The 288,358-nt window shown below is 41.0% G+C and overlaps 8 protein-coding genes and 2 long non-coding RNA genes across 15 annotated transcripts in view; 6 read left to right on the top strand and 4 right to left on the bottom strand.

Annotated features, from left to right (window-relative positions):
• Positions 1-2,513, bottom strand: part of mul1b (mitochondrial E3 ubiquitin protein ligase 1b) — an 11,684-nt gene extending 9,171 nt beyond the window's left edge. The window contains exons 1-4 of one of the 2 annotated variants that reach the window (XM_034696086.1): positions 2,407-2,513; positions 657-804; positions 434-521; positions 214-334 (exon numbers count right to left, since the gene is read on the bottom strand). In XM_034696086.1, the coding sequence (XP_034551977.1) occupies positions 214-334; positions 434-521; positions 657-776 (329 nt within the window). In that variant the 5' untranslated portion in view covers positions 777-804; positions 2,407-2,513. Of the gene's footprint in view, positions 1-213; positions 335-433; positions 522-656; positions 805-2,380 lie in introns of both variants that reach the window. The other variant, XM_034696087.1, reaches the window with a different exon arrangement.
• A 21,358-nt stretch (positions 2,514-23,871) lies between these two features.
• Positions 23,872-26,112, top strand: fam43b (family with sequence similarity 43 member B). Its single transcript, XM_034694874.1, has one exon. The coding sequence runs from the start codon at positions 24,003-24,005 to the stop codon at positions 24,993-24,995; it is 993 nt and encodes a 330-aa protein (XP_034550765.1). The 5' UTR covers positions 23,872-24,002; the 3' UTR covers positions 24,996-26,112.
• Positions 26,113-98,753: 72,641 nt separating this feature from the next.
• Positions 98,754-104,464, bottom strand: LOC117820937 (trypsin-3). The gene is made up of 5 exons (XM_034694891.1): positions 104,461-104,464; positions 103,560-103,716; positions 99,424-99,565; positions 99,055-99,321; positions 98,754-98,924 (listed from the first exon to the last, which is right to left on the bottom strand). Exons 1-5 carry the CDS (start codon positions 104,462-104,464, stop codon positions 98,754-98,756), a joined length of 741 nt encoding a protein of 246 aa, XP_034550782.1.
• A 7,602-nt stretch (positions 104,465-112,066) lies between these two features.
• On the top strand, positions 112,067-112,883 carry LOC117821287. Its single transcript, XR_004632937.1, has 3 exons — positions 112,067-112,301; positions 112,421-112,482; positions 112,788-112,883. It is a non-coding gene; the product is annotated as an uncharacterized LOC117821287 (long non-coding RNA).
• A 129-nt stretch (positions 112,884-113,012) lies between these two features.
• On the top strand, positions 113,013-118,580 carry LOC117821285 (trypsin-3). Of its 3 annotated transcripts, XM_034695451.1 has the most exons (7): positions 113,068-113,082; positions 113,199-114,084; positions 114,534-114,601; positions 114,779-114,932; positions 115,635-115,773; positions 117,436-117,693; positions 117,956-118,580. In XM_034695451.1, exons 3-7 carry the CDS (start codon positions 114,547-114,549, stop codon positions 118,109-118,111), a joined length of 762 nt encoding a protein of 253 aa, XP_034551342.1. In that variant the 5' UTR covers positions 113,068-113,082; positions 113,199-114,084; positions 114,534-114,546; the 3' UTR covers positions 118,112-118,580. The 3 variants fall into 3 exon arrangements, with proteins under 3 accessions (XP_034551339.1, XP_034551342.1, XP_034551341.1); XM_034695448.1 differs by having other exon boundaries at positions 113,013-114,084; XM_034695450.1 differs by lacking the exons at positions 113,068-113,082; positions 113,199-114,084 and having other exon boundaries at positions 114,142-114,601.
• On the bottom strand, positions 113,445-121,469 carry LOC117821286. Its single transcript, XR_004632936.1, has 3 exons — positions 121,088-121,469; positions 120,851-120,959; positions 113,445-113,886 (listed from the first exon to the last, which is right to left on the bottom strand). It is a non-coding gene; the product is annotated as an uncharacterized LOC117821286 (long non-coding RNA).
• pink1 (PTEN induced kinase 1) lies at positions 120,993-129,945 on the top strand. Its single transcript, XM_034695446.1, has 8 exons — positions 120,993-121,459; positions 122,474-122,749; positions 122,868-122,971; positions 123,078-123,260; positions 124,105-124,268; positions 124,356-124,483; positions 125,048-125,278; positions 127,481-129,945. Exons 1-8 carry the CDS (start codon positions 121,103-121,105, stop codon positions 127,763-127,765), a joined length of 1,728 nt encoding a protein of 575 aa, XP_034551337.1. The 5' UTR covers positions 120,993-121,102; the 3' UTR covers positions 127,766-129,945.
• Positions 129,946-130,658: 713 nt separating this feature from the next.
• On the bottom strand, positions 130,659-133,569 carry LOC117821284 (tubulin alpha-1B chain). Its single transcript, XM_034695447.1, has 4 exons — positions 133,425-133,569; positions 132,152-132,374; positions 131,919-132,067; positions 130,659-131,794 (listed from the first exon to the last, which is right to left on the bottom strand). Exons 1-4 carry the CDS (start codon positions 133,425-133,427, stop codon positions 130,814-130,816), a joined length of 1,356 nt encoding a protein of 451 aa, XP_034551338.1. The 5' UTR covers positions 133,428-133,569; the 3' UTR covers positions 130,659-130,813.
• A 2,533-nt stretch (positions 133,570-136,102) lies between these two features.
• agmat (agmatine ureohydrolase (agmatinase)) lies at positions 136,103-140,716 on the top strand. The gene is made up of 7 exons (XM_034694940.1): positions 136,103-136,501; positions 138,027-138,229; positions 138,375-138,423; positions 139,002-139,197; positions 140,106-140,285; positions 140,373-140,457; positions 140,533-140,716. The coding sequence occupies exons 1-7, from the start codon at positions 136,182-136,184 to the stop codon at positions 140,604-140,606; spliced, it is 1,107 nt and encodes a 368-aa protein (XP_034550831.1). The 5' UTR covers positions 136,103-136,181; the 3' UTR covers positions 140,607-140,716.
• A 13,484-nt stretch (positions 140,717-154,200) lies between these two features.
• hspg2 (heparan sulfate proteoglycan 2) lies at positions 154,201-285,908 on the top strand. 3 transcript variants are annotated; one of them, XM_034695487.1, is made up of 84 exons: positions 154,201-154,793; positions 192,031-192,160; positions 193,647-193,706; positions 212,715-212,824; positions 212,998-213,056; positions 213,324-213,496; positions 216,199-216,324; positions 216,473-216,670; positions 216,749-216,868; positions 218,335-218,466; positions 218,878-219,022; positions 219,589-219,746; positions 219,912-220,052; positions 220,163-220,326; positions 220,410-220,589; positions 220,713-220,909; positions 222,119-222,266; positions 222,719-222,846; positions 223,906-223,992; positions 224,607-224,668; positions 224,944-225,008; positions 226,447-226,587; positions 226,784-226,957; positions 227,232-227,411; positions 227,499-227,617; positions 227,742-227,853; positions 229,812-229,925; positions 230,147-230,274; positions 230,485-230,571; positions 236,286-236,356; positions 236,509-236,573; positions 236,695-236,835; positions 238,141-238,332; positions 241,714-241,797; positions 245,149-245,241; positions 245,329-245,421; positions 246,639-246,869; positions 247,073-247,186; positions 247,280-247,407; positions 247,647-247,733; positions 247,905-247,963; positions 249,704-249,868; positions 250,036-250,146; positions 250,661-250,761; positions 251,714-251,894; positions 254,190-254,249; positions 257,488-257,610; positions 259,194-259,349; positions 261,053-261,213; positions 261,463-261,540; positions 263,090-263,225; positions 263,404-263,555; positions 264,124-264,295; positions 265,712-265,855; positions 267,139-267,273; positions 267,407-267,588; positions 267,750-267,945; positions 268,069-268,248; positions 268,364-268,624; positions 268,743-268,905; positions 270,425-270,522; positions 270,615-270,881; positions 270,995-271,107; positions 271,715-271,862; positions 271,970-272,086; positions 272,276-272,293; positions 273,790-273,874; positions 273,961-274,105; positions 274,192-274,294; positions 274,397-274,506; positions 275,201-275,309; positions 275,419-275,517; positions 275,594-275,815; positions 276,015-276,259; positions 276,359-276,530; positions 276,959-277,081; positions 277,326-277,382; positions 279,334-279,409; positions 279,497-279,575; positions 279,986-280,033; positions 280,330-280,400; positions 280,507-280,590; positions 280,751-280,854; positions 283,334-285,908. In XM_034695487.1, the coding sequence occupies exons 1-84, from the start codon at positions 154,725-154,727 to the stop codon at positions 283,504-283,506; spliced, it is 10,788 nt and encodes a 3,595-aa protein (XP_034551378.1). In that variant the 5' UTR covers positions 154,201-154,724; the 3' UTR covers positions 283,507-285,908. The 3 variants fall into 3 exon arrangements, with proteins under 3 accessions (XP_034551378.1, XP_034551380.1, XP_034551379.1); XM_034695489.1 differs by lacking the exons at positions 241,714-241,797; positions 254,190-254,249; positions 272,276-272,293; positions 279,986-280,033 and having other exon boundaries at positions 154,202-154,793; positions 257,491-257,610; XM_034695488.1 differs by lacking the exons at positions 241,714-241,797; positions 254,190-254,249; positions 272,276-272,293; positions 277,326-277,382; positions 279,986-280,033 and having other exon boundaries at positions 154,203-154,793.
• Positions 285,909-288,358: the final 2,450 nt, after the last annotated feature.

Genomic DNA, 288,358 nt, shown 5'->3' with positions numbered 1-288,358 from the left:
CCTGCTGCTGAACACAGGTAGAGACAGAATCAGTGCACTGATTCTAAAACAGAAGAAAAGAGTGAAAAAGTATATTTCTTTTCCTTGATTTCTGAATTTTGGTGTCAGACGTTTACACAAAGCTGATCTCTACCTTATAAGCTGTCTTGTGCCTTCAGACTGTTTATACATCAATCAAAACACTTTTAAACTACAGTCCTCTCACTGACGTACCAGAGATGAGTGGTGCGGTTCCACACCATCTTCTCCTCCTTCAGGGTAAGTCTCTCAATCACTCCTTTGCAGTTATCAACAAACTGGCTGCTCAGAGTTTCCTTCACTGATCTCACCACACCTGCAGGGAACAATAAAAACATCATGCTGTGTAAGAGATTTCTTAGAATTATGAAGGGTTAGTGGCTTCATAAAATGCTTTAACAACACTCCAGCACACCTTCTATGACGGCGTATGGGACACATCTTCCTGGAGTTTCAGACAGGATGGTTTTTAAATCCTGGTCGATGGTGACTTTCTTTGCCTCCTGCAGAACAAAAACAAAAACATCTCAGATTAACGAATTGAGCACAGCAAGTGATTAATCCACACACCTCTGACACTCACACAACACAACACAACACAACAGAAAAACCACAAAGACAAAGTGTGATTAAATGACCTTTAGTCTGGCAACTGTTGTCGATCTGCTCCTGTAGATGGAGTAGAAGACTGCAGTCAGCGCCGAGCTGGTGGCTAAAACCACGATCTGTGCAGTGGAGGGTTTCCCACTGGAGTCCATCCTGGGATTCTCTGCATTCAGTGCTGCCCTGAAACAAATGACAGTCATAGATTAATTAAGAAGATTATCCAAAATGTAAATAAAAAAAAACATTTTGTTGGTGGAAAATAATAAGTTTAAACTCCTTGTACTTTAATTTTTTTGGTCATGTTCTTCTAATATCTTCTTCTTAAGATTGATCTTACTTTGGTTTATTTTACTGGTTAATGGCTGACATTTTGGGGGATTTATGGTTTAGTCTGTAAAGTGTAACAAAAATTAAACAAACATATTATTGCCAGGGGGAATTTTTCATGAAGATTAACACTTTTATAATTCAGGAAAATGCAGAAATAAGCAATTCATAAGACTTGAAAGGCTTGAACTGGAAAAATGTTTTTTTTTTTTTTTTTTAGCTGTTTTTGACAGGAAGAGCTGATTACAAAAATAAAATAATTTCTGAGATGAACAGAGACAGCTTGATACTTTGCAAATTATGATTTTACAAATAATCAGTACTACTCTACTGGATAAATACCTGAAAAATATGTATTTTACATGCTTAAATGACAATGAAAACAAAAATAAATAAACATTTGCATTTGGTTTGTTTTGTGATTGACAGTTCTTAAATGTCTTCCTGTTTTTTTATCTTGTTTTTCAACTTTAACTTAAGCCTGTCCACCACTTCTGTCCACCAGCCTTCTGTAACTCTAGAAAACCAAGCTTTAGGAGCAGTTTGTTCAAGATTCAAGATTCACTTTATTATCATTTCCTTTCGTATTTTCATACGCAGTGAAAAGAAATACTGTTTCTTCAACCAGCAACCAACATTTAAAAAACAAGTTAAAACATTTAAAGACATGTTAAAAAAAACACATAAAACACAGTAGTTTGTGATGCATTCAGGGACTTGCTTAACCTCTTGTGTACAAGTGATTTGTTTGAGAGTTCTTATGTTCCTGCCTTCAGTGGTTTGTTTTAGAGATTTAGGTTCATATTCAGAAATTGTTATCAAAGCTAAACCCACACAGAGAGATTCAACTCTCCCTGGTCAAAGTGGTGACCACAATGAGATTAATACCTACAATAATAACATCTGTGTTGTTGTCCTTATGTTGTATTTGATCAGGTTTTATACTGATATGAAAGTGAAAGCATAAATGGTGATAATGGTGTGACTGTTTTCTCCTCAAGAAAAATAAATGATCATTTCTTTTTCAACCTGACAACCAATAAAGACAGCAGGAATGGACTGAGCAAAGAGAGGATGAACTAGCTGTCACATTAAAGGAAGACTACAGAAACAAACACTGTACTCAGACATCCATCGTTTGAGTGACCATTCAGACGCTGCAAGTTCTCCACAAGCTCAGGTAAAGAAAAGGCCAATGTAATTCATTCAACACTATCAGCAGTATAACTGTTCATTGAAGTAATTCTCTTTAAACTGAACGTTAAGCTGCACAGTGACACAAACAGTCAGTCGAGCCTGATGCTAACGCTAGCTGATCAGCATGTAGACAGCTAGCGGCGCTTTCGTTATCTTCATTAAACAAACTATTGAACATATATCAAGGCTTGTTTGTTAAGTATCTTTAAAATCTGTTACAGTGTATACAGACCTCTGTCAAAGGGTTTGTTGTCATACCTGTATGTACACTCGTCCCCCTGTCAACTCAGCTGACATTACTTCCGGGTTGAAGTTAAGCTAACTGCAGTACCTCTCTCTGCCGCCAGGTGTCAGTGTGGAATAGTTTATGGCTCAGAGCGACATGAGCTATGTTGTGCGCAGGTCCAAAAAATGATCTGTATGATAACCATAGACTGATATATGATGATAACTGAATAAAAGAATAGAATAAAAAATGTGTTTAATAGCTGAACTCCACATATGGTTTAAAAGGACACATAAAGAACAATTAGGACTTCCTTTGTTTCTACTATGATAAATTAAAAATCAAATATCTGCTATAAATTCAGATTACAGTGAAAGATATAGGCCAGGGGCGTCAAACTCATTTCAGTTCAGGGGCCACATACAGCCCATATTCATCTGATGTGGGCCGGACCAGTAAAATCATAGCATAATAACCCATAAAGAAGAACAACTCAGAAATGTTCCCTTTCTTTTAGTGTAAAAAAGTACAAGTACATTCTGAAAATGTTAAATTACATGAACTATCTTTCTACAAAAGCAGCTGTTGTATTTTTTGCCATGACAAGTCTCATAGTGGGCTGAATATTTTACTCTTGTAAGCCCTGAAACAATGTGACAATAGTACAGTTTTACAAATCAGAAATAATGAATTTCTAATACTTCACAAAAAAATATATAAGAGTAAATAATAAGGGTAGAGGCCACTCCTGAAACTGACTTATTATAATCCTTTCACTGACAGTTTCACATAATACCCAGTTTCTGCTAAACTTTTAATAATAATAATATTCAATAATAATTATTTTATTTATAAAGCACTTTGCAACTTGGTTTTTGAAAAGTGCTCTATAAATAAAATAATAATTATTATTATTAATGGGCAGCAAAATAAGACATGCACTTCATAAAAAAGTCAAGATAAAGAAATAAAACATATTTTAAAAGATATAAAACCCCCTAAAATAACTTCAAAGGAATACATTTATTTTAAAATATATTTCTTTAGACAGTTAAAATAAAATAACATTCAGATAAAATGAGGAAAGGCTCTACAATACAAGTATGTTTTCTGAAGAGATTTAAAAGAGATCACTGACTCAGCAGACCTCATCTCCTCGGGGAGATTGTTCCAAAATGTCAGACCCCTTACTGTGAATGCCCTGTCCCCTTTCATTTTCAAAGAAATGTTTTGAACATTGTAAAGATATGTGCACACTTGCAGCAAAATACACATTATAACAGTTATGTTGTAAGTAAAAGTAGTTTTTTTGTATTGAAATAATGTGGAATAAAATACATTTTTCGTCAGAAGCAAAATTATGGGTGTAACAACTCTGCATTCAGCCATGCACTTCAATTTATATATTTTTAGCTAGCATGAATATTTCATTCATATGCACATATGTAAAAACGGAAACTCCAACTCAGTTCATTGGGTCTTTCTTGCTTGTAAGAGCGTGAACAGCCTTATTTTAAATCTCATATTTTATTTGTCTCATGCACTATTTAAACATTCATCCTGAGTCCCCGCAGAGGAAATAAAGTCTGCCCTATATATGGAAATGAATACAGATTCTTACCCGCATAATGTGACGGGGAACCCTCAGGCCAGCTGGAGTTCAAAAAGGCCCCCATGCCCTGAGCTCACCCCAAGCTGTTGACTCCATGCTGTCAACAAATGATACTTTCTTCTCCAGCACTAACAGGGAAACACAGATATATATTCTAATTTTAAAAAGAAAAGGTCGGTGTGATAAATTGGATGCTGTCAGACAACATAAGGCAAGAGTGAGTCAGTAGATTTATAACTCTGAGTCTAGTGGAAATGGGAAAGCCTTTACTTTTGATTGATGGCCCTTCAACTCCGACAAGCACCATATTTCAACAGAGTAACTGAATTTGCTCTTTATGCATTGCTTCTTGCACATTCTCGTTGCATCAGTGTATTTCAGCAGAGTTTTCAGCGGGGAAAAAGTTGCTCTTAATGAAGATGTTTCTCAAAAACTCACATCAAAACTGTCCATAAGGGCAGGCAAACAAAACTTCTTTAAAGAGGCATGAATCAGGACTATGGATTCTTCAAAGTAAATGTTGTATAATTCATTTTATGTGTGAAATATTTCTTGCTGTTATTATTTTGTTGTTTTTACAAAATGATAGATATTCAGAAAACTTGCACCCAGTTGATGGATCATATAGCTTACATACAGTATGTCTCAAAGCATTTCTTATTCTTGACTTCAGGTCTCTTGGCTGTCACAAGCTCTTCTCAGCAGAGTGTTCAGAACAAAATAACCTGATGGTGAACTGTGGAGAAAACAACCCAGCAGCCACTTTCAGTCAAGGTTGTGATGATTGTGTCAGAGCAAAAAGAGCTGGTTTGGGTTTAAAGAAAATAGTGTTTGAACGGTAAATTGGTCGTATTTTGCAGCTGAACCACATTTGCTGCTGCTTGGATTTTCAAGACTTTGACCAAATCTGTGAATGTTGATATTTCACCAACCTGCAATCCAAGCGGCAACCTCTGGGGTTGATTGATAAAGCAGATGTGAAAGTACAAAAAAATGCAGATCTTTCTGTGTCAACTTGACGCTTTAAAACCAAAGGGAACCCCAAGATGTCAATTTTAACAGCTGAATTAAACTTGTTTACAGCCTGGTACCAACATTAGATTTGATCTCTATGACTCATTTCTTTTTGTATGTACTGTAAGATTTTTTTTAACTCATCTGTTTTTGTTGTAATAGGCTTGGAGTAATGTATACTGAAATATGATGAGGGGTGTGGCTCGTTTGACTGACAAGCGAGTAGGCTGTAGCTGTTTACAAGGCTAGGCTATGACCTTAACTCCACGGCTGTGTCCAAAACCACTTATTAACTTTATGCATCCTCAAACGGTATTTAATGTAAATTAACTTGATGGTTAGTATGCCAGAACCAGCATAGTAATGCACTCTGTCTGCATCATTTGACTTCAGCAGTTACGTACAAGCGGCAACCTCTGGCCACGAGAACTGAAGCCAATGCGGAAGTGTTCAAAACTGCAGTTCCTTGAGTGTCCATTTGAGGCTGACTCCGGAAGTACCGGAAACCACATACACACCAATTCAAAAAAGCCGATCTTCACAGCAGAAATAAACATGTTTACAACCTGGTACAAAAAAACGAGTGTAGTCTGGATAGCTCATTTCTCAATCGGCACACACTGTACGGGGGGGTGAATTTTTTCATAACGCGGCAATTTCAAAGATATTAAGATTACAAGTTTTCCATTACGAGAGGCACAGCTGACTTGATTGACGGCCGGAACCCAAAAGGCTAAAGGCTAGCCTCTTTACCTCACACTAGCTCGACAGAAGTTAGGTTGACTTCAGCATTCCCAATATAGCTCCCGCTGACAATTGTCTTCAAAACAGCGCTTCAGAAACTGATGAGTGACGTCACGGATACTACGTCCATTATCTATACAGTCTATGGTTATGTACTTCTGATCCAAGCTACAATGACTAAACTAGCACGCCCATATACTGTATAGGATTCAACAATATACAAGTCTTTGTTAAACTCCCACAAAGTAAGTTAAACATTTTTTTTTAACTCTAAATAAAAAATATAGTACTTATATTTGTTCAGTATGTTGCTTTTAGCTTGCTGCCTAGCTCTGCTGTTGTACTGTTTGAAGAGCTGGAATGTATTATGTTGGGGTTGAGTGTGACTAGTGAGCTCCTGACTCATACTTAAAATAAATTTGGGCCAATCTGGTAAACATACCGGTATTTCTAGCTTACACAAAATTGCATACAATGAATTCAGTTTGCACTACAAATGCAGTATGATGCCATAGTTAGTGTTGATACTATCATATATATGCAGTGTCAGACACAGCACACCTCTGCTTGTTTTTAGATTAGCTGGAAGGTAGTTTGAGTCAGCATTACAAATATGGTGAGCACCATCCTTGGGGTTCAAACTGCCTCCTCAGAATCTGATGATACTACTGAGACCATGCACGTGTTTTATGTTTTAAACAATCCATGCTTCATGCTTCCCTGAGATTAAATACTCATTACTACTGACTAATGTTGCTCTTGTGACTTATTCAGCCCATGCACACACGGTTTTAACTGATGGAGAGCTGCAGGCACTGAGTAAAGATGGTTCTAGATGATTCTGGATGAAAACCTTGAAATTGACAGAACAGAAAATTTCATTTTTGAGGACAACATGAAGGCCTAGGAAGAGGATCAACATCACAGGGGAACAGGGGAATAAAACATTCAGTGTTCCATGGTAATTTAATAAATGTTCTTCATGGCCTTATTATGATTTCAAAATAACAAGATTGTGGTCTGTGAGAAACATAAGCACATTTTTAAAGATACATTTCTCGTGTATATGCCGATTTTCATGCACAGAACTGGAAACAAATGCTGAAAACATATTGAATGTGCAGAAGTCAGGGGATTAAGTGGTAAATAAAGACAACAGTTTCAAATCTGTGAACTCATAAAAGTGATAAAGGAACCTTTGTATGATCTTTATCCGTCTGGCTTTGCCATCTCCTGTTTTGCGAATGTTTTAATCTGTTTACTTCTTAATTGTGTCTTGTTTGTTTCCTGTTTGTGTGGCCGTTCATTTCCCCCCTGCCATGCGCTGCCAATCTATCGGCACACCTGCAGCTCATGTGCTAATCAAGCTCCAATCAATTAATCAGCCAAACAGCTTTGTTATTTCCCCCGGGAGCAAATGGTTTGGAGCAGCACACACACACACATATGAAACACAGCAAGATGAAAATAACAGATTAGTTATACAATGAGCTCAAATATGGAGATAAAATTATACTAATAAATCAAAGATAAATAACAGCAAAACAAATTTACTCATCAGTCTTTCTGAGAGCGATGCTGGATTGTTTGTGTAACCCAGCAGCTAATCTGTAGTCCAGCTGAAAGTCAGAAACCTTGTGTATCTGCCTGAATGTTTTTGAATCCTGCGTCCATCTCTTCTCCTCTTTGATCTGCTCGCTGTATTTTCCATCCACCTGCCTCGTCCACTGTTAACCAATCTGCCTCTCAGTTCAGCACTCAGCCCTCTCTGCCTGCCTGGATCAGCTCTTCAAACCTCAACCTCCACATTTTGAAATAAATCTCCATTTCAACTACTCTCAGTCCAGCTCGTGGGTCCAATTTTTGCACAACCTCAGCGTGTCAGGCAATCCAAAGCTTGATTGCGTCCACTTCAGAGCCTCTAAGCTCTGTTTTTTAATTCTTGTGTTACATAAAAACACTGCAAAAGCTGCTTTTGACAGGCTTCAACAGAAATCAGGCAGAAAGCATCCAAAATCTGTCTTTTTTCCTTTAAGGAAAGAGTCATTTTAATTTCCCTGAACTCTCCTCTGATCCACTTTGCTAGACTCCAGAGGTTAAACAATCTAAAAAGAATCACCGCCCTTGATAAAAAAAACACTCCTGCGGCTGGATCAGTCTGACGTGATCGTCCTGACAAGTGAATGATTAGTGGACGAGAATTTGCGGTTTGCTTCTGACAGGGAAAAAGGTGCAACCTTGTTTTCAACCCTCGTAAAAGGACACAAACATCCTCGGGGCGTCTATTCAACATTAGTCACCTTGTTTTGTGAACACGGTCTACCTTACTGTTCCGGTGCCCTCGTCTGCTCTGCACACTCAAACCTCCCACTCGCTTCCCCTTAGTGTCTGTCACATCATGACATTCAATCAAACGCTGGGCTGACATACATTCACGTGGATATCAGACGGAGGTAGTGACACAGATGGAGGATGGAGGAGGACAAGAGGTGTGTGCGATGTGTGCTTTGGCCATATTACCTACCTGTGCAGCATCCAGACAACCTGCCTCCTCTGTACTGTCTATCCAATTACACACTAACAAACAAGATCCCTTTTAAAATGTCAGAGTAATTATGTGTAGGAAAACAAAAACAACTTTAAAAATGTGCTTATTCTTCAGGGCCAAACTCCTGACTTCTGAACTTTTAAAATGCCAGATTTTTAATGGGCACAGATGCAAAAGAGGATGTGGGTCCTAACTAGGGGTGGGAATCGAAAAAAACGGATCCGCCTTAGAACCGGCTCCAATTTATCAATTCCATTGGAATTGCACACCTCAAATTTTATCGATTCTTCTTAACGATTCATTTCCCAGCACAACGTCACGTCACGTTGCGGTACGTTGCATTACGTCACACTCTGCGATGCAGAACTCCTAGGTGCAAATAGGGGAGAATGGGGTTGGTTGTCACACGGATTGGTTGGCACACTCGTTATATCTCGCCACCAGAGGGCGCTGTCTCTCAAATTGGGGTATGGACATTTTCAGAATTAGGATCATAGCTCACCTACATAGTCTTCTCTGGCGTAAGACAGCTGAACTTGAGGTGAGAGGACTTTTTGTGTTTTTTATGTCAAATTATAAATATTCAGCTCCTCAGTATTTTTCTTCTATGGGTTTATAACAAAACAAGTGTTACCCTTACAACGTGTGAGGGGAAAGCTATAGTTTAGATTTTTATTAGCTAGCTAAGTAGTTGTTAGATGGTTGTTAGCCTTGACGCTAGCAAAAAATTCCAGTTGGGGTTGGTTGTCACATTCTCTTAGGGGTTGGTTGTCACATGTAACAACCAACACCTATGTTGCCAAAGTCATGCATGGTGAAATTAGTTGGAGTGTGCAGACCCTACATTTGCCATCACTGTAACTCAGACAGTGACTGCATGTAGCCTAGTTGAGTCGGCCATTATTGTTCGGCTTATTTGTTTTGTTCTTTATGTTGTTATGTAGGCTGCTACGTAGGTTGTTTGTCACTCCATAGTGTGTGACAAACAACCCCATAGTGTGTGACAACCAACCCCATAGTGTGTGACAACCAACCCCATAGTGTGTGACAACCAACCCCATAGTGTGTGTGACAACCAACCCCATAGTGTGACAACCATCCCCATAGTATGTGACAACCAACCCCATAGTGTGTGACAACCAACCCCATAGTGTTTGACAACCAACCCCATAGTGTGTGACAACCAACCCCATGATGGGGTTGGTTGTCACAATGTGTCAGAGTGTCTTTGATATGATGTATAGATGAGTTGGAAAATGAGAGGGATACACATCTCAAGCCAACCAGCTTCAGTTTAATGTAGGAATGACTATTGAAAGATGTTTTGATGATGAGCAATCATCAAAACAGTAAAAAGTGTGACAACCAACCCTGTTCTCCCCTACCTCAAATATGCTGAAGCATTTGTTGACTCGGGCCCCCGAAGCTTGGGGTTAGCGTCAGGCCGAAGTGGAGAAGGGTTCCATGTGAACATGTTCGCGTCAGGGAGGCGAACCCCCGCCTCCCTCTCCCCTTTCGGAGTCGGGACGCTTTCCCTCAGGCTCGAGGAGCCACGTCTGGACTCAGGCGGCCGAGAATGAGGTCAACCTCATGCACCAGTGATCTATAAGTACACCAATGTTATCTTATTTATTGTATTTAAACTTTGATTGTTGTTTAAATTGGGCTAGCAATGACTACTACTGTGAAACAGCTACTATGGGTTGTTTGGATCATTTTGTTGTGTGTGTCTGATGTACCTTTCATGTTGTTGTGTTTTTTAAAGCTGTGCTGTACCACAAATTGCCTCTTGGAGGACATTAAAGTTTTCTAAACTAAACTAAACCTATCGTTCAGTATATTCAAGTTCAATGTGTTCATGTTCAGTCTTATGAAGACATCATTTTGGAAAAAATTAAATGGTTCCTTTTGGTGCGGATGACTGTTTAGAACTACTTTTTTCCCCCTCAAAAAAATACTCAGGAATCGTTTGGAGAATTGATAAAGAATTGGATTCATAAGCAGAATTGACAATGGCATTGACATTGATCAAATCTTATCAATTCCCACCCCTCGTCCTAACTGTACCAAAGTTTCACTTCACTCTTAACTTTACATCATCCTGACTGTACTCACACCATTGTTAGGATAGAATAGCACACAGCATCACTCCCAGCTCTTCTTTAGCTTCACTCTGTTGAATGGATGAAAGATTTGATAACAAAGATGTGATCAAAAGTCTTTGGGTATCTGGGACAGAAACTTCAAAAGCAGGACTCTTGCGTCTGAAACTCATTCTGAATAATTGGAGGATTTTTTTTTTCCTGTTCTGTCAGCTCCATTCTTGCATACAGTCTGTGTTTCCTCAAACTGGAAAAAAAAAAAAAAACATATCTGGAAAAGTCTCAGTTCCTCAAGCTATTTAAATCAGTGCCTGGAGGACTGCCTCGAAGGATAATTCAGAAAGAGCTTTGGATGTCTCGTAAAGCTCTTTGGGAAAGATTTTATTGTGGGTTTGCCTCGTTCTGTTTTTCCAAACTTCAGAGGTGGAACACATTTACCTGCAACACATGATAAAACACTAATGATGCCACTGACAGTGAATAAGGAGACAATAACGGCACAAAATTATCACAACATGAATAAAAGATGATAAAAAAGGCTTTTCTTCGAGGGAAGCTGGGATACATTATGTTTTTTTAAACAGCAGCAGAGACTGTCGATGTGGAGCAAAGAACACTCCAACATTTTGTCAAATAAGCCTCTTAGCTTTCTTGCCAGGAGTTACCAGCGAGGCGAGCTGTCTCCACTCTGTTTCTGTCTGCTCGATCTAGTTTGGTTTTGAACGTATAAGCAACAAAGGTTATCGTTCAAATGCAAGATTTAAAAGTAACCTAACAAACTCCACTTCACAGCCAGACAAAGGCCACAGTCTATGCAAAGAAACACTCCTCTTAAAACCATGAATTTGAGTTATTTTCCTTTTGGTTTTTCTGTAAAACGACCCTGTTATTAAGCAGACTTTGCCTTCTTTTTACACTAAACCATACAATATGAGCACGAGGATCTGATTTACACAACATGACAGCATCCCAGAAGCAAAAGAAATTGGTTGGAGTGACGTGTAACTTAACAGCATCAGCATCCAGAGTTACTCATAATGTAAAAGTCAGGCAGGGACATTTATTTTTAAAGCGAGGAGTTTTTAGCTAGTCATAAAACAGACTGGATTTAATATTAATGTCTCTTTATGACCTTAAGAAGAAGTCAAAGACCATCTACTAGAAGAGCCACTATTCTTAGTGGGGTTTTTTTTAACATCAACTCAGTCAAGGCAGATGTGTGTCTAACATGAGTCTGGTCCTGCTGGAGGTTTCTGCCTGTTAAAGGAAGTTTGTTCTTGCCGCTGTAACTTGCTAAATGCTGCAAAGTGCTCTGCTCATGGTGGATTGAGATGAGATCAGACTGAGTCCTGTCTGTAAGATGGGACTGGATCTTATCCTGTCTTGATGTTGGGTCTTTGTTAATAATAGAACATGGAGTCCAGTCTAGACCTGCTCTGGTTGTAAAGAGTCTTCAAATAACATTTGTTGTGCTTTGGTGCTATATAAATAAAGATTGATTGATTGATCAACAAAGAAGTCTTTCTCCTCAGGGGGCGCCAAAAGCGACATGATACTAGAAGTTCCTCACAGTAGCTTTAAATAATAATACAAAAAAAACCTTACCATCCCTTATGGATCTAGTTACATCCCCAAAATATGGACATTATTGATTGATATCGACTAGGTGTCACCTTCTTGATCTATTTTTGCTTTGCTGCAAACTACTGATGGGTTGCACACATAACAAAACATCACACCTCTGTTCCTGCCAGCTCCCCTTTTCACACATGTCAACTTGGATCTGATTCTACCACCTCTGCTGGGCTGAAGGTGAAACAAATATTAAAGAGACCTTTTGACCCCCTATGTGCCTGGGCGTGCTCTCAGATCAGTGGATGCAGCTCTGCTGGATGTTCTGAGTTCCCGGCTTGAAACCAAAGGTGACCGGGCGTTTGCAGTTAGAGCTACAGGACTGTGGAACTCTGCCATTAACAATGAGACAGTCCACATCTTTAGCTTCTTTTAATCTTCTCTTAAAACCTTCTTATACAGAAGGATTTCTGAATCCTGAAATCAATGGCTGTTTTTGTGTCTTCTGATGTCTTGTTTTTTCACACTGGTTTTTCATCAGCTTTCTGCTTTGTTAAGAAAAACACTAAATTAAATATATTATTATTATATAACACTGCTGACCCGTTCTGTGTTTGTACCTTTTACAAACTAACTAGGCAGAACTAATGTGCAACATTACAGCCTTGGGCAGGCTGTTTAAAGGGGCTTTTGTTTTGCTGGTCAGAGAGAGAGAGGAGCTGACTAATAGAAGGTTCTGTGTGGCTGTAAATAATGAAAATAATGTCTCTGCCTTTTCTCATGTGAAGTGTGGTGTCAGAGGTCGGTTTTGGGTCCAATTTTTTTTTTCTTAAACATGCTTCTCCAGGGGAACATCATAAAGAGGCGTGGTGTTTAATTTCTTTGTATGCAGATGATACTCAGTTTTACTTGAATTTTAATTTAGCTTGTATTTAATTGGTTTTATAAGTTTATTTTATAAGAATTGTATTTCTTTCAGAGTCCTTTCGTTACATTTCATGTCTTTTAAAATGTAGTTAATTTCTTGATTTTATTTTATTTTTAAAGTTATATTTCTGCCTTTAACAGGTAGAGAGTGGGGGAAGACTTGCAACAAATGCTCAAGGCCGGTAGTGGTTTATAAATTACGTTTATTAGTATTTTCATTAATATTAATCTGTTTCTTCTGGGCTAACTGGCAGCTTTCTAGCTATAGCTTCATGTGTATCTAACAGACATGAGAGTGTTATCTCTCTTTGTTTTCACCACTTGTACATGAAGGTTGTTTTCCTCTTGAGGCAGACCGAGGAGCTGAAACACCTTTATTATGTGTGGTTTTGCTGTGTTCCAGGATGGATGTCATACAAATAGGCAATCCAGCAATAATTATTATCTAACCACTTTCTAACTAATGAGCAACTTGAAAGAAGTAATCAGTAAAAAAAAAACAGGGCGACATCAAGCCAGATTTCAAGGTAATTAGCCATAAAAGATAACCAATTAGCTACTGTTTGGCATCAACTAATGCTAATAGTCCAACGCACCACTCAATGTTATGTTGGCTGGAAAGAGAATTCCCTTTAGAATTACATTAGCTAGGGAGTTCATGTAGCCATTAGCAATACGAGCTAGTGACTTGATAACTGCTAATGATTGCTGTTGCTTGACTTAGCTAATGGCTAATCAAATTTGTCGTCTAAACCCAGAAAATTGGCCAGTTTTTCTTCCAGTTTTGAAGTGTTCATTTTATTTTCAGTTGCTAATGATGATTTGTCCGATACCCTGTGTTATTTCAAATCTTGCAACATAAATATGGTCTATAGATGTTGGCAAGTTAGTGAATAAATGTTGACTATGCTAAGTGCTTAAAACCCAGATCCTGATCAAACACTAAAGCTATAAATAATTTAAATTAACCCACTAATTGGCCCTTATTTTTAACTTCTCTTGGCTAATTGGCATTGACCTAACATGTAAACTAATAAATCAGTTACTGTAGTGCAGCACTTTGCCTTTGCTGTAGTACAGCAGTAAATGAGGGCACGTTGACCTGCTGGTCTCCTGTGACTGCATCGTTCTGCTGATTAAAGGAGGGGATGAGTCTCCTGTACCTAATGTCCTGCACTTTCCCTGTTCATTAAACTATGATTCACTTTGACTGCATTATGTATTCAGCCAAGCAAGGGAGCTTGGGAGCCTATAGCAACAGAACAAAATGATATTGATTTCAATCTCCTCAGACTTTCATTTCTTTTGTAGACAAAGAAGAAACTTCTTCAGCTCAAATGTTTGTGGTACTCCTTCATCACTTTTTAAGATGTTTATCTTGATTGTGTAGCTGTGTTATCAATGGCAGCAGTCTGATATACTGAAGAGCATAGCAGCGTCTTCTGTCATCATTCCCTTCCCCTTTTTCTTTACCGTGCGCCGGGCCGACTCACTGCCTCCTGCACGCAGAGCCATAAATCAGCCATCTAAGAGCTGGGACCTTCTCTGCAAGGCCCCTCTCATTGATTACACCGTGCTCAGTAAGTGTAGCATGATGAAGAGAGAGCCCAATTCAATTAGGCTGCCTTGCTAGACAGAAATATGTAGCATACGCTGCCCCGGATAAAAGGATGTCTTCGAGAGCGTTGAAAAGAAACTGAGGGAAAGGAGGAAGATTTTGCGAGGTAAGGGAGGGGTGTCACTCCGTTGGAAGTAATTGGATTGTGGTGATAACATTCAGCACCTGAGTTGCTATTGTGAGTTTTAATGGATGTTTTGAACAGCAGAAGATCAAAAGAGGAATTTCAGGGGCTGAGGAGGACTCTGAAGCCAAGAGTACTTAGGCGGAGGCTGATTTGCAACCAATAGTGAACAATGGGCGGCTCAGTTGTGGATGTCTTCTCAGTCATTCATTGGCCAAAGAGGACGAACACACATATATAAGCCATGAAATTAAATCCATAAGATCAGTTTGGTATGCAAGGTTGGTTTGTCCAACACAGTAAACTAGACTAAACTAACTTTGGCTAGGTTTCAGAGAATGTTGACCTGACATTCATGGTCCTCAGAGGATAATCCAAACAGTTACTGCTCACCCCTTGATTTTTCATCTGTCTCCAGATTTTGGGTTTCATTAAAATTCCTCAAAAGTACACTTTGTATTTTAAAAAGATTCAGTGCCAAATTCATTCATGGTGGCCAGAGGATGAACCATTGCAACTTTTGCCTTCCATGACTTTACCTCCAGTGACTCAACTTGTAGTTTTCTCTACATCAGCAAAAATCCCAAATTACACTAACTGCATTGACAAAAATGTTGTGCAGAAATCCATGGTCCCTGTGAGATGGTGAACCAATTTGTGGTTTTAATCAAATGTCTCAAAAGCTAATGAATATATTTCAGTGATATTTGCTACAAACTTTCATGGCTAAGAGGATGATACTTGCTGACTCTGGTAACACTTTGATTCCCCTGGCACAGCCTCAAAGTCAATTTTTGGGGGTATTGGTATTGTATTGTATTAGTAATATATTTGGTGCATATATTCATGGTGCCAAGAGGATGAATACCTACATATTTGAGATATAAGCTATCCCACTGGCCAAACCAGCTGGCCATAGTTCCCCCCAATCAAGTAAAACATCTGAAACTTTGCTTGATAGATTGAAAATGTATACAGATATTCATGGTCCTGTTGGAGGACCTCTCTGAATGCCTGGTCCTCGCGTGTTCGTTTGATGAAGAAAATAGGAGGAGGTATTGAAGTTTCAAAAATCAGCTTTATTCTAAACACCAGTAGAAATTGCAAAGTGTACAGAGCTCTGGGTCTGACTATCGTGTCCCTGATCAACAACAGTGCTGTTCAGTTCGCAAAGTCTGAACTGACTACTTTTTCCCTGACCCAGTATTTATTAACACATAGGATGAATTTGAATTGTGCATAATTTGAGGGCGTTGCCTCCCCCTCATTGGCCCGAGGCGCGTCCACGTCCTCCTCGTTCTGACTCCCATCATACTCCTCAAGGCCTGAGAAGTTGTCCTGAAAGGTGAAAGTTAGCGCACACACATTCCTGTCTACCCTCAAGGATAACGTTCTCTCATCATTCACCAATGCACATCAGCTACGTGTGGTCTGCCACCTGCCCCCCTTAATTCCTGGGATACTGAACCTATGTCTGCTGATGCATGGAATTCTCCCAAGGCCCTGGTTCCTGTTTTTGGCTACATTACGTCTTACTTTTGATATGTCGTTGTGACTACGACCTTCAGGTCCTTCTTGTTGTTATGGTTTTCCGCTATCCAGACATGCAGTCATGGCGTTCTTTGGTTCTCAGTACTTTTCCACTCTCTCAGATGTTCAGGGTGACCGAGGCCTCAATACTGTACAGGTCTCAGTTCTCCGTGGTGCCAAGCTGCATGGTTTCAGTACACGCTATATTTGTATCTAAACACTCGTGATGATTAGTATATTTGGCTATATGAGTAAAATTAATATGATATAATATGATTAAGTAAATGAATGTGATTGAGTAAATAGTGACAATTGTGAGTATGTAAGAGTGAGGTGTGGAGTCCCATATCCACAGTCCCTAGAAGACATACTGCATTGTTTTTTTGATGATCTCATTTGTAGTTTTTGATCAAACCACTGGATGGACTTAATTTTAACCTTTTGCATTCTTGTTCCCCACAGGATGAACCCTTATAACTTTGGTTTTCCTTGACTTTTCCTGAGATGCCATGAGGTTCTGGTTTAAAAATATTTTGTACGGACATGCATGATCCCCAGCTGACTCTGGTGATCACCTGGTTTATTAGATGGTTGATGTAACACCACTTTCAGGTTGTCTGTTTCTATTTTGTTATTGATACTTCTCCACAACCAAATATACTGGATTAAAAAAAAAAAATCTGATGTTAATGGTTCCCAGAGGACAATGCCCTTTATTTTGGTGATACCTTGATATGTTTCCAGTGACACAACACGCTATACCGACATTGTGGAACGCTCTTCCTGTAAATGTTCGTTCAGCTATCTCTGTTGTCGCCTTTAAAAAACTTATGAAGACACATTTATTTAAACAGGCCTTCGACTCACTGTGTTCAGACTAATGTTCTATTTATGCTATGGTCTGTTTCTTTTAATGTGTTAGATATTTTCCTGTGAAGCACTTTGTGATTTTATTCTGTGAAAGGTGCTATACTAAATAAAATGTACTTACTTACTTACTTATACTGTAGTTTTCACTTACCCAGTGAAATGTCTAAAATGGTCCTCAATCAATTGATGCAATATTTTACACAAACATTCATGGTCCCTATAGACGTAATCACAAGACTTTGGATGATCCCATTTGTGATTTTCAGAGAACATTTTGCAAACTTCTGGAGGCACTGTAATGTTTATATTGATGGAGTTGTTAATTAATCTGTTGAACAACCTGATCCGTCTTGTAGCAGCATCATGAGGTTATGATAGTAATATGTCTAATGAAATGGTTAATGCCTGCTAAACTAATGATATCCCAAGCTTTATTTCCCCTGTGTATAGCTCTCATTATGAGATCTTAGCACACTGACACATAAGATGAAGGAACTGAACATGGTAAACATTAAAATGACCAAACAGCAGCATGTAAGAAGTTATGATGAGCATGTTAACATACAGCCGTTGGCCTTTATCTCTTAGCACTGCTGCTAGAACAGCCTCACAGAGACGTGAGCATGGCTGTGTGGACCCATGATTTCATGGTGAAGAACTGGGTGTTTTAAATTTGCATTAGTTCCAGTGGAAAAGACAAATGAACACAAGCTAGATATATTTCACATTACTGGACTGTATAATGAGCATGCTGTATAATATGTATGAGTATTCTTTATCATGCAGAAGAAACTGCCAGCCTTTCAAGGAGATTAAACTAATTTATTACAGTTGGCCTAAGTTCATACATAAAAAATTGGTTTTCACTTTATAAACATTTCATTTTCACCTTGAACGCAGACAGATTTATTAAAATGCAGCTCACTCTCTGAGAGGAAAATATAACATAACTTTATTACCTCCCTGTTATACCCACATTCCTCACAGATCAGGTCTTTGTAGTTAAATTGAATAAACACACAGATGTGGAGTTGTGATGCTTTAAAACACAGTTAGTAACAATGATTGTACTGCCAGCCAGGAGATAAAGAGACTGGATATTACTTTCTATCATTGAGCAACCTCAAAACAAACTCAGGTGGCATTTCTGTAAAGGCCAAGCTATCATGGATCTCTTTCAGTTCAGCATATGAGCGATATCTTACCACACAGTTGATTTATGGGACCATCTGTAGAAGGCTGTTCAATCTCACTGTCTTTGGAAGCACAGAAAGAAACCAGTTCACCCAGGATCACATCGTGATCTCAACCCCGGTTCACCAAACATCCAACCAGCCCCAGAGCAAAAGTCTCTTAATCATCCAAACAGGGAGGAGGAGACTGCTCGGACTATTCCCAGAACGTTAAATCTGCTTTCACCATTTCCAACCAGTCTCAACTTTGGCTGAATACCCTGTGGCAATGCGTGCCGTTTGCAAAGAAGCTCTTTTCAGTTTGCATCCACAGAACCACAGAGAAGAACAGAATATAAGGAATATTAAAAAGATGAGAGCAAACAGAAGTGAAAAAAAAAAAAAAAACCCTGCTCCTACCCTTTAAATTATAAATCACATCAACATATGAGATAGTGCCTCTTACGCAATTTATTATTCATTTTGTGATTCTCTCTAATTCACAGCAGACACCAGGAGGAGAAGAGGAGACATTTTTTCAGTGTTGCCACAGTAACTTACCTCCCAGCAGAGAACTTCCTCCACCATCCACACATGACAGCTCGCTCTGTAGCAGACTAACTTATTTTGATTCATGGCACCAGAATCCTCCACAAAGAGAGCAGCTGCCCTTGTCTCTGTTTGTGATACAGAGTCAGCTGGTCACACAGATGTTAGGACCCAATATGTGTACAGGACAGGTGTTCAAACATGTTATCTAACCGGCATTGAATCCAAAGTACATCCCAGAGACATGAATATTAATTCTACTAATGTGCAGCTGTGTGTATGTCTTGAGGGAAACCTAATTCAGTCCAGGTTTTTCAACAGCATGATGGCAATATGTGTTTTATGACAGTAGCTGCAATGTCACAAGATGTTCTCTCTCTGTGTCTGCAAACTATTGACCCAGAATATATTATTACATCTTGACATATTCAGTGTTTTCACGTCAATATAAGCTTGAAACTATGCAATCAACTTGTTTTTATTACCTTCAGGCACTCACAGTCTGGATTAAAATGATGGTGCTTTCCGAAAGCAGTTCAGAAGTCATTTGTTTTTGTTTCTTTTAGACGGGGTGAGGGTTAAAATAGCTATATGGCAATATTTCTGTGCACAACACATCATCGTCTGCATCCTGGCAAGGTGTCACTGTTGACGATTTCGCTACAGCCATAACTGACCATGTGATTGGTGTATTTCATTAATGTAAATTGGAAATATATTCAATAAATCTTCATCATGCAGCTTGTTGGTATAGTACTTCTCTGCCATTTTGCACAAGGCACATCCACAACCAAAGTCTCAGACTTGAGAAATCTGCTCATGGCTCTGCGTTCACTGTGAGAGAGTAAACTGTCAGTCAACCAACCTTTCCGAGACGCCAAATTCACCCAGCAGTCGGAAGCAGCTGATCGGCTCATCAATGAGCGATGGAGCTGAAATACAGCACAACTTCAAAATCAGTCGTGCAGCTCTGTAACGGGGTCAGACAAGGTTTCAGCATTCACAGAGTACGCCTGGCCTTTGAGATGCATGGCTGCCATCAACAAGACTGGAGCAGGAAGGGGGAGGAGGATTTAGGGCAGGCACCTACATTTGGGCACAACAGTAAAAAAGGACAGCTCTAACTTTGCTGGACTCCTTCTTAAAGCTGCTGTGAGGAACTTTTGTTTTGTATCGATTCTGGCGCCCCCTTGTGGACAGAGTGATTCCTCTTATCTCTTGTCCTATACATGCAAAAGTAGTATTTTCAACAAAAGCCTCATCCTGTTGTCTTTTAACAGCCAACTTTATCAGGCAATGTGATTATTTTCCATGAAAACAGTCAAATAAAGGCTGTTTCTGAAGCGAGATGTCCATCATGTGGTCTGACACCTACCCCCTCAGGGCGGTTTCAGGCACTAAACATTACAACAGAGAAGGTGTCAGTGTTGCTGCTGATGGTCTTGTTTGCTATTGAAGGTCATAAAGAGGCATCTGTATCATTTTCAGTCTGTTTCTCAGCCAGTTCAAAACTCCTCACAGGGCCTTTAAATAAACTAACTTCAGATCACGTAGAGGACTTGGATACTTCTTGAGAATGTTGTGGGGAAGTTTTAAGAGACTACAACAATGCTGAGCAGATGTGGGGGCTGTTTATTGCACAGAACTCCCTGTACTTATTGTACACTATGTTCTTCAAGGCCCTGTGAGGACTTTTTATCTGATTTAGAAATAGTGTCTCTTACAGATGCCTCTCCTCGACATACAAAGTAAAATGAGATTATCAGCAACAGGGCTGGTTATTGTTTTATTGAAGTTGAGTGTCTGTGCAGGGTTGGATTTTCAGTACTTACCCTGAAGTGTCTCTGTTTGGAGCTCTGCTGTAAAGTTTAGCAGTGAGAAGTAAGTTAGTGAGTAGGATGAGTTTTTTTTCTGTGGTTAATTTACTTTTCCTTGAAGGTATAGTGTTAAATCACAAGTCTCCACTCCACCTGGATGAGACCTCATCAGGCCACACCTGACCGACCAAATCCACTCCCCAAACATTATAAAAGCCTGCACCCAGGCATTTGTCTTTTAGTGATGGGAATTCAGGCTCTTTTTAGAGAGCCGGTTCTTTTGGATCGGCTCACTACAAAGAGCCGGCTCTTTTGGCACCCAAGTGGCTCCTCAGATTTTTTCTTGTTTAAATGAATGTATTACCTAAAACAATGTTAAATTATATGTAAAATTAGTAACTAATGTGCAAAACATACATTATATCAAATGTGTATTATTTATGAGGCTTTATTTATATACTCAACATGGAGCAGAGTGCTACAAAAATGTATTGTAAAGTACAAAAACAAGACCCCTCACAATTAGACAAAAAGGTCCAATCTCTAATTGCATGTATATTATTTATAAACTTTGAAACACCTTCATTAACAGCAGGTTCCCTTCACTGTCTTTATTCTTCACTTCTTGCACTGATGGATAAACAGTTCTAATGTCCATGACCTGGATGACTGAGATCCTTCACAGACACTTCTAATGTGCCTTTGCAGGTTCTTTGTGGACCCTGATTGATGACACTTTCACCTTACAGAGTCTACACTCTGCCTTTTAAGAGTCTATGCCGTTTCAATGTGTCTAAAGTTTACTGTGTTTCCTGCAGTCACTCGTTTTCTCACCTTTCCAGTGTGTTCTCTGTGTCTCGCATGTTCTCCCTCTCGTCTCTCTTCTGTTGGTGTTCTCACTGTGCTGTGTGTGTCTGTGACCCCTCCCCTCCCATAGACTGTCCCCTCCCCGTTCTGCTCAATGAAGACACGTGAGGCTTTAACAGAAAAAGATGAGAAAAATAAAAAAAACGGCTCCCAGTCAGGAGCCGGCTCCCGTCGTTCACTTCAAAGAGCCGGCTCTTAGACACATCACTATTGTCTTTCCTTCCCTCTAAACCTGGCATGTGTCAGAGTGATTCCTGTGTTCCTTTGTTTATGCCATGTGGTTTCAGAGAAATTACCTGATGCGGATGCATTCTTGATGTCAGTTAAACATTATTTCTGACTAATCTTAACATTATCATTATTTGACATTGTTTATTTTGATTTGTAACATTTCCTTTTTCATTTTGTACATAGAAACAATCATTCACATCCACATCCACACCTCCGACAGCACTGACCTGATCCCTTGTTTTGTGTAATATATCTTCAAACCTGCACCGGATCCTATGTTTAACTGCATACCCATCAGTTGTTCTGTGAACAAGCTGTAAAATCAAGCAATGCTTTTTCATATAGTGTGTAGTTTTTAGTGGCATTTAGCAGAACAGATGTGTTAGAGATGAAATAGTTTGACCTAGGGTTGTCAACAATTAATCGAGTATCGGTTAATTGATTGTTAAGAACTTACCCAAACACATTTTTTGGTTTTGATTTTATATCAAGTGGAACAAACATCATGTGGTCTCATATTTGGTTCAGCTTTAATGGAGGTGTTTTAAGGTTAAAGCATGTTTTGATGTGAATCAGCTGACTGAAGGTGTGCACAGCGGAGACGCTCAGCTGGGGGCTGCGGCTGAGTGACAGGTCTCCACAAGCGCTTTTTTTCTCCGCCGCCGGATTGATTATGACTCGGTTGCGCTCCCGGCTGACACCTGACAGCCTACACATGCTTATTTTTATCAACAAGAACAAGTAGACAGAAAACTGGACACTGTGAGTCTGAAATATGTTTCTGTTCAGTTCCCTTGTTGAAGTCTGAGCCTTCACTTTTATGACTGTATGTCTGCAGAGATTATGAGCCTGCTCCACATGTTGATATTCATTTTTAACACCTCAATATGATCCGTAGATATTCAATACTGTCAGTTATATACATTGTGTCGTGAAGGAAAATTTGATTCAGGGAAAAAAATGCATTTGGCATTGTTTTTTACACGGAAAATGTCTACGTTTTTTTTAATGATGAATCGATAATTGATCGTTAACATATCCAAAGATCAATCAAGGAAAACATTTGAAATTTACATCCCTAGTTTGACCCCAGTGACTATCAAACAGCATTTCGTTAAAAATACTCATCCCTAATCTTAATATGACAACCTTGGATGATGGTGCTCATTTGAAATGAAGTCTACATCCTGGAAAAAAACACTACAGACTGTCCAAAGGGGTCACCAGAATCAACACAACATGAAAACTCCTTACTGTGCCTTTAATCCAGCTCTCAATTCAGTTTATGTTAAAATCTTATCAACAAAAAGCGATTACACATTCAGCAGAAGGCATGTTTGAGGGTCTGTACATTATTGTGTGCAAACCTTGCCTTATGGTATGTACTGTGTAGAATGTGAATCACAGATCCATACCCTGACTCCTTATTATAAATGCATTATTTATCTTGAAGCCTCGGAACATGTAGATGCAAGTGCTGAGAAACTATTTTTAATTTTAGAAACTTCCTCTTCCTCTCGTATGAATTATTGAGTTCTAACTCTCGTAGAAATCCAATCCATAATGAGGTTTCCATATATTATATATGTAACCTGTATTTTACTCTCATGTTAACAGAGTTTGAGAAAGTGTCCTTTAGGTGCACCAGGTAGTTTTACTTCAGACTTGATTAAATAAATAAACCTTATGCAACTTTGGACGACTTTAAATGTATTTAAGTGAATTCTTGTAAGATTTATAGATTTGTTTGGGAATAAAAAACATGTCATTATTTGTTTTAAATCAAAACCTCTTCTCTTTTTGACTCAACAAGATTATTAGTTTGCATGCTCATGTAAAGATCACTTAATTACGCTCTCTGACTGACTTGTCTGGCTTTTACACAAGAATTAAGAAGTTACATAACTCCCTTGAGGACGCGTGGCTGCACAATGTACCCTCTTCCTCAGGTTTACGAGCAAACAAAAACACAGTGATACCTGCGAGCAAAGCTGGACTGATAAATAATGCTTTGGTAGTGAGCCATTTGGAAGCAACACAACAAAGCAGGGAGGGGGGTACAGGGTGCCTGAGCGCTGGGCTCCTGTGCTGATCAGCGCTGCATGATGCAGACAACAGAGTAGGAGGAGGAGGAGGAGGAGGGGAGGAAGGAGGAGCGAGCGGGGGAACAGGCTGGCTCAGGCTCGCAGCTCTCAGTCTGTACTCTGTGCTCCGAGAAGCAGCTTCTCTCTGATTTTCCTCTCACACACTCTGGTTTTTGTACTCTTTCCTGAGCTGAGAAGAGCAAACGCAGCAGCAGAGGAGCTGATTCGCTCCTACTTTTTGAACGCCATGCTGCCCTGGAAAAGGAATAAGTTTGTTCTGGTGGAGGATGAGGCCAAGACTAAACCCAAGAGCCTGGGGACGGGGCTGACCTATCAGTCCATCCTCTCCTCGCTGCTGCGCTCCTGTCCTGACCTGCTGCCTGACTGCCCCTTCGACTGGGTGGGCAACATCTTCCACTCCAAAAGGCAGAAGGTGGAACTGAACAAAGAGGAGCCTGTTTACAATGTGCGTTACCTGGGGAGCGTGGTCACCATCACGGCGAAGGGAGACGGCTGCACCCAGGAGGCAGTGGCAAAGATCTGGGCAAGGAGCAACTACGGGGAGCAAAGTGTCAAGATGAGGTTAATGGTGGGGCCACAAGGGATCCGGATGAGCACCGACAAATCTGGGAAAAAGAAGCCGATCCATCTTTACTCTCTGAACAGAATCACATACTGTGGAGCTGACCCGTGCCGGCCCAAGATCCTTGCATGGATCTACAGGCACCAGGTCAAGAACATGGCCGTGGTGCTCAGGTGTCACGCCGTCCTGGTCAGCAAGTCAGAAAAGGCCCAGGCCATCGCCCACAGCCTCTACCAGAACGCCACCTCTGCCTTCAGCGAGTTCAAGCGCCTGAAGCGTCAGAGTGATTTCCGGCACTGCCAGCAGCAGCTGCTGGGGGAGGAGGCGGTGCCCCTCATGCCCCTGAGGAGGCTGCTGAACGGACAGTGCCACTACAGACCGCCTGCAGAGAACCCCGGGATAGCCACCCGCCTCTGCTCCATCACAGAGGAGGAAGAGGATGAGGAGGATGATGAGGACATTAAGGAAGAGAAGCAGGAGAAAGAGGAACAAGTGGAGCAAAAGGAGAGGCAGCAGGTTTTAACGACAAACACAGACCCGACACAGTTATTATCCGAGTTGGACATTGGGGATATTGCCAGACTGGAGCAGTGCCAAATTAACTTTGTCAGCGACAGCAACAACAACACGTTTACATTTATAACCTCTCTGGTGTGACCATTGAACTGTTTTAACATGCGATTCTGCAACACATTCCTGTCTCTGCCCTTCACTGGTACCCCTCTCAGGCTCTCCCTCCTGCCCCCCCTGTCCACGTCAAGTGAAGTGTTTACCAGAAACTTCTGCAACCACCGGGCGGTATAGAGAAAAGAAAGAGCTGGTTCTATGGGGGTGATTTTGTATTCTGAGCAGATGGCTCAGTGTCTGGTTTGACTGTAGCAGTTTGTGAAACTGTGTTTACAAAGAGGGCTGATGATGCACAGACTAACATAGCACAATGACGACCGAGGACGATGTTTTTTTCAGAGAGCGCTGACGCTGAGATCTCTGACACGAGGGTCACATTTCGACCACAGCACCACGCAGGATTTGTTTCTTACTCCTCTCTAGTTTATTTTTGTGAGGCCGTGTTTGCCAGCAGGGACATTTTTTGGATCGACTTGTAATATTTTTTCAGGGAGGTTCTTTGTAAATTTGTGTAATTTTTTCTAACACGACAATCCTCACTGAAATCTTTCACAGACTGACCTTTGAGTGTTTACAATCCAGAGAGGTTTGTTACGATTTTATTAATGATCACAGCCAACTAATGAATATGGCTATAAATTAGGAAGCAAGCCATTTAGTCGACATGTTTATTGCAGCCATTTGTTACCCCTCTGTATCATTTATGCATGACATGTCAGAAGTAACCTTTTCATTCAGCTTTTGTCTTTTTACTTCGGTCACCTTTGATCCCTTCAGCTTTGAAAATGAACACTGTGATAAATGTGCGGCCAAGGATGAAAAACACAACTGTTAAAGCAGAAATGTCTCATTTATGTCATGCATTTTATGAACGTAGAGTCACCTCGAAGAACAAAACCATCTCACCATTCCTCTACTCTTTTTTAGCAAAGTTTCATGTTGCAGTTTTTCCACATGAGCCCTCGCAAAAATGCAGACGGACCCTTACAATTCCACACAAACTGTTTTGAATATGACTTTAGAGGATTTCCTGTTGATACTTTCTGTGCCACTGTCTAAAGATGCATTGTGATTCATATGAGATGAAGCTATTTATTTACCAGATACGATGAATAAAATGTGCCCACACTTGGGTTTCCTTATTGAATCTCAGAGGAAGAGTGTTTCTAGATGTTTTCAAAGATTATTCAAATGAATTCAACATCCCTGCGTTGCATGCATTTGCATGTTTGTGCTCTGAATAAGTGCGACATGCACTTCAAAGCAAAGAAAACAACACATTTGCACAAGCTCAATCCGATTCTTCAGCTCTTAAATTGAATCAAAAAAGACAAACTGTCAAATGTGATCTGTTACTCAGTCTTTTCACATGTTAATGTAGTTTGATAAAAAAAAATCTGCAGGTCTTTTATTTGCTTCTCAGCCTTCTTGCTCCAAGCGGAGGCAATTTATCAGCGGATTGAATTGTTCAGGAAATGAACATAAAGCACCTGCCTCTGCAGGACGGCTGTCAGGCTCTGACAGGAACAAGTGATCCAAAACGGGCGACCAGGAAGTTGACTCACTCGACGACCATTTTACTGCAAACTTCTGCCCTTCTATTCATGAGTCATTCAAATTATTCAACTGGCTTCACACAACGATCAGCTGAGGAGAAGATTTTTAAAGCTCCTATGAGGAATTTTAGCTGGCTATGACACAGACTGAAAACAATACTGATACTTCTTCATGACCTTAAAAGTCAAACAAGGCCGAAGACAAGAAGAGTGAATATTTCTGTATAGTATTGTTTGATGTCTCAAACCACTGGTAAGGTGGGAGGTGTTAGACTAAAGCCAGGGTTATGCTTCCCAAATAGCCCTGTTCCCACGCAGCGTGACGTGCTTCCTCCAAAATGTAACTATGTGTCGAAATGACGGCAAGGCTCGTGATTGGTCCGCCAGGCAGCATCATATTTCCTGCATTTACAACATTTCTGGAATCACCAACATTGGATTTACATCCCTTCTCCTCCTGCCTCTCTTTTCTTTTTAATAATTCCTGTATGATCAATTTCAACCTTTATCAGCTCCATCCATCCATCCATTATCTTGACCGCTTATCCCGTTAGGGGTCACAGGGGACTGGAGCCTATCCCGGCTGACTTTGGGTGGAAGGCAGGGTACACCCTGGACAGGTCGCCAACCGATCACAGGGCTAACACAGAGAGACAGACAACCATTCACGCACACACTCACATCTACGGGCAATTTATAGTGACCAATTAACCTGGTGAGCATGTCTTTGGACTGTGGGAGGAAGCTGGAGAGAACCCACGCATGCACGGGGAGAACATGCAAACTCCACACAGAAAGGCACCCACCCGATCGGGGATTCGAAGCAGGAACCTTCCAGCTGTGAGGCAACAGCGCTACCCACTGCACCACCATGCAGCCCCCTTTATCAGCTTCTACTTACATAATTTGTTTGGAGTCGCTGTAGTTCACTGTGAACAACAAACAGAAAATGTAGCAAGACCTGAAACAGACAATCTGACTAGCATAGAAATCACAATGTCTAATTTTCTAGCGGAGAGACGCGGACACTCCATGTACATATACATATAATACATTTGACTGTTAAAAGAGAGCAGGCTGAGAGTTTTCCTCTAGAAACACTTATAACATTTATACATGTAAAAATGAGCAAAGAACATTTTGTCCAAAGGGGGCGCCAAATCTCCCAAAAACCTACAAGTTCCTCACAGGAGCTTTAAACTCGGCATATTTCAATAGCTGTGTTTAACTCCCAGGCTGTTTCCAATCATAATCATCGCTCGTCTTTGAACAATTAGCCCATAATTTATGTACCATATTCTGTCCTCACAACAAACCATTGCAGTGCAATAAAAACACTAATGCTCAGTGGAATTATTGATGTCAAACTGCTCATAAATTCTGTTTAACTGTGTTTCATAACAACATCAAAACCTGAAGCTGTTTGATATTACAGAGGCGTCCTCATTAACAATTCTGCTTTTGAAGACGAAAAGGTGCAGCTGCTTCTCTGTTGGGGAAAACAGATTCATTTTCAATTGGATTAAATGACAGTGATGGATTGTTGAAAGGGGATACTTTCAACTGGAACCTTTCAGATCAATACTTCTATTTCTTTAAAAACTAATAACCTCTTCAAATAGGACATGGAGTGAGATAATAAAGGATTCCTGTGCCCTTGCAGGGATGACTACAGAGGAGACCATTTGTGTTTTTATTGCTTTATTATATTTCCCCTGCATGTTAATCTGCAGCTCCTGTTCTGCATAGATAAACTGTCACGGCACAACGTGATAAAGTCAGACTGTTAGCTCACTGACATTCACGGGGAAATGCATTGGGTCTGAAATGCAGCCTATGGTGTGTTAACATGAAGTGGTTGGCAGAGGAGCCACGGTGCTTTTATGTAAACATAATTCTTGTCAGGCGAGCAGAACGAGAGGGAGCAGATGGCAGCAGAAAGGTGCACGCTGGGCTTTATCACAGTCATCTTCCAGAACAACAAGAGCTCAAGCCAACATCCAGAGCTTGTTGTGTTTTGTCACATCGTCAGCCTCCGAGGAACCTCTTAAAGAAGAAGAAATCTAATCAAACATGGCAGGCTCCGGCCTGTCAAGTATCTCTTCTAAAACCATGCTGTGCCATTTTACAGCGGGCGGTCTCTGAAGACCCAAAAAGCTGCTTTTTGCCTGCACACAGCTGTTCAAAGGCTCTCTGGTCCCCACGCAGCTTCTGTAAAGCACACACAGGGAGATGAGTGACAGGCCCTGCTTGTCGCCATCATGACGAGGAGGGGCGCAGGAACAAAATGTGTTGTACTGGAGAAGCTGGCAGCAGCTGCTGGTCTGTTTGGTTCCAGTTTGAATTGTACAAAATCAAATCTAAAAAGCAGAAGTGTTAAGCAGCTTCATTGTGAGGATGGGAGAGAGGAAGAACAGCCCATGAAAGGAAGGGAAGGACACTCGATCAATGAAGCTCTCTGAGGAAAAGAGAGATGAACAGTAATGAGACCTTGAGAGAAAAAAAAGTGGTGGTGTGGGTGAGCGCTAACAGTTTATGCTGCTGACTGTACAGAAACATCATCCCACCATTTCCCAGATTATCTAGCACAAACAGTACGAGCACAGTTTGCAGTAGATAATGAACATCTCTGTTTGTTCACATTCAGAAATGTTTCAATCTGTAGAAGTGTATAAATGTATGATTGAAAAATCAGCTCATTCGTCCTGAAGTCTTTTCCATTTGATGAGGGATTACATTATCTTTGAAGATAAGCTGGAGTTATATTTGACTACTGTATTAATACATTCACACAGCAGCTATTATCCCTGATATCAGGCTCATTGTCGGAAGCTTAACAAAGTCATACTGCTGGATTCAAGGTAGGAAACTGTTCAATTGAATCTGGAAATACTTTCATACTTTCTGGTTCTGAAACTGAGGAAGGGATGATATCTTAAACCTCCTGTAGTCTGAGCCTGCAGGTGGAAGCTAGGGAAATGGTGGGGCTCAAAGTTTTAGCGCAGCACCAGTGCAGGGCAGCTGTGGCATTGGCAAAAGCAGAGGCATTGACCGGAAATCTTGCAGCTTAAATAGACCGCCTAATTGGGAGGATACTTTGCAGGTGATTGAGAGAATGAGGAATGGAAATGGGAAAGAAGTGCAGCTCCAGTTGCTAGAAACAGACATTTTGGGAGTGACAGAAATGAGAACTGTTTCCAATACGTCATTTTCCAGTGATAGTTGAATGCTGGGAGGAGGCCTCGGGGTAGACCCAGAACTCGGTGGAGGAATTATATCTCCCATCTGGCCTGGGAACGTTCCAGGATCCCCCAGGAAGAGCTGGAAAACGTTGCTGAGGAGAGGGATGTCTGGGTTGATTTGCTTAGACTGCTGCCCCTTCGACCTGATCTTGGATAAATGGATGAAAATGGATGGATGGATGGATGGATAGATGGATAGATGGATGGATAGTTGAAATACTGTCTATGCAAATACATCATTTCATCTCTTTAAAATATGCACACTGGGGTCACTTGAATGTGATCAGCACTTGCAGAAACATCTGGTGCAGTTCTGGGAGGACAGTCTTCAGTCCTTGTGGAATTTGCTGCTTCTGTTATTTCACAGCCAAGACAGAAAACTTGAGATCAAATTAAAAGGATCCAACTATCAAAACGAACAAGCATCTTTTCCTCCATCTCACACACCAAGCATATTCTGAGAACAAGAGTTGCACACCTGGCAATTTGCAAATGAGATCCCCTCTGTTTCTGCAGCTCAGCAGGCTGTCAAAAATCACACCCAGGAAAAAGAAACAACTGCAAAATGCACAATCATGTTATTTTACTTGTTTGTTGGAAATACTCTGCGTCAAATGTGATACAACACAATTTCTCCATAAAGTCTTGAAGTGAGAAAGAATCCTTCAGACAAACTTGTCAAATAACATCCTGGGGCCACATCTGTTCCAGTTTAGCGTAAAGCCGTGGACCAGACTCCAAAAAAACTCCATAAATAAATAAATAAATACAAACATCTCTTGAGTGCCAGCGAGCATAACTGTACTACTAACTAATTCATGTGATTCAGGGATTAGTTACTGCCATGAAACATTAATGATCTTATCCCATAAAAACATAATAAGTGATGCCAAAAATTGTAGGGAAAGAAGTTTGCATCATGCCTCCAGACATGTATGCATGTAGTTATTTAATAAGCATGTTCTGCAAAGTGAACAATTATCTCTGAAGTCTCTTTTCTTCTCGGAACAGTGCATTTAGTTTTGTAGCAAGGCAGAGAGGCTGCAGATAAATTTATGATGATGAAATGACTGGATGGAACAGTCTTGAATAGTGTTTCTGTCAGCTTCACTGCTCATCCCTGCACTCCCTCTGCATCACAGTTTATTGAAAATGAGCCTCAGAGAAGAGATTTCCTGCCCTTCTGCCACTATTTCACGATCAAATCTACTTAAATTACGCTGCAAAATTGGAAAACGATTCTTCAATGGTTTTTGGTTACAATGACTCACAAATAAGAAGAGGTAATTTTATAAAACCTGCATTAGGAAATTTAATAACCCTGCCACACACACACACACACCACCTGATGTCTTCTTCCAGAGGGGAGGGTTGCAGCAAGGGTGCACGAATCTGTTGTCCTCCAACGTCACCAGAGAGCCATAACACGGACTAATTATAAAATCAATAACCTAGGAACAGGTTTGTGTTTGTTCTTTTATGGGATCCAATTGGAGACAGTGTCCCTAATGTCCTCGTTGTATCTGCCTAAATTGTTTTCTGTGTGTCACACTTGTGCGTCATCCGCTTCGCTGATTGTAATGCTGATATGCGGTTACTCGCTGAATCAGCCTCGTCTGACACCTGTGATGTACGCCAACTGCTTTAATTGCATGCTGACATCCGCTGTGAGTGCAGAAAAACACAGGTTTGCACTTAAAGATGGTAATTTGGTCATAATTACACGATAGAAATAGTAAGAGTAGTAGTAGTAGTAGGATGTTTTAGGAAATGTGCTAATCTGTTGTTCCTGTTGAGAGTTACATGAGGTGTTTAACACCTGACGATTCAGGGAAACAGACAGGATCAGAGAGGGCAATACATGTCAGTACACATCAGGTAAACACTGCTAAGAAGGTAAGGCAGGGTCGGAGGTCCATAAAGGAGGTAAAAGTCGAGGAGGTCTGCACAAAAACATCTCTGGAACTTTAAAAATAAAGGCTGCGAAAGAGTGAGCAATGGATGAGATGAATATAAAGGTTTAACAATCAATACTGACTGACTTGGGAGCTCACCAGATTTACTAAACAGCCTTTATCCTTAGTCATTAAGATCAGGTTTGGAACTCAAATGCTTTTGTGATTTCCTGATTCTGTCGAAGTTAAAGTCTATTTATAAAGCACATTTAAAACAACCATGGTTAACTAACGTGCTGTCAAAGCTTAGAAATACTAAATAAAAGAACAAATATGATTATAATGAACAAAAAAGCACAATGGAAGGATGAAAAATAAACAAATTAGAGTAAAAATAGTTGCATTATACTCTGGGAATCTGTGTTCAGCTCTGTAGTGATCCAGCACTTTGTACTTTAGTTATTGTAGTGATGACAAATTAATTGTTGATGATGATAATGGAAGGTCTTAAATTGTTTGGTTGCTTCATTGTAGATGTTCCTTATTTTACAAAAAAAAACCAACCTTATTTACTTTTGTACATTGCCTTTACACTGCTTGGCATTACCTGCATCCAAATGGACTTGAAGCACTTTGTTACTCTTACTGATCTTGTTTCCTCTTGTCTAGATCTTTGCTTGTGTTCTTCTTGTTCTCGTATGTACGTCTGCTAAATGACATTGTAACATTGTAACATTGTAACATTATAAAATGTCAAGATGTCAAGCTCTACTTGATTTAACAGCTGATGCAGAGCGGGTGATCTGAAGCAATGATTAAAGCTAAAGGTTGTTCAAGTGAAAGTAATCTGATGACATATTTCAATTCCCTGCTGATGACAAACTGAAAAGAAATTGGAAATTAGACCTAGAGCAGCATTCGGCCTTATTTCAAGGTGCAGAAAAAATGTTTTTGTGCCATGATTATGCTCCAGTCGATGGCGTGCACCCTTGGAGGATCACAGGCTCATGCAAGAACTCAACAAGGTCTCAAAGGATGGTCGAGGTCACACGATATCAACCATGTTACAATGTTACAATGTCATTTAGCAGACGCTTTTATCCAAAGCGACATACATATGAGAACAAGATCAACACAAGCAAAGGTTTAGACAAGAGGAAACAAGACCAGTAAGAGTAACAAAGTGCTTCAAGTCAATTTGGGTGCAGGTACTGCCAAGCAGTGTAAAGGCAATGCACAAAAGTAAGTAAGGAATTTCTTTTTTTCTTTTTACATCTCCAATGAAGCAACCAAACCATTTAAGACCTTCCATTATCATCATCAACAATTAACATCACCACAATAATGACCAAAGTACCAAGTGCTGTGTCACTCAAGAGCTGAACACAGATTCCCAGAGTAGAGCAGGACAGTGTGAGTCAACTGTAGCTGGAAGACATGATCTGCCACTGGGGACAGCAGTGGAGAACAGTCTAGCTAAGTGCATAGTGTTTCCTAAAGAGCTGTGTACAGAGAACAACATATTAAAATCAGGTTACCATGCTTTTACGTGACTGATTAACTGCTCATTTAGATATAATATATTGACTGCCATTGGTGAACCATCTACATGATTATAATGTTACATTTTCTTGTGAGGTGAACATGACTCATAAGCTTCCTTTGGGGGTAAATCCTCACAAACTGTCAGCAAGTTGCTGCTTATGTCCTAACACCTTGAACTTTTTAAGGAAAACTTAAATTTGCGACTTCAATTACATCACCACAGGATTGGACTGAGCCTTTGAAAGTGTCGTATCATTTATTGCGTGCCTTTCCTCTCACCTTCCCTTCTTCTTGTAAAACTATCTCTGATTAATAAGCTGTAATAAAGATAATGTACCCTTTCGATGTCCTCTTTGTCTTTGATAAAAAACACTCCCTGCAGCCAAGGAGCAGAACAATATTACAGGCTTGTTGTTCGCCTCCGTGCTAACGGCTCTGTAGCTCTGACTTAACACCAGGGGAGCAACAGGAAAGTAATTGGCTGCAATTATCATCACATTTGCTGCTATTTGCAGTAACAGTGGCGGTGTTCTTGTCATTATACCTGTGGGTGCAAGGGTTCACGCCGATCAAGGATTTTCAGCTCTTTGATGTCTTAGTAAGAGGCATGACTAATGGCACGATGAAACTGAAGCACTCTGGATAAAGTTTTGTGAAGTAAAAGGAAACAAGGCTCCTGCTGAAAGATTAAAACAAGGCCTTTTAAGCCCTCAAGTGTTTCGTTGGACAGCGAGGAGACCATCAGTCTAAAATCTGTCTGTTTCCAAGTTCCCTATTACCTGGGGAGTGGCAAAACAAGGTACCAGAGAGCAATCACTTAGACACACACAGCCATGTAGGAAACCAGGCCAAGACACACACGCATGCATGGCTGGGGGCATTTAATTGAGACAGACCGTATTTGAGGATAAGATAGGGCTTTTTTCTGTCTTTGATGAGCTACCCAGAGTGGCAGGTGGATAAAGGGGCAGCAGAGAAGTGGGTGGACTTGGCCGGCATGTGAGTGTGTTGGCACATGCCACAGAGGAGGTCGTGATTGGAGCCGAGCCATGGCCACAGTACCTGAATAAACAAGGATGCACAAAAACAAACAAGCTGGACCTCAGCGGCCTATTAGAGGGGACATGCCCGAGTGCATTTTAAGCAAGGACGGCTCTATTTTCAACATCTCTCCATGCTCTGCTGACTTTCACTGTCTGCTGTTGTGGATGATTTTTAACGGACGCTCCCTAAATTGAGTTTTCCTTCAAACAAACAGAGTTAATAGCACATGCAACAACAACACGATAAAATACAGATCCATGTTCAATTTTAAATTAAGATCAACAAGCTCTTCTCTTTGCCCTTTTTTGCAAAGGATCCAAGAAACACAGCTGTATATAAATCCTTTAATTGTTGGCACATGGAGGATGAAGTGGTTTAAACGCCTGTGAACAAATATTTCTAGTTTTCCTGTGATCCACTCAACCTCAGCTCACCAGTTTCAAGAGTCACTCTGTGCTTTTAATGCACCATGTTAAACAGGAATGGCAGACAGCCTTGCATTAATTCAGAGTTAATTGTCGAGCTAACAATGAAGAGAATGCTTAGCGGTGGACTGATATGCTGCCATAATTGGATTGGGTCTTTGTTTGCAGATTTGTGAGACCACTTAAAAATGGAGGTCAAGTAATTGTTAAAGAGAACAGAGCGTTTGCCGTGACATCTGACAGCTGCTATTTGAATGAATGAATATAAAATACTTTCCCAGTAAATGAAAGTGGTGAGGTTTTAAGTGCAGTCTAAGGTCGTGTCAGGTAGGTAGGCATGAAGTCTTGTTACCATGGATCTTTAGTGTTCATCACAGTTGGCTGTGTTGAAAAGTTTCACAGCCAAATAAATGTTCAAAAGATGAACTAACATCAAAACTTTCTGGATATCATTGGGCATTTAAGGAGCCAGTTTCAGAGGTGTTCTGCTTGTTTAAGCCATAAGGGATTACCAGATCAAGAGCAGATACTTGACTTGTACAAACAGAGCAGGTTTTCAACCAACGCGAACTGGGTTGTATTTACGGGCTGGTGCTTGCGCTGGTTCAGAGCTCGTTAAACAACCATGGCACCGTTTGTTTTTCCACCTGCTCGAGCCCGTGGAAGAGGCATGTCATGACGTCAGATTTACGTGACAGCCTTTCCCAGCAGCACTAGCGCAAACTTTCCCTCACAACAACAACGATGGCGGAGAACAGCAGCTTGTCTCCTCGGCTGACCACTACTTTGCCTTGGAATCCATTGGTTTTTTTATTTTGTCACTGCAGTAACTCGTTTGGTTTGTGTTTTTGATCACGGCAACGCCGCCCCTCGCCCCTGACGTAAATGGTTCGCGGTTCTAGACCAGCAAAGAGTTGGAGCCGCTCTGGAAATGGTTTTCCCGGCCAGGAGCCGGTTCACTTGCAGTTGAAACATGAAAAAACGTTTCTCAATTGAGCGCCGGCTCCGATCCGGCCCTGAAACTGCCTTGGTCGAAAAGGGGTATCTGTTATAATATTAACAAAGACCCGACATCAAGACAGGATAAGATCCAGTCCCATCTTACCGACAGGACTCACTCTGATCTCATCTTAATCCACCATGAGCAGAGCACTTGAGCAGAAACCTCCAGCAGGAGCAGACTCATGTTAGACAGACATCTGTTTAGACCATGTTGGGGTTGGAAAGAGGGATAGAGGGATATGAAGAGATGGAGAGATGATAGGGGTGAGACAGATAGTTGTAGCTAGCTGTTTCCTAAGTAGATGTCTGCTTATGTAGAGAATATTCAAGTTCTCCCAAATACAATCAATTCTAACTTAAATGCAACTCAGCAATACTCCCCCAACTACAAATACAAGTCCAAAGCAGAACCTCTTTGTACCTCTTTATAAACATGTTCTCCTTTGCTGTGCTGTTACCGACTGACAAGTAAAGTCCTGAACTGATGTGGATCACAGATATGTGGCTGTTTCAATGTAAACATCATCAATAATAATTTCTCCTCTACGTCTTTTAGTTTGAAGCTGCAAAGTGCTGCTCCTGTGTCTGACTTCCTGTCCGGGTCAATCTGCCCTGATGTGTGCTGGGCATGGCCTCTGTGGAAAATAGGCTTCAGCTGAGGGGCGAGGCGCTTCTGCAACAGAGCTGAGGCGCACTGCAGCACTCTCTGTGGAAACATGAGCATAAACCAGAGTCGGCAAAGATAGGCTCCACAGTGTGCAGTGCTCATGCTTCCTGTGCAATCTGGATTTTATAGCGACTATCCTGGAAGAGTCAAGGGATCCCAAAAGCCAGGGGGTGTCATCCCCTGAGGACCATGAATGTCAGTAAAGAACTGTCACGGCAACAAATCTGGAACAAACGAATGCCAGCTCTTGAGCCGAGCTTCTGGCATCGCCTTCAGATAATTCTGGGCTCTTATTTTGTATCTAACATGCAGCCAAATTAAATCAAACCTCTATGTTTTAATCCAGATATGAATGAAAGTCGACTGATGAGAGAATTTGAGGTTTTTCTGTTTCTCTTCAGCTATTTCATCAGTCCAACTAGACGTATTGCATTCCACTTGGATTACCCCATTTTGCGATTTACATGCATGACAAATCCCTCCTGTTCTGTCAGACAGGGCCCGCCTTCATTAGGGATCAGCAGGAAGTCATTAGAAAACCTGCCAATCTCTGCTGGGTGAAACCTTGAAGCTGAGGTTGCTACACCGCCATGAGGAACGTGCTTCAAAAATGTATCAACTGGATTAAAGATTAAAGATGCAACACATTTCATCACATGGAAGATGGTGTCAGGTTGGAGGACGTTTAAGATGCATGACGTCCAACAACTTGAGAATCAAAGCATCTATAATTCACAGGTCACACACTCGGATATTCACTGCCATGTTTTCTGCTTTGTTTCATTCGAGGTGAACGTCCTTGTATTCGTTTTGTCAGTTATCTCTCCAGCACAGCATGACACGCCAACTTTGGAAATGTGAGGGGCTGGAGGGGAATACTGATGTGGTCCCCGAAAGCACCAGGCTCAAACACACACATTGTAATGATAATTAATGTTAAAACTCATCATCTCCTGTGTCTCGGTTTGGAGTACAGACAGACAGACATCATCACAGATCACTCACAAAATGTTCCTTCACATCCGCCTGCCGACTGTGCATGCTGTGCCCGATGTCTTTCATCAAGAGTCTTCATTACATCTCACAGGTAGAGACTGAATACACGCCAGCGGCTCCAGCTGTTTGCTTGATAAGTACCTAGCTTAAAGTTGACCTGATTTTTGAAGTCTCTTCATTCTTTGTGAGAGGAAAGAAAAAAAACTTGGGATGAAATCGGAGCGTATTCGTGTCTTATATTTCCATTTTTCAAAATGAGGTTAATCTGTCGTGTGTTCAGACGGAGAATTTCATACAAAGCAGGCCTGTTGCAATACACCCCATATCACTTACTTTAACTCTCCCTGTCCCATTAAAGTTACTAACCATAGACCTTTCTGGAGTCCCTGAGCTCCATTGTCTCGTAGGCCAGCAGACAAAACTATTACTATCTGTCTCACCACTACTATCTCTCTCTCTTTTCATCTCCTCTATCCCTCTTTCCAACCCCAACTCAGTCTCAGCAGATGTGTGTCTAACATGAGTCTGGTCCTGCTGGAGGTTTCTGCCTGCTAAAGGAAGTTTGTCCTTGCTGCTGTAACTTGCTAAATGCTGCAAAGTGCTCTGCTCATGGTGGATTAAGATGAGATCAGACTGGGTCCTGTCTGTAAGATGGGCCTGGATCTTATCCTGTCTAGATGATGGGTCTTTATTAATAATATAACATAGAGTACGGTCTAGACCTGGTCTGTTTGGAAAGAGACTTGGAATAAGGTTTGTTGTGATTTGGAGTTACAAATAAAGATTGATTGATTGATTGATTGATGATTATCCCCGTCTTTTAAAAAACGGATAGCAAAATGTTTAGACGCTTTCTTACTTAATAATCATTATCTATAAGACAAATTAAGTCTATGGTCTTTATCTACCTGTTCTACCTTTTAGAACTGAGCTTTTTTGTGTTTTGGGGAATGGATAAGATGACAAAAAGGGGGTAAGGTGTTATTTTGGATCTTTTTATTTCCCTAGGGTGGGTGAAAAGTTATCCAGTTCCAACTTGATACACACCATTGTGACCTATATTGCACCGTGGGCTGGTCCTCGTTGGGTCTTCGTAGAAAGAAGCACAGTATTTTTTTTAGTTATAGGGCACTCATAGGTAAACTCCTTTTTACTTGACTAGTCTCTTGTCTCCAAACACATCAAACCGTACAACTGGATCTCAAATAAAACTTTCAAATGACAGCTAAACTCACCTCTCTGATATCTTCTGATGTTTTAAAAGAGGTAGTGTCTGAGCTACTTAACACGAAAGCATTTAGAACGGTTTGGGTCAGCAAATATAAATGAATTGTTAATGTAGCTGTGACTATTTTTAAATGTGTTTATATGTGTTTTTGTTTTGTTAATTGTATTAATTGTATTGCTGCAGGGCACCCCTGAAAAAGAGACCTGGGTCCTCCCTGCTAAAATAAGTAGATAAGTAAATAAGAAAATTAAACTTTATACTTTTGATTGATTGTCAAACCTCTGTTTTGTTTATTTAAATTAATTAACTGACAATGTATTACTTGATTGCTTGTTGTCTAGTTGTTATTTTAGTATTCAGTTAGAAGGCTGTCGTTTAATTACCCACACCTGATGCTGTGATGCTGATGAGCTGCAGACTGGTAGCCACATCCTTTTTAAGCTGTTCTTCCTGTCTCTGCAAACTCTTTGCCTGATGAATGTCTGGGGCCGAAACTTTGCCAATAGATATTTATTTTGGAAGTTGGACAGAGTGCAGGATTCTTGTAATTCCATGAGTTTCTCCCTCCTCTCATACACACCTGTCCCATTAAGTGGATGTGTGGAGCCCTTTCTTAAAAAATAAGCATCATAAATGAGTGTCACGCCTCTGTTTCAAGTCTTGTTTCCAGTTTTATGATACCGTCACTTTCCGTCTCCTGTGTTCCTGCATCGCTGATTGCCCTGATGTGTCTCACCTGTGTCTTGTTAACTCTGCATACTCACTGTACATCCTTGTGTTCCCTCCTGTCTGTTCCAGTTCGTCTTGTCCTCTGTGCCAGGATCCTAGCATTCCTTTCATGTAGTTTTCCAACTCTTTGACCAGTTTTTGTGATTAGACTCAGAGTTTTTGGATACCTCTGCCAGCTCTGTGAGGACCTCCTGTGTACTGACCTTGTTTTTCTGATGAAACAGACTCATTCTTTGGATTCTTGTGTGAGTCTTGCTGTTGGCTTCATTCCTGTAGTTCAGTGTTACAAGAAGAAGTCACATTTGAGTTTGCATGCAATCAATCTCGAGACATGCTGGGTCAAGAAGGATTGTTGGGAGAAGTAGGATGGATTTTCTGCCCCCCTGAAGAAACCTCAGAAACAGGGTGGCCTTTGACTTGGCGCTGTAGCTGTGAGTCTGGACATGCATCCTACGACTTATGTACACTAATTGACTTTGATATCACTAATCCTTATCTTCCTTGACTCAAAGTTAACATTAGGCAGCATGATTTGAGCATAATGACAGACTGAAAAAGCTGTAATCCGTGCTGAAGTTCAGTTTTTCAGGTGTATGGGTGTATAAATTGAGCTGCCATGTTGTGAGAAGACAGCCTAAGTGGAGCCTCAAAACCTCGAAATAACCTCTGTGAAGATTTCTCATCATTTTCACAGGCGAAGTAAGATGCATCCAAAAAAGAACTCAAAACACTCGGCCCGAGGTTTGCTTTGAAAGATGATGACTGCGGGGAATGAATATGTCTTCTACAATTCAAAGCTGCTTCTCACATTTCGAACATAGCTTAGGGTAAAAATTGCTTTCTTGGTTGGAGAGCTGAGCTGGAAAGATGGAGCAGTTTTGATTTAAGATTGGGGAGTTATTTTCGGTTTACCCCCGTGTGCACGAATGAGACTTATACTGACATGTAACTCATCCTGTCCACAGAAACTTACAATGTTATCATTATTCTAAAGGTACATATCATCTTTAATGTGATTATGGAGAACTAGTGATGAACATGTCCAACTGTGTGGAGCATGAGATTCAGTTTGGATGTTTTAGGTGTTGCAGAAAATCATCTAGATTATGAAACATGTTGACAGACAGAGGCTGGCTTATTGTCACCTGACTGTTCAGACTTCTGCACTATAAACCCATACAGTACTTCTAACTCATAGCCATTAAGGGTACAGCACTCAAAACCAGCTATTTAGTTGAACCAACAATTAATTATTGAGTTATCTGAACAATTATTATTGTTTTAATTATATGTGGATTAATTTTATTGAGTTAATGTCCATGTCGGGCTGGACAGAGGTGCAGTGGGTAGCACTGTTGCCTCACAGCTAAAAGGTTCCTGGTTCGAATTCCCGGCCTGGCCTGTTGCCTTTCTGTGTGGAGTTTGCATGTTCTCCCCGGCTTCCTCCCACAGTCCAAAAACATGCTTACCAGGTTAATTGATCACTCTAAATTGCCCGTAGGTGTGAGTGAGTGCGTGAATGGTTGTTTTATCCATCAGGCAGTCAGGATGCTGAACTCTCTCCCTGTTTTGCCCCCTCTTCCCATAGTGCCCCCTTCACAGACTTAACCCGGTCCCTGACCCCCCGATAGGTTGGCGACCTGTCCAGGGTGTACCCTGCCTTCCACCCAAAGTCAGCTGGGATTGGCTCCAGCCCCCCGTGACCCTGAAACAGGATAAGCAGGCGAGATAATGGATGGATGGATGGAGGAAACCAAGGCATGAAACATAAGGAATAAACCAAACTAACCAAAAAATTAACTAATAAATTTGAGTTGGGGTAACTTGAAAATAAAAAAAACCAGAAAGAAAACATTTGAGTAAACTGAAATTGTATTTTATAATTTCGGTTATACTCAAAAATTGAATTTCCGCTACTTAAAAACTCTTATGAAATCAGTTACGACAAACATTTTAAGTAATTTCAACGTGTCCGGGTTTACAGTGTAGAAGAGTTGTTGTTAGTTTACAGTTTCTCATTACCACTCCAAATATGTTTCTCTTCTGGTTGCACTGAAAATAAAATAATCAAGTTGTATAAATGTTCAGCTGCAAAGTCAGATCTAGGGGTTTGGTTAAGCTCTCTGTCCACATTGAAAAGTCTGATCAGAGGACACAACATCTCTTAAATTCTCTCAGTTTAGTGATTAAAAAATGAACAAAGCCAATATGTGTTGCTCGGCGTGTCCCTCTCAGCTGCTTAAACCTCCTCTCAGTCCTGTCCTCCTCTCTATCATCCTCCCATCATTACCCATTAGCGTGGTTGAAGATCAAAGCGGCCTGGTTAAGCAGGCTTACTGTGGATGTACTTAATGAGGTAGCATGCTCGCCAACGTTTGCTGACAAAATAAAGTCAGTAATTATCACTGATTTTGAGACATGTTTTTTTTTTCGTGTGGCAGCAGGAAGCTTTTAAAATTAAGTGATTAAATGAAGCTTGAGATTTGTTAATGCAGGCCACAGAAGTCATACGCCCCTGTTTATTGAATCCCAAACAATCACAGCTCTTCTGTGTCCATTTAAACACGACTTCCTTCACTCTGGTTTCTGCTCACACTTATGCTGCTGCTGGCAAAGATTTGCCTCCAACACCCAGCTTCCTCCTTTTTTAGCCTGAAAGCTTTTGGCTCATCCTTTAGTACCAGGGGGGGTTTTGCCTGCCTCATGCTCTCTGGACAGGTGTAGCATGCTGCTTGGCTAACGAAGGGAGCATTTCAAGAGCAGAGCCAGCAGAGCCAAGAATAACTATTCTCATTTAGTAAATGGTTAAATCTGTAATTGAAGTGCACCTGACTGTTAGTGGAACATATTGAAATGTTGGCCTTGTTCACATGAGAATATTCCCTTTAAAAAAACAGAACAGTCTTTCCTTCACGTTTAAAATGCCAACTCAAAAATGACAGGAAACCCTGGAGTATGCATGCCATGTGCGTCTGTCCTGTGCAAATAACTTTGTAATAAATCACGACCAAAAAACCCAACGCACATGTGCATGAAGCTGTTGTTCAGCAGAGGATTGAGTTCAACCAAACCAGAAGATGATGGGGAATGCATGCTTGAAAAACTCATCTTTTTCTGGAGAAGTGTCAGCAGCACAATCACAGCTCTGTAGTCAGCCATTGATGTTATTATCCTCCAACTCCAGCATGGCTATTTGACTGGAAACATCATACACAAGTGCAATGGGGCTGTGACATCGCCGTTTTCAGATGATCCCTGTATTGCTGGTTTAGACAGCGACAAAAGGTGTTGCATTTTCAAAGATTTCCTCTTAGGAATCTGGTTTAAAAGTTTGTGTTTTTAACATAGACTGTATAAAATATGGACGTAGTATCCATCTGTTTCTAAAGCGCTGATTTGAGGCCAGTCGTCTGTGGGAGCCATATTTCTGCTGTTGTGACATAAAGAGGCGGGCTTTAAGCCTCCTAGCCAACAGCTACAGGTTTCCCGCCTGTCAATCAAGTCAGCTGAGCCCCTCATTGGAAGACTCTTAATCTCAATATCTTCAAAATTAATGCGTTACAAAAAAATTCACTCCCTGTACAGTGTGTGCCGATCGAGACATGAGCTATCCAGACTACACTTGTCTTTTGTCCCAGGCTGTAAACATGTTTATTTCTGCTTTAAAGATCGTCTTTTTTGAATTGGTGTGTATGTGGTTTCTGGTACTTCCGGAGCCAGCCTCAAGCGGATCCTCGAGGAACTGCAGCTTTTACCACTTCTGCAATGGACTCATATTTTTAGACCTGAGGTTGCCGCTTGGTTTTTAAATGATGAAAACGCCCTTCCTTGGTAAATGAGTGGCTAGCATAGTGGTCACTTCCTAGAGTTCTCCACAAGAACATTTCTTCCACTTCAGTGATGACTGAGCACAGAAGAATACTGGGAAAAAATGAATAAATCTTAAACATTGAAACAAGTATTACTGCCTCAATAGAGCACTGATCTTATCAGTACATCATTTGTCTTTTTTTTCACATTTGGGCATTGTTTTATTCAATTTTTATGTCCAACTTTTTGGTTGTCTCTAGACAGAATGCAAAATTTTGCATTTCAAACCAGAGCAGTGTAGCAGTATTTAGAGTACAAATGATTTCAGCAGCAGATGGACATCTGATCGACTTCTACTCTCAACATGGTGCAAAGAAAATTGTGTTTTTCCTTAAAACTGACTACATTGGTTTGTGGGTTTAATAGTGCATGAATGATATTTTCCCCTGCTGTTCAAAGTGTTTTATTTTAATGTCAATTAAGCACCACATTTTCTTATTCCACCCCTCTGATACTTCTGTGTCCTGCTTTAATTCCTACAGGCTGCAGCTCCTTCACACTGATGATGACTGGAGACCAGACTTGTCAGTTTTATCACCTTTGCAGACATAAGACAAATGACTTGGAAGGGATCCGAGGTGTTCAGCTGCGTACATATTGGATAACTATGAATTTTTAATATTCTGCCTTACAAGGCGGATAGCAGTCGATGTAAATTATGTGTAACTGTGTGAGAGAAGGTGAGAGCATGAAGGTGATTAGGACAAAAATGAGGTACAAAGAGAAAGACAGATGCAGCTCATGCATTTGAGAAAACATGCTTTTTCCTGTCTCATGTAAAACTCAGTGTGTTTAATCCGAAACCCACACAGCTCTCCCCAGACTCTGAGTGTGTCCTCCGGCTACGCTTTCACTCCTACAGACTGACTCTGGCCTTTGATCTACATATGCACACTGTCATACATCTCTGCCCAGCTGCACCCACCCTCTCCCTGCACACTGGGCGTATGGTAAGCAGATTGATGAGGGTGATTTGGGTGATTTATCATTGCTAATCAACACAAGAGGAATATCTAGGTCTGTTACGCAACGTTCATGAGGAGTGAGGTTTTTTCATTGTGCCTATTTTGGAGAGTGTGAACGTCTGGATCATACACAGAAAGTACTCCACGCAGAAAACGCAGCTGAATAAGGATTCTCTCTGAAGAGAGGCAGGAGATGTGGGGAGTAGAGAGTGTGAAGACGTGCAGCAAAGGGTCATGACCGGGAGTCAAACCAGCAACTGCTGTGACGAGAACTATAGCCTCTGTACATGGGGTGCATGCCTCAACAGCTCTGCAAGCAGCGCCTCATATTCCAATATTTGCTCTTATACAACTGAAGCATGTGATTTTGCTCTGGAAATATTATCACTGTGTCAAACCAAAATTACAGAGTAATAAAATAGTTTCCTGGCTTCCAACTCTGCATCCTTACTGTGAGTTGTTGATCATTTCTGTCTTTTAATCTAATGTAGAACTCCTGGGATTGGTCACTTATGCAATATAAGTCTGCTTTGTGTTTTTATTTCAATAACAGACACAAATAAATCATGTACTCTGTATACAGCAGTGAGATTTGTACCTTATAATTAACTTTGACTTGAAGCTGCAGTAACTGATTTTTCTTGTCACTCAGGCTGAAATAACTTCTTACCAAAGCCTTGGCACATTATGTAAGACATAATAGTTTTTATGCAAAGTGTCATTCTTATTTCCTGTTCTCTGACTAAAGACAAAAAGAAGTTGCCAGAAAATATTGACTTAAAATTGATTTGATTTATGTAAAAATGATGTTTTGATACATAAAGAAAAATAGCTCCTCTGATCCCAGGGGAGGTTAATCTTTAAACTCCTTGTGGTCCAAGTTAACATTTATTAAAGTCTGTTTATTTCATGTAATTCACATTAAACTAAATGTTTCCATTACATATTACATTTGATAAGGTGAAGAGGATTTCTTTAGTATTTGGAGTTGACATTTGTGTCTTCTTCTTCTTCTTCTTCTTCTTCTTCTTCTTCCTCATCCTCTTCTTCTTCTTCTCAGAGCTTTTTGAGTTGACACATATCTTAACATTTATTGTTATTATCCCTACTGCTTATGGTTTAAGTTACTCTTTGGATACTGGTAGCTCCTCAGGCTGTTCTCACATCTGTCATTATTTCCAGAATCTCAAGACCAGCCCGTGAACAAAACTGCTGTTTTTGTCACAGTGTCAACAGGCAGAGCAATTTCTTTCTTGACCTCACTTTTGCTATTGAGATATAAGGACTGTTTCTTTGGGGACTTAAATGATCAGAATCAAGTATTTGACACAGCAGGTGCTAACACTTTTTTAATATATATGTTTAACTTTTCTACATTTTTAAGATATCTACTTCTTTTTTTTTGAAGTTATATTTTCTGGCATTTTCCCATTTATTGATAGGACAGATGAAGAGAGAAAGGATATGTGAGGAGCAAAGGGCGGAGGAAAGCATGCAGCAAATGTTCAAGACTGGGAATCGAAACCTGACCGCTGCAACGAGGACTATAGCCTCTGTATTTGGGGAGTGTGCTTAGACCGCTAAGCAAATGTCAAATTTGAAAGAGAAGTCTTATGGAGCAGGTGCTTTCTGCACATGGAAAATCTGCTGAGAGATTTATCTGAGAGTTGAATTAAACAGTAAATTTACAGACAGTATAAATCAGTTTCCATATGATTGCAACGTTATTTATGTGATATTTCTTTATAATATATACAGTCTTCTTTGTTTATTCTATTTCATTCCATACTCAGAAATGGGACACAGTAAATGTGTGCTCTTGAGCCTGACCTTGGCTAATCAATGGTTTTAATAACCGTGAGTGTTGCACGAGGTTAATGAGAAAAACATCAATACAAATCTTGGATTTCCATTTTCAGTATACCTCCCACACTCTTGATTAAGCTTCCCTCAATCTGATTTTTTCCCAGCTTCCCAGTGGACACGGGTGAAATACCATCTATAGGTGTATAACAGGCACAATCCCAGTAGGCTGCGGTCTGCAGGGGAAGCTCAGCATCTTCATTTCACTATGAACCAGACTTTGCTCAGTGGTGTCCTTTCAGCTTCTCAGGGACTCTCCAGGCTCAGACAGCTGCCACTCAGCGCTCTGCAGCCACAGGACTGCGACCTTGAGCACCAGAACACAGCTGAGTGCCCAACAGCATGTACCAGACAGAAATGTCAGCGTCTAATGACAGGAGAACATTTTTAGAGTGTCATTTAAAGAGGAAGCAGGTTTCAAACTGTGAAATTGCTGCAGCCACACAAGCAGCTCTACTTTGGACATAATAGCTCACAGTGAGAATAGAAACGTGTTGATATGAAGCCGGTTTACAGGCCGGGTTACAGAAGGACAGGAATGTTTGAAAGCTCATTATTGGACAGCTTCTGAGTTTAATAATGTTGACATATCTTGAAGCCTTTCCTTGAAGAATTTCATAGATGTTACCTTTGGTATTTTAAATGAAAGGATTACAGAGGACGTTTTGCCAAGGATGGATTCTTTTCCTTAGAGGTCAAAAAACATGCTTTTCCACAAGACCGAGGCTAGACTTTCAATTAGACCACCCATTCTCTGACTCCAGAGAAGCCCCTTTTTTTCTTTTAGTAGTGATGCTGCTTTTGTCTTTTAGGGCCTCAAGCTCTATTAGCAAAGGGAGAGGACCCAAATGAAGACTGTGAGATTTAACAAACACAAAAGACTTAGTTGGAACATGGGTAGCAGGTAGAATAGGATATATCCCAAAATAAGAAAAGCAGAAGAAACATGAGGAAGACAGCCACAAGTGCTAAAGACAGGCTGGTGCTATAAACAGGAAGCCGAAGAATAAATTAATGTGTGTGATCAGGGACAGCTGGGACATTTGGGACACAGGCAGTAACAATAAGAGGGGAGGATTTAATAACAAGAGCATAAATTACAAAAGCAGGAGGTGCAGCAAAATACACAGGAGAGGAGGGTAAATAACAACGTAAAACAGAATTAGATGAATTCACACTAAAGTATATTAAGTCGAATAAAATAACAGAGAATGATATATATACACCCATGCTTTGCAGCATTCAGCAAGCTGTAGATGAATTCATCTTCTCTGGATATGAATATGTATTTTGGCTCGAGGAAATATCGAATCAGAGAGTTGCTTTGCAGAAAGTTTTGGGGGAGGTTTTGTAATGAGGAAGCACACCCCAGAAACCTCAATCTGCTACTGAAAATGCAGAATTCTCATCTGGCAAAAACACTTCGTAGTAACATCTGTTCATTCTGTATTCAATAACAGCTCTACCGTGACAGAGATGTAACACTCCAGCCAAATCCTACCACATCCTCCTTCCACTGGTAATGAGGATGTCATCACGATGTAAAGAGGCAGCCAAAAAAAAAAAATCTGAGATGACAACCCGACTAATTACTAACAAATCTGACCGAGAGAGATAGACTGGGACGCTGTTGTCTCAGCTGTCCTGCTGCTGTGTTTTTCTGGCACTTTATTGCTTTCTGGGAGTGTACCAGTGATGCGTACCGAAACAATTACCTCCAATCGTGCAGGGGAGAAAGAGAGTAGCAGGATGTGCTGCTAACAAGGCATTTAACAGCAGAAAATGAACACTGCAGTGCACACAGTGAGCTACCTCAAGTCTTCATTACTCATTCATGTACTCTATTTGCAGAAAAATGGAGGGGAGAGTATGGTTCATCCTCCTAATGATCTAGGAGGAATCACTCATCTACACCAACAAGGAGAAGTGTGAGCTTTATGAAAGACTCTGAAAAGCATGAGCTTGCACACATACGATGGGGCTGTGGCTGTGGACGCAGGCTCAGTGCTTTCTTAAATCTTATTTGAATTTTGAAAAAGCTTGAAACCAGAAACAAGAGCCTCCGTTTGTGAAATCATCAAGGGACTAAACTTGGAGCCGTTCCACTAATAATTAATGGAGAGAAGGATTATTTGGGGACTCAGAGTTTAGCTGAGTCTCTTAAATGCAAATTAGCTTTTATTTTATTATTTTATTTTCTTCACAGTATAGCCAGCAGCTTTGAGTGTAGAAAAAACATCCTGATAGCCACAAGATTTTCATTCACTATCAGAGGAGCAACTGTTTGTGATGGTCGTTTGGATTTTTGGGTCTCGTCTCCTGCAGAAGAAATGTTTAAGTTTAGTTAAAAAAACACAAATCTGATAATTTAAAGCAGGGGTTCCCAAAGTGTTGGTTGGGACCCCCTGGGAGACACAAATGGGGAGTAGTGAGATGTCTTCCAGAATGTTTTTTTTATTATTTTTATTTAAAAATAGTATATTTTACCCATTATAATAAATAATATTGACAAAAATAGTAGCTAACCTTGAAATAAATAGACTTTATAGACTTTAGACTTTATTGTTCCCTTGGGGAATTTTTTTTTTCCACAGCACCTTTCTGCATTTCCACACACATAGACAAACACAAGAACATACACTGTAGGCTCAAAAAACTGTCCACCAAGACATCAACACTCAGACAAAGTTGTATCATTCAGCGAGGCCTTTTGTTCAGGCTCGCTATAACAGCAGGGATCAGGCTCTTGCTGAGGCGAGCCCTTCTGCACCTCAGTGCTGTACCTGCGTCCTGAGGGGAGTGGGATGAGGTGGGTGTTTAGTGGATGTGTGATGTCCCGTTCTATTGAGGTTGCGATGCGTATGATGGCCCTGTAAAACCTTGAAAAAATAAAATGTAATGAGTTTTCTGCCTTCCTTTTTGCCAGATGACTCCTAAGTTTAGGGTTAGTGAACAGTTAATTATTAAAAGCAGCAGCAGCAGTAGGTTAATTCATAACGGCACAGGAAACACAGACACATGCTCATATAGGTAGGCTAATTTCTAAATCCCTATAAGGGACAGTGGGAGTCACAAAACTTTGGCACCAATATTTTGGGGGTCGCGGGCTGAAAGGTTTGGGAACCTCTGGTTTAAAGTATAAAGTTTGTGTAATTAAAAATCAGAATAACATATACTCAAATTATTGTAGTGTAGTTTTGTTCATTGAAATGACAGTAAAACAAGTGTTGTTTCCCCTTCTATTGAGAAACAACACGACTTTGAGCAGCAACACCATATGCTAAGCTCCTCCATTAATAGCTTGTGAGATTATTTTTTAATCCAAGCAAGAGTTTTAGTCTCCCTCAAGAAATCATCCACCAAAGCCGTCCTTCTTTGAACTACAGCAGCTGTCAAATATGCAAAGAGAAGTCAAATCAAGAGACTGCCTAATTTTTTTCCATTAGTCCCATCAGTCATGTCGGTGAGGGAATAGATGTAGAAACACACAGAGGGCTGGAGTCCAGTTGATGTACACTTAAGATGATTATCATTAAAAGAGATCCTTATTATACAAAAAAAAGAGGAAGGGGGTTGTTTAAAGCTTACTTAAGAGGTCCCATATAATGGAAAACACACTTTCCTTGCCTGCACATATATACTGTAGTCATCCTCCAGCCAAGCAACCCTGAGAATTAAGTGAACAAGCCTCTGCATCTGTAGCCCACCTGCTGGGAAAACATAGCTTCTATTAAAGACTTTAAATTTGCTCTTAAGGTGACTGAACAAAAGGAGAGGTTTGCATAGGCATGCATGCATAACCACGCCCACTCCCAATACTTGAGTGATTCTGCTTCCTCCTACACTATCAATGTTTTAGTGTCAGGATGTCAAAGGTCAGAGCCAGACACCCAAACTGAAAACAAATAAAACTGTACCAATGAAAAACAGTGGTTGCTGGCATAAGTTAATGCTAGTTTGTTTGTGTCAAATACTTCAACTCTGACTTCTTCAACAACAAGGGTCAGTAAGCTGGGTTTGCACTTACCTTCATAGAAGAACCTTAACCAACAGTTTGTGACTCAACAACAGCAGACCTGAGATCAGTTAATGTTGCAACTTTGTAATTATACCGTTCACATAAACCGTTGATAGTTTATTGCAAGAAACAGTCAGCTTGGTGATGGCGTTGGTTCTTCTGGGGCGCTCGCCGTGTTTGATTTGGTGTTTTTCCACCTCTGCATCTGTCTGCAACAGTCAGTCAGCCAATCAGAACAACACTTCATTAAAATAGCATCCACAACCTTCTATCACTGCATGGATAATGAGGTTAAAAACTAAGATGCTGCAGCTCCTCCACAGAGGCTGATTTTGTGATTTTTTTTGCAACTGAATTCAAACCATACCTTAATGTAAACAGCTAAAAAAATATATTATAGGGAACCTTTAATGTGACAGACAGAAACTTTGAGAAATCCTGCTTGTTTAAACTGAAACCAGCTTTAAAAATGTACCAGAGGATGTTACCTGTAGCTTTAGTGGACATGGAAATGAATTATCTGTGCAGATAATGAATACGGCACTTACTTAATATGATTTGATGAGCAACACTTGTCAGCGGCTGTAATCATTGGATTAGTCCAGTGTGTTCCACTCTGAGGTTGGAAGTCCTGCAGAGCTATTAGTTGGTATGGAGGCTCCGTGTCAGCCCACTCCACAATAAATTGGATCTGAAAGGATTTACAGCATACCTGATTGCAGTGGCTGGAGGGGTAATGAGAACCTTTTAGAATGAGATTGCCTTTGGGTGGGGGCACCGCTGGAAGGCCCTAACCTCTGCCCCCCATCCCCCCATGCAGCATTAACAACACTGCAGACGTTTCCAGTCCAGACCTCCTACGCCTGTCTGTCACTGCCCCTAGAGAGCCAGAACCGGGACCCAACTTCCATTCAGAGGGCCGGCTGTAAATTTCAGAAGCAGTCATATCAGTGCCTGGCAGTGGCCGTGGCTCAGCTAATCTCCTGAAGCTTTAAACAATGTGGTTGTCAAAAGCAAGGCCTGCCAAGCCCCTCAGCTAAGCCGAGCCTCAGAGTGGCAAATGATCCCCAACAACACTCGTCTCTCTGCTCTGCTGTGCCCAAGCCAGTTGAGGAGAGCAGAAATGTGTTGAAACGCTTCCGAGTGCTCGGAGCGAGCCAGCGACTGGAAAGGAATCTCATTCCTCCATCAACACTAGCTGGGTGGCATGAGAGATAGGAGAGTTTTTCTGGGGGTCTGGCCACCACTTTTGTCCTGAATATAAAATCTAAATAGTGCCTGATGGACGATCTTTATGCTGACATGCATGGTCCTCAGAGAATGAATCCTAATGTCTTTGACAATACCCTGCCCTGACAGTTTGGAAATGTTTTTAATAACTGCTGAATGCATGAACCTGATCCCCAGAGGATGAGCCCTTGTGGCTTTTTAGGTCACAGTTATCCAGTGAAAAATCTAAATGATTTGTGCAGCATTCATTGTTCCCAGAGGATACATTCTCATTATTTTAGTTATCCATTGTAACCATAACCAGGACTTACCTCATACTGTCCCAGGTGAAATATCTGGATGAACTGACACAACATTTTATAGACGCGCTTCTGCGCTCTGTCCCTGTGGCTGCCTGGGGCGGGGCCTGGGGGGCCTCCTGGGACCTGGGGGTTCGGTATGGGGGGCGGGTTCGGCGGGCGGTGTCCTGGGCTGGGGTTGGCTGGCTGGCGTGGTGGTGGTGGGGGAGGTAGGTGGGGGCAGGGGAAGGGTCCATTCATTGGCCTGCCTTTCCCTTCTGGTCTCCCCGGTCGGTTCTGGCCCTCCTTTGGCCGGCTGCGCCTACTCTGCCCGTGCCCATGCGGCCAGCGGCGGGGGTTGGATTGGGGCATCACGTGGTGCCGGGTTCCCCTCCCTGGCTGTGGACTCCCTGCTTCCATGTGGGATACTGGGGGGATCTCGGGTCGGGTGCTGCGCCCTGCCGTGTGGCTGTGGGCCTTGTCCACCGTGGGGTAGGGGGACTGGTGGGTGGGGCTGGGGGAGTTGGGGACTGCTGGAGTGCCACCGCCCTAGGGCCTACTGAAGTGGGCATGCCGCAGGCGGGCCCTGCCTCTTTTAACGCACTATTAAAAAGAAAAAATAGAATAAAAAAAAAAAGAGATAGGAGGGTTTTTCTGGGGGTCTGGGCACCACTTTGTCATGAATATAAAGTCTAAATAGTGTCTGATGGACGATCTTTATGCTGACATTCATGGTCCTCAGAGAATGAATCCCTATGTCTTGACAACACCCTGCCCTGACAGTTTGGAAATGTTTTTAATAACTGCTGAATACATGAACCTGATCCCCAGAGGTTGAGCCCTTGTGGCTTTTTAGGTCACAGCTATCCAGTGAAACATCAAAAATGATTTGTGCAGCATTCATCGTTCCCAGAGGATATATTCTCATTATTTTAGTTATCCATTGTAACTATAACCAGGACTTACCTTATAGTGTCCCAGGTGAAATATCTGGATGAACTGGCACAACATTTTATAGATGCAATCATAGTCCCCAAAGATGGATCGCATTAACTTTTGCAACCTCCTCAGTTTTCCTCTAGTGCTGAGTGCTAGTGATCCTGACTTGTGATTTCAACTGTAATGTTTTAATTACTATTTCATATTAATAACCCAGATTACGAGAGGCTGAACACCCTAATAACTGCAGGTACTGACTCTGTAACCATCTGGCTCCATATTTGAGTCAAAATCCTGGTTATGCAATGGAACATCTCTGCAAACACAAGAAGGCACAACATATGATCAATCCTCTTGTTAACATTAGTCATATTTCAAGAGGATATATCCTTATTGTTGTGGGATTTTCATCTTTTCCTCTTGAGCCAACTGCAGGTTGAAATTTTGATTTTGGGAGAATTTACGTAACACTTTGGTCCAGACATTCATGCCGCCCCCCTTAGGGTGATTTATATCAAGTGTGCTGATCCGTTAAAGGTTTTCTCTGGTGTAAACATCAGGTCCAAATATTGTCCAAAGAAAGATAGTGTTTGTGATCCAGCATCCACTGATAATATTCAGTCATATCAGCTGTTATGGTTGTTTGCTGAGGTGCACATGCAAACTTCTGCAACCCAATTAGCAAACTAATTAGCACATGTTAGCATACCTACAAGAAACTGAGATGGTGAGCATTGCAAAATTGTAACCTACAAAGCACAAGTTTTTTCCATGTGAGCTTGTTAGCATGCTGATGAAGAATCTGGATCATGTAAAATAATGTATGCATGATAATCAGGCTGCTTTCTATTTCAGATTCTGGGGTTTTCCTCCCTGAATTGGAAGCATATGTTTTCTTTCCCTCCTTCCTCCTTTATGTTATATGAACATGGTGAAGGGCACCAGGGAGGCAGGCTGCAGATGAGATACCAAAGCCATTAGATAAATCACATGGGCAGGATCAGTGGAGAGGAAGGGTATGGAGTAAATTTCCCAGTGTGTGAAAGCAGTACCTCCCACACTTGACACAGTTAATCATGAGGCTCTCTCTCTGACATCCATAAATAGCCACGCATTAGTCAGTTCACACCGCCTCAGCGTTCTGCTTGAGACGCGTGGATGACAACTGTGACTCGGTTACCAAAAGTGGGAGTCCTGTCCAAACATTGAAAAAAAAAAATTCACTGCAGCCATTACGTTCATGCTATTTATAAAAGCTTTAGTAGAGGTGTGCTTCACGTTCTGACCCGTGGAGAAGGAAATGAAAACTAGCTAATGGGATAAGAGTGACGCTCCGGCTCTGTATTCCTCAGGGAGATTGAGGAGGGAGAGTATTTGGAGCTGATTAAGATTATTACATTTCCATTCAACAGTGTTTGCAGTTTCAGAATGCAGTCCTTGCAAGATGAAGAGCGGTGTGAGTTTTCAGAAGGAGTCAGTTCGAATTAAAATCACTGCCCGACTTTATTAAAGTTCGACAGAAGCACTACAGACACATCAAACAATGAACTTTTACACTTAGAAACTTGAACTCAAGACGCTCGGATCAAATGCCAAATACTCTATAGGAGCAGCTCTGACTTCAAGATTTCAATCCTTCTTGTCATGATTTGGATTTTTAGTTCATGTTTGAAGTCTGTTTCCCTGCTGTGTGTTTTGTATTTTGTTTCTTTGTTCCCTGTGCTCCTTTTTAGTGGCTGGGGATGGTCACTAGGCGCTGGGCTCTGCACTCACCTGATATGCATCTTCTCTTAATTAGCTGCCATATATAAGCTACTGTCTTCTCCCCACTTGCTGCCAGATTGTTCCATACCTCAAGTGGTAGAGTCGGCTCCTTATACATTGATTTTTCTTGTCCAATTTTGTGTTACCTGTTGCTTTGGCCTGTCCCTAACATTTTTGCTTTTTTTATGTGTTCAGTGCCTCCCTCCACTGAGCCTCAGCGCCTCACCCCTTCTTACCCAGCCTCAACCATATCCTCTCAACCGCCTCAAACAGCCTGCTCTCAATAAATCCCTCTCTTTCCACTGCTTCATTTTTAACTTGGTGTTACTTTGCTTGTTGTTTTTATTTATTTGATCATGTTACTTTATTTTATTGTGTTTTAATCCTTCTGTAAAGTAGCCTTGAGTGTTAAGAAAGGCGCTTTTAAATAAAATGTATAATTATTATTATTATTATTAACTCTGTGGTTTGCATTTTGGGTCCAATAGATATACTTTGATACAAACCGTACAACCGATGATAATTGCCAGAACTCCAAATCCCAATTCATATAGTAATAAGGGATCTAGAGATTAACAAGTTCCATTGTTAACCCTGCTTTAAAATGTCACAGCTAATTAATCATAATGGCTCTGTTACACTGAGTGTCTCTGTTGTCGCTCTTCAGTCTGTTGTCACACTCACAAGTCTCCACAGTGTGTGATAAATGAAGAAAATCTGAAGCTGGCCTGACTCCAAAAAGGCACAAAGAGGTATCTTTAATGAACTGTAGAAATGTAGCACATAACACTAATGATCTGCTGATACTGGACGAATGATACACATGCCAACAAGTGAATAAGAGGAACACCAGCTCTTATCTTTTTCCACTTAAAGGACTGTACATGATGGATGTAATCTTAGCATCACCAGGCTTTAAGAGCACGCTGCTGCAGCTCCGAACCTGCGATTCATCAAGTCTCTATGGCCTCAAATTGACAAGACAATGGCAAAGGATGTTATGTTGACAATGGCTTTGATTTACACAGACTCGGGGAGACAACAGAGACTACTTTTGGTTGTGCAGTTGAAATAAAAAACAGTCTGATAGAATAGCTGGATGCCAGAATTACAAGCATCTCATTGTGCACATCACCCTTTTGGAAACTACATCAGATCAGATTGTGAGTCCAGTTGCCAAGGACAGCAAAGAGTTAAAATATTTTAGCTTTTAAAGGCAGCAGTAGAGGTGTTCTCTGCTGGCCCAACTTCTTTGTACCATCCTGCATTTGTTTACTAAAATTATATCTGGTTTATCTACCATCTGCCTGAAACCATGGGTGTAGCAAGCTCTATATACAGAGTAATCAGTCACACCTGCACCGTCACAAGATTAAAAACTGATAGGAATATTGAAGAAGCCAGAAAAAACTTTGATATTTCCCCTTGAGGAAGTGGAGCGAGCCTCACACCCTTCATAATTTAACTGATGATGTTTTTAAAGGGTAGTGTTAAATGTGTAAGGGCTTCTATTTCCCATAACTACCTGCTAATCATACATTATCCTACTTATTACCCGGCTACTAACTTTAGTTACAGACATGTTGGCAAAAAACCTTGACTACAAGATTATTTTATTGATTTAAAATGATTTATATTTACAGTTTTAAAAAAATAGTCCCAGTGATTTCACAGCAGTTAGCGTTTCTCTTCTTATCTGCCTGCTGCGGTCGATTTGGCATGACACTGTCCTCATCCAGCTCTCCATCTCTGAGCTCTGCGGTTCACACACCTTTAAAAGTAAATTAGGCAAATGTTACAACTTTGTACCCTGCTGCTATTATCCTACCGCCATGGCTCACACGCCACACCTTGTATTTCTCACACAGAATAATTACTAGGACAACGCCCACCATGTTGCGCCGCTTTTCTTTAAAGTTTGAAAAAGGTAGGAATCAAGTGGGTTTCCCGTAGAGTTCAGAAGGAGCTTACAATACACCAGCTAATCAAAAAAAAAGGAGGAATAGCACTAACCAACAGCCAATCAAAAAATAGCATCATTGTATCCGGGTAAAACAACGCAACGATGTTACGTTCCAAAGAAAAGGGCTGTTTCCGAAAGGGCCTGCTACATAGTACTTACTAATGTAGTAGGCAGTAGGTTTTGCCTACTACATACTACATACTGCGTTTGAATTTAGTATGTAGTATGACTGTTCTGTTCGATCTGTCATGCAGCATGCTGAGCCAGACTTCGCTGGATTTCCGGTTTCGGAAAGCGGAAGTAAACAACGGCGAAGCCGATAAATAAAATGCTTATTTAGCATCCATTTATGATTTAAAAAGTTAGGAAGTGGTTTATATGTAATTTGATAACTTTCACAGCACCCAAAAACGGATTTCCTCCCGTCAAAAAATGAGGAAAAAGAAAAAGCAGAACGAGCGCTGTGCATTATGGGAAACAGTACGCGAGGCAGACTGGTCCGATGCATACTGAGATATTTTCCCGAATCAGTAGACATCCGGGGAGTTTTGGCATACTGCAGATTTTGCTCTTGTTCACATACTACTTACTACATACTGAATTTTGGACATATCAGTACGTACTGCTAGTATAGTAGGCGATTTCGGAAACAGCCAAAGATGCACATGCGCAATTGCAGACAGACCGATGCAGATTGGAAGATGCAGGAGCCCCGTATCAAATGTGTACAGTAAGTCAAAGTCAAAAAGTCAAAGTCAAAAAGTCAAAGTCAAAAAGTCAAAGTCAAAAAGTCAAAGTCAAAAAGTCAAAGTCAAAAAGTCAAAGTCAAAAAGTCAAAGTCAAAAAGTCAAAGTCTTCTTTATTGTCAAAAACTGCAGTATGCACTAGACATACTGAGGATTTGAAATTGGGTTTCTCTCTCAGACTCTAGCAACGACAACAACAGATAAACATAGGAAAGCTAGAAAAAGTAGTAAGCTAATAAAAATAATAAAATACAGAGAGAGGGCAGTCAAAATTGTTAAAGTAAAGGAACAAAATACAGCCAGATAAGGTCATAATGAGAGGTTACAATCCACTGCCAAAATCTCACTCTGAACTGAGTTTAAAACTTGAGAGCCCTGGCTCATGGTTTAAGTTTCTTTGTAGTGACCAGTAACTTAAAGTTTCACTCACCTCCAATATAAAAATGTCCGCAGCCTGTTGATTTAGCATGTTAACTGAAACTAGCTAACAGTTTTACCTCACCTTACCGTCTATGGTGTCAACAAGCAGAAGCAGAATGTGCTGGAACTCTTTTCTGTGGATTGATTTGACATGATGTGTGGTCAGTTTGCCTCTGGTGTTGCTTATGTTAGTTAAAGTTAATAACTGTTGTCAAGGGGTTCTGACCAATCAGAATCAAGCATCTTACACTGCCGGCAGATCATTAAGAGAGCCGGGTAATAAGCTCTCATATTTAACACTCATGTTTACACATCTGTGTTACAGATTGTCAGTGATGTATGTTGTGTGATCACACCTTTTGAAAACAGGCGGAATAATTGGGAGGATGATGTTAATGAGCTAAAACAGCACACAGGCCTTCTTATGTGTCATTTATCTGTGAGGAAAACATGCTGCAGCTTTGTTACAGGCTTCACAGATACACTTTAGACACTACTGATAATAAAATGTAATATTGTCTGTTTCCTCTGGGCATTTCTGTAAAACATTCATCTTAGAGAGGTCGAACAGCGGCTGTGTAAATGTCATTTAGACATCGCCTGTCAGAGCAGAGACTGAAAACTCTCCTCTCCTTTCAGAGGAGTCCTCTCGGGGCAGCCAGGGCTGGAAAATAATAAGTAAGCAGATCTCTAATTGTTTCATACGCAGTCGGGTTTTATGAACCCTTCTTACCTCAGAGCGGCTCAAACCCCAAAGTGTGCCGTTCATTAAAAATCTGCCTCCACACAAAACGCATCTGAAACCTCTCTCTGAGTCGAGATCAGACGCGAGGCTTCAGTCCAGGCAAGCATGCAATGTTCCTCTTCCACAGAGAGCACCAGCGCTCTGAATAATACATGCCGGATGTTTCTTGACTTCATGTATTATAATAAAGCTTTGTACTCTTCACCACTTTAACCCCATCATTTACATGCAGCCCCTGCATTCCTTTAAGACCCTTAGTACCTAGTTTCTCTATTAGTGTCTCAGTGTGAGCATGACTTAATCTTAACATTATCTGCGTAACCTCAAACATTTAAAGTTCATATTTCATCATATTTCTCTGAGCTGTTTTTGTGCTGTTCTCTCACTTGTTGGCGTTGGTAGAGCACAGCAGAATGAAGGAGAGATGGGGGGAATATCAAACCACAGTGGTCATTGATTGGAATCCAAACACCAACAGTGTAATTATGTCTAATTTTAAATGACTTCTACGGCACTTAAAGTTCTTCTAAAGGGATAAATAGAACCACAAATCACAACACAATCCATGCGGCTCAGAGAGCTAATCAAAGCTCAGGATGGAGATAAACTCACTTTTTAATTTTGCTTAGTGTTCACAGCCAGCTGCGTCATAAATGCAATTGTTCTCATACTTGACAATGCATGACTCGTCTTACTGGAGGATACCTCGAAAGGGCACACAAGAGAGCTCAGGCCGTTTAAGACTCCCATATGTGAGTAAACAACAGACACCAAGGAAGTTACAGTTACAGTTAAGTTATTTTGGGTGCAAATAGCCTGGTTGCCAACATTTGACCAGTGACATGAACACACCATTCACAACACCACTACTTCCCACTAAAGCACTTTCCTCTGTGCATGGTTGTAACAGTCCAGGACTTTTTTCCTCCCTCAAAAAAAGCAACATGGGTGTCTGTTTTATCAACATAAGTATAACATGTAGCTTCTATTATATTAATTCATGTTTAGTAGTTCCACATTTGTCACATATGTGTCCCACGGGGGCAGACAGGTAGACTGATAGACAGTGTAGAGACTAACAGACATTTGGAGACTGACAGACAGGTGGGAGACAGCAGGGAGACTGACAGGTACAGACAGACAGGCAGACAGACAGGGATAGACTGACTGAGCAGGAAGACTGATCAACAGGGAGCACACACTGCTGCTATGTTCATGCCCCCTCACCATATTGTACAAAGCTCTTCTCTGTGCCATTTGAGATGATATCTGTGATTATCTGTTTTATTCTCTTTTAAATAAAATCTGTTAAATTCTTTATATGTGTTGCTTCAACTACATTTCAACTAATTTTGGTTCAGCGTATGTGTTACCTAAGGGATACATGTGTTCACTAATGGTTAATTAAGGTTAAGTAATGCTTATGAGGCAATTTAGCATTTATAATGTGTTACCTAAGTGATGCATGTGTTACACTTTACAATAAGGGTCCAGACAGCATTCACTAATGGTTAACTAATTAGTAACTTTTATTAATGCTTAATAATGTATTAATTAACTCTGAGCAGTGGACATTAATTAACTGCTTATTAATGCATTAACTAATGTGTTAGTTAATGTTAGGTAATACATTATAATAATTATTAAACTGTTAATTAATGCTTAATAATGCATTAACTAATGCTAATTAAGGGACCCTTATTATAAAGTGTTACCGAATATTTTTAAATCATGTAGTTGGTGGCAGTAACGTGCAACAGGCCCTATTCATTAGCGTACTTCTGGCAAAGAAGAGCCATTACGGGGAGTTGGTAGAGATCGCCTGTGAGTGACTGCAATTGGGGTGATGGTGGCCTAGCGGTCTAAGCGCCCCACGCATCGAGGCTATAGTCCTCGTCGCAGAGGTCGCTGGTTCGACTCCCATTCTCTACTCCCCATGTTTCCTGTCTCTCTTCAGATGTCCGGGCAAAAAAAAGCCCCAAAATATAATTGAAAAAATAAAACAAATAAGCTTTCCATAATCATATAATACAAGTTACTGTGACACAAGACAATTAAGACAGATCCTACTTTAGTAAATATGTTGAAACAACCTTTACAAATTATGTTGGACCCAAACATTGCAAATAAGTAATGGTAACGTCAATACTTAATGTTCACTCAACATATTTCCAATTAGTTGGTTCAACAAAATTGTGTCTCACTAAATGAAAGCATTTTCATTAGTTAAACTAAATTCAGTTAGTTCATTTTTTCCATAATTGTATTACGTTCACCCAACAAATTATTTCTTTGAGTGCATTTGGTTTTGCAGGTTTCCATGTCGCCTGGAACTTTGATCCACATGTCGTTGTGCAGATTGATGTGGATAATTGCGGACATCAGCTGTGTTGATCGTACCCCCCAACCCGTACCCCCTCTGCCTCTGTACTGCCCTACCATGGCCATCCATGCTGCATGCCTGGTGTGGCGTTCATTTTTGAGGACGGTCACTGACACTCCAAACAGACACAAGGCAAACTGAGCAGTCATCATGCACACACTCACGCATAGTTAAAAGCACCTTAATCTCCTGACTTGCTTTTCACAAGCATGTTTCTGCATTGAAAACTTGATAAAAAAAAATGTAGTAATTAAGTTTGAACCAGCAGAATTAGTTAAATATTGCTGTCAGATTGAATTAGGGACATAAAATGGTGCACACTGTTCTTGTAACAGGAATAATACCTACAGCCTTGAAGGTAAGTTACCCATTCTGCTACACAGAACACTGGCTTAATGCATGACTGACTTCTAATTAAATAAAATTGAGCAATTTGGCTCAAAATGTTATATTACAGCTCATTAGTCTAAAAGAGTCATCGTCAGTGATTAACTTTAGAGCTGAAATCAAACAAATAAACTCCAAACATTTTATATAATCATGGAGGAACAATAAAACACTCATTTCTGTACAACCAGTCCTCAAAACAAAAAACAGAACTCTGTGTTCACAAACTCAGACACTCCATCTAATCCATACTGAACACGAGCACTAAGTCATCACGCTGAACCTGCTGTCAGTCTGTTTATCATGTCTGGACTTTTTGCAAGATAAAGTCTTTTCTTCCTCAGGGTTTCTATACGAACATCAAAGTTTAATGATTGTTATTATCTGATGAGCTCAGAGAGTTTTCTGGTTAAGAGGAAGACTGCAAGAATGTGTTCACAGATGAATCTACCTGTGAAGCAAAGAGGAGAGAGGAGTGTTCAGTTTAGGGAGAACAGGAAAGCACTCCATCTGTCTCTTTTCTACATTTGGTAATGGCATTTTGATGATATGCATGGATATATGGTGTTGTCAGATTTCCCTATACAGAATCTATTATTGTTGAAGCCAGAAGCATCTCTTATGGGTCATATTTCATAACAGCTGGAATCCTTTTTCTGGAATACTAAATACTATGAGATGCATGTTTGTTTTTCTGTGAGTACACATGATACACACACATGTTTTGTGTGTGCTTGATATGTGTACAGACACAGAACTGCAATGAGACCCTCATGTAAATAGCTACAGTATATATATTTGTGTACATATCCTGGTATATTGACACACGGGTATTTTTCAAAGTTGTAAGTCTGTGTTGTTGAGTCTGTTCTTCTCTGAGCACATATTTGTGTGCGGTATATTCTTATGATATTTAAATGTTGCATATTTCTTTTGATGATACATAATTAGATATCTTGGGATTTCTGCTGTCACATGTATGTATGTAATTATTTAAGATGATGACTTACAAGTGTTTTGGCAAGACTTTATGTGGGAAAAAAAACTTTAATGGGGGCTTTCTGGTTTCTTGATCTTCTTTTGCTTGTTAGTTTTGGATCCAGCACCAACTGAAGGATGTGCAGGTCTGAATTTGAAGAAACTTGAATAACAATTGACGACTCAGAGATGCTCTCATCAGCTCTGCTACCTTGCTTGGATTGCAGGACAGGATGTTGCTCCTCTTTTCCCCATCACAGACGGTTTGGGCCCAGTAGCTCCTCAGGCTGCTGTCACACCTGTCACACCACCTCACCTGTGCCCGCTAACTATTATTATATCCCAAATGGTGAGATCAGCCTGAGATGGACATTAATGATTGAGCCACAGGGTTTAGAAATTTAGGATTTAGAAAGTGTCAACAGGCAGAGGTGAAATGTGCCGGACTCCTTGATGTTTAATTTGATATGACATGTGTGATCAGGTTGTTCGTCTCCCTGTTGAGAATGAAGCACTGTTGTTTTGGTGTTTTGACCAATTAGGATAAAGTATTTCACACAGCTGGGTAATAAAAAGTTAGAAACAGTTAGACTCAATTAAAACTACTGAGCTCTTTCATTGCTTATATCAGGGGAGTTGTTAGATCATTATCATGTAGTAACAGTCCAGCTCGTGATGAAAGCCAGCTCTGAACACAACAATGAACGGAGTAAACTCAGTGTGACTCTCTGCAGAAAGCTCAGCTGGCTTCTTTATTTAAATATCAACCACCAAATATTTATACAACCACCGAGAAACATGAATCACAGATCTCTGCAGAGACGCTCCCCCGATGGAGGAGCGGATAATGAAAAAAGCAGAAAAGCTTTTGGGGATAAGCTGCCTTCCTCGCCTCTGTATTTTTGACTGAATGGCTTCTAAATCTCACCGATGGTTTAAAGCAAACAATAATAGCACTCATCTGCAATATAATGGCAACAGGCAGAGACGGACAAAACATGAGCAGATTTGGAAAAGGGGGGTTTAAACAGTCACAATGTTACATAAAAGAAGGAAATGGGTCGATAAAAGTGGAATCAGTGGTGGGAATCTCTCCGCAGAGCATGAATATCAAAAAGTAGGCTCTCAAAGCAGAATTATACATTTATGAATCTCAGGGTTGTTTTGATGAAGCAGAACACAGCGAGTGACTGAAATAATCTGCAGCAAAAACTCACACCACATTTACGATTTAATGACTGGGAGCATAAGGAGAACACAGCCAGAAGCACAGATCAGCTTTTTTAACTACATTATATATTCAAATGTAGTATCATCAGTGTTCCTTTAGCCAAACAGCATCAGAGGAGAATAACCCATCTTGCATAACCTGCTTTGCTTTCCTCACTGTGCATTGCATGCTAACAACTTCTGCATCCTTTAGTGGAACAAACGCATGCATCTTGTTGGCTTGTGATGACTTTAAGTGTCATTTGTATCCCTTCAGGCTCCAAATTTTTCATTACACTTACTTGAAGTTTGTTTTAGAAAGTGCTCCTCTTTGTCTTGCTCTTTTTCTTTTGCTGGCACTGCAAACTGTTGAAGCACTCAGCTTCAGTCGGAGAAGAAAGAGCGAATTTACATTTCAATTTAGCAGCTGGTAATTAAGCTACACAGCAAAGCTCCTCCATAAAGACTGACTCAGGCTAATAGATTATATATAAAAGAGCTCCCATTAATGGATCCAGAAAGTTCCCTCATTTGACTCCTCACATGTCAAAAGAGGAGAAAGACGGAGCTGAAGTATTAATGTCAGCACGGATTTTGCAATGCATTTATAAGACACTGAAAAGCAGCAGTTTGTGTGTCTGTAATGAAATCTACACATCTAATCATCTCTCTTGATGAACTCACTGCACCTCACGCTGATAGATGATGGTTTATTTATTTATTTACGTGGCTCGTGCACCAATCTTCATAATGATTACTCCTCCAAACTCAGTGTGACATGTCTTTCAACAGAAACTTGTGTAGACTGTTTTCTGTCTGCTTTCAAATCAGCTCTTCCTGAAGGAAAAGACAGCAATGCAATGTCAGGAATTCAGCTTTATATTTATATATGCATGCAGAGAAAAAATAGTAAGGAACACATTTCATCCTGGCACACCTGTTCTTCTGTAAAAGTTAGTTTATGTAAAGTTAGATGCAACCTTCGCTGTATGATTCTTCCATGCCATTTTTGTTCATAAGAACACAAAGTATATAAATCCTTCAATCAGGTCTAGGTTGTACTTTTTGTTATATTGTAAACAAAGACCCAACATAAAGACAGGATAAGATCCAGTCCCCTCTTGCAGACAGGACTCTGTCAGATCTCATCTTAATCCACCATGAGCAGAGCACTTTGCAGCATTTAGTGAGTTACAGTGACAAGGACAAAATTTCTTTAACAGGCAGAAACCTCCAGCAGGACCAGACTCATGTTAGACACACATCTGCTGAGACCGAGTTGGAGAGAGGGATAGAGGAGGTGTGTCATCTTCTTCATTGGAGTTTTACAGCAGACTAAAAGCCACCTGTAGGTTTTAGTTTCCCTTATTCTCCAGTTACAGTGTGTCCAGTCATTTCACCTTTATCTGCCTTGACAGAGTTGGGGTTGGAAAGAGGGGATAGAGGGAGATGAAGAGAGAGAGAGATGATAGTGGTGAGATGGATAGTAGTAGTTGTACATATCTCCCCTTTACTTTCATAAAACTGTATTAATTAAGGAACCATTTTATTTAGTACACCTCTAAAATCAAACACATACCAAGAACCTACAATGAAGATTTAAGCTTTATCTAATCGATGTGGTCTCTAGAAACAAACAATGGGAAAGGGACGTTGATACCTGAAGTATTTTAGAAATGTGACACAGTGTGGAGGGGGGAAGTTTTCAGTTGCTTTCTTAAAGGTGACAGGACTGAACACACTACCATGATTGCAGAATAAGGAGTAAATTGTAAATAGACTTGTGCTTTTATAGCACTTTTCTAGTCTTTCTGACCACTCAAAGTGCTTTTACACTTCTCGTCACATTCACTCACTGATGGTAGAGGCTGCTAAATATAGTAGGGACCATCATTCTTAGCGAATCTCAATTGTACACATTCAAACACCGCTGACCAACAGCTGGAGCACTTTGGGGCTCAGTGTCTTGCTCAAGGAAACTTTGGCATTTGACTGCCGGAGATGGGAACGAACCGCCAACCTTCCTTCCTATTGATAGACAACTGACTCAACCCACTGAGCCACAGCTGATAACAATAAGGGAAACTAAAACCTGCAGGTGGCTGTTAGTCTGCTGTAAAATATCCCTCTATCCCTCTTTCCAACCCCAACTCGCTGGAGGCAGATGTCTGTCTAAAATGAGTCTGGTCCTGCTCGAGGTTTCTGCCTGTTAAAGGAAGTTTGTCCTTGCCACTGTAACTAGCTTAAAGCTGCAAAGTGCTCTGCTCATGGTGGATTAAGATGAGATCAGACTGAGTCCTACCTGTAAAATGGGACTGGATCTTGTCCTGTCTTGATGTTGGGTCTTTGTTAATGATATAACATAGAGTACGGTCTAGACCTGCTCTGTTTGTAAAGAGTCTTGAGATGAAGTTTGTTGTGATTTGGTGCTATTCAATTAAAGATTGACACATGGTCTCTTTGAGGTAAAAACAGAGTGGAGACAAACCAAAAACACAATCAGTGGAAATCCTGCATCAGTATTTCTTCTGTTTACCTTGCAATTGATGCAAAGTAAGAAGAAATGTGTTATACATGCTTGATTTTAGAGCTGATAAGTCATGTCCAAAACACACATCTACCTCACATCCGCCTCTGTGGTTCCTATTTCATCATCTAATCAGTATCCAGAGCAGCACACCCACACCAGTGCAGCTCGCTCTGTACATTAAAACCCTGCAACACTTTTATTTGATATTTACTTTGTGCGGTGTAAAAGGTTTAATAACGGTCATGAAATAAAAAGACAAAGCCAAGAAGGAGTTAAATAGGCACCTGATGTACGGCGCACTCCTTCACTTTCATGATGTAGAAGCCTAAACAGAGCCCTGATCCCACTGTTTAATGGCTCTCTGTGGATTTCCACCAATTGTCCAGTTTCACAGGATAGACTTCCTATTAAGAAGCAGCGTCTGGAAAATGAGCAATCTGAGTGAGGGAGCCCAAGTGAGACATTATTGTAGAAGGTGGGAGAGAGAAATGGTTTGCAATTTTCTACTCCCACCCAAAGACACACACATATGCACATGCACAGGAGCGAGCGAACACACACCACGTTCTCAGTGCACACACAGGTCGTAACTTGTGTTTCAATCTACTGAGGCTGAACCGTAAAGATGCCACATAAATACAACAGCTCTTAACTAGATACTCTGCATACAGAGGTGTGGAGAAAAGCTGGTTTCAAGCTCTCTGACATCTTTCATATTACTTTAAAGTTTTCTCAAAGGATAAAAAACAGAGGATTACTTGGAATTACCAAGAGGAAAATTTTACTGCTCAAGGCTTTCTCTTCTAAGTCTCTGGAGACAAAATTGAGATTCTCACTTCAGTCTCATTCAAGTTTCAAATAGTTCTCATTCGTTTCTCATTAGTTTCTCGTAAAATTCACTAGGAGAAATAGTTGAGACCATGACATGAGTCTTATTTGAGACTTAATTGAGAGATCTCATTTTGGCCTTTTTGCCTTTATTTGACAGGACAGCTGAAGAGAGACAGGAACTGTGGGGAGTAGTGAGAGACCCCTGCGACGAGGACTGTAGCCTCTGTATGTGGGGCGCTTAGACCGCTAGGCCAACAGCGCCCACAAGAATCCACTCCTTTAATTGTAATAATCTGGCTAAATCTGGTCGGCCCTTTTGTGGCCCATATTTTAAATAAATTGTCGGTCATACCTGGTATGAAATCTCCATCTTTTGCAATTTCTCTCAAATCCACAAAATCTTTGTGAAGTTGTTTTGTTCTCAAACAGACTTGTAAAGGAAGGACCATATTGTGAAGTCAAAGAAGAGATCATTTGACATCTAAATAGCTGATCTTTCAAGTGGTTCAAATGTTTTAATGAGAATTGTAAGTTTGTGGACAATTACATTGAAATCTTAATTTTGCAGGGCACTATAAATGTTCATGAAAAGATGAGCTCAGGCTCTTTCTTTGCTCCATCTGAGCTCAACTTGAGACACAAAAACTGAGTCTGACAAAAACAAATGGATGAGGTTAGATTGAGACAGTTGAGAGAGCTCCCTGATTTCTCCACCTGAGCTCAAAAGGAGTCACAACACTTGAGAAATACCTGAGAATCATTTCAGGTTTTTACCAGATCTCCTTTTGAACTGAAAGGGAGACTAAGCTGAGACTTTTTGCAACTTTTTTTTTTCTAGAGGCAAGAATGAGAAACAGGAGACATAAGCTATAGTCTCATTTTGCTTTCAAACAGATCTCATTGTTGTCTAGGAGACATGAAAGAAACACTTTTGAGATCTCCTCTCTAAATTTATTTTCCTATGGGTAGGTCCATTGTCCTTTGTTTACGAACGCTAAGCATTAAAAGAAAGTTTGGCTCTAGCACAGTTAGAGCTAAAGGGAGTGTGATATGAAGTTTTTGTGAGAAACTTTGAACTCCTACTCATCCCAGACTTTATTTCATTTCATCACTCCATCGTAAAGTGTGCTGTAAAAACACCAAATAAGAAAAGATCAAATAGTTACATCAAAGAAATGGCTTTTTGTGTGCGTCTGGACTCATAAAGGTGAGTTAGCAGTCCTGTCTCTGTATCAGGGGCTCTATTTCACATCATTTTTCATCAGCCTGCAGCCTCCTCCACTCTTTATTATATAACTGAAAGCAGCACACAGCTTTGGCTCTCTTGTCCCCACACACTGGACTGTAATTTAAGCCTGTTTGAATATTCAACCCTGAGCTCTCTGAAAACACAGAAACTGAAGCGTCATGCAATTGATTTCATTATGTGGGACAGTCTGACTCCTGACCTCATACTCATCTGATTTCATTTGTTATCATTATTTGGAATCCAGTGGTTACACTTGGTATATCTCCCTTCTCACATCAACAGCTGTCACACAGCCCTCTGCATGCATCATTTGTCATTTGTGGCTTTCGTTGTCACTTTTGCTCTACGTTATAATTCCTCAGTGTACAGCCTGGTTTCTTCTTCTGCGTTATCTACACCGTAGAGCACATTTGAGGCTTTTGAAATAAAGAATGATTCATATCGTTTTAAATGTTTGCTCTGTTTACAGATCAATCTTGATGGCTCATCATTCAAAATAACCGTCCAATCTGAGAGAGCATTTCTGGGTATGTAGTTAAGCATCTGTTTCAACATCTTAAACTGAATTGTCTGTGCTTGTACTGACTTAGTTGCATTTTTTTATGGTTAGTTTGTTGATCGTATTACTTTTGACAGCACACTATCCTTTCAATCGAACATCAATAACATCACCCGGACTGCCTACTTCCACCGTCGAAACATCAATCGCCTCACCCCCCACACTGCCGCCATCCTTGTCCACAGCCTTGTCACTTCCCGTCTGGACTACTGCAATTCTCTCCTCCTTGGCCTCCCTCACAAATCCCTCCATAAACTCCAACTGGTCCAGAATTCAGCTGCCCGTATCATTACCTGAACCCCCTCCATCCACCACATCCCTCCTGTCCTCCAACAGCTCTGCTGGCTCCCTGTTCAGTTACGTATTCAGTTCAAAGTCCTCCTGTTAACATTCAAGACCATCCACAACCTCGCTCCCCCATATCTGTCCAACCTTCTCCATGTTCCCACTCCCTCCCGCTCCCTCAGATCCTCTTCCTCCATACACCTGTCTGTCCCCTCCGCCCGTCTCACCACTATGGGGAGCTGAGCATTCAGCTGCTCTGCCCCCCGTCTCTGGAACTCACTACCGCCTCAACTCAGAAACACAGATTCTTTCCCCCATTTCAAATCACAACGCCAATTGCTCTGTCCCTTTTATTGTTTCTATTTTCTTACCACTTTGTCAGTTTATATTGTTTTGATTTTGATTTTGATTTTGTTTCCTTTAATGCATACATTTGTGTATGTATATATATATCTTTGCTGTGTCCTTGAGTGCAGAGAAAGGTGCCAGCCAACCATCCATCCATCCATCCATTATCTTGACCGCTTATCCCGTTAGGGGTCACGGGGGGCTGGAGCCTATCCCAGCTGGCTTCGGGCGGAAGGCAGGGTACACCCTGGACAGGTCGCCAACCCATCACAGGGCTAACACAGAGAGACAGACGACCATTCACACACACACTCACAACTACGGGCAATTTAGAGTGATCAATCAATCTGGTGAGCATGTTTTTGGACTGTGGGAGGAAGCCGGAGTACCCAGAGAGAACCCACGCATGCACAGGGAGAACATGCGAACCAGGAACCTTCTAGCTGTGAAGCACCAGTGCTACCCACTGCACCACGTGCAGCCCTGCCAGCCAACCAATCGATTGAATTAACTTCCTGTTCGATCTTTTTTTTGTTTTCTCTTGCTGTGGATTTACCAAGCACTTGTCCAAAGTGGTCGCTGCAAACCTGCACATCTGTAGCATGAGAAATAAAAAAATACAAATCATGTTTTCTAAATAAACATAATGTAACAGAATGTGGACTCACACAAGACTGTTACAGCCATTGCTGTAACCTCAGTTCCACTGTGTTTTCCTGTGTTTCCCCATCTCTCTTATCTCTATCTGTTCTCCTCGTCCATCTCTCTTTGTTGCATGTGGCAGACGTGGCTAATCATTCCCCGGTCCTGCCTCCTCATTATTAGGTCAAGTCTCTCCACTCCCTCCTCCTTACTACACACTTGCCTCCTATTTACAATCAAGCCTGCAGTATAAAAACACCGGCCTTACATCCACACCCACAGATTGTCTGCTCACCACCAGTGGTATTTTAGACTCTGCTTCTTGACTAGTGAATAAAAGATTATTTTGTGCTTGCTCTTCAAGAATTTCTCTGTACTAATTCTGTATTTCCTTCGTTCAGCGTTATGCAATCCCCCTGCCCCTCTTCCAGCTTCCTTAACTTCAACAACTGCCTTACTTGGGCAATGAATTGCCAAAAACTGTCTCTAGTGTCTTTAAGTGGTTTTTGGGTCTAGTATTCAGTAAAACCGTAACAAAGACAAGAGTTTTGAGATTTTTTTAAACTGTAATTTGAATATATTATTACTTCTAAATGCGAGTACTCCATTACTTAAACTCTATTCACTAGCAAGGACCACACCACACAAGGACATGAGTTTAAACATTTATTGAATTATTTGTGCGTAGTGTGGTCCAGCAGAAGAAGACTCAGGATGGGGGTTCTGTCTCAGCGTTATCCTGCCAGAGCTGATCTGGACCCAGGCTGTACCTGGAATCAGACGAGGACATAGAAGAAGGAGCACAAGATGAGTAGAAGGGGATAAGGAAAAAGGTTAATTGTAAGTAAAAGGTTAAAAGTAGAGTAAGGGGAGGGAGGGTGGTTTGAAGAATAACAGACAAAAAGTTGAAGTAGGCTGGCTACGTTAAGCAATGGCTTTTTTCCACTACACAGTTCCAGCCCTACTCGACTCAACTCTACTCAGTTTGGGAACCTTTTCCTCCAGCCTGAGTACCAACTCACGGTGGGCGGGGTAGTCATAACACGTCAATTTGAATGGGACACACATTTAAAAATGCCAGGTTTGATTCCTGTGTTGGGCGTCGCGCTCATGACTCTTAAGGCTGATTTATACTTCTGCGTTGAATCAACGGCATACCCTACGCCGGGGGTCCGCGTAGCTCCCGTACCTACGCCGAGGCCTACGCACATAGCTGACGTGCACCTCCTCCAAAATGTAACTCCCCGTAGAGCCGACGCGGACCGCAAGCTCTGTGATTGGTCCGCTCGGCGGCTTTGTCTCTCCCGCATTTACAACACTTCCGGGATCACAGACATCGGCCGCACATCGGCCGTGTATTTCATCTCCTCCTCTCTATTCTTCATGTAATCATGTCTGTATGATAAACAGCAACATGGATCAGCTGTAGATTAACATAACACGCTCTGAATCTCTGTGGAAAAGTAAACAGAGATCGTAGCGGGACCGGAAGCAGGCGGCCGGCTATCAGAGAGACCGCACTGCCCTCAGGCGTTTCGGCGGAGAATTGCTGCGCGAGAATTGACACCGACACACCAACGCACAAGTATGTGGGGCTCATGTCCGCGTCAGCCCCTGCTGCGTAGGGGAGACGCAGAAGTATAAATCAGCCTTTAGGTGACAACATTCTCTGACCAATCAGTGGCCAGCAGTCCGTCGACGTCACCTTTTAGTATCGGCTCAGCTCGCTTGGAACCAGAGCAGAGCAGGTACGAAAAACTGGTATCTGACCCGAGGTACCGTGCCCGTGGAAACGCAACACAAACCGAGTAGAGTCGATTCAAGTCGAGTAGAGTAGGGCTAAGACGGGACGGTGGAAAAGCGCCATTAGTGTCAGGTGATTGGGGATCTGGTTTAGGCGTAGTCCTGCTCCCAGACTTAAGTTAACACCTTAACTTCATTACTTTGACTTGTGATGAATCTGTGTTTTTTTGTCAACCACTATAAGTAACTGAAAACTTAATAGTGTTAATTATGATATGACATTTTATCAGTATTTTTAGTTACTGCAGTTGTTCATGTTAATATCAGTCATGTTGTTTTTGAACCATCTATCTAGAGTGACCACAAAACACCAAACACAGCTCTCTGTACGATCACTTTCATCCCCCTTTTTCTTCCTCCAAACAATTAGAGTTACAGCTATATTATACACATGCTGTTTACAGTATATGAGTCATAATCAGATAGTCTGTATTGTTGAATTTTGAGTGTTGACAGTCTTGTTTATCTTCACCAATGTCAATTAACTCTGATTAAGTGACACTGTTTTCTGTAAGGTCATCCCGACAATGACGCAAATGTCTTTCTAGAAACTCCTGGTGGATACATGGTGTTGAGTTCTGCACTGTGCCTTCGTAATAGACTTTAGGTTTCACTGATGATTTATTGGCTCTTTGACCCAAATGATGAAGGATAATTATAATGGAGAACGGGAGCGCAGCCAAAGGAAGACGACTGGCTTCGCCTTTCTGTGGAAAACATTTCTGTGGATTTGTCTGAAACTGAAGGAAGGTTATTCAGGCGGATAGAAACTTTGAAACAAATGAGGAAAGAAAGAAGGTTACTTTGAACAGTGACAGAGTGGAAAAGAAACTATTTCCTTTCAGAATAGAGGACATGAACTGTAGTTACTGCCAGAAAACATCCATTTGACAAAATGAAACGCATCGATCTGGGAGTTTTTGGACAATAGACTCAGGCTTGTTTAAGGATGCTACAGCAGACCTCTTCCTCCTGAACAGAAATCAGTGTACATGTCCCGGTAGTCTACAGAGAAGACGTGTTTCTGGGGCTCCCAAAGAATCACTTTCTATCCCACCAAAGAAGATATTTTCTGAAGCAGTAAGCCTTTTATTTAATTTAACACAAGATCTATACCCTTTGTTCTGTTTCAGCACATTTATACGCGGGCAGATTAAGAGAGTATCAAGACATCTGAGAGTATTCACTGGAGACTTTAAGCTGAACCAGCAATATTCCAACAGCTTCATATATCAGCACAGTGTGCGGCATTTAAAGAATATACTGTAGCTCCAGTCTATCAGACAGCTTTTCAAATTAAGAAGACTGAGACCAGCGTGCGTTGGTTGCTTGGGGCTTGGATGAATTAAGTTGTCAGTGTCCTCTCGGCGTGATTCATAGGTTTACGGCCCGTTCGTTTGTAGTAACAGATGCTACTTCTCTCTCTCAGGGCGTTTAAGAAGCATGTGACACGAAGAAAGAGGTTGGAGTAAACAAGGCGTCTTAACAGTCAGCACGCAGTATGATGAAAGGATGTGATGGATTCATATGTGTTCCCTGAGGGGGGGACCAGTTTTCCAGTTAATGATGGTATTAAAGCAGCTGGCAGTGAAGCCTGAGCATGGATTACAGCATCCACAGCAGATAAAACTGAACCCATATTGGACACTACTCAAAAGCATGTGCTGGAGTGGAAATGACATGTTGCATCCTCAAATAGAAATGTTGCAACATTATCACGGTCCTCTGTAATCCCTATTTAGACACGGTGTCTGGTCTTTAGTATGCAAAGTCTTCTTTGTTTGTTTTTATAGCCTATTAGTGACTACTTAACTCTCAGCAGGCTTCAAGGGTGCAGGAAACCTGTTTATATGGAGAGCAAAAGCAGGCAGGTCACAATCTGCCAAGATGACATCCTGGCTCTCATATCCTGACCAGTAATTCATCTCTATCAACAGATATCTGAATTCAAGTGTGTCTAAAGCCTCGTTTTCACCAAGCGGTTCAGTTTGGTTCAGTTCGGTTCGTCTCGGTACGGCACGCATTTTGTGGCGTTTCTGTCAGGTTCAAGCAACCTAAGACAAGAGAAACAATGCACAATTGAGGCAAGACAACAGATTTCTTGAGTAAGCTTGCAAGGAGAACGGTTAGAGAGTGCTCAGTTATAATCTCCAAACGCTCTGAAGCACTCTCGCCGTGTCCTCTCTTTTTATTTCCTTAGGGTGGTCCCTAGTTACATGAACGTTGCTGCTCTAAGGGATATGGGTACACACAGCAGCAACGAACCAAATATGGCATGATTTCACAACAGAGTAACTAAAAAAAGAGAAAGTTTCTCTTGCTACACAGAAAGATAAAGAACAGGAAACATGTTACACCTGCTCAGCCGTTCAAGGATAGTTCATATCTCGGTCAGTCACCAGCTGCAGCATCTCCTCCTCGTGTCAGTTTCCTGGAACACAACTAAAGAACAGTGCAAAACAAGACACACATACACTTATACAGTTATGGCATTAAGTATAAACATTAAAGAGTATATAAGAGTAAATATGGGATAACTTATATACATTATTCTAACAGTTTCCATTGACTAAAACCGGGACAGGTCCCCAAACTACCGAGCCGCACTGTCCCACTTTTTGGTACTCTTCTGTTGGGGTGCCAGACATACCTATCTGACCCCAGAAGGTGGAGCTAGAAACACTGCAGTATGTTGAAAGAATCGTCACTTCCCATGCGACAGCATAAAGAACAACACATAACCCTGCCATGTTTAAATCTCCAGTGGACTTCGGGAAGATAACTTTTTTTTGTTTGGAAAATGGCGTCAAGGAACAGCGTTCCATGGTCGACCACGGAGGTGCAGACTTTCCTCGTGTTTTTCTTCTTCATTGCATTTATTAGTGGATAATCGGCATCCGATTTACACGCCACCCACCAAATAGGGCACGGTTGGCTGTGGAAACGCAAACAGGATCAGGCGTTACCGATCCGACCTGTACTGAACTGTACCGATCCATACCAGACCGCTTGGTGGAAACGAGCCATTAGAATCTGTTCTACGTGAAAGTTTTCAACATTCAAGTGACAAATCTGATCTCTCTCTCAGGACAGCCGATCAGTGGTTAGATTTTCCAACTTCCTGGAATGTATTTGAAATGGTTGTTGTGACCTCCATTCAAAAAAATAAAAATAAAAGTTGTTTTTCTTCTCCTGCATCATGATCTTGAGGCTTGTTCATTGCATGTAAATCACAACAAAACTGGTTTCCTTTCTGGATCTTTTATGACTAAAGCAAGCATGTGTGCAACCTCTGTGTAAGTCACGATTTACAGTGAAACTGAGGCTTCACAGAAAAAATGAACAGGGGCTATGACGTACCAAGGAATGCCAATTTTGGAGAGATCTCAGATCCCAAATGAATTGTAAACAATGCAGCACATGGAAAAGAAAGTATTGGCTTTAAGTAATTTAAAGTTAATCAATGGGAAAGTTTGCAATTATTCTCAGAAGCAAATATCATCAGCAGACGATAACTTATGGGTTCTAAGAATGGGTTCTAAGTTTTTTCTTTGTATACATCCCCTGTTTTATTTTCTCAATAAAGCTATGTATACATTTGTACTGGGGTAAAAGAACAGTTTGCAGCTTAGCCCAGCATGTAGAATGGAAACAGGGAAAGCCAGCAGCAATGGGCATAATTCAACTAATTCACTGGTTGACTGCCAATGCCATTGTGACTACAAGTCCACTTTAAGTATCTTCACACAGTCAGAATAAAGTTAAGGGATATAAAGATTGGTATTTACTTGTACGTTGAATATACGATGTAGAATATGCTGTAGGTTTGTGTAGCCCACGTCTACACAGACGCCTACACATGTAGCCTGATGTGCACAAAACATCAAAATGTAGAATGTAACTACGCAGTGTGCCAATAATTTTGTACATTTTTAGCCAAGGTTGTTGTGAAATAGTTGCACAATGACACTAGGAATATGATGAAAAGGTAATCTGGAGTGGCATTTTCATTTCATCTGGATTTTAAATGTTCATAAAGGAGAAAGTTTCAATTATTGCAATCAACTAAAGCAGCAGCCATACAATCTGACTGATCTGATTTCAACCCTGTTGGAAATGATTCAGAATTCACTCCTTTTATAAGCTCCAGACGTCATTAGGGGCACCGTGAAGGTCCACTCAGGAGGATAATGCAGTGGTCATACAGGAATGTGACGCATATTGAGGGTTAAGTTACAATGATGTCTGCTTGTTGCGGCGAAGCCTCATTAATCCTTATTAGTGCCCTTCACTAATGAAGCCATTAGCCCTGTTGTTCAGCCAGAGGCTGGGACATGCTGCTCCTCCATGCTGCTACGGATGCACTTGTTTTGGTCTTATTGTGTTTCACCTTCACAAGTGGTCTCTGAAAATAATAAATCTCAGGCCTGTGTGTACTAATTGGACAAATAAGGCTTGTGTATTCACAACTGTTCCAGATCATTTGTGCAATCAGTCAGACTGGGTCTCGTATTGCGTTTCTTCAATGGATCAAATTTCACATGCAGACAGTGTCGTTGGTACATCCTTTAAAAACTGCATACCCAGGCTGCACATTGATTCTTGAATTAGCAGATAACTCTGAATAGCATTTTTTGTAGCTGAGGTTAGCAAGGACGTTTGTTTGTACTTGTGAGGATGGGAAACTGTGTGCCTGGAGGCTGAATACTTATTAACCTATAGAGAACCCAAAATGCTAATGAATAAAAAAAACATCTTGGCAGTGAGTCTGCTCACACTGCATGATGCGGGAAAGTCTCTAAATGGATTATTTGGTGATCAGGCATCATCATGAAGTGGCAGAGTTCTGCTAAGTCAAGCATCCAACACGGAATGGAATATATCATCAGTGAATAAGGGGGTTACTTCAGCTCAGGAGATCACAGTCTTCTTCTAAGTGTTTAAAAACTTGCACAGAACACTAAAATCAGGCCCTTTCACACATGCTCTGCACTCCTGAAAATGTACTGACATTGTACAGCTTGATTGCATGTGTGAACACAAACTTCCAAATCAGTTCACCCTGACTTTACCCGGACTTCTCCTTCCAGGTCCCTGCAACATTCTCTCACATCAGTGGATGCAGCACGTAATGACGAATTTGACATAACACTGACACCTTAATGTTTTTAACTGTCTTGTATACCTTCTATTCTTCACAGCTCACCTCATTTGCCAGTATCAGTACCAAACATCACATTTTGAGTTGTCATGGTTCCAGTAGCGTGTCCAGAGGAGTGGCCAAGGGTGGCACTGGCACCCCTTGAAATCCAATTGGCCACCCCAAAATCCTAAACTATGATTGGCTGTTTGCCTTGTCAGAGGTGGGGTTTCTGTTAAAATCTATAATTTGGGATGAGTCAAAAGGCTGACAGTAGATTTCTTTATTAGTGCCCTCAAATTTGAAAAAACATATTTTGTAAGACCTTAAAGAATTAATAAGATTTATGCCACTTTGTCATGTTTTTTCAAAGGTAAATGGTATTTATTTGTAAATGCACTGGCCACCCCTGCCTATGTGAGAGCCTCAGTTGGGCCACCCGGTCAAAAAGTTCTGGACTGTACCTGCATGGTGCATTCGACACAGACTATCTCCTGCTATCATGTTCATGTGTAAAAACATCAGGGCCTTAATGCCCTGAAATTACCTTGAAAATGTCAGGAGGATACTTCACACAACCCCTTTCTTGTTTGCTGTGTTTTCTGTATGTTTAGCTGATTTTCTGTTTTATTGCCTTTGCTGCACATTTCCTCACCCTGGATGCAGTTTTGTTATCACACCAGTGAGGGTGTTCTCTTTCTTTGCTTTGGTTTTATCGTCTGTATCTGTTCTCTGGAGCTACAGAGCTCTGAGATCCCCGATCCACTGTAAGAAACTTTTACTCAGTTGTTCAAACCAGATCAGCCCAAACCTTGTTCGACAACTCCTCTCCACTTTTTTGAAGCTCAGTCTCTGGAGGAGTACCTTGACTTTTGCTGCTGACTTGCACAAAGACTGCTCTTGTACTTCCCTGATGCTCAAAGAAACTCCATCAAGAAGGAGCTAACACATCACCTAAGGGCCTCGCAGCCTCATAACACCTGTCTATGTTTGGAATCGGCCGGGCAGTTACGTGAATCTCTTCAGATCAGGCTGCTGTACTCCAATATTCAATCAGCCTCTCTTTCTCCATATTGATCGCAGCCCCTCCCTGCCTCTGCGAGTAATCACCGGCTGGCAGCGAAGGGGGAACGACAGCACTTCTCGCTCTCTGCATACGGATGAGATGTAATCTGTCTGCCATCTCCAGCTGGAAGTGCTATCAGGCGACCGCGGGGCACGGGAGCGGAAATGACTCTGTTCTGTTCAATCATTGTTCTCTCTTGCACCAGGTCTCTTGGACATACCCGGGAGCTGGAAGATTGTGTTTCCACGCTCACACACGAGGAAGAGGCTGTCCCTCTGATGAGCAGTATCCACTTCAAGCCGACAGTTTCGGGGCGATGGTCTTTGCCACCACTGACCCCTTGGTGTCAAGTGTGGCCCGGCTTTATTTTCATACTGTCAGGGAGAGTTTTTAACTTTCAAGTTGTTGGATCTCACCTGACAAATCTTCAGAGAGTTGGCTTAACATCCTCTTAGCTTTGACCGGCAATCAAAGAGTTTCTTGTTGTACAAAACACAAACACCCCCAGCCTCTGAATCGATGTTGTTAGATTTACGCAGTGGTGGACAGTAACAGAGTAAATTTACTTGAGTACTGTATTAAAGGTGACATATCATGCAAAATCGACTTTATAATGGTTCTCCACCTGAAATATGTGTCCCTGGCATGTCTACAAACCCCCCGAAAATGAAACAAATCCATTCTGCCCCTGTTCTGATTTCTCCACCTTTCTGTAAATGTGTGTGAAACGAGCCGTTTCAGTTTTCAGTGTTTTTGTTATGACACAACGACATCTGGTCTGTCACGGAGGTCAGAGCTCGGAGCTTGTTCAGCCCATAGACTGTATAAAATACAACTCAATCCCTCCTCCTTTTTTCATTCCCTGCACACATGTGTGCTGACAAGGAGCTTAGGAGGGAGGCATGCTAGTTGTAGGCTGTCTTAATAAACACAAAGGTCGGTTTTACTCCCCACGTCTGCAGATTTGAAGATCTGGTGGATGATTTTTATTTTTCATGGAAAAGTGCTAGCGCTAGTTAGCATAGCCACATAGCTACATGTTCGTAGCTGTGTACCAAGACACACGTCGACATACTGACAAATAAAACAACAAGAAACACTAAATCTGTGACCAATGGTTCAGAAAGGTCCTGCTGCAGGCGCCTCTCCATCAGGATCAGATTCTGGATCAGATTCAGGGGGTTGAGGTAACGCGGGTCTGTGAGCAGCCGTGTATATTCAGCCAACATGTAAACATTAGATCAACGTGCTGGAGAGCCGAGGCCACATCCACTTCCTGAGGGGGCGTGGTCAGAGAGAAAACAGCCTGTTCTGAGCAGGGCTGAAGAAGAGGGTTTTTCAGGCATATCAAAATCTGATTTCAAAGTGTTTTTTTGAGCATAAACTTTAAAGACATGTTTTGGGGACCTCTTAGACCAATATATTTTGATGAAAAAGAGCGTAATAAGTCCCCTTTAAGTAATTTTTTGGGGGGGAACGTATTACTTTTACTCCTCTACATTCAGAAGACAATTATTGTTCTTTTCACTCCACTACATTTCTATCAGTGTTCTAATTACTCACTACTTTTGCTTTAAAGTCAGCTCATGATTTTCCTTCTCTTTTCTGAAATCTGATCCTTCAGTTGAACGTGGAGCAAACACAGGGCAAATTTCACTCAGATCAGGCAGTTCATTCAGAGGTGGTAATGATGGCTATAATTCTCCACCTGAGCACCCTATGGCCATATCTTCAGGCCGTGTTAGAGGTTTTTGAAATGAAGAATGATACGTATCATTGGAAATGTTCTCCCTGTTTCCCACTCTGCCCAAACATACAAAAATTCACAGTCCAACCTGAGAAAGCGTGTTGAGCTATGTAACATTTGTTTCATTCCAGATCAACATTTCAAACTAAGTTGTCTGTGCTTGGAGTAACTTAGTTGTAGTTTTTATTACGTGGTATAGTTTTTAGAGATTTCAAGTAATGGTTTCTGAAAAGATAATGTAAGCGAAAGTACTCCTTTGTATTCTTGACTGCACTTATGTATTTTGAAATACAATGTTTTGAGATTTTTTAAGAAGTACTTTGAATACTTGAGTATTTTTAAAAGCAAGTACTTCAGTACTTTAACTCAATATCTCATCCTATCCTTTCTTCATCTTCTATCACATTGTATCGTATCACATTGTCTTGTGTCAAAATGTTACATTTCCCATTGTATCATATCACATTGGAATGATTGCATTGTATTTTGTCACATCTTATATTATCACATTGTACCATATCACCTCCTATCTAATCACATTGTGTCACATCGTATCGTATTGTATCATAACAGATGGTATTTCATGGAATTGCACTGAATCATTTCACAAGCTCACAGAAACTGTAATGAATAATAATTCTCTGACTGCAGACAAATGCCAGAGAGTCACTGATAACAACAGCTTTTGTCTTCATATACACAATCTGTTCTTTTCTAATCATTAGTAAGTGAGTCTGAGAATCCTGAGACTCAGAGGTGACACTGTGTGCTCTCTGCAGGACAAACTGTGTTTCCTTCCAGTGAGACAGAAGAGACTCGTTAAAGTGGCTTTTTCTGTGCCGGGTATCCATTGAAGATTCAGACTGTTTTCCAAGAACATTAAAGATTCTGTGTGAGTGATTCAACTTCAAAAAGAAACTCAGAGCCCTTCCACAGCACTCCCACCAATCACTGTCAGAGCCTCCCTTGCTTCTTTTCGCGCGACAGCTTTTGGAGCTCACCCCTCTTTCTCCCTCCTGGATTTGGGTGGAAGTGTGATTATGTTTTCTTCTGAGTGGCAGCATCAATTTTACACAGTAGAGCTTCGGAGCACAGGAAGATTAATTGCTTCACTTTGTCCTCTTGCTTTCTTTTCCTTACGTAATCTAAACTTTGTCTCGTTTCATAGACGTCAAACAACAAGGCTTTTGGCTCGGCTAACACAGGACTTTCCACGTTGTTGCCCCCGGTTTAATCACTGTTGTCTGATGAAAACATTTCAGCAGCAGCCTGAAAACTTGTGCATAATTCAGTGTGTGGCTGTGCAATGTGGCATGCACACCGGAGGCGTGCAGGGTACATGCCAAGAGTGAGATGTACAACAATGATGTTGCCTCTGCTGTTGCGTAAAACTGAATTGTATCACCAGATTAGACAAGAGACAGTGGATGTGTATTTTAAAATTTAAGAGAGTGACAGTTATTCACGTCCAAACACAACAGGCCTCATGACGAGTATGAAGCAGGCTGTCACCACTGATGGGATCACATACTTTGTTTTATCCCCTCGCATCGCCCCCTCTGTCACTAACGCGCTTATTCTTCAACACTCGTCCTCCATTTGCACCCAAAATGTTCTCACTCCCACCATCTGACAGGGAGACAAGCAAGACATGAGTGCTACTTCTGCTTCAACAAGTTTTTAATTAGCACATTCTCTTACGATTGTCTTGCACTGTCTGGATCATCAGATTAACTGCACATTAGCCCTGACGAATTCAAGTACAGTATGTAGGTCAGATCCTTTGAAGTCAAAGCATTGTAACACTGAGAGAGAGTTCTTGTTTAGGTGTGTTGTCCTCCATCGGATAATTGAAGAAGGTGTCCATTGAGGTGTGTAATTGACTAAGAAGGAGTTCCAGGATGTAAAGAATAGAGGAGGGGGGTTGTTTGCAAGTTTCTACACGTCATGCCTTAGATACAAGGACTAGAGTGGAGAGAGGATCTTTAATTCTTTAATATTAATCCTACTGTGCAACTGTCTTCACAAAGCCCTGCAGGATCTGAAGAACATGCATAAAGCTGGCAAAATGTTCTTGAATTTTCTAAAACATTTCATAAGCATTATGCAAAAAAACAGCCTAATTCAGGTTTAGCTGATATGAAACTGGCAAAATTAAGATTTAAGCTGTATTTAAGGTTATTTCACATTGCCATGGATCATTTGGAGGAGTTGTACCGAAACAGGGGTCATCTCCCTCTTTGGCTCAGATCGTTCGGACATATGTGAACACAGCAGTCGCACTCCATGCCAGACAAAACAAGTGAGCAGGGATGGCTTAGAAGAGGTGGTCTTGGCTCACTTCCAATCCAATCCTGGAGCGGTCCATTTGCAGTGAGAGCATAATCAACCCAGCAACCAGAACAAACAGCTGGTTAGCTCATCACACTAGTAGTGGCAAGTGAGTAGTAGCAGATTCAGTAATATAGCTACCAGGCATTTTCGATTATGACTCACAGTTAGCATAAAAATAGCATGAAGTTAATGTTAAAGGATGACGCCATTCAATTAAACATTAGCGAAAGAGCCACAAGTAGCCACATCACAGGGCAGAGTTTTTGTTAGTGGTTTCAACCAAGGACAAATATCTGTTCAGTGTTATTGAGGCATCTGCTTGAGGCTGGCTGCAAAAACACAGGAAACCACATGCACACCAATTCAAAAAAAGCAAATCTTTACAGCAAAAATAAACACGTTTACAGCCTGGTTCAAAAACAGTTTTATTCTGAATGGCTAATTTATCCCGGCACACTTTTTTAAGATATTACATTTGCAAGTTTTGCATACATAAGGGCGAAGCCATAGACAGTATAAATAATGGATGTAGTATCCGTGACGTCACCCATCTGTTTCGGAAGCGCTGTTTTCAGGCCAATCATCAATGGGGGCCATATTGCTGCTGTCGAGTGATTGTGGCGTAAAGAGGCAGGCTTTGAGCCTCCTAGCCAACAGCTACAGTGTTCCCGCCTGTCAATCAAGTCATCTGTGCCTCTCATAATTGAAAACTCGTAATCTCAATATCTTCGAAATTGCTGCGTTATGAAAAAATCACCCGTACAGTGTGTGCCATTCGAGAAATGAGCTATCTAGACTACACTCGTTTTTTTGTACCAGGCTGTAAACATGTTTATTTCTGCTGTAAAGATCGGCTTTTTTGAATTTGTGTGTATGTGGTTTCCGGTACTTCCAGAGCCAGCCTCATGCGGATCCTTGTTGAACTGCAGTTTTTAGCACTTCCGCATTGGACTCATATTTTCAGACCGGAGGTTGCCGCTTTGTTTCTGCACTTAGCTGTTAACAAAGAGGCTAAAGAGCCCGCCTTAACTCCACGTCTTTGCGCCATACTTAGTTTAACCAAAGTTAGGTTGAGTCAGCATTTCAATGTGGCACTCGCCGACGGCTTCAAAACAGCGGTTCAGATCAGATGGGTGACATCACAAAGACTACCTCCAATTATCTTACAGTCTGTGCCCACAACTAATTTCATTTGTCGGTTAACCAGCTAATGTTAGTTAGCATCGATGCAACCATTACTCATTGCATTTGTTTACCAGTGTGGGGAAAGGGAGTGTACTTTGGCCTGCTTGACAGCATTAGTGTGAACATAAAACAACCTGTAGCAGGGTCACTGTGAAGCTCTGAAAGGAAGGAGAGCTGAATGAGGACAGATATGTTAGCATGATTCCTGCAAAAGTCTTGTCTAACGTTAGCTTCAATGGAAATGGTCAGTTTGATGTGAATTAAAATGTATCAGAAGGCTAATGTTTGAACTTGTACATTCATTTTAATGCTCAGTCTTATGTCAATTCATACTGTAGGGAGGCGAGTAAGAATATAACTGTGATATCATCATGGTCCTGCTCACCCTGTCGGAATTCTAATATGCATATCCACCTGTTTTTACATTATTCCTTGTTGTAGCTTTTTCATAGTGCAATGTTTAATTCTTTAAATAGAAGTACTTTTGTCAACAGTAAAGTTCTTTAAAATTGATCTCAATTGCAGTAATTAAGTGGATGACTTCATTACTCTCACCCACTGAAGGATCTGTAGACAACATGAACAATTAAAGCAACACGAAAAGACACGAGCGATGTTTCCACCGGAGTCGGTCTTGTTATTAGCTGGTAAAGAGGTGTCAGTGAGCTCTGATCTGAGGCTTCAGGGGGGCTATCAGCAACATCTCCTCAACAGAACAAAGCACAGCCTCTCTTTGATGGCAGCCCTAAGTTAGGAAACATGATTAAAGTGCTCTACTTTCTGCTAATCCTCCGAGGGGAAACTTGATAAATCTACTGAGCAGCAGAAGCCAGAGGAGGGGAGTGGAGTAAAGAAAGAAGGGCTTTTCAAATGTTTCATGTTGTCATTCAGTTTTTACACGTCAGAGACCAAAAACAAAAGAAGTGGTTTTTTTTGCCTTCATTTGGTAATTAATTGACAAACAAGCCCTGTGAACTGTTTTCAGCTGTGCATCCAAAGAGTTTCCTTCACAGCGTCTCCCCTCTCTGTCTGCGGGGATGAAAAGCGAGATGACACACTTCACATCTTTCTCACGCTCTGTGCTAAATGTCTTTCATGGAAACTCAAGTGCTGTTACTCTCAATTATCCCCCCCTGTCCTGCTTTTCAATACTAATCATTCCCTATTTTCCCGTGCCTCAAACCAATTCAACATTTCTCACTCTGACTTTCTCCTCTGTACTCAAGCTTCAGAGCACTCGGTGTGATTGTTTACCACTTAGAGTTGTTGCGTTTTAGCTGAGCAGACGCCTTTTGTCTCAAGGTTTGAGTGTTATATAATGGAGATAATCACAAATCTGGGTGGTGGGCAACTTGACGACCGTGGTGAAGATGCCCCCACATCACAAGGGCCCTATACTGAAGTGATTAAAGACACTCAAATGCATGACTAAGGTAATAATAACCTCCATCAGAGCACTTCATTTTAGGCTGCAGAGACAGGTAGCATGACTACCACAGTTTACTCATCTGTGGTTTAGCATCAGAAGCACAAATAACAACTCTGATTTGGTCGAAACCAAACCCCATGTGCCAAACCAACATTTGGCACATGGGGTTGTATACAGATTGCTTTTAGAAAGTCTGATTTAAAAAACATTTTGGTGTGCAATTCTCTCAAATTTCAATCCAAGCTGCAAATGGATATGGTCTGAAACGCCAGGAATATCACACAAATGGGTCTCAGTTGGACCACAAGAGGAAGATATCCTCCTTTTTCCACCTGAAGGTCGAAGTGTCTTTTGCGTCACTTGCAATATAACGCAACAAAATGCAGCGGTGAGTGCTTTTGATTTGCAGAGAAGAGAAGAGAAGGAACATCAAGAGGAGATTTAAAAAACAACAACATTAGAGTCATTGAACTTTCTAGGACCAATCGAGTGTCTGCTCAGACTGACTCAAGATGCAGAAACACATGCAGATAGGTTGGTGACGTCTGGAGAAAGCCCATCTGATTATTTCCAAATGAAAGTGCTGAAGTTTGTGTTAAAAATCTCTTACAACCTAGACTGTGTAAAACATGTACATAGCCAGAGTGTTGTCACCCATTGGTTTCTGCAGAGGTGCTATAACGCCAAGAGATGGTGGTTGCCATATTGGAAATACTCAACTTTTGGTTAAGCTGGCAAACAGCTACATCCACCTGTCAGTCAAATGAGCTAAGACCAAATTGAAGGCCGTTTTTTTTTGTGTACAAGGCTTTAAAACAAGCGGCAACCTCCGATCTCAAAGTATGAAGCCCATGCGGAAGTGTTATAAACTGCAATTCATCAAGAATCCTCTTGAGGCTGGTTGCAGAAACACCGGAAACCACGTACACACCAATTCAAAGAAGGCAATCTTTGCAGCATTAATAAACATGTCTACAGCCTGGTTAAAAAAAACAGCTAGGGTCTACGTAGCTAATCTCTCTATCGGCACACACTGTACAGGGGGTGAATTATTTTCTAACGCGACCGTTCAGAAGATATTAAGATTACAAGGTTTTGCCCGAATAAAGACATGACTGACTTGACTCCTGGATGGGAACACATAGCTGTTGGCTAGGAGGCTCAAACCCCGCCTCTTTACGTCACACTATGCCTCGTTGAGTTCCACATTTCCAATATGGCTGCCGCCGCCGATTGGCTTCAAAACAGCGCTCAGGAACAGATGGGTGACGTCATGGATGCTAAGTCCATTATTTATACAGTCTATGCTTTATCTAACTGAAGTTTACCATTAGTATTTGAGAGAGAATTATGAAGCCCAAATAAGGCAGGCACCATATTGGAAATGCTGACTGATTACTGACCAATCTAGAAACAAGGAGCAGAGATGAGGTGGGCCTTTAGTCTCCTGGCAAACAGCTACCACCTGTTATAAGCCCTGTCCCCAATTGTGCCTAATTATGCAAAACTGGTACCTTAAATATCTAAACAAAAATGATGAGTTGTAATAAAATGATTGCCCCTTATTGTGTAAAAATGAGAAATTGGTTATTCAGAATAAAAACTATTTTTTGTTTCAGCCTGTAAACATCTTTATTTGTCCCGTAAAAACAGACATGAGGCCTCTTTGGCTTTTGAATCCAGTCTCAAGTGGATGCTTGAGGAACTGCAGTTATTGCACTGCCTCATTGGCTTCATCTTTCAACAGCGGAAGTTGCCGTTTTGGTCTACCTGAATCAGAGCAAAGCCTGGAGCACAACCAGAACAGGTCTGATTTTTTTTGGTGAAACAGTGGTGTGGGAATTTGTGCAACTTTCTCCATCTCTCTGAATCAACATTTGTTCCAGCTCTGCCCTGGCTTCAACAGATGTAGTTAAAAATAAACCATGACATCCTGAATTTTGGAAGAAATCTGTTTCTGTGGAGACATTCTCCTCACCTTTGTGTTCCCACAACTCCAGGCTCTGACTCTGCATCCACACACCTCCGAAACAGAAGTGGCACCAAAAGCCATAAATACAAATTTGGCTCTCCTCTCCCTGTCCTTGTTTTCACAAGTTCACAGATTTTGCTGGCTGCCACTGCACATGAACCCATAAAACAAACTGTAAACACTGACTTCATCGGCCTCCAAAGTTTACCTCTGCAAGACAGCGAGCTGAGAGAGACCTCTTTGTTATTGGTCTTTTTCCACATGCTGGTCACCCGGCATTCGCAGTATTTGATGCCAACAATCAAGCCATCGAAAGAGCCTGAGCGATAAATCTGAAGTATGAAGCCTTAGAGTGTTAGCATAGCCTTGGTACTCTGAAATGCACTATGGACATGATCACATGTAGATTATATGTAGGATGTGTCTCGGGAAGTGGTACTGTAGAGGATTTATTTCCTGCTCCAGTCATGCAGTTCCAGCTCCCTGACTGCTTAGACATGAGTGGTTTTTAATATTCAGCCGTGCTCTCCCAGGTGGAGATACTGCTGCATCTGTCAGGGCGAAACATTTGAGCTATTCGTCTCCATTTAGCCACAATCTCTTCTTCAATGAGCAGAGGAAACAAAAGGTCCCGTTTTAGTCAGAATGGATTTTAGCGCTGACTGGTTGTAAAAACCTCAGTGTCGGCCAAATTATGAGATGACTATTAAATTGAGGATTCTGTTTCCTGCATTGAAAATAAAACAGCTTATTCTGGATATGATGGTTTGGTTTGCCAGACTGCAGTTTTTTGTAGGACTGAAGAAGTGTGAGCGAAAGTGGTTGATTCAGTCGGTTGTTATCCGGTGGATTTGTGCTCCTGTGCCAGCCATTAGAAATGCTTTTGCTTTGAAAAGACTTTACCAAGCTGTCCAAGATTAGACAAAGAATCAAAAAGCTTGCTACATGGGTAATGTGTTATCATAGTCTGTATAAAACATGGACATAGTTATGGTGACGTCACCCATTGGTTTCTGAAGCTGAGTTTTGAAGCAGTCGCCATATTGGAAATGCTGGCTCAACCTAACATTCTGTAAACAGGCTTAAGGCTGATTTATACTCCTGCGTCGAATTGACGGCGTAGCCTATGCCGGGGGTCCGCGTAGCTCCCTTACCTACGCCGAGGCATACGCACGTAGCTGACGTGACGCTCCTCCAAAATGTAACTACCCGTAAAGCCGACGCGAACCGCAAGCCCTGTGATTGGCCCGCTCGGCGGCATTGTCTTTCCCGCATTTACAGCACTTCTGGGATCCCGGACATCGGCCGCACATTGGCCGTGTATTTCTTCTCCTCCTCTCTATTCTTCATGTAATCATGTCTGTATGATAAACAGCAACATGTATCAGCTGTAGATTAACATAACACGCTCTGAATCTCTGTGGAAAAGTAAACAGAGATCGTAGCGGGACCGGAAGGAGGGGACCGGCTATCAGAGAGACCACACTGCCCTCAAGCGTTTTGGCGGAGGATTGTTGTGCGTCACGGACACAACGACGCACAAGTATGTGGAGCTCATGTCTGCGTCAGCCCCTGCTGCGTAGGGGAGACGCAAGAGTATAAATCAGCCTTTACAGTCAAAGAGTTGAAGCTGGCCTTTGGTCTCTTCCAACAGCTACAGTGTGCCCGTTTGTTAGGCAAGACAGCCCCACCCCTTATAATGCAAAACTCATAACTTAGATATCCATAAAGCCAATGATTCATTAAAAATTCACCACCTACTTTTACTGTAAATATGGGCTTTTTAGAATGTGTATGTATGTGGTGGTGACCCTTTGCACCCAGCCTCAAGTGGACACGTGAAGAAGTGCAGTTTGTAGCCCTTACTCATTGGCTTCACTTCTTAACACCAGAGGATCCAGCTGCTCCTGGATGTGCCTAAAAGTCACCTTAAAACCCGGGGGGACCGAGCCTTTGCAGCAGCGGCCCCCAAGCTCTGGAATGGCTTGCCACTCCAATTAAGATCGGCCCCAACTGTTGAATGTTTTAAATCTTTGTTGAAGACACATCTCTTCTCTTTGGCCTTCTCGTCGTGAAGAGGACAGTAATATCCTGTTATGTTGTTGTTTATTGTTGTCTTCATGTACTTTGTCCTTTTTACTTTTTATCATGTAAAGCACTTCGGCCAACACTGGTTGTTTTTAAATGTGCTATATAAATAAAGTTGACTTGACTTGTGTGCAATATATGTTTTTCTTGTTTGTCATTCATGTGTGATTCTCTGTTAAAGCTAGGGTTGGTAGCCATGGAAAACTAGCATGAATTTGAATGTAGCATTTCCTCAGGACTCGGTCTAACCCCTCCCTGCTGATTCGCGACCATATGATGGTGACTGATTCTAAACCGGTCCTCAGCACATTGTTTGTGTTTTGCACTACGTCAACTCATGTCTCACTCAGCGGTAAGAAAACACCAAAACATTCTCATAGTGAAAGTTAAAAACACAAACAAACATGAAATGTAGGCGCAGGAGGCGGGCAGAACGGCAGGACGGGATTTGATTGGTTTCATGATTTGGATCCTGATGGCAGGGATTGGTTGGTATTTTCCCAGGTTTACTCCGGCTGTAGATAGCAGCTTTTTCTCTCTCTTTTTTAAGAACACATTATGTAATGATTGCCATCAGACATAAAGATCATTTTAACCAGTATAACAAAAAGTGGATCTAAATCTGACTACCAACCCCAGCTTTAACATAGATTGTTTACAGTTGTTTTTTTATTGTTTTATATTTATTAATGGTATCGTGTACGCAGCTAAATGTATGTTGTACACATATCCAAGACCAATTACTCAATGAGTAAGTGTATCATATTGTATTGCTTGGTATCATATTGTGTTGTGTCATATTGTTTTAATTCCTATCCAGCATACGCCATGTCTATTCTTTAGAACAACTGATTTGCAGACTGCCGTGATGACTATCCTGTCTTAAAGTTAATACAAATCTTAATTTAGCCTTCGCCTCCAAGCCTGTTATTCCATCTTGTGCCCATTTTGCACGTGCCGGTTGCCCCAGATTCACAAAAAAGCCTCCTGGCTGAAGTCATGTCAAAGAATTAAGGAGAGAAATTGTCAGAAAAAAAATAAAGTGCATTCATCTCTGCAGGTTCAGAAAGACAAAAAGGAAAGAAAGAGAAATCAGAGAGAGGTTGTTTGTGAAGTTGAATGGCTCTCTGGTTTTGTAGAGAGGACGGCACAATAATCCAGTCACGTTTTCATCTCAGCTTCTGTCATGCCTCGGAGCTTCCTGGCATCCCACTGAACTCGGACAGTTGTCCGGCTTCCAAGACTCGGCTATATTAAGTGAACCATGCAGAGACATTCAGGCTACTTCTCCTTCTTTCATCCTCTCATAAAGCCTCCGAAACAGCAGAAAAGAAACACAGTCTGTGTTTTATTTCAACAATCATTTTAATCTTAGAGTATGATGTAATGTTTTCCTGCACAGACTCAACACTTCAGAGGCGTATTTTAATCAAAGAGGAGGAGAAAGAGGAGGAAGTGCCAGCAGGCCTGCACCTCATCTGTTGTTGTTCCCTTCCTTATGCTTTAATGATTAAATGCCCCCTGGTGGTTCAAATGAGTCATGTGCATTTGTCCTCTTTTAACTGCCACTGCTTTTTCATGCAACACTTATTGAGTTTCTTATCTTCTATCAAAGCTTTTATCTTCCAAATGTTGCCTGAATGCAACATCTTTGTCTGCAGCTGGGGATTCATCACAGGCATGAGTAGATGACTAAATATAGTTGGAGGAGTACCTAAGCTAACCTACTTAAATACAACTTTGAGACACTTTCCCTTTATTCAATTATTTTACCTCCACTGTGTTATATTTCCTCAGGTGCTATTTTATGTTTTCATTCCACTGACTTTATCTGAAGCTATAATTACTTCTAAATATAAGGTTTTCAAAAAGATATTCAATAAAATGAACTCAGAAAATAGATTGCACAAATCAAAATTACACCAGAAGATCCCATCCCATCATTTTTGGCTTGTGACCACTGACTGCATAAAGAAGGATGATGCATCCTTACCTTCTCCTGTTATACAACAGTGAAGCCAAAATACCCTGGCAACAGATGCTGACATCTTGTGCCAGAAGCTTCCTACACGTTGCAGTTCCATAACAGCACCTAAACAAAGTCCTGCCATCACTATGTCTTTGTACAAACACAGTTAACCCTGCGGCAGTGTAACACTAGTTTACTTGTATGGATCTCACATTGCATTACAGTATTGAGGACGCACAAGAGGCGTGGCTGGTTAACATATAGCGGGAGTGTCACATAAACACTCAGACATGCACACACACAGAGTAACATCCCAAGCTGAGCTTTTACATCCCCACCGTCTTCCCCTGTTCTGCCTCTATTACTACCTCAGACAACAGATCAGAGGCAGAACTACTTCAGCCCTTTGTGCATAACACATTGCAGATAATGTGCAATGGGGGCGTAATTATCCTGCGTTGAAATGGTAGTATGTAAGAACCTAGAGTCCGCTGCACATTAGAGCTGTGATGTTGACGACCCACTCCACCTGTTAACTAAAACACATATTTAACTCACCGATAAAACTGCAAAGATCTTTCAGGTCAACAAAGTCTACAGCATCAGATTCTTGAGTCAGTCTTAGCAGACACTTGATTGGTCATAGATAGTTCAGTGACTCTAGTGTTGTTGTTTGTTACATCTCCTCTTGATGTTCCTTCTCTTCTCTGCAAATCAAAAGCACTCACCGCTGCAGGAACCACATTTGTCAACAAAGCTGTCAGTCATGGCATCAAACCCTTTTTTTATGCAACAAATAATCAATAAAAACGAACTTTTCAGGAAAAAGAGAGGTAATGCTTTATGGCTTTCATTGCAGCCTATCAGCAGGGGGAGCTCTAAAGCTTTTGGTTTCACTTTTGGAGAGGTGTCATGTTGTTCATCATTATACAGTCTGTTTGTGACCTATTAAAGTGGTTCTTGTTTTGCATCCCCCTTCCCCAGCGCCTGTTTTTTCTCCTTTTTTTTCAGATGTTTATCAGGCATTAGCAGCTCCATCGGATACAGATTTTCTTGAAACTTCTCAGATAGTTTTGTGTAGATAGTTTGTCGGACCAAACAGTGTAAAAAATATCAGATTTTTTACAAAATTAAAAAATTTCAGGTAAAATTATCTCACAGTACAAACACAGTAGGATCTTTTTTTCCCATTTTTTTTATTCCCTATTAAAAATATCAGAACTCCCAGATTCATTCAGACTCTGAGGAGGGAGTAGAGCCAGAGGTTGGGGACTACTTTACTAAACCAATTAACTGTATTACTAACTCCAGCTTAATGCAAGAAGAAGAGTAAAATGCTGCATGCATTCATCTGCAAATCTGACTTAATTAACATATTAATTAAATCCATCCATTCATCTTTTACTCTTTATATTCAAGGCCACTCTTACTTAGTTTGGGTTTTTTACTACACTGTATTATAGTACTTTTGCTGAGATGAATGATCAAGGTTTTATTCTACCACTGCGTGAGTATTTTTATGCGTATTTCATGCCACCCATAATAGCCTCAATCATTGCCTGAGGCATTATAGTAAACTTTGTTCTTTGACTGAAAACACATACTGGAGAATAAAGGCTTCTGGTGGCCTAGTTTGGGGAAAAGAATCCATTATGGTTGTAAAACATGCCACAGAGCCGAGTCCTTTGGGAGAAGCTGTGAGGGAATGGTCACAAACTGAATGTCTCGATCAATACTTTTCCACATGAGACACATAAAGCCAATGAGGGACATTTCCCACTGTGAGCAAGCGAGCGTACAGGGAACTTAGATCAACCATATCAGGGGATGTTTTCCCCAGAGAGGCCATCCAATGACAGAACAAAAGAAAATCAGCTTTTATGAAACGGAGCTTGTAAAATCAGAGGCATAAAAGCTCTGAGATCCATCAATCACCTGGGGCATTGACACACCCCTCATCAGAGAGCAAAGTGGGCCGAGCCGTGAAACCAAAGAGGCCTCTAAAGTAGGACATCAACTATTCATTCTGTTGTGATACACCAACACCTATCAGGTGTGGTGCACGCCGTTCTGATTTCACCTGGCTTCTCCCCGGCTCGTTTTTATGGGAATCCCTGCTGGCTGAGGGGAGAGAGGAGGAAAGAAGAAGAAGAAGAAGAAGTCCGGCCTCTGAGAGCCGTCACACAGAATGCCCAGAGGGGAAACTGGAGCCATGAATATTTAATGAAGGTAGTCCAGTCTGGGGATAATTCTTCAGCTGGTTCGGAACGGCTGGTGACAAGCAACAAAGACTAGAAGGGATTTGTGTAGTTTTTAAAAATTAATCAGTGTAGTGTCTTATTAATTGTCTCCCCTGTAATGGGTTTGTTGTATAAACGACACAGAGTGAAGAGGACTTAGCAAGTTATCAATCCAAGCAGCCTGTGTGTAATAGGTTTTTTAAAGTTTCTACTTGGAACCAAAGAGAAGCCTCATAGCTGCTGAAGTTATTCAAAGATGGTGAAAAGTTGACCATATTGGCAGCTAGATAAACATTCATTTTAGTGGAAGGTAAAGATTGCTTCTGTTATTCAAGGCACTTGAACGTGGCTTTCTTTGGTTGAAGACAACATGTGGCCTCATGATTTAACAACGACAATTTGAAGGAAGTTTGGATGCTGTGCAAAATGTTTCATGACTTGCCAAATGTCAATTAGTGATGAGTTGGGACTGCAAGCAGGCTAGTTAAGAACCCAAGGTCTTCTACTACTGAGCCATGATGTTGTAATGCGTGCAGAGTTTGGTGTTGTCTTGTTGAAATATTCAAGGACAGCATATGTTGCTCCAAAACCTGTATTTTTCAGCATTAATGGTGCCTTCCCAGATGTGTGAGCTACCCATGCCATGGGTAGTTATAGCGTCCCCATACTGTCAGAGATGCCAACTATTGAAGTGACAACAAGCCAGATTTTGATTCGTCAGACCACAAGACAGTTTTCCACTTCACCTCGGTCCATCTTAAATGGTCCCCTGCCAAGAGAAGTTGCCTGTGTTGATAAATCATGTTTATATAGGGTTTCTTTTTTGCATGTTTCAGGTTTAGCCTGCATTGATGTGAGGGGCACTCACTCTGGCTACTCTGAGTTTGGTTGGGGAAACATCCCAGAGCTGAGTCAGGTGTGGATGTGTGGCTGATTGGCCCTGATTGAGTTGAGTTGTGTGAGTAGCTTATATATAGCATGGAGTTTCAGTGCTCTGTGCTGACTCATTGTCTCACTTTCAGAGATAGGGTTCGCTCTGACGGCAAAATTCCACCAGATCTGTGTCTGGTCAACCTCCGCCCCGTCACGGCACCAGATCTGATAGGTTTCTATTCTAGTCAATGTGTTAACTTCCACTGGATCCGCTCCTTTGCACTCCGGCTTCGTCTCTGATCCAGCAGGTCGGAGCCCTCCAGATCAAATACACAAGACTTCTATTTTTACCAGATGCCGGAGCACTACGCATCAATCTCAACAGAGAAGATCGAGCGGGACAGGAAGTCAGGCACCAAAACAAAATGAAAATATCCGGTTGATTTTCAGAATAAAACACTGTCAACTGATAGTATATTTCTCAGCATGTTTGATAAAAGTTTCTAGTTTGTATAAAACAGTAGTCAGTTGTCACTAGGCCTATTTCCACTCAAGCCTTTTACGTTGACCCTTTAAAAGCCTCTTTGGTAGTTGAGGTGACCTTATCCAAGTTTTGTTTTGCTCAATGTTATTCTTGTCTGTCTCCTCTGCCTTTTTATCACTTGAGGTTTCAGTGGTTATTCCTTTGGGATGACTTTCAAACCCCCCCCCCGTCTGCCATTGTATCCCACTCCCTCGCATCCTGACCAATTTGTGGACGTGTCAAGGAACTGTGTCAGCAGACAATGCTTTTTCGGACGTGTTTTGAGCCCATGCAGCGATTTCCACTACAGGTCAGGTCATTTTTTTATGCAGTACCACGAGAGGGCCTTGGATTTTGACCCTTGGACCTATTTAGAGAGATTTCTCCAGAATCTTTGATTTATTTTCAGATTCTCCTTCAAAATTGTTTATCTTAGACTTGCATACTTAATTACTTACAACTTTTGCCTTCGTGATGACTGTGATGGGCAGACATGAATTAGCTTATTAAGATAATAAAAATTTGCATAGATTTTGATGGTCTTCAGAAGCCACCAAGCCCTGATGTCATCCTTAATCTTATCCTGCTTTCTTTTAACAGTTAAAATTTTCACTCTTTGTGAATATTTCCTGTTGAATATGTGGAGGAAGGCTGTTTCTTGAACTCACTTTCATTCCTCTGGTCAGGCACCTACCCCCTCGCAGTGGGGACAGGCATTAAAAATTACAATGCAAAGGTGTGAGTCTCATTGCTGCTGGGCTGGTTTTTCTTTTGTAAGTCATAAAGTGACATCAGTATCAATTTGAATCAGTTTCACAGCCAGTTAAAACTTCTCACAGGAACTTTCATTTGAAATTAGAGGCTCAGGCAGGAAGTGGGATGATCAGTGATTTATTGAGGAGTATAAAACAAGAAAACACAACAGTTCATGTTTTGAATACACTCACATACTCTCGTTTCAATCTCTCTCCTTTTTATTCAACCTTATCTCAGGCATCTATCTGCTCATCTCTCACTCTTAAAGGTGCATTATGCATAGCTCCAGTTTCAAAACATCACTAATACATAAATAAACCACATGAAATTGGCAGTAATCCATGAGTTACTCATTAAAACTACAAAGAAAATGCAGCTGTTCTGCCGTCCTCCACCGCACACATGCACACACAAAAACTCCTACACAAAGTTCATATTGTAGATTCCTAACCATTGCAAATGAAACTGTGTTCACTTTAAGACTACTTTCTACACTAAATGCATTAGAGGTCTTGATAAAATGAGACTGCAGGGAGTAAATGCATCTATTTGTTTATTACTAATGGCTATATTCAATACCAGAAGAGTTTATCAAAATAAGATATTTTACAGTACAATATATATTTTTGCAGTCCACTGAGACAAACTCACAAACAGGGTAATACATCAGCCTGAATGAACAGTTGTTCAGCAGGTGCATTTCATGATTTCAATGTAATCCTTCGGTAATTACTTAAGTTGATTGATAAATAGTCAAAACAATAGTAAAAAAAAACATCTCCAACTCAAATTCCTTCTTTTGACCAACCAGCATAAAACCAAACATATTTAATTTACAGAAGTGTAACCAAAATCTGCAAATCATCCTATTTGAAAAGCTATGATCATGAAGAGTTTGGGGATTTTCCGTCATCAATAAGTCATCGTTCTAATAATATTTAAAATGTGGAAATATTTGAGTTCCAGTCTCATTAAAACTAAACATTGCAAGCTTAAAGGGGACATATCACGCTTTTTTCATCAATATATATTGGTCTAAGAGGTCCCCAAAACACGTCTTTAAAGTTTATGCTCAAAAAAACACTTTGAAATCAGATTTTGGCATGCCTGAAAAGTCCTCTTCTTCATTCCTCATCAGAACACTCTGTTTTCTCTCTGACCACGCCCCCTCCGGAAGTGGATGTGCCTCGGCTCTCCAGCACGTTGATCTAATGTTTACATGTTGACTGAATATACACGGCTGCTCAGAGATCGCGTTACTTCAACCCTCTGAATCTGATCCTGACGGAGAGGCGCCTGTAGCAGGACCTTTCTGAACGATTGGTCACAGATTTAGTGTTTCTTGTTGTTTTATTTATCAGTATGTAGACGTGTGTCTTGGTACACAGCTACGAACATGTAGCTATGTGGCTATGCTAACTAGCGCTAGCACTTATCCATGATAAATAAAAATCATCCACTAGATCTTCAAATCTGCAGACGTGGGGAGTAAAACCGACCTCTGCCAGAAAGGCAGCAGGACCTTTCATGAAGGATTGGTCACAGATTTAGTGTTTCTTGTTGTTTTATTTGTCAGTATGTCGACGTGTGTCTTGGTACACAGCTACAGCTACAGCTACAGCTACAGCTACAGCTTCAGCTACAGCTACAGCTATGAACATATAGCTATGTGGCTATGCTAATTAGCGCTAGCACTTATCCATGACAAATAAAAATCATCCACTAGATCTTCAAATCTGCAGACGTGGGGAGTAAAACCGACCTTTGTGTTTATTAAGACAGCCTACAACTAGCATGCCTCCCTCCTAAGCTCCTTGTTAGCACACATTTGTGCAGGTAATGAAAAACGGAGGGGGGATTCAGTATTATTTTATACAGTCTATGGGCTGAACAAGCTCCGAGCTCTGACTCCGTGACAGACCGGATATTGTTGTTACGTAACAAGAAACACGGAAGTCTGAAACGGCTCGTTTCACACACATTTACAGAAAGGTGGAGAAATCAAAACAGGGGCAGAATGGATTTTTTTCATTCTCGGGGGGTTTGTAGACATGCCAGGGACACATATTTCAGGTAGAGAACCATTAAAAAGTCAATTTTGCATGATATGTCACCTTTAAGGCAGGGTATTGTCTTTGCAGGCATAATGAATTTAAATTGCATAGGATTGGAGTGATATTGTTGTTGTTGTTGTTGTTGTTGTTGTTGTTGTTGTTGTGTCAAATGCCTGTGAGGTTTTTAGTGGCAGCACCAGTTAGCCTGTTAAATTATGCAGTCCCTTGGGATCAATGTTAGCGCTCCATGAGGATCTGAAAGTACTGATTTCAACTGACGTAAGCAGTGATATGGCACCTCATCTTAGTGTTATGTAAATGTGGTCAACATGTCCGTTTCTTTTACCCGAGGAGAGTTGGTGAATTATTCATGATTTGTATGGTTTTCAAGCATTTTAAACAGATACACACTCATAAAAAAATTCAAGCATGAGGACTAAAAGAAATGGCTCAACATTTTGTGAAATTCTTGTTTTCATTTTCTTGTAGAGAGTAAGAGAAAGATCCCACTGGGACATCTGTCAAATAACTCTGTGTGAAACTGGAGTGTACTGTGCACAACGTTTTAACTCAATTCATGTTTTACAAAACGTTCACCACCAAAATCTGCTCCTGTCACTATATTCATCAAACCTTCGCACTTCAATGACTGTGAAAGTGAGCAGGGTATCACGGTTAGTTACCTTTGAATTAAATTATACGCACGACCTTGAATCAAGCACACAACACCCTTCTGCAAGTCCAGCATGATTGTTATCAGTCACCAGGATCTGTAGGGTCAGCAGCGTTGTTGCATATTAATCAGCTACATTAGCATCCGGGGGTCTTGAAACTACTCCTTTCATGATGCCTCGAGACCATCCCAACATCACAGCCATTAAAGTGCAGAATTCATGAATTTTGTATGAACGTTATAATGTGTTAAAATGACCTCTTTGCATGGACTGGATTTAAACTCCTGGTTGAAAATTACTCTTGACCCTGAGTTAAAAGTAATTTAACCCTGAAGTTACCTGAATAATTTAAAATCCTGCTTCATAGTATACCCCTCTGATTACGTTAGGATCCTGGTTAGTGGTCACTAGAAAGAGTCGGCCCAAAAAAAGACATATAGCATGTAACTAGTTAACCTAAGAGGTGTGGACTCTGTTACCTTTGCAGAGATCCAGGCAAGCTGTTTCTCCCAATTACAAATCGTTCTGCTAAGCTACACTGGAAAAAAATGCTCCTCCAAAAACAAGGGATAAAAACTTATTTCAAGGTACTTTTAAACCTTTAAATAAAAGCAAAAAAAATCTGCCAATAGAGCAAGTGAAAATATGCTTGGTAAGATTTCTTAAAATAAGACATAATATTTAGTAATATCTTAAAATTAGCAAGGAAAACTTATTTTAAGCAATATCTTACCAGTATTTTAAAGCTTAGTGTCTCAGAATAAACCAGGAATACTAACAATTAGTATTTTTTCACTCCAAAAAAACAGTGCCTGAAAACTGTAACCCACCCTTAAAAAAACAACTTTCCTTTCTTTATTTTATCAATGTAGCTTTTTTCTGATAGATTCTACAAAAAAATGCATTTACTTAAATCAAGTAAAGTGTTTGTCTTAAATCAAGATTATCTGTCTTCTACAAATAAGATCTCAGCTTGAAAAATGTCTGAAATGTAAAAAAAAAAACCTTCTAAATTACAACTCAAAACAAGATAATTTCAAGATTCTTTGACTTAGCAAGATATTTAAGATGCATTGTCTTAAAACAAGTCCTTCTATGTTGCTCAAATGTTACTTGTTAAGTAAATGTATCTTAAATCAAGTGGGATAAGACATTTTGACTAAAAATTTGACAATTTCACTTGGTAAGATTCTGAGTTTTTGCAGTGTAGCTCACAGCAAGCTGCAGCTATAATTAGGCTATATGCATAATAAAGGTCTAGCTCTTCTCATCTAACTCTGCAAGAAAGCCAACAGTAGATTTTCCAAAATGTTGAACCAATCCTTTGAAATAAAAAGAAGTATGCACAAGAAATAAAGTGCCTCAAGTCTCTGCGGAGTGTCTTGATCTGAGTAACATATGAATTTAAATCTTATTACACCTGCTGTAGTAATTAAAAATGGTGTCGTCTATCCACCTGCGGAACTTGGACACAGCTGCATACACTCCAGGGAACTGGGCATCACCGCATCCTATACCCCAGGACACAACGCCATAAACCCGACCATCACACACTAATGGACCTCCAGAGTCCCCCTGGAATGGGACAGATGAAAAACATCAGGGGTTACATCATGGTGATGCTTGACATTGACATTCTTTGCAATAGATTCCGATGAAATATGTTTGTGTAAATATATTTATGAGTATAGTGATGTCCTCTTACCTTACAGGCATCTTTCCCTCCTATACTGTAACCAGCACAGAGCATATTTTCTGTTATTTGGCCGTTGAATGACTCACTGCTGTTGCATTTTTGTGTTGACACGATGGGCAGTTTCACTGTGCGGAGGGTTGCAGGGATCTGGCCTCCACTGGGGCTGGTGAATCCCCAGCCTGACACTCGACACATCCTGCCCTCCGCTATAGAGGCGTCGTGCCGCGACAACATGGCTATGGAAACGTAGCTGCTCAGATAAACTGGGGCCTGCAACTGGAAAGATAGTGGACAGTTTGATCAGTAGATAGACTGACTGGGAGTGAATACAAATGAAACCAGTGTTAAATACAGAAATGCCAGTTATAAATACTGTACCTTTATGAGCATGATGTCATTGTTGTTGGTTTTGGAGTTGTACTCAGGGTGGGGAACCAACAGTTTGGGCAGGATTTCTTGCTCTGTGCCTTCATATATGGTCAGAGAGTAGTCCCCTGCTACTATCAACATGTTGTCAATCCTACAGAGGTAATATGGATATTAAATATAGTTAGCTGGCTTTCAAACATATTCTATCAATATCAAATGAATGGGAATTTTGTCAATATCACTGTATTTTACAAAATATATTAAAGAATTCCTGTAGAAGCATTAGTAAAGCAGATTTTCAAGATCCTTTGCCGGATCTAATCTAGTCTGGGAACCTGACAAATGACTCAGCATTGTAACATAGTGGTCATTTTCCTCTGATGTCAGCCACAGGGTAGAAAGCAAATGTAGTACAAAAATGTAGGTTCTCAAATTATATAAATATGAGCCACATTTTAAGTTTTTCCAAAACGTATTAGCTGACCAGCTCTTAGTTATGCTCTCATAGGCTTAGACTGCAGGGGGAACTGACACACTGGGATCCTATCTCTGGCTGTCACTTACTTTAACTCTCTCTGTCCCATTTAAGTTACTAACCACAGACCTTTCTGGAGTCCCTGAGCTCCCTTGTCTCATAGGTTCCTCTGGCTTTCTGCCATAGACGGCCTGCTGCTGTGGACGCACCAGACTCCAGCGGCTACAACTACTTCTATCTGTCTCATCACTATCATCTCTCTCTTTTCATCTCCCTCTATCCCTCTTTCCAACCCCAACTCGGTCGAGGCAGATGTCTGTTTAACATGAGTCTGGTCCTGCTGGAGGTTTCTGCCTGTTAAATGAAGTTTGTCCATGCCACTGTAACTTACTAAATGCTGCAAAGTGCTCTGCTCATGGTGGATTAAGATGAGATCAGACTGAGTCCTGTCTGTAAGATGGGACTGGATCTTATCCTGTCTTGATGTTGGGTCTTTCTTAATAATTTAACATGGAGTACGGTCTAGACCTGCTCTGTTTGTAAAAGCGTCTTTAGATAATGTTTGTTGTGATTTGGCACTATATGAATAAAGATTGATTGATTGATTGATTGATTGATTGATTGATTGATTGATTGATTGATTGATTGATTGATTGATTGATTGATTGATTGATTGATTGATGGACTGATTGATTGATTGAAAATAAGTTGTTATTAGCTAGCTAACATGGCAGCCATTTTTTCTTTGATGTTATGCTCAGGGTGGAAGCAAGTCATTAGATTTTAGTACAATATATTCCAAGTCCTCAAATCATATTATATTTAGAATTTGGCCATATTTCTTTTTTTTCTTTTTCTTTTCTTTTTATTGAACATTATACCATATACTCTACATACAGTTGTTACACAATGACTGAGTGTTTTTTTCTCTTTTCTTTTACAAATGCATTATCTTTAACTTAAACATGACACTCATAGACTTCTTCAGTCTTTGACTTTAACTCAAAATAAAGGGACCGTACCTTTTCATGTACACAAATAAAATTATGCCCAGGACATAGTGGTTATTTACATTCTACCATGTATTTTAGCCAGTTCGACTAACAGAATTTTCCTATGTTACCAGTGTAGCGGATATAGTAAAAGGTCAAATGAAATAGATAAATAAAATCAAAAGAAACAAAACATTCCAACTTCTGTAGCTATGAACTAGGGTTTCTTTTCCACAATGTACATCTCAGATAAAATCTGTCCTAATTGGTTTTATGTACTCCATCCAGTTTTCCCAAATTCTTTTAAAGGTGACATATCATGCAAAATCGACTTTTTAATGGTTCTCTACCTGAAATATGTGTCCCTGGCATGTCTACAAACCCCCCGGGAATGAAAAAAATCCATTCTGCCCCTGTTTTGATTTCTACACCTTTCTGTAAATGTGTGTTAAACGAGCCGTTTCAGACTTCAGTGTTTTTGTTACGTAACAACAATATCCGGTCTGTCACGGAGTCAGAGCTCGGAGCTTGTTCAGCCCATAGACTGTATAAAATAATACTGAATCCCCCCTCCGTTTTTCATTCCCTGCACAAATGTGTGCTAACAAGGAGCTTAGGAGGGAGGCATGCTAGTTGTAGGCTGTCTTAATAAACACAAAGGTCAGTTTTACTCCCCACGTCTGCAGATTTGAAGATCTAGTGGATGTTTTTTATTTGTCATGGATAAGTGCTAGCGCTAATTAGCATAGCCACATAGCTACATGTTCATAGCTGTAGCTGTAGCTGTGTACCAAGACACACGTCGACATACTGACATATAAAACAACAAGAAACATTAAATCTGTGACCAATCCTTCAGAAAAGGTCCCGCTGCCTTTCTGGTAGAGGTCGGTTTTACTCCCCACGTCTGCAGATTTGAAGATCTAGTGGATGATTTTTATTTGTCATGGATAAGTGCTAGCGCTAGTTAGCATAGCCACATAGCTACATGTTCGTAGCTGTGTACCAAGACACACGTCGACATACTGACATATAAAACAACAAGAAACATTAAATCTGTGACCAATCCTTCAGAAAAGGTCCCGCTGCCTTTCTGGTAGAGGTCGGTTTTACTCCCCACGTCTGCAGATTTGAAGATCTAGTGGATGATTTTTATTTGTCATGGATAAGTGCTAGCGCTAGTTAGCATAGCCACATAGCTACATGTTCGTAGCTGTGTACCAAGACACACGTCGACATACTGATAAATAAAACAACAAGAAACACTAAATCTGTGACCAATCGTTCAGAAAGGTCCTGCTACAGGCGCCTCTCCGTCAGGATCAGATTCTGGATCAGATTCAGAGGGTTGAAGTAACGTGATCTCTGAGCAGCCGTGTATATTCAGCCAACATGTAAACATTAGATCAACGTGCTGGAGAGCCGAGGCACATCCACTTCCTGAGGGGGCGTGGTCAGAGAGAAAACAGAGTGTTCTGAGGAGGACTGAAAAAGAGGGTTTTTCAGGCATGCCAAAATCTGATTTCAGTGTTTTTTTGAGCATAAACTTTAAAGACATGTTTTGGGGACCTCTTAGACCAATATATATTGATGAAAAAAGTGTGATATGTCACCTTTAAATCTATCCACCTCCAGTCTCAAAGAAAAAGTTAGCTTTTCCGTCACATATATATTGTGTATTACCTCAACCCAGTCCTCAACCTTAAGTGCCTCATTCGTCCTCCATTTTCTGGTAATTGCTTTTTTGCTTGCAATCAGCATTATTCTATAAATAATTTGGCCATATTTCAAGCTGCATTAACATTTATAGTTACTTATTGGCTACTGACAGTTTTCATCCATCAACTTCCTATCTGTTTGCTAGCTAACATTTTAGTCAGCGAGGAAACATTAGTGAGTGCTAGCAGCTGAAAACTTTCATGTAAATGATCAAACAGTAATGTTAGCCAGTAAATGGTTAACATGAAGTGTTGTCTGTAGTTACTGACTTATCAGATATGTTGTTGAAGCTTGAAGTAAGTATACACACAAATGATGAATACAACAATCTCTGCATTGTTATCAAACTAGCCTCCTATAACAAACGATAAAGGCTGATTGTGAAACCAGACACTGAGACAAAACTGAATTTAGGAACTTGAAAACATTACTTATCCAGTGTCTGCCATTTAACAAAGGTCAGTATCAGTTTGCTGATGTACTGTGGGAACTAGAGAGAGTCTGTATTAAGCACCACACAAATTATACTAATTATGATTGGTTACTAAAGAGCCCAAGTGTTTATTTATAAGAAAAGTGGTTTCAGTGAGCCTGAAGCCAAGGGATTCATGTGTCGGATTGCAGAACCACAGAGCTCCATTGTTATAGGCTGATTTATATCACTGTCACGTGCTCTCTCACAACATTGTCTAAATGGACTATCTCATACGACTCAAAATAACCAAATCCTCTGGTTACACGAATACACACACACACACACAGAGAGAAGTTAAGTTGAGGTCACTGTATGTCAAAATGCCTTGTATTGCTGCGGGCCAGAAAAGGTGAAATCAGGGCACGAAGGTGTAAGGAGGACTGGAACCTTTGAATTGTTGGAATACATTGGGTTTATGGATGGATTAAGTGATTCTTTCACTCTATAGAGGTAAGTAAATTGAGAGTAAAAAAAGTCAGCTCACCCAATGTTACAATGTGCTGCTGTAAGAATCCAGTACTTATTTATCAAGGAGCCTCCACAAATGTGCTGACGCCGTGTTGTCTGTAACGACACAACATACTTGATTGAATGTGGAACCGGTGCGTATCCTCCCACTATTCGCTCCTGTGGATCCTCACCTGCGGCACACACACACACACACACACACAAACAACACACACACACACACACAGGGAAATAAAGAAGATTGGCTTTAGAGACAGAAGCACATAATACGGTCCATAAGGTCTTAGTAGAAACGACACAAAGCTAGCACAGTGGTGACGTTATAACTGCAGCAGCAGCATCAGCAGGAACAATATGAGTCATAAAAAGAACAGTTCAAATCATTGATCGCAGGACTTCTGGATTAGTGGATCAATGAAAGCAATCTCAACTGTGGGGTGCATTGATTCACAGTAAGCATGGGTCTGACCATCATTATCTACCGGATGTTAACTGTTTGCAGATGATGCACTCATTTAAATTCTAAGAACCAATCAAGTGTTTTGCCCGTCCAATCAAGTGTTTTGCCCGTTTTCCAATATCATATGTATTTCTTAAATAATTTTACTCTTGGCTATTGTGTATTTTAATGTGATCTTGTTAAGTTAGCACTTCTAAATGAGTATTTACATAGTTTGATAATTGATACTCTCACTCTACAACATTGTATAGATAAATTATATAAACTCTACCAAAAGTAGTCAACAACTTGCAGTGTGCTGCAGTAAGAAATTATGATGCATGAAATACAGTACAAATACAAAGCAAAGAGGCCTAATAGTTTAACAATTCCATGTATAAAAATATTGTATATCTTTGCTCATTTAAAAGAAACAAAAGTGACGCTGACTTTATTTTGCTGCTGTCCTAACACATACCCATGATGAGTTGAAAATTAGCCAGGATATCAAAACATACATGAATAAAGTCTGACCCTATATGCCACAGCTGAATAGAGAGTTTTATGGTGTTAGAGTCACTGAGGATTAACCGGGGTTAACCCGGCCTGAACGAGCCAGAACATGTCTCATCATATCTTCAGACACTTTAATGCGTCCAGCAGGCAAATCTGCATTAATTATATCATCACTGCAGAGCTCACAGTGCTGAAACTGAGGTCATCTCATCTGTGTTTTTTTCACTGCAGTTTAATGACCTAAGAAGATCTTTACACATTTAAACAAAGTTCAGGTGTTTAGAACTTTACTGGCTGATTCCAGTATGTATAGACTCAAAAAACTGAAACATTTGACTAATTTCACAGTAATATAATTCATTTTATAACTAACTTGTTTTAAAGATATTAAGGGGATGAGTTTAAGATAGTTAAGGATGTGGCTGATAGGACTGACAGGTGGGCTTATTGTAGTTGATAGCCTGAAGACTAAAGGTTGAACTTAACTCCGCCTCTTTTCTGGGTTTCCTGTTTCTAGGTTGACCAAAATTTAGGCTTAGTCAGGATTTCCAATATGTGGACCGTCAACGTCAGGCTCTAAATGCCTCCTCGAAAACGAATGGGATTGTCACTAAGACTACATTTGTGTTTTAAACAGTCTATGGTTTTTCAGCATTTTACAGTTTTTACTATCTTCTGCTTATTTCAGTATTTAATAGGTTTCATTTTTTGTTTTTGTTAATATGTTAACTATTTTTATACTTTTGGGTTTTACTGGTGGACAAAAGTTTTATTTGTCAATGTTAAACATCTTATGTTTTATCAATTCCTTTTAGAGCACATTAATTTACATTTAAAATGTCTAAAAGGTGGTGTTTAAAGCTCCTTTGAGGTTTTTTTTTGCATGGTATGAAAAATACTGGAATCAATATTTATGCCTTCTTTCAAACAAGACAAGCAGGGATAAGTTGAATTATTTCTATGTAGTTATTTTCAAGGCCTGAAAACACTGCCGCGGGCTGGTGTCAGACGAAGTGATCGATTGCATGCTGCAGAAACACATGCAATCGATCATGTAACTCTTAAATGACAGCGAGATGAGATTAAAAAGTCAAACACCACTTACACATGTATAGGACAAAATGATCTAAGAGATAAAGGGTACTGCTTTGTTCACAGGGGGTGCCAAAATAAACACAAACTAAAAGTTCCTCACAGGAGCTTTAAATAGATTTAAACAAGTTATATAAATAAGTAATGCCTTAAAGTGTAAATCCGAATGACTGGGAGCCAGTTGACACACAGAGAAAATAATACCCTGTCATTACTGTCCCAGATATCGATCCCAGGCTACATTTAGCAGCAGCGGTGCGTGTAAAGAGCAGCATGGTAACTCTATACAGTATACACAGCATGGATTGGGTGTGTGTAAGTTTAACACACACACGTACAGGTGCTTTAGAAAGCATTATGCAATGACTTTGGAACTGAACCTTTAATGGACGGTCTCTTTGTTGTCATGCAAGCTGAACTGGAAAGAATATGCTTTACAAACCACTATGCACATAATACATCTATTATTCATGGTACTCTGTAAAACAGGCTGAAAATGGGGAAAGTTTATCACACTCGAGCATCAACTGCTGCAAAATCAATTGCTTCTTTTCAGACCATTTAAAGATGTTTATCAAGATCTCCTTTCATGTTTTATATTGGCACTATAATCATCAGGGACAGAAGGAGGCGTTGGTCACAATTACGTATTGTTGTTTCACTGTTAGCCATCATCTTCAGTTTCTGAGGTTTCACATTTAATAAGTGAGTCACATCAATATTTACTGACCTTTTACTTTGAAATCTTTGTCTCAAAAAGAAAAGTGTGGTGTTTTATATAATAAAGTGAATGTAACAGGAATTTTAAAACATAGTACTGGTTATAATAAAGTCTTAAAAGTAGGTTTAAACTGTCAACAAAAAGTGTAATCAGGCATATTTGGCACAACAAAAGCATCATCATGTGTTCATTCTACTGCTAAAATGTTTCCTTCTTTCTTAGTGTTGTTACATTTCACATTGTAACATAGAAGTGGCATGCACATGCAAATCTTAGAACACAGGGTGCTGTTACAAATGTAACAAGATAAGACAAAGTCTGCACACCAGAAGCTGCTCCAGTGCAAATTTAATGTAAAAAAAATCACCACAAGTGACGTTTCAGGCTGTTGTCTGATGAGGACAATGATGCAAAACTTCAATTGACATGAAATTTGACTTAATTATGACAATCAGCTTTCTCCAATTAAGAAATATTATCCCTTATGACAAAATGTATCAGGCTAAAAGCAAAGCAATGTAAGTCTGTGGTGCTTTAAATCCCTAAAGTGTATAAAGTATGTTTATTAGTGTACTATGATTTCTTTATTTCACTGCATGTACATGTTGTTGTTGTTTTAACCCTGAAAGTTACATTTACACTGTCTACACCCAGGCTTAACGAGTTGGAATTTGCAGCAAGCTTACACATCACAGGGTCATGCTCTGTTCTAATCAATATGAAATGACATTGTTTCTACTGTAAGAAACAAAATCCAAATCCAAACTTGAATTATTCCAGTTCTCCTCTCTTCCTGATACTAGTGTGAGTGTAATTCATGATTTAAAGCAGTAAGAAGCTCAGTTAAGTGCAAATAAAGTGTCTGAGAGTCAAACTTTAATGTCAAAAGATAATTTGGACTCCAAGTGACACAGACTCAAAGTGCTAGCAGCTTTTAAAACATTCATAGAGGGGCTGTTAATAGCATATCAGACGCTAATTCAGCCTGTGTTAATACAAATTTAATTTAAAGACCAAAACCTGAGAGAATAAAGTTCTTCACAGCACAATGTGAAGCTCAACTTTCCTGTCTTAGCAAGCCAGAGGGTTAACTTCACTTACAGCTCTCTCATGCATACTTAAATGGAGTGTAAAACATTAAGATTCACACATAAATACTCTGTAAAATATCTTGATAGTGAGGCGTACTTACAGTTTATAGCAAGGACTTTTAACAGCAAACACAACAGTAAAGATGGCAGCTCCATAGCGAGACAATGGAAAGAGGCGTCTACACGCAGAGAGAGAGACTTCACCTGTGTGTTACCTGTCTAATCTTAACAGGAAGACATCACACCTGCACTCTCAGGTTTCTTATAGTTTCTATTTCAGTTTCCATGGTCACCAGTGTGTCCGGGAATTATATATAATTGAAGCTGCCACAGCACAGCCCCTCTTTTCTCACCTATGCCATGACCTGCCCCTTTACTTTGTGGCTTTTTATGTAATCCTCTGGTTATGAGGGCCCCTTTACTGTCACGTATACAGGTGACGGATACACTGTGTTTATTGGGTCGTCCTCATTCTGCTCATCATGTTTTTTCATGGCTACTCTCATACTGAACCCCTGTCAGGGATGTCAAGTATTTGACATATTTCCACTTGTGACCGTAGGTTGTATTTCCTCTTAAAAAGTTTACATAGAGTTCCTGTTTTAACCATGATACAACCTAAACATAGCCCACATTATGATGACCAAATGTTGGTGTAGAGTGGAGGTCAGGGTGATCCTAAAACAAACCAAACTGTGTGTATGAAAAGAAGAAAGTAGATTTTAAAACTGGTATCAAAAGGTACCTTGAAGAAGAAATGACCTCTTTAATATAATAACAAAGCAACTTTATGTATCTGTGTGAGACACAAATGAGGGTCAAGACCTGGTCAGTATGTAGCAACTGGGGAGGGGAATGGTTGGCATTTCAAGGATTGTGCACCAAGAATTTTGCAACTTTTTGTACTAAATCATCCACATAGAATTTAACTTTGTGTATGCCATAATGAGCTGCATAATGTGTCTAACAATATCTCTTTACAGGGGCGGGTCCATGCAGACATTTTTTTCAGGGGTGGCCCAACCCAGGCGCTGACTTATGTAAAGGTGGGGACTTGAGTTTCAGACTGGGACTTCAGTTGCACACTGACCAAGCCGCAACCTCTGGTCTAAAAATATGAGTCCAATGCAAAAGTGCTAAAAACTGCAGTTCATCTAGGATCCGCTTGAGACTGGCTCCAGAAGTACCGGAAACCACATACACACCAATTAAAAAAAGACGATCTTTACATCAGAAATAAACATGTTTACAGCCTGGTACAAAAAATGAGTGTAGCTCATTTCTCGATCGGCACACACTGTACGGGGGTGAATTTATTTTCTAACACAGTAATTTCAAAGATATTGAGATTACAAGTCTTCCAATGAGAGGCACAGCTGACTTGATTGACAGGCGGGAACACTGTAGCTGTTGGCTAGGAGGCTCAAAGCCTGCCTCTTTACATCACAATCGCTCGACAGCAGCAATATGGCTTCCACCGACGATTGGCCTCAAAATAGCGCTTCAGAAACAGACGGGTGACATCACAGATACTACGTCCATTATTTATACAGTCTATGACACTAACCTCACCAGTCAAAAAATCCTGGACCCGCCCCTCACAGTTGTGCATGTGTGATAGAACAACGTAGCACAATTAATATAGATTTTGTTGTTATTTATTAAATCAATGAGAGAACATGGCTTTGACTTGCTGCTGCCCTCAAAGACTTGCAAAAAGTGACTTGTACCCATCCTTCCCATTAGCTATATGTATGCAAACATACTGTGTGTTCAATATTCATAATGGCCTATGACTACCATTTATCATTTACCAACCATTTCCTTTGGCGGTTGACTATCAATACTGTCTTCAACGACTGACTAGGGTATTGAATTTTTCTTTAAGGGGTCAAAAACAAGATGGTTACATCATACGAACCAACAAATGAAGACGTGCTACTTTAAATTGTAACAAAAGCTGCAAACCTTTCCATTACATCACAACTCTGACATGAAAAGATAACCAGGGCACACCACCTCATGTACCACTCCCTAGAAACGCCCCTGTCTTCACGCCATATGTTTAGTATGTTTTAGTTTTCCTTCACTGTATATGTGTTTTGATTGTAATCTGCCATGGGACTGCAGATATTATTTTAAGCTAGCTCTGGAACAATGCATCAAATGGTGGCATCTGAGTTTTTTTTTCTGACAAATGTGACGTGTGCTTGTGGCTCCTTATATGGATCAAATGGGCTGCCACTGTCCTAAATGAAAGAAGATACCGTAGGAGTTTCCACGGCTCTCCATCATTACAAAGCCTACCCTCGTTGTGCTCCCCGAGAAGCTTTAACGAGGGATTTGACTGACGACAAGCAGTGAAACCTTTTCTTTCTGACCTAGGTCAAACAAGCACTGCTGCTCCACATCTATCCAAGGGCTGGTGTGTCATTAAAAATGGAGCAGAGCTCAGGCAGGTTTCATCACAGCTATACCGTCCCTCTGTGGAGTTCCTGACCTCGCCCGGCTAATGGCCCTCTCTGTTGCCCTCACTGCTACTGATAGCTTTACTCTCTGTGCCGCTCGCATCCTCATGAGTGCTGACCACTGACTTTTCCATGTGACCCACTACTCAGTCCAAGTGCAGTCATTATTACACGTGGCTGCCAAATCCCCTGTTCTCACATTCGTCTGTCTGGAGCTGGAATGAAAAGTCATTCCTTGAATCCCCGAAAACCTCTTTGCTTCTCTTGTTTTATTAATTGCAGATGCTTTAATGTCTACCAGCACAGCCAAATTTGATTTTAATTACATCTGTAGGACTTAACTAAGATTATAAGCAAAGCTAATCAGGGCTGACACATTTGTTGTATGCTTTAAGTGTGAGGGATGCATGTGTTGTTTTTAATTATCAACTGTGGAAGAAAAACAAAACTGAAGGAGGTTAAAAATATCTTATTCATGATGCAGTATTTCACTGGAGAGGAGACTTTAGATCTGCAGATAACCTTGGATTTACTGTTCAAGGACAGGAGTTAGTTGTTTCTAATCACTGCTGGTATCACTTTCAATATTTGTCTGAGTTGGAATGACTCAGCAAGTATCATAATCAATCTATCCTAAATAAAGCACATGTACCAAAAAATCAAAAGACCAGCTCTTATTGACTCTGTTTTTATAGTCCCTGGTCACATTTGGCCACATGGGCTTCAGTTGATAACTTCTTGGCACAGCTTTTGACTTGAACCTTTGCTACTGCTAGTGCTGGTTGATTTTTGGCGTTAGCTAGTGTCGCAGTAAGCTGACGCTACAGGGGAGTCAAGAATAGGCAATGCCAGAGAAGATGTAAGTAGACTTAAACCATGCACATTGATAACATCTATTGCCCAGTCAAAGACATTAACAAGGTAGGCAGGAAGTCACTGTAGCACAACATCAATAAGCAATATATTTAAGCGTTACTAGCTAGCTAAAGTTGTTTTCACCATTTGAATGTTTGGAATTTGGGGTGCTACTTTTATGTCATTTTAAAATATTTCCAGAGATTATATCATTATTGAACCACACTTTATTGTGGTAGATATTTGCATTTTGCTTGTTTTAGTTGTCCCTGTCAATAGATTGTACAGGAGCAAAGTAAGGTATGTCTTTATTAGCATCAGTTAGCTAGGAAACAATTCTAGTGACTGTTGTCAGTCTGAGCTTGTAATAGTTTGAGAAATTGGTATTAAGTTGTGAAAAATCTATAAGGATTCAAATATATTTTCATGTTAAAGAGCAATCTGTTTGACAACTTAAGCTTTGTTAGCATGTCTAGTTATTTGAGGAAGCAATTAGCTAAAAACTGATCCAGTCGGTCCTAAGACTAAGCTAGAAGGTTTAAGAAATGTGTGCATTGGTTGTGAAAAATCTGTGAGGACCTGAGACATGTTTGTTGGGTACCCAGGGTTCTGACAACATAAACTCTAGAGCTAAACTCCTTAGCTTGTTGCTTTCATTAGCACATTTGTGTAATATGATATTTAAAGTCTTACCAGCTTTACACATAGACTGTATAAATAATGGACGTAGTATCCGTGACGTCACCCATCTGTTTCTGAAGCGCTGTTTTGAGGCCAATCAGTGGCGGCAGCCATATTGGAAATGTGGAACTCAACATAACTGCTGTCGAGCCAGTGTGACGTAAAGAGGCGGGTTTTGAGCCTCCTCGCCAACAGCTACAGTGTTCCCGCCTGTCAATCAAGTCAGCTGTGCAATCAAATTGCTGCGTTATGAAAAAATTCACCCCAGTACAGTGTGTGTCGATCAAGAAAAGAGCTTTCCAGACTACACTCGTCTTTTGTTCCAGGCTGTAAACATGTTTATTTCTGCTTTAAAGATCGGCTTTTTTGAATATGTGTGTATGTGGTTTCCAGTACTTCCAGAGCCAACCTCAAGAGGACACTCAATGAACTGCAGTTTTTAACACTTCTGCATTGGCTTAAATTCTCGCGGCCAGAGGTTCCCGCTTGGTTTTACATCATTACTCAACAGCATCTTATTTTACATGACTCAACTATACTCTATAATATACATTTCAATTATTCACTCTAATGGGTCATATTAGCAGTTGCTAATTAGCTTTAGTTAGCTGCCAAACAGACAGTGCCTTGGTTGTTATCTGTTCTAATTTAGAAAGAGCTCAAATGTTGGATGAATTAATTTCTCTGTTGAAACCAAATATAGTTTTATGTAGTGTAAATTTCCCACTCAGTAATCATGTAATAATTATACCAAGTGTGAATTTTTTAAACCAGCTCCTGCAGGAGGATAAGCTTCGCCCTGAGGTGGATCGGTTTAGTGTAAGCAGACGTGTGGGTGTTGTTTTCTGGTGATTTCCTGCAGGCTGTCATTGTGAAGAAGGAGCTGAGCCTGAAGGTGAGAAAAAGTACCGCTCCTCCCTATTTCATTGGACCCAGTTGAGGTGATTCAGGCTTTTAATCCGGATTCCTCCTGATAACTCATGTCTCTGTCACCTCCCTGTGGAAATACTCCAGGAGGAGGAGGAGGAGGAGGAGGAGGCAGCACACTGGAAGATTACAAATCCCACCGTTCTCTGGTTTGTGTTCATTTCTATTTCCTTGGGTCAGTTTTAAAGAAACTAAAGAACTATGTTGGGAGCTCAAAGGTTTTACACCATTTGATCCAATTGATTCTTCCATATAAGGAAGATTTGTAGCCCCAAAGCAGTCAATGAATAATATGGAATTGTAAAATATGTAAAATATAAAAATGAAATGTGTTTCTTCCTTTTGAATGTGAATGTCTTTTGGGTCTTGGTTTGGTCTCACAAAGAGAAAACTTGAAGACATAACCCAGGATTGGGCAATCAAACACTTATTCATAATGAGATGTATCTTACAGGCTTTCTTGCTGACTGAATATAAACATGGACGACACGCCACCCATTGAGAAAAGTGAAGACAAAATCTGTCCATAATGATGGGTTTTGGAACTAAGGCACGGGAAGAAGCAATTTATCTGGTGTAGCCACGTGATTGACGCGCTCATGGCTGTGCAATCTTCAGTGTCTCTTCTAATAGTGTTTTTAATTTGAGTTTTCTAACCTCCCCTCGTTGCAGAAGACGCTGCAGGAGCCCTTATTTGTCGGCAGAGCTGTCAATCAATCATCTTTTCATCATCCAATAACTCATCAAAAGTAAACATCTCCGAAATATAAACACTTGCACATAAATCAGCACAAGAAATAAATGCTATAAAACTGAAGTGGATTTTAATGTTCTAGTTTGACCCATGTCCCATCTGTTATGATAGAGGAGGCGGGGTTTAAGACCTGTACTGTACCCTGTCCCAAGAGGGGAAAAGATCTGGCTTCAGTCAAGATACGTGGTCATTATGTCCATGTGTTTTATAGTCTATTGTGCCAACATTTCAGCATGTAGCAAAGTGTTGTAATATCATCATGATAGGCAGTCAGAAAGTGTATTTATGCTTTTAATGACTTGGATATTTTTTGAATACCTGGAAACTGAGATTTGTGCTTTTGTAAATGAGTTGAAGTAAGTAAGTAAACTTTATTTATATAGCGCTTTTCACAGACAAAAGTCACAAAGTGCTTTACAAAGACAAGACATACAGAAAAGAAAGATAAAACCAATAGGCAGCATAAAAATTACAGTGGTTACATGATCCATAAAAGCATTAAAAGTTCTGCGAAAATCCACTAAAAGCCTTCCTGAATAAGTGGGTTTTTAATTAAGACTGGAAAACATCTCTGTGTTTAAATTAGATTTGAATTAGTACCTCAAAGTTGTCATTGAGGACTTTGAGTTAAACCATAACATGAAACAGAAAATGTTGTTTTTTAATTGTATCTTTCAACACTTCAGACTTTGCTTAAGTTTTTACCACATCAAGAGACTTAGAAACTTGGTATTAGTGATGACCCTTTAGAGGCGTTTCCTTCATGAATACCTCCATGTCCCATGGTGTGAGCAGAAAACTGGAACAAAGACGGACACAAAACAAGATTTAGCTTTGTCATATAGTAGGTCATTTTCTTTGTTGCAGTACAAAACCAGACTAAAAGATAAGTTTAACAAAGGTCTGAACACAGTAAGTGTTACAGTATAAGAGGGAGCTGGACAGCTTCGGTCCCACCATTTGGAGATACTCTGTCTTACTGCATTTGGGTGTTCAGGTAAGTTTGACACGATTCTGACTTTTTTTTTTTTTACTTTAGTTAATATTCAGGAGTCTGGCTTCATGTATATAGGATAGTGTTTCAATAAAAGAAACTAACTCATACCTTTTTTGATGTAGTATATTTAAAAATATTAGACTGAAATTTAGAAACCGTGTGTGACTGTTTTTACTTAAACACTTCATGGAGTGGAGAATGATAGAACATTGATTTTCTACAAGGTTGTGATATGAATTTGTATGAAGATTTAGACATTTATCTCTGTTAAATATCAATATTAGATAAAATGCCTGTGCATGTCATACATAGAGAAAGTATGTACAACCATAAATCAGGATTGTATCATCACAATTCTTCGTTTTCACATCAAAGTGACTCGATTATCTGAGTCATGGTTTCATTGTTAGAGTGAAAAGCCACTGTAAGCTGTACTTTCTATATTTCAGGTAATAAGCAAATATGACCCCACTGCAAAGATTTACTGTGCTGATGTTTTTGGCCTTTTCTGTATCAGGTAAGTCCCACATCCAGAGTCTTTATATCTGTAGTGCAAAAAGATCTTCTGATGTAAACTTTACAAAACAACATTAACCAACAAATGTCAAACACATTATTATCATTATTTATTTCAGCATTATTTATGAAACAAAATAATGTATTAATAACTTGTGTGTATTCTCTCTGTTTAAAGAGACATTTGCAGGGAGAATCATAGGAGGTCAGGAGGTTAAACCGTACACAATTGGGTATCAGGCCTCCCTGCAGAGTGGGAACAGGAAACACTACTGTGGAGGAACCTTGGTGCACCCTCAGTGGGTGGTGTCTGCTGCCCACTGCTGGAGACCGTGAGTACTTACACAGGACAGTAATAACCACTGGTGGATGAACTTTTTAGATCCTTCACTCTGGTAAAAGGAGTAATTCGAGACTACAAAATGTTTTGGTAGTAGAATTTATGCATTGAAATACTAAATATAATGTGTTTTTAAGAAGACTATACCTTAGTACAAATCATTAGACTATTATATGACTTACATGAGTGTTAAAGGGATTTCTTTTTTTTGTAACGGGTGTTGGAGTGAATTTTAAAGATGTTTTTAATACAGCACCGCAGCTGGTGATCATTCTTATATGTATTGATCTGCTGCACATTTTCTATACTTAGTAATTAAATTAAATTATGGAGCTTAATAGAATTGAAAATGACAAGGTTGTTATTAAGAAAGTTGGTAATTGATGTACTGTTGACCAGATTAAACAACTCGTCTTGTTTTAAAAAATTAGAACTTGTGAGTAAAATGGTCAAATAATTGTATTGGGAAAAAAATCAAAGCACTATAATGACCACAAAACCGTTTAGGACATGGCGATGAATTGGCCAGAGAACATCTACAGTATCTTAAATGTGTACTCAAAAATAGTACTTAAATATATTAACTTAGCTACTTTCCCCTCATCGTCTTAAAATATCATCATGTGTTACATTATCAATAGAAAAATATTTCTATATATAACATCACTTACACAAGTTTGTCTCTGTTTTTCAGGAAACATCTTGTTAAGGTTGTGTTAAGTGAACACAACCTGAAGGTGAATGAAGGATTTGAACAGGTCTTCAATGTCTCAGAGATATACGTCCACGGGTATAACAGAAAGACATTCAACAATGACATCATGCTCCTGAAGGTAAGCAGACTCAGTTTGTGACACATGCAGACTTTTTACGACCTGGTTTAAAATTCACCATCACATGTTGACTATTTTAAACTGAGATATTTTCAGAGTGGGAAGTCATTTAACTGGTTTTTGATTTATGTGCAGCCAAAAAAACAATGGAGCCTAAAAATTTAAAGGGACATATGATCAGTGTTGCCAACTTCTCAGTGAGGAAAGTAGCTATTGGCTGTCCTAAAATTCACTAGAAGTCTCTAAATGACGTCATCACTTAACTGCATATTTGGAATTGTAATGGATGCTTCAGGAGAGACGTGTAACGTTGAGGGAGAGACAAAAAGAGGTTAAAAATCACCCTAAATATGTTATAACTACAACTAGGAGCCTACAGAATATCAAAGTAAAACAGTACATTTTTCAGTCATAACATTTTCAAGATGTTTGTGTATGCACTCAACATTAACAACCTAAATGGACCAAAAAGAGACAGTTGGCAGGATCAGCCAGCGGTGTCTTCATACCTATGCTTCGTAAATGCGTGATACATTTGCAGTCTGGATGTGGAGGGATGAACGCCTCCTGCTCTGAATGCAGCTAGGAGGGAGTCACAGCAGCATCCACTGCTCGTTGAGAAGAGTAAAAACGATACATGCTTTCACGTCAGTCTCCAAAATTCTCCATTTAACACCAGAAAAAGTCGCTAGTCACTTTTTTGAAAAAGAGTCGCTAGAGGGGTCTGAAAACTTGCGACAAAGTCGCTAAGTTGGCAACACTGCATCTGATCTTAATTCAAAATAAAACAATATAATAATTGATTTTTAACATCTTATATTCAAACACAGTCTAGGTCAGGTGTTAAGCTAGCCAAAATAAACATAAGCAGCTAGAAAATAACACGTCCTATTGTATTTGTTAGCAATACACTGCATTATAAAAGGGGCTGTCAGATATAGATAGCTAACATTTAACATTTTTTTAGGCTAGGTGTTAAAGTAGCTAACACTTAAATATATTAAAGTTCCACTTTCTTTATTTTATTGTCAAACATCACCGTCTGTATCAGCTAACAGATGGTTAGCATTTAGCTACTTTCAAGGCCACATTTTAAGCTAGCAAATTCTTCAGTAGGCTAGGAAATGTCACCTTATCTAGCTGTTACACTCTACCATTTGCTAATAACAACATTAGCATTTATCAATTTTTCATGCCAGTTGCTAAATAAGTTAACATTTAAACACTATCATTAACTACTGCCAGACAACAGCATTTGCCAGACACATTTAAAAACACGTTCTTGCTAGGTGTTGAGTTAGTCAATAATAAAAAAAAGGTTAAGAAAGTTGCACTTTAATGTGTTATATTGTTAAACACTACCAAATAGAATAGTTTTCAGCCACTTACTTGCACACGGCTATAGTAGGTAGAACATGACTAAATTATGTTATTAGCTGTTGGCCAATTCTTGTTATCATATACATTATTTCAACTTGAAAAGTGGTTGCTTGAAAGTTGCTGCTCAATCAAGAACTAGTTAAATGACAACCTTTTGTCAGATTCACAACTTTTCTACATCTGACACCCTGAAAACACAACAGTTCATCATTCTGACAGCATTCAGCTCATGTGCCGCCATGTGAGTGTGAAGATAGTCAAATGTGTTGTTTTGTGTTACAGCTGAGTCGACCCGCGCAGCTGAATGCCAACGTCCAGCTGGCTCCTCTGCCGGATCAAAACACTCCAGCACTTAGTACTGGTTTCTGCACAGTGAGTGGCTGGGGTGTGACAAAGATTTACAGTTACTCCCTGTCTCCTGTGCTACGTGCCGTGGACGTCAGGATAATCCCTTACTGCAGTTATTATTACTACTGGCGGATGATCACTCAGAACATGCTGTGTGCTGGATCTCGGTTCGGTGGCAAAGATTCCTGTCAGGTACAGACTTTGTACTCTTCTCCATCATTTTTATTATCACTGCCCTGCATGTGTTTATCTTATTTAAGTAACTAGTTTTATTTCTAAGGAGTGCCAATGTGACATAAGTGCCGCATTAAAGTAGACTTTTGCCCACTTACAATGAAACATTTCATGAATACTGCTGGCATTCTATAAGGAAAATACAGGAACCTATTATACCCCATTCAATATTGGAATTAAAAGTATTAATCATCATGTCTGATATCTTCGCGACACACAGGGTGACTCTGGTGGTCCTCTTATCTGCAATGGATTCTTTGAGGGTATTGTCTCCTGGGGTATCGGCTGTGCAAACCCATACTTCCCTGGAGTCTACACCAGAGTGAGGAGCTACGTCACTTGGATCGACTGGGTTATCAAGAATAACACACCATAACCAGTCCCCCAGTTCTTAATGAGCATCTGAATTAATTTCAACAAGCTTTTATATTTACCTATCACTATATTTGTGCTGTAAGAGAGGCTGAAATCTTAATACTGGGGTATGCATCGTAGAACAAGCGTTTGCTGTTGTTACAAGATAATGGGTTTCTTGGTCACAGTGATGTTATGCTCATAATTTATTAATTTTCATTTAATTCATGGCTTTGACAGAAAAAAAAAAATACAGAATTTATCCAGTTGTTGTTTTCATTATCAGACTTATTATCATTACAAGAAATAGTCGTAGTATTTTTAGGAAGAGCAGCAAAGAGTTCAGTTGCATTAGTGAGCAGAGCTGGGTAATATGATTCAAATCAGTAGAAATTTTGAATTATCACTTAGCCTTTTTTTATCAACATTAAATTATATATATAAACACGTGACAATTTTAATGTTATTGAATTATATTCAATAAACATAACTGGCACAAAAAAAAAAACTTTTTATCAATATTTTTCTCATTTTTGCATCAAGTCAAATAAATATTGAATATTTTAGAATGAATATTTTTAAATTGTACATTACATTAAATCATGTCATCCATTGTAAATATGAATGTACTGATTGGTGCTGTTTGAAGAACATTTCAATAAATACACTGTCTATAACCAGACTCCAGATACCCTCCTTGTGCCTCTGAGCTCTGACTGCATGAATGAATGAATGAACGATCCACAGTGACAATAAAGATGTTTCATGACATACCATAAAGTGACATACAATATTTTTTTTTACGGGCCCTAAAGGTCAAAAGGGATTAATTAGAGTCCTTTCGAGAAGTTCAAGGCAGGGGAGGCCCTTAAGGCAAAGGGTCTTATGACCTTTACAGCTTCACCAATGAATAATAAGCTTCCCATGCATCATGTGTTTTTCATGCATGAGATGTTATTGTGCAATACTGTTGGAGTATTGCATTTCTACACTGCCTCAAAACACAGGCACTGCTTTAAAGAAATGTTTTTACAACATGTTCATCTGACAAGGCAACTAGCCAATCATAATTCAGGATTTCTGAGTTATTTTGATGGGGTCACCTCTGGATCTGCCCCTAGTATATTATTGAGTGCTGCACTGAGTTTTTTGGTGTATTTTTTCATTTTGCATTCATGAGACATTGAGGTTTTCATCATTAACATGTTGTCTAATACAATTAAACTTTATTCTCACATAAATAAACTGTATTCATATTATGGGGTTACATTGAGGCTCTGTGAATGCTTCACTTGATGCTTCACTCAGAGCTAGCCACATATGGTTTAAGAAACCCATATGGTTTAAGAAAGCTGGCTATTTTTTCTTAATTATGGTTATATAAGTTAATGGATCTATTTAGGACACTTTAATTGGGGAACACAGAGTCGATAGTGAAACCTGGCCAACAAAGGATTCACTTGCTGCAGAAGCTGAACTCTTTTAGTGTTTCCAAAGGCATCCTATCTTGTTTTTATAATTCTTTCATTGAAAGTCTTTTAACATTTTCCTTCATTTTCTGGTTCAATGGATTGTCTGTAAAGGACAGAAACAGTCTGAATCAGATAGTGAAAGTCTGCTCCAAGATTATTGGAGTCCAGCTGAAGGACTTAAGCTCCCTCTGGAAGAAACGTGAGGTCCAGAAAGCCAGAGGAAATATAGATCAGCCTGGCCACATTCTTTCCTCTGACTTTTCTCTTATGCCCTCTGGGCGGCGCTGTTATGCACCCCCAATGAAAACAAATAGATTATCTAACTAACTCATGTGTACCCTCAGCTATCATCCTGCAAAATGCTGAGAGGTAAACTGGAACCAGTTGTGGCTTATGCAATATTTGGAGTCTCAGGTGTATCTTCTTGATGCACCATTGACATTGTATTTATTGTATTTATTGCTGATCTTGCTGATCTGTTGGCACTGACATGTGAATGTGGTTTTCTATATGTTTGTGAATGTTTGCATTTGTTTGCTTTTGTTCCCTAATTATTTAGATTGTTGCAATAAGGCAGGGTAAACTGTAAACAGAATTGCTCTTCTGGGATGAATAAAGTCATCTGAACTGAACTGAACTAACCTGCCCCCCATCCAGGACTTGTACCGGTCCCGGGCCAAGAAATGGGCAGGTAGCATCACCGCTGACCCCTCACACCCTGGACACAAATTCTTCAAACTCCTCCCCTCTGGCAGGCGCTACAGATCACTGTGCGCCAAAACAACCCGCCATAAGAACAGTTTCTTCCCCCAGGCTGTCACTCTGATGAACACTAAACCATAACAGTGTCATACCTGTTGGATCAATACTCTCTGTAAATATACATGTAGATATACAATGCAACAATTCTCCAAGCAGAATCCCATATTTCAATTTATTTTATTATTTAACTACTATTTTTTTTAATGTAAAAATTACCTCTGCTACACACCACTGCACTATCATCATATTATTTTAGCCTGTACATATAGTCATGCCTATTTGTTGTTTTTTTGTATTTATAGCTGATTTTATTGTTATTATATGTTTATTTTTATTTGTATGTCTTATTCTTATGCCTTGTAGAAAGAGAGCACAGTTTACCTAAGTCAAATTCCTTGTGTGTTCAAGCATACCTTGCCAATAAAGCTGATTCTGATTATGATTATAACCATTAGTTTAACCCCCTTACAAGTAGGTAGTAAACGCAATGTAACATACCTATACTCTGATCAGAAAAAAAAACTCACCTCAATCATATGATAAATGTCAGGATCATTAACCCATCCTGAAGTTCTGTGTTGGTAAGCTTGTGTGATCCTTAATGTCATGAGAGACTCCCCTTCTTCAGGAGATCAGCTGTGGATAAGGTAGAGGCATGTGTCATTTTTGCACATGCGCAGTAACAGCGGTTTTGTTTTCATAACACTGCCCTCGTTAGAGACAGGTGAGGACTAACACAAAGCAGAAGAAGCAGCGTAGGTTACCTCTCTGGGTAAGTTATGTCTGTGAAACACGCTCTATCCCGGGGGCTGGAGCTGGGCCGGTCGGTCCTCCATGTGGGTCTGTTAAAGTCCGGGGGCCGAGTCGCAGCAAAGCTCCGAGTTGACCGTCTCCGTGTAGGCCCGTCGGTCCGCACCGTTCAGCCTCAGGCTTTCCTGCCGTCTCGGTACCGCTACTACCGCACCTCGCTGAGGGGCCTGGCTGCCCAGCTTCAGTCCGCCGGGTTCAGGAGGAGGTTTGGAGGGGGGTCCCCGAGAAACAGGGCCGTGTTTCTGGCCTTCGGACTCGGCGTTGGGCTTATCGAACAACAGCTGGAGGATGACAGGAAGAGTGCAGCGACATGTCAGGAGATCCAGGTAAGAAGCTTTATATCACCTGGAGTTCTGAAGGGCTTGTCCCATACATAATGTTAATTTAATACCTAATAATAAAAGACTGTGCTTTGAGCTGTAGGACTGGGATATGTCAATATAAGATGCATTTAAAGTATAGAAATGTCAGCCCAATAAACTTTATTCAAACTTTTCAATAAAGTGTAATTTGGTTTTGTGGTAATTGTAGTATTTTGTATGCATAAAAAAAAACCTCAATTGGCCTGTAAATCTGGTCCTGGTTCCTGGTTCTTACTTTTTATTTGGATTTAAAACAAGCCAAACAAAAAACATTGAAAATATCTAATTGAGTTACATACGTAGCTAATTATAACTATAATAGGCTTCTTAATATACTTTTTAATTAATATTTTAATTATCTTTATTTTTTTGTATTATTATTATTGTATTGTTTTACGTATCTTTATTTTATTGTGTTATTATTATTGTATTTAATTTAATATTTTTAATGTATTTATCTTTATTTTATTTTATTATTATTTTCTTATTTTGTTGAATTTTATTTATCTTTATTTTATTTTGATATTATTCTTATTTTATTTAGCATTATTTTATTTAATTATTTCCATTTTTATTTTATTTTGTTGAAATTTACTTATCTTTATTTAATTGTATTGTTGTTATTTTATTTATCATTGTTTTATTTGATTATTATTATTCTATTTTATTTATCTTTATTTTACTTAATTATTATTATTTTATTTATCTTTATTTTGTTTGTAGTAATATCTATTTTATTCCTTCTTTCTATAAATATTTTCACTTTCTTCCATACTTTGTATAAGATCAACATAATGACTGAATTTCTGATTCTGATTTTCATTCTGAGTTTTCAGAGCACAGACGTTACAGGAGCTTTAATCCAGTGTTTGGACCCTCTTTATGTCCTTGACTGAATCTGTAAGGGTTCTGTAAGTATGAGGTGCACACAGTAACATTTCTGCATGTTAACATAAAAATCTTCCTCCTCATCTTCAGGCGGTGTTCAGCAAGAAAAAATTCCAGAGCCCACCCAGACCATTCATCTCTGGATACAAACTGGAGGATTACATTATCGGGAACCAGATTGGAAAAGGCTCCAACGCTGCTGTATACGAGGCTGCAGCTCAGTTTGCCCCTCAAACAGAGAGCAAGAACTCCGTCACCCCGGTGCAGCTGAGAGAGGATGAGGAGGAAGGAGAAACCCCTCGCTCTCTGACGTGCTGCTCGCTGAAGACCTTCCCTCTGGCTATCAAGATGATGTGGAACTTTGGGGTTTGTGTTACACAATATGTCACTCCTTTCCTCATGATTTGAGGTATCAGTCCTGTGTGGGAAAACTGATTACAGACACACACAGTATTTACATGTTTGTTGAATTATTTATCTGCAGGCAGGGTCATCGAGCGAGGCGATCTTGAAATCCATGTCCCAGGAGCTGGTGCCTGCAGGTTCTCTGGCTTTCAGGCAGGACAAAGAACAAATCACTCTGGATGGGTGAGTATTAATAAACCTGAAACTATGTCAAAGCTCATTAAAGGTCTTTACTACTGGTACAGGGTGCAAAGAGGTACGCTCATGAATACCTGTGTTCTCTTTTTAGACATTTTGGAGTCCTTCCCAAAAGAGTGTCAGCTCACCCGAACGTGATCAGAGTGCACCGGGCATTCACAGCAGACGTTCCACTGTTACCAGGGGCTCAGGAAGAGTATCCAGATGTCCTACCATCCAGGCTTAACCCTGCTGGACTGGGCAACAACCGCACTCTGTTCCTGGTTATGAAGAAGTAAGATTCAAGATTCAAGATTTCACTTTATTGTCATTTCCTTTCGTATTTTCATACTTAGTGAAACGAAATACTGTTTCTCACCAGCTTGATATAGCAATATAAAAGACAGGCTGAAACATTTAAAGACACATTATAAAACCCATAAAACACAGTATTAGCAGCATGGTAAGTGCATCAGTCAGTAAAGTGCTTATGTGGGATTCATCCTGACAGGTGACTGGCCGCAAACTGAAACATTTGTTGATGAGAGGGGTTTGGATGTGAGTGTGTGAAGGGGAGTGGGAGTGGACATAGTCTGTTTATAATCCTCACAGCTTGTGGGTAGAAGCTGTTCAGCATCATTCTGGATCTGCAGCAGATACTTCTGTACCTCTTCCCTGATGGCAGGAGGGAAAACAGACCGTGAGAAGGGTGGTGGGGGTCCTTAAGGATGGGGAAGGCTCTGCGGATGGAGCACTGCTGGTGGATCTCCATTAAGGAGTTGAGAGGGAAACCGATGATTTTGCTGGCTGTCCTAAATGCCCTGTTTAGCTGCTGGTATTCATAAGCCTGGCTACTCCTAAACCAGAAAGTGAGGCTGTATGTTAAGATGCTCTAGGAGTAAGAACCATGAGCCTGAAATAAGATAAACCTAACTACAAACAGCTACACTGGACTTTCTTGATTGAATACAGTACCTACTACTTTAATGTATAAACTGCTAAACAAAGTTCTAATGACAGATAAGATTCCCACTGTTAAAACATAATGACTTATTTATCACTGAAACATGGCTCTGGTTTAAGGATTAGATGTGCAAACGTTAACACTAATCATCCTCCTGTCTTTGTCTGTGTCTCAGCTACCCCTGCACCCTGCGACAGTACCTGGAAAAGACCACACCGGGCCGTAAGCAGGGCTCCCTGATGGTGCTGCAGCTCCTGGAGGCCGTGGACCATCTGTGCAGACAGGGTGTCGCTCACAGAGATCTCAAATCAGACAACGTGCTGCTGGAGTTTGACTCTGGTGGGAGACATTTTCAGTCTTTAAGAGATCAATAAGAGATTTTATCTCTTCAGTTTAACGTTAAATTTATTTCTGTGTTTTTTGCAGATGGTTGTCCTCGTTTGGTGATCACAGACTTTGGCTGCTGCCTGTCTCAGAGTGACTCCAGTCTGCAGCTGCCCTTCAACAGCATGTGGGTTAGCAGAGGAGGGAATGCCTCCCTAATGGCCCCAGAGGTGCGCTTAAGTAGATCTTTACTGATGTTAAGTGAAAGAGAGAAGACCCAACAATTACTTAGCCGTCATTAATAGGCCCTCAGCAACTTCACTTCAACTGTAGTCAAGGAAAATGACACTGTTTGTTGGTTTCTTTGAATTGATCTGTAAACACACGTTAATATATAAATGTATTGATCAAACATTTACCATATCCATTTAAACCTGTGTTATAGCTGTTATTTATCCTTTGAAATTAGGAACTTCTAAGTAGAACATTTGAATTTGGGGGTTTAAATAGATCAAATTCTGTATGAGTGCAATTTTAAACCTCAAAGATACGGCTTTGATAGAAGTTCACTTTCAAAACAAAGAGTAGAATGACGTTTTCTATAGTTATATCCAAAGATAACAAAGACTGAATTTTATTAAAACAAAAAATCTTGATCTGTGCAGATTTATAGTGAAACCTCAACAAAAACTATTAAAAAATCATCTTGATAATAATAAAACTGCTTGAGTTAACTTTACATTTTTGTAATGAATCCATATACTGAATTCCTTTCATGATGTTTCTGTCCAAAGGTGTCCACAGCTGTGCCCGGGAGTGGCGTGGTGATTGACTACAGTAAGTCAGACGCCTGGGCAGCCGGTGCCATCTCCTATGAGATCTTCGGCCAGCAGAACCCGTTCTACAGAGGAACAGGACTGGAGAGCAGGAGTTACCAGGACAAGCAGCTGCCTCCTCTGCCCTCGTCTGTTCCAGCTGATGTGCAGTTAGTGATCCGCTTACTGCTCAGGAGGAACCCCAACAAGGTACAGCAGCAGGGGTTAGATTAGATACTGTGTGGAAGCTCTGTTACTGTATTTGTAGGTTAGACTGTTTTTTAATTACTTTTCTGAATAGAAGTCAGACCTGTTTTAGGTAGATGTAGTACAATTAATCACTATTAGGAACAATGAGGTAACTTTCACCTGCATGACAGTTTTTCTAAGGCCATTTGGGGACACTGCATCTAAGGCTGCACACAGTTGCATTGTTTTTGCAACACGAGCATTCTCTATAAATGCATAAAAAAAGTCTGAATTGTCAAACAATTAAGTAAACAAAGCTTTCTCCCTATGCATACTTTTTAACTATTAGATGTTAACTGGGTGTAATGGCCAAGCTTCACACTGCTTTAATGCAGTCAGATGAAGCTCCAGCTAGCTTCTAGCTACTCTCACATGAATTCATGCAAATGAAGCGTTTCATAAAGCACACTATATGTATTTATTTTGGATTCAGGAGGGACATGTTGCACACAGATATTATTCAAACATGAGGAACAGCACAGAGACCTATAGACTGAGTCATAGCTATTATGAACTCCATAATATATATTTGTTTTTTGTCACTGCAGTGTTGAAGACACCAATCACACATTGCATCATTTCCTCACATACTGTGGAGGCAAACTACAAGAAACTGCAAACATAACAAATGCACATTAATGCCTTATTAAGTTGCTGATTCACACAAACAGCAGACATATAGCAACACAAATATATAAGAAACTAGAACTATAAGTATTTAAGTAAGGGATAATGTATGATTAGCAGGTAGTTATGGGAAATAGAGTCCCAACAGGGTGAGACATGACCCTATCACGAAGCAAAGGGGTCTTTCCAGCCTGAAGGGGATGATTGATTTGACCTGACGTGTGATCAGTTTGCCTCTGGTGTTGTTCATATTAGTGGAAGAGGTTTCGACCAATCAGAATCCAGCATCTGACGCAATCAGATGATCAGTAAGAAAGCCGAGTAATAAGAGAATATAAGAGCAAGTGTGTGGGTGTGATGGAAACCTATTAAGGGCTTATTTATTTTATTTTATTTAGTTTAATTTAATTAAATGTGAGTTTTTTTGATTAGGACAATGCACATCAATCAACATTTCAACAGTATGCCTCAATGTAAATATGCTGGAGTTAGCACAATAGCTAAATTTCATCCTTATATGAGAAACACACCCAGGACACATGTGTAAGATAATACAAAACCTCCAAAACAATGTAAATATATGTAGAGAGAGTATATATGTATGTATATGTGATTTGCTAAATTTAAATTAACCCTGTAAAGCAAAGCCTGAACCATCAAATAATTGCCAGAAAATTCTAATTCTTTGAAAATGTATCGTTTATTGGACCTTCTGACAAATAATTAAAAAACAAAATTAAATAGCAATTTTCATTTGAGTTTTAATTTGTATCATATTTGATGCATCAAGAATTTAGTGCACGTTTTTTGCTCAAAGTTTCTTCCTTTTTAAACAAACTAAAACGTATAAAAACAAAATGTGTAGCCTATTAAACTCTGAGTTTCCTTCAAATTTTAAAAAAGTAATTTCAAACCTAGAAATATATATTTTTCATATTGCACGACAAAATCATACCTATTTTGTACTTACTAAACAGCAAAAAAGCCTAATTTATTGTATTTTTCAACTCTGAAATGTTAAATTTTTAGTGGAAATCAATGAGCAAAAAACAATTATTTACTAAGGAGCCATTGTACCATTCAACCAGTCATTAATCATCATGATACAGCAGGTTGCATTTATAAAAATACAATATACGTTATAGATATCTCAATTTCTACTCTAAATACACCTAAGACTGATCCTGATTATCTAACCTCCACCTCCATAAGCTTTGGGTGGTCTACTCTGTTCCCTTTTAGCTTGCTGTAACACTTACTTTGTCCATAAGCCATTGAACACCAGCCAGGAAGCATTCCAGAGGGATATGTAGGCCATTTCCCTAAATATAGGCACGGCAGGAGCAGTGGGAGTAATCCCAAAACATAAAGATAAAAAGGGAAACTGTGACAGGTTGCACAAAGGGTCATTATCAGGGTGATCATTATTTGGGTCTGCACACCTCAAAGATGAACTGTGATGTTTCTCTTTGCATGCACACCCTATTTAACAGATGATTGCACACAGTAAGAGTGAATCATTCTTTCTTTCTGCAGCGCCCCACTGCCCGTGTAGCAGCTAACATGCTCCATCTCAGCCTCTGGGGACGCAAAGCTCTGGCCAATCAGGACAGCGTGGGCATGAGGAAGCTCGCCAATTGGCTGCTGTGTCAGTCAGCTGTGGTTCTCCTGAAGGGCTGCAGCGGACCGAGTGGGGACATGGTGGAGGCGGACCTTCAAAGGAGCTTCCTGGGGAACCTGGACCTGGAGGAGCTGCGTACGGCTGTGGGCTTCCTGCTGTACGGGCGAGAGCAGCGTCAGGCCTGCATACTGTCTGCTTAGATCTTCTCTCTTAGACACAAAGCTTCATGGGTAGACTGGGAGCGTAGGGTTAAAACTTCCTTTGATTTCAGACACATATTCGTAGTATTTATGAGCATAGCCTTTACATCTAACGGCTAGTAAGGCAGAATCCCCTGACACTGCTCTTCCACTCTTCTCCATCAGGTGTTATTGTGAATTATCAGCCATGTAATTCAACTTTGTGGATTCCTCTTATCCGGTCTCTGCTCAAATGACTGTCCTGCTTTACTTCTGATTGCGTTCTAACCACACTCAGCATCAGCAGGAGTTATAGAAATGCTGTGGGATTTTGCACAATGTATAAAGTCTTGCGGGGGCTTTTCATCATGGGCTATTCAGGCTACTGTAATGGAAGAAAGAACTCCCCATCTCTGTGTTTTCTAATTATTAATCTCAGGCTTTTATGTTAGAGAGGACAGGACAGTGGATAGAGCAGGGAGTGACAGGACAGGACAGGACAGGAGCCACAGATTGAAATCGAATATCTCCTAAAAAATAATGTAGGTCCGCTACAAATACCTAAGATTGCTCACAAATATGAGGTACAAATAGCTGTTGCTATTCTTTATCATAAGAGTGGATGTTTTCCCTCTCAGACTGATGCACTTTAAAGATATTTGGCAGGAAAAAAAAAAACATTAAGTTGTTGAATGTGCTTGAATTAAAGATTAGGGATGTAAGGATATATCGCAAGATGGAAATAAGGGTGGATTCAAATCGATTCAACATTGATATTATTTTTAAACAGTAGAAGGCGCTATCTGCATTTCACTCCGCTTGTTCAACATCATGAAGTCTCTTGCGCTGCTCTCTCGTCACTCGCTGAGTTGATCATAACAGACATGGCGGCGGCAGGTGAAGACTGAGCAGTTCAGGAAGCACCTTTGTGTTTCAAGTCTGAGGTACGGCAGCATTTTGGCTTTCCCCAATACTCCTTAAAAAATACTCCTTAAAAAATACTTCTTAAAAAATCATGTAAATTCCAAGCCAGGAGCATAATCAGCACTTTTGAAATTCACTTTCCATTTCTTTATAATTGTTCTGAAATTTTCCAACAAGGTATTTTTGTACAGTCATTTTGAGTTTTTTTGCAAGGTGCTGAAAAAAAAGTGTGCAGTGGTTTTATTTGAGTTACAAAGAAAATATGAGAGAAAAAATTTATATTGCAACTGTCCGTACCTGAGAGTTGAAATAAAATAATAGTTATTTAAATTTTGAGTTCAATCCAGTTTTCTTGAAAATTGTTAAGAGAATCGTGAGTGAATTGTATCCTGAACCAAAAATCTGAATTTGAATCGAATCGTGTGTTGAGTGTATCCTTACATCCCTATTAATGATGCATCTGCAGGTGTTTTGGATGCAGAAAGCTAAATGCAAATTCAGATATTTTTACAATCCAGTAAAAGGTACATACATACTGGCCTTTTTAGATCCTAGAAATGAAGTTTGTCAGATTCAACATGCACAAAAAGTATCCATGAAACTCATAACCTATGGGTGTTTAAGATAATCAGCCAAACAGTCAGTTGTCAGTGACGATGGTGGAGCGCACTAATCCTGCAGACAACTCACCGACCTGAAGCATGTTGTTTTGTTTTTGTTTATTGTTTGCACTTTGTCTATGCTTGCACTTTTTGGGGCCCTTTTTATTACTGACTGGAGTTTGTTTGAAACAAGTTTATCATTAAGTTATCATAATGATCTTGAATTGAATTAAATCTAAATTATTTTTAACATGTAAAAAAAAAAGAGAAGTGAAACTACAAACAAGCAGCCAGATGGAAACATGAAATAGAATTGTGATATAATACACTAAGTGAAACACTAAGTTAAGTTCTATTTACACACTCAAAGTGAGTGGGAAGAATGAACTCTTATTGAAACCCTAACCACCTCAATGTTAAGTAAGATACCAAATCTAAGCGATATAAAACGAGGGATTTAATCTCTCAGGCTTGACTGTTAAATGCTATCAAATCATCCAGCTGACCGCTTTGGCATCATGATGCATGATTCATGTAGAAATCATGTGGTCAGTAAGGGATACAGGTAAAAGAGTGTATTAGTTTTCATACTGAAGATGGTGAGATATATTTTGAATATACTGATGTGATTTTCCTCCTGTATTTGGAAATAAAAACTTTTGTCTGAAAAGCTCAGGATGTTCTTTGCAAATCATTTCATCTCTTATTTTTAAGTAGACATACATTTTACATTTTTGGACACTTTAAAGTTGATGAGATATGATCTAAAAAGATGATTTAGAAGTTTGTTGCAGCCATACAATCACACTCACAACCTCCGTTCCACCAATGCCAACCTCCTCACCCATCTCACCAAACCCTAGCACCGAATCTGGGGGGACAGGGCCTTCTCTTGCTGCCTCCACCCTCTGGAGCTCTCTCCCCCAACACCTCAGACTCTCTCCCTCACTCACCACATTCAAATCTGGACTCAAAACCCACCTATTTAGAAAGGCTTTCAAAGTATAATTGATTTTAAACTGTGTCTCTGTCCTTTTTTACTCATGTTTTTAATTATCTACACTAATTACAACCTCTGCATATCTATTGTATAATTTATTTTGTGTAAAGTGTCTTAGAGAAACTTTTAAGGCGCTTTTTAAATAAAATGTATCATTATTTATTATTATTATTATTTATTTGAATATGTAAGTGGGAAATTTACAAGAGGTGTCTTATAAACTATAGCTAAAATGTATTTTATAACAATATATTTAATGGTACTATTCTATTCTATTATTATTATATATTACTATTATATATTATTTGAAGGATGAATCACTGGCAGAATTTCCTTTCATTTACCGTCAAAGATAAAATGAAAAATGAAAACCCAACCCATTTTAAACTTCATGTTAGAGGTTCTTTATTAGGACAGAGCAGAATTGGCATTTTACTGGTTGTACTCTGAACACACACAAACAAATATTACACAAACATCTCTGTTTGGAATGTAGTTAGGAACAAATGAACCAAACCATTTGTTTCTTGTGCGTTTGTCTTTTTAGTACTCCTCTCCTTCCTCCTCTCCCTCACCCTCGATGGAGTCAACTCCCACCTCTTCATAATCTTTCTCCAGAGCTGCCATGTCTTCTCTGGCCTCAGAGAACTCTCCCTCCTCCATACCCTCACCTACATACCAGTGAACAAAGGCACGCTTAGCGTACATCAGGTCAAACTTGTGATCCAGGCGAGCCCAGGCCTCGGCGATGGCGGTGGTGTTACTCAGCATGCACACGGCCCTCTGGACCTTGGCCAGGTCACCACCAGGAACCACAGTGGGAGGCTGGTAGTTGATGCCAACCTTGAAACCAGTGGGGCACCAGTCCACAAACTGGATGGAGCGCTTGGTTTTGATGGTGGCGATGGCAGCATTCACATCTTTGGGAACCACATCACCACGGTACAAAAGGCAGCAGGCCATGTACTTGCCGTGGCGAGGGTCGCATTTGACCATCTGATTGGCTGGCTCGAAGCAGGCGTTTGTGATCTCAGCGACTGAGAGCTGCTCATGGTAAGCCTTCTCCGCAGAGATGACAGGGGCATAGGTGGCCAGAGGGAAGTGGATACGGGGGTATGGCACCAAGTTGGTCTGGAACTCTGTCAGATCAACATTCAGGGCACCGTCGAAACGAAGGGAAGCGGTGATGGAGGACACGATCTGACTGATCAGCCTGTTCAGGTTGGTGTAAGTGGGGCGCTCGATATCGAGGTTTCTACGGCAGATATCATAAATGGCCTCATTGTCCACCATGAAGGCACAGTCAGAGTGCTCCAGGGTGGTGTGGGTGGTCAGGATGGAGTTGTAGGGCTCCACCACAGCGGTGGACACCTGGGGAGCGGGGTAGATGGAGAACTCCAGCTTGGACTTCTTGCCGTAGTCGACGGACAGACGCTCCATCAGCAGGGAGGTGAAACCAGAGCCGGTGCCACCGCCGAAGCTGTGGAAGACCAGGAAGCCCTGAAGACCGGTGCACTGGTCAGCCTGAGGACAGAGAGGGAGAGACAGTGGTCAAACAGAGACATTGTTATATCATTTAATATGATGAGGATTGATAGATTCTTGGGAAACGTGAAGAATAGATCCCTCTTTACATCAAGTTACCCACCAGTTTGCGAATCCTGTCGAGGACCAGGTCGATAATTTCTTTGCCGATGGTGTAGTGTCCACGGGCGTAGTTATTGGCAGCATCCTCCTTGCCTGTGATCAGCTGCTCGGGGTGGAAAAGCTGGCGGTATGTCCCGGTGCGCACTTCATCTAATGAGACAGGTTGAATTAGAAATGACTGAAGAGTTTCGTTTCATAAAGCCAAGAGTACATTTGAGTTTTCCTAGGATTTACCGATGACAGTGGGCTCCAGGTCGACGAAAACAGCCCTGGGGACGTGCTTGCCAGCTCCAGTCTCACTGAAGAAGGTGTTGAAGGAATCATCTCCTCCTCCGATGGCCTTGTCACTGGGCATCTGTCCATCCGGCTGGATCCCATGTTCCAGGCAATAAAGCTCCCAGCAGGCGTTGCCAATCTGGACTCCGGCCTGACCGACGTGGATGGAGATACACTCACGCTGTGTGTGTGTGTGTGTGTGGAGGGGGAGTAGGGGGGGGCAGACAAAGAAGATTTGGATTAAAGGTGCTGAACCTTGAACCTTGAACTGCTAATAGGAAAAGAGATTTTCCATGTCTACTGCTAATTAACATGGAGGAATTGGAGAGATTTGTGAGGCCACGAATCGAAATCTTCCTTACTCCGATGCCAGCCAAGCCCTCCCAAATAATCCCTTCCGGGAATAATTTTTGAATGAACTGCAGGATGATGCAGATCTGCACAAACCTCTACAAAAAAAAAAACACTCCTCATTTTGCATGAACATATTCAGAGCTAGTCTCCTTTATAATCTGTGATAGCAGCTCTGCTTTAGATTCAGTCACCATGCATTTTCTGCTGCGACACAAGACTGTGCCTATTGCGCATGGGATTACAGGAGGTAGAGAGGATTATCTAGGTCAGACATGTTGCAGTGTGCTGTCTCTTTAAAACGCCCAATACTCACGAGGAATATTTTACCCTGTTTAATGTATATTCTAAAATTAAAAAGAGGTGTATAATGCTTTTTCTTTATGTCATGCATTAAAAAAATAGTCAAATTGTTTTTTTCTTTTCAGATTAAATATAATTTTAAATATGGATCACTGGATGATGGAGCCCTTATATAACAGCTGTGCTTTCAGATGAATATAAATATAAATATAAAGGCACAGACATTCATTAGACAAAAGAGGACAAAACAATGCAGATAAATGTGAGCCCTGTGTGTTCAATGTGCCATCTAAGCCAATTTGGAATAGTAATGTAGGAGGATTAGGCGTTTCTAGAGAAAGCATGCATTAGGCCACTAAATAAAAACCTGCAACATTTGTTCCTTTGTTCTGAGCTATATTAATAATGAATCCATTCATGGTCACGACAGGCTTCAGGCTTCAGGGTGGCAAGACAAAAACGATAGCACTGGAATAAAAAGAACGACCCATTTCTCCTCGTCCTCGCTTGCAGATGTAGGTCAGGCTGTTACAGTGGGAATAAAATACTTAAAATCCGCATTAAAATTCACACTTACCATGATGGCTTGTCGATATTATGCAATGTAATGAGACAAGCTTGATCGGGGAGTGTTCAGGTCTGAGATGTGCGGTGTCTGAGGCGTTGCTGCCGGAGCGTCACAGTCTGCCTCCTCAGGACGGCAGGTGTAGTGCGCACATTGAAAAACAAGCCCCCCTCTTCCTCATCCTCCTCCTCCATCCCTCCTCCATCCCTCCCCCATCCACAGCCTGCAGTAACTGTTTCACATCCAGGGCAAAATGCAGCTTCACGTACATACTCACATAGAAAAATATACTACACACCACATGTAGTTCATTAAAGGTCATCATGCACAGAGGTCTGGAGGCAAATGAAGCAGGGGCGGGTCCAGGTTTTTGTTACTGAGGGGGCACAACCGGGGCGTTGTCTCATGCAGCAGGGGGGGGATGAAGTAGATTCAAGATTCAAGATTCAAAGGTTTTTATTGTCAATTTTCACTGTATATACGAGACATACAGGAAAAACGAGATGCTGTTTCTCTCTTCCAGCTTTTAAATATCTGAAATTTAAATATAAAATACAATAAAATATAATAAAATACAGTTCTATAAAAACATCCTATGTACACAGTGCAGGTAGTGCAGCGACAGTTTAAAAATGGACAATGAAAATAGATAGCAGTGCAAATGATATTAAGGTGCAGACAGTATTCGACTGTCTGTGTGCACACAAATTGATACCATTTAATCATCCTTTCTCTCTCCTTGTAGCCTTTTCATAAGACAACCTTAGTGCATGCATATCTATCCAAATCTTAAATGTATTCATCATTATATTCTGTTATTTGTGTTTTTGAAAGAGCACATGATCAATAGGTTATTTGAGTGCACAGGCATTAGCAGGTTTGCAAGAATGCTTCAGGCCTATTGAATAGTGATGTGTAGGTTAAGAACGATTCGTCTCTAAGAGCCGGCTCTTGTTTGTGAACGATATGATCCAGCTCCCGTTTGAGAGCTGGTTTCCTTTCCACCCCCTTAATACACTACAGAATAAAGGGGGTAACCACACGGCTCGGTCACAAGCATGCCACGCCCTCACTGAGTGCTGTGTCAAAGTGTATGCCCTGCAATCAATCAGATGCATGGGAAGGGTAATGAATGTGTTTACAGCAGGGGTTCCCACAGTGGGGGTTGTGAGATCCTAAAAAGCATTAGTAGCAGCAGGTTAATTCATAACAGAAAAGGAAACACAGCCACATGTGCATGTAGCTAGGCTATATTTTTGCAGACCAGCTAAATAAATAATGAAGCAACATTTGATTACATCCAGGGACAGTGGAGGTCATGAGTCTTTGGCAACTATATTTTGGGGGTCATGACCTGAAAAGTTTGGGAACCCATGGTTAAGAAGACTGGTGCTTTATGGTATATTATGCATGCTTTTTTTTTTACCAAACATCATGTGATCTGAGGGCTGCACAGAGCATAAACATTTTTAAAAGCAAACTCAAGACCTACCTGTTTAGTCTCGCTTTTAACTGAGTTTCATTCTTATAACAGTTTTATTTATTTATTTATCTATTTATTATCTAGTTCAAATTTTAGTCACTTTTATTTATTTATGTACTTATTTATTTAATTTTTTAAGTATAGGATCTTATTTTCTTTTAATGGTTTAATATTTTAGTGTTTAATTATCTTAGAAATATATTTCATTTTGGTGATTTTAATGCCCTGTGTTGAGTTTTAACATCTTATTTTACCTCCAGTGTTTCCTCATTAAGATATCATGAGAGCGTTTCCTCAGTTCGATCACCAACTCCTTTTTTTAATTTTTTATTTAGTTAATTGTATTTGTATTGTTTGTATTACTAATGTTGCATACTGTGTTCTTAACCTTAGGATTGTGGGGTGGGTTTGGGGTCGGGGCTGGGGGTGGGATCTTTTTCTTAATGTATTCTATTTTAGGTTGTTTTTATGTACAGCACTTTGTGTTACAATGTCATTGTATGAAAAGCACTTTATAAATAAAGTCTGATTGATTGATTGATTGATTGATTGATTGATTGATTGATTGATGTGCTACAATAGCAGAAGAGCTATTCTGGGAATTATACTTTTTTATCATAAATACAAATAATATTTAAATATATTTAATAAGTTAAATACGTCCACACATGTTAATCACAGGTCAAAACATTACTACAAATGACGGATTGAATAAAATCCAAAATGGTAATGAACACAGCCAAAAGAGTCAGATCTCAATGCAGAGCTGAGCCAAATGATCTGATCACTAAAAAGAGACAAAATTCCCATCAGAACAAAAAGGGATGTGTTTTATGTGTCTTACCTTAAACCTAAAGAACATTTTTACTTTTATTATTGCTCATAATTTTTGATTCTATCTAAAGTTGATGATTTTATCATAAAAATATGTAATTTAATTATTTTAAGTGGCTTTTTATTGCCTGCCCCGCCCACCTGCTATGATACGGACTCATGCTGCCTTCACGGCCAGAACCAAGTTGGAACTTTGTAAATCACGCACATGGAGTATAATGAGAAGTTTTAAATGTGGGTCTTTGAAATGAAAATTACACTGCTAAGTGTTTATTGATGATAAGAGGAAGGATGATTTATTGAACACTAGCCTGGTGGATTGTTTTTAAACTCTTCTTGTATTTGAGTTTGACATTTACGAGCTTGCTATGAATCAGTTAAAGAAGTAGGGGGCCCATGACACCTCACAGCTGCTCCATGTCGAACTCCTGAACTCCTGACTATCAGCAAACATGTTTTCAGTTTTGAGAAACCTTAATGCACCTCGCACCCTCACTTCTTCGTTCAGCAGTGGGACTAAAGTGGACTTCTTCTCTGCAAAGACTCGACAAACTTTGGCTTTGTGCAGCGAAAAACCAGGTCTGTGCAGAAATCTGAACCGAAAGTGTTCAGGGAGGCGCTTCAATGTTCCTCCGAGCGCCGAGTTTGTGGCGAGGGTGTCGGGGATCCCAACCATGGCCAAGCTGCCCTTCCAGGAGACAGCAGAGGGGCTCGATGCGGCGTTCATAGGAGTCCCCATAGACACTGGGACCTCCAACAGACCAGGGGCCAGGTGAGGTGTTTCCTGCAGCAAAAGTCAACATAACATTGGTATTACACTTAAACTTGCACACTTTAAACCACTTAACACCTTTTTATTTACAGTCTATGGTAAACACAAGTTATTATCCTGCCAGAACTGTCTTAAAGGTACAGTGTGTAGAAACAGGAATACATAAAGGTATTGCTCAACCCCTGGAAAAGAAGCCCATGTGATGCATGAGAAGTATGATCCATCCTTTTTGAGTAAACTTTATAAAAAAAAAATGTGCATGGTGTAAAGTTTGTTAATTCTGTGCTACTTAAGAAATGTTGCAGAGCAAGATGGCAGCCTCCATGGATGGATCTGCTCCTTATTTAGATATTAAAAAATAATTTAAATTAAAAACATAAGTTTCTCAACAAGAGGAAAAATATAGTGTTATTATCTAGAATGCTTATTTTTTATCAGTAGTCAGTGCATGAATCCAGATAAGCTATTAATAAAGACAGAATATGGTGAGAGGAGCAAAATATATTTAAGGTTATTAAAACATTTAAACACATTATTGAACATTTCCATTTCATTATTACATTTATTGGATGTCAACTACTTATGAATTATGGTGTAAGCAATTTTAATATCTTACATTTGTATTCTTGCAGGGAAAAACACACATCAGGCAAATTGTTTACAGTTATGTCTTGTGTTAAAGTAGACTCTTATTTTGAAAATAAGGCCATAGTGGGGTGGCAGTAGCTCAGTCCATAGGGACTTGGCTTGGGAACAAGAGAGTCACTGGTTCAAGTCCCAGTATGGACAAAGCTTGGCAAGTGGACTGGTGGCTGGAGAGGTGCTGGTCCATTTTGCCTGGGCACTGCTGAGGTGCCCTTGAGCAAGGCACCATACCCCAAACTGCTCAGGTGATGCTTGTTGATGCCTCTTCACTCTGACATCTCTCCGAAGTGCATGTCCATAACATGTTTGAGCATGATTGTATGTATATCAAACTGTGTGTGTAGCATGAACAATAAAGAACAAAAGTAATAAAGTACGTTTAGTGAAAGTTCTCTAACCTGTCACTCTTCCCAATTGTTAGCAAGAGGCAACACTGCTGGTTGTAAAAAAATTGATACTGTGTTAAAGTCCACCTTTTAATGAGTCGACTTCCCACGTGGTTTATTGCCTCCATAAACAATTCCCCAGCCAGTTTACTATCTAGCTAGCTTGTACAGGTAGCCTGGTTAATCCTGAAGAGCCTCACAGCACAAAGGTTGCTGGTTCAAATCTCAGGCTGTGCAGGAGCCTGTATGTGTGGAGTTTGCATGTTCCCCATGTGCATGCCTCGGTTCTTTTTGGGTACTCCTGCTTCCTCTTTCTTCCTGTCACTTTAAATTGCCTGTAGGTGTGCATGTGTGTGAAAATGGTTGTTTGCCTCTAAATGTTAGCTGCCTGCCTTTCGCTCAGCTGGGTTAGGCTCCAGGCTCTGAATGACCCCAAATGGGAAAAGCATCATAGATAATGGATGGATGGATGGATATTCCCTCCTCCACTGCAGGTTTGGTCCCCGGCAGATCAGAGTGGAATCAGCCCTCCTCCGATCGTACAACAGCGGCACCAGAGCAGCACCGTACGAGTCCCTCATGGTGGCTGATATCGGGGACGTCAATGTGAATGTTTACGACCTGAAGGACACCTGCAGACGCATCAGGGAGGCCTACAGAAAGATCCTGGCTACTGGATGTATTCCTCTGACCATGGGTAAAAAACACACCCAGTTTTTATAATGTATTCATCTTTAGGCAGATTATATAGTTACAAAGCAAGATTTGCACAGTTGCAAATGCTTATAAACTGTAGTTGTATGATGAAAGACTACACACTTGGACGTTTTTGTTGTCTACAGGTGGTGATCACACAATTGCATATCCCATCCTGCAAGCTGTTGCTGAGAAGTAAGCGAGCCATGCCTCATCTTGGGCTGCTGTGCATGATAGACTAGATCAGATGTTTGATCAATTTCTATTTAATGCTTTTTGTGAATTTAATTAATTAAAAAAAGAGAACAACCACTTTAAATTCTGCAAGCTGAGAGATCTGCAGATTTCTTTTAAAGCCAGATGTGTTCAAAAAAAGCTGTAAATACTGAGATTTGATAAGATTGACTCCATTACTTTGACTTTATCAGGTAATAAAACAGCTGAAATGATTTATCAGCTTCAAATGTGATGATTTTTTTCTTTCCAGTTGATCATCTTTCAAACAAATCATTAATTTAACACCTAAATCTGGATGGTTGCATGCATTTTATAAAGCATCTCCAGTGCTAGTCGCTATAAAGATTTTTGCATGACTCTATCTTGTTTGTGGACCCGTGCCTATTCTTAAAAATGAAACACAATCTCAGAGTTTACACCACATTGGAATCTGAGATAAACTAAAACAGTAGAACTCTCAGCATTAAGCTACATCTTCATCACTTCCCCCCTGTGCCTCTCTGCCTCACTCACTGTCCTCCATTGTACTTCCTCAGGCACGGTCCAGTGGGTCTGATCCACGTTGACGCTCATGCAGACACCAGTGATGTGGTCCTGGGGGAGAAGATTGGCCATGGAACTCCTTTCAGACGCTGTGTGGAGGAGGGGCTGCTGGACTGTAAGAGGGTGGTTCAGATCGGCCTGCGCGGGTCAGGTTACTCTCCTGATTCGTATGAGTGGAGCCGGGCTCAGGTACACCTGCTGAGTCACTGGATCCATTGTGGATGAGCGATGCCTTTTAGATGAACGCCACCTTTCTGGTCAAATGATGTCATTTTGTCTCATCATGATATCAAATATCTCATTGTGATATTATCAGCTCTGAGTGAGGCTTCATAACTTCACTATATTTTGTCCAGAGATTAAGTTTATTCTTTTTTATTAGAGATTGATTATTATTTTTTAACATTTTCATCAATTATTTAGTCAATTAAGCATAAAAACACTGTCTTAAGCCTCTGACACATTGCGACTGTGTCATCACTACAGCTTTGTATTTATACATTGCATCCTGAAACGGCAGACTATTGTTATCCTAGTGTGTTACACATCGCAAAAGGCACAACCTATTAACACACAGCAGAAGTGCCACATACGCACACATTCAGACATGCACATACACACACAGTGGCTCCAACATTACACATCGCCACCTTCTTCCCTCCATATCTACCTCTGAGGGAGGATCAGAGGCGGGACCACTTTGACTCACCATTACGCCTCTGTGTATTACACATACTGTAAATACCCGCCTTGAAATAGCTGTATGTAAGTGCATTGCTATAGGACAAGATGATGTCTTCAGAAATCTATATTTGACTGTCCACAGGCAAATAAGTCAAATGTACACAAATTGTAATCTCTCTTATTATTTAAAGGACAATGAACTTGTTTATTTTTAGTATTTCAGCTCATATAAAATAACTGCGACAATAAATAAAAGAACAAAATCTCAGTATTTGGTCCAAGAAGTATTTAGTCAGTGAATAACACCCCGTCACTCGTCATCTGGTGCTGTTAGGCTCTAATAATGTCTTATATTATCTTCTTTCAAACAAAAGAAAGAGAGAGAGATAGACCCTCCTTTGTTTATTCTGCAGGGTTTCCGTGTGGTGCAAGTGGAGGAGTGCTGGTTCAAGTCTCTGGCTCCTCTGATGGCTGAGGTCAGGGCTCAGATGGGCAGCGGGCCAGTTTATCTCAGTTTCGACATCGATGCTCTTGACCCGGGATTCGCCCCTGGAACTGGCACACCTGAGATAGCAGGCCTTACTCCCATCCAGGTAAACACAGTGAGACAGACTTTAATCCTCAGGAGCAAGCTTGTATGAAGTTAATCTGAAATATCTTTGTCCTCTTGGTGGATGTAGGGAGTTGAGATTATCCGGGGCTGCCGTGGTCTGAACCTTGTTGGATGTGATTTAGTGGAAGTGTCTCCACCCTATGACACCACAGGTACTTCTCCCTCTTTATTTCAGTCTATTTTTTTCTAATAGAATCATATTTACATGTATATTTCCTCTTTGACAGGAAACACTGCACTGACTGGTGCCAACCTCCTCTTTGAGATGTTGTGTGTCCTCCCAAAGATCATATATTACTGATAATCACAGACCAAACAGAAGCACAATGTATGCAGTTTCTCCACATAATGAGCAGACTATCACAGGAAGGAAGGGAGATTCAAATGAAGCCATTTTTATCGATGAAGGAATCAGAAGGATAATCTACAATCAACAATCAAGCAATCTTTATTTGTATAGCGCCAAATCACAACAAATGTTATCTCAAGATGCTTTTACAAACAAAGCAGGTCTAGACCGTACTCTGTGTTTAATTATTAACAAAGACCCAACATCAAGACAGGGTAAGACTCAGTCTTATCCCATTTGAATACACCATGAGCATTACACCTTGCAGTATTTAGCTAGTAACAGTGGCAAGGAAAAACTTCCTTTTAACAGGTAGAAACCTCCAGCAGAACCAGACTCATGTTAGACAGCCATCTGCTGAGACCGAGTTGTGCCTAGAAAGAGAGATAGAGGAGGATAAGAGATAGAGAGAGTAGTGATAGTGATGAGACAATCAAAGATTACTTAAAACACTGGAGCAGAAAATATGTGAAGCCAGGACCACACCTCAACCACACTGCCGATGCCATTATTCTAACATCACCCTCTCTTCCCCTTTCGTTCTCATGTTTCCCACCCCTCCTTCCCATCTCTTCTCTCCCCTTTTCTTTCTTTCTTTCTTTCTTTCCGTCAAATTCAATGTAAGCTTCCCAAACAGCAACAGCTACAAGTTCAATGTCAAATTCAGAATCACTGTTCCAATTAAATCAACGAATTGTCAAACTGCATCCTGTTGATGCTGTGCTCCTTCCTAATGAAGCTTTATTTCATGACATGAGATCTATTTTTATGGTTATACTTTCAAAATAAATGAATAAACTAAACAAGTTTCACTTCCCTGAGTCATGACCTGTTATTTGAAACTTTTTGTGTTGGTGAAAAAAGAGAGAAACCAAAGGTCTTTTCATTACTCTGCATTTGATAAGGACACAGTATGTGGATGGAAGGTACAGTTTTGCTCATAAGTTTACATACCCTGGCAGAATTTATGGTTTCTTGGGTAGTTTCTGATGTCTTTACAGTTGTTTGATAAAAATGTTTGCTTCACCCAACCACTAACCATGAGTGAAAAAAAGTTTTTCTCTTATCGTTCATATTCTCTGAAAAATGGCCCAAAAAAATCACAAATCCTGCCAGGGTATGTAAACTTATGAGCACAACTGTATTTATTACAGAAAGTTAGAAAACTTAATAAGACAAAACTTAATCTAAAGGTTTAAGGTCACTTCATTTTTATATTTATTTAATCCCTTTCCAGGTTCTTTTCAAAATAAGGTTCTTGGGTGCCAGTTTGGCCTTGCTGTGAAGTCATGCGCCCCATGTACAGAGGCTGTAGTCCTCAAGTGGTTGGTCCTGGTTCAATTCCAACCTGCAGCCCCTTTCCTCCATGCCACTCCCCGCTCTCTCCCCCAGTTTCCTGCTCTATCCATGGTCCTATCCGTTCTAAATGAAGACAGAAATTCCCAAAATATAACTTGGAGGTGTTCCTTTAATCCAATGAAATTATCATCATAGCGGGAGTTATCTCCATGCATTCACAGCAGATCTACTCCAAGTGTGTTTTAGCTATTCATTCATCATTTCACTTGATATGTTTATACAGCTCAGTACAATAAGAGAAGCATTCATGCTTGGCCTGGATCGTTCCAAAGTCCATGTTTATCTGTGTTCTAGCTCAGAGGACTTAGTTTATAACTACAAGGCTGAAATACAAACTGGGGACGTCATTGAAGAAAAGTGGGAGGGTTTGTTTCAGTCATCTGTGTTTGTCATTGAGGTAAAACAGGTCTGTTTTGACACATTTATAAAAGATGTTATGCTCTCTATTTCTACTTTATGCTCACTAACAAATGTATCCTTTGAATCCACTGTATGATGAACCCCTGTCTTGGGTGTCATACCCCTGTAACTCCAGTAGAGGGCCCTAAATGTTCAAACACTGTTTTTAGTAAGAGATTTATTTTTATAAGGTGTGCCACCACAGCTCTGCTCTGACCTAAAGTAAGAGTCTGAGATTTTCACAACAAAGAACTCTCCATAAAAGCACTTCATCGTGTTTAATTGTGTTTGTTAAACCACTGAATGCAGTGAGACTGTGTTTCAGGGAGGACTTTAAGAAATATGTGTTGGAAGAGTAAGAAGGTGCAGAACAGATGTGGAGCAGGTTTATAGCTCAGTAAAAACAAGAACACATTAGATCTTATCTTCTTCTAATAAACCTGCTGTGTTGATTTGGACCGTTTTTCTCCTTGTTTTTATGGAAGTGCACCTCTAAATAAGTGACCCCCTCTCTGATTAAATACCTGTTTTGTGTGCACAGTGTCTGTTGATATAAAACGTATCCAGTCCTCTGATGTATTATAAAATCCTGCAAGAGCTCTCTCTCTCTCTCTCTCTCTCTCTCTCTCTCTCTCTCTCTCTCTCTCTCTCTCTCTCTCTCTCTCTCTCACTTTCCTTCTGACCTTCTCAGGTTCAGATCCAGATGAGTCGTAAGACCTGATTGGCTCGTATTAGTATTTATAGGTGAGCCACAGTAACTTCCCCTGTGTCAAAGACAGCATGTCTCCCTTCATAGTAAAAACTCCAACTGCTTGATCCAGACTTCTGAATGAACTTATTACTTAATAAAAGTTACACTGCATGTTTTAACAGGCTTCTCCTACTTACAAGACTTTAAAAGGTATACTTGCTCATAGAGTTGCTTTAAAAAGAACATGTGTTGTGGCATGTTTGTCCATGAGCTAAAAGACACATGTTTTGAAATGTCACCTCATGGGGATATGCTATCTGCTCGTGGACCTCAGAGCCATGTGACTCAGCCTGAGTGACACTCTGTAGTCTGAGTGTTTTTCTCCCAGTGTGTTTAAATATGTATATATATATTTATTTATTTTTTGGATGATTTGATTTCATGGATCTGTGTGAGTTTTGGTTGTCCTGTGGACGAAAGGCACAGCTTAAGTACAGATTGATTTGGAATAATGAGTTTGTCTTTGTAATGTATCTTTAATTTTGAGACACAGCTCTGAATTATACCTTTGAAAAGGTGCTTTCTCTGAAAACCTAATGAATGGATGATGGTGAGCTTTGTTTTGGCATTTTTGAGTCTTCATGACAAATCCTCCCTAAAATTCTCTAAGACCTGTGGATTCCTGAGAAGGCATTTTGAGGCAAAATGCAGGTGGTCACCATATTGGAAATGCTCAAACCAGAAACAGTGAAAGAAGTGGAGCTGAAGTGGGCTTTTAGCCTCCTGGCAAACAACCGCCTGTTGGTCAACTCAGCCCCTGATTATTGGATTTATGTGTAACTTTTATGCACGTTTTAGAAGAATTCAACCCCACACAATGTGTAAATATGGAAATGAGGTACAGACACCAGAACTTTTTTCTGGTAGCATTTTTAAATGGGACCCAGTACCTTCTGCAGCCAGCCTCAGGCGGACATTTGGGGAAGTGCAGTTTTTTAAACTTCAGTGGAGTCCAAGGGGAGGTATTTTCCAAGAACACAGGAACCATGGGGGTGCTGCCTAGAGCAGGGGTTCTTAAACTTTTTGGAGCGAGGGACCCCTTACAGGTGAGAAAATTGTCCAAGGACCCCCTCATAATTGTAACACAGATTAAGCACATTAGAGATGTGTCATGATCAAAAGCTGCGGCTCTGAGCTCTAGTTCTGTTTGCTTGAGTTTGGTTCTGGTTCTGTTTGCTTCAGTTCAGTTCTGTTTCTGTTTGCTTTAGTTCAGTTCTGGTTCGGTTCTGGTCTGGCTTGGTTCTGGTTCGGTTCTGATCTGGTTCGGTTCTGGTCTGATTCGGTTCGATTCTGGTTTGGTTCTGGCCCGGTTCTGTTTCGGTTCTGGTTCGGTTCTGTTTTGGTTCTGGTTCGGTTCTGGTTTGGTTCTGGTTTGGCTCTTGTTCGGTTCTGCTCTCGTTCGGTTCTGGTTCGGTTCTGGTTCGGTTCTGGTTCGGTTCGGTTCTGGTTCGGTTCTGGTTCGGTTCTGGTTCGGTTCTGGTTCGGGTTCGGTTCTGGTTTGGTTCTGGACTGGTTCGGTTCTGGTCTGGTTCGGTTCTGGTTCGGTTCTGGTCCAGTTCTGTTTCGGTTCTGGTCCGGCTCTGTTTCGGTTCTGTTTTGGTTCTAATTCTAGTTCGGTTCTGTTTTGGTTCTGGTCCGGTTTGGTTCTGGTCTGGTTTGGTTCTGGTCTGGTTTGGTTCTGGTCTGGTTTGGTTCTGGTTTGGTACTGGTCTGGTTTGGTTGTGGTTCGGTTGTGGTTCGGTTGTAGTTCGGTTGTGGTTCGGTTATGGATCATGTTTGGTTCTGGTCTGGTTTGGTTCTGTTTGGTTCAGGTTCTGTGCTTAAATTAGGTTCTGGTTCTGTTGGCATGAGTTTAGTTCTGGTATTAACCCTAATCCTAACCCTAACCCTAATCATAACCCTAACCCTAATCCTAACCCTAACCCTAACCCTAATCCTAACCCTAACCCTAACCCTAACCCTAACCCTAATCCCAACCCTAACCCTAATCCTAACCCTAACCCTAGCCCTAACCCTAACCCTAACCCTAATCCCAACCCTAACCCTAACCCTAACCCTAACCCTAATCCTAACCCTAACCCTAACCCTAATCCTAACCCTAACCCTAACCCTAATCCCAACCCTAACCCTAATCCCAACCCTAACCCTAACCCTAACCCTAATCCCAACCCTAACCCTAACCCTAATCCTAACCCTAACCCTAATCCTAACCCTAACCCTAACCCTAACCCTAACCCTAATCCTAACCCTAACCCTAACCCTAATCCCAACCCTAACCCTAATCCTAACCCTAACCCTAATCCCAACCCTAACCCTAATCATAACCCTAACCCTAATCCTAACCCTAACCCTAACCCTAATCCTAACCCTAACCCTAACCCCAACCCTAATCATAACCCTAATCCTAACCCTAACCTTAACCCTAATCATAACCCTAACCCTAATCATAACCCTAACCCTAACCCTAATCCTAACCATAATCCTAACCCTAACCCTAATCCTAACCCTAACCCTAACCCTAACCCTAACCTTAATCCCAACCCTAACCCTAATCCTAACCCTAACCCTAACCCTAACCCTAATCCTAACCCTAACCCTAATCATAACCCTAACCCTAACCCTAATCCTAACCCTAATCCTAATCCTAACCCTAACCTTGATCCTAACCCTAACCCTAACCTTGATCCTAACCCTAACCCTAATCCTAACCCTAATCCTAACCCTAACCCTAACCCTAATCCTAACCCTAACCCTAACCCTAACCCTAATCCTAACCCTAACCCTAACCCTAACCCTAATCCTAACCCTAACCTTGATCCTAACCCTAATCCAAACCCTAACCCTAATCCAAACCCTAACCCTAATCCAAACCCTAACCCTAACTATAATCATAACCCTAACCCTAATCCTAACCCTAACCCTAATCCTAACCCAAACCCTAATCCTAATCCTAACCCTAACCCTAATCATAACCCTAACCCTAATCCGAACCCAAACCCTAACCCTAACCCTAATCCTAACCCTAATCCTAATCATAACCCTAACCCTAATCATAACCCTAACCCTAATCATAACCCTAACCCTAATCCTAACCCTAACCTTGATCCTAACCCTAATCCTAACCCTAACCCTAACCCTAATCCTAACCCTAATCATAACCCTAACCCTAACCCTAACCCTAACCCTAATTCTAACCCTAACCCTAATCCTATCCCTAACCCTAACCCTAACCCTAATCCTAACCCTAATCCTAACCCTAACCTTGATCCTAACCCTCACCCTAATCCTAACCCTCATCCTAACCCTAACCCTAACCCTAATCCTAACCCTAATCCTAACCCTAACCCTAACCCTAATCCTAACCCTAACCCTAACCCTAACCCTAACCCTAATCCTAACCCTAATCCTAACCCTAACCCTAATCCTAACCCTAACCCTAACCCTAACCCTAATCCTAACCCTAACCCTAATCCTAACCCTAACCTTGATCCTAACCCTAATCCTAACCCTAACCCTAACCCTAATCCTAATCCTAACCCTAACCCTAATCCTAATCCTAACCCTAATCCTAACCCTAATCCTAACCCTAACCCTAACCCTAACCCTAACCCTAATCCTAACCCTAACCCTAATCCTAACCCTAACCCTGATCGTAATCCTAATCCTAGCCCTAATCATAGCTTTTTTTGTTTATAATTCTTAGAAACTTACATTATTAACTGGAGACGGAGACAGCAACAGACTAATGACATATTTCTACCATGGACACAACCACCATAATGATGTGTTCAAACGACTGCCTCTGTTTAACGTGTTTGGCAACTATTTTAACAGCTTTTTGTGGGGCTTTAAACTCTGGTTGAATCTCAAACAACAGGCTGAAGGAACATTTGAGTTCATCTAAAACTAGTTCCTGGGACTGTGGGTGGAAAGAGTGTTTAAGGCTTCTGAAACACAAGGGCAAAAATGTAGTTGACAATCCTTAAACTTTCAAGGATTTTAAAGAACAGGGATAGCTTTTTTTCAGGTTAGCTTTTGTGTCTGACATCATGCAAAGTCGTTTGTTATTTATTTTGCTAGCCTCTTAAATAAATCTCTCTATTAGCAGAAAGCATTTTTGTGAAGTGATTAATTGAAAACAAAACTTAAAGAAAAGAGAGATATAACTTGTACGTGAGAGTGAATAATCTCCCTCTTCTCATGCAACTAAATATGTAGAAGAGTTTAAGGGTGTTGACCTCCACTTGGAGCGGAAACAGCTCATTATTATTTGGCTGAACTGTCACTCATCGTCACAGCTGTTTCCTACAGCTGCTCGGTCCAGCTCCAGTTGGCAAAAAAACACACACTGTGCTGCATCAGTGAAATAGACCAAGCCGGCCGCTGCTGGAATGAGTCATCTGATATTTTCCACATCATACTTCAAATCTATGCCTAATAGTGTGGACGGAGTGCAAACACAGCAACATGCAACATGAGTGGGAGTCCGTCAGATCTGGTTTAAAGGCCACTCCTGGACTTAGTGTTACAAAGGACCATCCCCAGAGCTGTCTCAGTAGAAACATAAAGCTTCCTCTCATGTTTTTTCTGCTTATCCCTCCAAATTCATCCAATTTCACCTGCTGTAGAATCAAAAAATCAGCCGTGTGTTATTCTAAGCATTAATTAGGATTTACATATTTGGCACCTCATCCTAAAGGTAGTTAACTGCAAAGTAGTCTTCTTCACAGGACTCTAAACTACACACCAATAGATAGAGTCAGAGAGGATGGTGTTTGCATCATCGGAGTCGAGGGTGCAGAAGTATCCTCAACATTTAGTTGAAGGCCACTTTGGTTTTGAGGCCTGTAATAAAGTTCTAACTAAACATGTTGGACAGAAGTTTTCCAGTTCTTTTCTGCAGACAGGATGCAAGGGAGGAGTCCCTGAATCACACCCCTGCGGTCAGTGAGATGCATCCAGTGTGTATTCACGGTCAAAGACCAGAAATGATCTCTCTGTGGTATTCAAGAGGAGGCGAAAGAGCAAGAGAGCAAGATTCTGCTCTGGGGACTCGTACTGAAATCTGTCTCTGTCTTTGTATTTGTGTTGTTTGATATGGAAAAGAAAATAGCATTAGGGAGGAGAACTTTTTTATACTTGTAGTTACATTGTGATTTACATGATGTGTATTCAGGAGGCTGTGCAGGGTTATTAAAGGTGACATATCATGCAAAATTGACTTTTTAATGGTTCCCTACCTGAAATATGTGTCCCTGGCATGTCTACAAACCCCCCGAGAATGAAAAAAATCCATTCTGCCCCTGTTCTGATTTCTCCACCTTTCTGTAAATGTGTGCTGAAACGAGCCGTTTCAGACTTCCGTGTTTTTGTTACCTAACAACAATATCTGGTCTGTCACGGAGTCAGAGCTCGGAGCTTGTTCAGCCCATAGACTGTATAAACTAATACTGAATCCCCCCTCCGTTTTTCATTCCCTGCACAAATGTGTGCTAACAAGGAGCTTAGGAGGGAGGCATGCTAGTTGTAGGCTGTCTTAATAAACACAAATGTCGGTTTTACTCCCCATGTCTGCAGATTTGAAGATCTAGTGGATGATTTTTATTTATCATGGATAAGTGCTAGCGCTAGTTAGCATAGCTACATAGCTACATGTCGTAGCTGTAGCTGTGTACCAAGACACACGTCTACATACTGACAAATAAAACAACAAGAAACACAGAATCTGTGACCAATCCTTCAGAAAAGGTCCCGCTGCCTTTCTGGCAGAGGTCGGTTTTACTCCCCACGTCTGCAGATTTGAAGATCTAGTGGATGATTTTTATTTGTCATGGATAAGTGCTAGTGCTAATTAGCATAGCCACATAGCTACATGTGCATAGCTGTAGCTGTAGCTGTGTACCAAGACACACGTCGACATACTGACAAATAAAACAACAAGAAACACTAAATCTGTGACCAATCCTTCAGAAAGGTCCTGCTGCAGAGGTCGGTTTTACTCCCCAGGCCTGCAGATTTGAAGATCTAGTGGATGATTTTTATTTATCATGGATAAGTGCTAGCGCTAGTTAGCATAGCCACATAGCTACATGTTCGTAGCTGTGTACCAAGACACACGTCGACATACTGATAAATAAAACAACAAGAAACACTAAATCTGTGACCAATCCTTCAGAAAGGTCCTGCTACAGGCGCCTCTCCGTCAGGATCAGATTCTGGATCAGATTCAGAGGTTTGAAGTAACGTGATCTCTGAGCAGCCGTGTTTCAGCCAACATGTAAACATTAGATCAACGTGCTTGACAGCCGAGGCACATCCACTTCCTGAGGGGGCGTGGTCAGAGAGAAAACAGAGTGTTCTGAGGAGGACTGAAGAAGAGGGTTTTTCAGGCATGCCAAAATCTGATTTCAAAGTGTTTTTTTGAGCATAAACTTTAAAGACATGTTTTGGGGACCTCTTAGACCAATATATATTGATGAAAAAAGCGTGATATGTCACCTTTAAGATTAAGAACATCTTTTATTCTCTTTTAGCCATGGCTTAGCAACTTGAGGTTTGTTTCCTGATGTTGTGTATAAGTTTGTTTGATTGAATGTATGTTGGACCCAGTGGGGGATTGCTGATGCTTATGCTGGTGCTAATGAGGAGGAAGAAAGAAAGACTGAAAGAAAGCAAGAAATGTTATAACTAGATTTAACTTGTGTTTCAGGTCTTGTTTCATCCCTGTGTGTATTCTGTATAAGTTAGGAGTCATCCTTATGTGTTATTCATTAATGATCCATGTATTGTGTTGTATTCCTTGTGTGTGTATGTTCACTTGTGTTTCCTGTTTTATTTTTTCAAAGATCTGTTTATTTGAATTTTTACTCATTACATACAAAAGATAAATGTAAACAATTAAAGCAAGTGATGTTTTTTGTAAAAGAAACACAATAAGCGAATGAACGAAAAAGCAACCAATAGTAATAAATCATAATCATTTTAAATAAAAATAGAATAAAAGATAAATAAATATAAAGGAAAATAAAAAATAATGAAACTAGATAAATAGGTCAATATTTAAAAAATAAATAAATGCAAAAGGTAAAGAAGCAACAAGAATAACAATAAAACATATAAAAAATAATAACACATAATTACAATTATAACACCAAAAACAAATTGAGAAAAAAATTAAGTGTTTCCTGTTTTAATTTGTAGTTCTTTCTCCCTGTGTGTCTGGTTCATTTTTACCTCCTGCCCCTGTGTGTTTTCCCTTCACTTTGATAACTCTGATTAGTTTCACCTGTGTCTTGTTGTCACACCTGTGTTTGATTGTCCTGAGTGTATTAACTTCATCTGTGTTCACCTCTCTTGTTTGGATCATTATGTCTTCTCCTGTGTTTGCTGTGGGTTGTATTCCTCATGGTTCTCTAGAGTTTAGTGAGTTTTGTTTTTTTACCTTTTGCTCTTTTGTTTATGAAATTCTAATCTTCCCTGTGTGCATGTGGGACCTCTCCCTCTTTTGTTTCTGACCCAATATGACAGAATGAAAGAAAGAAAGAAAGAAAGAAAGAAAACTCTGGTTCAGTGGCTGCCAGTGGCAAACTGCTTATTTGTTCTCTTCTCTCTCATTCATCACTTTATGATCCCCAAAGTCCTTTTTAGAGCCTGAAAACACTGGCTTGCTTTCGGCCTGCAGTATTTGATCCAGTAAGAATCCAATCGAGTCTTCTTTGCATCATGTCTCTGTTAGATTTTAAGTTTTACACATGCCGGTTTCTCTTATCCCTCATGTTACAGAACCAATCTTTAAACAGCTGATCATAATGGCTTCATAATTTAAGCAGCTTCCCATCCTGGGGTGTTTTGCATTACTTGCTTTTTTATTTACAAGAAGACTAGTCCAGAAGCTGATCCTGTGCAGGGATCCATCGTAAACAGGTGTGATCTGACAACTTGAAACCAAGTCCTGAGAGCTGACACACATGGTTTCCAGTGGTTAACCTTTTGTAAACAAAACAATATTGGTGTGTTTAGACATTATTTTTCTACAAGAGACAAGTGGTCAACATAATTATGGTTTTCCTCAAAGTTTATGTTGCATCCCTTTTGAGAGACTGCAACAACTGGCCTGCTGTAGGCCTGCATGGTATCAGTCTAATGCAGTAAGAGTCCTGGGTGCCTTCTTCCCATCATGTCTCTGTCAGATTCTAAGTTATACACATGCCTGTCTCATTTATCCCCCATGTTCCAGTACTAATCCTTAAACAGCTGTTCATAATGTATGTTTTATATATTATTTACTTCCATAGAGCTTTATTTAAGCAGCTGGTTTCACATCCTGGGGTGTTTTGCATGGCATGTTTTTTTATTTGCATCAAGACTAGTCCAGAAGCTGATCCTGTGCAGGGATCCATCGTAAACTGGTGTGATGTGACGACTTGAAACCAAGTCCTGAGAGCTGACACACATGGTTTCCAGTGGTTAACCTTTGTAAACAAAACAATATTGGTGTGTTTAGACATTATTTTTCTACAAGAAACAAGTGGTCAACATAATTATGGTTTTCCTCAAAGTTTATGTTGCATCTCTTTTTAGAGACTGCAACAACTGGTGTGATGTAAGCCTGCATGGTATCAGTCTAAGAGTCCTACAGGGTGCCTTATTCACATCATGTCTCCGTCAGATTCTAAGTTATACACATGCCTGTCTCATTTATCCCCCATGTTCCAGTACTAATCCTTAAACAGCTGTTCATAATGTATGTTTTATATATCATTTACTTCCCTAGAACTTTATTTAAGCAGCTGGTTTCACATCCGGTGGTGTTTTGCATGGCATGTTTTTTTTATTTGCATTGACTAGACCAGAAGCTGATCCTGTGCAGGGATCCATTGTAAACAGGTGTGATGTGACCAATGTGAAGTCCTGAGAGCTTGCCCACATGGTTTCCAGTGGTTAACATTTGTAAACAAACAGTATTAACGTGTTCAGACTTTCTTTTCCAACAAGAGACAAGTGATAGATGTAATTAAGATATTCTTGTAACCACCCCTTTCATTTCCTCTTAACAAAGCAGTGTAATCAAATTAGCATGTAAGAATGCAAATCTTACAACGGCTACATTCACATCATACCAACACTCATGATAAGCCCTTCATGTTCTTCTCCTTTTAGCCTATTTTGGTGAGCAGATGAGAACAGCTCCTCTCTATTTCTATTCAGGGTTCAGCTTTTAATTGGGACCAGCTGTTCCCACAAATCTGACTGTTACAGTATGCTGTTAACACTGGTTACATGGATGACCACAAACACAGTCTGGCTTTAAGATATTTCTGTATTTAGCTTATGATTATTACAGTGCACCACTCATGATTAAACTGATTATTTCTGTACTTAATGCTTAAGTTGTGGAATTGAACCATCTGCACAGAAGTCATTTTAGTCTTTGGTGTAATGTCTCTTGTATCTCCAGTAGGTGGCACTTGATGCTAAAGTATGCACTGTTTAACTACAGAGGATACATGCAATAAAGTTTGCTACAGCATTTCTTTCTTTGATAAAATCAGGAACATGTCTGTGATTTAATGCACATGAGCCTACCATGACAAATATGTGTCAGGTAAAATGTAGATTGTAGTGGAACTATGTCTGAAATGCCCCTGCGGTTACATGTTATGACTTTGAAAATATGTGACCTGGGGCTATGAAAAGTAAGAAGCCTGCTTTGTTTGACTTTTTTGCCATTTTTATTCAAAGTTCTTTGTGAAAAAATAATTTATATGTAGAATATGACCAAAAAAAGTGACATCTTGCAAAAACAAATGCCCACAGCAGAAATCCCTGAAGATTACATAATTGTTATACAATGAGATAAGATCGAGTCCTGTCAGTAAGAGGGGACTGGATGTTATCCTGTCTTGGGGTTGGGTCTTTGTTAATAAGTGAACATAGAGTATTGCTATGGTTGTAAAAACATCATGAGATAACGTGTGTTGTGATTTGGTGCTATACAAATAAAGACTGATTAAGAGCTTAAGCATTTGGTTTTCCTTTCACTTACTATACAAATAGTTATGTAACACGATCAATACAGAAGTGATTGAATGCAAAGATCCTGCTACTACTGTAAAGTATTTGAAGACACTGAACACAGCTTTCTGCATTTATTTGCAAATAAGTGACACTTTTGACAGCAGATAACAGGATTGATGCTCCAGTATCAATCACTCATTCATTTTTTCCCCAAATTTTCTGTACTCCAATATTATAATTAGTATTACTATTATTATTATTATTATTATTACCATTTCCACCCCATTGACAACTGAAAGCTGTTTTTTACACCCCACTTCATCACAGAGGAACATATGGAAGAGGATTAGGGCCACTGAAAAAAAAAATTAAGGTCAAAATTAAAGAATTCAGAATTCTGACTTCATTCTCAGAATTCTGACTTTATTCTCAGGATTCTGACTTTAATCTCAGAATTCTGACTTTATTCTCAGGATTCTGACTTTATTCTCAGAATTCTGACTTTATTCTCAGAATTCTGACTTTATTCTCAGAATTCTGACTTTAATCTCAGAATTCTGACTTTTTTCTCAGAATAATAATTAAAAAAAAAAAATTTGACCTTAATTTTTTTTTTCAGTGACCCTAATCCTCTTCCGTAGGAACATTATATTCTATTTCTTTGCATTTATTTTAAAGTGACAGTCGCTGGTCACTTTGCAGTTGAAGATTTTGCATAAAAAATATGTTATACTTTTTTATGAGGTATAAGACATATAATTCCATACAATATTTGGCATCAAACTGCATAACTGTGGTACAAAACATGTCCACCACCTTAAGTCAAATATGCAGTTAGTTTATGTGTAGCTTTTGCTCTGAATGAAGCCACTTTAAATTTGGTATTATATACTATACTATAAAAACTTCTCCATATTTCATTTTCTGTTGCAAACTCTGAAAGAAGTGCTCCAGTCTAACTTTCCTTCCTCACTGCGTCACTGCTGCATTAACATAGTCCTCTCCGGACTTTACGCACGTGAGCAGTGCGTGGTCGTGTAAAGAGCTAACGTGGGTCTGCTCGGTGCTTGTTGTCTCCCCTCACTGGGATTATCCGTCTTCTCTTTCAGCACTCCCTGAATTCCATTCCGCCTTTTACTTTTCCTGCAGCTCTCTCTCTCTCTTTCTCTCTCTCTCATTCCCTCTCTCTCTCCCTCCCTGCTCTGTCCCAGCTCAGGACTTCCCAGTGACTTTGCAAGACTGCACTTAGCACACACAACAAGTCCTCTTTAAGTTTCGGAGTGCACGAGTGAGGAAGCAAAAGTTTGGAGTTTTCTTATTTGAAGCAGTAGAATAAACCCCCCACCCAAAGACGCGCGTGGAGAAGGATCCCTGGTTTTACCTGTTGATGAAGTCCCGCCGGGTGTGGGGCGCAGAGGAGCAGCAGTCCGGGTTTCGTGTCACAGAGAAAGAAAAAGTCTGAAAAAAGGTGCACCTCTCCAGTGAAAGGACCCCGGGTTTTCTTCTTCCCCAGCAGTCTGCAGCCTGTGCTGGGTTGCTGGAAAATGGGCACTCCGACCACTTCGATCTGTGGACTTATCCTCTGTTTAATACTCTCATGCCAGCTAGTTACTGTAAGTAAGCTCAAACTTTATAATCTGCATGTTTTGACCCCTTCACTGTGGATTATACTTTTTTCATTCAGCCACAAAACTCTCCTTTTAAACTTCAAATCCCCCCTCCTCCTCCCTGAGGTCAAGTCAAAGTTACAAATCAGGTCTTTAATGTCCTATTAAAGGCAGAAAAAGACAGGCATGTGTTGATGGTGCTATTTCTGGTCAGTAAATAGTGCGGTGTGTCTGTGCAGGGCTGCTCACATGCATGTGGGTTGTTGTATAAATGATTCTCAGCTCACTCTGTCACATCAGCATGCACCGTTAAGATGCTTTTAAAAGTAATATGACAAACTAGAAGCTGCTGTTGAGTGAAGCTGGGCTAAGTTTGTCCACAGATACAAGCTATTCATAGGGGTGCTGCCCAGAGTCCTCAACTCCTAAAAACCTCTTCAAACTCAGTCAGGCTGCACTTTGCTTTGCAGACAGTCTTTTTTTTTGTGTGTATGGAGTTTGACTCAATTTAATAATATTGAGAGCACAATGTGAAATGTGGTTATTATTAATCAGACAGTATGGGAAATCCTGCAACAATAAAAAGCTGGGTTTTATAAGAATGTGCAGTAATTTGCAGAAAAAGGTGGAAGGATGTTTGCAGAAAGAAAAAAAAAATCTTTCTAATCTGATTTTCTTTGATTCATTCAGACCTCACCTAGTGTGCAGCACTTAAGTCCAAAACAAATTCCCTAAGGGGACAATAAAACCACTCATCATGTCGTATCATATTGTATCATATCTCATTGTATCATATTGTTTCATATCATATATTGTGCCATATGATATCTGACTTAATCGCATCGTATGGCATGGTATCATCCTGTATTCATCGTGTCATACTGACAGTATTACATCATATGTAGCATAACACAATGTATCTTATTGTATCATATTATAGTGTGCTTATAGGTTTAATACTACTGGACTGCAATCAGCAAATGTTTTCATAGTTGTTTATTATTTCTTAAATACTCCTTAAGTCCATAAACGCCCAAACCAGTTTCATATATTACAATAATTGTCATAACACCTCCAAAACCAAATACATTCAACAATGAAACAACTTTTTTCATCAAATAAGGACAACCCAACTGTATGGCTGGTATATAATCTGGTGTAATAAACTATATTTCAGCCCGAGATACTTTTACTCCGCTATATCAGAGGTGTGAATCATATAGAGAATAAGCACTGCCTTCGCTGCTGAGAATAGACGCCCCAATTTACCCCACCCTCTAGAAAGCCCGTCTGCTCTCTCACCTTTGTGCCCTCCAATAAACAGAGCTGTCATGGCTGAGATATATCTGTGACTGCTCTGTGTTGATTTGATCTGAAGGGAAGGATTTTTCTTTTTTGAATGATGGGACATCGCTGCGACATAAATCTTTCACCTGCTGGATAGAGGAGGATATGAGCTGTGATATTCCAGACGTTTGAAAAGCTTTAAGCTGATGACTTTAAGGTATATTTAACATCCAAGTGGGGGGATGTGCTGTGGAGTGCAGAGCCTTTCCTGTGGGGGGGAATTGATCTATAACTTTGAGCCAGTCCAAAAAGTTTGGAGACAGTGTGCATCCATCCCAGTTTGGCTGCCCAGTAGATTGCTGCTTAGCAATGAGTCTGGTTCTGCTCGAGGTTTCTGCCTTTCAACTGCAGCAGAATGCTTGATCATGGATGAGTAATGTTGGGTCTCTTAAGTTAATATAACTAACAGTCTACACTGCTCATGTGGCCAAATAAAAATAAAGCTTTGCTGATTGATCAACTACACCTTCAAGGACAACACAAGGTGTGTCTTCAATATCATTGATCTACAAAATCTATCCACCCCCCCAGAGAGCGTCCACAACCCTGACACCACAAGGCAACAGGAGATTGTCCACCACACTCTAACCCCAGCTTTGATTGACTACCAGGCCAACAATACCACTTCTAATTGAATTATCTGGAACCACAAGCATCTGTTTCTTTCATTACGACTTTGAACTACGGCATGCGGACTGTCTCTCTTGATTCAATTACGCACACGTTCTGGTGTTACTACGGGCCTTCTTCTCACCCCCGCTGGAATGTCAGGGTCATGCACATCGAGTCAAACAATCAAAGTCAATAAAAAGTCTCGGTGGGTCGGAGCTCTCAATCACAAATGAGCCCAGCTTAGCCTGCTGTGAACCACCAGCAAGTACAAGTGTGAGAAAGGATCCCGGTCTTGTTTTTCAACAGCTTAATTTTAATAAACCAGTAAAGATGACCTCTGAAAAATCTCAGAGCTTTGTACCTTGATGAGGTCATTCCTCCTGGTCTTATTTAATCACACATAAGACAGTGAGGCCACTTTGTTTTTGCATCTATGACATCAGGCCTCTGTTGATAATTTTGGCACTGAGATTTCTCCCAGTATAGACTGTCACAAGTGTCCCTTGACTTCATCAGGGGTTGGTCTGGGGTTGGGGGAAGGGTGCCCTGGATTCCTGTGTCTATATAGGTGCATGAGCGTGTCGTCTGCGTAAAGTATTGTCTTTCTGCTCTATGTGTGTAACTCAACCCCTTTCATTCGCCGCTAAAAGCCACCCTGCAATGTTTTATTCTGATGATTTATTTAGTGTTCTCCTGGGTAATGCATCAGCTCTGCAAGGTGGTTGGTCTCTGTGTGTGGCAACCCGGCTACCTGGTGTGTAATTCCCATTCAGACTCAATGAGGACCGACTCTATGGAGTTGCAAAGCACAGCAGTGCAAACACAGGCTCCACTCCACAGTTTGAACAGTAGATCAGGTCCTCCCCCCCGCCCCCCCAGACCCATTCACATAATTGCTTGAAGACTGGGTTTCGGTAAACATTGCATTGTTGAATTATAGCCCCAGGAGAGAGGCCATCTTGCCTAAAGGGACAATGGTGCACTGAAGTGGATCGCCCCCTCCTCGAGTGCATTGGCACATATGGAGCGCAGGCCGGCGGGCTGGCATTTGTTGACTCTGCAGTGAGGTGTGACTCAGGCCGGTATGGGGGTCAGAGAGGTGAACCTGACTCTGTTTCTCAGTTCAGCAGGGGTCCACTGTGATTTATTCCCAGCCAAGTTTAGCTCCCACTAAAAGAGTTTTCTAAACTTTTCACTCTTCATTTGTACACGTAGCTGCTCATGCTGCTGTGTTTTCACTCTCCTCACTATTTGACGTCAGATTAGACACTTTCCCTGACTTTGTGCAAAGCTGGAAATTGAAAAAGTATTGCAAAGCTGTTGTGTGTTTAATGAACAAAGACCAGCTTTGATTCAGCATTTGTTGACCACTTTTCTTGATTTCTTTGTGTGGGTATTTCTCTGCAGTTAAAATAGCTCCATTAGGTGCAGATGGGGGAAATATTCCCTTTGAGTTTACAGTTCCCCCCCTACAGAGAAGTGAGCCTATGCACTGTTTTGATTAAACTGTAGTTTGGTTTAGTTAGGAGAGGCACACCCTCCTGAGCTACGCCTGTTTCAGTCCAAATGATGTTGCAGTGGTCAAGTTCTATATTTTTGGGGGGGCATTTTTGCCTTTATTTGATAGGACAGCTGAAGAGAGACAGGAAATGTGGGGAGTGGAGAGTGGGGGAGGACATGCAGTGAATGGTCGAGGCTGCAATCAAACCTGCGACCTCTGCGAGGAGGGCTATAGCCTCTGTATATGGGCCGCGTGCTTAGACCACTAGGCCAATGGCGCCCCGATGTTGCAGTGTTGCAGATTATTTTCTACCATCTCTGCAGCCATAGGTTTTAATCATAGACGGTATAAATAATGGACGTAGTATCCGTGACGTCACCCAACTGTTTCTGAAGCGCTGTTTTGAAGCCATGCTTCTGGCGGGAACCATATTGAATTTGCTGAAGTCAACATAACTTCTATTGAGGCAGGCTTTGAGCCTCCTCGCCAACAGCTACAGTGTTCCCGCCTGTCAATCAAGTCAGCTGGGCCTCTTGTAATGGAAAAAGCGGAATCTTAATATCCTTGAAATTGCCACATTATGAAAAAATTTGACCCCCGTACAGTGTGTGCCGATCTAGAAATTAGCTATCCAGACTACACTCATTTCTGCTGTAAAGATTGGCTTTTTTGAATGGGTGTGTATGTGGTTTTCAGTACTTCTGGAGCCAGCCTCAAGTGGACACCTGAGGAACTGCAGTTTTTAGCACTTCCACATTGGCTTGAATTCTCTCGCGCCGGAGGTTGCCGCTTGGTTTTAATTCATGTTATAACAGAAACATTTTGCTTTCTATTTTTAGAAAATGAACAGTGGTGGGCCAGATTATAGCAGAGTTGGCTTTTCCTATTGATTTGCAATCAGATCTACATGATCGGCATTGACAACTTCGGTGGATTAGTGAAAAAGCAGAAATATATAGGCACCATTTGCATAATTCATATTCACAAAGCTTAAGTATGCACAAAAAGGATAGTATGGTCCTTCAGAGATGTATCTTTCCTCTTTCTCCTTCTGATTCTATTTCTAGTTTGCTGCCTATGCATGTAGTACAGTGTTATTAGAATATATTCAATGCAGAGATTCTTTTGAAGGAGGCATTTTTTCTCTTAACCTCAGAGATCAGAGTGATGCGTGTTCTGTGATGCAAAGCAGGAATTTAGATTGCAGAGATGCATCAAAGCCTAAAGATGAATAAAATATCTCTGGGTTTTTTTTACACCAACCTTGCTGTGATACACCCTCACACACAAACACAGACACACACACACACAACTCATGTCGTCTCACAATACATTGTGTTTAGCAGCTGCTGGAGCGTTGAGCTTTCGTTCTCAGTGCTGCATCTTTGTCGGACAGAAGAGCCGACTCCAAACACAGCTGCACCTCAGCTGGTACAGAGCAGCGCTGTGCATGTGCTGACATGAGCTCACATACTCTTGAGTACCGCTTGTTGTAACTAGAGTTCCTCTCTTTCCATTCACACCTCCTCTCACTGTGACATTTCTCCTTTGTAAAGTAGACGTCCACAGATGGCTTTAGTTTCAAACCACAGATTTACAGACTGATATGTCAATCCAACGCTTCTTTAAATTAATCTTTTAGGTTTTGAATTAAAGCTGCATTATGATCCCTTTTAGTATGAGCATTCACACTGAACTCAGCATGAATGTCAGACTTCATCACAATAAATGGAAAGCAAAAACAAGCAATGCTTCCTCCCTCAGCTTGTCCTGTTTTCACTGTCTGATGGAGGTCTTGGTATAGTAGCTACGCTTTCACTCTATTTTGATACCGGCAGATGAAACTTAAGCTAGCTATCAGCTGCCCTCAGATTAATGGTGACGGTTCTGGCATATGAAGTGAAAGTTTTATCTTTCATTTTTGCCTATTCCTGGCACTTCATATTGTTATTGCAATATTGAAAAACAGATTCCACATTGCATAATGTTCTCACATGATGCAGTTCTTGGCCAGAAATGCAAAAAACTTACATGTCATCATTGTAATGTTTCTTGACATTACATTTATAATGAATTGGTGCTTATATATATATACAGTATGTGTACATATACATACACTGATAGATAAAACATGACTTTGAACATCATTAGGAATGGATGATCAGAGTCACCAGCCCCATGACAGAAATGAAAACTCACTGGCTGTTTCCGAAATCGCCTACTATACTAGCAGTACGTACTGATATGTCCAAAATTCAGTATGTAGTAAGTAGTATGTGAACAAGAGCAAAATCTGCAGTATGCCAAAAATCCCTGGATGTCTACTGATTCGGGAAAATATCTCAGTGTGCATCGGACCAGTCTGCCTCGCGTACTGTTTCCCATAATGCACAGCTCTCTTTCTGCTTTTTCTTTTTCCTCATATTTTGACGGGAGGAAATCCGTTTTTGGGTGCTGTGAAAGTTATCAAATTACATATAAACCACTTCCTAACTTTTTAAATCATAAATGGATGCTAAATAAGCTTTTTATTTATCGGCTTCGCCGTTGTTTACTTCCGCTTTCCGAAACCGGAAATCCAGCGAAGTCTGGCTCAGCATGCTGCATGACAGATCGAACAGAACAGTCATACTACATACTAAATTCAAACACAGTATGTAGTAGGCAATACCTACTGCCTACTACAGTAGTAAGTAGTATGTAGCAGGCCGTTTCGGAAACAGCCACTGTCTTCTTCTGCGTGTGATTCTGGGTTACATGTCTACAAACACTCACACTGAAATCCAAAAAGCTCCCTGATTGGCAAGGTAGCTTTTTTGGGACTTGGTTAGAGTACCTCACTTTTGTCTCAGACATAATTTGGGCTGCAGTAGTTGCTGCAAACTGGCCTTTACCGCATACGGTAAACGCTGGCTAGCTGGTTCTTCTTCTGCTGCATTTTCCTCATCCTTTGTCTGTTTTGAGGCGGATGGCAACAATTTTTAAAGAGCCACTTGTGCCACACACTATGAACCGGCAACACAGTATTACCATACACTTATTTTAAGCAAGAAATCAATATTTCATCTTTTCAAAAAGACAGTTAATAGTCCATTAGACGGTCAATATCTGTGTATTACGACCACCTTACACCAAATTCTTTGATTACAACGCCTGCTGTTTAACCTAACTTTGTTAGCCCATTATATGAAGACATCCAAAACATGTGTTAAATGAAATAATGTCCTTCTCTTTTTTTTTTTTTACTGAGCTTGTTAAAAACCACAGAGTGATCACTGTAGCGTAAAAGCTTTGTAGCCTACTGATCAAAGCAGCCATCCTCACACGAGTGCAGCAACTATTGGAGGCTTTGCTTTGCGTGAAGAACTAAAATAGCATGTTGAACCTCTTTGTTGTGGGATATGGGCTTTACAACTGTTCATATTCAGAGTTAAAAAATGATAATTGATTGCAGAAGAAACAAATGCCCATTGGTCCATCTGTTGAGGGAGGTGAATCCCTTTAATCCCTGTGTTTTGTAGCCACAGGTGCTATACAGCCAGCAGAGTTCATGGTAAGGTCACAGGATGTCTTGAGGACAACGCCGACTATAACGCCAACAATAAAAACAGCTAATAGTCAGAAACTATTTGTGGTAGTAAAATCAACACTTTGACCTTTTCTATATCCTGTTGGTGCCTGTTGGAAGATTATTGGAATGTAATTAAGATTATATTGGGATAAGTTGCTAAAAGATGTGATGATGCTGATTGGAAAAAGATTCACATCACTTGTGTTTTCTTGTCTTGGAGTTTGTCCATTCCTGTTACGTGATCAGCGAGCATGTCTTTCATTAGAGGTACTTTCATGCCAACGGTCACTCTGCTCCTCTTTCGATCGGAACATAAGTCTCTGAGCCTGCTAACAAGAACAAAAGACAGTAATGGACTTGTACAGACTCTGATTTTTACCCATCTGAAACTGTCTTCTACAATCTGTTCTCATTGTATTTCCAGGCTTTTTTTTCTCGGGCTGTACTGCAGCTCGCACTCATTAGAGATTCATTGAAATGCTAAGTTAACTGTATTGCGCTTTTCCCTTTGAAGGTGCTCTAGTTGTCTGTGCCCTATTCAATCTGCCATTGTCTATGCTAGCGGCATTGATGTGAAGTCACTTGGGCATTCTCCTTTCTGCTCAGGGAGCTTCTGCTTTGTCTCTCATGGGCCCTCCCAACTTATACAGCCACTCTGATGGGGGTTGCTGCCCTTTTCACCAAGGACATTTTTGTGTCTTGTGAACAGAATAGATTTTTTTTTTACTTGGTGAGAGGAAAGCTATGATTCTTTTTTTCCCTCCATTGTCTTGCAAAACAAGGTTTGACCCTGACATCCCGTGAAGTGTTTGAGAAATCCCACCCTGGTGTGTTATCAGAGCTGATGGTTTCTCACTCCCTGAGACTAGTAGCGCTATGCCTACGCTTCCTCTTACTGTATGACAAGTCTCTACCTGTGAAACAGAGGAGCTGCCATCCTTTTAAGAATTTATTGTAAGCTTAGGGAGATGCAAATTAACGTAAGCTGTTGGTAAACCCTTAATGTTCACAGAGGGAGGTCTTTCACAGGCTTCTTAGGTGTAATGGCTCAGTGAAAAGTAAATAAAGGGAAAACACTAGCTTCCTTTTGTTTTCATCTTAAGTCAGTAGCTTGTTTGTTGGCAGAAATACACGGCTGATGCTCTTCAGGAGCCTAAATGCAATTAGAGGACTCCACAAATTAAATGTTTGTTCTGAACACCAGAGCCACAAAAAAATCTGAAGACTGAAAACAAACAGAAAACCCAAATAAAATTCAACCAAGTGTAACAATGTCTAAATAGTAATTTATACATTTAAAATGTACATTCTGTAGCCTACTGTTTATTCTGGCTTTAGATCAAACTGGGTTCTTCTTTTCTCATTATTGGAAAGTTTATGCTAGCTGCTAATGTTGTTTTCTATAACAGCATTGCATTAGCGAAAGTTATCAATCTAAAGCCTTTTTATCTTGAGATACTGAAAGTGAAAACTAAAAAATATAGTTGCTAAGCTATATGATTATGTATTTTTACTTAACATACTTAAAGGCCTAACTTGCTCAACAGGGCAGAATAACAAGAACAATGCTGTTTCTTCATCTCCTCTTTCATGTAGCTCATTGGTTCGTTATTATGCTAACGTTTGTCCTGGTACTTGTTAGCTTTAGTCTTTTAGCACAATGCCATGTGTGTAGCTAGAGGCAACATGAATAGTTATATAATAAAATGAGGCAGGAGATGCTAAAAAGAAGACAGAAAGTGAATGTTTTCATCTGATTTATTAAGCTAACGTTGGCTTGATAAGCTAGCAAGCTAAAGCTGCCTGTTCTGATAATGATAGTTGTGATTTCAGCTTGCAAATATGAAAGTTGCTAACTAAAAAATAGAAACTTGCTAATGTTGACCTACGTGTGCAATTAAGGACTATGTTTCTGCTTAAATTGCTTAAAACTTTGAGTTTTAAATGTGCCATCTTTGTTCGGTTAAACTGAGAGGGGACTAATTAAGGCAAGGCAAGTTTATTTATAAAGCACTATTCATACATAGAGCAATTCAAAGTGCTTTACAGAGTTAAAAACAAAAACCATAACAGTAACAATCAACAAAAACATACAGCAAACACCTCAAACATTAAAATTTAATATGCGGCTAGTTATGTTTGATCTATCTCTATCTATCTATCTATCTATCTATCTATCTATCTATCTATCTATCTATCTATCTATCTATCTATCTATCTATCTATCTATCTATCTCTCTCTCTCTCTATCTCTCTCTCTCTCTCTCTCTCTCTCTCTCTCTCTCTCTCTCTCTCTCTCTCTCTCTCTCTCTCTCTCTCTCTCTCTCTCTCTCTCTCTCTCTCATTTAAATTAGGAGAGATTATTCTAAATAATCAGCCCCCCTTCGCTGCTCTAAAGTCCATAACTTGCATAGTCTTACTGTCCCGCCCGGACACAGATTCACAACTGATCTTGTCTTAACCAAAATAAACCCTGTAATCATTTGATTTATCTCAGAACTTCTTCTCAAGGAGTAAGACTCACACATTGAATTATCTAATAGATCCAATATCAGGTTAACTCCACAACGTCATACCTTGTCAGAGAATATCCAATTTGAAATATAAAAAAACATAAGCATGAAAACATAAAATGTTTTAAAATCTAAGATCAAGAAAGAAAGAAAGTAAATTTAGTAACAAAACTGAATTAAAACTCAGTTTTTTAAAAGAAATTAAAAGTTTGTAGTTACAGAAATAAAAACTAAGATTTAAAAATGGGGTTGCATCCATTATTGAGCAGTGTAAGCAGCTAAAAAGAGGAATGTTTTTAGTCTGGACTTAAAAGTGGTCAGAGTTGGGGCTCTAAAAGAGTAGCAAGACTTTATAATACTCAGGAATAAAACATGCTTTATGACTTTTGTTCCTGTTACAGCCTATAGCACCTGCAACAGGCATACTTCAAAATGTCAGCGCTTGAAGCTACAGTTAGTTTATGTGCCATATACTTTTTGTTTATGGAAGATTACAGGTCTCAGGTAGTGGGCCTCTGCTGTGCCCCTCTGTGAGGCCCTCAGGAGAGACAGGAAGAGAAGTACACCAGTCTGGTCTGTGTTATCATGTCAGCTGCCGTCCCAGGAGACATAACAATTCTTTCACTTTGTTGTACACACTTGTACTCTCACAGGAATTTTTTCATCCTGTCTCCTGTCCTTTTTTTTTTTTTAACTCATTTTGTGGCAGCTTATCAAACGTGGAAATCCTTTCACATGGTTAGGGAAACCAGGATTTGCTTCATAAATAACTTTTCCCACCCGACCGCACGTCTCCTGTCGTAAAGAAGCCAATCTGGTGGAGAGATTGTCTCCATGATGTGACATCCTCAAGGCTGAAAACAAAAAGGTGTTTGGTGACAAGATTGCCATCCTTTTGCCAACCATTGTTTTGGTGCAGTGGCTTGTGATGGTCTGTAACGATTGTCCCCTGCTGAGTCACCATCCTGTTGGGGAAATGAAACCTGGATTTATCTACAGGACAGAGGACCCCACTTCCCCTGAAGCAAAGTTTATTCAGGCTTTCCTGTGTGGAGTCTAGATGCCCTGTTCTATAAAGCCTGGAATACATAACCCATTGTATTTGTTATTTTCCAACCCCAAACCCCTTTTTTCCTACTTAATCTCCTCTCTCTAAAGTATGTTTATATTTGAAAATCCCTTTAGTCTGTATGGCAGTGTTTTGGCATTCATTACTCTTGTACGTCTTTTTTTATCTTCCATTCTTCCCCCTCTCTTTAGTCGTTTTTTCTTTCACTAAAGAAAGCAGCAGGTTTTTTTATTTGCACAGCATGGTCTGCTTCATCTGTATTGTGTGTCAGCTGTTCACAGAGTGTAGTTGCAAAGCTGTAGAAGTTTTCACAAGTTTTTATAACTTGGCAAGTATCACATTACAACTAAAGATTAATGAATTCCCATGGACTTAATTGTGTCAGTGTACAAGCCCTGTTTGTTGTTATTTTCCTCCCTCTGCTACGATATAACGTGTGAATTTCCATCACAGTGTGTTATAACTAAACAGAAGTGCTTGGTTGGAAGTAATTTCCCCCCAGGTTTGCTGCTTTTGAAGATACATGTTCCATGCCATGAGCCAAACTGTGATGTAATGGAAAAAGTCTTTGATTCAGACACTAACACTCATTCATTCACATACTGTATTTTTAATGAAAAGCAAACATGAAACTAATCACAGAGACTTTGAACAGACCTCACTTTGGCTTCACCAGTAGTAATGTAATAAAAATTACCCTAAGGGCTTTTTAATATTAATACAATTATAATTCACTATTTTACACTGATATAAAAAATGTCCAAGCTTTTCCTGCTGCTACTTCTGCACCATAGTAATTAACCTTTCTTCAAACCGCTGCTGGTCTCAGTACAGCTTTGTCTGTCAACCCAACATTCTTGCTAACGTTGGCAACCGTACCATTTAATTCTTCATAACTTTTGCAACATTGGGTTTGTGGTTTTTGGCTGAAACATCAAAAGCAGTCTTATAAGTTGGGGACTGTTGAGCATTGTAGCTCAAATGATGGTGGGTGTGAGGAAAATGTATTACTGTAGCTCGCTAGCTAGCTAGCTTTAACAAGCATTTTCTCACAGCTGAGAAAATGCTCGTTAAACAAGTTGGTTGAAAACGTTGTCTTCATCTGGCTTTTTCATGTTTCCAGCTGACACATTTTGAAAATACACTTTTTATTTCTACATAATAAAGACCATGTGCTAAAATACCAGAGGTTAAAGGAGCACGCCCCCAGCATCCTCTTGGATCAAAAGCATTGTTTCTGTATGAAAGTGTGGAGCTGATCATTCTTTTTAAGTCTGATTGGAAAAAAGGAACGATCAAACTGTATTATGTTTGAAATTAAAAAAAAAAACCCATAGCTTCTTAGCTAGCTATTCCGAGATATGGGGCTAATCTTCATAGCTTTTAGGTTTCCTGTTAAAAGAAAAACTATATAAATTGTGTGAGGGTTTTATTGTAATGCATTTAGTCACATCTGAACTAAGTGAGTAAATGATGTGCTTCTTGGACTTTGATATTACTGAAGGCAGTTTAGTCTAGGCAGCTAGCCAGACATGCTAATATGTGCAGCAAACATCAAAGAAAACTAATGCTGTCTAATCAAACATCACACTTTTACTCTTTTTCTCCTCCTAAAGGCAAGAACATGCTCATGTACTGAATTTAGCTCTAGGCCAGTTTGTTAAGCTTTGATCTGATTTTTGTTGAATGGACATTTGTACAGTTTTTACTGAAGAACGTGATATGTGTATACCTAATGGGCTCCTCATGGTGTTGCTGCTAGGGGTTGATGCTTTTTTTTTTTTCCAATGGAACAGTTTCAAAGGTGCACCAACACTGTTGTAGGACTGGAAATCAAGCCCCTGATAACAGAGGAATGTGGCCCCTGTTGGTGGCTGAGATTAAAATCACAGCTTCTTGTATGCTGCTAGAAAGTAGCATGAGTGAGCCGTCTGATCGTTTTCAAATACACTCGCCTGAAAAAGGATCCACAATGCAGTAAGAAAGAAGTTCAGTGGGGTATTACAGATTGTATCATTGTTCATGCATTGCCAACCAAATATGAAGAAATACAAAGACTCCTGACCCACCACACCGTCTGAAGCAGCCTTGCATCCATCATGCGCTTGGAGGCTTGACAGTGTGCAAGTCTGCCCAGTACCTGGCAGGCCTGTTTAAGCTGCACGTTGGCCTTGTAAAAAACGTTGGTAAGGCAATGTGAATTTCTGCGGTTCGAGACTAAAGTGGCTGTATATAATTTTCTCTCCACCCAAACCATCTGTTGATCCCAAAGAATGAAGAGTCATCAACTTCAAATCTTGTTTATCTGCAACTGGGAGTTGCACTTTGCAGTTTGATCAGCAAAGAAGGAAAAGACTCACTTTTAGGTGAGAATCCATTATGAAACTCGTGATCACCATTTCTGACACTGAAATATTTAACTGGAAGCATGAATCAGCCTGAGCTTCAAGTTCATGCAAGCAGTTAACAGTAAGTAGTTGGTGACCACCAGCAATGTCTGAGCAGCACTGCATCATTAAAAAGCAGCTTATGTGAACAGCAGGGGAGTTGTCCCTGCCCTCCAGGACTTATTCTGGATAAAATGTAGCTTTAATGAAAAAGATTCATTTTGCTTTCTCTTTTGAAAGTCAGGAAATATGTCTTACCTGCAAAATGTAAGGTTAGCCAGCAGGTCTGGAGTGAAGGCCTTTGGGCAAGGCTTCCTATTTCCTTTGCTGCCTTAGTCAGTCTGACTCGCAACTTGGGAGCAAGGAGAGATCTGTCGTTTAGAAACATTACAACGTATAAAATCTGTTTATAGACATTACTTAACTTAATCATTGACAGATAACTGCGTTCGCTCTAGGGTTGTATTACAGTGGATGGCAGTCGGTGCCTTTTGATTTCCATTGACTGTTTGCATACAGCCCAAGCCTGCTGAAGCAATAGCGGACAATATTACTCAGACTACAAACTAATGCCAGAACACTTTTGATGTCACAATCTGGTCCAGTGCCTAAAAAACTTGCATATTATGCAGAATCTGTAGATCAAGATTTAACTATTAATAAGATGTTAGATGGATGTTTACATATTTTGTAAGGATGCATACCCTGAACACTTTGCAACAGAAAACCAATATTCGTGAGAACATAAAGTCCTTTAAAGATCCATATAATGTGTCATATAGGGGGTATTGAGATGGAAATGCAGTAGCTCCCTGGGAACATCCAGTATCTATGCCCTCACACAGCAGCTGCTGAGCACAGCAGACTCTTTAAATCCACGCACAGCTGTTGAGATTCTGGTTAAAAATCTGACAGGCATAATAAGACCACTGAAGATCCCTTTCCTTCCTCTCTTTTTATAACCATGTGAGGTACACATATTGGTTTGCTAATCTAAATTAAAGATCTTGGTCGACCTTGATGTTCTTCATCAGAGACGACGAATGCCTCCCTTTCCCGCTCGTCTTCATGCAGGCAGCACCTCTAGCCAAGTCAGGCAATTATTGCTTTAAAAGGGGTAATTAAATGGTTCTTCCTCTGAACTGAGGGCTCGTGTGATTTATGTGGACTGTGAGCACAAAGAGGAGGATCCCTCAGCTGTGCCAGGGTGAAGAGGCCCTGACTCCTCTACCAGGCTCCACCTGCTGGGCCTCTATTATGACCTTCTCATGGGTACAAGGGATGAATTTGGGAGCACACTGGGCTACAATTTGGCACAAACAGTCTGATTCCATCCCACAGACATCAGGTTTGGGCCCATGGCATACTTCAGTCTTTCAGATTTCTTAGAGGCTGTAATATATTCAGAAGGAGATGGTTAACTAACTCATTGGTTTTGAAGATATTAAAAGTTTTGCATCAGTAGGGGCATGGCGGATTTGACTGACAGGCGGGCACACTGTAGCTGTGAGTAAGGAGGCCAAAAACCCGCCTCATCGCCACCCAAGTTAGGTTGAGCTTAAGTTAAGTTGAGTCAGCATTTTCAATATGGCTACTGCAGAAGATAGGCTCTAAAACTCTGCTTTAAAAACCAATGGATGACGTCCGACTACATCCATGTATTATACAGTCTATGGTAGGTGTGTGGTGTTCTTTAGTGAAGTTACATTACAAAGTTATACAGCCAACTACTGGCTTGGCATGCAAACTCCAGTCATCTTTTGCAGATCTGTGTGCGTGGGGATTGTTTTTATCTGTGTTAATATGCGTTAAAAGTCAACCCTGTTGCTGCAGATCAGAGCTGCATGGGGCTTGTCTTGATGCCATATGTCAATGCATGATATAAACCTAGTCCATTCAGAGTATAATTCAACCATTGTAAATATCCTGCCTCAGACCTGTTCCGTCTTGCTTCCTCAGAAGGAACGATGAATACGTTTAAAAAAAAGAATGTCTTTACCTTGAGCAGCACCCAGTCCCCTTGCTGTAAATTATATGTATGCAAGTTCGGACTTAAACTCCTGATTGGCATTTGGAAAATGGCTCACCTGGATCAAGGGTGAAAAAGATTCATCACGTGTTTTTTAGATGTTTACACATGAGCAAATTTGTTCTGCGTCCAAAGCATGAAAAACATATTTCACAGAATCATTAATGCCAAACATTACGTGGTGTGATATTCTAAAGGATTGTGAGTATTGTCAGTCGTGGCTCATCCTGCCCCAGCAGCCCCCTGGGCGGGAATCCTTGGAAATGAGCTGAGGAATGAAGGTTTGCTGGCATGGATAACATGGCTGAATCACTTTGGTTCACCAGGTTCATCTTAAAGAATGCAAACAAAGTAAATTAGAATTTATTTTAGTCATTTTAAAAATGCTGATATTGTCTTAGACAGCAAAGTGTGACTATGAGGAACTGTCACTAAGGTCACAAGGAGTGATGTAACCCTTCTGGTGAAAGCTGAGTCCTAAATTATCCTTTTTCTGCTTTTTTCCCCCTGAAGAGGTCACAACTTTTTTCCTGTGCTGGCTTGTCCATTAGCACAGAGATGAGTGAGTCACACATAAAGCAGACTGTAGTTAGTTTCACTGCCCCTCTCTCCTATACCTGACTGCTTCACCTCCCTGATTAACCACCAGAGCTCGTTGCATTTTCACACGAACACACAGGACCCCTTGCCTATAATTACCTCTTATTATAGAAGGAAGTGGATCCTTCACATCTGCTTCCAATGAATAGCCAGGTTAGCCCCGCTGCTTTCTTGTATTATTGCATAAACCCCTGGCAAACAGATGTGTTCGTAGAGGAGAGCACACCTTCAAATTAAAGCCTGTCGTTGAATTATGAGGACAGGTGAGGTTTGTCTGTCAACTGTTGGAAGGAAGATACTCCCAGACTTTGTTTATGGTTGTCAGATGTCGGCCCTGAGGTTTGTTGTGTAGGTACAAAGCCAGTTGATACTCTTCTGTCTGCATAAGTCTTAAATCTTGAGTGTTATTAAAGGGAATTAGCAGGTAAAGATTTGTTCCCCCTGCAGCATTATTTTCAAACTCGCCCCCCAGGAAAGAATGCATCATATAAAAAACAGTATAGATGGCTGTTCCCCTAAAAAATGTCAATGATGGGTTTATTACACCTTTAGGCACACCATAATAATACCTTGAAAACTTCATCTCTAGCTGGGAGATCTAAAGTCAGGTATAATAAAGTACTCAAAGGCAGAAGTATCCTCTAACATCATGTTTTCTTATGGTTCTTAAAGCTGAACCCATATGTTAACACTTAGTAGCATTAATGGAATAAAGGCTCCCGTTTAATAAGCCCACCTTTTTTAGTTTAACGGCTGACTTTTATGTCCTGCTTCTGGCTTAGCATAACAGCAGCCTTTCACAAAGCAAAGGACCAGGATCATTAAAAAAGCCACCGCTTGTGATGGTAAATGTCTGCAGTAAATGGCCTCAATAAAGGTTTGTGGATTCAATTAGGTATTATGACTCATTAGTTTTGACGTACAAGAATATTATGGCGTGTTTCCAATTTAGTCACTTTGATCAAAATGTATCTACCTTTTTAAAAACCAATAACCATACAGACGGTGCCAGAGGATGGCTGATACTATCAGGGCCAGATGGGGCACTTCTAATCTCTATTAACAGATTCTGCGTTGGCAAGTCACACCACTTTTTGGTCACACGTTCTGGTTGTAGTCTAAATAATATGGTCAGTGGGTGTTGGCTGCATGTGTAACAAGAGTCTATGTGAAGAGCAAAAGGAGGTGTACTGGCAATTCTGGGGTTCAACTGACAACAATTTAGCTTCAATTAACTTCTGGAGATGGATATCAGCATGTGTCTACATACATCTACAATATGCTTTTAGAAGCGTCTCATCTCAAACTACACTCTGGCTTCTAAAGTGCCCGTCAGGCTGTTCACAATGGCAACGCATACCAAAGAAAGCCTTGGAGATGAAGTCAATTTTTGCTAATCGCCTGCTGAAATATAAGCCACCAAAAAGTTGGCCAAGGCTCCATATCATAATGACTTAATCAGACCACAACATATAGGTTCTGAGTGGGGATGTAAGCCTTTACCTCACTAGCCATGATGCAATAATACTCTGTCATCTGTACTACTTTACATCTGGGTAGTAGAGGATGCAGCGACATGCAGTTAGTCAGTATTTTGATCTAGAAAATGGAGATACCTGGGGCGCTGTTGGCCTAGCGCCCCACGTATCAAGGGCAGTTCGACTCCCAGCCGGTTGACCATTTGCTGCATGTCTTCCTCCACTCTCTACTCCCCATGTTTCCTGTCTCTCTTCAGCTGTCCTGTCAATAAACGCGAAAAAGCCCAAAAATATAATTAAAAAAGAAAAGAAAATGGAGATACCTACAAGGAGGACTGAAGGCTAATGGTTCTAATTTTGCCAATGTTATCCCCAATCAACCATTTACTCACAGATTCAGTGACCTGTTTTTACAGCCATGTTTTCTAACTATTACCAAATTGTTAGTCAGTCAGTCAGAATTTAAATTTCAGTGTAAGCAACTTGGAAATTGGCGGCTTCTGAGCATCCCTTTTTTGGAAATTGGTCATCACTATCTTAGGTTGGCTAATTGCTAACATGCTAACAGACTAGGAACATGCTAGTCATAGTCAGTTGTAACAGATCTCCAAGCTTCTCTCTGCTGTTCCTTAAAAGGGCAGTTTAATCCTCACCCTCAGCTAGCATACTTGAAAACTTTTGCAAGCTACGTTGCTAGCATAAAAATATACACCATTTATTCAAAAGAGGCTTTTGCTCTCAACTCTTATCAAAGCATCCACTAATATACTCAAAACAAGGCGCTCTCAGTTAAAAACTCAACACAAAGGTTGACAGCATGAAACTATAAATATACTCTATGTATTTACTTTGTGCTTTTTCTGCTACGTCATGGTTTAAAGGCTGATTTGTGCTGTTCTCTTTAATGACGTTCAACACCTGATAAGACAGGTTTTGATCAAATGTCTGATTTAACCACATCGTCTGAACAAAAGTTTATTAATCTCACTCCAAGCCAGATTTAATAAACACAGGCTTGGCTCAGGTTCTTTTCTTCCTTTTGTTTTGACGTTCATCTAATAAAGGCTGTAAATCTTAGTCTATCTTTAATGTCTCAGAGTTAATAAAGAGGATTTAATAACAAGAACAAGGTTATAAAACACAGTCTTCACCTTCAGTCTGTGTGGCATGAATATTTGGCATGTAGTGTGCACCATTGTCTGAAGTCACATGTACAATGGTGATACAGAAGCTTCAGGCTGAAGTCTGAGAGACTTTCCGTGCTGACGTGCTGTTGACCCGTAACACTTCATTGAGATCTGCTCTGCTTTTGTCTGTTTACACTGTAGTGAATGCTGTGTGTTTAGGTATTGTTCTGCTCGGAGCATACACACAGTTTATTTTGGGGTCTATCTTGTGGAGGAAGGATAAGTGAAGTAAAGGAAGTGTTTAATTTAGCTTAGGGATTTTATCTGGCTCTCTGAGCGTAAGATCCAGCAGGCGTGGTCCTGTCTGGGGGAATTCCTTCCCCAAAGCTCTTGAGGGAACAGAGGGTGGCTGTCAGGCTCACCGAAACACTCTTTCATCACACTTCTATACAGATATACATGCTACTGGGTTTATCAACACAGCCACAAATACAGCCTACTGTTCGGGGAGTGTTTATGCTAGACGAGCGTTAGAATTTATGGCTGGGTTTTTATGAATCTGTTTGTTCCTGAGTGGATCATTTGCTTGTTTAAATCAATCAGTGAATCACAGCAGCTGAAACCGCATCATAACCTGCCATTCAGGCTGAGGGATGAGGGCTGGGGTGGCGAATGATCCCTGCAGGGAAACAGTCTAGACAGGAAGATGAGTCTAGGTGAGTTCATATACTGTAGGTTATTTTGCTGATACAGTTGGTATCTAAATACACAGTATCATAGCTTTTAAGCATGAGTCATGCTGACAGGTTTTATCTTGGGCTCAACAAGAACTAGAACAATGCCATGATTGATGGAAAACCCATTAAAAAGCGATAAAAGGCGACCACATTCATTCTTCCAGCCTTTATGTGCGATTGGTTTGCAGACACAGCTGTAAAATAAAAAGAACCTATAAGTTTGTTCATGAATTTGAATGTTCCTGCACGTTTCGCTCATGCATGGCAAGATACTGTGTGAGAAGCCAGGGCTGCAAAACTGTATATGATGTTGGGGGAACTCCGAGCCGTCTCAAGAGGCTCTCGTTGAGCCCCTTGTTGACCTTGGACAAAAGTTATGACGGGATTACTTTTTATCTCTCATCCAACAGCTTTTCCCCCCGGCCCTCATTCATAATCATATCTTCATCCTGCACTCTCAAAGTTTGCTTACCCAAAGTCTGCTCTGAGACTCACTGGCTTGGATTTCCATACTTGCCTCTAAAGTTGGAAGCACTGCAGCAGTATAAGGCACTTCTTGTGCAAGTGTTCAACTGTTAAGTTAAAACAACAGCTGTCAAAACTTGTTAAACGTTTAAGCCGAATGATTTCCCTCATAAATTATTCTCCTTAAGGGATAGACTGTCTGCCTCTGTCAGGAGGCGTATTTGCAGCCTTGCTAAGGTGTAGAAGTTGCAAAATATCGAGTTAATGAATGAAACATCAGTTTTATGAAAGGCCAGAGGATCCCAAAGTAATACAGGTGAACTAATCCTGTTTAGGGTTTGGTTTTTCTGACCAGTCAAAGCAAAAGCGCCCAACAACTTGGGGAATCCTAACTCCCCATCTCTTAGATTCCCAAGATCCTTCTTCTTGAACCAGCCTCCAGAACATAATCCGATCTTTGCAACTTCGTCCTGCCCCTTGATCCTTTTGTGAAGGGGTGACAGGGGGAATCTGAAGGAAGGGTTTTAAGCTGTGAATAGAGAAGGTGAGAGCCAATCAGAATATAGGTATTTGATGCCAACAAAGTGGACACCTGATCCTCTCTCACATGCCGAACCCAATAATTGGCTGCAGGAATGCTCACCTCTCTCTGCTTTAGGGTATCATTTAAAGAAGGAAAGCTTGCCGGCTTTTTGAAGTGTGGTTAGGATTTGTCTTGATCCTTGGATTGGGGGAAATAAATGACTTCCTTCAGCAAACATAGGAGACAACTTGTAGGAAAGTCCCTTGTCAGGCTGAGGCTTAAGGTCACATCGCTTCTGCTTGAGTGTGGGCGTATTTCTTCCAAACATTCACGTCTATATCTGGTTCTTGAAAGTTGGGCCACGTCATAACAAATCTGCGAGGTCAAACGAGGTAAATACACACAACTGGACCCTCTTACTGAATCACCTCCCCCAGACTCTGAGGTGTATGTTTGTACTGTCAGGAGCTCAGCAGTTAAAAGGGATGTTAAGTCGTGTGCTGCACAGATGTGGGTGTGCCAGTATGCTTAGCAGCAATTGGCTGTGCATGCCACTTCTTTCTGAAACATGGCTTTCTTCAGTGTTTATTGGTTCTTGTCCAGGGCTAACCTCAAGAGGGGAGGTAAGGGGGCTGCCAACCGCAGCTGCAGACGGCCTACTGTACTGAACCGCTCCGACGATGGATCTGGAAAATGCATGCGTGGAGTTCACATTGAAAAGGGGCTCTCACAAAAGACCCTTTGAAAAATGAGGGCCAAGTTAGAGGAAGTCTCACACAGCCATTAAACACACAAGTGTTTTTGTAAGACGTGAAAGAGCTGGGGAATGTGCAGTCAGTAGCATTCTCTATAAGTCTTTTAAGTTATAACCTCACAGCAGTTATGTTGAACGTAAGTGTTGATGTGATTGAATTTGCACATGACGCCGCTGAAGCTGCACAGAGGTCTGGGGGATGTCTCCTCACTGGACCTTACACTCTGTTCTGTCCTGCACTCAAGCTGCAGGGCCTCTTGAGTAGGGTGTAATAACACCTGCAGCTACGCAGTCCTGAGGTATTTTTATCTCCCCCTGGAATTCCACCTCTGTTCTCCTCACAGATCTCCTGTCTGAATGCATAAATTCTCAATCAGTGGTGGTCCCTGACATGGATTTCTGCTAGACACCCGTCCTCTGTACATTTCAGTCATTCCGGCTACTGGGTCTTGCAACATTAGATCATTGTTGGACTCTGTGCACTCTGATGCCGCTGAGGATTGTTAGTTTTATTCACAAGCATTCATAGAACTTTCCGTGACAGAGCTGAGAGCAGGGTTTTGTATCAGGATGACGTAAACCACCAGCATCTGTCAAACTGTTGATGCAAGGACAATAGTTTCCCCAAAAGACAACGACAGTGCGTTCTTCCAAACCTGTTTTATAACCAAATAAAAGAGAGCAGATGATCTGGAAAATGGGCAGGCATTGAGAACAGTAAATCTATATATGCATGGCTTTTTGCTCTTGAACTTGCATCAGCAGCGGAAGCAATTCAGAGTAGGGATGGGCATTTCAAACCAAAGCAGATAGAGTTGCTTATGTTTAGATTTTATTTGGTCTTCATTTCCTGTTTTATTTTGTAGTTCTTACTCAGTGTTTCACGTGTTGTCTTATATTCATGTTTGTTATAGTCAGTAGTTTTATTTTGCAGTTCTTACTCAGTGTTTCACGACATATTCATGTTTGTTACAGTCATCAGTAGTTTTATTTTGTAGTACTCTCCTAGTATGTCCAGTCTAGCTTTACTTCCTGTGTTTTCCCTCCACTTTGATTGCCCCTCATTAGTTTCACCTGTATCTCATTATCACACCTGTGCTTGATTACACAGTGTATGGAGTTTCCCTGTTTTCTCCTCTCTTGATTGGTTCATTGCCTCTTTTTTCCTTGTGCTATCAGCACTGCTTCTTGTTTTCATTGAGACCTTCTATGAGACCTTTTCTGGATTTATTTCCCAGACATTTCAGTAAGACTTTCCAACTTTTGTTACCAAATACTATTTTGTTATAAGTCTGATATTTGGTCCTTGCTTTTGTGTTTGTCCTCAAGTCAAGACAGATAATGTAAAGACAGATGATGTCTACACAAAAATGTATACTATAGAAAATGTAGTACATAAATTGAAATCCAGTCATACAATCATTATTTTGGTTATCTGGGTCTTCTGTCTTCTGGTCTGTTTTTGCTGGCTCCTGTGACACTTCACTGATTGCATTACAAGTGTAGATACTTGAACACTTGGCAGGACACCCATCCCAATAACAGTCTGTTGGTGGTAACTAGGGATGGGTACCGAATTCGGTACTTTTATAGGTACCGACCGAATTCCGTCGGTACTACCGAGTACCAATTCACGTAAAATCAACCGGTACCATGTTTCGGTACCTGAACGCATCATTGTGACTGTGAGGGAGTTGAAGAATAGGCGATTTTTCCAGACTTTCGCCCTGTAATAAAGTCAGAGACTGATCGGGTGGACGACTCTGCTCTCTGCATCTGTGCGAGAGCGCGCCAAACGGAGCCTGCAGCTGACGGGCGCGCGCACTCAGCGCGCCGCAGAGCTGAGGGAAGATTAAGTTTATTTGATACTGTCTATGGTTGAGACGGACCCTCCGGCTCCGACTACCTGCCCTGTTTGTAACCCTTCCTGTGTGCATGAATGCCCAACAAGTAAGTTGTGTGTCCTGTTATTATAAAGAGACGGAGACTGACTTTTTCCCGTCTGCAGGCGTTCACGTGTGTTCATTGAGAAACTCCATAAAGAGCAATTAGACGCCACGAGCACGTGTCTGCTTATATATCTAATCACCTATATAATCCTGTTTCTGTTCATTTCATGTTAAATTAAATAAATATGTTAAATTAAACAAATTTGAGATGTTGTTTTTTTTTTATTAAGATTTATTACCACGTATACACACAAGTACCGAAAATTGGTACCGTTGAGTACCGGTACCGATTCCCAGGTACCGGGTATCGATACCGTATCGGTTCAAATGTGAAAGGTACTCATCCCTAGTGGTAACAAGCATTGACCATCACTGGGCTGAGGTGCTGCTGGAAATGGTTGCTGCACAACTGATGCTGGTGTTTCTGTGATGCAGCATGTTTACATGTTATAATCATGTAGTCTCTGCATTCTTCTCGGGTTCAGAAACGCCCATTTATCTATCAGCTGGCGCTAATATTTATGCCTTCTTTAGCTTTTTTCATGTGGTTTGGCATTGTCCTTGTTTTGTTTTGGCAACTTGAGTTTGAGCTCAGATGGTCCTCCCCCTCCTGTTTCACTGCAGGTCTTTGCAGTCGCTCAAACGTTCATACTCCCACCATAGTGTCCCCTTCAAAGGATCTCAGATCGATTCCCGCTGTTCATGATGTAAAATGTAGAAGGCAGTTGATATGGACGCTCAACAGAGAGAATAATTTACTCTCCTGTTTGATGTGACAGCTCGGATTCACGCCCTGAAATTGTGACTTCATGCATTATGAAAAAGAAAAAGCACGCTCCAAAGTATTATTTAATAAAAATGAAACAAGAGCAACAGTGAATCCTTTTGTTTACGCCTGAAGACAAAGAGGAGTCCATCATTTTCTTCTTTCTGTTCTATCAGATGACTTCCCAGTGACAAAAGAACCACATGGTGAATGTCTGTGCCAAATGTGCATAAAAGGGTGACATTCATTTTAGTTTGAAGTGTTGATGTTGGTGCCTTGCCTGTGACACTCACATGGTCATTTTTCCTAAGGTAATTTGAGATTGGTGTTACAGATTAGAAAGCCCTCTTTATGCTTGTTTGAGTGGGCTGTGATGAAAGCTGACCTTTCTCCTGTTGCCCATGGTTATGTTGTGCTGTTCTGCTAGATCTGATTTCTCTCACTCTGTTCTCTTGTCTACTCCCACATTTGGCGTTCCCATGGTGCACAGGTTAGCGCAAACAGCTGGCAGGTAATTTCCAAGCAGGAGATTGGAGAGGGGGGGGGACTCTTGAATGGGACGGATAACCTTTGAATACCTCCTCTCCTTCCTCCCTTTGATGATTCTGACTGTACCGTCCTGTTTGCACTCAACATCTGGAGATAAGCCCAGCTGTCTTTCCAGCCACAGCGCTATCATGTTTGTATTAATGGCATAAACAGCTGAGAAAAAACGTATTTTGTTCTCACAGCACAACACTTTTTCAGTGGATTGTCTTGGCAGAGCTTTCAGAGTATTGCAGAAAAAGAGTTGTGGGATAAAAGCCAAGAGACTTTGATGTGCAGATGGCGCCCCACACAGAGTTCTGTCCCGTTAACAGCAGGTTTTGTTGTGAAGTTAGAAGCTCAAAGTGCATCTTGGGTTACCAAACAAAGACTGCTCCAAACTCTCGGTTTGAGGAGTTGAACACATTGGAGCTGCTGTGCGTTCCAAAAGCTTCACCATGGTTCCCTGCCAAATACCACTTAATTACGAGATCGCCATCCCAAAGAGCATGACCTTGGGAATGGCAGAAAATTGGTTTTACCAACAAGAAATGATTCCCTCTTGGTTGGACGCCTTGAGAGTTTTCTCTCTCTAACCAAAGAGTCTGTTCTCACAGAATAAGACTATAAATATTTCAGAAATTAGTCAAATATTCATTTCTGCACCTCAGCGAAATATAAAGCATACATTTCTATTTAGAGTCCTCAATTTATACCAGAAACGGTTGCATAAGCTTTGTGCTTAGAGAGATTTTGCCGACTTAGCCTGCTTTTCCCACCCAGTGTAACCATGAACTAATCGAGTATGATCCACTGGGGGAGGGGGGGTAAGTGAGTTGACAGCCTGAGCTAGTTGTAGCCTGCGATTATGTAGGACAATACAAATGTGGCCAAGTCAACAGGTGGTGTCAGAGTAGATGGTGCAGAGGCGAGAATGAGTTAGGGAGGAAGAGGGGAGGGTAAATCTAACACTGCCGCTGCCACCAGCACGGAGAAACCAGAGCCTAATGACAGAGCCATCAAACAGCTGCTGCTACTTCCTTTCTAAAGCTGAACTTCCCGCAAACCTTTAAATCAACTCAGCAGATCTGTCGCTATGGTAAAAAAAGAAGGGGGGGAAAAGTTACATTGCATGTGCACATCATGCTTAGCTGAGTCTGCCTGTTGGTCCATCAGTTCAGCTCAGAATAAAAATCTCTAACTGTGGTCAACATGGTCCCCAGAGGATTAACCGAGTGCATAAATCATTCCCTTTTACTTTTTGTAAAGCTCCACCATAGTGTCAACACTTTTCTCAAGACTTATTGGATTTTACTGATGTTTACTACTGATGCTCATGGTCTCCAGAGGATGAATCCTATATGCTTTGTTTACCCCCTGGCAGACCTCTACTGTAAGTGTCGCCAACAATAGGAGCTTTCCAATTGTAGCTATATCTGTTGGTTGCTCACCAACTTGGGTTTTGCAGGATTACATTTTATTTAATACAGACATGCATGGTCCCCAGAGGATGAACCATTAATGACACTGAAAAACAGCTACTTAAATAAACATAACTTGGGTCGCTGGTGGCCTAGCGGTCTAAGCGCCCCACTTAGAGAGGCTACAGACCTCGTTGCAGGGGTCGCCGGTTAGATTCCCGGCCGCAACTATTTCCTGCATGTCTTCACCCTCTCTGTGCTCCCCACATTTCCTGTCTCTCTTCAGCTGTCCTATCGAATAAAGGCAAAAAAAAACAACCCCGAAAAAACATAACTTAATGTAGTTGGAAACATGGGTCCAGTATTGAAATTTCATTCTTTTCCATTATTTAAGCCAAGATTAATAGAATAATTTCTCTATTTTAACTATTAAATAGATTCCTATGACGTTCATGGTCCCCAGAGGATGAACCATTAATGACACTGAAAAACAGCTACTTAAATAAACATAACTTGGGTCGCTGGTGGCCTAGCGGTCTAAGCGCCCCACATAGAGAGGCTACAGACCTCGTCGCAGGGGTCGCCGGTTAGATTCCTGGACGCAACTATTTCCTGCATGTCTTCACCCTCTCTCTGCTCCTCACATTTCCTGAGACTAATCTAATAATTTCTCAATACATATTAAATGGATTGCTATGACATTTTGCACAAACACTCATGGTCCCCAGAATGAATGCCTATAGCTTTTCTAATGTCTTTCCCTCAAATCTAGTTACTCCAGCCGTCAAAATCTCAGCTCTTTGGCTGATAGATTGAGGTTTTGAACACACCCTGGATGTGAGCAAAGAGGGAACTTATTATGAGTTTGGGGATCACTTGACTTTTTCTCCAGTGTCACGATTGATTGATTGAAATGTCAATCAATTGTGTCAAAATGTCTCGACATCTACCAGATGGATTGCCATCGAATTGTGTAAAACATTCATGACAGTGATGACGGCCTAGAAATCTTTGATAATAACTTTTGATATGCAACATGGTCACCAACACCCTCTCGTTAGCTTGCTTTTTAGCATGTTGACAGGATGTTTTATTGAGATTTCCTGATTTTACTGTAATGCCATCCTATGAAATGGTTTCCTGTTATCTCATGTTCATTTAGAGGAGTGTTTTCAGGATATTTGGAATCCATCCGAGCATGTCCTGAATAACGAAAAGAAAACAGTCCCTCTTACAAAAGGAGATCCACATTTCTTCTGCATAAATTTACCACAAGCTCAAGTACATCTTTGTCTTGAGGTTTCACTGAACTGCAGTGTCAGCTTAATTTTAGGGCACCTTGAACGCCTGATCCCCTCTGAGATCTCTTGGGGAAGAAAGAAAGCAGACGTCTTGGTTGACGCAGCTTTCAAAGGGCCTCTTTCTGTTATAAATAAACAGGCCTGTGCTGGCCGAGCTGGAACTGCTCTTCCCCTCCGAGCTGCCACCAGACTCTGCACCTCTCCTGTCAGCTGTCGTCTGGGGGAACTGGAGCTGGCCTCTGAGTCCCCTCCTCCCGGCATGGCACTCTCACAGAAATGTTACCGGAAGCACACACGCTATTTAAAGACCCTACAAATGACTCTCACTGTGTTTATGTTTGATAGGACATGTCGCTCAGGTGAGATCTGGTTGTATTTTTTCACTTAGAAGTCAAGTAATCCTCCTCTCTTTTTTCAGCCTTTGCTGTGAGTTACAGATCACTCTCTGGCTTGTTTTTCCTCATAAGAGAGTAAACATTCATTGGATTATTTGCTCACAATAACAGCAGCAGTAGCTTTAAGAGCTAAACCTCAAGTCCAGTAAATTGCCTTTCCCACAAACCACAGAGCCCTCTTAAAACCGAGGTTCACTCCTGGCTGATAACTGCGTGCCTGTTAACAAGGTGTGTTTTCCAGTGTTTGTGTTCATGTGTGCAGCCGTCCAGGCGTTTCATAATGCCTGCATGTGTAAATAAGAGGACGGGGCTTTTCAGCGCTTTTGTTCATGGATAGCGGGGGGGGGGGGGGGCCTTCAGTTCTTCCAAAGGGACGAGCTGTGACTGTGATTCTAGGTGGTCTGTTGACGCAGGGTCCTGCTGGGGCCCCTGCTGGGGTGATAATTGAAAAGACTGAGCTTCTGAGGGTGTCAACTGTGCCTTCACGCCTAGAGACGTTTGGGTGGAATGTGTTCACGCTCTATTACCCCACCCACAGTGAAAATGTGATACAGTATAGGTTTTATAAACACTTTCAGGTACCTGTAAAAGCAGCCTGAGGAATTTCAGTTTGGGAATATCCAAGCTCAGCTGGAAAAAGAACCTACTTCGGCAGCTTTGGTCTTTTTTTTTTTCAAACAGAAAAACACAAGGAACATACTTGAGGGAGCTCATGCTCTGCTGCTCCTTCACATGTATTCCAGGTCTTGTGATTCTGCGATCATTGGGGCTGCAAAAAGCCCAGCAGAGATAGCATTTCAGTTAGTGTTATACTAGGTGTCTTGTTTCACAGCCCGCTCACGATCCCTGCACTCTGTCTCTGTCTGGTCGTGGTGTCGCCAGGCTTTAACCTTTGGCCTGAAATACATTATGGTGACTCACCCCCAGTCTGCAAATTGTGTTATAGGGGGCTGATTCAGACATGAGCGGAGTGACTAACAAAGTACAGAGAGCACTTTGTTGTTATCTATAAGAAGTATCTGACAACGTTCTGATTGGTGTATAAGGAATAAGTTAGATTTCAGTTTAATTAACTTTATCATAGTCTGTGGTAATTAAACATGCAGTGTACCCATTGCAAAAAAAACACCCTTACATGATACACCAAGCATGTAAAAAGCGTGTTGTAATTTGGCGTGACATTATGGTTCCTCACACTGCCTGTGTTGCCGTCATGTTCAGCTCACGGTACACATTCATTAAATCCAGCCTCCCGTTCCTTTTGATCTGAGCGCCAGAGCAAGAAATAAAAGGCTCCCAGACGAAGTGAACTTCTTTTCTTTCTTTCTTTCTTTCTTTAATTGTTGCTCTGCAGACATCCTTTCTTGCCCTGTGTAGCTGCACCACATTCACAAGTCCACACATGCTGGATGCTTATTTTGACATGCCTCCCCAAACAGCTAGTGTTGTTATAAAGGGAGAGGAGTGTGTGCGAGTGTGTGTGAGGTTGTGTGGCAGATGTTGACTGCCTGGAGGCGCTCTTTTTCTTTCTAACTGAGATTTTTTAATCTAGTGGTAAACATACATCAATAAGGGAAGGAGAGAAACACTGTCCACTATCTTATATCTATTTGTTGAGTCTGCTTGATCACATCAGGGTGTGCTGGAGAGAATTTCCCATGCGTCAACACGGATTGAGATAAACTTTTACTTGGTGACACTGGTGGCACCAATAAAAATATAGGTCCACCCACTGAAAATGAAGGACGCCACAACTCCAATACACCAGCAACATGGGTTTAAATTCAGCATAGGCGAGCTCTTCTTTGGTGTTGATGTAGGAGGTGTTAAATTACACATTCAGCGCCGCCATTTGAGTGGAACGACCCGCAGCATCCTGAGGAATCAAAGCTTTAACAACAAACCTGATTCTGAGCCTTCTTTGTCGAGCACTTGTCCGGGCATTTCTTGTGTTTGGCACTCTCTTTGTGTTTGGTCAGGCTCTTGCAATCCAAACATGTGGATTCCATGGGGAACAAAGTGTTACCTGCGACTATCTAACCCTAACCATAGTCCCACAGGCTTTACAGTGATTGAAGTGCAGAGCCATTTGAAGTCTTTCAGGCACTATCACCCAAAACTTACGGCATTCTTTGCTGCTAGTGCATCCACATTCACCACATCGCCATAACCAACTTAGCTCTCGTTCACGTGACAATGAAGCGCAGTGAAAAGGAATTGATTAAACGCTGATATTAACTCATCTAAAATCAGCATTGAAAACTAGGCTCGTCATGCTGACGTTTGATTGGTTATGTTAATGTTGGATTGAAGGGAACAGTGGTTGATTAGTAATGCCTGCCAAGAGGCACACCTCGCTTTTGACCAAGCAGCAACCTCCGGCCGCTTGAATTGAAGCCAATGCGGAAGTGTTGAAAACTGCAGTTCCTCGAGTGTCCACTTGAGGCTGGCTCCAGAAGTACCGGACACCACATACACACCAATTCAAAAAAGCTGATCTTTACAGCAGAAATAAAGGCCATGTTTTTCATGAAGATATTAAGATTACGAGTTTTTCATTATGACAGGCACAGCTGACTTGATTGAGAGGCAGGAACACTGTAGCTGTTGGCTAGGAGGCTAAAGCCCGCCTCTTTACGTCACACTAGCGCAACAGCAGTTAGCTTGACTTCAGCATTTCCAATATGGCTCCCGCCAATGATCGGTTTCAGAAACAAATGGGTGACGTCACAGACACTACATCCATTATTTATACAGTCTATGCTCTTGACTGACTCCATAACACTGTGCCTCTTTGCAGGCATTACTAATCAACCACCGCTCAATGCATTGGCAAAGTTTTTATAGAGAAAAAGGCTGCTTCACAACAATTACTTGCACTCTCAAAAATGCCCCCTTATATGTTTCGAGGACACACAGATTCAACTTCTGGCGCTTATGCAACCAAAACATTTGTAATTTGAAGCCCTGATTTATACTAACATCTTAACAGAAGTGATTTACATCAACATTGCTTCAAGAATTCCCAATTAATGGAGGCTCCATGGCTTGATATGGCCAAACTATGAAAATAACTTCTGGGACATCATCGTTAACTCGACAGTCTAATTGCAGTACTTTGAAAAGTTGTTGTGATAACTTTTTCTAACATCAAATTTGAAGTTTCCACTTCTTTTTGGAAACAATCGCCACAAAGAAAAGGATTCTTCCTGTCTGTGCTCTCTTAGTAACCTGTCAAAAATATGTTATTTGTTGCTTTGTATTGTGTTGCTTCACTTCGCAGTCCATCCAACTATTCCTCATGCATGTTTAGAAAGTGTGAGACCCAGCTTCTTTCCAGAGGGGAAACCAAGTTTATTGTGAAATGCGTGGCATTGCCGTTGTGTGGGAGAGAGAATGAATGACCTGGGGGAAGATGAATAGTCAGGCACTCCAAGCATGTGTTCAAAAATGTGAACCACACTTTTTAATCCCTGGCTCCCCCGGTCTACACAAGTCCCTCTTCTTAGAAAATGCGACGTGTTTGTTGCACCCACAGTGTTAGTCATAGAACACGTTGAGAACACAATGCCAGCATGTTGTCAAAGAGTGTTTGTCTGTTGAATGAAGAGCCTCCTTCCACTTCCTCCCCATCCAATCACTTTGGATTAAACCCCCTGTGGAAACGTCAAAGAGCTGCAGAGAGCAGAAAGGCCTCACTCGTCGGCCCTTCAGGCAGGAAGGCCTCGGGCTGAGGTTTAGTGTCAGAAGTGACAGTCCACCTACCCCTCCAAGCAAGGGTTAAACACAAAGCTGTCTCCCTCACTCACAAACACCCTCAGATATACCATTTTTTTTCATGCCCCAATTCATCCCTCAGGCGCCTCCTGTATCCTGTACCTGCAAGAGTGTAGAGAAGGGAAAATTTCCCCTGGGCTTCAACCTTTTATTCCTTCTCATCCCAGTTGCACGAGATAACACCGAGCACATGTCAAAAATCCCTCCATACGTGAATATCACTGTGATAGTGCTGTTAAAAATGTAGTGATGTAAGGGAGAACCAATTTTTCTTGAACGTGTGCAAGGGAACTTTCTCTGAGAAGTTTGCAAGCATCAAAGCATATCCTTGCTCCTTCCTCTCGGGGCTGGGGCATCCATATCTCTCATGTCGACATGTGCTCACATGATTTATTCTTACATTATCAAGGTGCTGAATCAGACCTGATTTAATGCAACCCTGCTAATACTCCTACAGCTACTCATTAGATAGCAGCAGGTCATGTAAAGGGTGTTGCTTTGGTTCTGCAGCTCAGTCCTAGTTGGCGCCTGGTAGCGCTTGGTGGACTCCTTCTTTTCACCTACAGAGACGAGTATGTGTCAAGCTTTCATCCACTTAATGCTCTCTGGAGTTTACATTCCATTCCTGTTTAGTACATGCTGCTACTTCAAGTCTAAGCAGATATTGTTGGTTTGAAAGAGCGAGAGGGTGAAAGAAGAGGGGAGGGGAGGTGAAGGAGGCGGGGGGGGGACTGGAGGGTCAAGGAGGTTGGGAATTCATCTTGTGAAGGATTTCTGCGAGTGCCTGTGCACTGCTTGCTTGAAAGGTCACAACTAGGCGTTTGAATCCATTGATTGGAATGAGCGATACGGCGTGCTGCCTTTTTCAGCTTTCACCTTTCCATGTTTGCTGATCACACGCTCTGCCGGGAACAAAAGCAGAGACGATGCATGAGCTCAGGAGATGCTTTAAATGCTAAACCTTCGCGGCTGCTAACAGAAAACAGTGTTCGATATTTTCACGAGAGAGCAGAACTAACCCGTGAGATCCTCTTAAGTGTGCTGTACGAGCTGGGTCCAGATTTTTATTTTCTGTAACACACTAACCATGCCTTCAAGATGTTTCTCACAGATCGCTCTGCAGCTGCATCAGTGGGTTTATTAGCCGAGTGGGCGAGTGGAGTCCCCCACAGAATTCTTCTCACACTGACTCTGACAGGCTTTGGCTGTCACAGAGATGTAACAAGGATGGGAATGCCAGAGTGTGGGTTTGAGATAGTGTCTGTGTGTCAGTGCATGAGTACATGAGTATTTGGCTACAGTATTTGTGTGTTTGAAACCCTGTTATACTTCTCTACTGTTTTTTTTACTGCTGAGGGACCAAATCCAGTTGTTTTGGATGGTTTGATCCATCACTTGGAACTAATGGGTTCAGCCGGTGCAATCAGCCTCTAATGACGTGCTTTACTCACTGCTAGTCATCCCTCCATCCATTTATCCATCCACCCACCAATTTCATTTTATCCATTCATCAAGCCCTTCTTCCATTCATCCTTTTATCCATCTATCAGTCCTTCCATCATCAATTCCTCCATCTATCCACCCATCCATCCATCCATCCATCCATATATAATCTATCTATTCATCCTTTCATCCATCCATGCATCCATACAAACATCCATCATCTTTATTCTATTCATTCATTCATCCAGCCCTTCACCCTTTCAACTATCATCCATCCATCTATCTAGCCTTCCATCATCAATTCCTCCAGCCATCTATATTCTATCTATTCATCCAGCACTGAATCCATTCGTCCTTTCATTTATCCATACATCCATCTATCTATCCATACATCCATCTATCTATCCTTCCATCATCTACTCCTCCATCCATCCATCCATCCATCCATCCATCCATCTCTTTAACTGGTATACAGCTGGTTAATTTCAGATAAAATCTGCCCCTTTAAAGTTTAGTCAGAGCTTTAGTGTTTCGACGTACAGCCTGTGAGGGACACCCATCGTATAAAAGAAACTTCAACATTTAAAATTCTCATTTCTTGATATTTTCTGACAAAAGTTGGCAGTGGAACAGTAAGAACCCAAAGCCCCAGTATCCTTCATATCCATCACAAAACCCATCAATGCTTATCACTTCTTCTGGGTTTGATATCCTGGTTAAAAAAGCTTTTTAGCAGCTGTATCTGATATTAAGGCTCAACGGATAAGTCTGGTGATGTTCTGTATTTTTGTTACTATTAAAAAATCTCATAAAAAGACCAAAGATATCAAGAAAGACATCCTATCAACAAGTGTTGTGTGACATAGATGATTTCTTGTGCCAAAGAGCTGCATTGATAACTATAATCCACAAAGTAGTCACTCTGTGCATTTTGAAACATGTTTATTTGATTTGAAACAGGCTTGAGAACTGTACTTTATCTCGATTCAATCTATAAAGAGACTTTTTTTCCTGCAATATTTCCCAAAAAATTCACAAATTCATCCCTAGTAATGTTAGCTAAAAAAATCAGTGCTGAGCTGTTAATTACTTTTTGCTGTGTTTAATAGGAAAAATGAACTGGGGCAAAGGGTGTGTAAAGTTTTGAGGGATAGACTGATGTAAGATTTATCGTCAGTAACGTAAATATGGCTTCACTCCAGCTGTGGCTGCTAAATCAAATCAAACACCATGGAAAAGTTCTCCAAATGTGGAAACCATGCAATCTTTACTATTTGGTTGTAAATCTGAAACAGATTTCAGGTCTCTGGGAACTGATTTCTATAGCATGTTAAAATGAATGGAAATCAGTGGCACCCTGAGAGGTCAGGAATCATACTGTAGGTGCATGGGATATAAACAATATTTACAATCAACACATATGGGCTGAAACATGCAAGGGAAGAGTCGAAGCTTTATAGTGCATTTTGCCATGCATTCACAGTATAACTGGGTACAGGATTCCTGTTTTATCTACACAGTGGTATAAAGCTTTTATAATGTAGTTCAGTTCATGGAGCTCTTTAATTTCTCTAAATTTGCACATAAACCTCACCATTCTGTTTGTATGTAGTGTTTGCAAGTTACAGAGAAAGTCCAGTAGGGTTGTTAAATGTACAAAAGTGAACGCCACATTAGTTACAACTCCATTAATCTCCATATCGATGTGATGATTGTAAAACTTTTATGATAATATGTTTCACTTGGTTTGATCCCAAGATTCAGAGCAAAGGAGAACAGATAATGGACAAAGCCATTCTTAAGAGTTATTTGGAAGACATTTCTTTGGGTGGTCTTCCACATAAAAGCTGTGGAGAATCGGGAAGCTTTTAATGGCTGTAATCATTTTCTCATCTTACCTCACAACAAAGAAGCATGCAAATCTGATTGGCTGTTAATGGCCTGTGTCTGTGAAATGAAATGAACAGGATTGCTGTATAACCTGGATGTAAAGGAGCTGGTGTTTGTTTGGAAGTGAAGATGAGAGCACACAGCCGATGGTAGAACCCTTTTAGAGGGATATCCGGCTGTCGGCTCCATGGACCAAATGTGGTATTATTTCTTGGTCTTGTTAAAGAACAGCTGGACAAACTTAAGGTCCATCAACACTCCTTGGTTTAGTGTCACCTGCCACTCATCCACTCAATCTGTTGTCCCCCTTTTTGCAGAGCTACTACTACTTTGTCTGGCAGAGAAAACACTGTTCATTGTGAGCAGAGTAACTCATAAGTAAACAGTGGAATTCCTTCTTTGGCAGGAATGTGTGTGCTCGTCTGTGTGTCACATGTGTTTATGATATTTATGTGTATGTGCTTGTACACGTGCATGCCTTCTTTTCCAAAGCATATGACTGGATGCCATATGTCCCTTTGGAAATTGCAATAAGTTACTAGAGCGAGAAATTCTTCTGGGGTCGGTGTCCTCTGGCTGGGGTGAAGTTCAAAGAGTAACAGAGTCGGTCAAGACCTTTATCTTGAGGGAGAGATAACTTTAAGACATCAAACATGTCTCAACTTGACTGGGAGTAAAGGTCACCATACTTATTTTGAGCCACAGTTGAGTTTATTAAGACAGCAAATTCTTATGTAGCTCCCAGTGCTCCCATAGATGAAGTGGATGGACACACTGGAACAAGTCTTACTCAAGATGTTAGCTGTTAGCTTAAAGACCAGGTGCAAACTGGTCTTCTCCATCAAAGGCCACTCTCTGCGTTTACGTTGGTTTTTTGCCAAGATGGCACCAAGCGTGTCCAGATGATACCCCATCCCAAGGGAGTGGGAAGCAGGAGATGATCACACCAATGGTTGGCTGGTCGGCACCACTGAAAAGAATTTGGTTAGTCAGCAGTTTCCTTTTGAAAATGTCCCGGGATTGTTTTTGTAAGGGTGTTCAGTCAGGGGAGAGAGGATTTGGGGGATAGATGGAGTTATTTATTAGCTGGAGCCATTTAAATGGGAAAACTACCATGACAGTGTTGGGTGGAAATACGAACTGGCGGGCCATGCCAACTGGAAATGCCAGGGGTGGCATCCTGCCACAGCCGTATCAGAACTTAAAGCCGGAGTCTGGGCTAGCCAGGACGCTGAGATGGTGAGAGCAGAGATAATAAACCCACATTACGCTCCAGTCTGGACGGCATAGTGAACTTTATCAAGATGATCAGATATGAGAGCGGCGGGCTGAGCTTTGTGTCTCCTCATTGAGAGTGTTAGATGTGTCTATCAGGTGTCTGCGAGGGGAGGAAGTTCTGTCTTTGAGGGGGTTTTAGAAGGATTGTCTGAGATAATGCTGTGATAGAAATCAGCACTAAAATAATCCTTTGGGATGTTCATACATCCTTATTCCACACTGAGGGAGCACTCTGTAATCTGTGCTGACTTTGAAGAAAAAGTACAAGAGATCTGAATGTTTATTATTCAAGTGGACGGCAGTTCAATGCCATGGTTTGGTCTCAATTTTCAAAAGACTCCAACTTCAAAACTTAACGTGATCCAGACGAGACAATCTATACCTCCATGAGGTTTATTGAAATCTGATTTTGTACCACTAGTCCCAAGAAGATGAACCCTAATGACTTCTACTGTTCCCTAACATGTGTTATTTGCTGCCATGTCAGCTAACCTTTGTGTATTTCATATTTGGTATCTATTGGATGGATTGATTTTTAATGGATATCAAGCCCTTGTTCTGTGTGTGAGTTTAAAACATGCACAGTCTCAGTGATGTCACCCATTGGTTTATGAAGCAGAGTTTTGAAGCCTAACAATGGCGGTCACCCTGTTGGAAAAGATGACCCCACCAAACTTTAGGTTGACATAACAAGAGGCAGGAAGGTGGAGTTAAGTCAGGCCTTTAGGCTCCTGGCAAACAGCTACAATGAGCCTGCCTGTCAGTCAAGTTGGGCCCCCCAGAAATGTCCCCTTATATCCAACACTTATTATCTTAATCTGTTGAACACAAACCAGTTTAATAGAAAAAGAATCCTCTGTAGAGAGAAATTGCCCATTCAGATCTAAAGTGTTATTTTGTACCAGGCTGTGAACGATAGGCGTTTTAACATGGGTGTTAATGGGGTTTCCTTGTCTTTTGGAGCAAGCCTCAACTGGTCACTCAAAGAACTGCAGGTCTTAGCACCACTGCATCGGCTCCATGTGTCAGCCTGGGAGGTTCCTGCTTTGTTGAAGCTGAATGAAATAAAACCCTAGAGTGGGGTGGAGCCAGGCTTATCCTTAACAGCTACACCCCTGCTTTTCATTTATATAACAAGCTGCATGTCATGATGATCACAGATTTCTAAAGCCCCCTGTCCTGTGAGGTGCTGCTTTATTAGACATGTTTTTACTGCAGATTTAGGTGACATAATGTTTCTGTAATGGACTCCTTCCTAATTCCACTCAAAGAGCTGATCGTATAGGACCGGTTGTGGTATGCCGGATTTCTTTTTTTTTTTGTACCCAAGGGGGACGGAGTTTAAAGCATACTTAAACAGATTTGTGTCACTCTGATCTCAGCTTCCCTCTGGCTTTCAGGGTTTTATGGAGTCTGAGTGAGCATTCTGCCTGTACTTATGTGTGTATTCATATGTGGGTCAGTGCAGTCAGCTGTGCATATCTTTGGACAACTTCCTCTGTTCAGATTAGATATGCAAATAGTAGTTTATTTTAACAATAGGACAGCAAAAGAGCCATGAACGACCTCTGTTAATACTATAGTAATATTAACTTTTATTTGCATGTGAGCCCTTCAGAGGTCTTCTCAGAGATAATGAATGGTTAAAGTAAACACATCACAATGCCTGTTTCCTCTCTCTGCTTTTGTTTTCCCTCCACCCTTCCAGGGTTCATGAGTAGCACTGGGTGTAACCCTTCTCCATGGAGACTTCAACCCCTATAAATGTGTGTCTGTGTGTTGCAGGTGACTCAGGCCTCCAAGGTGTGGGGAGAGGTCCCTCTGCCTGAGGACTTGGAGGCGGAGAAAGATGTCAAGGCAGGTCAGAGCTTACTGGACGACGACGAGGACTTTGCTGCTGATGAAGCTTCAGGAGGTGGGCTTGTTAGAGGCTGGATTACCACAAACCACAGCGACAGCTGCGCTTAATTCACGGGAGATGCTTTTCATTAAGCATTCCTTGAATAGTTAACCCCTTCCAGAGCTGCAAAGAGAGGGAATGTTGCTCAGAAATATGTCATAAGATACTCATGCTGATGACTGCTTCCTGCATTTGAACCCTTATTCACAAGATGTTCTATAAGAATTTAAAACCTCTGCAGAAATGATGTTCTTGCTCATGGTTATTCATTTTGATTAGCAAGGGGAGAAAATAGGAAAATCAGTAAGTGTTTGTGGGATGATCAGAAAACATGATGAAGTAAAAACAGCTCCTACACTTGGAGTATTATTTAAGTAGATTCATATTGGGTAAATTGTCTTTCTTTATCCTTTTTGTTAAATGGGGAAAAAACAGTTAAAACACATTTTTACTTGCTGCAGCTTAAAAAGTAAATTAAGATTTTTTACATTCAGCGTTATGTCCCAAAGTCTTCAGAGAGAAGCTTTTGTTTTTTTAGCTTAAAGTTGATTAACAGGAGCATTTTTGTAAAATGGTAGAAACCTTACCAACCAAATCACAGGTGTAATGCTTGTAGGTGAGATGCTGTTGCAGCCAATCAGAGCAAATAAAGCACTTTCTCTAGGTTTGAATAAGAAAGCTACAGTGGCCCTGAAGGATAACTGCAGAAACATTTCAGGACAGCAAAAAGATTTCAACAAACGCCTAAAACATTTAGCTGAATGCAAAAAGATTAAAGAAAAAATGTATCAATATTCAATGAAACCCAAAAAACATTTCACAGATGCCAAAAAAAAATAATGAACCATAGACATATTTAAAAATATTTTTTGAAGTTCTTCCTTTTAAAAATGTTATTCTCTTGAAACATATTTCTGTGTTTCCTTTTTTTTTTTTTAACAGTTTTTCCAATTTTTCTTTTAACAGTTTTACTTTTGGGCTTCTATTCCTTTTATTCAGAGGACAGGAGGGTGGAGAGAGTAGGAAACAGGGAGGGAAAGTGGGGAATGACATGCGGTCAAGAGCCACTGAGAGTCTCACTGATTCAAACCTGGGCTGCCCACGTCCACAGCCTCTGCAAATGGAGCGTGTGACTTTAACCACATGGCCAAACTGGCGCCTCCTTTGCCACACTTTCTGGGCTTTGTGAAAGAAATGTTTTTGTCTTGCATCAAAAGTTTTTGGGGTTCAGTGACATTTTTAAAGTTTTATGCAGTTGACATTCAGGGCCACCATGGATGGTTTATTGTTAATATTCCTCCCAGAAGTTAATTCAATATTCATTTTGGTTGTCTTAATAACATTTTGGTCAGCCTCTTCCAGGCCAATGAAGAATTTAAAAGGACTGCATTTGGCTGCCAAAAAAGACTAGTTCTTCTTTCACATACACATCAAAGCACATGCTTCTTTCTTACCTCGATCCTTCACATTAACAGTACTCTTCTTTGTCTTTTTTTCAAAGATCTGCCCAGTGGAGAGGATGACGGGAGCGCACCATGGCCTCCAGTCTCTGAGAGCACAAGTAAGGGACTTGAAAATCTAGTGAATCTAAGAAGTCTGTGTTGTTTATCGTGTAGAAATCTAGTGGAGCAATCAGTCCTGTAAATACACTCCAATCTGTGACTCAGACTTTGATGGCTCCGTGTGTGTATGCGTGACGTTTATCTGTGAATTATGATGCCTTCACATCCTGCTACACCCTCTCCTCCATCCTCGCCGGCCTGCCAGAGTTCGGTCATAACACTCTTTTAGCTTTGCCTCCGAGACGTAAACATCTCCTCTCCCCCTCTTTCATCTTTTTAACCAGCGGCGGAGGTGACAGCACAATAAGATACATGAAAGCGCATCGAACAATAAAAGCTGCAGTGGATCACCTCTGTTTTAGATTCCATGCACTGCAATGCTTTTTAAAGCCACCATTTTTTGTGGAACTTGAAAAGAATTTATATGCAGGTGAACCACTTTATCACATCGCACAGTAGCAGGGGAGAAATATTTAAGTAATGTATTAAACTTTGCGTGACGAGTCCTGCTTTTAAATCATGCCTGCTGTTTGCTGCTGCTTTTTACGCTTCAGTTCTTGGTCCATCTTTCTTCTTTTAGACATCCCTACTTCCCTTTTCTTCATATTGAAGACAACAAAACAACTTTGAGTTAGTGCCAAGAGCCTTTTCCCTGAATATGTCTGCATGCTACTGCACTGCCGCACTCACCAAGGATGCTTCACAAATATCAACTGCTTATAGTTGAATGGACTAAGGCTGATACTCTACTACAGCTTGATGTGTTATAACACTGTAAAAATATACAAAGTAGGTCTTAAATTTTCTTGAAATTTGCCCTCTTAAAGTAATCATGGAGTAAACCATAAATGTATTATTTAGACGTGGCTACAGGACCAAAAGATTGTTTCTGTTCAGTCCAACAAGAGTCCCTTACCTGGAGCAAAGCCGACAGTTACCAGGTTCACTTCAGTGGTATGCCGCCCACTGAATTACACAATAGTGTTGGTCACAATGACTCTGGTTGTGAGTTCCTGCTCAGCGCTTTGACTTTAAATTGGGCTGACATCATCCTTTTTTTTTTTTTTTTAATCAAATTTCCCCTCTTGAAATAAGATATAGCAATATTAACCTGTCATATATCAAATAACATCAATTTTTTACAATGCATTACACATTTGACTTTTTAAAAGAAAGAAGGATGAGAGTCTTTTTGTCAGATTAAGATGAGAAAAGTGATACGATGCACATCTTTGTCCACAGGGGGCGCCAAAATCAACACAAAGCAAAAGCTCCTTACAGCAGCTTTATATGAAGTTTTTAGATAATTACAATAATGTTAAAAAAAACAAAGACTCTACAAATGGATGTAGTCCTAGTGATGTCTCCTATTGTTTTTTTTGCCAATATGGGAGATGCTAACCGTTATGGTTAGTCTAAAAACAGGCAAAGAGGTGGAGTTGATGCAAGCTTTAAGCCTCCTGGCAAACCGCTACAACGTGCCCACCTGTCAGTTGAATCAGCCGCTCACTACTTTTAGCCTTACCATAATCAAAACAGATGAGTCACCATTGAATCATTCACCATCCCTACAGTTTTTGAGGAAAAAGAAAAGAGGTCTAGGGACCAGAAAACATTATTATACCAGGCCATGAACATGCTGTATGAATGGTCTATTTAATATAGGCTCTAATGGGGATTCCATGGCTCTTGCAGCAGGCCTCAGGTGGACACTGAAGGTACTGCAGTTTTTAGCACTTCTGTTCTGACTTCGTTCGTCAATGCAGAGAGGTTTCCACCTGGTAAAAAATAATAAGCACGATATAAAAGACTAAAAATCTAAAGATATAACACATGATTGTTACTTATTCTGGTTCAGCAGGGTTTAGGTTTAGCTGGTTGCTGGTTCAGCAGTGTGACAGAGCCAGGGTGGGAAGGCAGCTTAAACCACTCACTTGCTGTGTTACATCTTCAGGGAACAGAATATTTGGGGGGTCTCTTGTGATTTAATGTACTTGTTTAACAACTCACCCCTCATAAACGTCCTAGAGGGATGCTGCTTTCATAAAGCACCAGAGCCCAAGTCCACAGAAAGACGGCGCCCCCAGAGGTAGAAGTCTTGCAGTCTCAATGTGGTGCCTCCCTTGATCCCTCTGTCCCACATTGTAGTAATATTTTTAAGGAGGAGCAGCGTGATACTGAGACTAATTTTGAATCTGTCGTAGATTTTTATTTCCCTTAATAAACAACTATGAATACAGCTTTTCACTGCATGCACGAAGAAGCCGTTCAGTACATCTCTCTAGACTGTTTAACATTTTTCCATTTATAATCAATTTCAGTCTCAAGATTGATATCATCACACCTGTCTTTTCCGCTGCAGGAAATTAATATAGAAAAGTAATTAAATGGATATATCCTGATACGTCTCATCATTTCTCTTCTTATTAAAGACAGAGGCCTGTTAACGCCTTAGTTACCCTGGTGCCAGACTGTGGTGGGCTCGACAGGTCTATTGAGCTGATTACGTCAGGGCGGAATAATTGTCTTGGTGGCGACTCTTTGAGCTGACATCAGAGCTGTGGCATATAGCATCATGTGCCTCTCTGTCAGAAATAGCCCTGCTGTGAGGCCCCGCTGAATTTAGGTAGTTAAAGGCGCCGGTTGATATAATGTGTGTTGTTGACGGCATGTTGTTGTGACAGGTTTAAAAGAAGCCTGAGTCTATTTTTAGCTACAGTTGATATTAACAAAGAAAGGCTGATTTATGGCATACTTTTAAGAGGGTGTATTGTTCTTGTACGCTCCTCACATCATAATGAGGCTGTCTTGGAGTGTGGGTTTCTTCTTTGGTATTCTTGTCCTCAGGTCAGAGCAGGTTTGGCAGATACAAATGCACAAAAAGGACCTAAAGTCACAGAAAAACAAAGCCGGTTTGTTCTTTGTTGTCGGCGCAGGATGGGAATATATTTTGTTAATGTTCTCACAATTTGTGGTGCGACATGAGCCTGCAAACATCCCCTCCATTACTTTGGTTTATTGCTTCTGTTTCTATAAACTTCCCGCCTTTTGTAACCACATAAAGGTCAGCTTTGCTTTATTGCAACAATTAAACAAGATGAGGTTGGGATTATGCAGTATTTTCTTCAATATATTGTCTTAGCCATTTGCATTGTCCTCAGAATAATCATGGTGCTGTCGCTGGAGGAGGCAGACTATTTCCATATCTGAGCACGGCAGCAAAGGGAAGGAAATTCTGTTTCCTGTGCTGAATGCAGAACACTTTTTGGACTGTCTTTGTCCTGTTAGCTGTCCAGACAGACGGCTCACCCAGACCTCTGCCTTCCTTCCCTCCTGAACTACTTTAAAGCTGGAGATGTACAGTTGCCCTCATTACGCCTTGTATCCTGTTGTGATTCAATTTGCTGAGGGTGAAGGAATTCCCATTTCCTGATGTCTCAGCTGCTTACGCTGAAGCTCTAAAAAAAACATCTGGGGCCTAAGTGTTGTAGAAAGGAGTCTATCCTGAACCTCTTTTGTCCCTTATTGTTCTTTGTCTTCCTCTTATCATAGTCTGAGATCTCCTCCAGAGATATTAAAGTCGGGTCCCATGTCCCCCTAACCTCCCGTCTTGACCTACACACTCAGATCCCTGAAGAGATTTCTGGGAGACAAAATCCTGCTTATCTCTCTGAGAGCCTTTTCTTACTCCCCTGGATTTTCCCAATGCACCATGGGTATTAACCACTTTGTTTGGAAACCAAGGACTCAACGGTTACCACGTCCACTTAGTAATAGCATGATTGTTGAGGGGTCAGCTGGGGTTATATTTTTCCCATCACTTATTTTGAATGAAATGTTTGAGAAATCATATGTTTAGTCGAGTGGTTCCCAAAGCGGAGGACCAGCAGGGAGAGTGCAGAAAATGTTCCTTCCTTTGTTTACCTGTTCACTTCAATGTTTGGCAAGTGTTCTGTTTATTATTCCCTTTTAAGGAGATTCACCAATAGGGATGGGTACCTTTCACATCGGTATCTGCACTCAATGGTACCAATTTTCGTTACTTTTGTGTTCGTGTATGTGGTAATAAATGTTTTTTATTATTTTTTTTTTTTTTACTTTTTTATTAGACTCAGTTAACATCACAAAACAACAATGCAGCAATCAGACTCAGAGACAAAAAATATATAAACAAGATTTTTGAAAACACCTAGTCCATTGTCAGAAAGTAAAGATATAAATAAATAGATAGTACACAATTAAAAATAAGTGAATACAAACATACAAAATAATAATGATATTAAGATTGTAATGATTAACACAAAATTTAAAAATATGAATAATAGTAATAATAACAGCAATATAAATAATTGTATAAATAGTAATTAGGACAATAATAATAATAATAATAATAACAACAATAAGAACAATAATAACAAAAAAATCCTCACAGTAAACCTCAAAGAAAATAAATCAATAAAAAAAATATAATTACGTATACCTCAAATCAGCCCATCAAAGCAACAGGCGCCCACCTTATTATGTTAATTTGTTTATTAATAAAATCTCAATTTTTTTAAAGTTAACATATTTATTTCTCAATATATAAACTTTAACAAATATATCAAAACAACATCTAACTGTTTGTATATGTAAATTTCTTCAACATGAAATGAACAGAAACAGGATTATACAGGTGATTAGATATATTAGCTGACACGTGCTCGTGGCGTCAAATTGCTCTTTCTGGAGTTTGTCAATGAACACACGTGAACCCCTGCGGACGGGAAACAGTCTGTTCTCCGTCTCTTTATAATAACAGAACCATAGACTGTATAAAATATGGACGTAGTATCCGTGACGTCACCCATCTGTTCCTGAGAGCTGTTTTGAAGCAAATCGACGGCAGCAGCCATATTGGTAATGCGGAACTCAACCAGGCAGAGTGTGACGTAGTGTGAGTCTCTTAGCCAATGGCTGTGTGTTCCCGACCGGGAGTCACGTCAGTCATGTCCTTATTTGGGCAAAACTCATAATCTTAATATCTTCTTAACCGTCACGTTAGAAAAAAATTCACCCCCCGTACAGTGTGTGCCATTAGAGAGATTAGCGTTGTAGGGCCAAGCCGTTTTTTGAACCAGGCTGTAAACATGTTTATTAATGCTGCAAAGATCGTCTTTTTCCCATTCATATCTATGTGGTTTCCGGTGTTTCTGCAGCCAGCCTCAAGCGGATTTTTGATGTATTGCAGTTTATAACACTTCCGCATTGGCTTCATCGTTTGAGACCGGAGTTTGCCGCTTGAACAGGACACACAACTTACTTGTTTGGCATTCACGCACACAGGAACGGTTATAAACAGGGCAGGTAGTCGGAGCGAGAGTGTCCGTCTCAACTCAATCCTCCTGCAGCTCTGCCTCGCGGTGAGTGCTCGCGCCCGTCAGCTGCAGGCTCTGTTTGGCTTGCTCCAGCTATTCTTCCACTCCCTCACAGTCACAAGGATGCGTTCAGGTACCGAAACATGGTACCGTTTGATTTTACGTGAATCGGTACTCGGTAGTACCGGTAGTACTCGGTCGGTACCTATAAAAGTACCGATTTCTGTACCCATCCCTATTCACCAATCTGTGATGTCACAAATTGAGCAAATCTCGTGTCCTTCTCACGTAATTCTCGAAACCTGCTGTTCAGAGCAGCCTGCAGTCTCATCCTGCGATTACTCTAACACACGATTACCAAACAGTTTGAAACTTTGTCCAGGTCTAGTATCAACATCCAACACTTTAAGCTTAGCATGATAACACCTCTTGAAGTCAAATCATTGTGATGTTGTCGCTTCAAGCAACACGAGCTAACGTAAAGTGCTCTCTAAAACACGGTAACAAGAGTACAAGGGTTTATACTTCTCCAAACACTCAAAGTTGAAGCTTCAACAATGCACATCTGATCACATCTTGGGTAATGTTTGGTAATGTTACACGCATCAAAACTCATGTTGGATATAAAGTAGAGCTGCAGTTAATGACATAACACCTCTGGTTGCCAGTTTCCAGAGAAACGCACCCCCCTTTGGAGCTCGTGAGCTTCCAGGTATGCAGCAGTCAGAAGCTGCTGACGTCAGAACCAGTGATAAAAAGACTTGTCAGTGTAAACAGACCTTAAAGTGATTCTGTTACCTCTCAATCCTCAGGGCCAAATAAAGTCTTTCTTCATATTTCTGAACAGAGACCATTTCAACATTAAACACTGCATATTTGGTACCAGATCACCAGGGACCAGAATATTTACAGGAGTGACTGTGATTTATTCAGGGCTCTGTGAGATTAAACATGTAGCTCGTAGTGTCTGAGTCGATTCAAGGAGAAGCCGTGCAGAGATACGAGTCCTGTGTTTAGTCTTTAGGGACGCTTGGCTTAAACTTCAGACTGTCCTTGATCTGCTGGGAATCTGAGTCCAGGCAGACTCAATAACAGGTTGCTGGATTCTGTGTCCCCTCAGCTGGTTTCTGTCTAATCACATCAGCTGCTTGCTGAGAAAACACAATCCACGATCGTATTCTTGGGTTATCTCTTGAGGGGAACAGATGTTGCAGCATAAGTGGTCCATACATCAGAGTAATGTTGCTTGTCTGTCAGTTTGGCCGGGGCAGTGGGCAGGCTGCGGCCAGGCCACCCACGAGGTATTTTTTCATGGGCAGTTTGTGAGATTTCACTGGTACTGTGCATCTGTGTGTGTGTGTGTGTGTGTGTCCCCATGTGTCCTATACTCTGAGAGGGACGAGTGCTGGCAGCTGCAGTTATTTTGGTGAGGTCTTTGTTGTTTCCCTGCTGGGGGCCCTCAAGGTGGCCACACATCGACCCGAGCATACACTTGCCTCTCGTCATGATCGGATGTTTTGCTCCCTTTTGGAGAGAAGGCAATTGAAAGAAAATAAAGACCGGAGCTGTGAAGTTGAAGGACATTTTCAGAGATAAAAGCCTCCATTCACAAATAAGTAAAGTGTCAGAGCGACTGAGGGTTAGCTTAGTTTGAAGGACTAGTGTGATACATTGTAGTCACTGATTTTATACCACCTCTGCGATGGTGAGTCACTGAATTCACCCAAATTCAACCAGTCCCTGCACCTTTCCACGCCCCTGCAATTTTGGCTTACAATCACAAAGTTTCTGCAAAATTTCACAACCACCCTATTTCCACAGGCGTCATGTACGTCACTACTTTCACATTAATGGCCATTATTTAGCTATTAGCTTTTAAGTTGAGCAATACTCCTTTAAATTCAAAGCATGCCTTTAAAAATCTTAGTTCAAGCGATAATTTGGTCTTGTATTAAACATTAGTGGTATTGATGTAAGACAGATTATTTACTTTTAATGCGTAACGTTATTACTGTAGCAACATGGTAAGAGTTTGCTCCATTGTTCAGGGGTAAGAGAGGAGGAAGAGAAGGAAATGAGGAAAGGATAAAAAGATGAAGTGTTCTAAGGGAAAAGGTGATGGACTGAAAATGTAAATCTCACACAGCGTGGCTCTAACATTGACAGTTGAGTTCAGTGTCTGGTGATGTGTGAAAGAGACATACAACACACTTTCTCTTCAAACTCTCATGCATCACCGTCATAATCCCATAATAAGCAAGATCTGCTTTACGCATTTTGGAGGCAGTTCTTTTTTTATTTGCAGCACTGAGAGTGAAACGCTTCTGGAAGTTTTAGGACGATCAACCAGTCTTTATCAATCAATCTTTATTTGTGTAGCGCCAAATCACAACAAACGTTATCTTAAGATGCTTTTACAAACATAGGTGGTCTAGACCACTCTATGTCAAATTATGAACAGAGACCCAACTTCAAGAAAAGGATAAGACTCAGTCTGACCCCACCTGAAACCACCATGAGCATTGCACCTTGCAATATTTAGCTAGTTACAGCGGCGAGGACAAACTTCCTTTAACAGGCAGAAACCTCCAGCAGAACCAGACTCATGTTAGACAGACATCATGCCTCGACCAACGATGTGGTGTTGCATTGGGCGCCGTCATGCAGCAATGTTTTGTTTACACGTCACTTCCTGGTTAATGTTTCTCAGCAGAGATGGTAAGCATGCAAGGTGCCGGTTGCTCACTCCTCGGTAGTTTAACTCTACAACCCAAAACTAGAAACGTCTGTGCACAGCATAAAAACATGTGTGATGAAGTCATCCACCAATTATCGATGGTTTCATTCATCAGGAACTAATTCTGTCATGGATTTATGTTGACATTGTCCACCAATCGGTGCACCCTTAAAGGAGGAAGACTGTAACCGCCCTGCCTCTTATCATTGGTTTTAAATGAGTAGAAAGAATGAGTAGAATGTTGTACATCAAAATAATAAAATCTACATTTGCCTTCTCACATTTAGATGGCTTTCAATTGGAAACACACTTTGAAATGAGCACTTCGTATCGATCAAATGTAAAGATGACAATAGATACATCAAAATTTATTCACATCTGATTGGTGTAGTAATCCCTTGGCACCACCAGTATGCTCAGCTTCTGGGTGTCTTTTGTTCTGGTCCTCCATGGTACCATGTGTTACACAAAAAAGCTTCACAATGTCAGGACTTCCAATACAACTTTTTGAAAAGTCTCCAAGATATCAGACATCTAAGGCTGCACAGTAAGAGTCATCACAATCCTGGAGAGAGTGCTCAGTGCTGCACCTACCCCCATGATGCTTTGCTCTGTTGTACCAATAACAAATGTGTTGTCTTGGAGAACTGGCCTGTGCCTCTCCTCTTTAGGGAAGAGATGTTTGATAGAAAGAAAGCAAGTGCGACAATATGATTGATCTTTCTTTCCTCAAGGCGGTGTCAAAGACAAGCTCAGACCTCATACACTTCCCTAATTTGGGATTAACAAGTGCATACTGTATGTCTGTATCTATGTACGGCCCATTACTGTGATGACCCAAACAAAACAGAAGAAACAAACTGGGGAAGAAAAAGTAAAAGTTTAAAGTCCTAAATTAGAAATTGTGGTTGTTGGCAGGGTTTTCAGTTGTGCCTCAGTTTGTTCCCAGATCTGAGAGTTTATTTGGATAAAGCTTCACGGTTGATCAGTGGCTTCCTGGTTGGACACTGGAGAATATTCATTATCAAATAATACCTCTCTTGGGATGCTTTGCTTTTCTTCTCTTGTTATTCATCCTCTCTGCTTATCTTTTGGGAGGGGGATTAAATATTGTCCTCAAAGGTCTCCGTCCCCGGTGAAAACTTCTTGCAGTGTAAAAACACCCTCACTCTTTTTCAAAGGAGATCTGAGTCTGTCTCCTGTTAGGTAAGAGTGGTATATTTAGTCCCTACAGTGACTGCCTTGTTTCAGTCATGGTCTTGATCAGCACATAAAGGAGTGCAGAAGCCGTTTCCCCTTCTCTCTGGCTCTCACTCCCTTTACTGACACAGATCACAACATATCTGCAGCCTTTGAAGTGGCGGATATTTCATTAGCTTTAATTAGTGTGGGTGACTGTTCCTGCGACCATAGATGGTTTGCGGTAGGGCAAAACTATGCCCATTGTTTCCTTGCTGCACTTTGTGGACAATATTCAGCTCGGCTCAGCTTATTTCCACCAAACACCCTAAATATGTTTATTTTTCTACCTCAGACTGTACTTTGAAATGAAGCAGGGATCAGGGTTAGGTTTTGTAGGGTTGCGTTAACCTTGTAAGAAGCATGAAATCATATCAGATGAGTCAGAAAATAAAGGAACACATGAACACACTGGAGGACATCTAATATTTTGTCTTCTTTGTCTTGGTATTTGGAAATATTTTTGTTGAGTGTCTGGAAACCCAGTCCATCAATGGGACAACAAAACATGGCGGATTTGAGTGCCAGTCTTTTGATTTACTAGTTTTGCTGCCAGTCTTTTACTTTGCAGCATTAAAGGTGCAGTGTGTAGTTTCTAGGGACATTTAGCAGTCCAGACAGTAGAAGGAAGTATAAGTGGAATACAATATAGTATGTTTAAATCAGTGTATAATCACCTGAATATGAAAAATGTTTGTTTTTAACATTGAATGAGCCTTTTATATCTATATAGGAGCGGGTCCCCTTCCACAAAGGTGGCCATCCTGCACTGACATGTTTCTACAGTAACACAGAATAGACAAAATAGCAACAGGGCGTGAGCAAGGGAGCTTTACAACTACAGTAGAATCCAACCATTAGATATAATAATAAGAATAATTCATATAATTTATATAGCGCTTTTCTAAGTACTCAAATTTGCTTTACACAAGGTAAAAAATAAAAATAAAACATATAAATAAAACAAAAGAGGGACAGAGGTGGGGCAGGGGGAGAGGTCATGTGTTGTATGCTTTTTGGAACAGGTAGATCTTGAGGTGGTTTTTGAATGATTGAAGTGAGTCTGAGTTGCGGATGTGTGGAGGGAGAGAGTTCCAGAGAGTCGGGGCAGCGATGGCAAAGGCTGTGTCCCCCTTGACTTGGTGATAGGGGACAGGAGGTTGGCATCTGATGTTCTGAGATATCTCTAAATATTCCCATTTCTTCACACTGTACCTTTAAGGTTAAATTCTCCTTGACTTTGGAAGTTTAAGAATACACCAGTGTTGCGTTGCCCGCCGCTCTTTGGCCTTGTTTTGTTTACCTGTTCCAGCTCGCTGTTTTGCATGTGCGGCTCTAAGTCACCATGGCTTCCTGCGCAAACAAGCAGAAAACGTAGCGCTATGACAAGCATCAAAAACACACTGCTGACCAGCATTTAGGCACGAGAACACTCCAATGCACAATATTTAGTGCTAGGAAGTAGGCCACTATGGCCGGTGGCGGTTCTTAGGAGGGGCCAACAGGGGCCAGTGCCCCAGTAAAACAGAACCTGGACCCCCCCTGTGGCCCCCCCTCCACACCAAAATAATATTGCACAATAAAAAAAGCTTCATTATCTTGCCGATGTTCCAGGCCACATGCGTGTGGCACTTGGTTCCAGTCCCTTAGAGCACTAAGGGACTCATGTTGAGTGTAAACAGCCAAACAGCTGCTGTCAGTCTGCATTTTGATATAGTACACAGTAGTATATATGTCTAGTATATAGGGATGCACTGATTCAGCCGGTCCTCGCCCTTCTCTGTCTCTTTTGTCAGGGTTGAATGTGTCCCTCTGACAACACCCTTGGCCCCAGCCTGGCCCCCCCAGTAAAATAGGTCTAGAACCACCACTGACTATGGCATAGGTACAGTGAATTACAGAGGTATAAAACATGCCAAAGCAAAGATATGAGATGGTTCACCCCTCAACTCAGTGCCAGAAAACACTTGATGTACCAACTACACCAAATTCATGGTTCTAGCTTCTGACAGGTTGGTAGTATCTCAACAGATGGGTTGCAAAAAATAAAGTAAACTGACAGGACAGATTGAAGCTGTTCTCTGACTTTTGGAAGGTCTCTTACCAAACAAACTGCTCTGAAAAGGCTCCACTGTACTCCAACTGAAAACAAGACAGCTTGTTGGATACGCAGCTTCACCTTATTTACCTGCTCTTTACCAGACTGTCCCCTCAGGCATCAGCAATTACATTCACAATCTAAAAGCAAGACTTGACGCCAACTCTTCTAAAGACCTGCTCTGGCTACAGTCATGATGCAATGTAAGAGGAGCCGCGTCTGTTCTGTAGGTGCAGCTGTTTAACAGCTGGATGCAGCACCTTCTCTTGATTATGAAGGAGCTGTTGTTTACTGCTGTCTGTAAAGGTTTATGGAGTAGACTCTAACAGTCTGGATCAGAGTGTGAAAATGTGTCCTGTAGGCGCAGGGCTTGAGTAAATGGTAAGATTACAGCATGCGTCAAATCTAGAAATTGCACAAGGGGTCCCTGTCTTTGAACCCAACAATGCTCTGAAGTCTCCTCAGTTGACATTTCAGGGCATGCCCACGTAGTCGCTGCGCCTCGAGGTTATGGAAGATTAAATGAGTCACCATAAAAACAGAACATGGTCATTGTTGCCTGTGCCAGTTCAGAGGACTTCACTTTTGGCCAAAAAACAGTTATTATGGTGTTTAGTTCTTTCCATTTAGGAGGGAAAACAGGAAGCTGCTCCTCCCTGCGCCGCTGCTAAGCCCAAGGGTGGACAGCAGAAATGTGAGGAGCCGTGGGCGGAATGTGTGTTTGGTTTTTAGGATATCCTCTTTGTTCTGTTGGACTGAAGAGGAGTCCTTTCAGAAGAGTTGCCCTCTGACCTCCTCTCCTTGACACCGTCATGCAAGCAGACTTCCTTATCTGCAGACAGACACTGTTTGGACTCATTAGTTGACAAAACCAGAGGACCCATTGTTCTATTGACCGCAACTCTAACCGTGTGCATGGTAATGATTGGTGGGACTGATAATGAAGCTGAACAGGAAGTGATGTAGCATCTGGTAAAGTTGTAATGACAAGTTTTCTTCCATTTCCTGCTGTTAACCTGAAAACTTTCCCCACATGTGAACAGATGTATCCTCCTTGAACTGAACACTTTATGACTTGTTCTTATTTTCTGTTTCTGTGAAGACGCCTCTTATGGCGGCTCTCTTTCTGATTGTCACTTTCTATTTTCTCTCCTCGCTTCCAATCGTTTCCTCTCTAACATTCCTGAAACTTTAACCTCTCTGCACCTGCCTGGCTAACTTGATCCTCCTCCCCTGGTCCTTGTGTCGCTTTTCTTGTTCGATCCTTGACCTTTTGGCTCCTGTTTGTGCCCTGTTGACCTTTGCGTCACATCTCTTCCCCCTCCTCTGTCTCTTGCTTTTTGCTCCTCCCCCATTATTGCTCGCCATAGCGCATACGTGGGACTCTTCATATCTGGGGAACATTCAGAGCCCCGTTGAACCAGTCTACAGTAAGTCCTCAAGCACTTCTTTCCTTCTTGTGCTGCTGCTGCAGTTTCTCTCTCCTCTCTTGTCTTTGGCACACTATCCAGTCACCTGCTCCGCTCAGTTATGCACTCTCATTTCCAAACACACTCTCAGATAACATTCCAAGGAAGACTCAGCTTGGGCATGCAGCGTTTGAGTCCAGCAAGTCTGTTTTTCCAAGTGTCTTGCAGGCGTCTCCCAGTGTTTTGTGATGCCAGGGGAAAATGATGGGGTTGTTCCATGGAGTAATGCTGCAGATAATCTCACTGGAGTGAAAACACTGGCGTTTCCAGCTAAAATAAAGATGCATTGGAATGACAGTCAGTGCGACTGCTCGTCTCTGAGGACTGCCAGCACTTGCACAAACGTGTTCAACAGTTTAATTTGAACAGTATGTGTTGTAATATTAACCTCATGCAGATCGCTCTTCTCAGTGATACAAACCAGCTGTCCTACAGATTACATGAGGGTAAAAAATAGAGTTTCCTGACACAGATCCCACGTCAGAAATGCCTCTAATGCCACGGAAATAGCAGAAGTTTGTTGCCAATTGTGCCAGACTGTGCACTGATCTGACACGGTAGTCTTTTGGCTTTCAGAGAAATCAATTAGTCTCACTAGGAATCTATTCGCATCCACTACTTTAGAACAATATTCTGCAAAGCAAGCTGCAACCATAGATTATTATTGATCCTATTGGCAACTACCCTTTAAGGGACCAAAGAAGAATGGTCTTTATGTAAATTACCAAGTGACCTTGGGGTGCTGTTGGCCTAGCGGTATAAGTATGAACCCCATTTAAAGAGGATAAAGTCCTTGTAGAAGTAGTCGCTGGTTCTACTCCTGGCTTCAACCATATGCTGCATGCCATCCCCGCTCAGAACACAAGTTAAGAGTCTTACACAGGACTTCCACCAGATCCGTGTCCAGTCCGTGTCCGGTCTGTCTCCGATCCGCTGCAGTCTGCCAGAGCAGGAATGCCGTACTGCTGGAGTAATGTGACCAAGGTTTTCCCGCGGTAATTACTGAATCAAGGATTATCTTCCTCCTCTCTGTTTTGGTGCCCGACTTCCTGTCCCGCTCCATCTGGTCTGTTGAGATTGATGCGTCGTGCTCCAGCATCTGGCAAAAATAGAAGTCTTGCGTATCCGACATGCCGGATCAGAGATGCATCCGGAATGCAACGGAGTGGATCCACTGGGAGTTAACTCATTGACTAGAATAGCAACTTATCATATCCGGTGCTGTGACGGATCGGAGACGGAGCGGAGACAAAGCGGACATGGATCTGGTGGACTTTGGCCGTTGGATGGTGCAGTGCAAGTGAAATGTTTAAATATGCATGTGTTGATACTTTCAAAGCGTGGAAGTGTTTAGATTTCTTTGCGACTTAATGCTTCTGAGATTATCTCGTAAGCAGTTCTTTCAGTAGTGTGGTGTAGGTCTTCATCTTATAAATATTTGTGTATTCGTTTGTGTAAGTTCAGGTATAAGGATTGATATCAGGATGGACAAACTGGTATTGAAACACCTTTTCTAATAGTCTGCGTTCATACACGATATTGGCTCATGATGGTACCATTGCAAAGCGTGGGAGAGCACATCAGATCAAGCTTAATTGTAAAGCTATGAAGTTCCCCAGAGGGCAATAAGTGGACTTGGAGACAGAGTAGTTTGGCCGAGCACCAGCAGAAGGGTTAAGTAGCAGGGGTCCTGTCTACAAGAGTTAAGCTGATACAGGGGCAGCTGGTATATGAATATATTAAACCCAGGAAGAGGGGGAGATTGAGAAAGAGATGGATATGAGTGAGAGGAAGAAGATGAAGAAGAAGAGAAGTCTGTGGAAGTGAAAAAAACTGTTATTGAATATTTTTTCATGGGATATTTGAGGCAGTGTGGTTTGGGCCTTGCTGTTATGGATTCTGGCTCTCCCCCTCTTGTAATGGCCCGGGTGGTGCCAGGCTGATGTCGTGGGCGCTGCCTTGGGGGTTGAAGGTCAAGCCCAATGCGGCTTGGCTTTAAAGGCCAGGCTGGGCTCACAGCTCAATCAAGTCTTTGTCTTCTTTACAGGCCTCTATGTGTTCAGAGGGGGCCCTTTGCACAAAGCCGGCACAGTTCTTCTGAACAGCTTTAACAGCTAAAGAAGTTTTCAAAATTAAAGTTTGGAATGCTCCTTTTTTTTTTTCATCCCATTCGTCATATCTGCGCTCTTTGACAGTACCATCTGTCTTGGTTGTAGCTGTGCTGGACAAGGGGGATTTCCCCCTGCTTGAAACAGTGAGCGACGCAGGGCAGAATGAGTCTTGAAGTGAAAGAGAGGCTCGTTAGCAGCAGGGTCCAACCCGGCGCTCTAATCAAAGGATCTCAGACAGCGGCGGCACAACACTATCGCCAAAGCGGCAAATTCAGAGAAAGCCGCGGCTATGAGCTGCTGTTGACCCGGTGGTGAGAACCCACTCAAGTGATTAGATTATATGCGGGTCAAATGAAGCGCTTTGATGACTAACTTTGAAGTTGCCTGTCTTATGGATCCACATTCAGGCTTAACAATTATTGCTACAAGCCTCACAGTAACAGCCTGAAAAGAAGCACTCCGGCACCCTGCCAGGCCATGCTGAAGCATGCAGTTCTGCTCTTACATGTTCTCCTCACTGTGTGTTTTCATAGGCAGCACTCAGTTTACTTTGTCTTAAATGAGGCTTTTGCTCACCAGGAACGGGATGTCTTGTAGTGCCAGTGCTGTGTGGAAGAAAAGAGAAGGTTTAGAGAGGCCAGCTGTTTACCAGCCAAAGCTCAGGCAGTGGAGCGTAAGGCAGTAAGTTTCCCCACGGGCCTTTAACACAGAGAACACACAGCCTGAGTGTGAGTCACAAAATCTTTAACTTTTAATTAAGTAGCTTCTGGCAAAGTGATAGATGTCTGCTGTCAGTGTCCACATGTTTGAAGATGTGTAATTATCAAAGGAGAGGGGAAAGGGAGGACATGATACACACAAAGAGAGTGTTAGTGCTTTCTCTGCACACTGTCTGTTTCTGTGTGTGTGTGTTGTGAAGATTCATTGTTTTGCATATATTTGGCCGTGCATGTTTGTAACCAGGGGCTCAGCAGATGCCTTTTTATAACATGGCTCTTTGCTTTTGGCATAGCAAGTAGCATCTGACTGCAAGAAACAGTACAAATATTGACTTCCTCCCTAAACCCACACTGCCAGTCTGAAATCAGAGGCTGGCAGGCCAGTCCTAACAAAGTGTTGGCAGGAGTGTGAGAACGGGGCACCCTGCGGGCCTGAGCTATTTTAAGTTTCATGGGCTAAGCCTATGACATTGGAATTATAATAATACAGCTGACATTTTGGTAGATAATGAACTGCTCGTATAGCTCATGAAGATGTTTTATATTGTGGTTAAGTATAGAAGATGAACTTGTTTACAAAGTCTATCCATAAGTGGGATGGGTAGAGTTGATTTCTTGATTTAATCTGCTCAAACACAACTTTAGAAGCAGTTGATCCTTTAAAATGCTGAGCTTTGGATTTGTGGAATAGACACTGGCACTGATACAAAAGAAGATTAGAGCAATAGAAAGTATAAGTAGCACAAATAATGCGTAGAGATTTCAATTATTTTTAAATGTGCTCTTAAATCAATACAGTCACGTTTGAGCAGCTGGTCCCTTGAAGGTGCAGAACACATTTCAAGGCTGTAAGAAGTCTATCTTAATTTTTGTCTAACATGAACCTATATGATAACTCCTATAATGTAAACTCAAAAATGCAAAAAGCATACACCAATGATAAATGCAGCTTGCAAGCTTGTGTAATTTTATCCACCTATTTAAAGGATATAGTATTGTGCACATGTTTTGCAATGCTTTTGAAAATACTGATACGAAACTAACAGGATTTTTTTTACTAAACCTTTGCAATATTTGTGCTTATGTATGCAGAAAACAAAGCTAGTGGGATTCAAAACTGTCATCATGTATTTTATCCTGAAAATGCTGACTAACCATTATTACCTACAATCAGCACCTGTGATGATGTAACGGCAGGAGTGATTTGCACAAACATGCATGCAAAACCACTCCTTAAGGATTCAGCTTCCTCCTACACTATCGTCGTTTTTTTGTTGTTGTGTGTGTTACAGAGTCAAGATATCAAAGCTAGAGTCAAATACGCCAACTGCTCTGCTGCTGGCTGCAGAAAAACAACTTGAATGTCTATACTCTGTTCCAGCACTGGAGGACCAAATAAAGTGGTTCCTTTTTATTTTTTACAACATGCTGGCAACAGTTGGTGCTAGTTTGTTTGTTTGTGCCAACCCCTTCACCTCAGACTGCTTCATCAACGAAGGCCAACCACATAAAGTTACATACAAGAGTTGACAGAACTCCAATTTTAACGTACCAATCAGAGACTTGTTGTCACCAAGGCTGCAAAGCTTCAACGCTTGCCTCCTTGCGATTGGGATAACTCTGGATTATATGAGTAGTGTCCTAGCACCAGTTCTTCTGGAGCGCTCGCCATGTTTGTTTTGGTGTTTTTCCACCCTCTGCATCTTTATGCGTCCGACTGAACCTTCCCAACTTAGAAACCAATCAGGGCAGCACCTTATTATCATTGCATCCCATCCACTCAGATCAGTGCATGGTCAGTGAGGTTAGAAACTTCATCATTGTGATGTTAGAAATCTTGCACAAAAGACAATTTGAACATGTTGTAAACAGCTTAAACCTTTAAAACTCAGCTGATAATGGTCACCTCCAGTTTTGGCTCAAAATGCATCATAATGCTCTTTAATAAAGATTTTTTTAAAGAAGCAATAGAGCCTTCTGAGCACCTTTGCATAGTTAAATTGGTGCAAAATCTGAGCTCAGTTAACGTGGAAACATCCCTTTTTATTATTAAAGCTTAAACCATCTTGACAATAGCCACCATGTTGGTAGATGGTGTTTTTTGGTTATTGGTTCTTGGTATCAGCTTAATAAAAACACATTTTGCATATTAAGTTGCTTACCAATATACCGTATAAGTAGTTTAGAAATGCATCATGGGAAATCGAATGTATCCTTATTGTTTGAATGCCCTGCGGTATAAGTGCTAGAAAGAAGGGAAGAAGAAGTTATTTTAAAGGTCAGGCTGATTAGAGGGCAGGGCGAGGCACAGAGTAGCAATTTTCTTTGTTGAGAAGTTAACTCAAGGACACTTTAGCAGACACACAGTAAATTTAAAACCAACCAGCTGCTTGTAAAGTTTTGGAAGTAAATCATTCGACCCATGTATCTAATGACCAGTCAGTCTGTAGACCGCTGGTAACCCCTGCTGCAACTGCCTGCATGCCTGATGTGTTTGACTTGGTACATTCAGAGGGAATGTTGAGCTCCCCCTCCACAGCCGTTCACAGAGGATTTTCATCTTCCTCTGCAGCAGCTGGCACAGTATCGCTGCTGACTCAAACTCCCACTTACCTTCCAGCTTTATGATATCATCAGCGTTGAATCAGGAGATCTGCTCCAAACTTGTGGCCCTGCTACCTTTGGCTGGCGTCCATGCACTGAGTACTGGAGTGTTTGAATCGATTGAGTTTCAGACAGTGTACTCAGTTCTGTCTCTGAAACAAAGGAGCTTTATCAGCAGCCGTCTGCCTCTGTTTCTGAGCGTGTTAGGTACGTGTCTAAAGATCTATGACCAACAGAGAGACACGCAAGAAAGGGCATGCCTCGATGCTGTGATTTCACAGTTATATTTGAGCATCAGGGTCGAGAGCGTGCCTGTGTCAGCGTGTGCCTCTTGTTAGGGCAGATGTGTTGTGTAAGGCTGCAGTGGTCGGTTTTAGCACAGACTATAGACCACAATTGAGATATGGAAATAGACGCCATAATTTGTATGTGGCTCTTTTTTGAAGCCACAGTAATGCCCTTTTTTGAAACATTTAACCAGAGGCTTTCCTTAGGGAAATAATTCCCAAGCAGTTTACTGTATCACATTGACTTAAATAAACTTAACAGCTTGAATCTGGCTTTTAATACCCTCACCCAGCAACAGAAGGACATTAATGCTGAGCCTGTGGCCGTTTTCTATTATTGTGCGGTTCAGCTGACTGACACTTTCCTCCTCTTTCTGTGTTCCAAGTTTATTACAGAGCTCTCGTCAACTTCACCGACTCCCTGGTCTACGGCCCTGAGCTTGAGGACATCTTCTCTCCAGCTTTTAATGAGATCTCTGAAGCAGTGGTGGACACGGTAGTCTCTTTTTTTTATAGCCGTCATGTACAGTACACCAGCTAAAGTTACCATATAAGGTTCAGGCATGTTTTTACGGCTTTGATTTAAGTATGTCTGACTTTATGCCTGATAGAAATGCCCCAGCTTGTTTATTTCAACTTTAACTAAGTTTTTTTGTTTCCCCTCCACAGCTGGAGTCGGAGTACAACAGGATTCAAGGTGTCCAGACAGTCAGCGTGGTCCTCATTAAGTAAGAACACCAATCCTTAAATCACTCCTGTGACATCCAGAGTGGATACCCTGCAGCTGTGTGCTGCCTGGGTGTCTGACTTTGGCACAGGTGATATTTATTTTCCCTTTTTCCAAACGGCACAAGGCCTGTGGTTAGTAATTAATCAGCAGTGAGTAATCCCTCTGAAGGACATCCAGCGTTACCCCCAAAGAGCTATAACCATCCGTAGTGCTCTTCACAGTTCACACAACTTTGGAGTCTTACACAGCATGTCTTCCTCTGCAGGAAGATGATAAGAGAGGATGGCGTGGATGTATTTGTGGAGTTGGACGTGGGTTCGGACTACAACAGCAACGATGACCAGATCCGCAGCGTGCTGTACAACGTGGTGAAGGAAGGAGCCATCGCTTCCTATGTCACATCAGTTCAGGGCTTTCAGTTCAGACGGCTTGGGGAAGGTAAGACATCAACAAAGAAGGGGCACTTCTTGACAAGGCCATTAAGTCACCACATTAGCACATCAGCCAGTTTTCTCTAGTATCGCACTCAGTATAGGAGGATGAACTGCAGCTACAAAGCTGTGCTACAGATTTTAAGTTGTAAATCATTTTAAAACAGAGAATCTGACTAATCTTCTTAATTCCAGGGCTTCATGAAAGATTGGCAATCGTTGGGACATAATTTTTGATAACCCATCAGCCATAGTTGACTGCAGATGATTTTAGCAGTCTTAACAATTCCTTGCTAACATTACTATTTGATAGTGTTACATCAAGTGTTTGATAAACAGTCTAAATGTCTTTCTTCTAGGCTTCAATAAATGTGCCTGAATAGTGAACTGATATTTAAGATGCACTGCAAAGGTGCAACTTCCTAGCTAGAGGTCATGTTAGCGTACGTTTAGCTAGCAATTGGTTGGTGTAATGCTTACCTAAGGTGTTGGTAGCTTATGATAAAAGAATACTTTTAAAATCATTCAGACAACTAAGACTTTACAGCTAATGTTAGCATCTAACCAGTCCAAATGACATTGTTTTAAGCTAGCTAGCTAACATAGTTTTCTAAGATTTACAGCCTTTGCTATCAAATCTTGTAACTCTATCAAAGAGTAGCCTACTGGTTGTCATATACGTTATTTTACATTAAAATGTGGCCTAATGGGGTGCTGGTGGCCTAGCGGTCGAAGCGCCCCTCATACAGAGGCTATAGTCCTCATTGCAGAGGTTGCTGGTTCGACTCCCGACCGCTACAATGTATTGCTTGTCTTCCCCCCCCTCTACTCCCCACATTTCCTGTCTCTCTTCAGCTGTCCTATCATAAAGGCAAAAGCCCAAAAAATATAACTTTAAAAAGTGGCCTAATGTCCCTAGGTTCACTTTCCTTTGTCTGTAAACTATAGCTGTTTGTCAGACCCCCTACATTTATAGCTAAGTACCTTGATCTTTCCACCCTTAGCATCAGATCAAATTGCCCCCCATGTGAATTTGGTGAATGACAGTGAAAAGAACTTGCTGTATGTTTACAGCAAACAAAGGTCAACCCTAGTGGGAGGTAGAGTCTTTAACGTTTCCCTCTGGTTTCTAGCTCAACCTCTACCTCCAGTGGAGCCTATAGCAGCGCCAGGTTTGTACGCCATGCCGGCTGCATGGTGACTGAGCCGACTGTACTGTAGTACCCGTAGTGCCTTTTAGAAAGAACAGTCGAGCATTTTGTTTGTTTGAATCTGAAATCGTCGGACGATGACCTTTACTCTGCCATGTACAAGCAACGGTCATGTGGCCTGAAGAATGTTTTGCATGGAAGCACCAAAGTAAAGTCGAAGTCGAGGAGTGTGCACTATCAAGTCCAGTGCCGCAAATGGATTAAAAAGGACTTCTGCATGGCATGTGATTGAGGAGGAATGCTGCTCACTGAGATCACACAAACACTAGTTATCTACACAGGCATGGCAACTGATAGGAAAGATATTGATAACTCTATCATCTTTACACAGATGATAAGGCTTCCCTCGATCAATCTGATAATCAAGTCTGTCTATTGTCTGCATGTCTGTGTTTTTCTTGTCTTTGTTTTGTTAAGTTTAGTTTAATATAAGCTTCAAATCTTTCAAATCTAGTCTGTTCTTTGTGTATAGCTTGTCTTTTGGGTCTTAGGGTTGTAGTCCAGCCATTTGACAAGTCTATCAAGTTTGAGCTGTATGACTAATCTAGGCCTAGATCAGTCAATCTTATATCTTACATCTTATGTAGTCTGTGGTGTTTAGTCAAGATATCTAATCTGGGTTTAGGCCAGGCATACACTGTGCGCTTACTTGATTTTTGAGTAGAACCAATGATTTGGGAGTCGAGACATATGTTAACGCAATTGGGCCTCGTGTAGGGGGGGCATGAAGACCAATCCTGACTGGGCATATGAATTTCTGCAATGTCAGAAATTTTGACAATCTCAATTTTTACAATCCCAAAGTCTAAGCCTTGTTAAGTCTAGCATTTTACAGCATAGCTTAGTCTTAATCTAGTTCCTGTTTCTAATCCAGCCTTTGTGAGTGGACTAGGAATTAGAATCATATCTAGTCCCTGAGTTTAGTCTATGTGTTTAATCTACTCCTTTTTTCTATTCTAGGCTTTGTGTCTGGTTTATCTTGTCTATGTTTCACTACTTTGTGGTCCTTGTCCATGTGTCTAATCCAGTTTTTGTGTGTTGTCTAGTCTGTCGTGTCAAGTGGGTTGTCTAATCCAGTTATCTTGTCTCGTCTCAGTTGTGTATTGAATCTAGTCTTCTTGGTCTGTGTGTCTAAATGTCTACATGTGTGTATATAATAAGGTTATTGGTTGTCCAGTTGACTGATTTCAGATGTGTCTCACCTCAGCGTGTTGTTGTCCGGTTCGTCTATCTACGTATCACTACGTCAGTTTATGTTAGCGTACGTCCTGATTGGTTTCACACACGATGTAAACATATGTTTCAAAATATGAATTACTATCCTTGATTTCCTCGAGTACATTGGAGCACACCTCATGATCTTGTTGTTCTCCACCTCACTTTTGTTACAGTTGTGTTGTGATGTGTCATTAGTGTAGTGTATTGACTGTACTGCAGTGTTAGCATGCATGTCTTTGATCCATCATCCCCTCCTTCGATCCCTCTGCATCTTTTGTAGTAACCCCCGGCATCAGACCATGCATGCCAGATGAGCACAGGTGCGGGGATGGGACTTGTATCCTGATGGAATACCTGTGTGACAACAGACCCGACTGCAGAGACATGAGTGATGAGATCAATTGTGGTGAGTGGCTTCAGCTAGACTGACCGGCAGCTTGTAACGTGTTTGGCTTTGGCATGGGCTACTGGCTGTATGTGATGTACAGTATATCTATTAAGGATCCAAGTAACCACTCATGCATGAGCTAAGGTTAATAAGAGGTTTTTTTTAGACAAACGGCCAGGCCCTCCAGTCTTCACTACCCCTCCCACAACAACAACCACCATCAAGAAGCCCCCACGGCCACCAAGCCCACCTGGCCCCTGCAGAGTGGATCAAGCCACATGCCAGAGTGGCGAATGCATCCCTCGAGACTACATCTGTGATGGAGAAAAAGACTGCTCTGATGGAAGCGATGAGTTCAGATGCGGTATGTGTTGCAGCCCTTGTATTTGTGCATGCTCTCAGACAACAGCACACACTTGAAACATCCTCTATCCCTTCGCAGGTACACCTTCTCCCTGTGAACCCAACGAGTTCAAGTGCAAAAACGGTCGCTGTGCCCTTAAGCTTTGGCGCTGCGATGGAGACAACGACTGTGAGGATAACTCTGATGAAACCGACTGCCGTAAGTCTCTGTTTCATTAGTGAGTCATTAAAGGTCTGATTTAAAGGGATAGGCCATCATTTAAGGGATTAAGTGTCTTTGCTTTCCTGCAAGGGGCTTGATGAATAGATCAATACTATTCTTGAATCCCCATAAAATTCAAATTTACCACAAGGACAAATTGGTATTAAAACTCTAAAGCTCCTAAAGGGAGTTTTTAAAGGGTCAACAAACAGACTGAAATTAACATTGATCCCTCTTTATGAACTACAAGAGCAAACAAGACCATCAGCGACTGAATGTATCATTCTATGTAGTTATTTTTATTGGCTTGGACCATTGGTTCAGGGTTGGTGTCAGATGCAATGGTTTAAAACACTGAAAAAAAGGCTTTTTTTTTTACGTTTCCACTGCAAATATTCACATTTAATGATTTGTTTGACCATTTAAAGAATGTAGCATGAAGTTTTTGTGAAAAACACTACATACCTATGTACCAAAACAGAAAAGAAGTTAGATTTAGCTCTTTGTCCACAGGGGGCACCAAAAACAGCATTAACTTTAAAGTTTCTTACTGGAGCTTTAAGCAGACTTGTCAAACAAGACTTGAAATGCTACTTTTTTTAAATTCATAAGTCACCAATAACAATCCATCTGTCTGTAAATATAAAGTTGAGGAAACAGTTAGCTTAGCTTAGCATGAACACCGGAAGCCAATCATTTATTAAACATACTACTACAGGGTCATTAATTACAAGTTGCAATATCTGTCTATTCAATTATAAGTTACAACAAACACAGGTGGATTAGCCTGGCTTAAAGACAGTGAGCAAAAACACTTTTTAAAAAGAGGCCTACATATTTTCCTTAAAATTTAAGTTACAACCAATACACAAAAGCAAACAATTTATTAAACTTATTATGACTAATTTGTGTGCAGAAGTCGCCCACATAGAAGTCCCAATTACTGTCTAATTTGAGGTCACTAATGGAACGATTTTAGCTTAGCTTAGCACAATGACATGAAGCAACTTGTTAAATATGCTAAGATAGGCCCAGTGGTGTGTTAAGACGTCCTCAATCACCACCTGTTAACTTTTGAGTTTTCATTATTACACAATTAAACAAACCTAGCATAAAGACTTGAAGCCAAACATTGTTCAAACAAGCTCAAAACTAGAAGACAGCTAGATTACATTAGCATACAATGGACTGCAAATAATATGTAATCTAAGTCCTACAAAAGTGGAAGCAAACAGTCTGCCCAAACAAGCTATAGCAGGCTAACTGGCAACAATAAGAATTTGCTTGCTAGCTTTCGCCTGCTTCCTGTTATTTATGCTAACTAAGCTAGTCCTCTTCAGGTACTAGCTTTACATTTATCTCACAGGTATAAGAGTGTTATCACTTTTCTTATCCAACCCTCAGCCTTGAAGTGACACTGTTGTTTTTAAATATTGATGTGAATCTCCATTTTCTCCCAACAGCCACGAAGGGTCCTGGCGACAGGTGTGCTCCTGAGCAGTTTGAATGCCTGAGCGATCGCACCTGCATCCCTGCCAGTTACCAGTGTGATGATGAGCCCGACTGCCCTGACCGCTCCGATGAGTACGGCTGCAGTAAGTCTCACACAAACAGCTGTCTACAGCTCTCTGTTGTACATTCCTCCTCCCTCTCTCTTGCAGATCTCACTCTGTTCTTTCATACTTCTTCACACCCTCTCTGCCTCTTTGACTCTCCTCTATGGTCACCCTCTGAGTTCCTTTGTACCCTGTGACTAATTTTCTGTGAACCAGCCTCTTTTCACACATGTTCTGGCGGAGACACAGAACTTTTTGTCAACCATCCATTCCTTAGCACTGAAAGGGAATTGTCCGTCCGTTGCAGAGAATTACTGTACGTTTCCGCTGACTGTCAGGCATTTATTAGGTTCACCGAATCGCCGAATTCCAGTCACATGCCAACCTTTTATGTACATGTGCATTTATTATGTGGTTAAAAACACCTCTCACCTTCTTGACACTCTGCAGCCCCTCCCTCGGTGACAAGCCCACCAGAAGAGTCCGTTCAGGCAGCGCGGGGGGCGACAGTGACATTCACATGTCAGGCTGTGGGAGTTCCAACACCCATCATCACCTGGAGACTCAACTGGGGACACATTCCTGTTAGCAACAGGTCAGTCTGATTGGATACTCTCTTGTTTGAATGGTTACATTTTGGGGATGCCTCCTGTTATAAAGAATACGTTGCACCCTTGTGCCAAGCTATTTAAAACAAACATCTGCATCTAATGGAAGTAATCTTGCCTAAGTGATCTGTGGCAAACCATAAACTATAAAAAAAAGTCAATGAATTCTTGCTCACAACACTTCTTTCACCTGGCACATGATAAGTGCTTTCTGAGACATATGCATATAGTCCTCTTATGTCAGTGTTTCTCTGCTGACTCATTGTATCTCGACCTGTGATTCTAATTAACTCAGATTCTTGTGGTTTGCTATAAATCCCAAAAGTTGCTGTTTCATAAATTTCACTCTGGGCGTTGTCTGCTGTGTGTGTGGTTAGGCAACTGCAAGCTGAATTTTATGGATATCTGTGTTAAAATATTTCAGCAGACTTTAACAGTGTGAGTCGACAGCAGAAGTGTTTCTGTTATGGTCCAGGCCATATTTAAAATAGACTCTGAACAGAGTTTATTTCCATAAATGTAATGATTTGTGCTTTATTTCTTTTTTTCCCAGGATATCAATGAGCAGCGAGGATGGCCGTGGCGTCCTGACTATTCGTGATGTAAAGGAGGCGGATCAGGGGGCGTACACCTGTGAGGCCATTAATGCTAAAGGCCTGGTGTTTGGTATCCCAGATGGAGTCCTGACGCTGGCATCAACTCCAAATCCAGGTAACGACATCTCACAATGACTAAATCAAAATGTGTTGCTTTGACGATATTTCTTGCACAACTTTCATGACTAGAAAGCTTGTGAAACTGAAACTAAGCTGAATTGAGCTCCATATCAGATATATAATGACACCTTTGTCCTTTGTGTTTTTCTGTTCTCTAAAGGCAACTGTCCTAACGGTCACTTCAGTGTGGAGGGTCGCTGTGTGCCCTGCTTCTGTGCTGGCATCTCAAAGAACTGCAAAGGCACCGGACGCTACCGCAACCAGATCAGCCTGCGTTTCACCGACGAGGAAGATTTCAAAGGCAATGAAGCGCTTTTTGATTCAATCACAAAGATAATAGAGAACACAGACACCAATAGAAAAGTCTGTCGCCTAATCTTGCAAACATAAATCTGTTATTTTCACTTCCAGGAGTGAATGTCAGCTACCCATCCAGGCCAGGAACTCCTCCTCTGTCCTCCACCCAGCTCCTCATCAACCCTGAGATGGAGGAGTTCCAGCTGGTGGATCTGTCCCGCCGCTTCCTCAACCTTGACTCCTTCTGGATCTTACCTCGCCAGTTCCTGGGCAACAAGGTAAAGGGAGAAATGATTGTAAACTTTATTTAACATGACTAATTATCACACATTAGACTGAAAATCATTTTTTATAATTCAAGATCGACTCCTATGGAGGAACCCTGAAGTTCAAAATTCGGTACACATTGGCCCGCGGTCTGACTGAGGTTGTGGAGAAGCCGGATGTAATGATAGTTGGAAATGGACGCAGGCTTGTGTACCGCAGAGGAAGCACCACCCCGGCTCGAGTGGTCAACCAGAAGGAGATCAAATTCACTGAAGTGAGTCATTGTTTAGAAAAAGGTCTTATAATACAGAATCAGAGAAGGGGAATAAAAACTGCACATTCAAAACTATCACAAGTAACGACACACGAGTAAACCTCCTCTCTTTTATTGTTTTAGGATAAATGGCAGCACTCTAACGGACGCCCTGTGAGCCGCGACGATCTCCTGATGACGCTGGCCAACCTGGACAGCATCAACATCCGCACCATCTACGACAACCACATGGTCAGTGTGGCGCTCAGTGACATCATCATGTCCACCACTTCTGTGGAGTTCAGCACCATGGGGCATGCCAAGGATGTTGAAGAGTGCAGGTGAGGACAAAATCTATGCAAATGCAGCTATTATGAGTAAATGTTTATAAATGCAGTGACAACGTCTTCAAATTAGCTCAGTCAGGCAACTCAAACTGCACTGATTTACACGGATCAATCTCACAGTCACATGACAAATATGTCTTCACAATTTTGGGGCTTATTGAGCTGCAAGATTACTGCTCTCAACCTGCCTTTCATGAGTGCTGAGGAAACTCCCTCCCTCCCCACCTCCCCTAGGATCCACCTGCAGGCCCCAACCAGGTTTTAAGATACTATCTCATCACTCCTCAATTTTTTAATTTTATAAAAATAAAACTGTGAGGAGTGATGAGGTCAGAGGTCAGATGCCAAACACAAACAACTTTCTGTTGCTTGAATAAATATTATTTCAAACCAATAAAGCATTAGGTGTCTTTTTTGTATTTTATTATAATTTTGTTTTTATTGGTGTTCACAGGATTATACAATAATGGTATATGATATATATATAAGCACCTTTTATATAGTGGCATCAACAATGCACATATGATTGGATCTAAACAAAAATGTACACAAATCCTGTTAACCTAAGACAATGTTAAACAAATACAAGTAGAGATATTAGAAAAAATAATAGCTGCATTAACATATTTGCTGATGTCGAACAGACAACATTACAAATAACAATGACCACATTTGTGACTCGGGCTTTAACATAAAACCCATAAAATTGCATTTTTTCTAATTTGAGATAAAATAGTACATCACAAATCCAGTGTGAATGGGTGTAAGAGATTTCCACCTCATCAGGATCAGTCTCCTAGAAAGCGTGAGGTGTCTTATTTTATGGGTTATTCCATGTCCTAATTTATCACAGCCAATGAGGTTTGTTTATACGATCATCCTCTCTCTCCTCTCCCTCCTTTTTTATTTGGAAGTATCTCTTCTATAAATTCAGTAAATAAGGGGAAAATTCCCTAGAGAACTGAATGTATATTTGCTGTGATTAGCTGGGTGTTTAATTTGTTTATTCCTTTCTTTATATTTATTTTGGAAAAGCAAACCTGTCACATTCAGCATTTAATGTAGGACTGTCCACACAACATTGTGCACATTTGTTCTCATTTAAAAAGAAAGCACTGGTGTTAATTTAAAACATCAATTTGACGTGTCATTGTCTCGTTATTGAAACAGCCGATTGAGATTATTCTCCTTCTTCCTCCCCAGATGTCCTCCTGGATACTCAGGCCTGTCCTGTGAGCGGTGTACCCCCGGTTTTGAACGCGTCCCCGGAGGCGCCTATCTCGGCACCTGCGCTGGTTGTAACTGCAACGGACACGCCAGCGCCTGTGATCCCATCAGCGGTCACTGTCTGGTAAAAGCCACGTCCATTCTGTCTGCCACATAGCAAACAATCACTTTCTTATTCAGTTCAGCTTCACAGATGTTTGTGTGTGTGGAGGAAATACTCTTATTGGCTGTCCTGCCAAGAGTTAGTTCAGAAATCAAAACCACTCATGAGTATAAACTCTGACTCTGAAGTCTCAGCCAACAAGGGATTTGATTAACATGGAATAAAGAGGAAGAAACAGTTACTCTTTAATAAAACAATTCTCTCTGTTTTTGTATTCAAACACATTTCATCCGTGTGTCCTGTATAATGAAACCTAAGCTAATTAACTTCATAATGACAGAGCCGACAGGATGTGCTGTCTTAAAACCAACCAGGAAATTAAACGTATCTCTAAATGTCAGTGTTAATTTAAACTTTTTTTGAGTGTCATCCATCAAAGTAAGAGAATAACCAGTGTGTTATTGCTCCTGCAGAGCTGCCAGCACAACACAGAAGGATCTCAGTGCGATAAATGTCGCCCAGGATACTTTGGTGACCCCACCCGAGGTCGCTCCGATGACTGCAAGCCATGCCCCTGCCCGTACTACGAGACCTCACGGCGGTAAGGTCACAGCCCCACTCAGACCACACACACACACACATGTTCATAGATCTGTGACACAAATAGAGGAAGAAGTAAATCACATCTACATACCACACACAAAGCATCTTAAAGAACAGGATCAAGTGTGTACTCGTTGGGTTTTGATTACAAAATGCAGAGCTTATTCAGATCAGTGTGGTGCTCATTAACCTCTTAGCTGTAGTTTTACATTATTAGTTTATTTGACAGGGGCTAAGCACAACACAACTGCTGATCCATAGTTAGCTAAAGGAGCTATTTACATCGGTGGTCCCTGAGCAGGAAGATCTAAGAACACACGAAACAAACAATCTAAAGAGACAATATTCAAAGAACTTAAAACAACAGTATGTCACATTAACATACACTACCAGTCAAAAGTTTGGAAACACCTTCTCATTCAAGGGTTTGTATTTATTTTAGTTATTTGAAACACTGTAGATTAATACTGAAGACATCAAAACTATGAAAACATATATGGAATTATTTAATTATCAAAAAAGTGTTAAACAAAGCAGAATATGTTTTATATTTTAGATTCTGTAAAGTAGCCCCCTTTTTCCTTCATGGCAGCTTTGCACACTCTTGGTATTCTCTCAGTCTGCTTCATGAAGTGGTCTCCTGGACTGGTTTCTAATTAACATGAGCCTTGTCAAGAGTTCATTTGTAGAATGACTTGCCTTCTTAATGTGTTTGAGACCATCAGTTGTGTCGTTCAGAGGTAGGGTTTGTACACAACAGATAGCTCTATTTGACTAATGTTGTAATTCATATTATGGTAAAACCAGATTATTTCATAGTTTTGATGTCTTCAGTATTAATCTACAATGATGAAATAATTAAAATAAATAAAAAACATTGAATGAGAAGGTGTGTCCAAACTTTTGACTGGTGGTGTATATCTATAAGACTCTTGTATACAAAGGTTAAATCAGTGATCACATGACTGGTTTGCCTTAAGCCATGATTCCAGTTTTGTTAAACACTGAAGCATGTTGTTGTAGGTTTTAATGTTTGGCTTGTTTTGGGCTTTGTTAGGTTTTCTGACACCTGCTTCGTGGATGTGGACCAACAGCCCACATGTGATGCCTGCAGGCCCGGCTATGCAGGAAGACGCTGTGAAAAGTAAGGGATCTGATGTCATTAAATGTGCTTTTTTTAAGATGATTTAGGGCTTTTAAATGCCTTTTATTGATTGGATAGGACAGTGGAAAGACTAAGAAAATGGGCGAGACTAAGGAAAAGGCTTCGGGTCAGATTCCAACCCAGTAAACTCATCTCAGGGACTAGAGCCTCTAACCACTGAGCTGCACAGGTGCTCCTTAACCCATAAAGACCTAGATCCATCTTTTGGGCGCCAGACTCTCCTGAATTTATTTGAATATCCTGAATGAGACAAATGTGGTATCAATGAAAAGCTGAAAATGTCTGCTGTAACTGAGCTTTTGAAGCTTGTTGATAGGATTAGCAGTTCAAAAGTAATTAAACATTTAAGAACAAGTAGCCACAGGCAGCTGTCTAGGTCTTTGAGGGCTAACCATGCAATGTAGTTAAATCTTTTTTACAAGGGGATGAAGGCTGATAGTAACAAGCTGTCCAGTACATTCATTATATCTACCCGTCCAGTTGCCTTCATTATATCTACCTGTTCAGTTGCCTTACGGATCAAGCTTTGGGAAGCTGAGCATCTGTTATAAATCTATGTGGAAAACAGAACCTCATTATTTGTTGTATTTCAGGTGTGCTCCTGGATACCAGGGTAACCCTCTTCTACCCAATGGAAAATGTGTTCCTAACACAGGTGAGAAACATTTTTAACATTTTGATTTCCCAGCATGAAACCAGCAGGAGCTGCACCTGTTTTTTTCCGCTTGTTGTTCTCTTTTTTTCATTCTGCAGTGTGACCTCAAGAGGTTTTAACCCCTTGTAATTATTACCCGGGGCTTTTCTTTGCCCCTCTGTTGATACAATAGCCTGTAGTATGCCGTCATGGCTCAGGTATGCAGGAAGGTTGGAACACTCCCAGGTGAACTTTCTTCCTAAGTATGTCATCTTCTTTCCATTCCTCTTTCCTAGGAGGCAACCCCAAGTGTGATAACAGAGGAAGCATCAGCTCCAACAGCAGGCCCTGCAGCTGCAAGGTACATGTTCAGAGAGACAAACATCAGTGAAATACGTGGATTGTTCTGCTCATAATAACAGTAATGCACTTTCCTGGCAGCAACTTTTATACAAGAGCTCAAAGAGCTTAACAGGAAAGACGTGTGCACATAAAAAACAGACAGACTGAGCATTAAAACAAGGATAGATGGCTGTAAAAACTCAATAAAAAGTAATACCCAATGGAAAATAATAATAAAACATTGGTAAAGGATAAATAGGATGTTTATAGATGTTAAATTCTGTTTATATCAGTGTTTATAGATGGTGATCGGAAAGAAATTTGACAGTTACAGGGTGGATAACCTTTATCAGGTGCTGCAGTGACCAAGGCAAGGCAACTTTATTTGTATAGCGCATTTCATACACGAGGGCAACTCAATGTGCTTTACATGAAAACATTAAAAGCATTGGAAATATTCAGACAAGCACAAAAGAGCACAATTAAAATGACAAATGTAATAAAACAGAAAAGAAAAGGAAAATTAGAATATATCAAAAATTATATGAAAATTTGTATTTAAAGCGAGTTAAAATCCTGCTGAGACATCAGTCCTTTAATCCTTGATATATTCTTAAGGTGATAGTAGGCTGACTTTGTAATTGTCTTAATGTGGCTGCTGAAATTAAGGTCTGAGTCTATGACTACACCAAGGTGTCTGGCTTGGTTTGAACATTTCACCAGAGTGACACGACTACATGGACTTACTCAAGCAGCAGCTGAAATGTTCTCTTTAATGTGATCAATAACAGACAGGCAGGTGGGCTGACTTTAAGGAGGCTCTGCTATGGAGGTGATTCCAACTGTTGAGTCTGGATGACTTTTTATTAAGCTGATAAATTCCCAAGTTCATTTTCTGAAGTAGTCAGCTAATCTTTTAAGTTGATTTAAGTTTAATTTTTAAAGTCTTAAGCTGATTTTTTTCTTAAGCTGGAAAATGAAACCCCATGAAAAACACAAGCTTCAAGTATTTACATAAAATGTATTATATAAGAGAAATAAGGCTCCTCTAGTCATAATAATGAAGTTAAAATGAAAGAGTACATCGAGCAGTTGAGGTGCACGCCCTTATTTAGAGGCTACAGTTCACATCTCAGGGGTCACTGATTTGACTCCTGGTCGTGACCCTTTGCTGCATGTCGGGATGACGTGCAGCAAAGGGTCACGCCCGGTCTCTACTCCAGGTATAGAACAGAATACATAGAATGGGAGGAGTGCAGAGCCTTCATAGAGTAAAGTTTCCAAAAAAGATTAATAAGAAAAGTCACAGCTAACTTAAATTTTATTTCAGCCACTTTATTGTCAGGAAAAGGAAAGTCTTGTTTCAATCTGCTGTCCAGTGATGGTTTGTGAGTTGTCTTACTGTTACCTGCACATTAAGATTGATGACTCATGTTTGTGCGTCTGTATCTCTGCAGAACAACGTGGCGGGCACTCAGTGCGACGAGTGTAAGACCGGCTTCTTCCACCTCTCAGAGTCCAACCCTGACGGCTGTCTGCGCTGTTTCTGCATGGGCGTCACCAAAGACTGCGCCAGCTCCACTTGGAATAGAGACCAGGTTGGTTGCTACAAATAGCAAAAAGGAGTGGGTGGATCATTTCTGTATCAAGGTTTGACTCAGTGTTTGCACAGCCATGCTGTATCAGCAAATCCTTTTCAGGTGTTAAATATCCAGGTGCAATGTGCAAACACTGATTGAGCGCATGGAAATCTCGGCTCACGTCTCATTCAGAGAAACTGTTTGTGCCTCTCAGGTGCAAGGGGGGGTGAACGCGCAGCTCTTCTCCCTGGCCAACAGCGCCAGCACCATCACTATCAACGAAGGAATCTCCCAGAGGGGCTCCTCTGAACTGTTCTTCCGCTCCTTCTCCTCTTACCAAAATGATGTCTTCTTCTGGGTGCTGCCTGAGAGCTTCAGAGGAGATAAGGTGAGAGGAAACAACAAAGTAGAGAGCCGTGAAGAGTTAGTCGAGCTACATTTCTCTACCCTTTCTGTCCCACTCAGTCATGCCTCAACATGTTGTCCAAGTGAAAAGGCTGCACTCATCCACTCAGTGAGCCTCCTTTGAACCTCTAGCTTGGATTCACAGTCAAGCCCAACATGGGTGTCTTGTGACTCCCCCCCCACCCACAGTATCATAAGGGTGAAATGCCTTTCCACTATTTGAATAAGGAGATCTGCTTTCCCCTTCTTTGTACCAGGTGACGGCTTATGGCGGAGAGCTTCGCTACACTGTGCGTTTTGAACCGCAACAGCGCTCACGGGTGATCGACGGACAGCCGGATGTGGTTCTGCAGGGCAATGGCATCTTCCTGGAACACTTCTCTAACAAAAAGCCCCTCCCACGAGCCCCACACACTGTCACCGTCACATTCAGAGAGGTGAGTTCATCTCATTTCTCTTGAAAATCTGAATCCTTACAAACTGAAAGTTGACTAACTCTTCTCTCTTCTGTTTTCCTTCCTCAGTCTGGATGGCGACGCGCTGATGGGCAGCCGTGCACTCGTGAGCACCTCCTGATGGCTCTGGCTGACGTCACCCTATTCATGATCAGGGCCAGCTACGCAGACAACATGGCAGAGACCAGGTACGATTGGAGATTCCTTTGCAACAAATCAGCTCATTCATATGCCTCAGAATGAAACTGTTGCAACGCACTTGATGGCAAATGTATCATATAAAATGACTGTGTGTCTTCTTGTGTTGCATAGTATCTCAGACATCAAGATGGACGTGGCTGTTCCTCGCTCCACGGGTAAAGAACAAGCTCTGGAGGTGGAGGAGTGCGCCTGCCCTCAGGGATACAGAGGACCTTCCTGTCAGGTATTCATGCAGTGTAGAAAAGAAGGTTTATTTTAGCCTCAATATCAGAAGAAACTCAATATATCCCAACAACAAACACCAAATCAAAGACTCTGACAAAAACAGAAAACTATCCAGTATCCTACCTGCTTACCTACTGGCTTGTGCACTCAATGTGCATTAGCAGAAAGTAAAAAAAAAAACTTGTATGAGTTCACCAGAATGGCAGAAAAGAAGTTTGATACAGTCTACTTTCCAGTACTTTAATGCAGACTCGTTTGGCACCACCAGTGAGACGGTGCACGAGCATGTACCTGAGGGAGCGGCTTTTGCATTTCTTTTAATTGGACACTTTGAAAAAAATCGAGTTTATTCTTGTTGATTACTCAACAGTAAGAGAGCTTTGATACAGAAAATCCTGGCCTTAGGTCCACATCTTACGCGTGCTGGAGCTTTCATCCAAATGTCATTGAGTTCATTGGCAGATGCAGTCTGCCCAGATAGGTCTAAGAAAGTCCAAGTGCCCTCAAAGACTGTGAGGTTTCTCGAGAGCTGGAGATGTCTTTGTCTGACTGCTCTTTACAAGGTGAAGATGGAGCTTCCATTCTTTAGAGTAGATCATTTAGCTCTGTTTCCATCTAATGAGTCCAGGTCTTCTGGTTCCTGGAAATACTCCTTGAGGGATCAAAAGGTTCTTCCAGCACTCAGTTGTCTGAGTTTCCACTAAGGTTTAAAAACACATGAAAATCGGGCACATTAGTCTTCTGATATTAGATAAAGTCCTCTAAATGTTACAGACACAATTGTAGGCCCAACCCCAAAAATCCATGTGCTTTCAGAAGGTTCTGCCCCCAAATAGGGAAACAAAGTCAGGGTGAAATAAAGTCTCCAGCACTGGGTTGAAGCAGCTATGCTTAAGTTTAAACGTTGCCTAGTTTAAATGTAATTTATAATTGAGGACAGAGTTTACACTCTACTAATGTTTTAGGGTTTGCTCCAGCTAAGATAATCCAAATGTAAGCTCAGGTTAAATCTTGAATTTTAAACCTAGCTCTGGGTAGGTGTAAGGTCCTCTTTAATGTACCGCCTATCATGCTGCATTGTTTAGAAAGATGGGATCACTTGGAGGCTGTTTTGTATCTGCGACATGTTCATGATAGATTACCTTTGAAAATGCATGATGACTTTGATCTGATCTCCTGCTGTCGTCTCTCATGAGCGCAGATAATTTATCCGCACAATAATAGTGTACCTATGAATTAACAAATGTTGTAGTTGGCGATTTCACCACTCTGTATCACTGTTCTTATTCTCCAATGTAGACTTCTTATCCCTTTATCATAATGCTTTTTCATATTTGACATACCTCAACGTTGCTGTTAGACAATTAACAGGAGTTATTTTCAGTGTAGAGGTAATCAGGCATGAGAGTCAGCATTTAAACAAGCACCCACTGAGAAAAGAGCTTTGTGCTGATTGGTCAAATGGAGTGAAAACATCACGTGTGCAACAATATTTTGGTTAGTTTGGACAGTACGCTCTACTAGCTAAGATGAACCTTATGTCCACATGGTGCAACCAACAATGACACAACTTAAACTTCACACTAAATAGTGTCAACCTATAGTATAGTGTGGACTTTGCATCATAACTTTTTTCTGGGGGGCATTTTTGCCTTTATAGAATAGGACTGAAGAGAGACAGGAAATGTGGAGAGTAGAGAGAGGTAGAAGACATGCAACATGCAACACGTCTTTATTTAGTTCCTGGTTCCAGGAGTGGAAATGCAGCTTTACTGAGTTAACTTTGAAGAATAAGTCAGACCATTAAAGATAGGCCTACGCTTGTTAACAACAGTGCAGTTAGGTCTCTAACCTTTTCCATTACTGTCAGTCTGTCTCCCTCCTTCCATGGAACACAGCTGTACTCCTCTTTGTCATCACTTGTTTCTTACCCGAGGTGTTTTCCTGTCGTTGCAGGAGTGTGATGAAGGTTACACTCGGAGCACCTCTGGCCTCTACCTGGGCACTTGTGAGAAGTGTGACTGCAACGGTCACGCCAGCGGCTGTGACTCAGAGACTGGAAAGTGTCTGGTAGGTTACATGCTGCTCTTCCTCTCTCTCTCATTTTTTTTTGTACCAACATTAAACCTGCTTTGATCCCTGCAGTGGAATGTACTAATGGTTTCTTGGCAAATCCCAACATGTGGAAACACACTCGCAAGTACTGTATATTCAACAGATCTCACCTCTTCTTTTTTCTGTGTGTGTGTGTGTGTGTGTGTGTGTGTGTGTGTGTGTGTTCTGACCAAAAGCAATGTCTTCATAACACCGTTGGGGCAAAGTGTGAGCGCTGTCAGCCTGGTTATTATGGAAACCCTGTAAAAGATGGTGCTCAGGCCTGCCAGCCCTGCCCCTGCCCTGGAACCTCTTCCAGCAACCAGTGAGTTCATGTCTTTAAGTCTTTTGATTGTGCTTCAGTTTAATACAGATTACTGTTAATGCTAGATTAAGCAAAGTAAACAGTGAGCAGGGCGAATTTCTTTTCTCAACTGCCCAGTAATAGCCAGGGATCAACCTGAGTATAACAAACATCATCATTAGTGCCAAAACAAGCATTAACGAGCTGTGGGTGTCCCTCTTTTTGGCACAGATTCTCCCCAACCTGTTACCTGGAGGCCGACGGTCAGCCGACCTGTGACAGCTGCCCTCCTGGATACACCGGCCGGCGCTGTGAAAGGTAAGCCCTCATCACTTTTGTTCCTCTTTTCTTTTTCCACTCTTTCCTCCTCTCAGTGCCGTCTGGACAGTGCTCAGTGTTTTTGGGTTTGCAGGGCGGGCCGGCACTAAGGCTAGCACGGGGCTGGCTGCAGCACCAAGTGGTTTTCTTTTACAAATAAAAGGGATATAAGCATGTCTGTGGTTGGCATCTGTCTTGTATTGTTTTCTCCTGCAGTTGTACGTTGTGTCGGTCGACGGATGGGAGATGCAACTCGGTGCCACCCATTCTGATGCACTCGTGTAGTTTTACTGTGTTCTGTTGGAGGATGTTGGATGATTTGCAACATGAAGGGTCATTTCTCCTGTGGTACAACAATGTGTGTTCGTGAATGGATAAAGGGGCTTGGGTGGTGCTGAGATTTGTATCACTCAGGTTTTATTGTGTGTGGTAAAGCTACTTGCTGAAAGAGAAAACGTTTGTGTCTTGAGGAAACCTTTATTTGCTGTGACATCTTACTTTGCTTTCTTCTGTCCTTCACCTTCAGAAGCTTTCTTTAGAGATTCCCTCCTGCTTCAGCTTTGCGCTTCGCTCGTAGCCAAACATTTGAGGGTGTTGGTTTATGCAATCTGTCTGTGTAAGGACCAAATGTTACTTCTGGGTCTCTGCAACATAAATGTAGAAGCAGCATTTATGAGGATTACTGTCTGGCTGATCAATCTTTGCTGCTCAGAGAGCAAAGATGACGAGGTGACTTTGGTGTAAGGCGCAACATATTAGTCATTTTGGTATTTGAACGTCCCTGCCTGCATCACACCTGATTCTGCTGTTTTGACCTTAAGAGAAGAGAAGCCGTCTGCAGACAGTTGCGGGGACCCTTTCCCGGAGAAGCAGATAGATGGCCTCCTTCCGGTGGGATGTGGAGCTGAAGCTGTGTTCAATTTCAGCTGGGAGAAAGTGTTTGGCAGTGGAGATATTGATGGCAGCACTGACAACCAGGCGCCCACCACCATAGGGACAGTCGTTATCCCTACCAGGTCTTTACTGTCCACTACTGCAGTGGGAGTGGACATTGTCTCAGTCACCCCGAACAAATCAGTACACAGACTCCCACCACGTTTCACACCCAGCCCAGAGAGCAGACACTCCAGCTTCCAGCAGCTGCTCCGGATCCACCTGAACACCTTCAACCAGCGCCTGAGCATGCTCGAAAAGAACACCCTTGATATGAAGGAGAGTATTCACGGTATGCAGGACCAGCAGGGTCATCTCAGCGCCCAGTTGAAGGAGCTCATAGCTCTCCAGACAGTTGTGGAGAAGTCCAAGAAGGTTGTCGAGCTGGAGAAGAGCTACACTGACATGGAGACCCGTCTGAGCCGACTGGAGGGGAGACTAGAGATCCTCATTGACGGTTTTACCGCTCTTGCTCAGGAGATGAACAAGATGAAGCGCTCTAGACACAGCTCTCGTTCACTCCAAGAGAAGAGGGCTCTTCCTTCATTCCCCACAGTCCTTGAAATTCCAATTTACCCCACACCTCAGTATCTTAAACCCACCCAAACACCATACATTAGTAAAGCCACAGTACCCAAAAGCATACCTACCCCAAGCCTCCCTGCAATCAAAGTCACCTCTGCTACTCAGAGGAGTAGAAAACTCAAATCGACCATTACTACACCAACAAAAACCAAGTCCTCCAAAAATCAACCCCCAATAAGGTCTACAACTAAGACAAAGACCACACTGAGTAAACCAAAGACTTCTTCAAAGCCCATTTCTAAATCTACAGTGAAGCCTGAGACAAAGAGACCAAGTGGAAGAAGGTCCACTTCGGTGGTTAAACCTGTTTCACAGCCAAGCAAACCAAAACAAAAGCAAGTGAAAGAGGAAGCAGTCACTAAATTCCAACTGGAGCCACCATCTCACAAAAAGACTGTGCCTGCAAAGCCTGACCACGCCAATAAAAAGGATTCCTCATCCTCAATAAAAAGCAATGGACGTAACAAGGCCTTCAGATCAGACGCACCAGATCCAAAGAAAGTTCCAGAGGGAAGAAAAGCCTCAGAAAGCAATCCGAAGAAGTCGGCAAAGCCACAACAACATGAAAAACAGAACTCGCATAAGTTGGTCTCTCACAAAGAGAAGAATGCTGCAAAGGTCACAGTCTCAACCACAAGGCCTACCAAGACTATGACAGCAAAGAAGAAGACCTTCACGACGGTAAAAAAGAAATCCACCACTCATAAAACCAAGGCTACAACTGTGAAAAAGAAGCCTAGCACAACAGTGAAAAGGAAAACAACCACTGCAAAAAAAGGAACAAAAAAGCCGCCACAGAAGAAGAAAAACCCTCACTCTGGTGTTTTGGACTTACTGCGGCTCTTAAATGGACATCAGGGTTCTTCAAACAAGAAAAATAGTCAAGATGGTTCTCTTCATGTTGTTTTGGGAAGGCTGGCCATTCCTATCAAAATCATCCCAGATGACTAGGGAGTAATATACTGTTTCTTATTATTTTATTCATTAACATTATTTGTATCGTATATCTAGCATCTTATTTTGTTATTTATGTCCGTCGCTGCAATCATATCAAAGGTACTTCATGAAGGGACCAGTTTTATGACGTTATTTTGGAGGGACTATAAAACGTTCTATGCCATCCTGAATTGTATCGGATGAGGTTTGTTGTTTTTTTATATTAAGAACTATTGCACATAATCCTGCTATGAAGAGATTGCTTGGCATTAGTACCTCTGATGTATTTACAATTGTCCATTTTTTTATGTGCAGACTACCTCAAGCTTTAAAAGTACCGCCCCAAACCCTTTGTTTAACCCCCCCTTATCCTCTTAGGTATGTCTTTTTTTAGAATCAATCTTTGTTGAATGTTTTAAATGAAAATGTCCTTGACTTGCTCAACATTTGGTGATACATTTTTTGATTGTCGTTTAAAGACCAGTTACAATCATAGCCTGTATAAAAGGCATGGGCACAGCCACCATGTTGGTACCCACTGGTTTCTGAACTCTCTTTTTGATGCCTAAAGTCTTGCATCTTTGTAGCCACTATGTTGGTGTCCCTGAACCAGAACTATGTTTCTATCCTGGTGTCTACGTTGCCACTTTTAATTCTAGCTAGCCGTGCCTTAAAGAACCCCATGCTTTATAGTCTTTATTAACACCAATGGTACTATAAGTTACAATATGAACATAAAACTGTTATAAACAAGACTTGAAACTAATGATTTAGACTAGGGATGTGTGTGTTTAGTCAACGAAAGCCACTTTCTCTACTACCTGGATGTAAATAAGTACAGATGACAGATGGTATCTCGTAGTGCAGCACAGTTCGGCAGTGATTTGAGCCAAATGGAGATAAAGATAGCATTGTTTGTAGGTTGTCTGGTTAAATTAGCAGATATGACAACTCAACCTGATTAATGTGCACCCAGCAGAGGCATGTGGACATTAACCTGCAAGGAGGACCGAAGGCTGGTGGTGCTAACCCTGCCACACTAAGCAGACCAATTTTATACCATTTACCGGCACTCCCTTTGATCCTGTGTTTAGCTGTGTTAAATAAATTGTGCTTCATTTTGACTTGTAATGACTGTTTTCTTACCTTTAAACATCAGTACTTGAATTTCCACGAACAAATAGGAAATAAGTTGCTTCAGAGCATTGCTTATTTATCTGGTTTCATAAAATCGGACTTCCTCCTGCAACCAGTTAAGTTGACCCCTGCTGGTCATTGAAACAATTTACTCCACTTTTGAAACCAAGAGGCTACGCCCATTTCTTCTATACAGTCTATGGTTTAAATGTTTGGTTTTAAGAGCAGAGAACAAGTAAACCGCAGAAAAATCTGAAGACAAAGCTTGTACGCTTGTTGGACAATATAAAGTGATTTAGGGAGCACATATCATGCTTACTTTGTTTTGGCAGTATTGTTCTGTTGATGCACCACTTTTGTTTCAACGCATGCCAAGATATATGAAATAGGCATTCGTGGTCCCCAGAGGATGAATTCCCAACATTTCACAACCACCATTAGCTAGTACAAGTATTCATCAAATGCTAAAGTTATTACTCAAATACTCTACAGGTTTCCTTTGTGTTCAGCACTTATTTGTAAATGTTAGTTTGCAAACATGCCAAACTATAAGGGAATATGGTAGAAATGACTCAAGGCAAACATCGGCATGTTGGCAGTTTAATTGTTTGCATGCTAGCATCAAGCTCAAAGACAGCTTTAGACTTGTTCAGAAAGGTTGAACCTTTTTGGAGCAAAAATGTGACCGCTGGTGTCTGCAAACCAAAGGTCATGGGTTAACCAAGTATAAGGGAATTTTCCAAGGTCGGTTTAATGAAAGGCCATCTTTCTTTTCCAGTTATTTGGTACCACAAGTTTTAATTTATTTTATTTGTAGCTTTAGATATTTAGGACTGATGGTGGCAGCAGACAAATGTTCTGAGTAGCTTGAAAGCAGCTGGGTCTATCCTCTGGGGACCAGGATTAGTAATTGAGTGTTTCATTGCAGCCTGGCCAGTTGTCCAACATACATTCCTTTTTCTCAATGACATCTAATATTTCAACTTGCGGGTCCAAGATTTGATCTGTTGCTGAACGCAATCATATCGTCAGCATATAAAGAAATGTTAGCAATACATAGGTCCTGTTTTCAGATCTTATCCTATACATAAGTGTAAACTGTTTATATCGTATTGTAAAAATGGTTATGTAATGTGTCACCACAGTGTTTGTCATGTCATGTTTATAAAGAGCTGTATATCCTCCATATAGCCTTCAGTTATAAACATTTATAACATTTTAATAGCACCATATCTGTTTTGATATATTTTGTCCATGTAAGGAGATTATTGTTTTTTAATCCATTCAACAACATTGACTGGAATGACTGAATTTACACATCTTAGAATTATCTGTATGTATTGGGAGTTAGTTTGAAAAGCGTTTTTTTGAAGCATGGAAGTCCTCATGTTGGTGGTTGACCTGGAGATCTGCCAGAGGACAGGTGAGGTAAGACTGACAGCAGCTGTCATCAGGGAAACCTTCACTGATCTGTGGTTGGATTAGCCTTCGCTCTGGTGGCAGTGGCATTGTTTGCTTGGGGTTTAAGGCATTTCTGTGTCACAGTGTCGGGTATAACTTTCCTCTTTAGCAGCATCTCCTTCTGCGGCTCAATACATCAATGTTTACCTCTACCTTTCTATTCTGAATTTGTAAACCTTTTTTCTTGCAACCTTGCTGTTCCTGTGCGAAGGTGTTCCTCATGTCCAGCTTCACCATCCTCCTGTGAGAGATGGAATCAACATCTTTGACATGTTGAGTGTTTTAGTCGTGTCTGTGCTTCGTCCGTCTTGTTTCCAAGCAAAGTTTCTTGATCCTGGGAGACTTGTTTGCGTATATTGCAAAAGCTGGGTGACTTTAAGTGTTAGATCATCTAAGTACTCGTCTTATGTTTAGGCTTTGAATGTGTGTTTTGCAGGATGGAGTAATATAATAGTTTGTTCGTCTTGTCTGAATGACTCAGTCTTTTGTTCATGGTTGATGGCTGCCTTGGGTCAAGAAGACTCCCCTAAGGACATGATTCATCAAATGTATCACTTCTTGCAGACCTCCCAGCTTCCTGTCCTCATTGTGCTTTGGGTTATAACTTGTATCCTCCTTGTTTGGAAATATTTGCTTCAGCACATTGTCTTCTTTTATTTCAGATGCGCTGCAGGATATACTGGCAACCCCCTGCTTGGACAGAGATGCACCGTTGGCGGCAATGAAGTCAACGGTAGATAAAGCATTTTTATTGAAAGACATGGGGCTTGTTTTTCATCTTAACAAACGCTGCTAAGATTCCCCTCATACCCTTGAATTGAAGATTAAAAAGTGTCATTAGGCAGAGATGGTACTTATAACTTTCTGCTCTGTTGCCTCTTTCAGGTAACTGTTATAACTGTGACCAAAGAGGAAGTGATGGCTGCAGTGGAACTGTGTGCCGCTGCAAGGTGATCAAACCCCACTCACACTTTCCTCCACACACTCTGAGATTGTTTTTAGCGTTCTCTCTCTCTCTTCTAGAATCAAACTTGTTGCCTCATATCTCATTTCCTTGATTCCGTGTTGCAGATGAACGTTGAAGGCCCAACTTGCTCCAACTGTAAGTCCGGGACTTTCCACCTCGGCCAGGAAAACAAAGATGGCTGCCTGTCCTGTTTCTGTATGGGCGTCACTCAGCAGTGCTCCAGCTCTACCTACTACAGAGACCTGGTAAGATCCTCAAATGGTACATGAGCAAGAGTGCAATGGTTCATGGTCCAAGAAGAGGTCCTTTAAACTACTGAACAACAGAGCCATTGCATTTGATGAAGCAGCTTTGCAGCAGAAGTAGAAGAGGGAGTTCAACATACACCGTAGGTGTGCTTAAAAGTCCTAACTGGCCCTCATCGCAGAAGCCATGAATGGTTCCAATTTAGTGAAATCATTCCCATCAGTAGGTTTGGCTGATATAAAGTGTAAGAATACATTTTTGACTTTCTTCCTCTCAGAAATATCTTCAGGGGCAATTGGAAGGCTATAAGGTCACATATGAACTCAGTGCAGAGCTAGACTGTACATCACCTTTCTAAAAGTCAAAGCTTGTTATTCTTGATTATTACTTCTCCCAACGGGTCAGGTTAAGTTGAATGACAGAGAATTTTTTTTACTGGGGATGGATTTCTCCGTGTTTCCTGATTTTTCGTCTAGAAAAGTTTGAACACAAGACTAAAAATTATCCCTGAGGAAATAAGTTGGTCTTTTTAAAGGATTTTGGTGAACTGTGGTGGCTTTTCCCTTTCATTCGCCATACCATGAACATATTCAAAATGATGGAATATATGTGTCTAGACATCAATATGTGTACTTATACCTTTCAACACAGACGTGTTAAAGACATTTCATGTTTTGATATGTATCATTCAATAAGGTGGCTAAAAGCTATGACGTCACCAAGGTCGCTTTTGTTATTTTTCCTAATTCAAATTGGCAATATATAGCCTTATAATCAGGATATTGTGAGTTTTTTCTCTACACAATGATCTGAGTAGTAATTATGATCTAAAACAAAAAACAAAGAGGACACAGAGTGAAAAAATCACATCAGAAAATGATGCAGAAAAAACAGAAATTCATGCAGAAATAAAGTTTTTATGCTCAAATTGTACAGCAGTATAACCACGGTGACCTCTACATCTCATATGTTCCCAATGCTGGCTGGCTTTGGTTCCTCTAACTACATAAAACCAACTATTTATTGACATTTCCAAAAAGAGGGAGCTCGGGGTGCTATTAAAATGTTGAAACGAGCTGCGCCCTGTTTTTTGATTTGTTTATTTTGTCCTTTGCAAATCACATCCCTCTTTTTGCAGATTCAGTCAGCTGCCATCTTAAGTTTTGTAAACAGATATTGCTTCTTTCTCTACAAGCACCAAGCAGTCAGCAAAGTCTGCCCTGGATTATCAACCATTCTTAAATCTCTTGTTTCTTTGTTTTATATTGTAAAGCTTATCTATACTTCCATATTCTCTCTTTCAGGTGTCCTCAGTCTTTTCTCCAGGCAACTTCCAGGGATTCGCTCTGGTGAACCGTCAACGCACCAATCGCATCGCCACTGGTTTCACCGTGGAGGTTTCCACTGAGGGAACTCAGCTGTCCTACAGCAACTTCGACTACCTGGGACAGGAGCCTCACTACTGGCAGCTTCCAGGCGTCTATCAGGGAGACAAGGTCAGTATCAAAGAGCACATCTGGTAGATAAACCAGGGGAAGTGTCCAAACCAAGATCCAGAGCCCCTTAATGATGAATACTCAGGAGCTGAGCAGCATCATCAGAAACTTGTAGACCACCACTCTTCTTCTATTGCTGCTCTTGTCTGCTGCTTTGACTTCTTCTACCCTCAGCTGATCTTTCCCTCCAAGCAAACTTCAAGCAGATCGCCTTTAAGCCTTTGTGTTTCTATTGCTGCCAGTTATTGTGTTTACTGTGTAAAATAATGTGCACAGATTGAACGGCCTCTGTGTTGACACGGCTAACAAAGTGCCTCATGTCTTTAACTTTGACTTTATAGAAAGATCCTTTCAGTTCTCGCATAAAAAGAGCAGAACAGGTACAGTAGTGTCAGTCAGTGGTTTTCTATGTTGTGGTTGTTATGAGTACAGTGTTGTCTGGCATGTTTAAATAATGATGTGGCATTGTGCTGCACACTAAAAGCCACACATTTGACTTTGTGATGTGTTATATTTTAATTAATATCAGGCTCACGTCATGTTTTATGTTTAAGTTCCAACCAGGCTTGATTTATGAATGGAGAGCATGGTGTTTTGCAGCAGTGTCTGCAGCTCGCTGCTGATGTTGGACACTAATTGTCTTGTGGATCTGACCTCTCACACAGAAGTGCATATTGCTAAAAGAAATCTCCTTCTGCTTCACATCACACGAGCCATGTAAAATGGATTGATCATTAATGGTCCATTAAAGAACTTCACACAGTTTAAACTTTGCTCCAATAACACTGCCATAACACTCCCAAATACCATCAGCTCAGTGATAAGGAAAGTGATCAAAGAGAGCTAACTTTATCCACATCAATAGAGTGACCCGAACTCGCCAGCGGAGCAGCAAAGGAAGGATGCTTCTATTTGGAACCTCATGGCCTCTGAGCGTAAAGACCCCCACAGAGCCAAAAGAGCTAGTCAGGTATTTGGTATGAGCTGCAGCAGCAGCATAGATAACTGTAGTGAAGGTAACACTCACACGTCTAATCAGAATGATAAATGCACCATGGTTGTGTTGTTACGCACTAACACAGTGAGAGTGTGAGGACATCTATGGAATAAATCCACCCGGTTCATAGATGCAGCAGCATGCAGGTTCACCTTGGTTTGATGAAGTGTCGCCGATCAGGAGCTTTTGTCTCAGACTGTGAGAGTTTGCATGCTTTTGGATCACACATCAAAGTTTGTATAGAAGGTCCTCCAGTGTGGGTTTAATCAGTGTGATCCATCCATAGACCGAGCAGAGGGGTTAGAGGGCACATGCAGGAATGTATTGTGTAACATCAACAGAACACCTTTTCAGTCCAACAGCAGACACCCTGAACTCGTGATTAACTCAACATTAACTCAAATGAACCTCTGTTATCAGACAGAGACTGAAGAATTTTAGACATAGATTGTAGGTGAATGATTAGTCACTCACTTTATAATCTTGGACTCACTCTAAAGGCACCAAATTATTACACACTGTCCTATTATGTTAACTTCTTACTCAGTCCAGGAGCAAGTGCAGCTTACTTCACCAATGGCAAATGTAACTTAGTGCTTAGCTCAATACCATAGGTCTGTTTCTTTGGAGGATTGTTCCTCAACCAATCAAATTTGAGAGTCAATTAACACATAATTAAGTTAATCTGACATCTAAGCACAGTTTTGTTCATAAATGTACAAGTGAAACAATTCTGACCTCGACCAAAACTCCTCCTGCTGCAAGAAAAAATCTATAACATTATTTTTGATTATTATAAAAAGCCACTGGGAAGTTGAATATCTTAGGCACAGAAGCAGAGCTGTGCCCTCTTGCATCTGTTGTGCAGTTTAGCAACTTGCAACTCATGCCAGTTAATTTCAAATTGCATTGCAGCATCCATTCGGAGTGTGATGCATTATTGTAGATTTTTTTTTGAGTGCAAGTCTGGAGAAAAATTACAACTTGTGCTTTAATTCATAAAATTATCACATGAGACTGTAAAAGTGACCCATGCTGCAGCCGCCCTCCGCCGCCCTTCTGTGGTCTATGGATTCCACCATGTTCAACAGAGCCTTGCTGTGCCACACCACCAAGTGTGAAACTAAAAAAGCATGACTCAGCATGTTCACCTTCTCGTAAACGGACTAAACTCTAAACCCCGACTCGACCACTTTCACTCTTCTCATGGTTACGTATCTTCTGTGTCTCCGGTGCTCCCGCCTCTTCAGGGTGCTGTCGGAAAGCTGGATGATGAGGTCTGGGCTCTCCTCTCTAACTTCACCAATGGACCCGCTGGCTTCCCTCCCTTCTTTCCTTCCACCTCCAAAACTACCTCTTTCTCCTCTTCATCTTCTTCTCGGGTCCCATCTACCTCCTCAACCTCTTCGTCCTCTCGATGGTCTTTGCGTAACCTGAGCCCCCCTCCCCGTCCGTCTCGTATGACCTCCTTAGTTAGACCAACCAGACCTCAGTCCTATTCCCCAGGCCACGCCCCTCATCTGCAGGTACGCTCTGTCGGAGACTGAAACAGGCTTTATGACTCTTTATGTATCCTTCTTTTATGAGTGACTTCTTGTATTTCTCTTCGGGGTTCCTGCTTTTGATGGACAGAGCAAGAACACATTGAGCAAGACTTCTTCTTCTTCTTCTGGGGATGGCAGCAAGGTAGACGGTGGCATGACTCAGTGGATGACTTCATGTCTCGCCTTTTGGCACACACTAACAGGAAACTGATCTTTGAGAGTGAAGCTTTAAAAGTTAATGTGCAACCTGCAGTGCTTTGTTAATCCATGTCAGTTAATGTTTAATGAAACTACAGCACCTCACAGATTTAACACACAGGAAACTCAATGTATGTATTTAAGCTGTAGCAGCCAGAGAGTGGGTAATGTGCACGGTTTGAAGTCTAACTGGGTGGTATTTTTATTGTTAAGGAAACAGCTCCCACTCAGCGCTGTCACTGTAATTGTCCACTTGACAGAAACATTGGTTCTACTGTACTCTGTCATTATACTGTTGTCTGGTTACAAGCAGCCTCTCTCCGAGGCGCGTCTTAAGCTGTCATTTTCACATTATTGACAGTGGGAGTTGTTGTTTTAGTTGTTAAACAAGGAACAATGCAACCCTCCTGCAGTTATCAAGCTGTCAGCGGAGCCTTTAATAGCCTCCGTGCTGTGAAACATGTGCTGAAGAGTTTAGCCGTGTGTCAAACATTTATCCCGACACTCGCTCAGGGCTTTGTTTTTCAGCATGCTCGCCCGCTTGTGCTTTTTCTCTGCCTGCTTATGTTTTTGTCTCGCTGCTCTTTTCTCTTCATCTGTGGCTTATTTTCTTATGCCTCCTCTTCCTCCTCTGCCTCTCAGTACGCTCTGGTCTACAAAGGTTTCAGCTTGCACCAGGATGATCTGCTCTACTGGCAGCTCCCAGCGCTATTCACAGGGGATAAGGTAAAAAAAATGTAGGGGTCACGTCCCTTCCTGACCCCAGTCACTGAGGACACAGCACCTATACTATCCCACAGCCCTCCCACTTGTGGTTATCCCTCATCCTCATCCTCCCTTCTGTCCTGCCCCTCATAAGTCCACACTCCCTTTGACCCTTCACTTTGTCCCATCCCTCCCTCCAAGTACTCCTTTAACTCACAGTTCACTCATTGTGTGTGGTCAGAAAGGTTTGTGCCATGTTACCATGTATGTTTTTCTGTTCAGAAATCTAAACAAACAACACAGTTGAAGTAGTAAACACACATTTCTTGCTACTCATGGTTTCAGAGGAGAGCTAAAACAAGTTCAGGATGTTACAGTAAAGTGTTTTGTAATTCTAAAAGAGTACTCCACTCATTTAGGAATCAAAATGAAATTTTTAAGATCTTTATTTGTCACCTGATAATGAAGGTGGGGAGTGAAATGCAAATACATTGAAGGTGACATATCATGCTTTTTTCATCAATATATATTGGTCTAAGTGGTCCCCAAAACATGTCTTTAAAGTTTATGCTCAAAAAAACACTTTGAAATCAGATTTTGGCATGCCTGAAAAGTCCTCTTCTTCATTCCTCATCAGAACACTCTGTTTTCTCTCTGACCACGCCCCCTCCGGAAGTGGATGTGCCTCGGCTCTCCAGCACGTTGATCTAATGTTTACATGTTGGCTGAATATACACGGCTGCTCAGAGATCGCGTTACTTCAACCCTCTGAATCTGATCCAGAATCTGATCCTGACGGAGAGGCACCTGCAGCAGGACCTTTCTGAAGGATTAGTCATAGATTTAGTGTTTCTTGTTGTTTTATTTATCAGTATGTAGACGTGTGTCTTGGGACACAGCTACGATCATGTAGCTATGTGGCTATGCTAATTAGCGCTAGCACTTATCCATGACAAATAAAAATCATCCACTAGATCTTCAAATCTGCAGACGTGGGGAGTAAAACCGACCTCTGCCAGAAAGGCAGCGGGACCTTTTATGAAGGATTGGTCACAGATTCTGTGTTTCTTGTTGTTTTATTTGTCAGTATGTAGACGTGTGTCTTGGTACACAGCTACAGCTACGACATGTAGCTATGCTAACTAGTGCTAGCACTTATCCATGATAAATAAAAATCATCCACTAGATCTTCAAATCTGCAGACGTGGGGAGTAAAACCGACCTTTGTGTTTATTAAGACAGCCTACAACTAGCATGCCTCCCTCCTAAGCTCCTTGTTAGCACACGTGTGCAGGTAATGAAAAACGGAGGAGGGGATTCAGTATTATTTTGTACAGTCTATGGGCTGAACAAGCTCCGAGCTCTGACTCCGTGACAGACCGGATATTGTTGTTACGTAACAAAAACACGGAAGTCTGAAACGGCTCGTTTCACACACATTTACAGAAAGGTGGAGAAATCAAAACAGGGGCAGAATGGATTTTTTTCATTCTCGGGGGGTTTGTAGACATGCCAGGGACACATATTTCAGGTAAAGAACCATTAAAAAGTCAATTTTGCATGATATTTCACCTTTAATATTCAGTCTTATCAGAGCAGTCCTAACAGCATCTGGACACAAGAACAACAAAAGGTTTAAATTTCAGGCTGCATGTGTCAGTGATTTTAACTCTGTGGTATGTGTCAAATTCTAAAAACCTCCTGCATTTCCCATGATGCAGCTTGATAGGATATTTAAACCACATGCACTACCGCATTCTTTGTTCTTTGCTTGGTCATCAAGCCGTTGAAGGACAGGGATTCCCAAACGTTTTCATCCTGCGACTCCCAAAATATAGGTGCCAAAAACTCGCGACCCCCATTGTCCCTCAAAGTGATTTAATGTGGCTTCATTTAGCTGCTCTGCAGAACATTAGCCTACCTATATGAGCATGTGGCTGTGTTTTTTTTTGTGCTGTCATGAATTCAAGGTTCAAGGAATCAAGGTTTTTTTGTTGTCATACAAACACAAGCTGTCGCATGGGATGGAACAAAATTTAGATTCTCAGGTCCTGTATAAAGCCACAATAAGACACGCAATTAAAAAAAATAAGACAAGCAAGAGCATTAACCTGCTGCTACTGATGCTTTTCATAATTAAAGGTTCACTAATCCTAAACTTAGGAGTCATCTGGAAAAAAGAGGCCGAAAACTCATTACATTTTCTATTTTCAAGGTTTTATTTTTAGTTTAGCTACTATTTTTGTTGATATTTTTTACTATAATTGGTAAAATGTACTATTTTTAGATGACTTAAAAAAAAAACACATTCTGGAAGACATCTCACGACCCCCAATTTGTGTCTCACGACCCCCAGGGGGTCCCAACCCACACTTTGGGAACCCCTGCGGTAGGAGTCCATCCAAAAGAAGGAAAAAACATTAAAAGTCTGTAGTATTAGTAAAACAAGAAAATTCATAACACCTCAAATATCATAGGGGACGTAATATAATGTATTTAATACATGAAACTGTACTGTAACAAGCAAACTACATTGAAAACAATAACAAAATTGTCACTTACACACATCATCCATTATCTTTACTGCTAATCCCGTGCAGCGCCGCTGAAGCCTTTACCAGCTGTCATTGGGTTCAAGGCAGGGTACACCCTGGACAGGTCGCCAGCCTATCACAGACCAACACACAACACTAAGAATAATTAAAGACAATCCTAGAGATAACAACTGTGTGCAGCATTTTTGTGACTTTGAAGTGTTCAAAGCCTACCTCGTCAAGTTTGTGAGCCAAGCATTAAAAATTTGAGTCCAAACACAAGCTCAGTTTATCCACCATCATCACTGTGCTCTGCTGGATCAAAGTGATCCCATCTAGTCCCTGTAACACCTCTGTAACTCTGATGCAGGCTCAGTGGTGGAACAACTTGGTCCCACCATCACACCTCTGAGACATTCATATTGAAGCTGAGAGGTTACAGCGGCGTAAATGTCACGCCTTTAACTGGAAAGATGAAAAGGGCTACTGTTACACTAGCTGTGTGTGGTTTTTCTAAGCTTTCTCTAGAGCTACTGGAGGCGTAAATTTTACAGGCCGTGCAGTGCTCCTCATGTCAAAGTTAGTTGTAGTCATGCATAAAGTCAATGGACCTCCCCTTTAAGTGCATTCACCACTTTATCCAGTCAAACAAGTGTCACTGACCTCTGTTAACATGATAATCTCACATGTTTTAACACACTTGTTCCTTCCCATTTTGTAAACACAGCTGCACTCCCTGTGTCACTCCAAGCATCCATCTGGCCTTAATTTGTGCTCAGCAGTTTGACTTGGCCAAAGATCTGAATCCCCTTCCTTTTCCATGCTACTTGTGTTTTAGGTTGGATCTTACGGAGGTAAACTGAAATACACCATGTCCTATGTGGCCGGTCCAAGAGGAACAACACTGGATGACGGTGACATCCAGATTATTGTGAGTATGACTTCATGCTGAGTTGCTGTTTTTTCCCTTTGATGGTTACGTGAAGCGTTTACTCACCTGTCCGTGTTGATGCTGCAGGGTAATGACATCACTCTGGTAGCCCGTCAGCCCTGGCAGAGGAGGCAGCAGGGCAGCAGAGAAACTCGCCAGTTCGAGGTCGTCTTCAAAGAGGTGAGTGGATCATAACAGAGCTGCTGTTACATGATGAAGAGAGAGTCTGTTCGGAAGCACCTGGCCTGTTAAAGAGACGTCTGGCTCCTTACCCTCCAACAGAAGGGGATGTTTGTTGCAGATAAAAAAAAATAGTTATCACATTAGGAATGACTTTTAATGGGGACAAAGAAATTGCTTTTTATATTGAATTAAGCTTGCAGTGAGATTTATCTTTACTGGTGTTGAAATAGTCTCAAAAAGCAAACCAGACCCTCAGAGGGATTTCTTAACAGGTTTTTTGGATTCCTGCCAGGCGAAAAGTGCTTTTGTTTACATTTTTCTTTGCAAAGTTTCTCAGCGTGTCGTAGGTCACACAGTTAAAAAAAAGGAGGACAAGATTCTTTATTAAGGAGCAAATACAACCACATATTTAGCCAGAAACAACAAGGAGATAAGACGTACTACTTCGGCCACAGGTTCACCAAGTTTGACAGAAAACAAAGTCACTCACTGGAGCTTTAAAGTGTTGTTCGTTAGTTTTTCACTTCTTTGGCCAATAGAGGCTCCTCTGCATGACTGTAATTTGTTTAGAGCACATTTAGAAATTTTGTGAAGTACAAGTAAAATCAGTTTGCTGACAAAGAGTGTGACAGTGGGTTATAGCTCAGAAAAAGCGACTAAGTGCATTTAAGTTAATTTTTTGTCAAACAACTATTGAGGAAGTCAAGGATTTACTTCAAACTTCAGCCTGCTGAACACATCATCCCTTTTAAAAGTATCATGACACAGCTGTGTTAAGTACTTTATCCTGATTGGTCATCACAGACAGTCTACCATGTCTTGATCGCTTACAGTTCCTATTAAGATCAAACCTTTAGTAGGTACAGTATGCAGCTGTGATCACAGACACTGAATGCTCTGAACGCAAGGTGAACCTGCACTGAATATCAATGCACAGAAAGAAGCCCAGCTTATTTGATGCTGGTTTGTTTACACCTGGAAAACAGAAAATAGACAAAAACAGCTGAGAAAGTGTGAGAGAGGTTAAAGTCAGAAACATTTGAGGCCATCATTGAGTAATCTGCAAAACTCCAAAACCCCATCATGGTGATACAAGTCCTACTCACCCTGTCTGGATTTGCAATCTGCATTAACAATCCACTCTCTGTACATTCCAGACAGTGAATTTGCTCCTATTTCATGAGAAACCTGAAGATTTTTATTTTCTCTTAAAGGAAAACTGGCGTCGTCTTGACGGTATGCCCGCCACCAGAGAGCACCTAATGATGGTTCTGGCTGATCTTGATGACATCCTGATCCGAGCATCCCACTCCACTGAGATGCGGTCCTCCAGTATCTCTGACATCAACATGGAGGTCGCTGTGCCAAACTACAGCGGCTTGGCTCAGGCCCTGGAGGTGGAGCAGTGCCGCTGCCCGCCTGCATACCAAGGACTCTCTTGCCAGGTAATTATCCAGTACAACTAAATTCATTTGTTGTTGTTTTTTTTAATGCAAAATAAAGAGTGGGTGAAAGCTCAAATTAATACAGATATAAAGGCTTGTTTGTGAATTTCGTGGACTGTATTGCATGTTTGATTTCATTAGAATAGGTGGAAGCTGATTGTGCCTTATTACAATGCTAACTGATATATTACTGTCTCTTTAAGGACTGTGCACCTGGCTACACTCGCACAGGAGGAGGTTTATACCTGGGTCACTGTGAGCTCTGTGAATGCAACGGTCACTCTGACTCCTGCCACCCTGAGACTGGCATCTGCACGGTATGAAAGACTGACACCCCTCTCACTGCAGTCAGATTTCAGCATCCCGATAAGATAAACATACCTCTGACTTTGATTTATCTCTCCCTGCAGAGCTGCCTGCACAACACTCAGGGCGAGCTCTGTGAGCAGTGTGCTCCCGGCTTCTTTGGTGACCCCACTGTTGGCACTCCAGAGGACTGCCAGCCCTGCGCCTGCCCTCACACTGACCCAGACAACCAGTGAGTTCTGGCACAGATACCAAGAACTCACATTCCAACTCCATTTATAGCTCAAGACATCTCAGCGTCTGCTTCACTAACTCTTGTTTACAGCAAATTCTCCTGTCTCATAAATCCTGGAGTTTGATTCATTTCCTCTATTAACCTGTGTTCTGCCAGCTGACAGATACTGTGTGAACACTTTCACACTGAGAGACCAGAATCCAGCTTCATGTTTGTGTTTCTTTCTATTAAAACAGGTTCTCCCCGACCTGTGAGAGCCTTGGAAATGGAGGCTACCAGTGTACCGCCTGTCAGCCTGGATACACTGGACAGTACTGTGAACGGTGAGAAAACTCTTGGCTGAGGTCCAGAACTGTTACTCAAGCTTACTTCATGGGGATCATTTTCACGTTAGATCATATTTGAGTGATGACACGAGTCTCAGTTGCAAACCTGAGCTGGATTGTATATATTTTTTGACACTAACATGTCTGTCTTTACTGTGTCACCATCAGCTGTGCTCCTGGATATGTTGGGAACCCACAGGAGAGAGAGAAGTGTCGTCCATACGATGGTAAGACTACAATTCACCTTGCTAGAACTTAGACCTCACAGATGATTGGACAAAGGTCAAGACTGAGATGATGGTCCTCCAGAGAAAATCAAGTATTCTTTAGTCCAGGGATTCCCAAAGTATGGGTCGGGACCCCCTGGAGGGTCGCGAGATACAAATGGGGGGTTGTGAGAGGTCTTCCAGAATGATTTGTTTTTTTTAAGTTATCTAAAAAAAAGTACATTTTACACATTATAGTAAAACAAATATTGACAAAAATAGACGCTACACTTGAAATTAAAGCCTTTAAAATAGAAAACATAATGAGTTTTCTGCCTTTCTTTTTGCCAGATGACTCATAGGTTTAGGGTTAGTGAACAGTTAATTGTCAAAAGCATCAGTAGCAGCAGGTTAATTCATAACGGCACAGGAAAAACAACCACATGCTCACATAGGTAGGGTACTTTTCTGCAGACCAGCTAAATGAAGCCACATTAAATCACTTTGAGGGACGGGGGGGGGTTGCAGGTCTTTGGCACCTATATTTTGGGGGTCACGGGCAGAAAAGTTTGGGAACCCCTGCTTTAATCTATATGTTTTATACTAAAGCACAAAGCTGCTTAAAAAAGACAAGATCAGGGGCACAGTTTGGACGAGTGGTAGGAAGCATGCACCCCATTTACAAAGGCTACAGTCTTCATCACAGCAGCCTTTGCTACACATCATCCCCCTCTCTCTTCTCCCCATATTTCCTCTCTCTTCAACTGTCCTGTCTAATAAAATGCAAAGAGAATATTAAATCACTGTTGAACAGAAGTCACATTATGCATACACTACCAGTCCAAAGTTTGGACACACCTTCTCATTCAATGTTTTTTATTTATTTTAATTATTTTCATCATTGTAGATTAACACTGAAGACATCAAAACTATGAAATAATCTGGTTTTGCCATAATCTGGATTACAACAGTAGTCAAATAGAACTATCCATTGTGTACTAACCCTACCTCTGAACAACACAACTGATGGTCTCAAACACATTAAGAAGGCAAGTCAGTCTACAAATGAACTCTTTGACAAGGCTCATGTTAATTAGAAACCATTCCAGGAGACCACTTCATGAAGAAGACTGAGAGAATACCAAGAGTGTGCAAAGCTGTCATGAAGGAAAAAGGGGGCTACTTTACAGAATCTAAAATATAAAACAGATTCTGCTTTGTTTAACACTTTTTTGTTAATTAAATAATTTGATATATGTTCTTTCATAGTTTTAATGTCTTTGGTATTAATCTACAATGTTTCAAATATTAACATAAATAAAAAACATTGAATGAGAAGGTGTTTCCAAACTTTTGACTGGTAGTGTATAGAATTGAGCTTTAGAGGTGCTGTGGGCTGGATTTTGTTACCTCTAGATGAAGACAGGCTAGCTTGATCACCCTGTGTCAAGTTAAAGAAACAGCCAAGTATCTGTAGTGTCATATTCAACAGATATAAGATTGATACTCTTTGCTCAGGAGAATAAGAAGAGCTCCAAAACATGTTTTCCAAAACGCCTAGCTCTCAAATTGACCCCCGACCAGCTTCAGCTAAAAACACAAGTCACCACTGGACCGATACAGTTTGTCTTTGTGCGACAGTAACAACACGTCTAGTTCGCTGCCTGTGCTGGATCGTGACACACCACTCTGATGCCATTTGTTTTGATACTCTCAGAGAGCATTCCTGATGAGTTTGCTGTGACCTTTGCCCTTTTGCAGCTGCAGCCTCCCTGGTGGTGAAGGTTTATCCAGAGAGGATCCTTGCTTCTCAGGGTGGCCCTGTCACTCTCCGGTGTCAGGTGTCCGGCTCTCCTCCACACTTCTTCTACTGGTCCAGAGAGGATGGACGGCCCATCTCCGGCAGTGCTGACAGACGCAGACAAGGTACCGACTCCAACCATGAAGGAACACAATCACAAAGAAATCTCCACTTCAACATGTCTCTGAATTCATTTTACACATTTATGATTAAACTTCTGATCGAAACACACAGATGACATGTTAGTGATGTAACTGTATGGGACTATAAATGTGTGTATCTGTGTGTGCAGGAGCTGAGCTGTACATCCCCAGCGTTCAGCCCAGTGATGCCGGGGTCTACGTGTGCACCTGCAGAGACCAGCGCAGCACCAACAGGAGCCGGGCTGAAATCTTTGTCACAAGTGTGTATGCTCTCACTGACATGTCAGCTGATAGGTTTTATACTCATGCTGCTCGTTGCATCACACTGAATACAAACCATGTGTGCTTCAACACATGGGTTTACTTATGAGCAGATTATGTAAGACCTTGTTCTGTAGATAAGTTGACTGTAGAGCTGTGCATGCTCCAGGTGCTGTGATAGGATATGAATAACACAACTGATGTATCAGATATGGCTTGGTTTGACGAGGCTGGTTTAGCTCGTTCCAACCACTGATTTTTGAAATTGCTTATATTTGATGTTGAGTTGACTAGAACAGAAATGCTTCAGATTATCAGCATCACTTTTACTTTCCACCTCTACCATCATCAGTGAGGAAAAAGACAAGCAAGAATCAAGTATGGAAACATCTCACTGATGTTTTCTCATCATAAAAACTGCTTCTCCTTTTTTTATGTCTCTCCTGTTTGTTATTTCCTTACTGCATGAAGTAAGAGTCTGAATAACCCAACTGCTTGTCTGCATTTCACCAGGTGTTGCTTCCAAACCCATCGAGGTGACGGTTGAGGAGCCCAAAGCTCAGACTATGAGGGTGGGATCTACTGTCAGCTTCATCTGTACTGCAAAGAGCAAGGTAACACTGCTGGACTAATACTTATTCACTTCATTACTCTTTAGTACTGTAAATAGGCCACAACAAGACCTGTCAGAGAAGTCACTACACCCTGACATGCAGTCTCTATCATATCCCCTCTTTAAATTTGCAAATTGGGGGCCTTGGTGGCCTAGCAGTCTAAGCGCCCCACTTGCAGAGGTTACAGTCCTCTTGGCAGTGGTCGTCGGTTCGATTCCCGGCCGGTCGATCATTTCCTGCATGTCTTCCCCTGCTCTCTACTCCCCACGTTCCCTGTCTCTCTTAAGCTGTCCTATAAAATAAAGGCAAAAAGGGCAAAAAATATAACTTTAAACTCGCAAATTGCTGTTTTGTACATTTAGATTATTGTACAATTTGATACATAAGATATAAAATGTTAATAACAGAGCTTTGAAAGTGCTGGCAGGCACATTGAGTTATCATTGGACCAGCCCAGCTAGCCATTCCCCCACGTGTTCCAGTCTTGATGCTAAGATAGATTATCTATTTGCTTGTTATGTCTTCAAATGTGGAGTGACATTATCATTTTCATGTCAAGAAATTAAATAACCCCAATTCTCAAATATTGAAAATTTAACTCAAATACAAAAAATCATGTTCATTGATCTTTTGATGTGATAATCTTCTTATCTTGCACTCAGCAACAAAGTCTCATTATGTTCAAATACTTCCCTTTTGATAACTGTATGCAATACGCCAAAACATTATGCTCTCTTAGTGTAAAATTTGATTGTTTTTTCAGTCCAACACTATTATGCATTGCACTAATATTTACTGGTGTATATAAGAAAATATATATGTTGATGATTGTTGCCTGTACAAGCAAATACAACAGAACATTTGGCCTCAAATTAAAAAAATGGTCTGTAGTCAAACTGTTTGAGATCTCTCCTTGGGATTCCTGACTGTGTCCCTGCTCTGCTCCCCACAGTCCCCAGCCTACACTCTGGTGTGGACCAGGAAGGGCAACGGGAAGCTGCCTAACCGGGCCATGGACTTCAACGGCATCCTAACAATTCAGAACGTCCAGCCCGAGGACGCCGGCGTCTACGTCTGCACAGGCTCCAACATGTTCGCCATGGACGAGGGCAATGCCATCCTCTACGTGCCAGGTTCGTGATCCACGGCACCCCGTTCCATTTCCCATCACCCCCTGCTACACCTACAAGCTCTGGCTCCTTTTCCCTTTTCCTCCGCTTGCAGTGGTGCATGCTTCTCTGTTTTGCTGCATTTCCCGTCATGCACCGCACACACTCAGCTCTGGGTGTACAACCTAATAAGCTTGCAGTTTCTAACTCCCCATGCTTCTGCCCTCTGCTCTCAGAAACATATCAACCATACTGCATTATCACTCTGCAAACCAGCTCTCCTTGCTGCTTTTTTAACCCTTGTTTGTGTCCAATCAGATGCTTTTTCTGGACTTAATATGAAGAAATACAGCTTGTGGGTTTGGTTACAACTAAAACTGTAGAGTACAGATCTTCCAAACAACTTATGGGGTCGAGGCTGCAGGTTTAGACTCATCTAGTCATGACACATCCACTACTCTTAGACTAAATAAGCTCTCTGGATTAATGATTCATGGTTAATTCTTTCGGCAAACACTTCTACTGAAGCTGCTGCAGATTTTATTTCTCTTCTGAATTATTCGGTGGTGGTTTGGTTGCCTTTTGATCCTTGGTAGTAGTCACTGATCTCTGCTGTTAGAGGTGTTACTCGCAAGGTGCTGGATTCTGGTGTCTTTAACTTTGGGCTCCTGGGGGCCCCTCCCTGCCTGAGCTGTAGTGTGTAATGATGATGATGATGATGATGAGGAGGAATGTGGATGCCTTGATTGGTGCTTATTGACTCTGCGACTGACATTCAAAGAGGACTTCAGTGTATCTGGAAGGGAGGAAGACGTAGAGAGAACCCCGTTACCCCCTCCCTGTTTGTGTTGTTCTCCTCCATACAGTGTTCTGTTTACTCTGAAATGACTGTCTGCTGTGTTACTCTAACATCCTGATGAATCAACAAAAAGGTGCTATTAGCCATGCATTTGGTTAAACTTGTGGTTGAATTTACTTTCTGTTATGTCCTGTAAAATCACTCCTCCACTCACTTTGAGTCAGCCGTTTGTATCGCTTGTTATCTGTCCGGTTAAATCGGTTAAAGATTCAAGAGCTGACTTCTAATATAAAAGAAAAGGGAAAAAAACGCTTTAAACGCCAATTTGTCAATAATCTCCTGTCATCTGTATATTATGGTATTTTTTATTCACGTTCTTTAATGTTAATGGCACATTTTATTTTTTTCTAATTGACTGAAATATGTTATCCTGAAATGTTTCAATGAAATCAAATATATCAGAAATGTTAGAATTTCTTTTCCTATTTTTGTAATTCTTCTCTAAGGAATTGGCCGTGTGTGAATGCAATGACGCTGCATGATGTGTGTTTACATTTAGGCAATTTCAAGTGTTTTTATAAGAAAATATTTTAATGTATCTTACACTTCAATCACAGGTCACATTGAAAACCATTCTTTATACTTTACAATGACTGCATTTATTAATTTGTTTATGATGACTCAAATGATTGCTAATTTACCCAAAGGTGCTTCTGTAAAGACGTTTTTTTTATCAACATTTATTTTGAAAGAATTCCAAACTGATGTAATGGACACGTCACATTGTAATGTATTTATCTTAACTGTGAAAATATTTTTGTGTAAAAGACAAAATTGATTAAAATAAGGACAATTGACCAACACTATATGCTTATTCGTGGATGGGGCTCATTTGTAGGATAACCACAAGCTGTGTGTCAGCTTTCTCACAACTGAAATGAAACGAGTGTTTCAATGTTCAGAACCGCTTCCTGCTACTAACCTGCATGTGTCACATGTGGCTACTCTGCAGAACTTCATCCCATGTCATAGTCATGATTTGTGAGTGCTTTGTGTGTTCTGCATGCCATGAATTTTGAATTCACAGCAAAAGAAGCATTTTGGATGAATGTTTTGTTGTGTCTTTATTGGTGGATTTTGAATGTGAGATAAACATTAACATAAAGACCAACACAATATATCAGGTAAGTGCAAGTAATGAAATTGCATTGCTTGAATTAGGTGGCACCAAACATCACAACCAAACAATGAGCACATTTAAAATTAAGTCATGTGCTGTAATTGAAAAACAAAACAAAGCCAAGTTGGTGCCGCTTTAATTCCCATTTGAGATGTGTGAGCATGTTTAAACCTGTGTGCTGCTTTCTGGAATCAATTGGACAAATCCACAGCGGCCCACATTTAGAGATGGATAAGTGTCTCCTGGGAGATGGGAGGTAAACTGCTGTAACCCTGAAACCTGACCTGTCAGTTTACCTGTCCCCCCTCCTTCCCTCCCTTCCTTCCCTCCTCACCTCCAGAGGCCTCAAAGACTCAGATGTTTTACACAGCGTATGAAATGTTTGAAGGACACAGAAAGCGTAAGTCCGCATGGGCATGGTTTTTCCCCTCTGCCAGGCTCCCTGGAGGGACCCACCTCTCTATCTCTGTGTTGTGCATGCACTCATCTTCCAGCAGCATGGATATACTGGTGGTCTGGTAGTGCCCATGTACAATCAAGCAGGCTGCTGCTGCAGGAAGTCTGACACGAGATGGTTCAGAGCATCTGCGTTGTCTCATAATGTTTGTAAGCAAGTGTCTCCAGTTGAATTTAGCTCTTAAACAATAGAAACCTGTATGTTTTTAGTATATGCAACTTACTTACTTCCCTCCCCCCATCAGAAGACGAATGCTGGGATTGTACATGAGCATTACTAGCTGCTACTTGATTCTTCGGGTTCATTTGGGTCCATCACTGCAGAAATAAGTGCACTTTTCATCCTTAGGGGCAGCTCCTCACGAATGTTGAGTCAGATTTCTTTCTTGCATTTTAAATTTTAGAATGTACAGAAATCCTTATTATTGTATGGTAACTGTAGGCTTAAATGTACATGTTAAAAATATTTAATTCACTGAACAATACTGGTAATAAGACAAAAAAATACTCTACATTACTCAAGATTAAAAAAAACTATTGATTATTGGATAATGTTAGAAGATATACCTCTTAAATGTATAGAAACATTCACTGTATTTATAAAGGATTTTTTATGACGTGAAAAAAACAACAAAATTATAAATAATTCCATGAATAAATAAACTCTTCAAATTGTTGAGATTAAATTATTCAGCTTAAGAGAAGAGGTTTTACTAAATGTAATTTTAGTGACAGTATCTCCACATTCAGAGCAAAGAGATGTCCCTTCTTCTTCTTCTTCTTCTTCTTCAACTTTTCACTTTCCTCCTTTCCTTAATTTCCTGAGGGACCTTGCTATGATTTAAAGTAGTTGTCATCTGGTCTTCAAACATCATACTGTGCTTAATACATCCCATCACAACCTCTTTCCACCAGAGCTGAATGTTTAAAGTTGGAGGTTTTATAGTTTCAGTGCATCAGATGGATGGAAGTGTATTTCAGACAGCACACATTATGTGATATCACTTTGTGGAAGTCAGTCTCGACAATGTTAACCATTACAGTCAAAGATTTCAGGAATTCAAAGTATGAGACGACGTTTGATCATTTTTTGAAGTTTTATATTTCTCTAGATGAAGAGATGTCTGTCTTTGCCTGCAGAATGAATCCAGTGACTTACTTTCCCTTTCAGCCCAAAGGTTTTCCTTTAGCTGTGAAACATTTCAACATTTCTCAACGTCCAGATGATGAATCCTACAATTTTACTTTGGTGATCCCTTGGTTATCCTTGGGCTTTAACTGAAAAATCTCTACTTCAAGTGGATGAATCATCGTGTGGTTCAAACATTCATTATTTCTTATAACTTTGGCGATCAGGCTACATCTAGTTGAATCACCAGGGGCCTCATGCACGAAGGGTGTGTACGCACAAAAACGTGGAATACGCTCTTTTTCACGGCAAAGTTCAGATGTATCAAGAGTGAAATGACCGTGGAAATGTGCGGTGTCTCACGCCAACTTCATGGCCGGCGTACGCACGTTTCTACAGCTGTTGATCCTTGCGCACAAATTCATACATCTGGATATTTTTGTGCCTACGACCTTTTCTGGATTTGAGCGTACGCCATGTTTCAGTAGGAAATCCACGCAAGTCTTTGTACATGAGTCCCCAGATCTTTAGGATTTGACTAAATGCAAAACTGATGACTTTCATATCACTTTAGGTTGTACCTCTTGTTTAAAACACATATTGGCATGCTTTCATTGAAGTATGCATGTTAAACTAGTATGCTGAACATGCTACATTTGCTGAGCATTAGCATATAAGCATTGTCTTTAGCATTTAGCTTAGTGCAGTACTGCTATCTTGGTTCTTAGTGTCAGTAAAATGCAATTTTCCACGTCTACTGCATTAAAAATGACGCTCCATACACTCCCCTTGAACAGGGTTGAAGGCAGACAGACATCTCAAGACCTGGATTAGTAAAACCAAAACTATCCCCTCAGATAGAAATCACTCCAGGTGATGAAGTAAGAGTTTTCTATCTTAACCTGGATTTGAGCATACGTCATGTTTCAGTAGGAAATCCATGCAAGTCTTTGTACATGAGGCCCCAGATCTTTAGGATTTGACTAAATGCAAAACTGATGACTTTCATATCACTTTAGGTCGTACCTCTTGTTTAAAACACATATTGGCATGCTTTCATTTAAGTATGCATGTCAAACTAGTATGCTGAACATGCTACACTTGCTGAGCATAAGCATATAAGCATTGTCTTTGGTATTTAGCTTAGTGCAGTACAACATCACAGCAGCTAGTACTGCTATCTTGGTTCTTAGTGTTGGTAAATTCTAATTTTCCATGTCTACTGCATTAAAAACGACGCTCCATACAGGCAGACAGACATCTCAAGACCTGGATTAGTAAAACCAAAACTATCCCCTCACATAGAAATCACTACAGGTGATGAAGTAAGAGTTTTCTATCTTAACCTGTTGAATTTACACTTTGAGTTTCATCTAATGATGCACTGATTCTACCACAGAAAACCAATAATAGACACTCTAGACAACGCCTCAACCTGTACTTCAATCATCACATCATCTTAGCTTTGACTCCTGTGTTCAAGGTCAACAATGAACCTCTTTGCTCTGGGAGTATTGGTGTCAATAAGGTCAGACAGTCAAAGCTCTGCCCAGGCTACATCAGTCCCAGAGGGTTTTCAGCCTGCTTAGATAGCCTCATACTCCTCCCCTCCGTACTGAAAGAGGCCTTTCTGTTGCCCTGTCACCCTGGGATCATACCGGATTGAATATGAAGTCTAGAAGCTAGCCAAACTGGCGCAGACAGCAATGTGCCCGGAGGCCATGCCAAGGCCTGCCTGCCACATCTCATCTGTTTTTGTCTGCCCTCGGGATCCAGACTGCCAAGGGTGAGGGCGGGGGCACGGGGGCACGGGCAGAAGCCATCGCTCTACATCTCAGCGTCAATGAGTGAATTGATCTTTGTAATCAAAGAATTCCCACAGCTTACTTTAAGGCTCAAGCATTGGTTATTGACCTCGGACTACATTTCATATTCCTCTCTGCCAAGGCAGCTATAGATCAGTCTGCATCATCAAACTTCCTCTCTCACTTGCCTCTGTGAAGTTTCACTCTCAGTTTTGCATTGTGCGTGACTTTTCTGTTTCTTTCTGTAGCAGCAGAGGGGGCCCAGCCCGTGGCCACCATTACTCCCTCAGTGCTGAATGTGCAGCAGGGCCAGCGGGCAGAGTTCCGCTGTACAGTGACCGGGAACCCAACCCCTGCTACTGAATGGATCGGTATGACTACTTAGAGTTCAACTTTTGTATCGTTTGATAATGGCCTTGTTTCTCAAGGCGGCCATTTTTCCTTTGGCTTCACACTCAGGGTTGGAAGCTCAAATGCTGTCATAAAATTTTACCATGTTATTTTAAAGGTTTTCAATTCTTATAAATGTAAAGAACGGGACAAATCACAATAATATAACTGTTCTTCAAACAGCAACTGAACAGACTACGGATAGTGAAAATCTGGAAGGACACTGAGTATTTTTTCAAGATATATCAACATACTTAATTAGCCATGAGCTACTGTCACACAGTGGCTAACAGTATTAAGCAACCTCTTGGATTTTGTTTTATAGACAGAGAAGAGGAAAAGCCTAACTTTCAAGCTAACTGTACAGTTAGCTAGGAATGTTAGCTAGGAATGTGTATGTATTTTAGATGTTGGGACTTAACTGGTCTATAACTCCTAAGCTAACGTTAGCATTCAAACAGTTCTTAGGAAACTCTAGTGTTAGCTAGCTAATGCTGTTGTCCGTTTACTGTCTGTAAAAATACCAAAAGTAAAAGTTAGCAAGGAAGTGTTTTAGTCGCTCATGAGTTAATATACGTTTGGTGTTTTAACTTGAAATATTGCTCAATGTGCCTCTGGAGCTCTCCATAGTCTATTCAGCTGCACATCAATCATAAAGGAGGGAAATTGTAGCGTTGGGTCCAAGCAGCAACCTCTGGTTTAAAAATGTGAGTCCGATGCGTGGAACTGCAGTTCATCGAGGATCCGCTTGAGGCTGGCTCCAGAAGTACCTTAAACCACATACACACCAATTCAAAAAAGCTGATCTTTACAGCAGAAATAAACATGTTTACAGCCTGGTACAAAAGACGAGTGTAGTCTGAATTGCTCATTTCTCAATCGGCACACATTGTACGGGGGGTGAATTTTTTTGCACGCAGCAATTTCGAAGATATTGAGATTACGAGTCTTCCAATGAGAGGCACTGCTGACTTGATTGACAGGAGGGAACACTGTAGCTGTTGGCTCGACAGCAGCAATATGGCTGCCGCCGATGATTGGTCTCAAAACAGCGCTTCAGAAACAGATGGGTGATGTCATGGATACTGCGTCCATATTTTATTCAGTCTATGGTTGGGACTTAAGTGGTCTATAACTTCTAAGCTAACGTTAGCATTCAAACAGTTCTTAGGAAACTCTAGTGTTAGCTAGCTAAAGCTGTTGTCCATTTACTGTCTGTAAAAATACTAAGTAAAAGTTAGCGAGGAAGTGATTGGAGGCTAATATTTTGGTTTTGTTTTTTCCCTCATGAGTTAATACATGTATGATGTTTTAACTTGAAATATTGCCTAATGTGCCTCTGGAGCTCTCCATACTCTGTTCAGCTGCACATCAATCATAAAGTAGGGACTTCAGAGGACAATATCCACCATGTGTACATCATGAATGGTCATCTTGAGTTAAAAGGCCAATTCCACTTGTTTGAGATATTTAGTCCTCTTCAGTTTCACAGCTTGTAATCAGCAGCTGCCAGAATGCTCTCTGCAGCCCTCAGTGACAGGGTGTAACTGTGCGGCTGTTACAGGAGGTCCAGGAAACAGAATGAGTCCCAGAGCTGTGATACGCGGCGGCGTTCTGACCTTCACAGCAGTGGACCCAGCTGATGAGGGAGAGTACACCTGCAAGGCCCTAAACACTCACGGGGAGCACTCAGCACGGGCTTCCCTCATTATCCAAAGAGGTAAGTCTTGTGTTTTGGGAGCATGAATATGTTTATACATCTACATTTCAAGGACTCTCCAGAGAGAGTTGTCGTCTGGCATGTTCCACTTAAGTTATGGAAACTAGTATACAACCCCAAATCCCCAAAAAGTTGTGATGCTGTTTAACATGTGAGCAGCAACATGTTTCAAAAAAGCTGGGACAGGGACAACAAAACACTGAAAAGGTTATTTTAATGCTAAAAATAATACCTCAAGGAACATCTCCCAACTAAATAGATTAATTTGCAACCAGAGATTTTTCCAGAGAAGTTGACTCTCTTAGAAGTGAAGATGGAAAAAGGTTCAGCACTCTGTAAGAGACTGGATCAGGAAATAGTTCAACAATTGTAGTATTATGTTTCCCCAGCTTAAAAATGCAGAGAATTTGTGGGTATCATCATCTAGACCACATCATATTATTAAAAGATCCAGAGAATCTGGAGACATCTCCGTGTGAAAGGGACAAGGCAATGATCTTCTGGCCCTCAGGCAGCACTGTATTAAAAACAGACATGACTCTGTAGTGGAAATCACTGCATGCGCTCAAAATCACTGCTGAAAACCATTGTTGCTGCACCCACATGTGCCATACAAAGAGTAAACCATAACATGAAATAAAACATGATCAAGAAACACCAGAAATGTATCTTAGCTTGAGCCAATTTAACCCTCCTGTTATGTTCGTTTCCCAGGAACAGCAATAATGTTCCTGGGTCAACTTGACCCGGGGCATGTTTAATTATCCGAAAGTGTCAGAACCCAAAACAATCCCAATAAACATTCTTTTAATTTCATTATTAACTCCATTACTCATCATTTAAATCAAGATTTAGTGCAATGCTGTTCTTTAATCCTCACAGATTAAAGTTCAATGAGGATAACTCACTCGTTTTTTATGAAAATTCATATTAAAACTTTTTTTAATGCACATTGGAAAGACCTAAATATAAACACAGTAGTTTTATATGACAGAGATTTTTGTTTATTTTATTTTACATTTTGAATTTCTTTCATTTTATTCATTTCTTTTTAGATTTTTGAACTTTAAAACGGGTCAATTTGACCCGCAACATAACAGGAGGGTTAAGATAGACTTAGGCGAAGTAAGAAACTGTTCTGTGGTCTGACAAATCAAAATTTGACATATTTTTTGGAAACCATGGACCCTGCATTCTCCACATCAAAGGCAAGATTGGACCACCCAGTCTGTTATTGGTGCACTTTTCAAAAGCTAGAATCTGTGATGGTATGGGGATACACAAGTGCCCATAGAATAGGTAGCTCACACATCTGGGAGGGCAATGTTAATGATGAACAATATATACAGGCTTTGGAGCAACATATGCTGCCATCCAGACGATGCCTCTTTCAGGGAGGACCTTATGTATTTCAGCAAGACAATGCCAAACTACTTTCGGCATGGCTCTGTAGTAGCATCATAACTTCTTTGGATTTGGGGTTGTTTGTTTGGACTTCAAATGTAAAACACAAATGTTTATATATCTACAAAACCAAGGAAAGTTTTGCAGCTAAGGTTATGCATCATGTAAACACTAGAAAGAGATTACTTTATCGGGGACACTGCTAAGGGAATTCATCAACTTCATGATTCTTTTCTCCTCATACAAACTCTGGGTGTGTTTTATGTTTGAATGACTTGAATGATATTTTTATTTGTAAGGATCTAACCCAAGTGGCTTAGGCACCAAGCCCCAAGTCCAAGTCAGTCCACAAAACATTCAAGTCCACGAGGGAGACACCTTGAGGTTGTACTGCAGAGCCACTGGAAATCCCAACCCGAAACTCACCTGGCAGAAAATCGGAGGCCAACTTCCTCCACAGGTGAGACGCTTCCTGCTGCCTTCGATCCTGAGGGATGACTTCATCATGAACAGATTATAACTGTTTAAATTCTGTTGTGGTTTATCTCTATTTGACACTTCAAGGCGTTTCCGGTGACGATGGTATTTAATCAAACTGTGTGTTTTTACCTTTTTTTTTAACTTTACAGCTTTTTGACCATTTACCTTTCCCTTCTGTTTGTCTCCTCCCCCTTTTTTTTGATCCCACCCTGTTCTGACGTTTGCTCAGGCCATTCCCTCTCACGGTTTCCATCAGTTTAAAAGCAACAGTCTCGATGTGTTACAGAGACGTATTGAGGAGCTGCAGGTCTGTCCATCTGTCCGCTGTCTGTCTGTCCTGTGTAGTAATTCACATCATTGTCCTCCATTGACCTTGTCTCCACACAGTGTCGACTAAGTGCATGATAAAACATGTTGATTCACACCTTGTAAACCTTGTCTAAGCCACCAGCTGCTCGCTGCGTCCCTTTAGAGCTGAAGCAAATACATGAAAACCAACCAAGAGGGCTTGGTTTGTTTGTCAGTGCATGACCTTCATGTCTTTATGTTGCGTTTTGTAACTATCAGTGTTCCATAGTCTCTTGTTTTGTGCTGTCCACATCATACCATCCCTGATGTGTTCGGTCTCTCAGCACCCGGTTGACCTCCATCATTCCATTGAGTGTATTAACAGGACTAAGTAGACAGTAGGAACTGTAGGTATTTCAGACATACTTTCCTCCGTGCCAGGCTCACCCCGCTGCCCTCCAGCCCAGTGGGTTATTGTGTTTCGTCTGGTTTCTGCACAGCGCTCCTCGCTCACCGAGGGCTCCGGGGCCTGTTTAGTTCTGCCTCAGAGAGCCACTGCGTTGTGTCAGCCTTTCCCAGGGGGAGCCGGGCTCTGCCGTGCGACCACGCAGAAATTCTGTATGCTCTAGCAAACGGCTTGCTTTGAAAACTTGTCAATGGGTTCAGACACACATTGAGCCGGGGCCCGCCTCAGCCACTGCTCGGTTTAGCCCGCCTCACGGTTGAATGGGCCGGAGCTAAGCAGCTTTGTCCGTGGATGCCCCAACACCCCCCGGATACAGTAATCCCTCCCCAGACCCTCCCCTCCTGATTCCCCTCCCCTCTGAGATGTTTCCAAACTTTATGAAGCTCATTTTCAGCCTGGCTGGGCGTCTGACTGCCATGTGGAGTAGTTTACAAACAAAACCAGTTGTTGTTTTCTCGTGAGCCAGAACATCATGAGAGTTTTTAATGTGTGTGTCTGAACTGGAGCAGGGTTTTGGTTCTTATTGATACTTAATGAGACATTTGATGTTGGATAGTTTGACTCTGAGGGATCTGGCTGGTAGCTGTTCCCCCTTTTAAGATCCAATCACTTTCTATTGATTCTAACTCTTCATCCATTCTGAAATCATCAATCATTAATCTCCTTTTAGAGTACATTTCATCGTGTTGTAGATTAAATTACCTCTGATCATAATCTATTAACAAATCATAACCCCACAAATCATTGTAGAAGTATCAACACTGCTTTGTGCGCTGATTGAAGCACAAAGTAAAGTGTCCTAGAAATCATGAATCAAATCCACTGACTGAAAGACTGAACCGTAGCAATAACAGCTCTTTCCTTGTCCTAAAGATCCACGCTTTAGTGCTTCTGTGTCGCTATTAGCTAGTGTCAAATGTCAGCAATGTCATGTTTGTGTTCTTTCAAGGGACACGAGACAGGTAAGTGACATGCTTCGTCTTCAACATGTAATCAATGTGTGTTTTATGGTTCATATCATATCTCAGAGATGTCATATTAAATGTCATTTATCACGGCAGCCAGGTTCTGATGTTTTTACTTCTTGTTGTGTCCTCTTCAGGCTCGCATGGACCGCACAGACATCGGCACTCTGCTCATCCCCAACATCAAGATCTCTGAGTCAGGCACTTATATGTGTCACGGCAGCAACAATGTAGGCTCAAGCAGTGCCCCCATTGAAGTCACGGTCATCAAAGGTGAGAGGTCTGGTTTGTCAAATAAATGAGAACTCAACATGAGGAGAAAACTCAAATCTGAAAATGTAGAGACCAGCTTCTCTTAGATCAAATCAGTGTTTTCCTTTTAGATAATCAGATTCTGAATGTCAGAATGCATCTTTCACACTCTTTCGTTCTTGTGTTTGTGTTTTTGCAGCGGACCACAGCACCTCAGTAGTCAGCATCCAGCCGTCTATAGCTGACGTCCAGGAGGGCCAGAACCTGGAGCTCAACTGCTTTGCTCCTGGAAACCCTCCTCCAAGAGTCACCTGGACGAGAGCCAGTGGACGTCTCTCCTCTAACCACCAGGTAATCACACAAAGATACAAACTGGAAAGATGCATATTGTATACATGCATCTATAATGTGCCTCTATTTAAATAGAACTAAAATGTCCTTGAAGGCCACCGATGCCTCGCATGCAGGAGGGGTGAGCGAGGGAGCATTTCCATCCAGAATCTGACCACTAGACTTGGCTTAATATTCCCATTTCTGCACACTGTGCCTTTAAGACTAACAGTTATGCATAATAAGACATAATAATTACAGTGAATTGAGCTAATGGATGGGTGCATCTTAGCTGTTTGCCAGGCGGCAGGGCTTTGGCATCACCTCTAGCTCTTTGCCGGTCTCTAGATAAAACCAGAAGTTAGTTGGATTCAGGATTTAGAACCATTTGGTGACGTACTCAGACTACATCTATGTCTAATATTGTGTTGATATATCATCAGGAGAACTCTTATGCTTTCTTGTTGTAGAGTTCTCATGCATTTTTCTAACCTTTTACCATTATACCCTGTTATTATTAACTAATTAACAACCTTAACTCAATGACTCCTGTCTGCTGTGTCTGTTTCTGCTCCTCTGCTGCGTTCAGGTTCTGGGTACTCAGCTGCGTATCTTGTCAGCCTCTCCAGAGGACTCAGGAGAGTATATCTGTCGGGTGCAGGGCAATCCTGGAAATCCTGGAAACCCTGGAAACCCTGGAAACCCTGGATCTCACGTGCACCAGGCTTCAGTCTCTGTGTCTGTCACTTCATCTTCATCACGTAAGCTTGCCTTCACTTTGAGCCTCTTACGGGTGATGCAGCCAAGTTGATTGATTTCAGTCCAGTTTATGACAGAGGCTTTACTAATGTTAGATTTCCAGGGAGGTTTAGTATTTTGTTAAAGCATCAAAGTACAAATCTGCCCGGTATTTAAACAATATACAAAACCTAAAATTATGACAACATTCAGGAGAGAGTTTAGGTTTTTTAATTACAATAAGAAGGAAGGAGGAACTTGTTAAAAGTGAGCACACTCATTTTTGACAGTGGACGGATGTTTTGAACTCTACAATAGCTGAACAAATCCAAACTACCTAGTTAAAATTGGAAAAGTATGGTATTAAAATGTTTTATATTTCTACACTAAATTCATCCAAATGTATGCAATGTGAATTTACCATATGTAGATCACATTATTCTCAACTCAGCTCATTTTTAGTTATATAGCACCTTTCATACTCTCAAGCATGAAGTCCAAAGTGCTTCACAAAAGAATAGAGACAGTAAACAACAACAATAGATAAAATGATACAAGGCTAAAACAAGAGAGGTAAATTGAACTACAATAAGAGGGTATGAGGAACTTGGCTTAAGACCAGAGGAGACTGTGCCTTTACTGTTGGAGCTCCAACTCTTTGGAACTCTCTGCCACTGAGTTTAAGATCAGTGGACTCAGTTGACACTTTTAAAAACAACTTAAAACTCATTTCTTTAGACTTGCATATGCTTAACCTGTTGTATACTGTTGCTTGCCATGCCCACACTTTCTATTTTTTGTCTTCATTTTGATTTGTTCAGGTAAAATAAAATCAGATAAATACCAGAAAAATAAAGATAAAGTAACATAAAATAAGATAGGATTAAATACAAATAAAATGATTCTAAAAAAAATGGAATAATTGTAATAGTGATTGGGAAAAGATATTTTTTCTTTTTAAAAACCATGTCCCTGTTGATATTTGCTTTCTTCAAATGGGCCCCTCCTTCTGCCTGATTCTCTCTGATCAGCCCTGACAGTCGTGACTTTTTCACCAAGGAAATTACATCTGAAGAGTCTGGGAAAAAACACATGAAGGGCTGGGTCTAACATGGCAGGGTGTTGTTTTCAAACTAACACTGCCTCACTTCATGAATGAACTTTCCAGCCGTACTTTCCAGTGCAGCCCAGTGTGACCTCAGATTGAATGATTTCCCTCTCTACTATCCCATGATCTCATCTTTATTCACTCCTTCCTGGACTCTCAGCGATATTTCAGCTCTTTGACTCCTGCCAGTGAAGCCCAAAGCCACATTGAATAGTCATCTGTCGCTTTGAGTTCTCCTGAATAATAAGTCGACTTAATGAAGTGACATTTTAGTGCAGCAATGTACAATTCAAATGTGTTGGATGCCCAGAACCGCTGCTCTCTGCTGCAGGTCTTCAGAGTCCAATCATCGCCGTGGAGCCCCACAGTGCTGCGGTGCGTGTTGGGGAGTCGGCGAGCTTCAGGTGCAGGGTGTACAGCGGAGCCCAGCCTGTCAGACTGGAGTGGAAGCTGGCCAACAACCAGCCGCTGCCAGGTAATAACCACACACACACACACACACTCACACTCACGCACACACACACACACACACAGAGGAATAAACCTGTTTAATGAGGTCTGATTTTATGATGTCATTATTTACAAGCAATTACAGCCACAATCCACCCATGAATAACTGCTCTGTTGCTCCATTTAATGACTAATTTAGAACTCCGTTTCTCTCAAGACCATTTTCTCCAGACTTGAAGTGACACTTTTACTTTATAGAAATACAGCAGGTCATTAATATCAGTCAGAGCTGATGAAAAGTGCATCAAGTTTTTGTCATTTATTTCAATTTATGTCAAGTAATCTCCCTCTATTGTATGATGACATCACAGTTTTTGAATTGTCACACCTTTCTTGTACCTTAAATCCATTTTTTTTATGTCTTTTAAGGTGTGTCTAGGACTCAAGTTTTAAAATTACTGCCCAGAAAAGGGAAATCAGTTTTACTCACACTTGAAATTCATTTTTGAACAATATATTTGTTGATTTTTTTTAACAATTATGACAGAGTAGCAAACAGATAAGCACACTAAACTAGTTTTGTACATGTAGCAACTGAAAAGGACAAATAAATAACTAGATAACGTAGAACAAAAAACAACAAATGAAGTCAGAGGTATTTTGCACATACAACAATGAAATAATAACCATGAGAAGAAAGAAAAAAATAGATGAAATTACATTAAGAAAGTACAAACAGACAAACAAACAAATAGACAAACAAAAACCATGATGTCCAGTCCCTCCCACCAGACTCCCAGAGTACAATACAATCCAAACAAGTCCAGCATTGTATGTCAACATGTGATTGTGCCTGCACATACCAAAAAGTTAGCTATCACTTCACACTTGAAATTTGGCAACTAAAGAAGATCTCCACCAATGAATGGATCATACACTTACCATATAACTGCTTTATATTGCTTAATAAAATAATGCAAGCCTTAACAGTGACCTATGGTACTCCTGCTCTGACCTGCACTCACACCAAACTAGACAGAAGCCTCCAACTGAGGGCTGAGGTCAGGAGGAGGAGACCTTCAAACCTTCAGGTCTCTCAGCTGAGGATGCTTTAAATGTTCAACTAATTTAATCTCAAGCCAAATCTGTGACAGTCCTTATGATATCATCAAGGTTATTTTCTTAACTTTCAAAAACCTCCTGCAGAACAGTTTAACAGCCTGAATTATCCAAATCATGATAAGTAACCTGAAATGTTTGGCTGTCAGACAGCAGATCTGATGTTTTCCTCTCCCGTCTCTCCTGCAGATAATGTCAAAGTTAGCGCTGATGGTTCTGTTTTCACCATCAACAACGCTCGCTCAAATAACCACGGCGCCTACCGCTGTGTGGCCAGCAACCCGTTCGGCATCACCCACACCATCGTGTCTCTGATCATCAAAGGTAAGCTGCGTTCACATCACATTCATTCATTTAGCTATTATAGAATTCTCAAATGAGTCTCCGCGTGCTGCAAACTTCTGAGCGTAGGGCTCCCTCTGGTGGCTTAATCAGTGCTTGTAATGTGTGCCCGCAGAGACTCCTGTGGCCACCGTCACCCCTGTTGGGCCTGTGCGCATCAGGGTGGGTGAGCCCATTAACCTGGAATGCCAGGCGTCAGGAGAGCCCCGCCCCTCAGTGTCTTGGCACAGGCTTGACAGTAACCGCAAGACCATGCTGAACAGCCCCGTGCCCATGGAGTCCAACGCAGTCATGCAGGTACTGACACATTGATACAACTGTTACCTACTGAGTGTACTGTTTGTGTTCTGTTCCATGTAAGCACCAGCCTTAAAGCTATGGATGAAATTGAGCTATTGTGCTAATTGCTAATTCTGACACATTTTTGATGCACTCTTTCCATTTTCCGTTCCATGCAGATACTTGTGGCTCGCCCAGAAGACAGCGGCACGTATGTCTGCACAGCTCGCAACAACGAGGGCAGCACTGAGACCAAGGTGGAGGTCCAGGTTGAGGGGGGCTCTCAGGTACCTTCATCTCCCAGAGCCTCTGTTCCTGAGCCGCTCATGATTATAGTGGAGGGACAGACGGCAACACTGCACTGTGACGCTCACGGTAATGATGCTGAAAGATAATCAAATTGAAATCATGCACCTAGAATTCACTTAAGCATCTTTTTGTTGCACCTTTGCATCAACTTGTTGCACAAGCCGAGCCTATAACCTTTGTTTTTCATAGGTTTCCCCTCTCCATCGATCACCTGGTCCAAACTGCGCTCTCCTCTGCCTTGGAGACACAAAGTGGTGGACAACGCCCTCGTGCTGCCTAATGTGGGCCGCCAAGACTCTGGAGAATACATCTGCAGCGCCACCAACCACATGGGCACCTCTGAAGTCACCATCGTGCTGGATGTAGAGAGTGAGTGTGGAGGGTTTTCGCTGTTTGCTTTCACTTGAGTCTTTCCTTTTAGTTTCCCAACGAGTAGAAATTCCTCCTCTGTGTTTTTATTAATGATCATCCCTCCTGTGTTCAGCTCTACCATATGCCACCTCTATGCCCGATGATGTCTCTGTGCGTGTTGGAGAGGTGATCCGGCTGCAGTGCCTGGCTCACGGCACCCCTCCTCTGACCTACACCTGGACCAAGCTGGACGGAAACCTGCCTCAAAGAGCTGAGGTCAGCGGAGGAGACCTTCAGATCAACCTGGCAACCGCTGAGGATGCTGGAAGCTACAAGTGTGTGGCCGGCAACAAAGTGGGCAACAGTGAGGTGGTGGCTAAAGTCACAGTCAGATGTAAGTTGGCTGACAGAAGCATGATTTGTCAGGATTTGACAGGCTCTCTTTCAGACGTAGACAGATCAGATGTCACAGTCTTAAAGCATCACATGGCCTCTTTCCTCCCTCTTTGCAGCCCCTCTGGCGGTGCGGGTGTCACCTCAGGTTGAAGTAAAGGCTCAGGGCAGTGCTGTGGAGTTCACCTGCTCAGCAGCAGGAGGTATAGAAACCAAGATTGAGTGGCTGAAGGAGGGAGGAGCTCTGCCACCGAACCACCACATCAAGGATGGAGTGCTCAGGTGACTAACAGACGTCATGTGTTTGTGTATGGGAAGCAGACACCAGAACTGGTCTGCATGGATAGCTTTGATATTAAAGACCAGACTGCTAGTTGGTCTATCTTTTTAGAACATACAGTTAAACCTTTTACAGGATTTAGGGAAATGTATAGATATCTTGTACTTTAAGGAAAAGGCTGGCAACCACTTAAAACTATGGAAGCACAAAGCCACCAATGGGGTTGTTGAGTCTCATCAAATTTTTCCACTTATCCCAGTCTGTGGATGTAAGAACTATTACTAGTAGTTTCATCTGAACCTGTAAACCTTCTAGAAAGGGACATAAAAGAGTTGGGTGCTGGTTGGCCTAGCTAGCGGTTTAAGTGTGCTCCCATGTACAGAGGCTGCTCATATCCTCAGTTGCTAGTGTGACCCTTTGCTACATGTCTTCTCCCCTTCTCTGCTCCCCACATTTCCTGTCTCTCTTCAGCTGTCCCATCTAATAAAAGCAAAAATACCCCAAAACGTAAAACTGGCCTTTCCCACTGGCCACCTGAGTCCATTTTAAGATTATTTTATTTGTTTTTAAATCTTTAAATGGTCCCGCCTTACCTCTCTGAGCTCCTTCATCCCTACGCTCCTGCTCGGTGCCTCAGGTCAGCTGATCTGCTGCTCCTGGAGGTACCGAGGTCAAAACGGAAGCTCAGAGGGGATAGAGCTTTTTTTTGTTGCTGCTCCTAAATTATGGAATGAGCTTCACCTCCACATTAGACAAGCCTCCTCAATGTCCATTTTTAAAACTCATCTTAAAACCCATTTTTATTCCTTTGCTTTCAATCCTGCATGAGACTCTGCTCCTGTTTCAGTGTTTTATGGTTTGTTTTTATTTATTGTTTTCTTGTTTTTATTGCTTTTATTGTTTTATTTTCCTGTGTTTTAATTGTTTTATGCCTGCGTTGTTTGCCTATTTATGTACAGCACTCTGTTTCGGGTGTAGTCGTTTTTAAAGTGCTTTATAAATAAAGTTGAGTTGAGTAACTTTAGGGGGAAACAAGAGTCACACAACAGTGCAGTAATTTTTCTATAAGTGATGGACACTGTCGTTTTTAGCATGCATGACTCCAGCAGGATAAAACTTTGGCTTTATGACAGCTATGCAGAAACTGTCTGGGACTATTTCCAGTCATGCATTCTGTGCTGTAGTCGGTATTTAAAGCGACAGTGTGATTTACAGTCTGTGGTGTGGAATCAAATTTAACCTCAATGCCTGTGCTTGTCTTAATGAAAGAAGGTCTTCCCATGCAGTGGTGCTGATTATTAAAATCCTGTTTTTAATATTATATGGAGAACAACAGTGTTCTGTGGTACAGAGGACAAGATAAATTGGGTTTGGCAACACAGATTTGTCATCAGGATGATTTAAGTTCTGGTTTGAGAGAAGGGTAATGACTTTGGCGCTCACATTTAAACAGGATTGTGTAACACGTGAACCAAAAACCACGTCTCGTTCTCATGTCTGTAATTTAATTTCTCTCTGTAGGATTGAGAACCTTGAGCAGAGCAATGAGGGTGTTTACATCTGTAGAGCGAGCGGTGTGTACGGTCAGGCCCAGGACTCTGCCAGGCTGACCATCCAAGGTTTGTAGCATTCACTGCACCCACACACACACACAACAGAACCACCCTGCTCCATTAAAGCCAAATATAACACCTGCTTCACTTTCCCTCAGCCCTGCCAAAGGTGATGATAAATGTGCGTACCTCGGTGCAGACTGTGATGATCGGGAACTCTGTGGAGTTTGAGTGCCAGGCCATCGGGGACCCAGAGCCCACAGTGCAGTGGAGTAAAGTGGGCGGGTCTCTGCCCGCTCACATCATGGTGAAGGGCGGCATGCTGAAGATTGAGCAAGTGACAGAGGCAGACGCCGGGCAGTACCGCTGTACTGCCACGAACGACGTGGGCTCAGTACAGTCCCAGGTGGTCCTCAACGTGCAGTGTGAGTTTACAAGTGGAGGAGAAGCTTGAACACTTTATTCCTCTTGAGTCACGCACATTTAAACACACATATGAGCACAAACACTGATGAATCATTCATCCTTTTTTTCACAGCTCTTCCTCAGATCGCTGCTCTTCCTGAAACTAAAGAAGTGACAGTCGGGTCTGATGCAGTCCTGCCCTGTGTGGCTTCAGGATACCCTGTACCTGCGATCAAATGGTCCAAGGTAACCAATAGAACTTCTGTGTTTCATAATTTTTGAAGATGGTGTGTTTGAGAACGTTTAGAAGAAATATTTCAGATATGCAAAGACCAAAACATTCTAGACTTTGAGGATTACAGACCGCAACAAAATCAAAGATGTTGTGGTCTGAATTTTAAAGGATGCTCACATAAGGATTTCACCGTTGTCCATTTGGGTCCTTTTTTGAGACTACAGTATCAAGCTGTTGCACAGGCTTTTAAAAAAATTACTGCATTGGCTCATGGGCTCAGCAAATCACAGTACACTTACCTTGAGATCAATTGCTGTACATCCCTCCCTCATAATGGCCTTTTAATAGCTAGTATAGTTCATGTTCTTGCTGAGTGAACATTAGAAATAAGACGTTGGACTAACAGCTCACAGAACTTCAAAAAGTTCTCCACTCTATTTTTTTGTGGGCTGTATTTCATGTTGATTGATGAGACTTCTTTCAGGGAGAAGTCTCGTCTTCTGTTCGGGTCACTACGGGTCAATACATGCTGTCAGACCTGAAGACAGAAAACTTTCTCTTAAATCCATCAACGCTGATGGTATTTATCAAACTTCTTGTTTCTGTTTTTGTCTCTAGCTGGAAGGTGAGCTTCCTCCAAAGTGTTTCCAAGACGTCAATGTGCTCACGGTTCCTCGGGTCGGCCATGAGGACTCTGGGACGTACGTCTGCACCGCCTCCAACAAACAGGGGAAAGTGGAAGCCTTTACTACTCTTCAAGTTCACGGTTAGTCTGCAGAATGGAGAGTATGTTGATGAATCAAAGACGAGCTACTTTTGAATGAAGTGCAGAGGTGTCAGTACCTCACCATGAGACTTGGTGCTTGTTTTCAGAGAGAGTGATGCCGTACTTCACCCAGGAGCCTTTGTCCTACCTCACCCTGCCAACCATCAAAAACGCCTACAAGTCCTTCAGCATCAAGATCAACTTCAGACCGGATAATGTTGATGGTAAGAATTACAAACCTCATTTTTTCTGAACAGTTAACCTTCAAAATGTCTTATTAGACACTCTTTCTTGTTAAAATTTGAGTGCCAAGTTTCTGTGAACTTGTTGTATTTTCCTCTGTATAAATTTACTGCGTCTCTTGTCCCCTCCCTCTCTCCCTCACCTCCGCCTCTCACCCGTGTGGTGGGAAGGTCTCATATTGTATGCTGGTGAGTCTCAGTGCTTGAGAACCACAGAAACTCAAGAGTGATGTTGGCTTTTCAGCTCCATCAGACTTTCACATCATGCACCAAGCTGAAGGCTGATTGAAAAGGCTGTGTTTGATATGCTCAGAGCTGCACGTCTGGCCCACAGTTTCACACCGGCTGAGTTTCAGCAAAATAGTAGCTTGGTTAAATATTATGTCCGTTTACATTTAGGTATATTTAATCAGCTTCTTCAGTGACAGAGAATAATATTCCCTTTATGTTTAACTTTGCATGTTAAAGTGAGAGCTCCTGGATGTCAAATGGTCCTGACAGCAGTTTACATAGTGTCTACATATTTATACTTTTTATTATTCAAGTTGTGAGCGATTTTATTTGACTGTTCATAAAAGGTACTTAAAATCAATTAATCAAGCTTTCTTTATATAGCACCTTTCATACAAATCAAATGCAACCCAAATGCTTTACAGTGATTGAAACAAGAAAGAAGCAGAAATAAATTAATGGCAAGACATATTAAAAAATAAAAACAGATTTTAAAATAGAGACTATAAAATAGAGACTAATGCACACCGACAACAATAAAATATGTGTAATTAAAATAAGTTAAAGCATCAAATTAATATAAAGAATTTTTACAGAGGGTAAGGATAGGAATTGAAAATAAAATTAAGGCTATAAATGTCAATAAAACTGAGTAGATACATAAAAATAAATAAACAAATAAATACATTTAAATAAAATAAGCTAAACAGTCACAATTAATAAACTAATAAAGCAACATTTAAATCAATGTTACAATAAAAAATAAGTTATAAAATTGTAAAACCCTACATAAAAGCCAGACTGGATAAATACATTTTTTATTCACCTTTAAAAGTAAATCACCCGAGACTCCTTCTGCTTTAATAAGTGATACAAAGATATACAAAACATTATGTATACACTCTCTTTAGGCTCAGCCACATTTGTTTTGGATGCTATTGCAGTCTCTCCTCTTCATATCACTCACTGTGTACTTAAAGCCTTGAGAAATGAAAAAGATAGGCTTACATGAGGGCATGATCCTGCTTCCTTTGAGCCTCTGCAGCTCATCTAAAGCATGTGTTCCCAGCATGTGAAGACAGTAAAGGAATGACTGATATTAAGGTGTCACTGGTTGCAATTGGCAGCTCAGTGATGCCTGAACAGAATGGCTTTGGTTGGCTGTAAAGTTGCCTCACCATAGCATGCTGCTTCATCATCCAGTTTCACCAAGTGTGTTCAAAACAATATCCATCCTAACAAGTCCCTTATATGTTGCTATTACATCTTAATAGCAAAATTGAAGATTGGGATCCCAGCTATGGTCTCAAGGAAGTTTTGAGTGAACTTGCAAATACTGAAATATACCACTTCTTTGAATCCAATGACTTGATTTAAGGACTTATTGAGATGGATATTTTTACAGGTAGTGTAACTCTGTATTAGTCCTCACTCATCCTGTTTGTGTTACAAAGGAATGATCCTCTACAACGGCCAGAAGAGGACCACCGGTGCAGACTTCATCTCTCTGGGACTTGTTGGCGGTCGCTTAGAGTTCAGGTTAGTTTGTACTGATCTTAAAGTCCTCTGTGTAACTTAAACTGAACAAAATGATAAATAAATAAATGTGTGTTGCATTGTCTCAGGTTTGATGTAGGATCTGGCATGGCCACCATACGCGACCCTAACCCCATCAAGCTGGGAGAGTTTCACACTGTTGAGCTGAGTCGCAACCACACCATGGGCTACATCGTGGTGGACGGAGGAGAGCCCATCAACGGCAGCTCACAGGTATGCATATCAACCTGAACGTAACTCCATCTTTTGTGTGTGATTTATTTGTGTCAGTTAACATGTTCCACTTAATCTCTCTTCAGGGCAAGTTCCAGGGTCTGGATCTAAACGAGGAGCTGCATGTAGGCGGTTACCCCAACTACACCAGCCTCGCCAAAACTGCCGGCATCAAGACTGGTTTTGTTGGTGAGATATATTTCTGTCTATGTTTTCGATTTAAATTCTAATATGGATGAAAATGCATCACATTTTGTAGTTCTTCTCTGATATGTTATTGCTTCTGTGCAGGCTGCATCCGTCAGCTCATCATCCAAGGTGATGAAGTCATCTTCAAAGACCTGGACCGCAGCTCTACAGGAGTCACAAACTGTCCCACCTGCAAAGACCAGCCATGCCAGGTCAGTCACAGGACAAACCTCCTGTAACAGGCAGAAACCTCCAGCAGAACCAGACTCATGTTAGACAGCCATCTACCTGAACTGAGTTGGGGTTAGAAAGAAGGATAGAGGAGAGGAAAAGGAGAGAGAGATGATTGTGGTGAGACGGATAGTAGTAGGTTAAGCCGCTGGCACGTCCTTAGGAGCTAGAGTCTGGCAGGTCCACAGCAGCAGGCCACTTATGGCAGCGACTCAGAAGGATCTACGAGACAAGGGAGCTCAGGGACTCAATAAAGGTCTATGGTTAGTGACTTTAATGGGACAGGGAGATATAGCAGAATAACTAAGAGCTGGTCCAAGCCTGAGCCAGCTCTAACTATAGGCTTTATCATAAAGGAAAGTTTTAAGCCGACTCTTAAATGTAGGGAGGATGTCTGCCTCCCGGACCCTGACTGGTAGATGATACCAAAGGAGAGGGGCTTGATAACTGAAGGCTCGACCTCCCATACTATTTATACGTATGACGAGCAGGCCTGCATGCTGGGAGCGTAGTGTTCCAGAGGGGTAATAGGGAACTATGATCCCTTTTAAGATACGAAGGTCCCTGGGCTTTGTAGGTCAAAAGAAGGATTTAAAATTCTAGGCCATCCACTTCATGCTTATGTAGCTTCTAACCTGAGTTTACTTCCATAACTTCTTTAACTTTGTGATTCAGAATGGAGGGAGGTGTGATGACTCAGATGCCAGCTTGTACAAGTGCAGCTGCCCCAGAGGGTTCACAGGCAGCAACTGCCAGCATCACCCGTCCCTGCACTGTCACTCAGGTACTATCTCCACCAGACCACACAGATGAATTAAAGCACCTGAATAACATTTATCAGCATGCGGCAGTGCAATTATAAAAGTTGTAACACTAAATGTTTGAAACCACAGAGGCCTGCGGACCAGACGCCACCTGCATCAATAGACCAAATGGCTTAGGTTATGACTGCCGCTGCCATCTCGGCAAGTTTGGAAACAAATGCATGGATGGTAAGAGGAACTTACTTTCATATCTGATAAAGAACTTTAAGAAAAATGTGCAATTAATGAATGTGAACTCCTCCAGGGGAACTGGTGACCACTCCACTGTTTGATGGAGAGGAATCATACATCGCTTACCCTCCCCTGACCAACATCCACGATGACCTGCGTGTGGAGCTGGAGTTCAAGCCTATCGAGAGAGACGGTCTGATGTTCTTCTGTGGAGGGAAGAAAATGAAAGTTGAGGACTTTGTCGGCATCTCCATGGTGGACGGACATGTTGAGTTCAGATATGAACTCGGCACAGGTAAATTAACGACAGACATCTATTTAAGTTTCTAAAAGTTCATGTATTTTACTCAATACTGAGTTAGAGAGAATATCCAATCTTTTCTCATACTCCATACACTCTCCTATCCTCTTAATAAAGGCATGAAAAAGTCATAAAATAAACACATACAATTTCAGCAACAGTTACATTTCTGTATGTCTCTCTTCATTTTAAGGTCAAGCCATCCTTCGCAGTCCAGAGCCAGTTTCTATGGGCCAGTGGCACAAAGTTGTGGCAGAGCGAAACAAGAGAGCCGGCCACCTGAGGGTTGATCAAGGCCCGGTGGAGAAGAAGACTTCTCCAGGGAAAGCACAGGGCCTGAATATTCACACTGCCATGTTCCTGGGAGGAGTCCCCAACATGGACATCCTGCCTAAGCCTGCCAACGTCAGCAAAATGTTTGAGGGATGTATAGGAGAGGTGAGTTGTTCCTGTGATATAAAAGAAAATGGAACAATAACTGATCTAGATTGATTCTGTATTTGGTTGGTTTAACTTCTCTGCATGCTGTCTGCTTAGGTTTCCATCAACAACAAGAAGTTGGATCTGTCGTACAGCTTCACAGAAAGCAGATCCATCCGCAAGTGTGTGGACAGCAGCCCCTGTGATCGCAGGCCCTGTCTGAATGGAGGACACTGCATGTCGAATGTTGAGTATGAGTACCAGTGCCTCTGCAAGGATGGATTTGAAGGTTAGTGCTCCAGCTCAAAGTCTTGAAAACACTGCAAAACAAAGCATACATCAAATCTTTCACATATGCATGATAACTGTACTCCTCTTACATCAGTCTTTTTTGCTATGCAGTTCTTTGTTTTTTTTTGTATAATCTACTACAGATGTGATTTCTGTCCATTTATCACTTTACTGACTTTGACTGAACAGTTGTCTGAGTTGAGACCATCGATGTAGTCGGGTCACTAAACCTCAAGTCAGAATCGAGTACAAGTTACTGAATAAGACTCAGAGTTGAGTCTGAGTCAAGTCCCCATCATCTGTGTCCAAATCCAAGTGAATCCCTCATTATTAATACTATATCTTATTATAGAGACCCTAATGATTTTTAAAAAATGCATATTTTCCATGTGTAATTTTTGAACCCCTGTCTTTATAATCTTGCAGGTGAGCGATGTGAGGTGGTGAGAGACGTGTGCCAGAGGGACCTCCATTGCCAGAATGGCGGCAGCTGCGTCGACGGCCAGTGTGTGTGTACACCCAACCACTCAGGCCTGAACTGTGAAGAAAGTAAGTCATAACCATGACATTTTGAAATCTACATTTTCCTAGCTTTTTTTTTTTTGTCTCCAGCATAGTGACTGATGCATACAGCCTCTTCTCACAAAAAAATATTTATCACCAAAGCAAAAATAGACGAGACCCTGTAGCACAACACAGATTCCTCCCTGCATTGCTCTGCTGGAAGGGTTAGCCCTGACTTATACGGTATGTCTAACCCTTGCACTCTCATGGATATATCCTGAACACACAGGCCAGGTCCCCTCCTCCCCTGCAGCCCTGAGGAGTTTGGAATCTAGCGTGGCAAATGGTACAGTATCTCAATATTGAGTCTGCCTGACATGAACATCACTAACAGGGGCCCGTCTAAGCTGAAGGGGCCCCATCACGTCACTTCCGAACTCAACCTGAACCGCCTCTTGCCTAACACACGTTCAAGCATAAAAACAACCGAAACATGTCTGTACCCAGCTGGTTACTGCGGGACTCTTACCCCTACTGGAAAGTTGGGAGAGGGGAATTCTGCATTTGCTGCAATGTATCAGGACGGTAGACTGTACTTCCTACCTGCTTTTGGAAAAGAAATGAAATGTGGAATTCCCCTTATTTTTGTTTTTCCATGCTGTCATGTCCATGCCTGTCAGAAATCTACTCACCACATAAAATCTTGTTGTCCTTGTCTTCAAGAAAGCCGTCTACAAGAAGAAAATACTGTTCAAATACTTTCTCTTTAACCTTCGGGGTCATAAAATATATCTGCGCTACTCATTTGGGCTGTTACTAACTACTTAAACTGTCTGTGGAAAACTCAGTGTGAAGGTGTTTGGGTGAGTTGGGTAAACTTTGAGCATATTATGTTCCACATGTGGGATTTGTGCATGCCATGGACCTGTGGTGAGTTCAGTTCAGTGTCTGGGGAAGGTCAGAGGAATGGCAAATAACTTGTTCATGTGTTGGTGAAGACTGTGAAATGAGATGCATCATGGAGCTGTGTTTTGGTCTTATGAAGATTTTTGTTTTTGTGCCTGGAAATTACAGCATTCATACATGGATATTCGGGACATAATCAAGATTGTAATATTTTATTTCTGGCATGTGTTTAAATGAGAAGAGAAATAGAGTTAGAACTTTAAATAATAGAATAGTTATCAAAGACATTCAATGTATCAGTCAGAGGTTTTCTGCAACAGAATTCATTACTTAGATTATGGTGACTAGTGTTACCTTTGCTATTGATATTCTATATTCAGAAAAACTAACAGTTAAAGCTGCAGTTGGTAGGATTGGGATAAAAAAAAAGTACTTATTTTGTGCTGTGTTTGGCAAAAAAGTCGTAACACTCATCAACAGCCATCAATAAAAGAGGTATTTTGAGATGATTGGCGAGATCTCTGTATTTTCCTATGCCTCTGTATCCAGCAATCTATAAATTCCAATCGCTCCTGTCAGCTCTGACCAATCAGAGCCAATCTCCTGATTGGTCCTCCTACATCGTCCTGATTGAGCGTGCACTACGATCTGTTTGTGGGCAGGGCTTACAGGAGCAGAGAGGGAGGGAGAGGGGTGAAGTGAAAGAGAAATCTGGTGTGGAGGGGTACTGTTGACATTTGAAATCTCTCCATGTTTATTCCAGGACTACCAACAGCAGCTTTAAGTAACAATTTGAAATCATAAAATTAGAAACAAACACTCCAGTCAGAGGTTTTCCTGCTACAGAATGCATTGTACTGTTAGCTTATGTAAGCTAATGTTACATTTGCTACTGTTATGGGATGTATAGCATGTCATTTAATGTTGTGTCACAAGTAAAACATGAAAAAGTATTGAATTTACTCAGTCATGTTAAAACGTGTATCTTAGTTGTGCAAGCAAAACATAATCAAGTCAGCAAACTAATTCATTTATAGGAGTTACCTAGTGATATCTAAGGTTTTCAATTAGCTAGCCCACTATATATCAAAAATATCAAGCCAGGCTGTAACAGAAAAAACGTACACTTTTCGTACCTACAAATTAATTTATCTTTCATTGTTAAGAGTAGAGTGTGTTATAACTTTGTTAAAAGTGATATAGTCTTTAAGGTTTTACCAACAACAAGCAAAGTACATAGCTAAGTACCTCTTTGTAACTGTTGCACCCTGCAAGCTTGTCTGTCTGATTAAGTTTCTTGCTTCCATGCTTTCACCACCAGAGGGCGCCATAACAGTGAGAATGAAACTCCACTACAGCCTTGTTCATGTTTGGATTTGGATTTTTTGTAGATTCACCATATCAGTATGCAGCTCATTTCCACAATGACGGATACATCGCTCTGCCTAGATCCATTTTCCCAAGAAGGTAACTGCAGTTTGCTTCTGTTCTCTTATAGACACCATAATGTTAGTAAGTGTCACCATGTATCACAAATAATCTTTTCTGTTTTAGTGCCCACGACTCACCAGAGACCATTGAACTGGAGATCAACACTGGCTCCTCTGAGGGCCTGATCTTGTGGCAGGGAGTGGTAAGTCCTGATCCTGCCTGAGCTTTTTCCATTGGACCTCAGGCCTGCTTTAATTCAAAACTTAAACCTAATACCAACATCCTTCACATGCATCTTTTCATCCTCACCTAACTTTGCTGTCACACTGTAGCACTCTTAATAATCACCATTACCTCATCTGTGAAGAAGTCAAAGTCATTCATGTTCTCAAAAAGTTTGAATTAACATTTCATGTGTAATGCATCACTCACGTTTTCATCATTGCAATGTTTCACTGGCTGATGTGCAGCATTCATCATCACATTGTCTAATTCATACCTGTGCCACTGAGGCTGTAACATTGTTGGGCATGTTGGCTGCGAGCCCGGCTCTACCTGACACCACTAAATAAATGCATGTTGCTTCTCTAACTCACCCTCCATTTTCTTCAGGAGACCAATGGCGCACGCAATTTGCGAAAGGTGCATGCTAGTAAAAAGGTATCCACTCAAGCACGAGACACCCCATATTTCTTTTTTATTTTTCATTACATAAATCTTTTAACAGTTCCTCTACACATATTCACTTGTGAAATATTTTAGTGGAACTATTAAAAGAAACCCTCTGGAGATCCACGTGATTTCAAATGAGAGATTGCAGATCAGGCATGAAAGCTCTGTTAGTTTGCATTGAAGGTTATGTAATACAATAATGCTCAAATGTTCTTTTGGTTAAATTGCTGCACTCGTTCCTCTCATACTGCATTATTCTCCTCCACTAACACATTCATTTCCAGGAGCTTGGAGAACACGGCAAAGGGAAAGACTTCATTAGCCTTGGTCTACAGAACGGACACCTTGTCTTCAGGTGACTCAGTCTTGCAACCCTTTAGTTCTTCTACTGTCTCCATAACATTGAAACTGTCCGCTGATATCAATGTTTTAATAATGCTAATTATTTGTGTCATATCCAGCTACCAGCTGGGCAGTGGAGAGGCAGAAATCTTGTCTAGGAGGTCCATAAATGATGGGAGATGGCATAAAATCACAGCAGTCAGGTATGAGGGCATCTTTTAACCTCTCATTCTTGTTTCACATTGAGTATTCATGTATAAGTAAAAGTAACATTTGAGATGCATCTTTCAATTTTGCATTTGTCCGTTCATGTTCAGTTGCTTGTCAAAGAGTCTATTTCTTATTGTTCCTCTTTTCTTGCAGAACTGGAAAAGAGGGATACATACAGGTTGATGGAGGAGCCTCACTGCATGGACAGTCTAGAGGCAGAAGCCTCATGGTCAACACTAAAGGCAGTATATACCTTGGTAAGTGGAATGAAAGTACAGTCGGCCAAAGTCCTTTTAAAAACTGACAAAAGGTCATTCACCAGTCAGATATAAAACACAAAGCACAAATGAAGGACACTGATAAATCATCCCAATAGTCCGTAAAAAGATACAAAGCTTTATGCTTTTCCATAACCAGTTTATAAAAAACAAAAACTTTTCACAAGTGATTACTTTTTACAATTTTCCACACCACTTGTTCCCCTTTCAGTCATGCATTTCATATTTTAGCTCATTCCTTATTGTTCCCATTTTTTCTCACATTATTCCCAGTTTTCTCATAACACCGCATCCTTCAAATGGATGTTTTCATGTACATCACGAACAGATAGAAGTCCTGAGATCTTTGTGGCTGAAAAACTGACTGGCTAAAAACACTAAGTGTAACCGGTGGGAATCTGCGTTGTGTTTGTTAAAGATGACTGACGACCAACACCAGGACTTCGTTTGTTCTGCGTTTATTCTCTGTTAAACAGACAGACAAGAACCTCAGAGTTTTATAAAGTATGCAGCCCGCCTCCGCTCCTCTCCCCAAGGGATAACATACAAAAGGGCCGGCGTAACAAGCATAAACATTACACTCACATAAAAGATATAAAACACAATAATCATACCTGTTAATCAGACAGACAAGAACCTCTGAGTTTATAAAGTATGCAGCCCGCCTCCGCTCCTGCACAGATGAAAGCACATTTCGACTAGCTTAAACCTTCAGTGCACGTAAACCAGCACATGCATGTTCAGTTAGTCTGCTTAAACATGACTTTAAAAAGGAATAAAAGTAAACTCTGTTTAATATACACATAGAAACACTATACAGGACAAAAGCACACATAGAATAAGTAAATATATGGAAACATATATGGAAACAGAAAAGTTAAGTGACGGACACCTACCTCTCCCCAAGGGATAACATACAAAAGGGGAGAGGGAAGGGGGCAAATCAAATATAAAGGTCAAGATACCAACGAAGAAGAAAATGACCGGAAGACGAGGCTGCACTTCAAAATACTTTTAGAAAAATAAATATACAAAGAGGCTCTACACACACACAGGTATACTTTGTGTAATTATAAAGAAATAATAATTAATATTGCATTTTAACCCTGTTACATAAGCTTTGAAGAGACTAAGTTATGGCTAACTTTTCTCGAAAAGCCACGGCTATAGAATCCCTTTATAAGCTCCTGTAAATTAACTGAAGCAGTTTAGCCATTAAGCTAATGCTATAACGTAAGCTAGCCCCTAATTTTCCTCATAAGTCACTGCTTCTCATTGCTACAGTCTCTTTATTACCTCCTGTAAATTAGCTGAAGCTTTTAAGCTGTTAAGCTAACGCTACAATGTGTAAGCTAGCTAATAGGAAAATCCCAGACACAGGTGTGTCAGTATTATAGGTCGAGTCACAAAGCTGAGTTATCTTAGTAAAGTAAAGCTAGCTAGCCTTACTGTACCTTTCACTATATTGTGTCGGTTTCTTTCTTTTTTTTTCATTTACATTTATTTTTTTTATTTTTTTTATTGAATTTTTAAGAAACATATAGACAAGTACAGGGTGTTTTCAAAGACTGAGTCTTGTTTTGGCATGGACATACTCCAACATGTCAGAAATTAGATTAGACAATCATAACAAATTTATATATTTTTTAATTTAACCTTTATTTAACCAGATGAGACCCATTGAGATCAAGACCTCATTTACAAGGGCGACCTGGCCAAGAGGTCAGCAGCACACGTCAAAATAAATAGCACAACTCAACAGCAAATATATCACTTATAAAAAGAAATCCAAATATAAGAAATCCAGTGCATTAAATAACAGTGTACTACATTTAGTCTCTGGTTCCAGTGTTTTTTATCAGTTTTTGAATTTTCCCAAAAAAGTTCCCAGGGGCTCGTCCTGTCCTCCATGTTGCCCTTCAGTCTGCAGAGCATAGACTCGTAGTACGCCGTCTTTACCATTGCATCCATCCAGTCCCTCAGATTAGGAGACACAGCTGTTTTCCAATGTCTTAGAATAACTCTTGAAGCTGTAACCAGGCCTATCATTATAACAGAAAATGTTCTTTTCGATATAGTTGGTATTTGGGATCAGTCCCCTAGTAGGTACATTACAGGAGTCAGGGGGACCACAGAACCAGACCGTTCACTCAGGAAGTTTACAATTTTTCCCCAGAATGGAGCCACTAATGTACATTCTCATATACAGTGCAAAAAGGTTCCCAATCCTGTTTTACATATCCAACACTTATTATCATTCATCAGTTTCATTCTATGTAATCTCACAGGGGTATATTGTGTCAGTTGCAAAGCATTTCTTGATTTTCAGGAGTTCTGAATTTGTGTAGTTATTTAATTTAAGCTGTAACAACAAACAATTTTCACACTTTTTGACTCTAAATGTCCACAGAGGAATTTAATAACATGCTCTCATTACGTTCCTCCTCTCGTGTGACAGGTGGAGCTCCAGACATGGGAGTTATGACAGGAGGGAAGTTTTCGTCAGGAATGACGGGCTGCATCAGAAACCTGACGCTGATGAACGCCCGGCCGGGACAGCAGCCCGCCCAGGCCATCGACCTGCAAGCCCACGCAGCCTTAGGCATCAACGTGCAGCCATGCTCTTCATAGATCACTGCATTAACACACACACACACACACACACAAACACACACTCATACACGAACAGAGACTTTGGAGTGATGTCACACACACACACACACACACAAACAGCAGACTCACACAGAGAGACCTACACAAAGAGGCTGACACAAAACTTGGTGCTTTGCTGCTGCCAAAAAAAAAACAAGATGACACAACAGGATATGTTTCTCTGTGTGCAGTAAAACCAAAAAAAAGAGAGAAAAACGAAACAATATTAACAAGTCTTCTCTTCCTCAGTGTTGTATTCTCAATGAAGGACTATTAACACAGGAGAACCAGTACAGTTTACATACTTCCAGCAGTAGTTTTAGCCATGAGAAGAGTAAGAGTTAAACATATTAGGCCTTCTACGGTGGGTCAGATCCTATGGAGTTGGAGACGTTTTTACAGCACTGAATTTTTATTTATATACATATGAATATATATATATATATTATATTTGTGGGGGAAACATGCAAACTAACCATAACTGCTCTTCTACTTCCCTAGAGTTTATTCTGGGTTCTAATACTGTGTGTCCAGGGCTTTTTATGGGCCTAACTGTATTAATACTTGAAGATGTTTAGGCCTTCTTTCTTCACTTCTGTAGAGGAACCTTTTTTTTTTTAAGCGCGCGAGCATGCTAACAATCTTTTTTGCGATTCGTTGGGAGAGGAGCGCACACGGTCACGGCCACATGCCGCTTCAGTTCACAACTCAGGTTGTCTAATACAAAATTAAAAAAACGCCAAATATTACATGTGCTGGCTTTAACTTGGCTGATACTTTCTGTTCAGCAACAACACACAGGTCTTTCATGTTTTTTTTGTTGTCTGTATTTGTTCTTTTTTTTTATGAAAAAGAAAGAAACCATGGTGCTAACGTCAGACATGAAGAAACAGCACATACTGTCTGTCACACTTAGAAGTGTTTGTTTTAGTCATTTGGTTACCTAGAATTGAGAGAACCATCGATACAGTATCTGCTTGTGTGAGATTGTTTTATATGCATGGCATTTGAAGTTGAGTTTTCACAATTTAGCACACTTGGTTACCTCCACAGCCTTATTTTGATTGAGTAGATCTCAGAAAAGCAGTTTTAAAGAGCAGAAAGGATGTATTTTTCATGTGCGAATATTGTTTTTATGTGTTTAAACTATCTGCCAGTCAGGTAGGTTTCAAATGAGATTGTGTGCAAGTAGATTTGTCAGTCATGTATGTCTTAGCCCCTTTTTTCCCTCACAAGTCACTCCTCTTTAAGGCCCAGGATGGAGCCAGGTGTGTGTGTTCGTGTGTGTGTGTCTGCATCCATATCCTCAGGAGGGTTCGATCCAGAACTGCCTCAAGATGTTACTTCATTTTCGAGTTTTGTAGCTTTAGCAGTGAGTCAATAAGCTATAAATCTCTGAAGGCTCTGTGGGTTTCTTTCTCTGCATTATATGGTCACATGATCACGCAGAGGAAGCCCCCCCCCGAAGGTGCCGTGACCCGTCGTGTTGCTCCACGAAAGCATGCTCGCCCCACGTTAGTCCACCACACTGCCAAAACCATGAACGGCACGATCACTTTTGGGGTTCACAAACTTTTTTCTTTCTAATTTTTGTAAGCTTAAACGATTTGTTTTAATATCCTTAGAGTTGCTTCATTTTTTATTTATTTTATGTTTTTTTTTTCTTCTTCTTTCATCACTTTTGTTTCAAGGCTTAAATCTGCTGTTTTAGAGCAATCACACACACACTTGCTTTTTTCTTTTTTCTGGTTACTGTGTATCTCCTCCCACATCCCCCTTGTTTTCCCCCCCTCATGTTTGAGTTAGAGTTCTTCAGAAATCCCAAATAAAGCTCCACAAGAGGTAAACATGTCGCTGACTGGAACTGCCCGGTCATTGTGTTTGGAAACTGGTCTTATTGTTCACTGAATAAAAAAGTCTTAGGATACTAATGTGACATAGATATGCACAGAGAGGTGTCATCATGTTAATGCAGATATGATCATTTAAAGGAGCCGCTGCTGTGGTCCAGGTGTGGGACACTGAAGCAGTGAGTGTGCGCCCCCTGTTGGGTGCTTTTGTGTATCTGCTCTTGAACTGGATTTTCATAAACACACTAAACACTCTTCCCCAAATGTCAAGAAACTGCCACTGCTTTTCAAATCATGTTCAACCATTGCAAAATATGAAAAAGTGCACTTTTACTGAGGATGGAAACTTTTATTTTGTGAACTGTTTCACTTCTGACGGGCAGAGAAAAGTGGATTACTGAACAAAAATTGTAACAGATGAAGTATTGTCCATGTCAGGATGGCCTGAGATCCATCTCCACTGTTGAAAAAGACACTCCCCTTGCCCTTGGTGTTTCTTAATTAAAAACAAAATTCATGTGCTATTTGTAACCTTGTGGAGTTTCTTCTTTCACTTTTATATATCTGTGTGCAACTCTTCTGAAAACTTGGAGGTCTCCTCGGTTGGACAATTTCTTAAAAGTGTAACTAAACCCCAAAGCACTTTTTTTTTCAACTGAGAACATATTTATATAGGGATTTAGTAGTGTTGTTAATCAATGTGTGCCTTGATCCCAGTAGTTGAGCATAAAGTGTCAAAATTCCTCAAATTGTGTTGAAAATGTGTGTAGAGACTGCCATCTGCAGGTCGAAACCTGACTACTGCAATGGAGTTTTTCTAATGGCTGGCTGATTTCACGGTAACATAATGTGGTACTTGCATCTGTCATCGTACTCCATATAACCTACCTCACCACATTCCACAAACTCCAGCCCTGTCCAAATTGATACATTGACGTTCCAATGGCATTTTTTGAAATTCCTGGGTAGATGCTCTTTAGCCGAAACTCGGGGGGTTTAGTCACCCTTTAACCAGATCCAGTCATTCTGCAGAACAATACATGGCACAGGTAAGGTTAAACCCCGGTCTCTGAAAGAGGCTGTTCATAAAGAAGGCAAAGATTAAACGTTCCCAGGAGAGGTTACTCCCTCATCCTCTGCCTGGCCCATGAGTTCCAGGGTACATTCATCCAACAGTGACTACTGTATTCATGAGTTAGTTTACCACAACAATAGAACATAAAGTGATCATATACCCCCCAAACCTAAAAAAAGATGACAAGGTTGTTGATACTGATCATAGACCGCGCAAGACTGTCCAAACAGTATATTTATCTATATCATGAATATGGCTGCATTTCCAAACAAAACACTGCACCTTTAAAAATGTAGAACTGTTTATGAACCACTGATGACACTCATCCTAAAGAAACCAACCAGTGTCAGTCACTGTCAAACATATTGTATCATACCCACTTGATACAGGATCCCATCACAAATGAAGACAGCATTTAACATGCAAGTGATGAAAATTGAACATAACACTGATGCATCACTTCAATTGTAATCAAACAGCTCGATATTGTGTCAGTGAGGCTCTGTGGTCTCATCTCATCACTCACTGTCTGCACTCAGGTGAGTTTCATAGACAGTCATTCCACTCCAGTCCAGGTAACTTGATATCTTCCTCTCAGTGACATTTAACAGCAGCACCTCGGGCCTTGATGCCTAAACAACACAGGTTGTTTTTTAGTTCAACTCAATAGATACTTTAAACGGATTAGCTTTCATCTGCACAGTGCGGGTACAATATACTGTATTCACCTGCCCAAAGAATAATAAAGGCAGACTCTGGGTGATGACACTGTGACCTTTTCAAGTGAATGGAAGTGAGATACATGGGATAAGGAAGCCTCCAAAGGTTTATGTATTGAGAGAAGTTCCTTCAGATTCACAGGTTCTATATTGGACGTGAAGTAAATTTTTTGGGGGGTAGGTAAATATGAAATATACTCCTTATAAAAGGATATATAAGCCAACATTTCAAAACAAAACCCTTCATTTTTTTAGTTGTTATAGTGAGTGCCACAGATGTCAGTGATTTGTCGGTCGCAAACAACTCAGCTTTAAGAGCCAGCTCTTACACATGAACGATATGTGTTGGCTCCCACTTCAGAGCAGTTCACAAGTTCTGTTCACAAATATTTTCCAAAGTTTACCTGAAGCTGGTGTGAGATCTCAGATGTCAAGGTAAGTCAAACCAAGTTTATAGTGACCATAATTTACTTTTTACATTTAATGACTGGTATGAACAGAAAAGATGATAAACAAGAAATATTCTTAGAAAAGTGAAACTAGCTTTCTTCTGTTTGTTCAAAAAATAAAGAAAACATTTACTGAAACATGAAATCCAAGTAAAGAATCAGAAAAAAATGTCCTCATGAGCAGTTTTTTTAATAAGAGAGAGAAACTGGTCTGACAGTTTGACATTTTAATGATAAAAGCGTACATGAAACGTCCTATATTGAACTTCACTGTCTTTAAAATGGCTGTAATTCTCACAGTGATTGGCTCGAGAGATGTTTTTGTCAGTAAAATATAATGTTATGGCTCGTTATATTGCTTTATTAGGATCTTTTGTAGCCGTATATTTTACCTTACCTTTGCAAAAAATAATGGTTTGTGTTGAACACCCTTTAACATACGGTGTTTTTATGAAAAGCCTTATAATTGACCAATTTTGTGCATTCATTCTGTTACAAAACCATTCTTACCCTAACCCTAGGGTTAGGGTTAGGATAAGGGTTGTGATTAAGGTTAGGGTTAAGGTTATGATTAGGGTTAGGGTTAGGGTTGTGATAAGGGGTTAGGGTTAGGGTTTGGGTTATGATTAGGGTTAGGGTTATGATTAGGGTTAGGGTTGTGATTAGGGTTATGATTAGGGTTAGGGTTAGGGTTGTGATAAGGGTTAGGGTTAGGGTTTGGGTTATGATTAGGGTTAG

Source organism: Notolabrus celidotus, chromosome 11 (genome assembly GCF_009762535.1).
Source record: "Notolabrus celidotus isolate fNotCel1 chromosome 11, fNotCel1.pri, whole genome shotgun sequence".
In the NCBI taxonomy this organism is placed as follows: domain Eukaryota; kingdom Metazoa; phylum Chordata; class Actinopteri; order Labriformes; family Labridae; genus Notolabrus; species Notolabrus celidotus.
Note: the sequence above shows the minus strand (reverse complement) of the source record. Positions and strands in the feature narration are given on the sequence as shown.

Excerpts from the sequence above, each read along its gene's own strand:
- fam43b (XM_034694874.1), top strand. The coding sequence starts at position 24,003 with ATGCTGCCCTGGAAAAGGAATAAGTTTGTTCTGGTGGAGGATGAGGCC.
- LOC117820937 (XM_034694891.1), bottom strand. Across the intron at positions 99,322-99,423 it reads ATGACATCATGCTCATAAAG|TTGCAGGCCCCAGTTTATCT; the intron begins GTACAGTATTTA and ends CTATCTTTCCAG. Across the intron at positions 98,925-99,054 it reads GAGGGAAAGATGCCTGTAAG|GGGGACTCTGGAGGTCCATT; the intron begins GTAAGAGGACAT and ends GTCCCATTCCAG.
- LOC117821285 (XM_034695448.1), top strand. The coding sequence starts at position 114,547 with ATGACCCCACTGCAAAGATTTACTGTGCTGATGTTTTTGGCCTTTTCT. Across the intron at positions 114,602-114,778 it reads TTTGGCCTTTTCTGTATCAG|AGACATTTGCAGGGAGAATC; the intron begins GTAAGTCCCACA and ends CTCTGTTTAAAG. Across the intron at positions 114,933-115,634 it reads GCTGCCCACTGCTGGAGACC|GAAACATCTTGTTAAGGTTG; the intron begins GTGAGTACTTAC and ends TCTGTTTTTCAG.
- pink1 (XM_034695446.1), top strand. The coding sequence starts at position 121,103 with ATGTCTGTGAAACACGCTCTATCCCGGGGGCTGGAGCTGGGCCGGTCG. Across the intron at positions 124,269-124,355 it reads GCTGCTGGAGTTTGACTCTG|ATGGTTGTCCTCGTTTGGTG; the intron begins GTGGGAGACATT and ends TGTTTTTTGCAG. Across the intron at positions 125,279-127,480 it reads TCAGGAGGAACCCCAACAAG|CGCCCCACTGCCCGTGTAGC; the intron begins GTACAGCAGCAG and ends TTCTTTCTGCAG.
- LOC117821284 (XM_034695447.1), bottom strand. Across the intron at positions 132,068-132,151 it reads CCTGGAGCCCACTGTCATCG|ATGAAGTGCGCACCGGGACA; the intron begins GTAAATCCTAGG and ends CTGTCTCATTAG. Across the intron at positions 131,795-131,918 it reads TCGACAGGATTCGCAAACTG|GCTGACCAGTGCACCGGTCT; the intron begins GTGGGTAACTTG and ends CTCTGTCCTCAG.
- agmat (XM_034694940.1), top strand. The coding sequence starts at position 136,182 with ATGTTTTCAGTTTTGAGAAACCTTAATGCACCTCGCACCCTCACTTCT. Across the intron at positions 138,424-139,001 it reads CTGCAAGCTGTTGCTGAGAA|GCACGGTCCAGTGGGTCTGA; the intron begins GTAAGCGAGCCA and ends GTACTTCCTCAG. Across the intron at positions 140,286-140,372 it reads CAGGCCTTACTCCCATCCAG|GGAGTTGAGATTATCCGGGG; the intron begins GTAAACACAGTG and ends TGGTGGATGTAG.
- hspg2 (XM_034695487.1), top strand. The coding sequence starts at position 154,725 with ATGGGCACTCCGACCACTTCGATCTGTGGACTTATCCTCTGTTTAATA. Across the intron at positions 226,958-227,231 it reads AGAGCTTCAGAGGAGATAAG|GTGACGGCTTATGGCGGAGA; the intron begins GTGAGAGGAAAC and ends TCTTTGTACCAG. Across the intron at positions 274,507-275,200 it reads GCAAAGACCAGCCATGCCAG|AATGGAGGGAGGTGTGATGA; the intron begins GTCAGTCACAGG and ends TTTGTGATTCAG.